Below are 288,358 nucleotides of genomic sequence, written 5' to 3'. Positions count from 1 at the left end.
GAAATCTTATGTGTAACTTTCTTATCAAATCTGGCATGTGATTTAAGCTGACCATGAGTCTTTATTTTTTTATTTAAAAAGCTAGAAAAATCATGTCATTGTAAATATAACTGAAGAGGTTTCTAAAACATGGCAGTAAATTTTCCTCTTTGTTCTTACAGCTTGAGTCATCAGTAGGGTTAAAAAGAGAAGTGGTTGTCTAGCAACACTAACATCTGTATTTCTCGTTTTGGTAGTACTAACCTAGCAGCATCTACAGCTATTGGGAACACATAGTTTGGAGGTTTTTCTTACAGCTCCTTATATGAAGCATAATGCATTTTTAGTGGTAGGCAAGAAACTAAGTATGACCTTTGTTTTAAAAAGATTGTGTTGCCATTTTAATATCTCAGTAATGCACATATACAGTAATTTTTAAAAGGTAATTTAAAAAAAAAAAATTAAAATTGTATTCCTCAGAAATAATTCCTGACTGTAGATTGAATAATTCAAATTCATAAATTACAGTAGGTGTCCTGTGGATTAATTTGTGTATCACTGAAAATATAAGGTATTTTCAGCTCTTTTTTTTCAGGTATTTTTTATCAAGTGACAACCAGATTTATATGATGATATTTTCTGCTGAATTAATATTCTTTGCACTTCTTATCCTCAGTAGACTGAGGTATCTAGTGACCAAATTTCTTTAAAGCAGACGAACAGCAGGCTAAAAGAATAAGGGAGGAGATTGACTGAACTTGGGAAAAGATTGATTTCAAGATATTGAGTGTAAACAAAAGACAAATTCTCAAATGTGGAAAGGGTTCAGAGGATGATAAGAAAGGAGGAAGATGTTGCATCAAAAAAGAACTACTAGGCAGATGCAGTCAAAATCTAAGAGGAAGGAACAAGTAGTAGAGAAGTCTTGGAAATAGTAATGTAGTTCTTAATTGGATTCCAATGTGAATTCAGGTGTGGAAGATGTAGTTAATGCGGTCCTGTGTGACTAAGGTAAGTTAATAGCTCATTGGTGTTATGCTTGCATAGGGAAGACATCAGTGAAATGCTATTACTAAAGCTGCTCAAAAATAGGCTGAATAGAGTCGTTCTGTTTGTTAATTAGTAGTTTGGTATTTGTACAGTAAAAAACTTTAATTCCCAGGATAGAGGTGGGGTTTCTTTCAGAGGCAATGGAGTGATAGTGATGTTTTCTTTAAATCACATATTTCTAAATCTGTATATTTCATTTTGAAGTATAGAATTTTGAAAAAAAAACCAAAAACACCATAAGAACTGGGATACTAGATTTCATTAAAAGTTCTCCTGGCTCAGTATCTTGCTTGTGACAGGTAAGAAATGTTGCACATATAGAAAAACCTGCCTTTGGTATATCTTTCTCTCTTTGGGGAAGTAGTTTTGGGACATCTCAAAGCAGAGGCTGCATGTGAATCATTGTTTTTATGGGTACTGTTGGATGTGTTGTCCATTAATGTTTCTCCTTCCATTTTGGATCAATTTATACTTTGGGTCTATCTGAATAGGAAGCTTCAACACATTTTTGTTTTGTAATTTCTTCTGCTTGTTTTAGCTAGCTGCCTCATAACAACACTGATTTGCCTACATATCTTGTATGATGAGAAATAGTAAATATTCATTTCCCACTCACTTTCTCTGTACTATTCATGATTTTGTAGCTTTCTATGATAGTTCTTCTCAGTCATTAATTCCTTGAAAAATACCTCTCTTGGGTGGCAAGCACAGTGCTATGAAGCCTAGGATAGCTGTCTGCCTCACCCCAGCAAGTAGGGCATGGTGCATCCATTTACACTGAGTCCAGAGAACAGCTGGCCAAGAAATATGTCTGTGGGGAGCCTTTAAAAAATGTAAATTACAACCTGGGACATTATTTATGCCATATATGGCGAGCAAGATAATCAGAAGTACTTTACACGTCATTAAGAGGACTTGTTACTTGCAACTGGTAACATAAAAATTCTTGGAGTAATGTAAGGTTTTTAATAATCTTATAAGAAAAAGAAATCTTTCCTCTTTCCGAAGATATTGGCATTCATTGATTTTTCTCAGATATTGCATTTAAGTCTCCCAGAAATTTTTGTAAATCTTGGGCAAATATTATCAACCCTGGATAGATTTTTCAATAAACTGAAGTATTTTAGAATATTCCCTCCAAGATATATGTGTAAATGCAGTGGATTCTTGTCTGAAGCTTAGAAAGTCGATGTCATACTTTGAGAATGTACATCTGATTATCACAGAAAACCATTAAGTGTGAGAATGACTGAAAAGTTGAAATATTGGAGTGTAATATCTGATGTTTAAGTTGAGCAGCCTTGGTACATTTAATTACATGTCTGATGAAGGTTTCATGGAATAGTTATCTTTCCTAGTTTTGCTATGAGTTGATTAAAGGTTTAACAGAGGAGTTATAAATACGTAGTTGTACTATATTTGCACTGTTTTCTGGGGTCAATAGCTATATGGACAACACCAATCTTGTAAGAAATCTCCTTGTCACAGTGGTTGCAGATGACACTGTACACAGCTGCTGTCTCATCTACAGGTGGGCTAATCGGACACACTGATCTGATGTTTCCTCTTTTGGAGACAGGAAAACATTGAGGTCCTGCTTGCATATGGTTATGGAGAAACTTATCACGTTTGGACGTGACTAAAGTCCCCTTATGGAAGTTTGCTCTGCAGTTTCAACAGAATGAAATTTGAGTAGGTAGGGGCTAACCCTCCACCGCCCCCCACGCCATAGAGATGGTGTCAAGCTTTGGGAATTTGTAAGCAAAGGAGATGAGGGAGAGTAAAATAACTCAAGGCAGGACTGAAGATGTAAGATGATGTTTGAGGAATGAGATGGGAACCATAATGGTGGGAGTTTGAGGAAGGAGGGCTTCCTTTGCTTTCCTTCCCAAAGCTCTGCTTGGTGGGTCATTGTCCTGAGAGTAACAGGACCTGGCTCAGTCCTCTGCCAGAGCAGCCCATGTAATCTTCAGGTCTTTCTGTGGTTTTATTACTATTCATAAATAGTCAATAACAGCAGTACTTCCCCATCTACTCCCTTTATGAATAGGTACATTTGAAGCTGTGAAACATGCAAAAAAATGCTGTGATTAAACTGATACAAACCCCTAAATGGAAAGGGACAAGAATTATAGTGAGGTTTCACAAGTGCTTGAATTAAGGTTCCACACCTGATCTTGTTAACAGCAAAAATTTTCAGTTTACATAGCTGAAGTAGGTATAGCACCATATTTTTTAGACAAGCAACTGATGAAGTACATTACAAGGAAATATAGTCAGCATCAGCAAAGCAAGTGTAGGTGCTTACTGGAGGGTGAAACAAAACAAATGAAAAACTGCAATCCTGAAATATTTTCTCTAGAGATCATATGGATTTTTTCCTTCCCTTCAATCACCTTGCCATCTCACAGTCATCTTTCCCTTGCTCATAGTTGTTTAAGTTTGTGCTGGTTAGAACTAGAACTTAATTTGCCGCTATAGGAGTCATGTGGTTCTTTGAAGGAAAGCATGCTTTTCAGTTGCTGTTAATGCATTTACTTTTCACACATTCAGATCATCGGGTTATTCTTTTGTATAGAGCCAATTGCAAGGGCTTTTTTTTTTTCATATTTCAGAATAATATTGTCAGGTTATATCTCAAGGAAGTTAGAGTTTGTAGGACTGTAGGTTAGAGCAAGTAATGGTTTAACTGACGTAATTTCAGCAAGGTTTATTATACTCATCTCTAAACAGGCAAATTGATTTATTCTTCTGAGTACTTCCCTGAGTCTAGAATCTTCCCTGCACATTAAGGCTACTGTGAACAGTCATATTTAAGCAAATGCCTGTCCTGTATGATCCATAGAACCATACTGTAACATAATAATTGGCATATCACAGCACAATCTCCACAGCTCGGTACAAATTAGCAAAGCTCTGCTAAATATGTTGGTGCTACTGTAGGATGTCTTGTTGCCAGAATTTTCTCTAGACTAGTTTTAAACTTACACTGAGAATCATGCTGTTCTTCCTGTAAGACCATTCATTGCACAGTGTTGCACTCTTATTGCCTTACTGAGTAACAGTCTAGGCCTCAGTGTTTAAAACTTGTACTAGAACTCAACCCCACATGCCAGCATATTGCAGACATAGGCATGCATAATTCATCTTTTATTTTCATTGTTAATACCCTTTCAGGTATTTGCAGGCTGTTATGTCTTCCCATCCTGTCTCCATTTTCAGCTAGCCAGGTTAATAAATATTTAATTATATAAATTTTCTGTCATAAATCAGTTCTTCCATGCTCTAATCTGTTCTGCTGGTTTTTTTCTTAACTCACTGCAATTTGTCAGTCTTACAGCTAACATTATGTCCTGCACTGGATTCATTCTTTATAGTGTGCTCACACTAAAAACTGTCCAAAGGTCAGGCAATTATAATTTCTGCACTCCGTGCTGAGTTGTCTTCAAGGATTTTAGCCTGCAACTGGACTAAGCCTGTGTTGTTTTTCGGTATTGCTGCAACATGGGAGTATCTGTCGCCCACGCTTCTCTTTTGCTGTTAGTATTTCCTAGATTTCTTCCACTCAGTGAATAGCCAACTACACGTTGATTTCTATCTCCCTAGGTGTTTTTTATGTGCATTTTTTAAAATTGAAACTCCTGCTGTCATTTTCTGCCCACTAATGCCTCTGGCTCTGTCACTAACATTTCTCAGCTCTGACTGATACTCACAACTCTTGCTGATTTAGTATTGTCTGCAAATTACACCAGAGCATTATAAAGATATTAAAAGAAAGGCAGAGCTCGTTAAAGGATTCTAGAAGACATCTTTTCCAAAACCAAGTATGTTCTCATCAACCATCTCATCTGTTGTTTCCAGAGGATTTGCCATAGCAGAAATCAAAGCTCATGCTTAAAACGAATAATAATCTTCACTTTCTGATTGGTATCTTTTTTTTAGTATTCTTCCCTGGTCTTTAAAGTACAAAGTTGAATAAATATATGGTGTGTATATAAGAAAGCCTGGCAAGAGATTTGTCTCATTGCAAAATTAAGGTTAGAAGTCAGTTTATTTAAGGGGGTCTCCTTATTTAAAAGGAAATGGGAGAATTCTTCAACAGGAAAAGATGAAGCCTCCAGAGTTCTTCACACTCAGAAAACTATAACATGTTGTCCTTAGACATGTTTTGGAGTAATGCTGTACTCCTTGGTGCTATTCCTGTACAGTTCTAGTAATTTGGCTGGATTTCCCTGGCTGTCCTTCCAGGTGTCATGGGAAAATAAAATAGAAAATGAGAGACTGTGAGACTTCTCAGCTTGGTGCTTTGAGTGAGAGTACAGCAAGTGGTGGGTGAAATTTAGCTGACTTGATCAGGAGTTGTGTTCACAAATCTAGCAGGATGGCTGTGTCTGCTGTGGTGATCTGTAATTTACTGCAAAGATACTAGCTGGATGTATTAGGTGTCCCTGCTGATGAGATCCTCTAGCTGTGACAAATAGAAGCTGGTTACTGGCTTTTTGGATGGGGCACTGAATGCTGGAGAGGATTATGGTAATAATACTGAGGAATAATATCAAGGAACAAAAGGAGCAGTGGGCAGCCTTGCCACACCACTTGAAATTTCTCTGCCTGTTCCAAGTCAGTGCGTTTCAGTTCCCCAAGGGCAGCTGCACACACTTTTGTTAGGAAAGTGAGGTACATCAAAGAGCACCCGGCGCTGTAAGATTCTCCCAATGCTAAATCTCTCACCTACATGCCAATTTGCCACGTGGCTCAAATGATAACTGGAAAAGGTGAGAAAAGCCACAGGCTTGCAGGGTGGCTGCTCTAACATGGACACATGGTAACACAGTGAGGAAGTTGGCGTAATCAAATGAATTACCACAGACCCCTGCAAGGAATCCAAGATGATGGAAGGGATCCAGACTCAGGGACAGAGGCAGATGTGAACAAATGCTTCCAATTTTCAGTGCGTCATTAAAGACACAAACTGAATCCAACAGTAAAAGGATCAGTCATAGAGGAAATTTCTTTATAACAATAAAAGGCTGTTAAGGCCTCTAGGTTCCTGCTTGCAGCCATGCTTTACTGCAGCCTAAATGAGAGGTACATGGATCCATTAAAAAAAGTGTCTTTTAATATGCAGTACATGTCACATAAAACTCCAAATATATTATCCACAGATATAAGAAATCCCAAATTAAGAAACTGATATTCTGATGTGGAATTTTGTACCCTACAGTAAACTGAAATAAGATCAGATAGAGTAGGAAACTGAAAAAAGAGAGACACCCTTTCATGAGCCTTCAGGATCCCCTCTCCTAGAACACAGTCTTGCTCTTTAATTGTTTCCTTACTATTTTTTATTCCTTCAGGTTCTCCTGCTGCCTCTCTACCTTTGCAAGGTCGTTTCTAACAAAGAGCAAGCACGGAGCCAATGGAACAGCTTGTGCAGTTATTGCTACTGAGGCACTTTAATTCTTGGACTTTTCCCCTTTTCCTGGGGCAGCCATTTAAGAGACAGGTCTCCCACCAGGTGCACAAAATGCTCTTCTAAAGAAATGGGAGATAATTGCTATCGTTTTGCTTCTGAACCTCAGGGCCTGGGAACCAACAATGGTCTGTTAGACTGATAATATGAAAAACCACAGTACTGTAGGCAGTTTGCTTTGATATGTGCAGGAATTAGGAACAAGCTTAATAAAAGTACGAGTGTTTATGAAGCTTAATTTCTTTAGTTTTAGTTTAAATATTGTTTAAGCTTATGCCACAAGGTAGCTAAATAAAGAAGCAGATGTATGGAAATCCTGCAGTTTGAAATCTGTCCACTGTGGTTTAAGATAGTAGATCTGCTTTTCATAAATGTGTCCTGGGTCTTAATGAAATGCCTTCTGTAAGTGGAAGAGAAGTGATGTTCTCATTGGTCTCAGTTTTCTAAGTATGGTCTCAGCTTGTTAACTTTTTGGAGACCCTTCACTGCCATCAATTTCTGTCACAGCCTTTTGTTAAGATAGGACAATACCTTTGTAAAACCACTGCCATACTACTTTGGGAAAGAATTGTTGTAGATTTAAGCAGTTGTAGCACCAGGAGGTCTTATTGCATTTGGAATCTTGGAACTGGTGTGGATTTTTGTAGGATTGTTATTTATTAGTTATTGTTAAACAGCTTGAGAGTATATCCATTAAGGATGAGGATGCAATGGTCAGTCTGAAAGAAATAACAGATATATAACATGAAATTCTTTGTTCATACTTTGGAATAAAAAGATAAAGTGAAAAGTTTTAGTAAAACTATGATTTAAGCTAACACGATTAGCTCAGACTCCTGAAATTTGCTATGTTTTCAGTGTTACAGTAGGCTGGATGTAACATACAGATAAATATGATATATTTCAGTATAGTTTTAAAACACTAAACCCCCCAAAGTTTTTGGTACTCTAAACCTCTGAAGCATTATCTTGGAGAAGGAATCTGATCTTTGCTTAGAATGAAACAAATCACCTTGTATTGTAAAGCACAATGTTGGCTTTTAACTTGGATGTTCAATGAAATGTAATACAACTATTCAGAGACAGGAGATGACCTACTATGAGATATTTATTGGTTGACATGAATAAATTCTGTTTCTCTCCCATTCTGCTTGGAGAAGTTCTGTCTGTTGATGTATGCAGGAAATAAAGACTACACTGTGTAAGATTATTCACTAAGTAAGTTTCCAGTTCTATGGAGTTGGCAGAAATATCAAACTTGCAAGTCAGCTTCTTTCCAGGTCCTTTTCTAACATCACTTTCAGGGTTACCTTGGTTTATTCACGCAGTCCACACAGAAAATAGACATAAAATCTAAACAGCTCTTATCTCCTCCCCAGTAGTCTTGTTTTGGGTTATTTTTCATTTCAGAAGTTTTAATATCACAGTCCTGATAGTCTCTTGAGTTCTACAGAGAAATTTACATAAGAAGTAAAAAGGTATAACTGGAAAAAAAGTTATCATTCCTTTCCTTCTCCCTCCCCCCGTTTTCTTTTGTTCTGTTAGCAGTTTCCCCGAAATACCACCCTTTTAAGGAAGATAATTACTGCTCTTCCCTGGCATGCATTAGCATTATGCTGTTGTCAGTCTGTCAGGTGCACTTAGTCAGGGTTTAATAGGCTTGCAGTGAGCTACAATTAAACTCTAGAATTAACATTTAAAGAGTGTTTACATGACTTCCTCTTCCCTTCCTCCCCCGCAGCAGTTTGCTTAAAGACGCAAGCAGTCTTCTGTTTTGTTTTAATTGTTATATGAGGAAAATACTGAAGAAATCAAGGAAGTTGACTTTCATTTAAAAATTAAGTATTTTTTGCAGCTCTTGGTAAACATTATGTTGTTTTTTTTCAAAAGACAAATCACAACAATTTAAAACCATGTGGTCAAATGCAACCCGTGTTGTAACTACACTAACAAATGTCACCAATTAAAAAGAGGAGGAGCTGTTGCTCACTCTGAACCAGTGAGCACTCCACTAAGTTCTGAGTGGAGTGAGAGATGCCCAGGCCTGCTCTAGTTCAGAGGCAGAGGAGACTTGCTTGTGCGGGAACCACTGCTTTCTCTGTAGGCCCCATGATCTTCACTTTGCTGTCTGCAGATCTCAGCCCTTTCCTTGGACACTCAGAAACTGTGAAAAAGACAGACATGTGGACTCTCAAAAAGTTAAGAAAGACCTTGTTTGTTTGTATGGATTTAGAAACGCTTTATGTAGATGAGGATGTGCTTCTATCCCAGTCAGGGAGGGATCCTTTGTGCTGGGTGACTCCAGGCAGGATCCTCTTGGCATTCACTTAGACCAGTTCTCTTTCCTCAGCTGACTGACAGCTTTATCAAAAGACCTCTAGACTCAGGAAAGCCCTGCACACTCCTGTCTGTCTTGCAGAAGTCACCAGTGGGCTGAAAGAACTTTTGGAATTAAATGATAAATGCATATTTGGTGCTGTGAATGCTGCATAGACTAGCACTGGTTGGAAACCTCTTAGTAATGGATAGAGGACTGAGTTTTGAGGATTCAAAATCCTTAATGGGGAAAAATTAAAATTATATTATATATGTGTCAGTGCCCACTAGCTATATTATTTTACTACAGCTGAGGATATGCCCTAGGGTGTTGGAGTTTTCTTCTCAGCTTAGGCATTGGATGTAAAAGAAGAATCTGTTGCTTTTCTTGTATATGATGACTTTGCAATTTAGTTCTGAAGAATTTCTTGGATATCCCTGCTTTTCAAATAAAACACACAAGTTTGAGCTTCCACATTTGGGAAGTTTATTGCTACATTGTACATTGTCATTTTTTTGTTAATGATTATTATCCATATCATCTTTATGCAAACCACTTGTGACTCCCTAATTTTACTTGTGGAAAATGAGAGCAGCAATACCTCAGCTTGAGAATTTTCAGAATTTTGTGTCACAAAAGCCATGCAGATTTATGGTCTGCAGGTGATATAAGTCTAAACAGTCTCCCTTATTTCCATGTGCAGAGATTATATCTGATCTGTCCTAAATTCCATTTTAATTAAGAAGCCATTAATCTCTTTTTATTTTGTTACTTGTGAAGCTATAGGTTGGTAGTTGGAAGTGTGAAGGTTTTAAATTAAACAGCTGATATTGTTTGTCCTTCAATATCATATTAAATTTTCTTTTAGGTAGGCATGCAGGAACTTTATGGAAAGAAATGAACTCTCAGCGTAACTCACAGATCAACAATGATGCAGTCATATTACTGTTAATTGCTGCATAAACCTATTGGCCACAAGTGACAAGTCTAAATTAATGTTTACCTTCAGTTCCTCTTTCTCCATTTCTCTGTAACTTCAAAACTTGTCCTGTTTCTCTCTCAGCACAGCTATCAGAGGACTTTATGATGGTTTCTGATGATAAATCCTATTAAACCAGTGGGAAACTACTAGCTTTGAAGACCATTTTAAAGGTGTTGCAGAACCAGTGTTTGGACAGATATAGTGAAGCCTGTATTGAAACAGAGGATTTTAAAATAATGTTACTGGGGTGGTTTTCTTTCTCACAATAGGATGAGAGCAAAACACAAGTGTTCGTAGGTGTCAAAACCCTTCATGATCCACCATTAGTGTTAATAACTGATTCATAAGTGTTTTTGCTATCCAGCTGGTGACTGGTCTCTATTAGCTAGTTTTTGCTTAGGCTATGTAAATTATGCCATTTATATCTGTATTTCACATTACACAAATCTTTCCATTCAGATTTTTAATGGTTTAATCTCTCAAATCAGTTCAATTTCCTACACTATAGGGGTGTCTGAAGGAAACAGTTTGTTTTGCAACTTTAAAAGATGACCCCTGGAGCAGGAAATGCTCAGAATCAAATAATCTGGGTGAGAGGTAAGGGTTATTTAGTCAATATTTCTCCACCCTGAAGACAGAGCTCCTGTAACACAGGAACATTTTCATTTCTAATCCTCAGTATTTGCGGAAAAAACAAAAACCATTTTCTTTGTATATTGGACTCTTTGGGCCATCGACTAGTGTGCTACTAGTGTGTAACAATAGAGAGGAGTTGACTTTCCTGTTCTTAGCACAGGCTCATCCAAAGCATTGTAGCTATGTAATTGTCTTAGCAACAACAGGAAAACACAGACTGCAGAGTGCTATGTGAGTCATGCTAAAGCCAGACATTGTACAATTTGGCTGGAAAAAATTACTGAGAATACTACTTTATTTTAGATGAAATACTCTTTCTGACTCCTTAACTTGAGGGCACATTATCAGGTTACAGGGCAAATATGCTCTAGGATGGGTGATCCAAAAAGAAATGGAGAACTTTGAAGACATTGTGCTGCAGGCCAGATGAATTTTTTAAAAAAAATCAGGAAAAAATGATCCTATCGTAATACTATGCCAATCTTTGAATAATTCCACTTTGCTTAGACAGGAGAGATGCATCTTTTTAATTTGTGTTTTACCTTATAAAAGATGTAACGTTTATGGTATTGGAAATCTAATGATATCTCTTTATTCAAGAACAATATGCAATAGCAGTGACAGCAGGCTTCCTACTCTGTTTTATTTATGTTGCTGAGCTTTGAGATGGAAGCTAGCAATCTAGCAGGACTGAGCTTTGCAGTTATCAGTATGGCACTCTGCATATCTTTGGGAAGTCCCATTTATATTGCTATGTAAAGTCCTGCCAATAGACAATTGCTTTCACTAGAAATTGGACCAAATTAGTTGCTATAGTGTTGGCAGAGGGCACCCCTGTCTTTGTGAGCAGGGTTGTTAACCTAGCTGTTTCCAGGCTAGAGGATGAACAAGTGTAGATACGTGCTTTTTGTTTCAGGAGTCGCTTTTGCAGAGTACTCTTATTATGCCTGAACTCTGATTAAGACTGGTAGGGAAAACTTCAGTGGAGCTAATTGACAAAGATATTAACTTCACCTCTATACTGAAGATTCACCCAGGCCCTAAATCTTTCCCTGCACTGGGACTGAGGAAGAATTTTCATGCACAGAGTCTTTATAGATCCAAGGGCAAGAATTTCAAAAATGTTTGATGAACATGGTTGCTTTCAACTCGTGTGTCTAATAAAAGAGCGTTTTAAAGGAACAAAGTTTTCAGAAAGTGCTGCATATTCTTTGCTCCTTGCAGAGACTCAAACTGATTTCTCAAAATAGATGCGTCCAATATCTTTTTACACTAAATTAGCTCCCCATTGAAAGGGAGGGAATCTGGGCTGAATTTAGAGTGGGAGGCTGAGATAGAGTATCCTTCAGCAGTTGATGTTTTATACCTATAGGTATTGAAATTACACTGTGAAGGGTCTTTCGATGTTAGTGATACTCTGTGTTCATTTAAAAAAAAGTCTGTCTTTGCAGTTAACATTTCAAAATGAAAGATGGTCAGTAGTGTTGGAAGTTAGTTTTGCTTTGAGCATGTTTCTTCAAACACTAGACAGAAACAGGCATAAACCTGGGTTTGTTACTCAAATGATCTAAAATGTTAGATCAGTGAGATACTAGAATATTTTAATAAAAGGAGCCTACAGCCCTCTTTGAGAGTGTTTAGACACGTTTGTAACAGTAGAAAAGATATTGGGGATGATTGCAAATGCTAGTTGTGTGCAGCCAATTTCACTGCACTACCAGTGTGAAAATGGGTAAGACATTAAAATGGTGGATGGTTAACAGCAAGAAGGATTTGTGTTGGTATATTGCACTTACATCATCTTATATCTTGGCATACTTTTACTAAGTGAAGTATCAGTGTTTGTCACTAAAGAGTTACGTCAATGTAAAGAATAGCCTGCATGTTAAGAAGTTATTAACCATCCAGATTTCTCTATGTTCATTGTATTATCTCTTCCGCAGTGTGGATCTTAACTTACACTAATGTGATAATAATGGAGAAACTGACCCCAAGGATGTAGGCAAAAATTATGCAGTAAAACCCTTTCTCATCAGTAGACCAGGACTGTGATCACTTAGGAAGCAGAAAAGAATTGGTTGGACTAATGAGGACAGACACGGAGTAATAGTGGTTTACCTTTCCTTTTTGATTTTGCAAGGAAGAAGTTGTACATGATCTTGTGGGGGGGCTTTTACTGCTTGTTTCTCTCCTTAAGAATATTACACATTTTTAAAGGAACTTTATGAAAAAAATTTTAGAGGAGTTTGTTGCTGACTGAAACGTGTTGAAACAGAACTACTGTGTATGTCGATGAAAGAATAGTCTGTTTTTTCATCAGTATAATCTCTTTACGTGCAGTTCTCTGATAAATTTTTTAGCAGGGGAATAAGTTTATTAAGTTTCAGAAATCAAAATGAGATTTATAATATTCACGCACTTTCACCTTTAATAAAATTTCTACATTGATGCACCAGCAATAACTCTTGGAGCTATGAGATATATAGGAGTTAATAAAAAGCCTATCAATTTTAATTCAAAATGACAGAATAGATCCCGATTTATTATGATGTAAAAACATGGTCTCCTCTGTGATGTGATATTCTCACCCTGAAGAATGTCCTAATTTAATCATAATTCCCTTATATTTCTAATAATTAAAGAACATCCCTTCAGTTACAAATAAAGCGCTTTATGCACCACATTTTCATTGCTTTATGTCTGTTTCTGAGCAGTTACAGTTATAGTGCAATACGGTGAGGCCTGGTAGTTCACTAAAGCTGGAATATTGTAACAAGAAGCAAATGTATTTTCAAGAATACTGTGCTTTAAAATAGTATACAGTGTATAGCATAAATCCAATGACTTGTATTAGGCAGAAAAAGATGCTTTTCTGTTATGTTTGAAGACCCTGGAAGTTCTTAATATGAAAAATTGGAATTCTACCCCAAAGATGATGCAATTCTTATTATTAGCACTGAAAAGGGACTATGATAACAGGCCTAGGAACTTGTGATACTGTTGGTAAACAGAAGCTTTTAAGGTTTTTGTAGGTTTTTATCATTTCCTCTAAGCCCTGTACCAGAGGAATATAGCACCTCTATCTACAGGAGGAAGAACAAAAAAACAATTCCGGTGCCTTTTTAAAAAATCTTTTAAATATTTGTGAATTTCTTTCCGCAAAATATGTAATACAAACTGAATGCTGGTCATCAACATGGAGCATTATAAAGATTTTACTGGTGCTTCTCTGAGGGAACCCAAGTAATCACTTTGGCCTTCATGACTCTTGAATAATGCAACTGTGTTGAGCATACACCAATGAAGTCTCTATACTATATGTTTCTGCAGTCTGTGCAGGAAGATACTAAGTATAGCCCGTAGGACAAGTGAAATGTTGTTTCTGTATCCTTTTAATCCAAGTGTGGTAAAAAAATATATTTTCAATTATTATTTCCTCCACGAAATGCAGAAATGAATGTATTTACATGTAAGAATCCAGTAAAATACTATGGAAATAAACTGAGAGGACAAAACAAAAACGTTTTAGGGATTTAGGATCCTCCCTGTCTAAGTCACATCTTATGTTTTGAGACTTACTGTAGAGAAAAGATGGGAAAAGGTCTGATGACTTCCAGTTTTTATACTATTGAAAATTTTTGTGGGTCCCATGGCATTGAAAAAAAAAGTAAAGCCGAAGGGTGGAGCAGCAGCAATGAATGGGTAGCCTTACTCTTAGAAGGATAATAAGATTTTTATGGTTTGCTATAAATACTTCCTGGAGAAGGATTTTCTCCATGGCTTAATGAAAGTTGGAAGATTTTTGTTACTATTAGGTGCAAGCATTGTGGTAGAAAAGATGCACCTTGGAAAGAGGAGAATCCTGAATACCTGTGAAGTCATCTAGTGCTGTTGTCCTCTCAGTCTATTATTATACACCCTAATGGTCATTAAAAATAAACATGACTATCAGCTCTGCATAAATAGGCCTTGAGTAAGGTGAACTAGAGTGGCCTTGGTGATCATGATTTACCAGTTCAGCTGTTAATAATGCTTCAATACAAAGCCTACTTGATAGAACTGTAATGGCTTCAAATTATAAGCTTAGTAATGCTGTGGCAGTTTACTGCCAGCAGAATAGAAGGCCATGGCAACAGCAAGGTACACACTAAGGGCAGGTCTGTTGGGGAGCTAAAACTTAGAACTGTAATTTGTTTTTCAGAAGCTTTACATCTGCTGTTGATAGTGAAGGAATTGAGAATCCAATTTGGCTTTCTGCTCTAATACTGAGCTGTTTTTTGCAGAAAGAAGTATACGTATGCATGTGTCTCTGTCTTCTATACTGGAGAGATCATAAATACAGAATAAATACAAAACTGCATGAAGCTAGCTAGGGTGGGGGGGTTTTTTGAGCTCTAACAGCCTTTTAAACTATATTAAATTCCATTCACTAATTCATATGCAGTCTTCTCTTCCTCTTCAGCTAATGTGATTCTGAAAATATTCTGTTCTATGTTGGACCACTCCTTCAGGGTATACAGTCAGATCCCCCCTCCCATGATAAAATCAGTTGCCCTTGGGACTTCTGGGGTGAGAAGAATTGATGCATTGTCTATTTTGATTGTTAGATCTTGCAGTCTTTCTAAATAGTGCAATATTCCTGAAACTTAATCAGTAGCTGATAGTGAATCAAGATATTACTGTGGCTTCCAACTGGTATTTGAATATTTTAACTTTAAATAATCATCTGTGGATTGATGTGATTTAATGGAGCGGAGAACATATTCTATTCTTGTCTAATACATTCAACCTCACTTGCTAACTTTTCAAGCCTGTCCAAGTCTACATTTTATCTTTCTTCCCTTCTTCACTTTACAGGGAAGTAATTTGGTGACTTTGCATTTACTTGTATGACAGTACTGCCAGGTCAGTGCTGTCACAGGGAAATGCTAAATGCTTCAGCTATTCACTGTGCCACCTCTGAAGTGCAGGTGGAAGAGGTGGAAAGGGCTGTCTTGCACAATACATTTTGAAGTGATCCGCAATGCAAGGCACCCTTCCAGTACTGCCTGCATTCCCATGGATAGGGTAACTCACCAGGACCAGATTTTGCAATGGGGTCCTTTACATTTTTCCATGATTAGTTTGTTTCTATTTATATTTGCAGGCTTTTGCTGGAAGTGATTTCCACCACTAAATCTCCCTCTCTCAACCTAGTCTATTCATCTAGATGCTCAGATATCCTTCCATGCCTGTCTGGTTGGCACTTCTTTCTTGTTGCCTAAAATATAGCTTACCCTAAAAAAGGAAGGTTTGCTCTTTGTATTAACAGCATATTAGTGTGCATCATTTGTGTTAGTGGAGGATTTGTCAGTGTTGCAACATCTCAGTTGCTTTTTTTCTTCCCTCTCTCCTCTCTTCAAGAGTTTTGTTTCTTTTACCTAGGAATAAAGTGGAAGATTAGCCTTAAAAAATTATTTCTGATCAGAGAGTATGCTGAAAAAAGTCTCACACGAGTGTCAATAGACAGCTTGGAAATAGTTTAAAACTATAGAATTTTAGGATTTTCTTGCAATTCCTTCTTAGGACATTTTGGCTTTGCTCTGGGCATGATCTCTAGTTTTTCTCTGGAACACACTTCTTCCCCCTAACCCCACTTTTAAATGAAGCTGAGATAGCCTTGCAATTACTTTTATCTGGGTTGTACAACTTTAAGTAAAGCAACACATATCAGAAAATATTATAATCACAATAGTTAACAGTATCACTGAAGTTAGCTAATAAAATGTCTGCATCTCATCAGTTGGTATTTCAAAGGCAGGAACAGCAACCTGGTATTAGTTGTACCTGGTTGGTATTAGTAATTGAACTGGAGTAAAGAAGTAATAGTGATGTTTAATACAATATATTAGAGGCTGTGTATGGTGGAAAAGCCCATCTGGTGTGATCTGATTGTATTGATAACTGCTATCATCCTGCATTGTTGCAAAAGTCTGTTACTGATTATTCATTAACTGAAAAAATCACTCTTTCAGGTTAGGTGATTTGCAGCTAATAATTGTACCATCTTTGCCATATAGCAACATTATCTGTCAGTGGAATTTAGAAAGTGTGCCTGTAAAAGACCAGGGATCTTATTACTGAATTCAAAGATCATTCTGTTCTAACCTGCCTTTATCTGACTCTTTTCTGTCCCATTACCAGGATGTATTAGAACAAAGCGAATCTCCAAGTATACATTCAATTACTAGGCTTGCAATGTACTGCAATTTGGTTATGCATTCTGTGCTTGCTGGATTTATAAGGCAATAAGCTGGTGCATACTGATGAACCTCGCTTGGAGATGGAGGTGTTTGTAGTGTGTTGTTTGCATTAAGACAGCCAATACTTGGGAATAGATACAGAGGGGAAAGCAGACTTGTTTTTATTGTGCTAAATGTTGCAGTAAAGATTGTGCCCATTTTTTTTCTGCCATCCTGCTGTGCATCTTTTTAAGCACTTCACAGTTCGAATCAATCACATTGCAGCAAATTGGATTTTATTTAAAAATTTAATTGGATTGGTCTTATGTGAATTGGTATTAGGAAAAGTCTTTTATCTGGTAAATGTTGAAAATTTTAGGAATATTAAAATCTAATTTTTTTGCAAACTGCTTAACTAGTGAAAATGTAAATTTTGCCCATGGAAGATTACAACCCCTTTTTTGATTCTGTTTGAATAAATGGAATTTCTTCAAGTGAGTGACTATAATGCAGTCATTTCTGTACATTTTACTTTCTGTCTATTATTACATTAATAACATTTCTAGCTTTGCTGAATTATGATGGATTAAGTTTTGTTGCTCTGATTCCTCATTTGAGAACCATGACTAGTTGATCTGAGGGATGGGGAATTTTATTAACCAGTGCAAGCCAATGATGTGACAGATTAAAATGCAATCAATTAATTGATTACAAAACAGCTGCTTCTAAGTAAATAGCTACATATTATGACAAAAGAGTGGAGATTGTCTCTTGCATTAGTATTGCAGGAATTATGAATTTAAAGTTCTTGCTTATGTAATTAAATAATTATCTCAGTGACTCTCTTGAAGAGAGGTACAAAAGAAAACATGCTGTATATGAAAAGAACAATTCATATTTCATATTACATTAATACTAGATGGAACCCTCAGGAATTGTTCCCTTGGTGGGTAATTGACTGTACTACAGATTTTAATTTATGCCTTGCCATTCCTTTTTCCTGTCTCAAAACTTGAGCTTGCTGTCCTTTTTTTCTTCAGGTTTCTTAATAGTCAATAGAGAAACTGATAATTTTCTGAATAAAAAGCCACAGCTATGTATGCTTTTGCTCATGTTTTCCTCATCTGAATAAATTTGCATATGTAGCATGATCCCTGAACACTTCGCCTCTGCAGCCCCGTGTGGATTAACCTCCTTTTTCTCACTGTTTTTTGTCACAGGTTGCTGTGGCACTGACTGGCTACTTGCTGGCTTCAGCCATAATATGAGATAACTGTGCAACAGTGTTTGGTTCAAGTGGTAGTGAATTCATGCAATGAATTGACAACTTCTACAGGTTTTTAATGTCTGTGGTTAGAGTGCCTTTCTAGATAATTTTTCTTAATGTGGAGCATGAAAAGATGCAATTCTGTAAGACCCAGCAAAGCAGTCTCAGGACTTGCATTGATGAGCTGAATGAGCCCAGAAGTAAACTTGATCCTCCCAGAAAAGCGTATGTTTGCTACTCTCGGGCAGGGCTAACATATATGGTGTCCTGTACACGTGCTTGTGCACGTGCACGCTACTGTGGGGGTGATGAGGAAGGTATCCTCTCTTGAGGACATTGCCGTCATCTATAGGTTTCTTAGTTTTGCCAGCTACTGTGGTGATTCACAATTATATGCCAGGTAAAACATTAATAGCAGATTCTAGTGAAAACAGGTTGTCACAATTTTCCATTAAAGTATCAGATGCAGGAGCAGTTTAGGAGGCCTTAAAGACTATGTACCACACAAGTTGGTGGGGTTTTTTTGTTTCTTGATTGGTTTCAAGAGTGAGGGAGAGCCGCACAAGCTGTCTGCTCAGTCACTTGAGCTGCTAACATTCTTGATTACATTGGGAAGCAAACTCTGGGAAACTTGCATTATATGTAACACCAAAACAAACAAAGCCACATATGTGGAATGGGAAACAAAGGAAACCAGAGGGTGTGTATTCCAGCTGAAAAAAAATTTCAAATTACTGTTTATCTCATAAAAGCCCTTCTCATGAGAATTTGTAATGAGTTAATCCTGGACTCTGCCTTGAGCTGAGATTCCCTTAAAACAGCTTCAAGCCCAACAGTACTTTTAATGCCAATACAAAAATACAGAATGTTTAATAAACAATGCTGACCTTCCCCAGATCAGAAAGGATCTTTGGGGTCTGGTTTTGCAAATCCTTTTAGTACCGAACAAGGTAAATTGCATCCTTTCGGGCACAGTCATTAATCAAGCTCTTTGGTAGATACTTAATTGATGGATGAAGTATTTTATAACTTCTTCAGCAAGGCTTTTCACAGTTGTAGATATTTTGGTGGTGTTATTGATTTCTTGGTGTTGTGAAACACGAAATAAACTTTGAGAATTGTTCCTACAGATTTTATTTTTTTTTGCAACTCCTCCATAGCACTTGTGCTAAGCATGACGGATCTTGAAGAGTTTATGTGTTTTGTTCAGTTCAATATAATTTCACATAAGGGTTTTTAAGGCCAATGAGGACTTTGGTATTTCTGATTTTAGGCTATGATTAGTCTTGCTGAACTAATAGGTTCCATGGTAAAAATAAAACTATTCAAATGGTATGAGAACTCACATAAAATGTCTTCTGGAAATATTCTGAGGTATCATTAAGTGAAACAACAGTTCAGAATCAAAAGAAGATTTTGTATTTCCAGATGCCTTCAGAGTATCAGACAAATCTGCTGCTTTCCCTGAATAAAGCCTGCAAGTTTCTTAGTGAAGCCTAGGAGTTCCAGCTAGAGAAATAGTTGGAACATGAAAACAGCTCAGCAAACCACAGTGCAAGCTCCCAGGAGCTGGGGCCTGAGAAGTTTCTCCCATTAACATTTTTTTTGTCCAAATCCATGATTTCTCATAAAAAGTCTAAGATTTCAACAAACTGACACTTCCTGATTTAAAAAAAAAAAAAAAAAAAGAAAAAAAGTTCAGCTGAAAAAACACCCAGCTAGCTCTTACATTGATGTATTTTTTGTGTTTCTGGGCTATCCAGATGCCACTCTCTGGCTCCTTATTTTTCAATTGCTGAAGGAATTGGAAGGCAATGAAGTTACCTGATTTGATATGAACTCCCAGCTTTCCTCTTAATTTGTAGGACTTTTTAACAGATTTATTTCCCTGGCAATAGTTACACTTCTAGGACATACCTTAGGCCGAGGAAGCTGCTTTCGAGAGCAAAGCTATGTGAGTTGACAGAGAGCCCTGATGTATTCCACATGCCCTGCACAGTGGGGTTTCTAAGGGCTCATCCAGAATGTGGTGAGCGAAGGACGGTGCATCCAGCTCGAAACTAGTTTGGTTGAGGGAAGCAATCGTTCAGACATGTGGTTGGTGATAAAACCCACTTGAGAAACTGAACAAACTTTCAGAAAATTACTATGAGGTTCAGGTTCCTGTGGGTACACAAGATAAATAGGATTACATGGGTATGTCAGCGTAAGGGAAGTGCTGCAGCAAAGCCCTATTTTAAAATACTTAAATGAAGAAAACATCCTCTTTGTTCATGCTCAGCTGGCATTGGCATGGCCCTTGCCCCTTCACCACCACCAATGTTCTCTAGCAAGCAGACTTTACAGCTGCTCCCAGGACAGCTTTGCTCCATCTTCACCTGCATTCATCTGTTGTTTCAAGTATCTGTTGTGAGAAAGCATTTTTCGCCCTATATCTTATTTTCTGTTCACTTCTCTCTCCTGAAATTCTGATACATGACTAGAACAGTTGGAAACAACATCTTGAAAAGCCAAGAAGTTCAGTAATGGCTAATTGTTTAATATGAGTCTGTGGAACTCTTCTGCAAATCAAATCTGTAAAATTCAAAGGCAGAAAAAAGGAGGGGGGGCAAGATCTGTAGAGGGTGGTAAGAAAGGGAGACGGGCTAGTGGTATGTCTGACTTGGATTCCAGAATTTCACACCTGGAATCTAAATTTTATTGTGTACTTTTTTGACTTCTAATCACGTCTGCAGTGTAGCTCTGGTGATTTGTAGCATACAGTATTTCCTTGACAACGTATTTTGTGCACCTATGTGGCTTTGTCATTATAACAACGATTTTGCTTGTCCTCTACATTGTATATTTACTATATATTACTGTATATTTATGCAAAGCATTATCAATTCAGTGAAGTCCAGATGTTTTCTTTATGGCCATATCCAATACAAAGTGGTCCGAGCGGCTCAGAAGCCTGCCACAATGAAACATCCCTGGGGTGGTACAGCATCAACAGAAAAACAGCTTTAAAGAAGTCTCTCCATAAAACTGGTCATGGTTTCTTAGGCAACATTTTCCAAATGGGGCAAGCCTTGGCTCTGCCTCAAGCTGCTGAACATCTTGCTTTTCCAGTTCATTCCATAAAAACTTCCCAAATTTAGCAAACCCCTTGGACTCCTATTTTTCCCTCTTTTTGTTTTGTCATTTTTGGATGGAAAATCTCTGCTGGCTCTCATGTAGCTGCTGTCTATAGCTATTCCACCCCTAGCAAGATTAAGATGTCTCAGTATAACTTTTCTATTCTTAATAATGATCACAGATTTGATTAGGACTGACGTTGTGTGTAATAACAAGCAGTGGAATACAGATCGGGCAGTCCCATGGGATTTCTCTTATAGGTAAGGTTGTTTCTTTAGCCTCAAGTTTTTGTTTGATAAAGAAACCTGTCCCAACATGAGAGGAATTCCTCATTTCTACAGACAGCTGATTCAGTTCTACTATTGCATGCTGAAATTAAGGAAGCAATAAGGGCTTATATTTGTTGCACGAGTAAGGCTTCTTTATTCCTGTTTCCCAAGAAGTGCAAGCATAACACTTTACTTTTTCAGAGACGGGGAATGAAAATATTTTCAATATGTAAACTTTTTTTTCTGCATTTTTGCAATAAATCCTATGAAAAATTGCAACATTTCTTTGTTGCAAGACGTCTGTAGATACACTTTTGTCTTATGAAAAGTGAAGTCTGAAAAAATGAGATTGAAAAATGGAACAGCATTTCTGTGGCAAAAGTTTTGGGAGGATATTTTCTCTTTATGTGTGCCATGTATCCAACTCTCTGGTGTCAAAGCTTAACGCTCTGTGAAGAACTCTCATTACTATCCATATCACAAGATCACAATGTGTATCAGTGCCTAAAATTTAAAAGAAATAGAAATGCATATGTATAGAAACTTAAGTTGATATGAAAAGATGCCTTTGAAGACTGTGAAGAAATGAAGTTTATTAGTAGAGTACATACATACCCTGATCTTTGAAAAATATCTTTCACTCTTGTTTTGTTTACACGTTCTAAAGAACCTTGATAAATCAACAGAAGTAGTTTCAACAACTAAAGCTAAAATCTCATGAGGTAAACCCACAAAGCTATTAGAAAACTAATCTAAACTTAATTTCTTTTTCGCGTTTCAGGTTTTGAAACATGAAGGGTTCGCATTTTTGAGATTTCATCCATAGCATTAAAATTTTTGTCTGATGAAAGCTAAGTTTCTCAATAATGAATAAATTATTCTTGTTATTTTAAAGAAGAAAAAACCCCAATACAACCTCAAGATTTGACAAGAAAAAAACCACTGTTTGTGATTCTGAACACTAAGTTGAATGTTTCATTTTCTGTTGCCATTGGTAAAGGTAAAGAAGGCATTGAAAAAAATTTATTTTGGCAGTTTTTTCATATATTCCTTGGAGAAGAATTATGAAGACTCTTGTTTCTCCTTGTCATCTGTCTTTGTATTTAAAAAGAATATATAAATTCTGGGCTAATGTGTTATTGCTAAAATTGCTCAGCTGTATTCAGTAAAGGTAGTAAGTGGATCAGTCTGTGAGGCAGAATAGTTCTGATACTTTACCATAGAAAAATGTCATTTAATAATACTGATTTTTTTACTTTCATGGAGTGACTCTGGGCTGAGTATCCTTGCATAAACCATTTATATGAAAGCAACGCTACAGGTGGCCTAAGACATTCCTATTTCTGTGTTGCTGGTATGAAAGTTTATGAGATAACAAAATTTCAACTTTCAATAATGCTCATGGAGGTTAGGAAAAGAAACTGCAGAGCATCTGACCTGGCACACTGTAACTGGCTGTAATCTCCATAGCAAAGGTGCTTTAGGAATTCCTGTCCCAGATTCCTCATACAGATGGCAAAGAAAGAAGAAATAAATTTGCATTTTTGTATACCAACAGTAAGGAATTTCTGAAAATACTTAATGTAGTCAAGGTGCACAGTGTCTTTCAGGGACTGTCTTGCCAGGACTCCAAAAAGACAGAAGTGTTTACAAGGGGTATGGATGAAAAACATAGTGCCATTCACATTTATTTTTATGTGGCTTGTCAGGGATTTATGCTGGCTGGCATCTTTTCAAGACAGGATGCCTTTCTGTTTTAAGACCTGGGTAGTAGTGCAGAACAGTAGTGCTTTCTGGTCTATTTTTAGCTGTATTAAATCTCAAGCAGTAATTCAAAATCAGGAATTGATGGAAATGATTTTGCTTCCAAAGTTTCTTACTCTTCCTTCCTGTTCCCCCTCCTCTTTCCTCCCCCACCTCCTCCCCACCCAAATTCTTGATATCAGCATTTTTAAAGCCCAGTTAATTGGTGTTTGGTGAATGTAGCCAGAGTTAGTGTTGCACAATTTCATATGAAGAATTTCCTTGAGATATTTTTCTTGCCTGCTATTGCCAATACACAAAATGGTCCCAAATGTTGCATTCCTTTTGCTCTCCTCTCCAAATTGTTCTGTGTAATGTATGCAGAACCAAACTTTCTTTCACTGTTTTCTAGGTGGATAGTCAGCACTTTTAAGCTTAGTTATCACATCAAAAGCAGGTAAGGCACTAGAGCATGTGAAAATCATTTCAAGGAAGGATGCCATTCTGTTCAGTGGTTTGTCTAAATTATAGATGAAATTTTCCCTTCGAGAGAGAGATGTATGTCTCAAAAATTTTAGGCTACATTTTTTTTTTCCTCTTTTCCCTCCAACAGTAATGATTTTATATTGATGGTTTTCTGCCTGAGGTAAACAGACTCTGCTGAAATACGTGAAAAGTGTGCGTTGGTCTTGGCAAGTCTTCTAATTTTAGCAGGATAAAAAGTCATCATATTTATTAATTCCCTAGTATTCAAGGACAGGGAGTACTTGTGCAGCCAAGGGCACTTTGCACAGATTCGAACTGTACACTCTGTGTTATCATGTCCCCTGCAATGACAGTAAGAGTCCCACAATAGGAAAAAGATCTAAAACCAAAAGGGAAGCAAACAGTGCCGGTCAAATGGACACTGCTGAACAGAGGCTATGCTTTCCCAAACATCAGTGATAATGTAATAGCAAGCAGTGTATGTTAAGCAACATCAAGTGGTTTTGGAATTTCACTACATCTTTTTGGAAGGATGTTAATATATTGCCACATTGAAAGCAAAGCAACTCAGTTAACCCTCTGAAAAGGGAGCATCCCCTCTGACTTAGGTTTTAGCATGTTAATATGTTTTCTCAAGCACTTCCTAAAGTAGGTTGAGATGTACGGCTGATTGAATTATGCTTTTTTGATCAGTAAAGATGAGATGAGTTCTTAAATGCAATGATTAAAAGAAGCACCTCTGAGTGGGATGGGTAAAGAAGATTGAGAATATGGCTGTTGTGTCCTTTCCCTTTGTGTTAGGTACTCATCAGAAAAAAAGCAGAGCAGTCGCCAAAAAAGATGCCTACAGTAGAAGCTTGCATTGCAGAAAAACCTTATGCTTCACTTTGAATAATGTTTGCATTCCCAGCAGAAGTTTATATGACAGAAAAACTGTTCTTCATTTTAATTGATTGTGTTCCCAGCAAAGCAGCAGTTCCCCATCAGTATGTGAATGCTTAGAGAGACAAAAGAATAGGTTTTTAAACCAAAACCTTTACTAAATTTTTATAACAGAAGTAAATTGGCTGTTCTGCCTGTATATTTAACATTCCACAGCATCATGTTTTGCCATGCAAACCAAGGATGTGGATGCATAAGCACTGACTGCGGTTGTAGAAACAATTCACTTTCTAACTGCAGCAGCTTTTTCCTTGTCCTCTCCTGTGTCATAACATGAGTAGTTAATACGAACAGTAATGGGGAGTGCTGTGCATAGGAGAGGGATGCTGCATATCCATGCTGCTTCCACAGTACTTGTGTGAATAGGTCATAGGAATCCACTGTGTGCAAACTGAGTAGGTTTTCTGTGTCCCCCGTATGTCCTGCAGTAAATCTGTCCTAGTACAAGCCACCTAAAGGGGACTGTAAGCAGTGCCCCATGCCTGTAGTTCACAAAAAGTAGTGTCTACTCCTACCCTCCAATTAGTCAAGATATAATTAAGCCTTAATTTATCAGAGGTTCTCACAACACTGAGCACGATAGAGAACAGACAGCATCTCATGAGATAGAAATCTTAATTTATTATTGTTTTCTCTCCATAAAGCATCAGTGTGTGCATAAATGATCAAATAATACCCACCCAACTGGGAAAAGGCAGAAGGAGGGAAGGGAAACAGGCAGAGTATGCACATGGCATCTCTTCAGTGACGATGGTGGGAGAGTGTAACAAATAAACCCCACGCCTGTGAATACATCATTCCTTCTCCAGGCCTGTAGTGGGCTGAGAGGCAGAATGAGAAGCAACGTGTCCTGAATCACTTCATAGCATTGCAAACTACTACTTTAGAATGAAGATTTCTTAGCAACTCTGTAGCAAACACCACAAGCAAAGATGAGTTGAGTTGCTTTACAAGGAAATTGCACGAAATTCTAGTCTAACCAGCGTAGAAACTGTTCATGAAAGTATACTAAATGATGAGGACTGTAAATCTGCGTCAAAAACAAAATTGCTTGCATTACGGAGAGACAAGCATGACACAGTTGTTAATAGTGTGGAGAGGCAGGAAAATTGGAAAACTAGGACACCCTGCTCAAGGTGTGAAAATGACATAAGTATAAATACCATCTACTGCTTGTAAAGTGAATATAACTGCTTTCTTGTCACTTTGCTAATAGCTTTAGAGGACCATTGATGTTGCAGCTGTGGCAGAAAGTAAATACATGCTTGTTAGTACCTTAGAACAAAGCTTAATTCTTTTAACAAGAAAGAAAATTAATCTGGCTATGTTTGCTGTTCATTTTATACGGTGAATTATATATTGTATCAACAAGTTACTGTTCTCAGGCTATATATTTATCAAGATGTTTATGGTTCGTTAAGTCCATAAAGGTACGGTCAGAAGGTAAAATAGCTTTGTACTTTACCTGCTTGTGCATTTTCACCCTTTTGTCCCATCCCAGATGAAATGGATTAATAGCAGATGACACTGGCTGAGAAAGTGCAATCTTTCCTTTTTAGACAGATTTTTGAGGCATGTGTTTCTTACTGGAGCCTGAAAGTGTTAAGTTCACTGCAGGGGGAGAAAATAGACTGTATTTTTAATGTTGGTCCCCCGTACTAGTTTACATCTAAAACTTTATCTCTTATCGAGAAAGTGTCACTTCTGCTAATGTCAGTGGGAATTTACACAAATATATTGCAGCAATGTTGTGGGTACATCTATGCAACAATTACTTACGTTGCATAAATATGTAGTTGTCACTTAGCACTAAGAGTTTTAAATGTCTTTATCATGTGTTTGGTTTCTTCTGGTATCATATAGTGGCATCCACTGCAGCTTCCCTATCATGGTCCATCTTTCTTGATCTATTTCTTTTTCATTTCCCTGCCTAAAATATTTCTTCTTTCTGTATCTCCTACTATCTCACAGCCTTACCCATCCTTCCCTAACCAGGTAGAAATTAATTAATGCTTATATTAAGTTTGAATGCTTTTTTAAATTACTTTTTTGCTTATTTTATTACTACTTACTAATGTGTATTAGGACATAGCTGAGGATGACAGTGAACAGAGCTTGTTTTTATGTACCAAGAAAATGATTTTGCTCTGGATTTTACTAATTTCACTTTTAAAATCCTTGTGACAAAAGAGTTAGAAACTAATTTCAGACAAAGCAAAATGACTTACTCTCACACTTGTAAATCTATGATGCCTTTTTGATATCTGCTTGGTGATTTAACAGCTGTGAAAATCGGCTCATGGTAGGCAGGAGCTGATGCACTGGATTAGCCTATTTAAAAATTCTGGTCTTGGGAGGCAGGGCCAGGAGCAGTGTAACCCAGCTGCCTTTTTGGCAAGAGGAGCTAGGAGCTGCTTCCTCCTGGGCCACAGGTAAGAACTGCAAGTCTTCAGTCCCCAGAAGCAGATTAGTTGAGTATGTGACACTTAACATTTGTGTTCTGATGAGCTTTTTAAAAAGGATTGTCCGGATATGAAAAAAAAACCTAAACAGATTTAACAAACAAGGAAGAATTGTTTTTCAGATGCAATCTGGGGATAGTTGTATGGCCCCATATCTGTCTCTAAATAAGACCTCATTTTTCACTTAATCTGGCACATACTGTCAAGTATTAAATTTTATTGCAGAAAATGATTTTGCGGCTGGCTTTTTTTTTTCTCTCCTAGTCATACTGATTAAACTCTGCACCCTAACTATTTCACAGTTGTTAAACCTTCAGTAAAAAGTCTTTTAAGAGATTGACATACAATAATTGTCGTACTTAATTTAAACTAAAATTTGAATTTAGGATTTTTAAAAAACAGATTAACAAAGGAATAATTACTGAAACTATTAAAAAAAAAAAAAAAAGGACAGGTGGAAGAAAAGTAGGCTTCCAATTTCCCTTGCAAGGCACTGGCAGTCTGTTTTTGCAGGTCACTCAAGTCCTAATACTGGAGAGCATTTTGCTTCAGATACAAAGTGTGTATACCTCCATGAGTTATGCACCCCCATGGAACATGAGTATGTGCTGTAAGGGTAAGTGCATACTGAGCGCTTTCCTGGGGACTCAGTATTTTGAAATTGAATGAAATTGGCCACATTGTCTGTCTGTCTGCTCATCCCCTACTCTCACACGTTTTCTGGCCACTTGCCTATTCGTACTGAGTTATATCAGCGTTTACATGAAGATTAAGCTGATGAGAATCAGTCATCTGTAAGTGATGGCTAAGTTTGATTATGCTGCGTCTGACAAAATTATTTCTTTAAAGATGTCAAATTTGTGACATAAACTTCAAGTGGATTATGGTTGCCCTTGTTTAATACCGGTTGTTAGCCTGTTTGCTATTCCAGCTGCTGTTTAAGAAACACTTCTGTTGTGAGATTGAGTCTTGCAGGCAAAAGTGGATTGTTGTTCTAAGAATTTAGAGGATATCTGACAGAGCATTACATGTCCAGCATTATAAGGAATATATAGCACTTTGAGAACTTAGAGTGCCATATGTGATCCATAGATGTTATGGTAAAGTAGTAGCCAAAGTTCATCTGGCAGATTTAGTAAGCAAATATCCCCACTAGAGAAATAGGATCATTTTTCATACCACATTTCTTTCCCCTTTGGGGCCTACTCAGACCTCATGCTGTCTCTAAATTATTAAATTAGGTCTTCCTTGATCATCCAAAGGTCATGGTGCCTAATGCGTTTTAATGTGATGAAAGTGTCAGACACAATTAGTTTCAGTAGTAAAACATGGCTTTATAGCCCTAAATGTAATAAATTATAAATTGTGCTGTAGACTGCTGTAGTCAGGGAAATTTCTGCACCATTAACGTTTGATGAGGAAGTTCGTGTCCTCTTTAGGTAGGAATGGGGAGCACTGGGCAGAAGGTGGTATGATATGCCTCACCTCCATGATTGTTATTACTTCTCGTTTGAGAAATTCTATATCAAATGGACATACAACCTCAAAATTCCACTTTCCCTCTCACGGAAAGCCAGGCAGTAGAGTTTTTACACTACTTGCATATTCTCTTTGCTGGTATCTTTATGCTGAGAAAATTTCAAGGCACATTTTAGGCATCAAAACATCTTTAATCTTGATGCTGAGAAGGGTGCGTGCTGTCAGAAACTGATCTGTTTCTATACAGTTTGTTACTGAAACTTCAAATTTCTGCCATGAAAAATTCAGCTATAAATAGATGTGGATGATAGAAGTGGGTAACCCAGGAGGGCGTAATAAAACTGACTAAATTGGCATGTTCTGTAATCTGTCTAATGGAGCAAGATTTTACAATTAACTGTGCCTGTATCTGTTTCCTGTCTGTAAGCAGGAAAAAAAAATAACAAAAACCAACTAACCAGAAAATAGCAGGTAAGCAGGAAAGAGGTGGATCAATTTTAATTGAAGCTTCTGGTAACTTTGCTCTTGAAAGACAAAAAGCAATGCCCAGCTGTGGTAAATACTATTGATAAACCAAAGACCTACCTGTAAAAGCCCATTTACATTTACAGCATATACTGAATTGTTACAAACTTAGACGACATATACAGAAGCAAGTACTTTCAGTAGCAAGGAAGTAAACAATTTACGCCTGTGAAAAGTGATCCTTCTGGGAAAAATATTGCCCTCTTAAGTGGCAATTCAGTGTTTTTAATAGTCCTGGATTATTCATGGGGAATCATTTCTCATGGATTGCGGTTTCAGAATAGAAAAAGAGGCTTCCTCTTCTCTGAGTAGAAGGAAGAGACTGTGCAAATTGGTTTGCACATAAAAGAAGTTGGCCAAATTTGGATGTCTGGCTTCCTCTGACAGAGGAATCCTCTTCAGTTGAGTGCAAAAATGAAAGCCTCGAATCAAAGCCTTCAAATCTGGCAGAGTTAGTGAGGAGAAGTGAGCAAAGTTCTCTCCACTGTTGGATGGTTCTTACCTGAGTGTCATGCAGTTTTCAAGGGAAATCTGTTGAAATATACTGATAACACAAATAATGGGAGGCATATTTAATTCTGAGGCAGACGAAGACAGCTAGAAAAAGTAGAGAGCAGTAGACAAATCAGAAGAGTGAGGCTGAAACAGAGTAAATGCCATAGTGGTCCCTTTGGGAGCAGATAATCAAATGTATAAATATAAGTTCAGAGAGTGCTGATTAGGAGATGGAAGTGGAGAAATGATGTAAGGGAAGATATAATTTGAGAGTGAGCATCAAATTGAACTTGACTGTATAATTCAGTACTGCCATCAACTGCAGTGCTCTAGCATATAAACAGAAGAACTGGGTGTAGGAGAGCTGTTCTACAGTGGTTAAAGTACACCTGGAAAACATCTGCTTTGGTCTCTGCACTTTTAAAAATAAGGCATGTGACTGTTGCAGCAAGATGGAAAATCAGACCTGAAAGATGTAATCAAAATAACAAAAGTTCTTTTCCTCACTTATGTAAAGAGTGCCTGGCACACTACTGCCACCATACAAAATTAGAAGACAAGACATGTAAAGTCAACCAGTAGTCTGAGTTCACGCTGTTTAAAAAAAACGTTGTTTTATTTTTCATTCAAAAAGGAATGAAGTTCCAGAAACAGTGGAGAAACCTAGTGCTATCCTCGAAGCTTTTAGCATATTTAGTTCTAACTTTTAGCTTTTAGTTACAATAAAAAAGCAATCTGAATACAGAACAAAGAAAGAGGTCCCACTACGCTGACAACAAAGATGTTAACCAAGCCTTTCAAAAGCAATCAGTAACAGCAGATGTTGGTGGCAAATACTGAGTAATTTCAACAACGATCCATATTTTAACAAAATCAGAATTTGCAAAAATTTAGTTTCTTTTCAAGGCATCTCAAATTTATAGATGGAATATTTGCTGTGGAAAACCTTGGTCCCTTATTTTGACTGAGAAATATAGAATGCTAGTCCTGGCAGGATATTTATCTCCAAACTGTATGGTAGACTCACTAGGCTTCTTCTGTTCTGTGGATATTTTTTTTTTTCCTGTCAAGGAGGATGTTAAGCCCAAATGCTACATGTGGCATGATATTTTTTTTTTTTTTAAATATTGGTACTAAATGTGCTTTAAAAAATTAAAAATGGAGACCTATGCAAATCACAGTAAAGCCCTTAATCTACCAAAGTTCTTCAGCAATAAAGATCTCATTGGCTTTAATATGATAATTCTGGGGTTTAAAGTTAAATATATGAACAAGGGATTTGATAAAGCAGAGCCATGTTAGAGATGCTATCTGAATTGTTGTTAGAGTGATTTCACTTCTGTGCTGGTGGTTGTGGGGGTTTTGCCATAATGTGTTTTAAGGTTTTTCCTTTAAAACTGTGAAATACCTAGTAAAGAAAGGATTAGTAGCTATGGAATAGAAAACATATTATGGTTGTGCTCTGTTTATGACAGGAGGAGTTATGGGCAGTACTTCCTGCACACTTCAGTGGATTTGAGTTTGCTTTGCTACTGAGTCAGCACATATTCTCATCATCCCTGTTTTTCTAGGCAGAGAAATCAAGGCACAGAGTGTGTAAACAACTTATCCACATTCTGTGTAATGACACTGGTGGGCCAGGAATGCAGTCCACTGTCTTAATCTGACCTGCACACAATCAGCCCTGCTGCATCTCCCCTATATCTCAGTTGAAATATCCTCACTAAACTTGATTATTCAGTGACAAATCAATTATAATGCTGTTATCTGCAGTTCCAGGAATGGCTGTTGTTCTTCTGGGATTCGAAGATTGAGACCATTACTTAGCAGGGACAAGCTTTGATGATTTGAGAGATTGCCCTAGCTCCAAACAGCTGGATGTGTAGTCCATGAGATCAGCGACCTCACATTCAGATATGCCCTATGTCATCAATCGACATTGTTAATATCACTATTCTATTAATCTTTCCTCCCAAATAATTTCCCACATAAAAAGTATATTGATTAAAAAACATGAACATCTGACAACATTCTAACATGACTGTTGAAAAAGTCCCCTGGGAAAAAATTATATCCTGTATCCATGCAAAGGAACCATTAATGCCATCCTGTTTAGGGGATTGGCACCCTTTTGTAAAGTTCTTTACTCTTTAGTGTTTTGTATAATTTTATATGTACCAGATGAAATCTCTGCCCTGTTGAGTCACATTGTAAAGTACCCCAACTGAGTCCCCTTTTCAATTCTAAGACCAAATTCCTGATTGTGTATGCCTCCTCTTTGCATTTTTGTTTTGAGATGCTTTGTTACCTTCTCAGGAGATAAAAGTTTGTTAAGTTTGCTTATGGCATTTTTGATCTTAACTTGCAGTTTCCTTCCAGATCCATAGACTATTTCTAAGAGGCCAATGAAAAGTAAAGGAAAAAGTAAAACTTACTGTCTGTAGGTTGTCATGCAGGAGTCCAGCATAACTGGAACATGTTAGGGAATCTATGTATCAAAAAAAGTTTACATTTGTTGGCCTAAAACCCTGACCTTGTTCTTGAAGCTTCTTACGAAATGGATTCCTTCAGCTCTTTCAGTTTAATGTGAACGGCACAGAAAAATTTGCAGTCTGATGGTGCTTTTACTTACTCAGTGGAACCTTTCCTAGTAAAAGTCTACATCGTTCTAAAAGTACTGTGTATTTCCAATCCTGGGCTGCAGGCTGGCCACAGGATGTTCAAAACTTGGCTAAGATCTGTTCCAAACTTCAAAAAAAAGCTTTCTAGGAAATTTGCCTAGATTTCCTGAAAGATGTTCCTGTGTCCGTGTTACTATCTTGACTTTCATCTTTTTGTGATGAAAGTTGAATTCAAACAACCTTGCTGATCTGTAGTTCATTAGGTAAGGTTTGTTGGTTTGCCCTCTCTGTGGCCAAATGGGATATTATTTTTGGTAGTAGGTGTCTTTAAAACTCTCCAGCTGTTCATATGGCACAGCAGATTGAGCTCTCTGTTTGTAGCCTTCCTATTCCCCTCACCCCAGTGTGTGCTGCACAACCTTACTATTCTTTTATTCTTTTTAGTTCTTGTAAGAAATCAGGATTGCAAAGGCAAATTTAAAACTGCAAGGGAAAAGCAAACTGGAGTTTTGAATGAGGCACAACAAGGATTTTTAAGTCGGCTCCTCTTAGGGCTGCATTTTGGCACTCTGACTCTTGGCCAGCATACATCCCTGTTCAGCAGAAGGAATCATTCAAGCAATCTGTGCTAAGACTTGTCAAAGCCTAAATTAAAATGCAGCTATCTTATCCTGGTTTTATCCTAGGCTTTTACAGTGTATTTCCTGCTAGTAAACTGGAGGGGGGAGGCATTTATTTTGGCAATAATTGAGATTATTTATTATATATTTTACATCTTCTACATCTGTTCATCTACAAAATTAACGTTTTATATCATTTGTGTCTCAAGAGAAAAAGAAGCTGGTGATGACTTCTGCAAAAGGAGAGTCCCTATAGCATGATTGTCTTTTGAGACAATATAAGTGTAGTTTTCTTTTTAGTTACATTTATGATCATGTTTGGGTGTGTGTCTCTTAATCTGCAGAATCTCCACAGAATGGTATCAGACTTTTGTCCCATGGATCCTAGCTGCACTTCATTTTATTACAATCAGCTTCATTATAAGAAAACCTCTTTATGCTCAAAATGCTTTGAAGTTGAGAACAGTGCTGTAATGAGTCGAAATGTATATATGGTGTTTTCCCAAATGGCACAGAAAAGAAAATGTACAGGGCGGTGCAGGAACGTATAATTCTATGTAACTCGAAGAGTTTAGTTATTTCAGGAAGCCAGAACCATTGACTAGAGTTTAGATCTCGTAAATTAAACTCCCTGTGCTGCAGCTGACTAGCCAAGTGACCTTAGGGAATACCCTTATTCTTTTTGTACATTTTTCCTTTGATAAAATAAGAATAATGTGACCGCAGAGAGGCACAGTGAGGCTTAAATCATATTTTCACAAAGTGCTTGGGGATCCTCTAAGGAAGGGTGTGTATAAATGTGATTATTTATTATTTCATCATTTTAATCTTTTGAAGTGCATGAGGGTTGCTAGATTCTGACAGCTTGGATGCATACAGGTGTCATAAGATTACAGATACGATTTCCTAAATAGCAACAATACTGATGTTTTGAATCAGTTGGGCAATTCAGGGTTGCAGGTGTAGTGATAGCTGCCACAGAAGCTTAAGTCTCAAATATTGTCCCTGAGGGGAGATTCACAGGATCATCAAAGAGATTTAAGAATGGATATAACAAGCTGGTCTGCTTTCTTAAACTGGTTTCTTATGTGTGTTCTTCAATCTTTTGATATGCAAGGATTGGTATTTTACTCTTAAATGTACTTTGGATTATATTTTATTTTTTAGTTTGAAAAGTAATTATTTGAAAGAAAGCTTGTGTTTTTGTTGGTTTGGGGGGGAGGGTGGATCAGAGAGGGAAACTGAGTTCTGAGAACAGTTTTCAAGAAATACTTGTAAGATGTTACAAGGCTGACCATTTCAAAAATCCTCATAGAAGCTTAGCAAGAAGTGCTCCCTGTTGTTCAGGGACTGCAACTTTTAAAAGCACTCTGGCCTCAGAAAGCAATCATAATAGCCAATACTGACAGATGGTATTAAAGACACAGGCAGGGAACCAACAGGGTTTTGATACTTTACTCCCATTACAAGCTCTCTCAGTGCATGCCTCGTGGGTTAATTACTTGAGCTCTCACAGAAGGAATCCTGGCTTCTGGTGCAACAGCTTGTTGCAAGATGTGGTAAGAAATCACACACGATTTTCAGCTTGTAGCCTGCGAATGTGTGTCACCCTGGTAACCGTTTGCACCTGCAAGCATGAGTCATAAGAGCTGAGGAATTGTAGGGTGATTTTTTTTTTTTTTTTTTTGGTAGTCTTCTGAGCATCAGAAATTCTCCATAGACAAAGCCACATAGAATAGAAAAGAGCTTTATTTGGACATTCTGGTTGCTTGGTGGTCATGACCAGGGCACCTACCCCAGTCTTCTCTGTCCCACTGCAGTGCACATAGACCCTTAGGCCAGCGTCCATCTCCTTTTTTTAATTTAAGCTGTTTTAGATGGTGATCATTATATCTGTACTTGATATATAGAAAAACAAGACAGAATTTGTCAGTAACTACAGCGTTTCATTTTTAGGGTTGCCAAACATTTGCTAAAAAAACATAAAGAAATACCTTTTTCATAGCTTAAGGAAGGCACTTGTCAGAAGTAAAACATGTCTTAAAATTCAGTCAGTGTGGGGACCATGCTGATAAACTGGTGCTTTATTCTGCAGGTATCTTTCTAATAAGAATGGTATTTGTCCTCTTACAAAACCCATTTGATTTGAGGAGCAGGTGCTTATGAATTGGATAGCTTCAGTGACTTTAGAGGGGAACTGAAAATTAACACCAGCTGAGGATCTGTTCTTGAGAGTTTTACCAATGAGATATTGCTAGTTTGTAGCACCTTTCATCCCTGTGTCTCACAATGATTTGCAAACATTAATTAAGTCTCATAGCACCCCTCTGATGTATGTAAGTGTTGTTAGTCTTAGAGATGTGTGAAATATTCATGACAAAATTGGAGGCGTTCAGAGCTTACCCCCCTCACAAGCTCAAGGATATAAAGAAAATGCAAAATTGTTTGAGATTATCTGCATCAGAGAATTTGTCTGTCTTTTCCTTTCTTTGCATGTTCACAGCCAAAGTGTCTGTAATGTTTGTGTGTAGCCTTCTTGTTATTGTTCCAATTTTCAACAGGAGTGATTGAAGTTCCTTCACATAGTTGTTGTATTTTAACTCTTTGTACTTCCTGATTAGCCAAATCTAAGGTGAGTGACTCCCTGTGTACTCAAGAAAACTGCAACTTTAGTCAGAATTTATCTGGGCAAAGATTTATTATGAAGCTGTAACGGGAGAAGGAAGCTGTAAAGCAAGAAAACTTGTTATTGTTTGATTGCACCATAACTATAAAGGAATTTTTTCCTCTTCATACCACTGTGGGTGTGTCTATGTTAGTACTTCAGATTAATATTGGGGTTTTGAAGTGAATCTCTGCTCCCCGTGCTTTAATTCATATCACAGAGAGGTCTTGTAGTTCATGAACTGTATTTCTTTCGGATGAAACTGAACTAAAAGATGTACCCCAGCCTCAAGTGGGCCATCAGTTCATGGGACCAGATTAGACTTCACTGAGACCTAGCAGCAGCTCTTTCATTTCCTAGATCCAGTCCTCTTACTCTGCACTAATGGGGAATTAAACCGAGTCCCAAATACACCATTCTTTAACAAACTTTCTAAGTCTCAGCTCCCTCATATTTATGCTGACCAGAGTTTAAAGAACCAATACGCTCTTGTTTTGGGTCTCCTTCACCCAAGGTGTGGTAGGGAGGGTGACTTGAGTGACCCCATTTATTTTCTGCACTATGCTTTTTTGTTAGAGTATGCTTCACCTTATGTAGGAGTCTGTTTTGTTTACTCTCTGTGTTGTTTAAGCTTTGATATGCGTGTTTGTTTTAGTAAGTAATTAAGTTTGTTTTCCTTAAAACTGGTTTGCATGGTGTTGAGCAGCAATAGTTACTTTGGGTTTGGCTGGCCTAACCTTGGTGTGATTAAGCTGCACATATTTTCCAGATTGTTAATAGTCTCCAGTTTTGATATATAGTTTTTCAGTATAATTGAGCAAGCAGCAGGAAGGGGAAGCTATGGCTATTGAAAAAAAGTTTTTATTGGAATATTAGAACTGTCTGCGTGATCTACTGGACTGGGTTCTCACAAGTATGCAGCAAAGAGGCCTACAGTGAAACTAATATACAAGATACTGAATGATTCACTGCTTCCGATGTCTACTATAATCTACATAATTTATCACAACTTGCTATGCGATCTTTGTTCACTGTGTTAGAGTCACAAAACTCTAAACTTTCCCTTTTAGAAAGCAGGGGAACTACTTTAGAAAGGTGTTGAAGTACTTTGGGGACTTTTCTTTAGGCACAGTTGGCTTTCCTAATGAAAGTTGTTTAAGAAAAAAGAAGCCATGACCATTCCTATTTTTCAGGTAATTTTGCCCTATGTAAGCATTTTAAGCTAGGGGATGTCCCTTTAATATGCTGTTTTATTCAATTGGTTTGATAAAACTCTAAAGGTGGGAGGCAGAATTAGTGTGCAGAATGCTGAAACAAAACTCAAAAAGACCAGAAGAAAGTACGCTATATTTAATAGTCTATCCTACTGTGTAGCTCAGGGTCAAAAGGAACCCCCTGCCTACACGCACACGTCACAAAGTAATTAGTCTGTTATTTTGATTTGCTTTTGGTTAGTGGTTTCTGATAATGAATTTTCATATCATCAGGTAGTTTTACCAAAGCTGGGTTGGCAGGGGAAGAAAGGACTCTCTAGGACTCTATGACTAGGAGAAGGTTTATTTGAACTATGAGTGGTTGTAAGCTGCAGTGTCTAGTTCTAGAGATCAACTCAGAGTGTTATCCACCAGGTACTTCGGGATTCTGGCTTGGACCCATATCTCTGTAAGGGACTGTATAATGGCAATTGAGTGCCATTTTCCCATCTTGGAACTGTCAGGTGCTGAGAAAGAAATAGTGGAAATAACATCAGAGTTCATATTACAGACTTAGTGACTTGCTGCAGAAATGTTCTGATGAGTCACCCTGGTAACCAGCCCAAGTGCAAATCATAGTTCTGCAAAGGAAAATAAAAGGCAGGACAGAAGGGCAGGTGGTTCTCTAACGAGAAGGGAAACCAAACTATCAAGCCCAGCAGGCTATAGTGGCACTTCAAGTGCAGCTTTGTGTGGGAGAGAAGAAGGAACAAAACGGGGTGCTTTGCCACTGGATTTTTTGGAAGTGGAAGACTTGAACCAATCTTAGAGCACTCCAGCCTTTCAGCTCCCTAGTATACTGAAGAGGCTGACACCTAAGCAAATATTGGGTAGAGAAGGGCAAATCAAATATATTTTGAGGCTGTTGACTTTAAACAGCAAAAAGATGGAAAATTTGAATTTCTAGTCAGGTACACACGATAGGCATAATGTTGTGTTTTGCCATAACATTAATTTGAAAAAGAAGATTGTTGTGTTTGTATTTAATCTAGTTAGGATCAGCTCCCTTTTTAGCTACTGTTGTATTTTAAGAAGGCAATTTTTCAACTCTCTGCTAATGTAATTTATCACCTACGTTCAAGGCTCTGACAAGATACCAACTCTTGTGTTATGCATAATAATTGCTGCTGCCCTCTTTGGATTTACTCTCTGTGTTCTTTCTATAGCTGGAGTACTTCTCCCAGATCTGCTTTTCTGGCAAGGGTGTTATAATGAAACAAAAGTGTCATAATTTCTCATCACATGCAATATAGACAGTCTGTGATTATCCTTTTTATAAAATGAGGCATATAGAGACTTAGTCTAAAGTGTGTTACATCCTCAAAATGAAAAAGGTACATTTGATGTATTAACTGGCTAGAGGAATGACATGTAACAGGGTAATTCATTAGGGATCAGGTACAAAGAAGTTGGCAATCAGGTCTCTGATTAAAAGCTACTTACCTACCAGTGACTGCTTGATGCATAATTAAGGCAGATTCTTTACAGACTTCAGTTTATGCAGAATGATTACAAATAGTGTTTGAGCAGTTCGTTCACATGACACTTCATTATAGGCTTCTTCATCTCTTTCATGATCTAAAGGATATAGAAGGCATAGCACTAACATAATTTAGCCACAGTTAGAGTTCTAAGCTCAATTTTTCAACCTGAGACTCTCAGTCTAATAAATTATTCAAATTTCAATATTTACCAATTATAATTTCTAGTTACACTTAACTTTGAGAGGTCTGAAAATTAAAACACAGCTCGATTTTGATACATTAGTGACCTAAAAGCAATCAGCTAGAGTAAATGTAGGATATTGGCTATCCTTTTGCCTCTAGGATTTACCATAACAATACTTTCAGAGCAGCTTTGTCTCACTGCCACCCAGGCAACTTCCATGTTGCAGAAATTTCATTGGAAAGCAATACTCATGCAAAATATTCCATACAAGGTGTTGTATACAGGAAAGTTCTTCATCTGAATATTTCTATTAATTATAAAAACCCTGAGAAATCCTGTGTGGATTCTTACAATACATCTTTTAGAAGTGAATGCAGAGTTCTTCTGGATCATATGGATGATGGATAATTAATATTCTTTTGGATTCTTGCTATCTCAGATGCTCACACAGAGAATTTACAACCTCTCTGCTTATTGCTGAAAGTGAAGTTCTCATGTTAGTACAACAGAGATCCAGAAATAATTGCAGTCTCATCATGAATATGAACATCCAGCTGGGATTTAAATCCTGGCAATGGAGCGCAAAGGGTAATGCATTAAAGCTGCATTCTGATTAGTGAATTGAACCTCCACATTGTGGTAGGTACAAAATGTCTATGCTAGTTGGAAATTAAAGGAGCAAGAGAAGAAGGAAATAAGCAGTGCTTCTGAGAATGTGGCCTGGAAAATTATAAATGTGTTCAGGAAGATATTTTTAATTAAGTGCCTAATACCCTAGTCATACCAAATAATTTTCTTGAGCTTCGATAATCAAGGTTAGAACTACTCTAATCTCATCTCCTCCTCTTGAATCTGATGGCATAGATACATATGTTGGCCTAAAGACAGTTCTGTTCCATAGCACCTTTTAGTCTTCTGACACTTATCAGTTTTGTGCTGCAACAGAAACAAAATTGTGCACAGGTTTTGCATAACAAAATTTTGTCTAAACAAGCATCCAGTTTGAATTTCTTCTATCAGCTGAGTCTATGGAGCTGTGGCCATAAATACCTTCCTAATTAATATGTTGTAAAAATGCATATATTTCCATGAAGTAGGTGTATGTGCATATGGCAACCCACACTGTATATTGTGAATGGGGAAGGTTTTGAAGACCACCTTCTTTATCAGTTCATTTACTTCATCTGTCTGTGTTGTCAGCTAGGACCACTGATTTCCGTGAACTGGGTTCAAAGTAATTGCTCTCTTGGTGACTACAACCACTCCTCATCATCTGACAAGGCAGTCAAACCTGACAGCTTGGCCATCTAAAGGAAGAAGAAGAAAAAATGAAAAGTGGCAGGCTCTGGGAAGTCTGTCCTGTAATGCAGATGAGCTCAGCAAATATGTAGTTCCACAGATAGAAAAAAAGTATTTGGAGCTCAAAGCGTATTAAATGCATTTGAGATTTCACAGGTAGAAAGAACATTGAGTCCCAATAAGTAGTTTTAGGAAAACTTTACATTTGATACAATTCTGCTCTAGTCAGATTCGTTTTCCATTTTTCGAGCAACAAAAACCCCTCTCTAATAACAGGACATTGACTATTACTTCATCTCTCACTACCTGTGAATTACATTGAGAACATGTTTTAACCAGCCCTTCCTGTTGCATGCTTGTTGCATTCAACTTTTTGATTTACTTCTTTTAACTTCTGCAACCTCAACTTCTGCAGAGTCAAACTCCTCTGGAGTTGACATGAAGACATTTGGCTCCTAAGATCTTCTGTTCAGCACCTTCTGACCCTAGATCAAGTATCATTTTAAATTAATGATATTTAAAATACTAAATCCACAACTTAAGGGAAGAAATTACCTCGTGGAAGTTCTTATATTAATTTTGCTGTGTTATCTTCAACAGTAACCATGAATGCAAATGATCTCCTAGCATATACAGAGAATGTGGATTTAATTTTGTAAATAGCTACTAATCCAGATGAGGATGGTTTACTATCTTGATATGTCCACTGAGAAAAAGAAGGATTCCAAACAGCTGTGCTTGAAATAGCAAATCTAGAAACACAGGTGAGAGTTGATATCTATGCATTGATCACAATGTACAGTTTAGTGCTGGCCTGTTTTCACATGTGGCTAATAGCAGCTTTTAGGAGCAAGTGGAAAAAAGAAAAGCTCATACATAACTGATTTCTCACAATGTTAATCAGTGTGTAATTTGCATACTATGTGCAAATCTTGAAAGTGGGAAGCCTTTCCTCAAAATCTCTTCTGATGGAGAGTGCAGTGTTGTCCATAGACATGGTGCAAGAAAGTACCAATAGAATTCAACCCTTCTAATCTTTGAGGACTTCTGTCGTGATGCTCTGTAAGTAGCTAAAAAGATCTTGTTGTCAGGTTGTCTTTCTACACATTGACACAGTGGAGTTTTCAAGGATTTATGCTAATATAAAACAAAACTTTTATCAATGTTAATTTTCCTTATGGCTAGGACTGTGAAGTAGCATTTGGATTCCCATCTTTTCAGAATGGACATCTCCATCCTACAGGAAGCGGGGTGAGTAATTCAGATGGATTTTTTTGTTCAGTGAATAATCAATTAGTGATCCATAAACCAGGTTATGACCACTTGTACCATTGTCTTTCATATGTAGTGTCAAACCAAGAAACAATGGGTAACTGAGGACTGTATAACACACTTTGCAGAAGTAGTCTTGTATTGATAATGGTGGCACCGTTATTTTCACCATCTTGTAAAATTACCATTGAAGTTATAACTGATGCTGTGTTGTTGAAAACAACTGTTGATAATTAATTTTTTTAATACTATGCACCTAATGTATTGCACTTCATTCTGGAGTATCAGAAAATTTTTAGGAAGAGGAAGAGTATCATCTTCATTTAAAAAGGAACTTAAATTGGATGTTAGTTTTGTTATATAGCTAAGTACTGGGCTTTACGACTATATCTAGTGTCGTCTTTGGTAGGTCACATCACAGGGGAAAGAAGTCGATATATTTTGATGAGGAACTTGTACCTCTGAACAAGATTTTGATTGTGGGTAAGGTGGCACAAAATTAGTTAAATGGAGTTGCTCTGGATTTCATCAGAGTGAATGAGATAAAATCTGGCCCAGAGCCCGACAAATGTCCCAGAACTGCTCACTTCCTATCAGATGTGATATTGTTTTCACTATGTATTTGATGAATGTGTTCTATGGTAAACTTCCTCCTTCAGAGACATCTTTTTTGAGCTCTCCTTTATGAAGTGCAAAGGCATTCTCTCTGCCTTGTTATCTAGGTCCCATTCAGAGCACATAAAATTATGACATTTTATTCTTTATGTAAATGTATTTTAGGGAAGTAAAGCAAATAAAAAGTAATGAGAAGATGAGCTTTTGTGGTACTGTAGAAGGAATGCAGTATTTCAGTGAAACAAGTGACAGTCAATAACGCTGCCCTGTTTTATCTTTTTGAACACATTTTACATTTCATTCTAGTGCTCTGCATTAATTCACATAATATGCTTGTTGATAACAGGTTTATTTAAAACTCATTAAAAGTTGTAGAAAAATGAGATTTGCATAGAAAAAAATGTCTTTGGAACTTTCTACACTTCCTCCTTCCTCCTTTGTCCAACCTGCAATGTACCCAGCAAAACTCTAATATGGCAGACATCAATCAAACTTCTGTTGGCATTACTTGTCAGTATTTCTCAAAAACCTTCATGTAAAGGAAGCAGGCATAGGATCCAGGCTCGCCAAACTCATGAAGGCTGTGAGCCTAAGGCAGTCCTAGCTGCCATTACTGGGGACTGGGAACAACTTAAAAGTGCTCCAACACGATAGAGAGGCCTTGTGGTCCAGTGATTCTTATTTCTGAGCATGTGAGACGTTGGTGTTTGTTGGAGATGCCAGGCTGAGAGCCCTGGAGGGAGCAACTGTCAGCTGGTATGCAGAGCAACACCTGTTCTGCTCCTTGTCATGGCTCACCCGAGTACCCAGATGCCCTTGTGCATTTCTGGATCCCCTCCAGCAGTAGAAATGTAGCTTTTTTTTTTCTCCTGCTCATTTAGTTCTTGGCTGTATTCCTAATTCTGCCCACGAGGAGGCATATGAGTAGCAATTGTTAAAAATTTGGGGATGTGGATGCCTGCCCATTGAAAACTGGGGGCAAAAAGCATGTATTAAACCATCAAGTACATTAGTCAAGCCCCAGTATCTAATAGCCTTTTCCTTGTAGCTGCCCTACAGTAAATCTTCCATTATTCATTGTGTTATTTAGACTCTAGTATATGTATTTATGCTGTAGTATGGAACTGTTTCATAGGTGGCATCTAAGCAGATGTCACTCTAACCTCTGAATGCGCTGTAACCTCTTTAACCTGTTTGCCTTATCTATCACATTTATTTAGGGTTTTTCTGTATCACAATGTGAAGTAATCGTTGCCACAGGAACTGCTGCAGTTGTGAACAAGCAGCCACATAGCTGTCGCTACACCATGCAAGGGCAGAGGGACAGCACAGGCAGCTCCGCAAGGGACAAGAGTCATATTGTCCCTGCAGTCTAGCTACACCATGTTTTGGGGGGAATCTTTGCAGCATGCTTTCTGGAGGTCAAAGCATTAGATGCTGTCAGCTGGCTGCAAGGAATAAATAAATGTTTTGCTTTTGAAATGACTAGACAGAAAATTGTTAGCTCTCTGCTGGCAGCAAAGGTGCTTTGAGTATGTTGTCTGCAGCCTAACCGGCACAGCATTCTGGGACCTTTCAGTAGGTCAGATGTAAAAAGTCAGGCTTATTAAGAGAAGTACGGAGAAGTACATTGCTCTCACTCTTGGAATCCAGCTATTGACATCAGTGTTTCACTGAATCATGAAGCAAGCTAGTCCTGGGCTTTTGGCATCTAACTAGTTAACGCCTTGCATGGGCTGAAGGAGGAGAGGTCAGTATGAAGAAGTCATGTGTTGTGAAAGTTCTTTCCTCTTCCTGGGAAACCGTTTTCTGTATTACCTGTGGAATTCTCTTCCCTTTCTTCTCTACTTCCATAATTTGGTGTGATCACAGCTCCCTCAGTGCTCCTGCCTCTACCGTTTGTTGTTACCCACTGAAGGAGCCAGGAGAGTGGGGGCTTTGCTGCAATAGCATACACTGGAAGTACCGCTGGGGACTCCACTTCCTAAATCCATCTGTGCCATCTCCTTGACTTGCTGCCAGAAAGAAATGATTCCTCACCATTTTGAAGAGGGGGAGGCCCCATTTTCACTTCATTTTCCTCAGTAGCACACCGATCTCAATGAAGAAATAAAGTAATCCTCAGCTCTTTGCTCCCCTCTAGCAGTCCATAGTGGCCAGAGTGAAGGAGGAGATTATTTTAGGAGAGAACAAAGCTGGGAAGGATAGGAATGAATTGGGGGGACAGAAATCTTTTTCTGTTACTAGTGAGTCAACTTATGTAAGGGCTTCACGGCAGCTCTTTAGCACATGTCTGCTTTACTTGATATGTTGCAGTTTTTACCAAGACTTTATTTTTTTAACAATTTAGGTACAACCAATTGTAACAGCTGCTTCTTTTCATTGTTTGGCTTGCAATGGAGAAACTATCAAATTAAAATAAATTCTTGGTTGTTGATTTTTTTTAAATTATTTTTAGGAAAAAAGTACTCTTTCATAAGGCAAACTAGTGGTGGAAAAAAAATAAAGATATTACACAGTACTGAGGCAACCACTGATGTACAAGCTGAATTACCAGTCCTAGAAAGTAGGGGTAATGAACGAAAGTTAATGAAAGGTCAAGACCAGTATTATTTTGTAGAACCCCTTCAGTGTGATAGTGCTTAAGAACAAGCATTGAACCCCTAAAGAAAGGACTAGGATAGCTTAATAAATTAAAGTATATTCTTGTCTAAAAGAACTTAGCTGAAGAACTGGGTGGATCTCAGTCAGCCAGTTGTTCCTATGCCATTGCTTTGGTATATTTCCATACTATTTGTGGCTTTATAATGTGTTAGGATGTTACAATGGTGATTTTATCTTTTGTTGTGCAAGCTGATGTCAGTTTTATTGCATGAAACTGTTTTAATTATCTGCCCAGAAGAATAAAGGACAAATTAAAAAATAAGGAAGTAGCAGATACTTTTGAAATTAGATTGCTTTCACTTCTACAATCTCTGACCCACTGTCTGTCTTATGAGGTGAAGCAATTGGGTAGATGCTAATGTAAAAGTGAGGGAATGAAAAAGAGTGATATCATACATATCTATTAAATTACTGAAGATTCTGAATTACTTTCTCAGTGGAATTTTCTTATGTTAATAGCATGTTTAAACTCTCAAGCTCAACACTGTGCAGTAAGTCTTATACAATCAGCAGCATTTTAAAACTAATATATTAAACTTAGAGGATGTGTATGATCTTTTTAATACAACGTAAGATATCTGTTCTTTTTAATACTATTCGCTAGTAAATTTCTTTCTTAAGTTATGCATTTAGCTTTCAGCTCTGAAGAACCTCATGATAAGTGAATTAATATATAGTATAGCTGCTATTCATATCTTGTAGTATACTTCATATTTTTCCTTTCTGATAATTCAGTTTGTGTGGTTTGCAGAAAATTACAGGTAATATACAGAGATTGTCTAGGCAAAGAGCTCAAGAGCCCTTTGAACTAAGAGGAAGGAATAAAGAGAGACAATATGTCAAAGAGTGACTGTACAAGGTCATGCTGAGAAAAGAAACTAATGGAAGAGGGTGCTGCTGAAGTTTGATAAGAAGCCCAGGAGCCAGCCTTGGGAACCAGTGACGATATAGGAGATGAGTTGGAGTGAGTGAAAGCGATGATGATGTGGAGACTGAGATAAATGCTTCAAAGAACTTTTGTCCTAGGACATAAATGATATTGGTTTCCTTTTTCCAAAGAAATATGGAAGGCTGAGATGGTTGGGTCTGCGATAAGGATCCCAGAAGAATCATGGTCTTGATGTCTCTCCTTCAGAACCAAAAGATGGCAAGGCACTAGAAAGTAATGCCATCACACAAAATTTACAGGAAGACAGAGCTTATCAGGCTCATTCTGTGGATGACCAAGTACACCTAGAAAATATTCACTAAATAATCCAAACCTGTCAATCCTAAAATCAGTGTTTCTTGTAATTCTTCAGAGAAATTAGGTAGTTTGTACACATGCCTCAGGCAGCCCTGCAAAACCATCAGTGCGGGGTAGAGGTGATGTATTTTTTATGAGAGTTAAAATATTCATAGATAGCAGCTGAGCTAGCTGGAGACAGAAAACTGCTTTCAACTAGAAAACCTGATAGATAGGCAGGTTAAAAGCCCAGACCACCACGTTGTGTCAGCATGCATGCCATTCACAGATGTTAGCATCATCCACACGTGTGCAGGTGGCTGCAACCAAGCTTCTAATTTACTGACAGACCTTTCTGTCAGAGTCCTTCAGCTGTTTTCTGTGTTGAATTGATTTATAACTTCTTGATGTCAAGCCTAGCAGTATGTGTGCTTTTACGGGTTTTCGGTGGATGTGCCAGCAAATTTGCTAACCACATTTGTGTTTAACATTTTGTTCTTAGTTCAGTGCTGTCATGTGGAGAAAGTGAATTCTGAATGGTGGGATATGGCAAGAAATCTTTTGTTTCACTTTGATTTTAAGCAAGATAAATATTTTGGGTTTTAAACCAACTATTCAGGGTTTTTAGCTTTTTGTACACGTCATTCACATGTACATAAGTTTTCATTGCTTTAAAAGTAATTGAGTTTTTGAGCTTGAAAATGCACACAGTTTTGGTGTGGGTTTTCATGTCATTGTACTATCTTGCTAACAAACATTTTAACTTAAGGGCTTATTCTAAATATGAAGTTAATTTTCTGAGCATCAGTTTCTGATGGGTGGTTATATTGTTACTGGTTAACTGGATAGCATTAGAAGGAATCTGGGACAGAAATGGATCTCAATGATGCAGGTAATTTAGAAAGTAAACACAGATGTAAACCTAGTTCCCCTACCTGTGGCATAAAATAGATGGTTTTGTCCTTTGGCAGTACAAATAAGGAGGAACTCAGAAAGTAGCACCTGTGCATTTAAGGGGATTAATTCCTTTTGGTATGATGCTACATAAATAAATCAATGTCTGCTACTGATTAACATTTTTATTCTTCTCTTGCCATGCTCTGATGAAAATGTGGTTCCGTAGATGCTGGTGGCATTTTTTTTGGGGGGGGGGGGGGTTGCCTTGGGGTTTTTTTAAGTCAATTTAAAAAAAAAAACAATAGAGCTCTGTCAAAAAGTCAAATTTTATAGATTGGTGGATAAGACATGAAGTATTTTTGTTACTTTTTTCTTTAAAAGGTAAGAAACAGGGCTTTGCTATGACCAAGCCATTTCTCAGTGTCACACAGTATCAAGGAACTGAAACGTCCTCTCTGAGTTCCAACACCCTTCTGTCATGGAGCACCAGCCAGTCTTTTCCTACATCCTTGTTTGCCTAAAAACCTTTCCATATACGTGTGTACTCAGGGACATTCCTGAATGACCTCTAAGGAGACTAATGGTATTTATATAAGCAAAGAGCTGCACTGATAATATTGCCCTGTATTATAGGGATAAAGTGCTTCTAAATAAAATCATGCAAGGACAGTTTAAAATTCTCTTTTGCCATGATTTTAATTAATTGGCTTGCTCCCAATGTTGTGGTATTGTCTCCAGAATAAATGGTATTAAGCCAATGTAAATAAGATAATTACTGAGAGGGGTTTGCAACTGAAGAGACAACTCATGTATGATTAAACCCCAACTTTCTGCTGCATTTATCTGTTAGACATTAGTTTTAAATTTATTTTTTATTAATTTATTTTTGCTTTAATTAGTACAGCCTTATTTATCATTCATGTGTAGTGTCAAACATTTAGGAATGTATTTTAAAAACTTTAAAAATGGTGTATGAGTAACTTTAGTCTTTGTGTTTCTGAATTCCAAATGAAATGTTTAAGTAGTAGGAGAGGGAAGGTGCTTCAGGAAATTTCAGCACAGAAACACACAAGTCTGACCAAACAGCAGATGATTTGAATCGTTTTAGTGTTTAGAATAACCAATGTCTTCTGAAATAAAAGCAAAAGTATCAATTTTGTGTTGATAGTAATTATGAATATCCACCATTTTTTTTTTTTAAAGCCTAAAATTGTAGTTTAGCTTTATTATATCACAACAGAAAGGTGGACTAACCCTGTGATTGACTGAAAAAATATTGGTGGATAGCCCTGTGGCAGATGAATGGTCTCCTACTTTAAGACCAGATATTTTTCAAGGAAGTGGTTTCTGGTTACTCTGTTGAATACAAATTGCAAAAAAAGCTACAAGCTATGCATAGTTACTTCAGCTTTCAAAGCATATATTCAGTGTTCAGGAAAGACACTGGAATAACAACTCTATAGGCTTTGTTGCAGAACCTGCTTTAAAACAGGAGCCAACCTTTCAAGTTTTTCCTCTTTGTTCTGCCTTTGTTCTTTGCAAATAAATTTGAAGGAAAAGTTCAAAGATGAGAATAGTTGTTTCTCATTCCTATCCAATTATTGGCCTTTCTGCCAGCTCCAAACACATTGACCGGTTGCAGGTACTAATAGTGAGGTATGCAGGTATGTATGCATGTAACTGACCCAACAAACAACTTCATTAAGATCATTGTCACCAAATTTCCATTAGTCCCTGTCATCTAGGTTTGTACTGATAGTTCAGCTGGAAGACAGAATTGTCTAGGTTGGAAAAGACCTTGAAGATCATCTAGTCCAACCATTAACCTAACACTGATGGTTCCCAACTACACCATATCCCTCAGCGCTGGGTCAACCCGACTCTTAACCACCTCGAGGGATGGGGACTCCACCACCTCCCTGGGCAGCCCATTCCAATGCCTAACAACCCGTTCTGTAAAGAAATGCTTCCTAATATCCAGTCTAAACCTTCCCTGGTGCAACTTGAGGCCATTACCTCTTGTCTTATCGCTCATTACTTGGTTAAAGAGACTCATCCCCAGCTCTCTGCAACCTCCTTTCAGGTAGTTGTAGAGGGCGATGAGGTCTCCCCTCAGCCTCCTCTTCTCCAGACTAAACAACCCCAGTTCCCTCAGCCGCTCCTCGTACGACATGTGCTCCAGACCCTGCACCAGCTTCGTTGCCCTTCTCTGGACACGCTCGAGTAATTCAATGTCCTTTCTGTAGTGAGGGGCCCAAAACTGAACACAGTCATCGAGGTGCGGCCTCACCAGTGCCGAGTACAGGGGGAAAATCACTTCCCTGTCCCTGCTGGCCACGCTATTTCTGATACAAGCCAGGATACCATTGGCCTTCTTGGCCACCTGGGCACACTGCCGGCTAATGTTCAGCCGGCTGTCAATCAACACCCCCAGGTCCCTCTCTGACTGGCAGCTCTCCAGCCACTCCTCCCCAAGCCTGTAGCGCTGCTGGGGGTTGTTGTGGCCCAAGTGCAGCACCCGGCATTTGGCCTTATTGAAGCTCCTACAGTTGGCCTTAGCCCATCGCTCCAGCCTGGCCAGATCTCTCTGCAGAGCCTCCCTACCCTCGAGCCGATCAATACTCCCACCCAACTTGGTGTCATCCGCAAACTTACTGAGGGTGCACTCGATCCCCTTGTCTAGGTCATCAATAAAGATGTTAAACAGGAGTGGCCCCAAAACCGAGCCCTGGGGGACACCACTTGTGACCAGCTGCCAACTGGATTTAACTCCGCTCACCACAACTCTTTGGGCCTGGCCAAAAGCTTCCAGTCTCTCTAGTTCCTGGAAGAAAATCTTGCTTGAAAACAGCAAGTACTTCCCACTCAAAAGCACAATCCCTGAAGATGCTTTACTTGGAGACGAACATAAGGTTATTCTGAGAAACGCAGGAAGTTGCAGCAGAGCAAACATCAAGCCCATGGTGCAGAATGATAAGATACCATGAGTTTTATATAAGTCTTTTAAAGTCTGTTTCTGGTGTATCTCTGGTATCTGTGAAACTGCTGTTGCAATTACATGTCTTAAGAAAGCATAATTTAAAAACAGTACTCTATTGGAGACAGCATTGTAACTGTGCTGATTTGGTCTGGTTTGTTCACTAAAGGCAGTTCCCTGACTTGGGCCTGTCTTTCAAATTTAGCTATCGATGAACTGCTCAAAAGCCACTGCTGTAGAGTAAGGGGCCTCTTGTACTTGTAACATCGGTTTCATTTAAAAGAGTAAGAGGCTTTCTTGGAGACTACTTTCATTTACCATAATTTCTGCCTTGCTTCACGGTAACATTCCTGTGGCCAAGTTGTTTATTGAGAGAAAGGGCACACACACATCACACATGCCTGTTTATGGGGTAGCTGCAATGTTCTCTGTTTCTCTTTGAATTTCCATAGTGTTTAGTGTGTGTAAACTGACAGTGAGTGCTATTTCTGGAAGAAATCATAGTCAAATTATGTAGTACTTTGATGTATAGTGCTCTTTAAAAAGAATGTGTGAACTTTAGCTTCAAAACAAGAAAGAAATGCTTCAACCCATGTGCACACGCAGATAGCTATATGCTGTATTTCTTATGCAAGTGGAGAGATGGTATTCAAAAGAAAAGAAGGAGGAGAGGTCATTTAAAAAAATCAAGGAGAGGAATAATATCTTAATCTACTTTATTCCGCAGATTGTTACTTTGATGCACTTCTGTTTGGTGGTGGTATTCACGCCACTGCACATCTACTGCTGTTGCTGTTCTGATCAGTCTGTTATTTTTTCTTAAAGATTTCTTTCTGGGCATATAAATGGAACCCTTTCAAAGCCCGAAATAGTGTTTAGTCAAGGGGTTAAATGAGAGTGCTTCAGACAGTGAAGAGGAGATGATCCAGAAGAACTACAGATGTCACTCTAAGAAACCTTCTATTTATTTGTGTTTATTTATTTGTATCTTTGCATGTGTGTAACCATTTTAAGTGTGTGTGTATTTATATATACTTTTGAGAAGAGCAACTAGCATATATCAATGTATCAACACATATCTATGTATATTTTGTACAAATACATAAGTTTATGCTAGAGGAGGGAAGCTTCTTGTTAGTATCAAAATATATGCTAATCAGTTTATTAGTCACAGAACTTATACGTCCAGTAGTTTAAGCAGTTATGGTGTCAAATATTTTCCTGTGAAATTCACGACCTTTCTCTCCTGGCAATTTGTTTCTAAATACTGGCATTGTTATGTAATCAGTCCATTAAAAAAACAGTAAGGATTTCAGATATACTTTTATATCCCCAGGACTTACAAGGACTTTGTACTGAAGAGATTCAGGAGTGTCTAAAGGAACTTGATTCAACCTAAGACAAGGAGACCATTCATTCTTCCCTCAGTCTGACTGATAAATTTTCATATGGGGCCTCGGGGAGCTACTCTAGATCTCCCTCCAGCATATCAATTACATTAAGTAACTGATCTTGCTTAATGTAGAGGTATCAGTGCTTTTTCATGTGATCTATCGCAATGAAGTTCACAGCTTCTAAGGGTATATCTTGCAAGATCAGACCCTCTACTAGTGCTAGATGAATCATGGAAATCAGGAAAGAATTAATTTGCTACTTAGGCTAGTTCTACCTGCAATGGAGTGGAGGCTGTGTCTAATTTTTCCAGGACTAGGAAGCACAGTTGTGCCTAATATTTGTCTCAGAAGTCCCATTTATGAGTAATTCCTTTTTCCTGATCAGGCAGTCTGGCATGTACAAGCACTTTCTGTCTATCCACCCACACTTTGTCCTTTCTGACTTCATCTGAAATACACCACTCTGGGGCTCAGTAATACAAAATTGATGAACAAATAGTATGCTACAAGTGGGAAAATACACTGCTGAGTAAATGAGTTGGTTGCTGCTGCTTTCCAAATGCCTGAGCTTTAGCTAGAACAGCTCATAAAACCAGAGATTTTCAGCATTGTTTTGTCATTTCCCAGCTCTTTATGTTAAACTATATGTACTGTCATTCAAGATAAAGTACTGGTGTGGTAGAATACTTTTACTCCATTGAAGGAGAAAAATGGGAAAGCTATTACGAGTATATTATTAAAAATAAAGCACACATCTGACTTTTTCTGTAACTGTTCCGTTTTTACCATGTACACAGTATTCCTAACCATAAAATATATTTGTATATTTTTTAAGGTTTAAAATATAATTTTTATTTTCTTGGCAATTACAGAAGATTGAAAGATCCCATGGCATTAGATAGATTCTGAACATGAACTGAGATTTCTCTCCAAGGCACAATGCCACTTGCCTTTAAGGCAGGATGCAATGACCTAGAGTATCAAGCATGAAAATTGTGGCTGTTATTGTTAATAGTGGTTATCACAGCATGGTTATACTGCCTAGCTTGGGTGTACAAAGTTATCTTTTGCTATTATCAGTGACATTAAAAACACATTTGCTACTCTATGATCTTTATTCAGTCAGTTTCCTGGTTCTGTAGGTACAGAAGTTTGTGGTTTACTGCAGAAGAAGGATATAGCTGTTCAGTTCAGGATAGATCTTGCTATGTGTTAGGTTCGTGTGGTGCAAAGCATAGCATTTTTGGGGCTCAGTAGTTTAACTGGAGTCTCTAGTGTGATGCAAAATGGAAATGGGAGGTAGAAGGGAGGTCAGGCCTCTGAGGCGACTAAGGGAGGCATGTTTTGGTGCAATGAAAAAAGTGAAAATGAGACAGTTCCAGGACTAAGGGACAAGTGTTAAGGAAGTCAGTGAGGAATAGGTTACTTCAATCAAAATGGAAAATGGACCTGGATGAGAGGAGATGTCAGAGAGAGAGAGATGAGATAACTTAAAATCGGGGTGATATAGAGTATTCTGCATATTTTGTTATTGAAAACAGCTTCCAAAATAACTCCAGAGAGTTTCTGACCCCCCATCTCCTTCCACTCCCTACTCATTATGTCTTCTCAAGTAACGCTGCTTGCTTAGCTGTTTTCTTAGGCGTCTTTCTTTCAGAATATTCCAGCATTCCCTAACTTCATTAGTGCCTTTTTAAAGAAGAAAGCTCTTGTGCTGTTGGGTATTTGCATATGGACCAGTTCTCCAAAGGCACTGTGAAGACCCAGTAAAAAAAGCTTGATTTCTTGACTGTAGAATACTTCTTCCTGGAGTATAAAAGAGGTCAAAAGAAATTCTCCACGGGAGGTGAAAATTCTGCTTTCAGTTTACCTGTACAGTCCCAGTGATTACAGCTACTTTTCACATGGTGCTCTGAAAGGAAAATTTGTCCCTGTAATTCTGAAGCTGAGAAAAGAGGAGAATTAAGACTTTGCCTAATTAGTGCTACCTTTTAAAGGTCTATTTTAAGCCATCTTCCTTCAGCCTGAACCATTTGATAGTTTCCAAAAATGTAATTTAATCATATCTGATTGCTTGCTGGAATCTGCAATTAACTTAGGTGCAAGGGAATTAACAGTATTTGCCAGGTGCTGCATAATTTACCAGGAGCTGCTTATGCCACATATATGTAAAGTGTTGGCTGTTTAAGCTTAAAATATTCCGGCCAATAAATTTAGATTGACTAATTTTTATTGCTCCCTTTCATTTCTGTCCCCAGGATGACTCACATATGAAATACCATATAATTATATTCTCTGTACTACCAAACTATTCCTTGCAATTATGCCACATTGTAGTTGTTATTTTGAAAGATTCGAAACTACCTATCTAGAAAGTTATTTTTGGGATGCAATTGGTTGGTGTGAGGAAGCTAAATTTTCAAGTAATTCTAGACATGATATTGAATAAAAAGCTTAAATGAACTCAGTGAAAAAGTAGTTGTCATCTCTGAAGACCTCTGAAATTCCTTTCTATCAAAAAGGGTAGAAGTAGTTCTAGAAGACATCTTATTCTGTTAGGACTAACATTTTTGTCCTATTTGGGAGTCAGTTCTTGCATCAGTTGCATAATTAAAAATAGCAAGAAAATGGAAAATGTGGCCAACTCCCTACAGGAAAAGTATTGGACTAAGGGTTTGGAGTGCCCTTCTGAGATCCAGATTTCTACCCTAATCCTACTTTCAAGCCTTCCTGCATTATAAATTTCTGAACACCAGACAATCTCAGGAGACTTTCATGTAGTCTTTGTACTTTATTTTTTCTACAGTTTCACAAAGGTAAAACTTTAGATTAAAGTAAACCTCAGGTCTTGGTTCAGGAATGACAATTGTTACAAGTTTTCATACTTCATGATCTGGCAGAAAGATTTCTACCATCTAAAATCTCTCTTCTCTGTCAAACTTGGAAATCCGCACAGTCATTAGTATCTGAAATTCCCTGGAAAAATTATGCAGAAAATAAGTTGGCAGGGCAAACATTTTAACTGGAGCACTTGCCTAATCTAAATATCAGCAACAATCTGAAATTTAAAAAGGTCATATGTACTCTGTGGTGGACAGGAGGTTATCAGAAACTATGGCTTTAGACCACCATTTAGTTGGAAGTGATCGCAGTAAACACAGGCACAAATGAGAAAATTACTTTTGTTTCACGATTTTGTCAGTCAGACACACAAGGCTATGCAACTTTCATTTCCCAAGTACAAAGCAGCAAGTGTGCGCTGACAACATAACAACGTGGGGATCTGCAATCAGTTCTGCATGTCTTATATTACATGTTATTTACATTGAAAACACGAGGCAAATTGCTCAGTTTCATGCTTCTGAATTCATTTACAGCATTTTTCTACTGTTAATAAAACTGGTGAATACTGTCTTTCATTGAAAAGAGTGTGCAGATCTTAAATTTTCCAAGGAATAATGCATTTCCATAATGCTGTTGCAGACTCCAAAAAGTGAAAGATAAGGGGAAAACAGCACAAACCCAACAGACTTGACAGTTCATCGTTGTGTGAACCAATCGCAATTGATGTAACCATATCAGAGACTTGCAGGTGTTTTAGATTTTAAGATGACATTTGAGACTGTAGAAGTAATATTTGCAGCAACAGCTTTGATAAATATAATCCTGTCTGAAGCTCTGTGAGCTCCCGGTACAACTGGCACTTTAGAAGAGGAGAAAAGGTTCATTTATAATCACATACAGAGAAGTTAACAAAAGTTACTAACAGCTTTTTTGAGACCGAACTGCCAAAACCTGCCAACTTCTCTAGCCAAAATGGACTGCCCAATGATTTGCACAAAGTGTGTGTGGAGATCCAGAAAGGTCAATCTAGAGAGTCAGATTTAAGCATTTTTGGCTTCTTCTGGTAAAATCTACACACTTCAGGGAGTGATTGTCCATGGAAACTAGTGTCCCCTTCAGTTTGCAGACTTTCTGGAAGAGTCCAAGCCTGTCTTCGAAATGACTCTCCCAAAGACTAGAGAACAAGATACTGTACAGCAAACTGACATTTCTCTGTGTATAAATCTAGATTTAGATACTTGACATACTACTTCTCTGCTTATGGAGAAGCAAGAGGAGTAGTCATTTGTCCTACATTTGTCCCTGAGCTTTCTTCCCATTCTGCTACCTTCTACCTGGTTTTGCCTTCCCACTCTTTCTGTCCTATCCTATTTTCCTTCCTTCAAATCTTTGCATCATTACATGTTGTTTTCTTTCTTCTTTTTCATTTCATCACTTTGTATATTTCTCATTATTATTCCTAAATCACTAAAATAGGCTTCTTTCCTGTCTTGCAGAGTCAGCTTGTTTGGAGACATTGCCTGTGATGAGTGATTTCCAGAAACACTGACTCGGTGGAGTCATGGAACAATAATGAAGGTTAACTGTCCAAAGGTAATTAGAAACCTCTCTACTATTTTATTACCATGGAAGTCCTGTTCCTGCCAAGGATGGTCTTGTTAAGAAGATGCCAAGTCTCAAGGAGACAATTCAGTAGTACAAGTCATGCATTAGTAGACTCCTAAGGAGACTGTAATGGATCACAAAAACAGACAACACTTAATGCCCTTCTTGAAATAGAATTGGAAGGCGTGATCCTTCATTGCATGTAAAATATTAGAGAAGTGATCTTGCAACGATGATTCAATAAATGTTAAGTTAAATCTCTTTCTAGATTTGAAGATGCCAAGCTGATGTTTATATATATATATGAAAAATTTACTTGAGGCAACAGATGCGGTAAAGTTTGCAGAAGCTTCTCTGAGCCAGGAAAAAAAAAAAAAAAAAAAAAAAAAGCAGTTGATTTGCCAAGAGAAGCAAATACCACTAAAAAATAATTATATGCTATGCACAGTGAAAACCTAGAAAGTTGGGGTTTTTTTAAAGGCTTTTATTAAGAAATTGAATTCAAGTGGGTTTGCAGAACTGTGGATGCAGAACTCTGCCTGACATTTTGCTTAGCCAGTGCAACAAAGGATGAGAGCTGGCATTGTTAGAACACTGCAGGTGGTTGAATATACTGGGAAAGATACATTTCACTGGGAACTTTGAATTCAAGTTTTCCTGTGAATTGTCACAAATATGGTTCAAGTACTTTTGTGTGCTGATGCAGGTTTTTCAGTGTGTTTCAGAAAATTCATTGCCATTTATTGCTTCAGCTGAGTATGAGGAGACTTAGCACCATTCTTTAATCTCTTCGCAGGTTTTCAAAAAACTCTTAATATATTTTAAAAGTTGTCAGCACTATTGGCAAGCACTAAAGATGAACATGAAGGAGTTGTACTTTTCTGGATGTGATTAATTTTGGCACAGTGCTTGTTCCCATGGTTAAGCCCTGTGTGTGCCGCTGTTCTTGTCAGGTTCGTTATGTGTGTTTTCCCTTTCCAAGGTATTATGTCTTCCCTGTGAAACATTCATCCAGAGTCAGATTTGGCAAACAGAGTCTGAATCTAGCAGCATGCTGGTTTCCAGGAAAAAATAATTTGTTCCCTTGGAGTGAGGGAAGGGATTTAGATTTTAAGATCCTTCATTGTATTTTATAACACAAAACTCGCTTTACATTTCTGTATGTAACATTTCACCAGCAGTCGCTTAGAAGCGACCTTGATGATCACTGAGTAAATGATAACATATTATTTGAAATTTCAAGTTCTGTTTTTAAATGTTAAATTCTTAGAGAGTAGTAATAGTTTCAGAAGTTCAATGCTCTTAACATGACTGTTGATAATATGTTTTTCTTTCCAGCTGAGAGCAGTATATAAGTGAGATTTTCAAGCATGTTTTTCCCTCTAGGAAACTAGCCTTGAAATTATAACATGGCTGAGGAAACTGAGTAAAGACACAGGTATTGTACATAATCTCCCAAATTGTCTGTGCAAGACTTAAGAGGAAACAGAAGTGGTTTAAAGCTTTTCTAAACTAGATTGTGTTTATACCAACAGAAATTCCTATATGGGTTTAAACTGATATTTCATCTAGTACACTCTTCTGTTTCTAACAGAGGCTACGTAGAAAAATTGAAGAATCGAATATTAAACAGGGGTAGGATTTAATCGCCTCCATATTTATCTTATTTCTCATCTCAATTTGATAATAAAGCATAGAGCTTACCATGAATATGACACAAATATTATGAGGAATTAGTATTTAATACTGTGCTAACAATCAGTCTCCAGTCAGATATTCTCATGGTACACGGAGTGAAGCATAAATAGCTTCTAAATATCTATAGATTTTTACTGCTGGGGCAAAAATACATTGAATGATAAGTGCTAATTCTTGAGGGAAGTGTTTACATTTGCATTGCAATATAAGCAGTTCATTTATTGCCAGTTGTCTTTCAACTCCTGTAATACTTTAAGATAAATGGATGTTTATCTGCAAAAGCAAAATCCATCATGGCCAGGGCAGATTTGTGGTAAAATGGGACTAGCTTCGTAGTGAACTTTGAGGCTATAGGGACATGTTTTCCAGGAATGGCTACTCATGGTTTCAGTATACCAATCCACACATATATATCCACACACATATACCAATCCTTTTTATCTTGGGCATAATCTATTTTTCATTACATAAGACTGACATTCTGTGAAATTGTGCCTTCATGAAGGGCCTTTTAATGAAAATAATGAATAGCTGGGTGTGGTTCTGTGGCAGTTTAAGAAACAAAAAATTCATCCTCAAAAATACATATTTAAAGGAGGACTTCATATTTTGTAGACTCCAGCAAACTTTTGATTTAACACAGATGAAGGATACCAAGTACACAGTCCAGGAGTCTGAAATTCTGCTTACTCCCAGATTAGTTCAGGGAAAGATTGCAGCAGTGATGCCCTCCCAGTTTCATTCTCATCATAAGTATTAGGACTTGGGAACAGCTGTCTATTTTTCTCTGCAATATTTGCTGCTCTGAAGCTGCAAGCTTAGATGCCTGTTGTAGGGTGAATGATTATCACTATCTGTTAGGTCTGAGGTGAAATTGGTTTCATAGAAAATAGAAAGCTGAGTATATTTCTTTAATAGAATAATTTTGAAATTAAAGTAATTCTTCTGTTTCTTGAACTATTATTTCATCTGCTGATGAATAAGGAATTGCATATTGCAGTAGTTCTTATTTCAGTCAAATCTGTGTGTACAGACTTCAAGCCAACAGGATTTGTGTTTTAACAAGTCAGTCATTATTATTAGATGATTATATTAATCAGTGTAATGAGTTTCTGAACTTTGTAATTCCGGTTAAATGCAACCTTCTAAAAGTTAAGGGTTTGAGTATGTGTTGCTCAGTTATTCAAAGCCATTGGGATGCAGCTTTCAGCCAATGTATTTCTAATCCAGTTATTGGTTAAAAAAACCCCAAAACTGCAATTGTATGTTTTAACCCTCTACACTGCCATTACTGAAGGAAGTCTCCCTCATCTTTTTTGCTCAGTGAGATAACCTGGGTGATAACCTTTATATAGTTCAGGGACTTACTTCATTGCTTTGTAATAGAGTTTCTGGAGAGTGTAGATCTAGATTACAATGCCGAATGGCCATAGTGCCTCAGGGAAATATGTTCTCATTAATGGACTTGTTAATGATTGTCATTGAAGAGACTCTAATAGTATCAGATGTAAACGTTGTCACAGCCTTCTATCTTTATCATGCGGATATGGAGATGCATCATTAATTCTCACAGACTGATTCTCAGAGCTGTGCAAATTGATGCAGTGTGATAATGTCTGAAGGAAATTAAAAGCTGTGCATTATCAATTTAATATTTTAGCTTTCTATTTCCAATTAATATGGTCTAAGAGATAAGAGGAATTGAACCATGACAGTAGTATGGGTCATTCAAAAGAGATCAAATTCAGACTATGCCTCTATCAGTTCCAGCTTCACTACACTCCTTTGCGTCCTCTTTGAGAGGGATGTGACAAATACGAACATATCAGTGAAGTCTCCCAGCTGCAAAGTTAAAAACATATATGCTATACAAGCACAAAAAAACCTATGGCAGTACGAAATAGTTTACAGAATCTAGAATAATTTTTAAACAATTTCTTTACCAGGAGTTACTAACCTTTATTCAGTTATAGTAATATCTTATTCCTTTATCTTGACTTTTTATGCGTTTATTCATAATGCATTGAGTGCAATAAATGAGAATCTATCTCAAATTTGTAGCTTTAGACACTACACATTAATAGCATATTTGTTAATTGTTTGCTCAAATGTTATAAGAATTTGATCATGAATATTTAGTTTGGGTTTTTGAGGGGGATTTTTTTGGTAGGAAACACCCTGGATTATTTCTTTGTTGTAACCATCTGAAATATCAGTATTTTCAAAACAAGTAAGAAATGTGATGATTTTTGTATGGAAACACTAAGGCAAGCTTTTAGAAATAATAGTGCACTTATAACTATATTGTCACTTGTGTTGAAAATGGTAGAGTAAATAGGTGGGTGCTAAGATAGTGTCAAAAACTAGCTTTTCAATGACCTGTTTTGATATCAGACTGTCCTATTGGATGGGTCTCCTTAAATGGCAGGGGAAAGTGGAAGAGCACATTTTACAAGTGGTGGTGGTGTTAAGTTGTCCTAAAAGGAGGACAAAACATAAGCAGCTAATAGTGTCACTTGTGCTGAACTGTAACCAGTTGTGAAGTCATGAACAAAAGAATTCAACTCCAAACTCACCAAGGGCAAATGCATGGGGTGTAAAAGAATTTGCCTTTGAAAAGTCAAATGAGATATCCCTAATGAAAGATAAACAAAGTTAACAAAGTATGGAGATATTATTTTAGACCAGTGAAGAATCAACAAAATCCTGAACTAAGCATGTACATCAAACGAGGGAGTAATTGATCTCATACAAGAGAAGAATCACAGGAACATGTAGAATAATGAAAAGATGAAAAGTACACCACTAGAATGCTGCATGCAATTGGGAGATACAGATTCTCTCAAGTCTACTCAATTATATTCCTATTTGGGGGAAAATACTGTAAGAACATTTTTTGTATCTGTCTCTGAAGCGTAAAGTGGCTACAGCATTAATCTGTTACGAACTTTGAAACTTTGAGAGAGTATTAGTGAAAAGCATTTGAGGAATTGATGAAAGGAGTCAATTATAAGGTCCAGGTCAGGAGGAATGTTACCTCAATCCGTCTGCCCCATTCTTTTATTAGTACAGATGAAAGATTACAGAAAGTATGGTCTTGCAGAACTGGAAAAGATGTAAAAATTACTATTGACAAAGGAAATTTACATCAGAGACTCTTCTTTCATGCAAGAAAGCAGTAAGGGAAGTCATCTGTGAAATCAAACCTTAACACAGCTATGGTAGAAAATTCATGCATAGTGCTACGCTACCAGCAGTCAATGTTGAGACACCACTAGCTGTGACTGTCCTGGCTGGGAATAGTCAGGATATGTGCAAGATGCCACAGTTACGCTACTTACTGCTGACATACTGAGTGAGCAGAAGCTAAACCACAAAAAATTTCTTAAGTAAGGCTTCAGTACTTTTAACTTCACAAGAGGAAGAATTCCTGAAGAAAACCTTTATTTCTAGTATTTCCTGCCCACACTGATGTACACTTGTCTCACATTGCTTTCAAGTTATTGAAAAATCTATGAAATGAAGTATTCTAATTACTTATCTCTAATGAAAACATGCAGACTTCTGAGATTGGTCCAGTGCTGCTATAAAATGTCATTTTATTAAATTTCTTCTATAAGGAAAGAGAGGAATCAGTGCTCTTTTTCTGAAATCATACATATTCCTCTGGCATTACTCTTGGTGCAATACACTGACTGAAGAATAATGCTCACTTGCTTCCTCCCAGTTGTTTGGACATTGTCCTTTGTAGGGGCCTGTCAAGCCTTGCAGAGTTTTGACAATGTGGAGACTGTATGGTAAGATCTGTAATGATTACCTGGCTTGCTATGAAAAGTTGGAGAACTGAAGCATTAGCATTTTTTGTGCCATGTTAACTCTACTTTTCACAAAGGTAGTTCTCTCTCTCATCCATACTGATTTGATGTGGTATTTACGTTGCAGTCTGTGCAAAATATTAAAGTTTCCACCTATTCATCTCAGTCTCTCTGTCACACCTTTCACCTGCTTTCAATTTCCCCTTAGGAAGTCACTTTCTATCCCCATTGCAAGGTTCTAATTTTAATGATCCCAGTCCATCCAGAACTGTTTCCCCAAAGAAGTATTTCACTGCACACATCACTTAGTGTGGTGATATTTCTTGTTAGTATGCAGCGTCAGGTTAGCACCTCTAGATAACCTTGATAAATTAAAAATTGGCTTATCAATATTCAATCAACCTAGCTCATTTATCCAAATGTCTGACTTCCTTTCTGTCAGAGCTGAGCTAAAAAGGCACTGCAAAAGTAAATGGAATTAAAATTGTATATTTTCCTTTTAAACAGAAATTAAATCAATCTGCTACTAATGTCACCTTAAATACCATCGTTTAGCAACAGTGAAATAATATACAGTGGCAGATATGATATCAGAAGATGTTAGTTTTCATTAGACAGTTACTCTTCGAATACAGTGAACATCTAATCAACACTTTATTAGGAAAATTTGGGAAAGGCAGGTCTGGTCTGCCCAGTTCTTTGTATTACTGTTGAGTCTTACTGATTCTTCTATGTCCTTTTTTTTAAACTTGTAGAGCTTTATATCTTCCAAAGGGCTGGGGGTCAGGTGGGGTGAGCGCCTCCTGAACTCATCTTCTTTTAGCATACCGACAGCTGCATAGTTTTCCAAATTAGATCTCCCTTCATCTTGAGCTTCATTGCCTTTGCAGTTTAGAAATCCTCAAACATCCCTTTGTATTTGCACAATTGTTTTGCAGTAGTTTTCTGTAGGTGTTCCACTCAGTTAATCAACTGCTCTTACTGCCTTGGGCCAGTCTTTGCGTCTGCCCATCATCTTGGTTTTGCGATTTGCAGTATGTTATTCAAGGGAAATGATAGTGTTGTTTTAACATTATAACAAAAATCTAACAGCCCATCATGTCAAAGGACAGGCTTAGCGAAATTCACCAGGCCAAGGCTTTCAAAACTCATGGTGATTTTGGGGGCCTGTACTGTGATGCCATAAATAGATCTGTTTGTCAGTAGGCAGATGGGCAGCAGCATTGTTACTGAAGAGGCTTCTCATCTCTCTCTGTTTGAGAACATCTTTGTTTGATGTTCTGGGTATGAGGCAGGGACCCTGAAGCTCCAGGATGTTCTGTGATATGTTCCTAAAAATGTTCACGCACTCATTTCTCAGTGGCTTTCTGTTGATTAAAACTGTCTGCATTGTCAGTCAACAGAAGGCAAAAAGAAGCCAATCTTTTATCACAATACATAGATCTCATTGATTTATATATAGCATGAACCCTGAAGGCCCTAACTCATAAAATCAAACTTTCCTGGGAGTTTATCACCTAGGTTCATTTTGTATTGTATCAGCTGTCCTGGAAACAGAGGACTTCAGCAATTCCCTGATTTCCTTCTGTTTTCAGTTTGTGTTGACAATTAATTCCTTATGAAGCTCCAAAATTATCTGGCTTTCTGTTTTTTGTTATTCCTGTTGCCAACTCAGAAATGCACTTTGCTTAGCACTGCTTATTCTACTAAAATTAATCTACATGGGGTTTTGCATTACGATATTTAAAATTACTTCAGCCCTGCCAAATTAAAAAAACCTAAGGTCAAGCAATTTCCCTTTGAATTCATTTAAGCAAAACATTTAAACGAAATCTTGTGGGTTAAAAACCTTAAATTTAAAAGTAAAAATATTGTTTTAAAAGGAAAAATAAAAAAATAATTTAAAATTGCATAAAATATTTTTGTATGTTTGTTTTACAAGGAATTTCATTCTCTAAGTTTTGCATCCCTGTGAAAAAATGAATTATTTGCACAGTTCTAATGACTTAATTAACTGATCAACCCATTCAAGCACATTTTGTATCACTAGACTGCTTCCATGACACTCTCCTTATCTGAACTTGACATAGCCTTATAACAGAAGTCCAATAAAACTGGAAGACAGAGTCAAAGAAAAGTAATTTTCAGAAAAGTCCCTCCCAAGATTTGAAACTTTTCCTGGAAAATATGCAAAGGATCAGCATCTTATTCTTGAAAACATCCTAGTAATTTAAAAAGGTGTACCTAGTAAATTAGTTTCTAAATTTTGCAGTTGCCTAAGGATACAAATATTAGAAAATTTTAAGGCTATTTTCTTCACTTCGTTCTTACGTTAGAACCTGCAAATTGGTGTTTAATAGCTCCTCAGAGAGTCTTTATACCCTCCCCCAATTTGAATTTGATTAATGCCCTAGGTCACTCATTGATTCTTCAGCTATTCTTGCCTTCCTCCACCCCAACACAAGGGTAGTTATTTTAAAATTAAATAAGTATAAGATAGGTTTAATTAAATCCTGTCAAGATTCAAAGGTTTCACTTTAAAAACTCAGTACAATTGTAGCTAATTTTAAAAGAACAAAAAAAATGCTTCAGACAGTGTATATGCACAATGGAGGAAAAATACAAGGGGAAAATGCAGGCAAGTTGTTGCACTTTTATATTAGATGAATATTTGTGTGTGTTTCCTAGTGGGATTGACAGTGTATTTTTTAAAAGTGAGAAATTACAAAGCATATACAGTAAAAAGGATGCCATTTGATATAATCAAAATCTTGCTCTACTAGTTTCACTATATTCTAGGTAGAAATGTAACGTAGGAGTGACCTTATTATACGGTTTTTCATCAGTAACTTTGTAGTTTGGTCCAACCAGGCATTTATCCTGAATTAAAACTGCCAACTTGAATTCCGTAAAACAACGGCCTGTTTTATTAGCAAAATACTGCAGAGAAGTAACACTGTCCTGCTGCTGATGTTACTGTTCACCAAAGAGCTTTCTAGAAGCAGGAAAAAAAAATGTGCCCATTTCAGAGTTGATTATCTGTGTTTAGGATGTCTGTTGTTTCTTTAAATCACTAGCCCTATGAAGTAGGTTTTGTACAGTTAATCAGTACCTGTTCAATATATCAGACTGCTCTGTTACGTAGTTCCTGCAGGGTAGACAAGTTGCCCTATGGCTGGAAGATGTTCCATGTCGTCTGGTAACTCATTTCCTTTCACTACAAGAATCAGTTTTTCTGTAGGGTTTGGAATTATGGAGTAGGATGGAGTAAATGAAAGCATCTAAAATGAATAGCAGGTGAGGAGGTGGTGCATCCTGGGACACTGGCCAGAGGTTGAAAGTCAAAGACTGTTCTAAAGGTACAAAATACTTCTGTGTTTGACTTACAGCAAAGAGGAAAACAACCACAACTACCAGTAATAGAAGCTTGAAATATCCAGACTGAAACACGATTCAGTGAGTAGGAAACTTTGGTAACCACAGAAACAGTAGGCAGCTTCAGCCTTCAAGTTATTCATCCTTGCAGCAGGAATTTAATAGAGTGGTGGAATTTGTGCTTGTCCCTTGGAAAAGATAAAACAGGCCCTAAGGATGATAACATGGAGGAGAAAGCTCTTTCTGAGTTTGAATTTTAATGGAAAAACCTAAAGTTTCCACACAGCTTACTGTCTTGTATGTAACTCCTCAAAAGTCTGTGCAAGGAAGAACTAAGAGAAGAACCTCTTTGCTTTTATTTTGCAGTTTCATGTTAGCTTAGTTTCATGAAACACTGATTTTCATGATACTATACTGGAAGCTGTGCTTACTTGGCTATCTGTATACTATGTTCCTTTTAAACATTTCCATTTCATAGTAATTCCCATTTTGAAGTTAACATTAAAATCTGCAGGTACTAGCTGCTCTTGCTGCTTAAACAGTATTAACAACTGATCTGAGTAAATCTCTGTCTATATTGCTTTGACTTTTGCAATACCTGTGATGTACATTATGGTTTTAAATCAGAACCAAATTTTGTGGTCGGTTGAGAGCTAGGCATCTAAAGCTAAGAGAAGACTATTGTCTAACAAAAGTCAGGGTTGTTATGTACAGAGAAGACTAACTAATGACCTTATAACACACTATCTTCTTACCTAACAGATTATCACCTTCTTCCTAGGAGTCACTGAAGGTCTGGCCAAAACCCATGTGCCTTAGCTTTACCTGTCTCTTCTTTGAACATCCTTTACCAGATGGTCCTAAGCACTTCACAAATATTGAATGTTGTTTTATAAGGAATGGTGTTCTGAGGTATGGAGTAGTGATGTAGCCTGTCAAATCAAAGAGGCTGTCAGTGGCAAAATCCACAATGTCTTGTCTCCTCTTTCTCCTGCCCTTCACACAGAAAAGACTAAGAATTCCTTTGGGCACTTCAGCATGGGGAAGAAAGAGAGAAGGTATGAAAAATAAAATTAATTTTTAGTTTTATTAGTTTAGTTTTTAATAAAACTAATAAAACAGTCTTTTTTTTTCTTATACAAAAAATGAAGATCAGTTACCTCAAAATATCAAAACCTTAAATTTGAATTCAGAACTGTTTAATTTAAAAAGGACTGGTCAGTTTATGTCCGATAAAACATAAAATTGTAGAGTACTGGTTTTGTCTCTAATAATGGAAAGAAGGAATTGGATCTTTTGATGGGAATATGGAGATGGAAACCCAGTATGCTTTAGTGTCTTTCATAAGATCATGTGTGCTGTAAGGTTAACACAAACATTAAAATACAGAACATCTGTAGCCCTATGGGAGGGGTTGAACATGGTGGCTGGACAGACTTTTTTCCAAAACTGAAAATTTTTCCTAAACCGAATTTCACAGGAAGACTACACTGGTGCATAAGTGAGAGATGCATGTCAGCCTAACCTCAGGAAAGGAAAACCAAGCCGGGGTTTGATAGGAAGATGAATCATGTTATTTTGTGAATTTCTTTAAATGTCCCACTAAATCTGACAGAGAGCAATTTGGCCCAGATGTTAGCCATAAACCATTCACTTTCAAATACCCTTTCCATTACATAATGTTGATCAAAGAAATGAACTCACATAACGGATGCAAATTAAGCTTTTTCTTAATCTCTGATTGTTAAATGACTTGGTTTTATATTGACTACCGTACGTATTTGCAGGACTCCACCGATGAATATTTACTGCTTTTGGAGGAGGTGGTTTCAATTTCTCCAATAGCTGGCTTGCTTGATAAGGCCATGTTAAGATAGATATTCCATAATGGCTTGTCACAGGATTTTCAGAATCTCTTTGAAGCCTTCAAAGGTGCTGAGCAAATTGTAAGTTTAGGACCAACATTCTTGGTTTACTGTGAGACCCAAATATTTTCGTACTAGAGAAATATCTGGAGTGTTTGGATTTCATTAGTAGTACAGACTTATAAAAAAGTATTTAAGAATTTACAATCTCCTTCTGCTGTAATTAGTGCATATTTGTTTTAATTATTTCTTAAAACAGTCTTTTACTCTCTATAAATTTTATTCCGTGAACTAGAGCTCCTTCAATATAAGTGATGATAATGGTGCCCTATTTTTCATCTTAGCCAATTACAAGTCTAATATGTGAATCATCACATATTCTTTGTACAATTGCCATTTTTATCCTATACTTCATGTTTAGATGAAGTAAAATTGCTCTTATTTTTTTTTTTTGTGATCTGACCTCATTGGAGAAGCAGAGAAACAGCAAAATCATTTACTTCATTTTAACAACTAATAAAAATTCTAGGATTTATTTCAGCTAGGGTAAAACTTACAAAAAGATTTCAATGTAGCTTCTGAAGAAAATGGCTTGAGCCGAAGAGTATTAATTTCTACTGTACTTTCAATTTCCTGTGGCATTTATGGTAAGCTGATAATTCTTAGAATTAATATCCAAAAATGGAATTACTAACACATGGATAAAACATATCTTGTATCCCTTCTCACAGACATATATACATTCACCATCAGGTAGGTAGATATATGTCCTTTACCTTGACAGGCATGTAATGTTTGTAAATTATATCCTGGTTTACTTCTGTTTGTAAGTTGTCAAACATTTGGTCATCTTTCTGCTTTGTGACAGGTCTTTGACTTCTCAACTTATGAGAAGCAAAAAGCTTGGCAGCCAACCATTTTGGTGGGTGGCCACATCTGCAAATGATACTAATTAATGAAGTTTTCTCATGTTCTGCAAGGAAATCTGATTTTACAGTTGCATTAACACTCTAACCCTCACTGAAGAAAGTACTATCTAATGGGATAACTGGCATGGATTTCTTTCTCTAGGGAATACTGAAAAACCAACACAAGGTAAAGTTTTAATTTTTTTCCACTGTAACAAAATTAATGCCTAAATGGACCTGTTTAGTCTGAAAGATATGCAAGTAAGAACACTGTATACACTTTTCTTCATTCCTGAAACTTGGAGGTTACATTATTAGCTTGAATGTCAAGCTTGACCATGAGGATGCCTACTAATGAATGTGAAGTCAAGCATAACTTTGAATAAACTAAGAGAAAGGTAAGTTTTGTTTTAACACCTTTGTTCTCATAAGTTTTCTTTCACAAAGATCATGATATTCATACATGAAAGAATTAATTTCTGGCTAATGATCCAAAATGCAGTCCCAGGAACATATGGGAAAGCACTAAGACTGTTGGGAAATGACCCGGTCACCTCCAGAGTGGGATGGCAGTGGTCCTCCTAGTCTTCTCCTTCATCTCAGATCTCACGCTGTGTCTCTCCTTGCAAAGCACTGCTCTCCCTCCCTAGGCAGAGGCCTGCCTAGCAGGAGTGTATTTCTTTGGGCAGTTCAGTGGGAGATCTCTGCAGACCTGCCAGCTGGACTGGGTGCTGATGTGCTGAGGTTGGAGAGCCCCACTGTGTATCTTGGGTACTCTGAGCTCCCTGGGGCATCCTTCAGTCTGCCTCTGTGTGTAGAGTGCAAGTAAACCCTCAACAATGTAAATGTTTTAAAGACTCATAGGTAAGTAATGAAAATGCTCTTTAGACAATTAAAATGCTTAGCTATTGGCTAAGCACCTGATGGTGACCAGTCAGTGCTGGCAGAGATTACTGGTGACTTTTATTTTAAAATGAGAAATCTAATAACTGAGACTTGCTAGGATGAGAAAAACATTTCTTTGCCTTAATGTTTTACTGTACACTTTTTTCCACTTTAATGATAAGGGTAGCCAAAAAGCATGGAAAAAAATCTATAATTAGCTCCAGCTATGTAAGTACAAATCCATATGCTAGTTAGCCTTTAGAAAAGGAGCAATTTGTGTTAAATTCATTAAGACTTTCCCATTAAAAAATGAGCACCCATGAATTAGTTTGACAGAGAAAAACTGCTGGAGCGTTTGCTTGGATTTGGCTTGGTGTGCTCCCAGCCTTTGTCTTCACTCTGAGCGTTGCTGCTGGTTATTTCACCCAGCCTAGCCACAGCCTTGGAGACCAGAGTGATTTGATTAACAGATGATGAATTATGCTAACTTGAACTGTGGCTTGTGGTTGAAGCCCCACTGCATTATTACTCTGATTCTCAGTAGAGTTTGAATATTTTGCCACAGGCCCTGTTAGGTTGACTAGTTCAGATTTGAAGCATTTCTTAAAATTAAATTAGAAATACCGGTGATTGGATGGGAGTTCATTTAGAGAAAATATATATGTGTATAGCTTTTGCTAATACTGCAATGAAAGAAGGCTGAATAAAGATATGAGTAAGTCACTCAAATGTAAGCAGCTCATCAGAAATGTTCACAAAGTTGACGGCAGATTCAGCTTATGAAGCTGAAGTGTTTTCATTGTGAGGTCTCTGAGTAATCTTGAAACAAGCTGCTGCTTTTTTTTTCTGTTTACATTAGAAAAATCTCCCCAAAAATCTACAAGTGTTTTTCCCTCTTAAAGCACAGACACTGAAAGGAGTGATGTGGCTGGTGAAGGAGATTGCTAAAATATGAATAGAGGTTATAATTATAGCAGCCCCTATCTGTTGAAGCAGAGTTCTCTGTATTGTCATGAATTTCTAAGCTCTGTTCAGAAGCTGCAATACTGAACCTAATTTATTGTTTTCTTTGTTTTGAAGTGGTTTAGACCATGAGTTAGTTAACTGAGTTACCTGCATGTTGAGTCCTCCAGAGTTCAGGTAGGGAACTGCTTACTATATTTATCCATTTGATGAGATATTCAGTTATTCTGCCTTTCTTTTTTAAAGGTAAGTGTGCAAAGAGTTAAAAAATAGTTCTAACATTGAAAAAATACTTATGATTGTGTTTTAGCAGTAGTTTCTGTCAACTTCTAGACTAATACTCCGTGCATCTTTCACATGGTTAATTTTTCTTAGTGTTAGCTAGTGCACATTATTCTGCACTCTTTCCTCTAAAATTTAAATAAATTGAGTGAGAGCTCATGATTACTCTCCTGTTCATTATCACCCAGGCTCAGCTTGACTGAGTCACAGGAGATGGGGAGGGTAGGCTAGAAAAGAAGAAATGCACGCACAATAAAAGACATGATGGTATTGCCATAAATACCTTAAAAATGCTTATTGGAACACATAGAAATGAATTATGTTACAAAGAATATTGTGCTTCCCAACCCATGGATACTGCATTTAAGCTCCTACTTTGTTTCCAAATCTATTTATAGTTCCTAGATTATGTGAATTCCTTATGAAATTGTCTAGTACCCATGGTTACCAAACACATTTCATAAACTAACACAATTCTAGTACTGTGATATATCAGCAATTTTTTGTCTTTTCCTAGCAGTAGTTTTCTGGTACATATCCTCACAGGTATAGAAAAAATCCAGAAACATGTCCTGTGTTTGCAGTAAGCTGTATTTAACATTACTGTTTCTGTGTGGCTTTACCATCAGCATGGTAATGTGTCACTTTGGAAACATAAATAGTCTTGGCCTGCATTGTATTCCAATGAAAATTGACAGTCTTTAGGACATACCATTTCTAAACAGATGAGAAAGAGCTGAAAAGCCTTCATGCCAAAATCTAAAATGGAAACTGCACCTAAACCACATAAAACTCCCTTTTTATTGTCCTTTTCTATTGAAAATGTAAGCAGACAGCAGCAACTGTAGCAGCTATAGCATTAGAGGTTCTGTGATATTTTCTTATTGTGGTGGGATCCACACTTTTTAAATGTTTTGTTCTTTTCTTCTGATGATTCAGGAAACGTGTGAAATGGAGGTAGGGATGCTGTGTTTTATGGATTCTCTGTGAAATAAAGATAGGAGTATTCACCAAAGAGTTTTACAGCTATGAATGATTCCCTGCAAAGGGAAGAAAACGGACACGATTGGCATAATGCCATGAAATTAAAGCTATTATTTCTTGATCCTATTGTTTGTTTTTTCTCCTTTTTAATGCATTAGACCATTTTGTTTTCTTTGTCTCTCTTTTGACACTTTTGATACATATATCTCACACACACATACAAAAATTGTGTGATGCTAATTGAGTCATAACAGAAAAAAATAATGTTTACAAACTCTATTAGTTTCATCTACTCCTTTCCTGTTTTCCTCTAACAGTCCCTTCATACATGCTATGTATATATCTAATTAAATCAAGTAGCAAAAGCCAACATGACACCCATATGTACAAGTAATTAGCAGGTACAGTCTGATTGCCATCAAAAGTGGGTAATGTTTCGGCACTAATGGGCCATTACAATAAGTGGGCATTACAGTCTCAGCACTTCTTTTGTGTAATAATGTTGTCCTGTGCATTTTCGGCTTTTCTTGCTGACAACAGCTTGAAGTAAAATCTCAGTTAAACCAGGTAATCCACCTGATCCAAATCTGATCACTAAGGCAAAACAGTTGGGAAAAGGAAGTATTTGGAGTAATGTTAATATTTCAGAAGTCTGTTTAAATCATCTATAGGGCTTCTATTGTTTTCCACTCTAATCATGCTAAGTGTTTTTAAACAAAAGGTTACAGGAATCCATCCAATTCACAGGAGAGCTACAAAATTGTAATGCATATATTCATTCCTGTGAACTGTTTGTTATATCATTGCAATTCATCTACCCCTTCAGATATGTGTGTTATATGGCAAACACAAGAATTGGAAACATATCCGAAACGCCTGTTACTCAAAATAGTTTTCTGAAAGGGGGGGGGAAATAAATAGTTTGCGTGGAGCTTTCATTTTCTCATTCTCTCCTAAGCAGTAGATAGGGACTGGTAGGTGCAGTATTACTATTTATCAGTGGACAAAAAATAACTTTTGGCTCACTTCTGTCAGCATTTATGCTGTCATTAGGGACTGGGAGATTGAGGCAAGCAGTGAGAGGTTCATGGCCTGACAGGAGGCAGTAGCTGCTTCTGCCCCTGGCTTGGCTGTGTTCACAGCCTGCCATATGCTGAGCCTCGCCAGCAGCAGCTTCTCCTCTGCCTTGCAGCATCAGGCTGGACCCATGCGAGTTATTTTGCAAGGGCTGTGCAGAGAACCTTACCATCGGGAACAACTAAACAAACACCCACTATGTTTGTATAGGGTTGTTAGGAAGGGAGAGACTACCTGATCATATGCTGCAAACCACATTATACCTGGAAAAAAGAGAATTTTCCCTTCTCTTTTTAGCCTGGCTATGAAGCTTAACAAACTTGGCATAGCTAGAGCATGGAAAATCTGTCTGTGGGAGGAACATATCAGATGTCTTGAGATATAAAATGCCAACAGCTATAAGCCTCACTCCTCATTTTATACCCGCCTTGGGAACAGCATGTGAGAGTGGACCAAAGCTGTTAATGTAAGTGAGTGTGAAATGCCTAAACAGAGAGCCGGTAGCTGTTCAGAAAGTGAAATGCAGTGAAAATGGGTATGCTCAAATGACCATGTGATTGCACCGCATTCCTCACCCAGTCATGGAGGAGCAGTAATGTGGGAAACATGCAACTGCGTTTGACCCGCTAAGCCTGTCAAAGAGGCTGCAGCGCAGGGTGCCATGTGCTGGCTGAGGCAGGAAGGACTGGCTCCCTCCTCTGCTTCCCCAGGTGCAACTGTGAGCTGCCTTCAACCCATGTCAGTGCAGCTGGGTGCCCAAATTGCTGCTACCTCTGTCCCTGAGCTGGCCCAGCATGCTAACACAGTCTGTAACAGCTGATGCACAGTTTAGGAAACTGCTTTTTCCTACCTCCTAGCTAAGGCTTGTTTCTTCATGAACTTTTCCCAAGTTTTCCCAAACTGGTACATGTTTGCGCAAATGCTTAGGATATGTAAATCCAGGACCACTCTAAGGTGACAGTATTTGTGATCTGAGCCTCAGTATACTCTTGTCAAATCTGATCTCAGCATCTGTTGTGTGAGGTAATTAGTGTGTCTTGGCTTTGCGTCTAGTGTTAGGCTGAGCAGAAAGATGAACACACTGTGCAGATTAAGGTTAAACCAAGAACAACATTTCCATGAATGTCACTGAAAGTTTGTCCACAGCATAGTTTTGCAAATGTGATGTCTCCCCATGAATCGTTTACTCTTCCAGATACTCATAAGTTCTGTGTGGTTTTGTTTCTTTGTGATTTATGTGGAAAAATATCTGCCATCACACTATTCACAGTCTCTGGACACTGTTCTTTATTTAACGTCACTGTCATCTGGGCTATGTGATATCATTCCCATTATGGACTAAAATGACCAAACTCCTTTAATATATGTTATTTGATCTGTCTATCTAGAATGTGGCATGAGTAATTTTAACTACATTGTGTGAATAAAGCCATACCTAGAATCACAGAGCAGTAGAAGAATCAACAGGGAAAACAGATAATTGATTGGAAGAAAAGTGAATGATGCCCACTTTGAATACGAGATTTTGGATGTAGAGTTATTTATGGTTTAAAATCCATGTGGTTTTGGTGTAACTTGCAAGTGAAAAAAATAGTAATTGATATTAAAGACCTATCTGTGGACTTTAAGTTGTGCTATGAATGAAAGCAGGAGCATCTCTATGTGCAAAAGTTATCACAGAAAACTGTATAACTGTAAGTTTTAATTGTAAGGGGTTTTATTTAATATGTCACTTGCTCTTCTGCGAATTGTTGCTGTCCATGTCCAGATACTCATGAAGGCCAGTTCACTTTCAGATTGAGAGAATTTACCAAAATTTTGAAACCGAACGTATTGGAGTCTCATTTAGCTTCTTCCTTTTGCCTTGTCACAAGCAGTGAGATAATGGGCATCAATATCTGTGATTAAACTGAACATTTTAGCTTTGGATTTCAGCTTTTTATGAAAGGAAGAATACCTGCCTTATTGTGATCCTCACAATTCTTAAATTTTTCTTGAGAAACTTGTGCTCAGATGCAGTTTCTACAGTGGTAACCGTGGTTTTGTGAATTACTTGCGAACCTATCTAAACCTCTTGAATCTTTTTTTTTTTTTATTTGTTGTAGTGATTATTCTCCCTTCCTCCCTCCTCCTCTCTCTTTTTTTCTTTTTCTTCCCCCCCCCTTTTTTTTTTCCCCCTCTATTCTTCAAAGGTAAATTCATCTTAAAGTCAAGTTTTCCCAGCTATGTGTTGGGGAGGATGAATCCTAAAACACTAACTAGTTTAAACCCACTATCTAGATTTTTACTGGACTCACTGCAAAGCCCATGTACAACAAAGGAGACTCTGCATCAGCTATAACAGAATTCAGGTTGAGTAAGCATATTGTTCTTTTTGGCACAATGCTGTTTCTCCCTCTTCCTCTTTTCTCACTCTCTAGTCTCTCCATTTATTTTATTTTTTTTAAAGTCTGAATGCTCTTTGCTTCACTTTTTCCTCCATTTTATTTTCTCCTCAGTGGGATTAGAAGAAGAATTTGACTGGATTATGCATTAACTACATAAGTACATTCATCTCTTTTTAAATATTCCCATATTTAAAGTTAAAATCTTAACTTTACTTTAGTAGATGCTACTAACACTTCCATAACTTCATTGTTTGATAAGAAAAAAGACCTAGAAACTTGCTTTTTGATTGTATAGATCTAAGCAGTTTCATACTGTAAATGATACTGCATAATGCAATTTCACACTATAAATCTGTAAATCATAAATTATAAATGTAGCCAGTAGCTACATGACTGTGTGCAGTGACCGCATTTTTCTAAGTTTTTCTGTAATAATTTAAGTCTTCTTTTAGGATATCTGATATTGGTACTACAGATTGTGTTGGTGATGATTTAGCAAAAGGCACTCTTCTTTCTGGTTTGAAACAATATGGTGCCACAGTTCAGTGATTAAAAGCAGAGCTGTACAAGTGGGCTGTGCTAACATAGGGTGTATACGATGGTCTGTGGATGATGATAATGGCTTGATCCACTGTCCTTGCAGGATTTATTTAGTTATTTTATTTTTGCCTTTTACAGGATTTTCAGTTAAAGGATTATGTGTGCCATTCCACTGGAACTGTTAAGTGATGACAAGTCAATGAAATCTTGCAACCTCTGTGTGTGGCAGAGCATGATCTTGGATATCATCAGCAAAGAATGTGAGCTTCTCCCAAAAGAGAAGTAATTTTCTTTCCAGCCATGAAAATGCAAGGTTGGTAGTAGAAGAGAGGAACTATGAAAAAGCACAAAGCATGCAGGTGCATTGCAATAAAACCTGAGCAAACAGATGGGATTTTATTTCAATTCCAATTCTGATAGCACTGTTCATTTCATCTGGCAGGATATACTTGGGGCACATCTTTTTAGTTCTATTACTAATTTTTAACCATTTTTAATTAAGATTAGATTGGATCATCACTGATGTGAATAAATCTTCAAGCTCACTGTCCCAGTGAACGCAGTGAAGTTGCCAAAACTTCTGTGGGCTGGAATTAATACTGGAGGAGTTGTCCTAATCCATTACCATTAATTTGCACTAAGAATAATGAAACAGTAAGGAATTTTCCTATTTCATTATGTGTGTATTTTATGAAATTGCTAGGTGAAATTAAGTTTGCTTTGGAATCTGCAAGAGGTTTGCTTTTTACTTTAATGGCAGTGGATTTCACCCATTACATTCTACAGCTTTTGAAATCAAAAGGGAAAACAAAGAGCACAAACTCGTTCTTATTTTTTGTTACAACTTTTCCTCAGAAATCGGTGACCAGCATTATATTCCTGCATGTATCTCTTGGAAGGGTGGTGGATGTATCTGCAAATGCAGGTGCACTTCAGGTTTGTGCATCAGTTTTTAGTGCTCTCTGTGAAGACCAGTTTCATTTTCCTTTTCTCTGGGGATTCAACATGCCATTTATTAGACAAATGAGATCCTTATCTCCTTTTCGCAGAAGACATCATCTTTTTACTGCTCATCTAAGACTAACTGTAACAATCTCCAGCATGCTCCTGAGACCATGTCCTCTACTTACAGTTTTTAAATGAGCTGACTTGAATGCTTTTTTTTTAATTTATTGTTGTGTTTTCATCAGGTTAATTAACCCCCTTCTCATTGTTGTCTGTACCATTGCAGTAATTTATTTTAAACAGTTGAGTTCATTCTACTATTTACACAAAGCTTCTGAAGAAATCATGTTGCAGTATAAGTAGGGTTTAATCCTTCATTTTGCAGTAGTTTTATCTATCTTTTTAATTTTATAATTCATGTCATCACTTTTGCAAGAGGTTAGTTGCTATTCTAACAGAGTATTGTCTTGTCATTGTAAGTCTTTATGCTGTCAGATACTAATCTTCTGTCCTGAAAGCTTCCCACCATCTGAGATATTAACTGCATGTTTTATGTTCCAGTTATCTTTATATTAACTATACTCTATATATTGTTAAAGATCTGGACAGATATTTGTCTGGCATCTCTTAGAGGCTGCAGGAAAAAATATGGCAAAGAGAAAGTATTTCCATGATAAGGAGTACATGTTTCTTCTTAAATCAAATTTTTAGTAATTTGTCATTAGCTGTCTCAGCACATGCAAAACTCTTTCCGAACAGGAAGTCTCCCTAAAGAAGGCTTCCTCACTTTGTTGCAGTCTCAACTCTTGTTTGACACTGGCTGTGTCTTCTATATTACACTGCCAAAATGTTTGATAGCAGAAAGGTTTTTATTTCAATGTTTTATCTATTTTTGGTATAAAAGCATTCTTTAAGTGGTATCATCTAGCCATTACATGAAGCAGGTGATTCCTCTATTACTATCCATGTGAGGTAATATAATATCAAATGCACTCAGAATTACCTAGGATAGAAACACAGATTGATATTAGGGGAGAGTTTGCCTATCAGACATAGGTTGCACACCTGGTTGTTGGTGGTTTCATAGCTCCAGTCTCAGAAGACTTGAGCAGTCAGTATCCTGAACTGAGACAGATCATTGCAGCACCTTTTATAAGACCAGTCTTTTTGGAGTGTAGACTTCAGTTGTTGATTTCTGTCCCTCTAATTGCCTGGTGAGTGGCGATGAAGGTGCAAACCTTACATTTGTCTCTTAGTCAAGAGATGCCCTTCTACATAAATACAATTATACTGGGAAATTTCAGTATATACTCAATCAATATCAACCTAATTTTAACTTGCTGTGTCTTTTTTATTTGACATGCCATATGGTGTTACAAGTGCCAGGGCTGTTTCTTAAGCAAAGACTGAAAGGAATTTAATCTCATTTTAAGTTGCAGCTCCACACAATTTAAAAGTGTATAGCAGTTCCTCATATTCCTCTCCCCAGTCAGGGTTTTATCAGTATTTCATTCTAAAATGAAATTGAAAATAGTTCTGAAATATTATTTCAGATACAGTTTATAGGGGTGTATGTATGCATGTGCATGCGTGTGCACACGTATGTGTACATATATTTTATGTATAAAATAATGCTTGGTAGAATGGTCATGTTTTGTTTGTTTGGAAAGAATTTTTTCCTCTTGTACAAAATTATTTTCCTCTGTACTGACCTTTTGGTTCTTGGGATTTTACTACCATAAACCTAAACAATTTACACAGTTATTATTCCAAGGGCTTTTACATTCAGCATCTAGTGTCACACAGGACTGGATCCTTTTCCCTCTTGATTTGTTCTACAGAACAATTCTAAACTGCTGATTTTGTAAAATGGTGATCGAATCCAGAGGAAGAGAGTAATGTTGCAAATACGGAATTACAACTTCACACCTGGCTTAGGCAGTAGAAGAAACTGGATTCAAGGGATCTATGTGTTTTCATACATGTCCAAATATCTAACATTGAACAAAGAAAAAGCAAAGGAGAGGAATGTCCAAGTTCATTTCTTTTTCTGTAAATGTCCTCTTCTCTTTTTGAAGCTTGTTGCAGTGAGAAGGCTCCACTTCAATTATAGTGAGCTATAATATAGTTTCTAATGAGTCTGAAAGGCGTAAAGCATCTGACACACAGGCTGCCCACAGGAAGCCAAGCAAGTGTCAAACTGAGGTTCCTCTTTAAGAGTTAAGGAGATTATATGCTGCTGTAGAAGCCCACTGTGCAATTACTTCACTTTCATAGTCACGGATTGCTACTGAAATCCTTCTATCTGATAGTATTTGATGAAGCACTTAACATTTTGAATCACAGTGGACTCATATAGTTCAGAATGAATCCTGAGTATTTTAAGTGGATGGAATGCGTCTGGGAATTTTTTGTCTCAATATGCCATGCTTTTTTACTTTAAGAAAATCTTGGGCACTTTATAGCATTGAAAATTCCATATGCTGCTAGAGATGCTATAAAATATTTTTTTTAAAAAAACCAAAACATTCCTTGGTGGGTCTGGCCATTCCTTTCTCATCATGAAGTATGTATTAGCTCTTTGAGGCAGTTCAGTAGTCCCATTCTCATGGGCACTGAAAAGCATAAAGTCACGGGCAATCGCTTTGCCATTGTATTCAGAGGTTAAGAACAGGAGCTAACAAATGAGACAGACCTTGAGTCGGAAGATGAGGTAGCATCAGATAATGCAGCTAAACAGTATATCTAGCATAGATTAGCTCTGAATGAATTCTCTGCCAGTCATCCCTTTGCCGACCTGTTTGCCAAGGTAAGGTCTTGATTTATCTTTCAGGTAGTATTGATTTTTATTTTTACTCTTGAATTATTTTTGGTATTCAGTTTTAATTAAGATTTGTGATGGTCTTGTATGCTTCCAGGAATGTATAAAGAGCATACTGTGCATTATAAAACTCTACCTGGACACCTACTTCTGTGGTTGTTCTCTTTAGTCCCATCTTGCCACCTGAATGACCTGATCCTGGCAGCACATATTTTTATCAATTTTCTAATGTAAAAAGCAGTCTGTAAGGATTTATGTGAAGGTCTTGAGATGACTCAACTATTGGCTTGCATCTCTGTAGCAGAAGGCTGTGGTTTCCATTTCCACCTCATGTACTAGGCTCATACCCAATGCTTGGCACTGTATTTCAGTGACAGGGGGTGTTTCATCGTGGAAGATGTCATCCTGAAGATGACATGATGAACTCAGCTCTATTGTTTCTCCATCTGGAAATGAAAACCCCAAGGAATACTTCAGAAAGAGCAGGAGTTTAGCTTAGGGCCCTGCCAAACGTTCTTAAAGACTTTGCTGTGGCAGTGTGTGTGTGAGATGTTCAGTACATGACAACTATGTTTCTGCCTGAAGAGTTTTTGCAGCATCACTGTCTACACCATTTTCATCAGTGCACTGCATCTGTTGTGCCATTTGTAAAACACTCACATTTCTATTAGCAGAGCAGAAATTTTTCTTCTGTGAAGTGACAGAAATTGTAACAAGTCAGCTTTGCTGCTGCTGCTGCTTCCTCTTCCTACCTCTGGAGAGGTGTATTCTTCCTGTTGCTGCAGCTGCAGGGTGAAAGGCAGTTGTAGAAGTCAGTGTGTGGCACCACTGGAGCATTTAAATGCATCTGCCGAGGGAAATGCTCTAGCTGATTGCCTATCTTTCAGTGATATGGAGACAGAAATTCTTTATTTATGGTGCATGATGGAGGCAGTCACAAGGGTCCAGTATTGACAGTTTATAGATGTCTTCAGTAAAACAGCTTGATGTATATAGGGAAAATAGAAGATTTTTAGTTCATTAGGATATTCTGCTTTTAATCTGCACTTTAAAAGAATTCTTTATCTTCCTGAAGTCTAGAGAGTAGATGTCATCTTGTCTGTGCATCTAACTCCTTGTTAGCCCAGCTTTTCTGTACTTCTCTCTAATCTTATTACACCTTTCTGCTCTTGTTTCCTTCCTCCCCTCTTCAGAGAAAGAAATAAGAAATCTTTTAAGTCCTTCCTCCCTGTTTGCTGTTTTTTCCTTTGGTTTGAGAAACATGGAAAATTCTTGACCCTACCTATGAAAACTGTGATAGCCCTGTGGTTTTGTGCTCTTCGATGGGGAACATGCTGATGAATCTGCACAGATGTAGTCATAGCCCGTTAATGAGCTCGTTCTCACCCAGTGAACTGATAGTAGATTTCAGATGTTAGGTATACACAAAGAAAATGCTTCTGTTTGTTCTGTTCACTTTAGGCTGGACCATTTATATTATACTGTATAATATTTAGTGCAGTAGGTTTTCATGCATTGAGGGCATGCATTGAGGATTTACTCCCCTAAATCCTGAAATTATTATGTGATCACTCCAAGGTAATCTTTTGCCAATGGCTTTGTCTCTCTCTACTTTCTGATGGTCTACATGCTAGTAAGAGACCTTATTGCAAACTTTTTTCCTAGATGGCTGTAGGACCTAAAAAAACCATCAAGTTTTCAATTTCTTGCACGTTGTGAAAGAACAAACCCCTTTATGTTTTGATTTGGTTTGGTTTTTTGGTTGTTTTTTGGTTTTTTTTGGTTTTTTTGTTTGTTTGTTTCCTTTAGAAGCCTGCTTAGGAACTATAGAAAATCAGAGCTGTAATTGTATGTGAAGTCAACATGACATGACTGGACAATATTCAGAGTGCAATTTCAATGCTGATAGTGTTAAAAAAAAACCCAAAACCAAAAAACCCAACCAACTAAAAACCCCCAAGCCACCAAAGCCCCAAACTCAAACCCACAAAGCCCACAGATAAAAGGATTCTATCTCTCAGTTTCAAGTAATCTAAGGTAGTGTGGCTTGTCTTCAAAAGTTATTTAAGCACTTAGCATATAAGATCTTCTTTAAGTCCAAATCTGTCTTTTCTAAGACACAATTGAGCATGTTAACTAAAAGCAATAGTATCATTGTTCCATTGGTTCTTTCTGAGACTGCTTTTATCCTATAAGTATTCTTACTAGACTGTTTCTACTTTTATATTTAATAGGTAAGAATAAACACTTGTTTGTGAATGTGCATAAGTTTTATGTGAACAGCACTAAAGTTTGCATCAATGAGTTCCTATAAACTAGTGTTTCTTCTAAGTTTTTTAATATCTTTGCCTTCAGTGACTATGGAAATAACTAGCAAGCAACTATTTTTCTGGTGGTATGACAGATTCTTCCATTTACACTTGGAAGTATATGGGCACAGGCAGCTGAGAAAATACCAAGATGAAAATGAGATGTCAGGAAGCTCTCAGGTTAAAGCCCTGGTTGTCATCTGGTGTGATGAGTAACTAGAGTTTAACCCAAAAGTGTGTCATTTTCTGTTACATATATTGATATATATGTAAAAATACAGATACTTTGTCAGTGTTTTCTCTGTTTCTGACTGTTCAGTGTTCTAGGGTTACAATTATTACAGGCAGCATGAATTATTACAGACAGCACAAATTATTAATAAACAGTCAGTCTTATTCCAACATGTTTAGAAATGTAAGAAAAAACCTAGAAATTCTGGCCAAAAATACTGGGACAAACTTGAGTTTAAATAGCTTAAACAGCTTTGCTAGTGTACAGAACTCCAAGTCTGTTCTACGTCAATGATCCCGTTGGACTGAGGCACTGGAGAGTGCTGTCTGACCCTTCTTGCAACTACAGTTTTGCTGCTCCTTCAAGTCAAATATGATCGTGGGTCCTGTTCAGAAACACGTATAGGGATCACACTGACATTGCATAATGAAAATAATTTTGAGTGCAAGTGTCAGGCTGCTGGATACTGTCATGGATTTGTACTGTAGCAAATGCAATATTCTCAGCAAAGTATGGCACACTTCTAGTATCTACCTATACAAAAGCACAGAGGTTTTCCTGGGAGTTATCTCAACCCACAGCTGAACAGCGTGCCAAATTTCTTCAGTTACTCTCTAGGTTTCATAAAAACTCAATTAAAAAATATTTTCTTGGTAAATGAGATATTAGGTAAAGCTACAGTCAGTAGTGACACCTCATTATACTACAGATATTCTGTGAATGGGTTGGTGAGGCTTTTTGGTCCACGGCGCCTTTGCATATTACAGTGAGTGATGCCAGTGAATGGGACAAGGGGTGGCACATTGTGAAGTACCAGCCTTGCTGATATCAGTGGAAAACTTGCCTGCTCCTCCATTCACCACAAATCTAATTTTAAAGAGCAATTAAAAATGCACTTTAAATATATATTACAATGGCCTATAATCCCTAGGCAAGGGATATGAGAAACACCAAGATTACCATCATGTATGTATTCACAACCTCCTGGTAGACACTTTGGAGAGCTAAATCTTTCTCTGTGTCTGAACTCAGAAATAACTCTTGATGGAAATTTGTAGAAAATCAGTTCTGAAAAGTATTGGCAAGTGAGAAAAAAAGTGTTGTTTAGTATCGTGAAGAACATCTTGCATCTTTACAGGTAGCATAAATGTTCAAGTAGTACCTTTCTTGTCCCTGCAATTCTCATGACACAAAGCTCAGTTGAAGACCCTAAATTAAATTTGTCTTACAGTCCACAGAAATAAGGGAGCAGGCATCTTCAAAGGAATCTCATGTGTGAGCAAAGTTGCATATAAAATAGGCTGATGTTAGGGAATTTAAATAGTTTTCTTCTTTAAGAAGAATATGGCAGTTAGATGCTCTGCCAAACTTTTAGTGGGTTAAAACACAAAGATCTCTACAGATATCTGGAAAAAAGCCACTTTGGACCATGACTTTTATCAACAGGAATTAGAAGGAATGATCAAAACAAATTTGAAGTTTTAATAAAAAACCAAGTTTCCATCTTCATTGCTTATGTTGCTGTTTCCCTCTCTTATGCTACAAAGGTATTACTAGATTGCAGGTAGCAGATGGGATTCTTGTTCTTCATTAGACTTTAATATCACTTCATATATATTTAAAATTTATAATAGGTCTCATGAATTCAAATGAGATGTTACAGTCCACAGATACAACTGAAATACAGTTACACAGCTTTTAGAATATAGCCAACCCCAGATGTTGACTCATTAATATTTATACACATCAGTCCTCATGGAAGCAAAGTACAATTTGGACCTGATACTATTCCCAATAAAATGGATAAAAACCACCCAGAACCAGAAAAAAATCCTTTAAAAGACATCTGAGAAAAAATAGTAATAATTTTTCCCTATCCCCATGTGTTTCCCCAAAAAATGGGATGGGGGAAAGGGATCATAAAATGAAAACAGGACATAGTATTTTTTTTTAATTATTGTGATGGTACATATTTTTCCTAAATTTGGAATATATTTTTATCTTAAGACATGTAAACAAACTCTTTTTTCCACACAAAATTTTTAAATTGTGTCACAATGTTTGAACTTAAGCAAATATTCTTTACATGCTAAATTTCATGAATTAAAGTAATTTCTATGATGCCTGTGGAAATAAAAGCATACTACTTTTTTTTTTCTTAAGTCAGTAAAGATTTTATTCTAGTTTTATGTAACTGGAATGCAGCCAAATGGATTTTTGTCACTTAAAAAAACCACTCATTCAAACCTCGAAAATTTCTATTCCAAAATGTGATTTTTGGAATGTTCTAGGAAAAAAGAGTCTGTAATAGAAAGGAGATAAAAATAAATACCTGGCAAAGTATGAGCTGTAGGTCAGATTCTGATTTTATTTACACCCTTGGAGATACTAGGATATTTCCATAAAGTAACATTGTTAGAGATTTATCTCATGGCACTGAGATCAGTATCATGCACATGAAGGTCTGACAGAGCAGAGGTGAGATGCAGGAATTTCTCTCCATTGAGAAAGTGGGGCAATTAGATCAGAAAAACAGAACCAAAACCAGACTTTATGTGGAACTTAATATTTTCACTCTTTCCTCATTTCTACATTTTCCTCCTGAAAACAAAACTCCATAAACCAAGGAGATGGTAAAAAGGGTAGGAGAAAATGCTTGTGGCAATAGAAATGTATAAAACTGCATCAAAATAAATGAGGTACATTTTATATCCATTTAGAATGTAAATAAAGGTGTGTGAAACATGATTAATTGTTTAGAAAGACCCAAATCTGTTCTTGTTTTTATAGTGACCATGGATGATGGGGGAAGTTGTGCAGAACTGGTGACTGTATTCTACTCTTTTTCCCAGTAGTCCATCATTTTCCTGCATTGGCAGGTAAGGTATTAAAGAACTCATGATCAGCTCAGTCTGGGAAGTCTTCTCTGTATGTCTTCAGAGTTAAAGAACTGTACTGAGTTACAGAAGACAGTATGTAAGTTCAGTAGTCAGCAAAATTAGAAAGGAGAAATTTCTCATCTGTTTATTTCAATGCGACAGTTCTCTAGCAATGGAGAAGAAAAAAGTTGATTTCATGGGGTGATATTGCTATTACTTAGAGGACTAGAGCTATGCACTAAGAACTTTGTATCTGTTCAGTTGTCTTCAGTTTTCTAACTTGTGTCAACTTCCAAAACTAACTACAGTTTCAGGAGCAATATTACTACGCATAAATGTAGGAAAATTTTTGCAAATATGGCAAAAGTAATACTTTATTTCACTGTGACTTGTCTTGAGCACTTATTATATGAGAGTTTTTGAATAGCTATTATGTACTTGTGAGAAAGACTTTGCATCCCAGAAGACTTACTGAAAGCACTTAAGGATGTTATTTCATTATTCTTCCATTTAAAATATTTCACAATTAGGTAACAGAAATTTGACTTTGGTGTTTAAATTTTAAGCTGGGTATAGTCACAGTAAAAAACTAATACTTTGATGGAAAAAGAATCAGCTTGGGAATTATTTGTAATGTGCAGTAGAGCCAAGAAATAATAGCTGAAGTTCTCCTTTAAAGGAAATACAAGAGTACATAAATGAAAATTCTTTCCTATGCACGACCAGAGAAGAACATTGAGTAGACTGCCCATGTGGCTATCATATAGGCAATTTTGCATTTTCTCTCATTTATTTTTGTTAAATATATTTTTAATAAATATGCAGATCTCTTTGAGGAGCATAGTTCTGCACAGGTAGGGGGCAACGTCCAGGTAACACATGACATTGTCATTCCTTTGTTCAGTGCAACTGTGTAAGGAAGGGCAACCCGTTTTCCTCACGTGGTCTCAAGACTGATAATCAGGTACAGACAAGTTGGGATTGATTCCACACCTAAGAAGGGATTCATATCAGGGGGAATAAGTGGCATAGATGAGTTAGATGGCTGTTTGCAACCTAAGATCATGATGGAGCCTCCTCATCTCTCTTTGGATACCAAGGTAAAAGCAGGCAGTGGCAAACACCATGGGATGTCTTTGCATCACCAGGGAATGTATTTTGCATTTGTTTAGTAACTGTAACTGCTAACAGAAGTCTGCAATATCTAGAGGAACAGCTTAGTGCATAAAAATTTCTTGGAATTGCGCAAAACAAAGCTGAAAAGCTGAAAGTACAATCAGTTTTCTATGGATTCCAACAATTAAGGCACAACTAAATAGGTTAAAAACATCTATCTGTACTTATGCAGAAAACGGTTTAGGATTTAGATGTAACAACATAACCTTGGTCAGCTGTATTTGAGGCAAAGTTTGGAGCTCAGTGCTGCATAATGATTAGAATTCATACAGAAGTATTGCTTAGAGAGGACATTTTAATTCATATCTTCCAATAATAACGAAATATGACATAAGGCAGCATAAGAGAAGAAAAGGGTATGAATCATCTGATGCTCTAGCACTTTGTTGCCATAAGGAACATCTTTACAGTTTCATGACTCTGCATTGCTGGGGTTTGATAACTTACACATACAAGAGCAATAGGTTTGTGTGAAACAGAGTGAAATTTGGATCTTAAAAAGAAATGAGGTGACTGAATGTGTGCCATGTTCAGATTAGCAATTCAGATGTAAGACAGTCCTCCAGAGAGACCATAATGTTCTGTGAGAAAATCTAATTGAAACGTACCAGCAGTACATGTCATCAAAATAGCGGTGCTGGAGACTGATGTGTTCTGTAGCCACGGAGCAGAGATATGCTAGTGAAGGCAGGCTTTGCCCTGTCCCCAGCAACGTGCTTTAACTCTGATGCAGAAAGGCCACAAGTGGATCTGGAATAAATTTTTTGCAGCAGCAGCAGCGTAACTGCATTTGAGGAAACATCAGCGTAGGCAGGACAGCAGTGTGGGTGTTTGATGACTTTAGTCTATATTGGGCGAGGTTGGAAAGACTGCATGATTTGGAGCTGAGAAATCAAAGTATTAGCAAGCTGAGGGAGGAATTCCAATTCCTTCTGACTCCATTACTGAACCTGGCAGCATCTAAGATGCCAGCAGGGATGATGTTGTACATAATGGGACTATACCATTCAGCACAGGGAAGCAGATTGCACACAGACGATAAAGCCACTGTCAGACCAGTTGCTACTGGCCTAGACTAGTGTGAGACGCTGGCTTCTCCCGCTCCTCCCCCCGCGGCCAGCCCGCTTTTCCAAACGGGGGTTAAATCAGCATCGCTGCCTGGGAAAGTGCTCGCGCAGAAATACCGGCATCCTGTTCAGCCCCCCTTCCCCTCTCCCTTCTGTCCTGCAAAAACAAGTAAGGCGGCCGTTTTCTGCTCCAAGAAGTGATTGCTTTTGGCCAAGGGGATGGCGGGCGGTGAAGCTGGCCCCGAGGAAGCGCTGCCGCCCGCCGCCGCGGCAGCTCCCGGGCTGGGCGGCCCCGGCCCCGGCGGCTGCTGGCTCTGCCGCTCCCCCTCCTGGCTGGAACACTCGCGGAGCCTTCTCCGAACCTGCTGCAAGGGAACTGCAGCCTGCCAGCATTCCCCCCTGTTCCAAACGTACCGGAGAAAGCCCAACACTGGTTTCGGCACAGCTGATTCCCCTTAATGAGCAGCAGGTTTATTTTCACCTTCTCTCCCAGCTGTTTTTCCGCTGGTCCTGCCTGACGGCAGCAGCGGGAAGGGTGAAGAAAATCAAAGCAATGCTTTGCAGGGCTTAAATGCAGTAATTCACCCTTATGTGCTGAATAAACACTCTGAAGAGCTTAATAACTGCCCGGTCACGTTCAGGGGGATGCTGCAGCCCAACAGATCAGCAGTGCTTTCCTTAGGCTCATCATCTTCTAGCACTGAAGACTCCTACTTTAGGAGTGGATGTCTGCAAAGTATTATGATGGCATTATGATTAACACCTATGTTAATCTGTTCTTCCAGCACCTTAGCAGGCATACAGCCTTTAGAAGCATTTTCAAACCATTACCATGTTAGATTGTGGAAGCATACAAAAAGTGCAGTTGGATCCAAGAGCATTGCAATAACCATGGTAGACAAGCTTGTTGTCAAAACTTTCATCTGAAAAAGTAGTTGTTATTTTGTACATTATTTAAATTCAAAGGGCAATCAGGTGCTTTGGGGGAAAACCCCAAATTTTTTGGAGGAAAATAACAAACACCTCATAAACACCTTTATGCATATCATAAATGCATATTAATTTAGCATGCATTCTTGTCTGTACTTTTGCTCCTCAAGTGGAAACTATGAGATAATTTGATTTAAAGGAGAAAAAGTGACAGATACATAAATCTTGTGTTTAATATTAAAGGCCAGACAGAAGAAGAGCACATAAAAGGCGTACCAGGAGAGCATGGCAGCCTGCACAAGCCTATGGGAAGGTAGAGGGGGAAAAAATTACAGAAAAATGTGACCATACCTCAAGAGAGTATATCTGAAGAAACTGTGGAAAATAAAGGCAAGTCAAAGAAAAACACACACGCACACACACAAAAAGTTTAGGTGTTTTAGCTTTACTGTCAGCAGCTGATGATTATGTTACTTGGTATATAGAAATTATAAATTTTCCTGATTTATCTGACCATTTATCCAGTTTATATCCCAGCATGTTTTGATAAGAACTTTAGATACTGCTGGTAAACAAAAGAAGAATATCAATATAATAACTTACCTTTGCTTTACAGATTTAATTTTCTCCTCTTTTCACAATGACCTGGAGCTAGTACTTTAAATATCCTTGGCTCCAAAATACAAGACAATTTATGTCAAGATAGTGAGAGATTTAGAAATGAAGTAATAAATTCTTGTGCTTTACAGTTAATACCAGTTTCCTGCTTTTTCTTGATATCTTGATATCTCTTCTGCCCATGATCACCTCTGCATGCCAGTTAGAAAATACAGAAGCACCATAAAGACAATTTTTAAAGAACAATGGTATATTGGATAAAGAGGAAACCACAAAACCGCTGCCAGACTCTGAATGTCTCCCTCTAGAGCTGTTCTATGGTGCTGATTAAACTGATTGAGGCAATTCTAGGTCAGCAGATGAGAGATGTCTTCTGAGTGGTATCAGACCCTCTCTCATATTTACAGCCACTCTATGTTTTTCTGTCCACATCATATGACTGTATATTTGTCCACATATTTATTGTACTAAACACAAATGAAAGGAGAAATAGTTTATGTAGAACATTAGGTAATGGTCTATAGGAGCAAGAAAAGTAAGTGGGTTTGGATGAATGCCCTACTGTACTATTATTCCATTGTTGTTATCAGAATATTTTTATTCCTTAGTTGTCTTTTGAAGCTATACAGTTCTCAGTGAAAAATCAAGAATGATTAAGAGAACAGATCAGAGCAAGCATATCTCTCCAGAATAGTCATCCACAGTCCTTTTACAGAGTTTTTTAGTACATGTGTATATGTAGTTTTGAATGCAAAGGCATTCAGATATGCTTCCCTTCAGTTTTATGAATACATCAGTTTTCTAGTTTAATTTATTACTTTATTAAATACAACACACTTAGTAGATGATGTCTTTGTTACCTAAGTGCCTAGAATAATGGCTAAAATTTGGCAGCAGTACCATTTCTTTCCCTACCTATTCCAAATTCAATTCAAAATCTATTTTTTGTGATACAAGTGACAATCTATGATAACTGCATTATAGTAATTTAAACTACAACCTCTTTAATCTCATGTAATTTAGATGCATCTAAGGAAGACAGTTTCAGTTAAAAATTTTGTTTTCTAATATTGGAAGTAATGTATGTAGATGGAAACTAAACTATAGAAGTTTGTTTCATATTACTTTTATGGCCGTATAATGCTCTCTTAGAAAATTACTTGAACTGCGCTCAGAATTTACAAAATTGCCACTTAATAAATGATTAGCACTGTTATTTGTTTGAGTCCTCATAATCTTAGAAGCCTGTGTTTAGGTTTTTATTTTGTCTGTCAATGAAAAAATAAGAGAACAAATATTAGGGAAAAGACTGCATTTGCCATGAGAGCTAGCTAATAGTTTTATCAGTTTTATTTTCTGTTCCAAAATTTTGACCGGAAGACAGGTCTAGAGACTTGGGATAACCTCACAACTTTGTAGCTTTTGAAATGCTCAAGACCCAAGGAGAATGATATGCTTTCATTTTGGAAACCACAGTTTCTGAACAGCTATCTCATTGCAAACAAAGACTAGGAGGAGAATGTAGAAAACAAACCAGTTAAAACCTGAAGATACTATTTTTGTGTTTAAACAAACACAGAATATTAGGAAATGATTAAGGGAACTACTACAAGAAGGGCAGGTAATTTGACCTTTTTGGCTTCTGCTAGATTGCATGCCCTTGGGTAGGATTTGATGTAGAACATCAAAAGTACACAAGAGGTCTCCAAGGAGAGTTCAGGGTCCAACATATTCTTCAGTATAGAAACTGGCTACCTTTTAATAGACATAATTATTTTGTCAGCCAGGAAATTCTGCATAACAATAATGTCATAGCAGAGCAGATCTGTTGGATTTGGGTTTCAAGGAATGGATAAAAGTAATTATTTTCCTTAATTAGTTTCTCTACCCAGCAGGTGGGTTGGTTTCTCAGTTTTTAACAAATGTCATTCTGATCTGTTTGTGTCTCCTTATGCTTGAGCAACTGATGGAACACTGATGCAAGGATACAGCAAGCACATTTTTGTTTATCTCAGTAGCACAAAACAGCTCTTGCGGTAGTTACTGGTCTTCCTCAGGGCATTTGGAGTCTGCAGCAGAGCCGTGAAGAGAGTTAGGGCTCCAGCCAGCAGCCTTCTGCTGTGCTCAGGTGGGACTGAGGATGTTGCTACCACATATTTCATTAGTGTTAAGATAAAGCAAGCAGGCAGTGTGTTGCTTTAAACAGAAGGTATTCTCTCCTGCCTACCCTGGCTGCCTCTCTGAATTCTTCCTGATGCTTGACCCTCTTATTTGGATCTATTCACCCTCCTGAACTGAATCTTTTCCCAAGATTTCTTCTGGTTGTGATGCATGTAACTATGAAAATTGGATTTAAGAGCACTGTGGAGGTCCAAAGGGTTTTTTTGTTTTGTTTTTAGAAAATTGTTTTAATTTTTAAACTAATACCATGAGCTTCTGGGCATAAGTCATCCTTTTTAATGCCAAGAGGGAAAATAATGAACTGATTTGTGTACATAAAGGAAATATTTCTGTCTAGAAGTATATCCTGCATGAGGTACATAGCTAGACATGTGGCCAATGAGCCATTTATTTTAGATAAGTATTACATATACTTTATGCTAATTATCTGCACAGATATTAATTCCATCCGAGACAAATTAACCAATATCCTCAAATAACTTATGCTCAGTGTTCCTCATATTGTTAAGTTAGATTTCATGTCAAAAGATTGACTGTTCTGCTTTTTCATGAAGAAAAGTACCATGAAAAGGAATCCTACATAATGTAATCACAGGTGCTTAAGTCAAAATATCTCTGTGCAGTATGACAGACACAGGAAGAGCCTTGCTAATAAAGAGATAACTGTCTTGATTCCTTTAGAAGTAGATCGTTTATATCATGACACGAGTAGTGACTTGTTTCTTTTCTTTGTCTGTCAGCTACAAATCCAGTTGATTTTAACTGTATTTTTTTAATGCAAAATGGCAATAGGTATTGTGACAAATATTCCAGCCTCTCACATTTTTGTACCAAAGCCCAAACCATTTTGATCTTTTTGAGACTAGATTGTAACATGACCTTTCTTCCACTCAGGAGTCAGAGGGTTCAAGGTGCCCTGCCTTCTGATCTGCCAACCATGTCTTAGAAAGTGTGGGAACCAAAGTTATTGTATTACCTTCTATGCAAGCCTAGAAATGTGGAAAACAGCCCCCCTAATTCTCCTCATTTAGTCCTGCTTCAATTGGTGAATGCAATGAATCAGCCTATGTCAGTAAGCAATTATCTAATTGCTAATTGGAAAGAATACAGCAACACACCTGAACTATCTTTGGCTATTTAAATACTCGCTTTTCTGAGGATAAAATGTTGTTGTGATGGCATAAGCCTCAGTCTGGGCTGCATGCGTCTTCCCAGCACTGGTCCTGTATGGGTGTACCTAGTTCATCTCTTAAAGCTTCTCTGCTTTTTGTACCAGACTAAGTAGGTTAAAATGAGGTTGAGTTTATCTGCAACATGGTTGTAGTGTGCATTGCCTAAGGTCAGAGTGGTCCCAGCCTGGTCTGCTCCAACTCCTTGGAAATGGTGCAACATACTGCTGTCTCCTTGGGATTGGTTTTAGGGACAGCTGAATTTCTTGCATTGCTGTTATATATACTGAAAATATAAACACAAGTCAATAGATTTTAGAAATAAGTTCTTTTTCATTTCCCTTTCAGGTGTAAACTAAATTAATTAAATATAAGTAATGCCATAAAGTCATCAGATTCCACATTAAATTTTCTTTAAAGAATTCGGCGAGAGACTTAGTTTTAAGAGATCTAATTCAATAGGTTTCTTCAGTAACTCCTAAATGGAAATAGGATCACATCTCCATGACCAAGGAAATATCTGACTAATCTTCGTGCATTTTTTCTTTTTAGCCCAAAATATAGCTTTAAATTGCAAGAATTGTGCAGTTATATGCATTTCATCATAGTTTCTTGGAGGTCAAAATAGCATTCAGACACTATACAGCTGAGATACTATCCTTATCTTAAACATTTTGGGAACAAAACACTTATTAAGGGTGGCTAGCTCTATCAGGTAGGTATAAAAAGTGGAAAAAGGGAAGAAATTGAAGTTGAGATAGTCTGGTTTGGTGTACCTATTTCACTTGCTAGTAAAAATGCATTTTTAAATACTTTCACAACTTTGACATCTCCTTATGTGATATTGATTTAAATAAATACTTCTTGAGTATATCTAGCAATTTCCAGAGGCCAAGATGAGCATGGATGAGGACTGATTCTTAGTCACATGGAACTTCTTTAAGCCTATACAAAGGTGAAGCAAGGTCACACCTCCATAGTGGTTATCTGGGAGAACTCATTAAGAGTGAGTGAAAAGGAAGATATTTTAAATTAATAGTCTAATAATATTATGGGAGACACTACAGAAAATCAGAAGTTCCCACTTTCTGATTCCAATGAATAAAGAACTGTAATTGAGAAGGCTCATAATATATTGAAGCTCCCCTACTGAGGATGACCACAACTGATACATAACATGCAGTTTTAGAAAAGAGCTGATTATAAAATATTAGAATAGCCTAGTGTAAATAGCTGCCACAATATGTTTTGCAGGTGTAAAGGGACAGAATAATAAGGGTTCTTTCATTCACATGCTGTGTAATCTGGTTGCATAAATATAGTCTTAGCTTATGTGCATATTTTCATTACCACCACTTACTTATACCAGTGGTACCTGTTATGCTCTGTATGGTTTTTATCCTCTGTAGTCCTTTTATTCTCTCTGTCACTTTGCAAATGTACTTCATAATGCTTTAAGGATTAATTCCATAATTAAAGGACATAGTTAAATAATGAAATTCTGGCTTGCATATACTGAAGTAGCATGTACAATCTTCAACCATTAAAGTACATCTAAAAGCATATTTCACTTGAAATAACAAAGTACCATCTAATATTTTCAAAAGAAGGACTTACAGCTGCTAATTCATGACACATCAGTTAAGTATGAATATAGTATCATATATTATGCTTTGACTGGAATAGAAACATTACGACTTAAGTGAAGTAATTAATCTCTGCTATTGTCATATGACAGTAGAAACACCTGTTTGTTAAACAGAAAAGGCCTAATTTTACCAGTACACCATGGTAACAACCCACAATTGATTGAAGAGGCAGTGATATGTGCTGAATCAAAATCTAAATATCCTACAGACAAATTACTCCAATTCCTATTCAATGGCTTGTCTGACTATAGTCAAGCAGGTCATAAGCTCATTCAAGTGCAGTCCTGTTTCTTCAGTTCTGACAGCTACCTCCATTTGAGAAATCTGTCCCACATCTCCTGCCATAGCAAAGTCATCCTGCTGGCTGAACAATAATAGACTAAGCAATCCTGCCTGCTGCCAGAATTCAGCAAGGCACAGGTAGATGCAACAGTTATTAGATGTTTGAGCAGCAGAATACACTGCTTCTAGTCATTTATACTGAAGTGTTTCACCTGGGGAATTACTTTATCCACTTGATCTCTTCAGTTTGGGCTTGAAATGGAACCCTGGTGATGACTTTTTATAGTTAATGGTCCACCAGATATCACTAGGACTTCCCTTCACTTGCAGCCATGAGGGAAAAAAAAAAAAAAATTAAGATAAAAATATGAATTGTCAGGGTTTTTTTAGATAAAAAGCAGCATCTGATAGAGTGTTATAGAAGTACTGAGCAAAATACTGTCTGTCCTGTGAGTAAAACCCCAAGACTAGAACTGACTGAATCGTAACAAATGTTTCACTAACTGCCAAAATACCTATAGGAAGCATGACCTTGTTGGGTAACTGAGCACATGTAATTTTGAATAAAGTCAGCAATATAATGTGCATTACTTGAAAAAGGTTGAACAAAATACTGTAATATATCAACCCTGTAAGGCTATGTAAGGTAAGGGGGAACTTCAGGCAACCATGAGGAGCAAAAAGAAACAATGGAAAGGGTTTGATGGGAAGGGTGTTATTGAGTTTGAGGCCTTGATTGGAGAGGAGGGGATCGAGACAGGGTTTATAAGCTGTGGGAAGTAAAGCTGGTGAATGACCCAAGGAGTATGGGCCCTGCCCAAAAGTTCTTGGCCTCGATACGGCTTAGTGAGCCAACATCAGTGAGCTACTTCAGTAGAATGAACTGTTATCCATAGGTATCGCTCTCTTTCTTTGTCTCTCATTCTCTGCCTGGAAGAAAGAACATTCTTTCAGTTGCCCTATGTGATCTTCTTGCTTTTGGCAATCTATAAGGGAAAATAAAGAATCGAAAAGCAGTGTCCTTTCCATAGTAGCAACATGGTAGTGCCCCTTCCATAGGTAGCAACATCCTGTAGTCTCTATTTAAAATCTATTGATAAGTGGAAATAGAAATTTGATGGTCTTTCTCTTAAAGTTTAAGAAAAGGTGCTGGATTACCAAGATTAATTCTTGGTACTAGTGTTTGTCCTCCTGTGTTCCTTCTGAAATGGATTTTCTGAAAGAATTCCTGTTACTGTAAGCTGAACTTTCTTACTTTGTAATTACTACTCTTAGCAAGGTCAGGTTGTTGGTTGGTTTGTTATTTGGAAAGGTGTAGAATTAAGGTTTCTTAAAGTCTGTCAGAGGATGAAAAGCATAGAAACAGTTCCAGTGGGGATACATTTGACCAGAACAATGTTAAAGTCTGTTCTTAAGGGTCAGCCCTTGTGGTATCCCGGATTGAGATTCCGTCATAGCGCAAGCCTTCTAGCAACTTACTTTAACATCTATAATCACATATATATATTAATATATGTACATATCTATGCATAATTTTTATCTTTTCTTTATCTTTAGCATCTTTAGAGTGGAGCGTGAAGGGAAGGAGGCAGGGGGCACCCCGTTGAATCCCAGAGTAATCCATGTTTTACACAGAAAGAGGGTAGCCACAAAAGAACTAGTTTAAATGGAGAGTAGCAAAAACACATCTATTGAAGTACATTGTACTGAGGACAATTTTTAGAAGATTCTGTGACCTTTGTAAATAATTGGTCTTCATTACTGAAAAGCCAGGTGTGTGTACAGGTAACATAATGTGAATCATCAGGGCAACCTGCAGCAGATGAAGCAGCAGTCAATTTAGTGCACTTTTTCCTTCTTTACTGTGTCAACACTGAACTTTCCATTGTTTGTGATCTCTTTTGTGGTCATAGCTTCAAGTATGATAGGTGCTATTCCTGCTTACTGTAAACTGGCACAGCTGAGAAACCAAAGCTCCTGTCACTTAATCCATAGTGTACATATATACATGTATATGTATAAAGTGCCAGATTCTAAGGGAACGGTTCACGTTATGGATCTTCTAAAACACAATTTCAAAATGACACATCTTTCATGTCTCTCTTAATTATGTTCTTTAAAGATGAAGCAGTACACAATTTGCCAAAGTTTTGTTTCCTTAAAGAATTTGCATTGTCAATATTAAACATGGAGCTCGTTTTATGCAGCCATTGCAATATGTGCTCATATCTTATGTTGAACACCAGTGCTGGATTTTAATTCTTCTCCTTTCCTGACAGCAGTACAAAGTGCAGCTCTAAATTACGCTGTTAATACAGAAAACTTGAGACATAAATGACTGTCAGGGCTGGTGCAAAATTATCGGTGTGACAAGCATACAGTTGTGACTGTAGAGTGTAAATATTGCAAAAATGGTGGTTTTAAGGCATGTGCATGAAGCTGAAAATACAGCAATTCATTTTCTTAAAAAAGCTGCCTACCTACAGACTGTGGTTGCACAAATAGCTCTGTAGCATAGAAATGACAGGATGCAAGTAGAAGCATTCAGATGTTAAAAATGTGCAGCCATTTTACTACAAATTATAAATGCCTTAGATATCAAGTCCAACAAAGTGACTCTTTATTCAGACATGAAGTAAGGAATGTTCAAACATGAGGAAGTGTTCAAACATGTATAATTTAATGGGACCTGCCTGAAAGACCAAAGAATAAAAACATCTGTGTGAGTACTCAAACTTTTGATGTAAGTATGCAAATAATGCCTATCATAGATGTTTAGCATGCCTTTAGGTTTTTTTGTAGTACTGAAACAGATGTACCTTACTTTGCATCAGGATACCCTGATTGCAAGTAAACAGTTGAATGATACTGCTACCACCAGTTTCATATGCTCCTGTCCTGGTGCAATCCCTAAATGGTAACTGCCACCTCTAATCCAACTCAGACTTTCCAAAATTAGGAACCAAATATTTGTGTACTAAATAAAACATGAAGAAATAGGATGGATGGCCTTAAAGGAGAAAAGATAGATCAGAATGTGCAAGTATTTAATGTTTATTCATGGCTCTAACTTTAAGTTCATCCAAAGGATTACTGTTTTATATCACGTAGTGAAATAAACCTGTTTTAAACTGCTCAAGAATTAAAGATTTGGATATCCTTAAACTGTGATACATGTTAAACTCTTAGAACAAAAAGCAAAAGCAGCGTTCAAAGTCCAGATAGAAACTAGGTATATTACAGGCCAGGATACCTGTGGTGTAGTGCTAGAGTTGGCTTAGGGGAATGAGAGCTCCTGAGGTGGGACTCCAGCAGAGCCCTGCCCAGCCCAGGGAGCCTGGCTGGGAGCTGGGCTTGCCCAAAGGGCTGTGGCTAAAAGTATTCTTGGAGAGGGTGATGGCAGGCGTTGGGTTAAACTTAATATCACCAAGCATGTGATGAATACATGGGAAAGAGGCCTGAGGCTGACCTTTGTGCCAGACCAGGGAGTGAGAGTGGAACAAGTGTTCTGGTCCTCCTAGCTGTATGACGTCCTCAGGATTTGATGAGATAATGCTTCAGAAGTATCTCAGTGCTGTCATTTAGGCAGGAAAGGCAGTGACAGTTGGAAGGAAGTGTTGCTGAGTGAATTATAAAAGCAAAAAAAGTTGCTGCTCTTTGGAATATTTAGATTAGGTCAACAGCAGTGCTTCTTTTTTTGTTTGTTTTCTTCTGATATGCAAAACAAGAAGAATCCAGAAGAAGAGAGATTCCGTATTGTCAAAATCAGATCAGTTAAACTTAATTGCACCATAGGCCAATGAAACGCTAGTGAAAAAATGACAGTTTTGAATTGGACCATGAGAAGGATTAAAAGGGCCACATCAGTGTCAATCTAGCAGGTATAATATCTACAAATTAAAATACACGACTGGCATATTTCTTTTCTCATTGTCATAAACACTTTTTTTTGTGTCTGGAAATTTTTTGCAGACTTTTCTTTGAGAACCATTTCTGACTGATGTAAAGCTGGCTGCCAGAGCTTTTAGTGCCTGCCAACCTGCTGCAAAACTAAGGTAAGCACTAGACTTCAACCTTGTCATCATGCTGGTGTTGTAGCTGCATAGATGCCAAAGTATATTTCTTTAGACTAGAGTCTCCTCAGTGTTTCTTTAATGACGGTAAATTTACAAGTGGCATAACATAGGTGATAAATTCAGAACATACTCCATTTTAACACTACCCTACATTAGAACACTAGCCTACACTTGCAAAGTGTCTTTCAACGTTTTAAAACAGGATTAGAAACTCTCCAGGTTTCATTGAAAATACTATCCCTGAGAAGAAAATTATTTTAACTGTAAATCAGATGTGAGAGTAATATAAGGAAGGAACAAAAGGAGTTTAAGATCTCATCTACACCTAAATCTAACAAACATGTTAAATATAAATTCAGGCTTGTAATTTAAGTCAGATTTTAGAAGGTAGAGGGTATTGTATTTAGACTCTCTGTAACCAGATATATGAAGGCAACCTTTAAAGCGCTATTTCCCCTGAGGTCACAGGGAACGGCTTGGGAGTCAATATTCTCCTCTGATAAAGACTATGAGAAGAGCTGACTTTTGAGTACTTGAGTGGCTCTGGGTTCATATAATGCCAAGATTTTTATTCCTTTAAGGACTGCTTTAAGGAAAATTCCTTTAAGAACTACTTTAAGCTTCTCTGTCACTTTTCAAAACCTTGATCTTAGGCCACATTATTACTGAAACCGAGTTAGTAACTTAGCATGTCCTGCTTTTGCTAATCAGGGCTGAAGGAATAAATCATTGCCATTTAGAAGTGTGTGGAAATACTCAGCTAGAAGACACTGCGGAAGTTCTATGATGATTATCTGTGGTAGACAGCCTTATCCAAGTTCTAACAATACTTTGATTATTTAGCCTTGATAGTTTTTGTGCACTGGGCTATAAATTAGTGAAATCATAAAAACTGACATTTTGATTACAGGGGAAAAATCATGTGTAAAACTGAAAAGCAACATCTTTTAATCTTGCAGAGAAGTTCTTTCACTTCTCTGCTGTAGATATGGGCATCTCTGTGGAATGTCTTCCACAGCAGCCCATAATTATATATTCATTTTTTATAATAGATGATAAAATGACAGCTGGAAGTGGGGAAAAACACTGGGCATTCCAGATGTGGTCTGAAGAATATGAACTGAGGTGAGTATATTGCAGAAGAAAAATCTTTTCTGTTTGTATTTCAGATTTTGGATTTACTGCTAAGTTCAACATCGTGCAAATGTACTCTGGGAGAGGCATGATTCAGAGTTGTTACAGTCCATGGAAATATTTTCTTTGCCTTTATTAGATTATATTTTGATCAGTCCTAAATGTAGAATTTGGAGGGGCATAAGCAATAGCTTGCAGTAACTTAGACATTGTTTCTGGTATTAACAAATACTCTGAAAGCCTAATTATGATATGCATTTCGTTTCTATTATGTCATGAAGTAGGCATATCAGTTAATTAGCTATCAGCTGCAATTCCTTTGTTTGTACAATGTAATTGTTTACCATGAAAAAAAGTTTAGATTAAGTGTTTAATTATTTAAATGTACCTAAAATGAAGTGGCATAGGGGAGAAATTTGAGATCATTCTACTAATTGCTTAGCAAGCTAATGGAAGGTTGAACTCCAAAATTACTTCTGCTTAAAACTTCTGCAAAGCTACAAAAATTTTGGAGTAATTAACTGACTGCTCTCTCTACCTCTAGTTTTCATTTTGTCTTTTTTCAATGAAGCTGCATTCAGGAAAGGTGAAATTATTTCATTTTTTTAATTTAGAGTCTGTATTTATGTAGAGGGCATTCTGATGATGTATCTAGTGTAGTAATGATGAGTTTAACATAATGTGTGGCACGCATTAAATGTGCCAAAAGCAATTCATATTTCTGGCCTCCTGTTTTCCAGAAGATATGTTGATGTGCATCATCATCTTCTTATTGAGAGTTTATAATTCTGGACTTGAGCTACACTGGTGTCATTCACACAAAGCAGCTTATCTGTGCATGTCTACCTCTTTTCACGGTCAGGAAGATAAATGTATATTTGATATATCCAGTCTTTATGGGTTTTGGCTGCTGATTACAAAACCCTAAGCTTAGTAAATTGAATTTTAGTGCAGTTCTGTTTGAACAAATTCAGTGTATCCAGAGCAACTGTGAGCTCAGATGCAATTGGGCATTAGCCATAGCTAACAAGTAAAACAGCAAAAAGGAATAACAAGAGACAGGATTATAAAGGCTGAATTTTGCTTTCAAGGAGGAAATTTAATAGTTTAGCAGAAATATCCCTATAATTATCAGTTAAAGCCCTCACCAAGCTCATCACCTTACAATCAAAGAATAAAGGCTTCCAAACACTTTGGATACCTGCCCCGTCTCTGAAGTCCTCTTATTTTCAGGGGACATCGTAGACCCTTAACTCTTCCAGACCAGACTGAGCAATGCTGCTGCATCCAGTGCTGAGCACATCAGTCCCAGGAATGAGCACTCCTGGTGACAGCTCCACCACTGCAAACCCATGCCAGGCTGTGGCCCTGCTCAGAATGGAGAGCCAGGCAATGGCAGCAGAAATAGAAAGAAAATAGGGGTAAAAAGGGATCCAGGTACAGAAAAATGTCTTTCTCCAATTTATCTCACTAAATTCAACTATTCTTCATTAAAATGATGTTTAGTACAGTTTTTCTGAAACTGTACTAAAAGGTGAAAGGTGAAGGTGAGATACTAGATGAACATGAGACCACCATGCAAAATGTGAATGGAATATTACTCAAGTATTGTTCTATTGGTCTTTCAATTCTAGGTTACCATATTTAAATATGCTCTGGTCTGATAGTGAATTAAATCTGAAGGATTCCTTATGCCTTTTTTTAAGGAAAATATGAAGCTGTATATGATGCCCAGTTCAATATTTTATGCTAAAGCTAGAAGCGTCTATACACATGTCAAACTTTTTTTCCATAATATCAAGTAGGAAATGAAAGGCCAAAATAAGAGAAATTCTGTATACTTAAGAACTCTTTTCAATATAAGTTATTGCTAATAATGAGGAATTCATTAGCTCTCTGGGAATGCTCAGCCAACATCCTTACCAAGCATGCTCAAGCTGACCTAAAGTTGAAGAATTTCTATTCATTATTAAGACAAATAAAAATGCTTATGTTAAAACTGAAAGTTGATATGAAAAGCTAAAGCTGTCTGGACCCATTGGAAGCATCATTCTGACTCCTGTTAAATTCTGCAGAAATCTGATGTTTCTAGAGGGTTAAAGGGAAGAAATTTAATTTCAGAGAAGGTCTGAAAATTTCCCACTACCAAGTTCAGGAAAAAAATAGAACTCTTGTGCAAATGTATGTGTGATAAGAGATTGAGTACTCATAAAATGCAGCTGCTTACAAGAAAATACTGTTAAGGCATTAAATCAATGAAAAAAACAGTATAGAAGAGAGGGCTGCTGAAGGTTGTGAAAGGTCACATAATCCATCTCTCTGCCTGAAGGAAGGATAGAAGAATAGTGCCTTAGAAGAATAGAGCAAACCTTAAGGCGGTATACTTTGCATCTTCACTGAAGCTAGTTAGGCAGAAAAATGCAAACCTCTCTGATTCAGGCAAGCAAGGCTTTCCACCCCTTCCTCAGCTTTTTGACAGTGATGGTGACTTATTTGCTCATCTGTGCTAGCAGGCAGCTGAAGAGGACAACATGGAAGATAAGGGAGTCATAATATCTTGTCACAGACAAGTAGCCTTGTGCATCACCACTGTAGCTTCAGTGGCAGAAGAGGAGGCAGGTTTGCCCCTTCTGCCTAGCAAATCAGTCACAGCATTAGTCCTCCCCAAAAGTCTTCCATAATTATGTACTCTACCTCAGTTCTTGCAAAGCTTTTTATTATTTCTCTGAATATTATCAGGATCTTCTCCAGCTATTTTCTAATTTACTTTGATACCAGATATCTAGAGTTTCTCTACAGATTTGCATTGGTACTTGTTGTGGTTCCCCTGTAAGCAGCCTGGAGAGGATGGCAGAAATATCTCTAAAATATGGCATACTTGCACACAATTCTTATCTTGCCACTGTCCTCTCAGGACAGGTATTTGAATAATATATTTTTCTCTTGCTTTCTCATTTTCCTCTTTAGAAATATCATTGACAAGAGCATCTAATGCCATTCTGTGCAAGTATAAGGAGAAAGGAAATATATTTTTGCACTTTTGTTCCTTGAAGAATTCCTAAGAGCAGCAGAGATGGTGAGGACGATACTAAGAAAGATAGGCAGACCAAGATAAAACAGCAGCCATTTTCCAGCTGGAGGAGCCTCCCAGCTTAGCTAGTAATAGAGACTAAAGTCAAAACACGCTTCTAATAAGGCCAGTATTAACTCACCTTAATTACCTTACCTTACAGTAATGCTAATTCATCACCTTGGCACTGCTCTAAATAGATTATCATCGCTTCACATTTTCCAATAAATTCATTACATTCTGAAATTAAGTAAGGTAGTAAAATTTGTGATTCTACACAGTAACACATAGAAATTGCTATTTACCACAGAAACTCCTCTTAATGAATGCAGCGGTAGGGGTTAGTGTCGATGTTAATTTCAGAAGAGAGACTGAATTTTCTCCTGAAATAATTTATATATTTTCAGTATATCTAGGTCAGTGCAGTTGTGTAGTGTATATGGAAAATTGGCTGTGTATATTATCCTATGATGAAAGAAGAAATCCACTGTGTAGCACTGAAGTCTTTTCACTACTGTGCCTCCTCCCATAAAGTAACTATACAAAGCCAGATCGGGCAAACTTGCACAGAAAGCAGTGTCTCTTTTCCACTTAAATAATTTTACTGAGGCCAAAAGGAAGTCTTAAAAAAAAAGCCATTACAGGAATTTATTCAAGAAGGATATAAATGCAAACATCTGAACTTTTTGAATATATTCAGTTCTGGAATGCCAGTTAAGGTCCATAAGGATCAAATTTTCTACTTTGTACATTTGTAGTGAAAGATTAGGGTTTCCTTTTAGTTGTTACAGCCTGTGTCTAGTGGTTTTAAGAGCAATCTGCAAATGCTTACAAAGCTGTGAGACTAAATTAATGATTTGCTTTATTTGTACTGTTTCTCTTCAACTTATTTTCCTCATCTTCTCAGATTCAACTCATTGGATCATGAAGTGTTGAGGATCTTCTTGGAAAAAATGGACTGTGAACAATGTTCAAAGACATTAGAAGAGCTGGGTGGCATAGTTTAGCCTTTCCTTAAAGGAAACAAAAGACACATAAAAAGAATAGCTTACTATTATAGACAGAAGCCTTGTAAGGTAAACAAACATGCTATAAGGTCCACTTCCTCTTTTCAGGGTGAGATAAGGTCATTGTTTAGACAGGAGAAGCTGGTGTAGCATAGATACAGTAGCTTCTGTTAGTCACTTCCCTCATACAGATACATTTTGAAAGGTGAATCAAATTGAGATTGTGTTTGCAAGTTTTTTGGGCACCTGTGGGGTTGCAGGTTTTGTTTTGACCTCAGCTGAGAGATACAGCCAAGGTGTTGCATGGCTGGTGATGATACACTGATGGCATAAACAATGGCAAATTAGTGTGTACAAGGAATACAATATTCCTCCAAGAAAAAACATTTCCCAGAGTTACTGCAGCTTCCTCAGAGATCTGACTGAGGTAATTCTCCAGGATCTTAGTAACACCAATGTAATGTAAAGGCCATCTCAAAGGGTTTCTTGTTCCAGGACCCCTTTGATCCTGAACCCTCTAGATCTTTCAGAGAACTACAGAGCTGGAAACCCATTTAAACTTTTCATTTGGAACAGCAGTACTTAACTGAACTGACATCAAAGTGAATTGGCAAATCAGCTATGCATTTGTATGCAGTGCCTTCACATGTGGGTCACTCAGGGAAATAATATGGCCTTGCTCAGCCCGCTCCTAGAAGCTGCCACTCTGCTATGCTGTGCTGAAAGTAATTTAGTTGTATTGTGCTTCTGGGTCCTCCTCATTCTCCTGTTCCCAAAAGGCACGATTGCTGGTGGAAAAATATTCAAATCTGGTGTTTCTGAAGGTAACTTGAGACTTCAAAAGCTCTTCATTGCCAAGCTGCTGGGCAGCTTGTTTTTCTAAGCAGAGAGCAGTGCTATAGAACAAATAGCACCTCAGCATAACCATTATTTGAAATAGATGATATACAGGCAGGAGAAATGCTTAGGCATGTAAGTAATAAAATCTTACAACTCAAACTGGAAATCAATAGAAACAAATAGAGTAGTAAAAAGAGAACAATGAACAGATGCATAAGTGAAAAGATGGATCCTTCAGTAATTTCTGACTCTTTCATTATGTGTTGTCAGTGTATCATATTTAAGTAACGTTTTGGACTATATTGCATAAATGATGTTCCCATTATGGCTGTACTGTATCACAGTAACAAATTCACTATTTTAGCACTCTTGCCTGGATTCCACATTGAAGTTTGTCAGCTACGTGACTTTCTTACTTCATTCATTGAAAATTAATATTCTTGTTTTCTGCCCTTCATAACACTTTTAGACAAAGAGAAACTGTCTGCTGGGTAGTGACTCACTGAGAGGAAATGAACATTTCTTCTTACTGCAATGTGATATTAGAGACAATAAGTCCTCTCATGACCTTATTTATCTATTGTGTACTAGTCAATTCACAGTTATGTGTGAAGAGCTGTGATGTATCCTGTGATTATCTAAAAACAGGTTAGAAAACAGTGGGAGAAAATGATGGTTGTTTTTTAGGGCTTCTCTTGTATGTGTGAAAGCTGTTGGGGATCTATTCCATATTTTTCAAAATTATGTCTGTATTTAGACACACTATTTAAACCACCATGTTAAAATTAGGCTTCTTAAAAAAAAAAAAAAAAAAAAGTGGGTAGATTTTCAAAAATTCAGGAAACCCACAGCTCTCATTGAGGTCAGTGAAAACTCTGGGGTACCAGACTTTTCAAAATGGTGACAAATGTCTTTGGGCTGTACCAAAAAGGGGCTCCACAAACTTTATGGTGTAGATGTTGCCCATCTACTGGAGCAGTTACTAACAAAAAACAGTCTGTGTCAGAAGATCCTGTTATGCTATATACCTCACTTTGCATTATAGATTATATTCAAACTACAGGTCATATAAAAATTACTCAGACTATACAAGAGAAGTGACTAGCAGAGTAACAGTCACTCTTATTGCGCTGGAGCTGCAAACCTCCTGTTGGATGGGACATGGCTGAAAGCCATTTGAGAGCTAAGGGGTGCTGTCGGAAGACATCAGAGAAATAGTTTTTTAATTTCTGTCATCATATCAAGATATATTTGGCTCACTGTCTTTGGAAAGATCTAGTGTTTCAAAATCCTGGGTCTGGAAAATCTTGATAACTTCCATATTTTTGGCAGTTACCTTTTAAGAGCAGTTAGGATTCATTCCCTAATATTTTTCAAGTACCAACATGTTGTGTGGAAAGATACTCTACAAATGCAACAGCTTTGATTTCTAATGAGTAGTAAAGCTACCAGAGATTAATGATCACAGCTAGGTTTTTTTGGATGGTGCCATAAATTAGCCAAAGTGTGGGGAGGGGGATTAAAACAAAACCATAAAAAATTTTAAAAAGAGGGTCCATTTTGGTTTTAGTCCATAATGTGGGGAAAGTGTGCATGAAATTTACAAAAGGCAAAACTTCATCTCTGTTGTCCTTGCATTCAAATGTCAGATCCAGAGGAGGCACTGGGAAGAAAGCTTGTTCTTTGTTACTGTCCATCTACTATGTAACAGCCTACAGATGTGTCTCAAAGAAGCAAGTAAAGCTTGAAATGTTTCTCTAGTAGGGTCAATATGCAAAATTGTATCTGCCCCACGACCAAGCTGTGAAACTACTCCAAAATCGTTCAGAACCTTATGTTTTTGAAATAAAGGGGGATGAGTAAGTGGAAACATAATAGGAAGTTGTACAATTCATATTTATGTATGACAAAGTGAATACAAGAGAACTGCTAAATATTAGTGGAAATTAGGTGATAGGAGCTACTGTACTAGAGTAGTTATTATAAGTATTTAATTTCTTTGCAAATATTAGAAGTTTGAATTTTTTCTTGAGTTCAACGTTAACCCTGTTGATATAATGTTGAGTTCAACATTAACCCTGATATGTGCTTAATCTGGAGGCCAAAAAGTCAATGGAAAGCTTTACAGTGTCTCAACTGCTGGTCAAGCAGCATATGTACTTTAATTAAATTCAGATTTTAAAAGTCAGGTAGCTGTTGAAGCCAGACTAGTTCTTTCCTCTGTTTGGGTAATAATTTTGGTGGGGAGTAATTGGAGGAGGTGTTCATTTGTAGACATTCCCCATTATCTACGGAAATTCAGAAGCATCTGGTTTACTAAGGTCTCTATATAATATGAGAAAATGCAGAATAATTAACAAGACAATATCTCAAAGAACACCAGAAAATAGTGAAGGAGTGATTACTGAAATGACATGGAAATGGATTTGGCATAGAAATACACATATTTGAAATCTACCTTAAATTCACTGAAGATCAGGAAATTTAAATTCAGTGCAAAAGGTCACACAAAATTGAGAGTGATGCTAGCTACTGTTTTATTGCATTAGTTTTATTCAAGATGTGTAAATGTGTATTATTAATTAAATAAGTCTTGTGTTCCTTTGATATTACTTCAGCGTAATATGCATGTTTGGTTCAGAGTTAGTGCAGAAGACTGTGGAGTTAGTGCAGTGGAGTTAGTGCAAATCAAGCCTACTCTTGATGCTTTTCCATAGCTAGCACTAAGTTCAGAGAGGCTGAAGACTGAGACACAAACACGGTCACTCAGGCACCTGGGTGTGTGGGTATGCTCTTCTGTGGCCATATTGGAGATACTTTGCCAGCAGAGAAGGGAAGGAGGAGTTGAGGGAAAGGAGATCCCAGGTATTAAAAAAAAAAAAAAAAAAGAAAAATTTAAAAAATTCTTTCTTGAGGTCACATTTATTTTTTGCACATCCATTTGACTGGTAATAATGCCTAACTGTTTTCTTGTTGAAAGATTTTTTTACTGAAAATGACATAATTTTGGCAGAGCACGTAGAAAAAAATTTTTGAGACAGCTGTCTAAAAGGCATGCGGGATCTGAATTTCCCAATTGCTTATAGTTACGAAAAAGTGCGATAACACTGCCAGTATGGTACATCAATTCAAACTGTGTGGATGTACCACATTATATTGCAGTACCTCTTAGCCTAAGGTGTTCATTGCTAAATTTGATGTCCAAAGAAGCAATGGACCATGGAAGTGCTTTAGCAGAGGTGAAAAAGTGCATTCCCCTTTCTCTTCATTTGTTTACTAAAAATTCTGAAAATATTAATTCTAGAGAAGAAATGTAGCTGTTTAGCATAAATATACTATTGGCTCATGTTACTGTTGAACCTTAAATACTTTAAAAACATTTCAAAACCAATGGTTTCTCCCCCCTTACCCCACAGCAGTCCTGTTTAGCAAGAGCTTGATCAGACCTAAACTGTTTGTCACTATCCCAACATTACAGGGCTCAGCTGTTAATGGAAGTATTGGAATATATGCTAAAGGAAGTATATGGCTTTGCAAATCAGGGAGGAATTTATTTAGTAATAGAATTTTATTTAGAGATTGCTCATTAATTCTTTAAATCAGCTTTTGGTTACAAGTATTTGCTTAAGTTTATGCAACATAAATTGCATACAACTACAGCTCAAATTATTTCTTATGAATAATGTATTTGAACAAATATAGACCTTTAATGTGTTTGCAGCTGATTTGTAGTCAGTTCATAATTTTTATGTCTGAGCTCATTTTTTCAAGTTGTTTACTCGTTTAGGTTAGAAGTGGGATTTTACATATCTCCAAGTATTTACTATGCAATTTTCAGGATGTATGATTTATTGCTTGAGGTGCTTTTTTCCTTTCCTTGGAATTCTCTGGGGGTCCACCTGCCTAATAGACTCCTGAAACATTTACTGTGTTTGAGTTTACTGTGCAGGTAATGGAAAGAGAAGTGTAAACATGAAAAACATTTCTCTGTTTCTTGTGCAAATATTAATACATGCAATGGTTGTGCTACCATCTAATAAACTCTTTTGCATTCCTCCTATATGACAATTCATGTGTCCAAATATTCATGACTAAATAAATAATAGTGTGCACAGATTGGCATGATTCAGATTAAAGAACTAGAATAAACCATGAGAAATAGTCCAGGAGGAAATTATTTGGTTGCAAAGTCATGTTTTCTGAAACAGGAACGTTTCCTTCAGATCAGTTTCTGAGAAACAGCTGGAAATGCTGCTGTTCCTGGACCCGGATGTCCTGGTGCAGCCCTGCTCACTCTCATGCTGACCCTTTTGAGCTGAGATGGACTCAGGTACTTCTCTTCTTTCTTCGAACTGATCTGTTTCAAACTGAGGTAGCTTAAGTTTTCTGCTTACCACTCAACCCCTTGCTCATCATTCAGTCACCCAGAGCCTTCAACTCACACATGTCCTTTGAGAGAGGCAGCTAAGGGATAACAAGCCCATGAAAATGAAATGGAAATGAAATCCTCCTCATGAAGGAGAGTTGCCATCCCTGCAGCCCCTGTCCTGGTGTGAGACCAAGGTAGCTGTGACCAAGTGAGGAAGACTGGACATTTTTGGGAGATGTTGAGGCAAACGGTGCTTGGTCTCTCAGAGGTGGGAGTGTAAAGGGAAAAAAAAGGGAACAGCAGGCTTTGGCTGGGAAGTGAGGCTTCAAATGTTGTGCTCTTGTGCCGTATGTGTGTGTGTGTGCAAATGGTGCTGAAAAGGAGGCATTTTATACTTTTGTGTTTCTATCCGTTGCAATCAATGAGTGCTAGGCATATGCTGTGCAGGGGAAGGAGCAGCAATTAATATAGCATGTGCTTTGTCCCAAAGTGATATTAACTTGCAGTAACGCCGCTTTAGCAGAAAGAGCAATCAAGTCATAACAGGCAGTCTGGGAGAGATGAACAAGGGAACATTGTCCAAGACAAAAGACCACCATCTGAGCTCCTTGTTATAAGCCATAGGCATCATTTAGGCTCAGGCCTGGGGCTGGGCAGTTACAGGCACAGTACAGTCTGATGTGCACCTGTGTCACTCTCCATGTAAGATATGAAACCAAAAGCTGTACAGCTCTTCACACTGTCTTCTGAAAAGCTACTTAGAAGCGTGCTCTGCCATTTTTATCTGTGCTCTGCTTAGTTACTGTCACAGATGTGTTGACTTATATTGTGATGTGATTTTTCCAGTGAAATTTTCCTCTCCTGGTGGAGAGTTAAGCCAGTCCTTAACATGACTAGGTAAAAAAAAAAAAAAAAAAAAAAAGTGTCTTTAAGGATGCTGCCTATTAATATGCCTTGTAATTAGTACTCCTGGATCTATGTTCAAGAGGCAGAATTTTGGTTAACCTCTTTGGCCGGTGGGAGTTCCTTGTCAATGTGAGTGAGGGGGGAAAGCAAAATGGTGGGGGCTCTGCAGCTCTATTCCCTAGCCCCTCTGGTCTCTGAGAAAAATGACTCATGGATCAGTTTCCATGGATCAGTGGGCATAATCCTCTGTGAGGAGACTTAGTTGCCAGGACAACTGTTGCCAAGACAGACTGGTTTTCCTTGGGAACAATTTCACTGTGTTATTTCTGTACAACAAACCATCTCCCGTGTCTATTGTTAGACCCATGTGAGAAACTATTGGAGTTTTAGCTCCAGGTGGAAATTAGGAAACAGTAGGAAGGGAAAACAAGTCTAATTACCAAAAGGTAGTTTTCGGTCCTACATGGATCTGCACAAAGTTTGTGGTCTCTCAGACTATATGTGCACTCTGCAAACATGGGCCCCGAAACCCAGTGTTGGAAGCCTCTTCAAGCCATGAGATCAAAATGGATTCCAAATCTTACAATTCTCTTTAAAAATATTTAGTTGGGAATAGGATAAGGTCCTTGGGGATATTTTGCATTGTAGTACATAGCTATATAAGTTCTTATGATTGAGAACAGTGGCTGTGATCAACAACCTGCATGTGCTGGAAGCAACAGATTCCACCACCTCACCTGACCTGGGAAATGCTGGTGGTTTTTGGAACGACTGACATGCCCTCAAAGGACCACTCTGTTCCATTTGAAATTGCTTGTGAGTTTTATATCACCTGAAAGATTGCTTTAGCTTCACTGTATTAATAGTATATATGCAACAGTCACGAATCCCTGTTATAGAGGCTTTCAAAGTTTATGATTCAAAACTTCACCATTCCTGTATTAGTTTCCAATTTTTTGCATGAAATACTTTTGGTTCAAGTGGAAAATATTTTTTATTATTGTATGATATTAAATAATATTCAGCTGAATGGGTGTAAGCTAGTTAAATGGATAAACTACTCTCTTGAGAAATACAAAGCAAACAAATTTAACACTGTTCTTGTCCAGCAGAGGTCACTTACAGGCCACTTTATTCCTTATTGACTGTGCTTTCACTTGCCTAGTTAGCATCTGTTGTTTCCGTTACTAAGTAATTCTGGATCAGCTGTGCAAATGCAGGTCCTGAAGACCCTACTAATGACTTCGAATCTTTTCTAGAATCATTAAGAAACAGAAAGGCAAAATCCTACTGAAACATACGAAAAATCATGAAAAAGTATAGGGACTTCATTGATCCCATAAACTCAGTAGGTAATCTTAGTAACTACACCATGCTTTGCAAGCTTTGCTGTGCATATTAAAGAATTTTCAGTGCAAACATACTCTACCCTGTGTTACTAAATCTATGTGGGATTCTTATCTGGTTTCTTATCTGCTCAATCTTCACAAAACATTTCTCAATGTGCACTTAAATTGAGACGCAAGATGTGTTTACAGCTTCTGATAATTCAACTGTATGTGAATCTCAGCTGTTGCATGCTTGCAGAGGCCTTTGCTTCACAAATTTTTGTTGCAACATGAAGAAAACCCTTGAGTAGTCTTTACTTGACCGATTAGTTGTCAAATGTGAATAACTCATCCAACTTCAGCAAAACATGCCATTCTGTGTCTTCTATTGTGGCTAGAGTGTAAAGCTGGAAATCAGACATGGTGTTTTATGAGTCTTGAAGCATCAAGGCCTGCGTTTGAAGTGGCCTGAACAGAAAATAACCCCATTCCATTTCAAGTTTCATTTACAGCAGATGAAAGAAAAGCAAAAGAAAAGAGCAAGAAGGTTCTTGTCTGCCCAAGATGAATGAAGGGCAGAAATTCCCTATTCGTCTATAGACACCATTAGCCCAATAGTTAGATTATGTGCTCTGAACTTTGTATGAATGGCATTTATTTTTGTTTTGTTACTTTTTGATGGCAAGATTTAACCACTTCTTATACAGAGCAATATAACACTGAACAGTTCATGTAAGCAACAGCATATTTTTTGTTTGATTTAGTTGAGTAAATATCGAGGTGTAAACTGTGGTTTTATCATGAAGCACTGTAATTTATCTTTGTATGTGGGTACACTGGAGCAGAAAAACACCCTATAAAATCTGCTGTCTCTTTCTAGCTCCCTGATTCTTCTGACACTGGGACAAAATTGTAGCTGCTTTCAAATATAAGGGTCTAAATATGTCATGATTTTACATTGTGCTTAGTTTCCCAGTTGCACTAAGCAATGCATTCTTTGCAGATGTCAAACACAAAGCTGGGTGAAAAGTGGCCTAGTGGCTGGATAAAAACTTTTCTTGAGTGATGGATGGTCCATACAGAGACACATTACAAATGTATAAGGTAAGTTCCTTTAAAATCTCTATGAAGGTGAAGACAGAAGTTGTTTGACTTTATGGTCAAACTTTTACAAAGTAAAGCAGAACAGCTGACTAGCAATGGTAAGAATAGTATCTTGATGTTATCTTTCTGAATCTCATGCTTTTAAAGCTCAGATCTCTTTTTAGCTCAGGTGACAGGAAGCTCAGTCAGCAAATTTTCAAAAGAGGAGGAAAAACACTCAGTACATGTGTTCTTAATAGTCAGTACCCTGAGTGAGGGATCCTTCGTGAATTGTGAACTGTGCTTGAATCTCAGACAGAATTTCTTCTGAGTTAAGCAGGTTGTTTGGGTTTTTTTTGGTCTCGTCTGCTTCAGAACTGTCTCACTCTTACATCTTCTATAAAGAATACATTCTCAGTCTTGCAAACTCCAAAGTACAGACTCAGCACCTCTGCAAAGTCTGTTTTTAATAAGAAACAGGAGTAGTTTTGGGTTTATAAGCTTAGGTCCAGACTAATGTGCAGTCATTTAAAGTTTGAGAGAGGGGAAGATGGTACAAAATTCTGCTTCATTCCTAGTTTGTCAGCTGTCTGGCCCAGGACGGAAAAATAAATCAAAGAATATCTGACTCTCATTAATGTCCACTGGAAATGTGCTGTGATCTACTTGTTTAGGTCTTTATTTTTATACATAAACATAAAATCAGAGTATTATGCATGCTGATGCTTATGCCGTCTAATTTCTACCATGAATGAAGGGTGAGACTCTGTAATAATTAAATTATTATTCCTATTCCTACTTATCCTACTACAGCATTGTTCTTGGTGTGTCCTGCTATATAAATTCCCTCCTCTCTCACAAGCAGTTCATACTTTTACCTTGCTCTTAATATACAGAGTGGACAAAGATTTTATCATTAATGAGGGCTGATTCGGGGTACTAGCCCAAACAGGAAGCCACTCTTCATAGTCTCTGTGGTAGGCTGACAAATGAAAGGAAATACATGAAGAGCTTCCGCTCTGCTCCGTCCTTCTTACTATGCAGAAGTATGGATGCATGGTAGGTTATGCAGGCAAGAGAAATCACTACTAATTCAGAAGAAAAAGATCCTGCACAGGACAGCTTCCACTTTATATCTTTCTAAGAGCCCTAATTAAATGCACTGTATGAGCACCTATTAAGAATGGTGCTCCATAATGCCTGGTCTGAGGTTTTTCCGAAGCAAGGTTATTCCTAGGTTTTTGTTCTTCAAAAGTCTTTAATCCTGACTCTCGTCTCAATGAAAAGTTTGAAATACTTTGTAAACTCCTGGTTTGGGGATAAGAGTACTCTGTTGGTCTGACATCAAAGTGAATCAATGAGCTAGCTGTGCATTTCTATCCACTGCTTTAGCCATATATTCTTTTGCAAGTGTCTAGAAGCTGTCACCCTGCTATGCTGTGATGAAAATAATTGGATATAGTTCCCACTTCTGTTATTCCCATATGATACTGTTGCTGGTGAGGAATACTCAAAACTGATGGCTCCAAAGGCAAGTTTGAAACTTCAAAAGCCAAGTGTTCTCACGTGCTGAGCTGCTTGCTTCTCCAAGGAAATCTTCAGAGAGCTGCACCATATATCAAAGAGCAGCCAAACATAAGACCATTCCCCCAAATGAATGATATGCAGAAAGAAGGTACATTCAAGGATCTAAATAGTGAGGAACTCAGTACTCAAACTGGGAATCAGGAGAACCAAATAATTCTGGAGGAAGGGAAGGCTGTATACAAATAAGGAGATAGAAAATGAAGTTACAAATTCAGTGAAGAAAGACATTTAATAATTTGTGAATACTAAGCTACGTGCCCTTATGATTTTTATTTGTCACTTAATGCAGGAATTTACAATAGTCCTGTAAATTTGGATACTGCATATAAACGTGCTGGGTTTACTACAGCTTAGTAAAATTTCCATTGTGTGATAAACTATGTTTCAGCAAGACAGTGTCCTGACCTGGCGAGAATTTAGGGGTGGGGAAATTGCTGAGAATCCTATCTGCTTTTACTTCTGCTTTTTCAGGCAAGCAAACTTCAAGGAAGTTCAACAGACGTTCAACAAACCAGGCATTTTTGTGTGTTACAAGGTTACAAGATGAGGCCTGGATGCCATGTGTTGACAGCACATAGATACCACATTTGGTTCTTGGCCAAAATAGCAAAGGTCAGTGTGGAAATTTCATCTTCCTATTTTAAAAAAAAAAAAAAAAAAGGTCTCTAATTTCAAGTCTCTGTTCAATGATTTTGGCTCTACAATATTTTTATCAAATCATGGCTGAGAAATAGCAGTGCTCTGAACTGATGTTTTCCTTTTTTTTTTTTTTTTTTTTTTTACTGAGACTAAATTTATTCTAACTCCTGAACAGAAAAGATACAGTGGCAGCCTGACAGCCTACAACATCTCTATCTGATGTCACCACATCAGAGAACAGCCCAAGAAATGGGACCTTGAGAACAAAATCCCTCCTGACACTGCTGCAGCGATGGAGAGTTTGAACTGGTTTTTGCAGCTGGAGATATCACAGAATCATTCAGGTTGGAAAAGACCCTTAGGATCATTGAGTCCAACCATCAGCCCTACTCTACAAAGTTCTCCCCTACACCATATCCCCCAACATCTCATCTAAACGACCCTTAAACACATCCAGGGATGGTGACTCCACCACCTCCCTGGGCAGCCTATTCCACTGTCTGACCACTCTTTCTGTGAAAAATTTTTTCCTAATGTCAAGTCTGAACCTCCCCTGTTGGAGTTTAAAGCTGTTCCCCCTTGTTCTGTCACTAATCACCTGTGAGAAGAGACCAGCACCAACCTCTCTACAATGTCCTTTCAGGTAGTTGTAGAGAGTGATGAGGTCTCCCCTCAGCCTTCTCTTCCTCAAACTGAACAGCCCCAGCTCCTTCAATCTCTCTTCATAGGATTTGTTCTCCCGGCCCTTCACCAGCTTCGTTGCCCTCCTCTGCACTCGCTCCAGCACCTCGATATCTCTCTCGTATTGAGGTGCCCAAAACTGGACACAATACTCAAGGTGTGGCCTCACCAGTGCAGAGTACAGGGGGACTATCACCTCCCTACTTCTGCTGGTCACACTATTTCTAATACAAGCCAGGATGCCGTTGGCTTTCTTGGCCACCTGGGCACACTGCCGGCTCACGTTCAGGTGCTTGTCAATTAGAACCCCCAGATCCTTTTCTTCCACACAGCTCTCCAGCCACACCTCCCCAAGCCTGTAGCGATGCATGGGGCTGTTGTGGCCCAAGTGCAGGACCTGGCACTTGGCCTTGTTGAAGCTCATCCCGTTAACGTTGGCCCACCGATCCAATCTATCCAAGTCTCTCTGTAGAGCCTCCCTATCCTCATGCAGATCGACACTACCGCTTAACTTGGTGTCATCTGTGGATTTACTGATGATACACTCTATGTCCTTATCAAGATCATTTAACAGACCTTCCTCTTGGTAAGAAAATTTTCTGACAGCAGAATTGCCCAAGACATCTCTTTCTCAGCATTATATTTTATGTTATTAATTTTGCAGAACTACCCGTGGCAATATCCCACAATTCTTGCTACTGTACTTTTCATGTCCACACAACAGCACCATAGCCAGCTGGACAGTGCAAGCTCTATTGAGAAGTTTATTCTAATCATGAACTGTATCACTTGCATTATAGGAAGACAAGTAATAAATGATTTACTTAAAAGTTTAAAGATATATTCCTTTACCCCATGTTTTTTTCCAAATCCCCCATCCCATTTTTAAACATAAATGGGTATGTTTCAGTTGGCCAAGTTTTTTTCAGGGATAATTCAGAGTACATTGCAGAAAAGGCAGCCACTGCAGTCAAGCAAGCCTCAAATACCCCTTCCTCTCCTAGGTTATTAAAAAATGAATCAATTGACTGGATAAAGGGGAAAAACCTTACAGTCAAAACTTTCAGTGCCTGCAGTTGTTCTAATGTTTTGGTTGTTCATTTGTACTGTAACACAGCCAATGTCTGTCCAAGGCCAGGCAAAGAGCAAAGGGCTCACTCCCAGAATGTCATATGCAGTACCTGTAAATAGGGGTGGTAAGATTGAGGTAGGCAATCATTAGGATTGTGCAAGACAGAGATAAGCCAGTAAGCAACCTCTTCCCAAAATAAAGCACAAAATTACAGCTTTCAGTAGAAATATAGGGGATTTTTTTTTTCTCTTGGCAGGCTTATCTTCATGGTAAAAATTGAGCATGTTTGTGTTACATTTCTTCTCTGCTACGTCCTGTTGAGCTGTCAGGGAAGCCAGTGGTGTGGTAAGAGTTTCACTGTGTACTGATCAAGTAAAGGTCTTGGTAAGTAAAGATCTCTCTTGCTCTGATAGAATTAGACCATACTGAGGCCATGCAACACTTGCAGGTGCACACATGCTGGTTAGAAAGGACCTTTGTAGGCTGCCCTACTGGAGCACAGAAAGCTGATGAGGAGGACTGTTAACAGGATGTAATCTATCAGTTTAACAGCATTCTGTCCCTGAGTATTCTCTGTATAAATGTAATATCTGCTTTTGAGGAGCAGTTGCCCTAGTACTTGACTTCAATAGGGCTGTCCTGTGCTGTCAGACTTTCAGGTTTCGGGCTAATGACTCAGAGCTGTCACCTCCAAGACTAGGTCTGGAACAAGGATTCCCTGCTGCCTCTTCCAGGATCTCTTCTCTCCTGTTACCTGCACTGCATGAATCACCTTCTAAAGCACTTTTTATGGAGGAACAAAAGAGTTACCTGAGATCTATGTCTTTAAATAGGACCTTCAGAACTAACTACCTCCTAAATATAAAAGTTTCATGACATCTTTCAAAACCTAATTCTGATCTCTGGTGAGAAAGTCTGCAACTGTGTAAGCCTTGGGACCTGGAGACTGTTAATCCATTCACACTTAGTGAGATTCTCCATGTGGGGTTCTCCATCTTCTCTAAATATAAATATGGATTGCAAAACCTGTTTTTTTCTATTTCAGCTCCCTAAGATTTACTCCATTTTTGTGAGAAATTTGGAAAATTTTGTTTCTTTATCTAAGCCACTGTTGATGCCAATTATTGTTAGTCTCTTTGGGAAGTGATTTCATTGCTAGGAAACCCTGTCACCAATTTGCCAAAGGTAAACAGACACTTCAGCTCTCCTAGAATAAAGGATTGGGGTGGTCAACTTGGAAAACTTTGGAGGTAAATAGATCTCAACTCCTGGTAGGCAAAACCAACAAAGGTTTGTGTGAGGTTGAATCCTGTAGGGAGCAGACTTCTCTAAGAGCTTAACATTTTGTTTTCAAGTTTTACTGTGCCATTATTTTGAGCTTTCTTGCTGCCTTCATTGGAGACAGCAACAATGTCAACTTCCCTGTTATTGGATGATTAACACAGTATAAAAAAATCAGCAGAAGGAAATCCTTAGAGGGCTGTTAAGAACTGGCTTGAGTCCATGAAGCTGGATAAGAAATATAAACCAGGATTCATATAACAAAACTAGTTCGCTAAATACCTTTCCTTATTTTATTTTGGTGTATGCCAATGCCCTGGATTTTGATGCGAGCCTAGTGGAGGAAGCACAAAGAAGTATATAGAAAAGTGGTTCTTCTTAAACTCTGCTTTTTATCCTAATGATAATGTTCTCACAGTAATATGCTAGTAATTATATTTTATATTGTACTTTATCAGATGAAACGTGACAGGAGAAGCTGCTCTCTGTGGGTAATCTTTTCTGAAGCTTAAAATAAAGAGAAATAATTGAGGTGACTAGCAAAATTCACTAGTTGAATTTGATTTTCTCTCCTTACCCAATCTGTCAACCAAATGTTGCTCCTTAGACTTGTTTTTCATTTTGTCTGGTAGAACTGGGAAAAAAAAAAGGCCAATGGACTTTAGTATGTGGCTTATTTACTATAAATGTTTGTCAGCTCATGTTTGTGGTAGTTTCATTTTGGATTTTTAGTTAAACACAGAATACGTGGGACATGATTGCCTCAAAATTGACCCTCATATTACAATCAAGGACTCTTATTGTGGTGCAACTTGTCAGAATGTCATGCAGACCTTTAGCTTATGATGTTACTCCCTGTTCCTGTTGTTCTACTCAGAGAACGCACCAAAGTATTGCGGATCTGGGATCCAAGAGGACTTTGGCTCCGAGGCATAATACTGAGAAAGAAATGTATCTTATTAATATACAAGGTCTGAAAGGAGAAACTGGGAGGTAATTAGATCATTGCTACATAAACACACTTAAGCTTTTTGTCCTTTAAGTTATGGGTGTTTGCTAGTAGTGGAGATGCTATAAAGAGAAACAGCTTACTCACTCTAAGCTTAGACATACAGCAATCCTGATAGATGTGGAAAGAAGAGTCCCAGCAGAAACACAATAGCTGAAGAGTTCAGGATTCATCCCAAACTGGAATACTGTATGACTCATTTGAAATGAAGAGAAATGCTTTAGATTTAGACATACAATGAACAAAACATTGAAATGGATTTGCAGCACAGTGCAACTGATGACTGTTGCTATATTAGGCATTTTCATTACACCTTGAGATTTTCAGATTCTTATAAACCAGGTTGTTTCTTTTCTGGTTTCCATACATAAAGATACAGTCAGAGGCTAGATGAAATGGTTCAGACACTATCCCTTGTTCTTGGCCTTTTGCCTGAAGATGGAAGTGTATTTCCTATGCAATGTAAGCAACCCTTTCCAATGCAACCCTTTTAAATTATGTAAATGGAGACATTTGTGAAATGACTCTGCTTGATTTGTCACAGACCTGTGAACTTAGCAATGGCTCTTCTTCAGCCTTTCAATGCCTTGGTACTTTGGCTTTCACTGTTGATGGTAACAAGGTCAGTCAACACAGATAAAGCTGAAGAGAAAATTTATTCACACCCAGTAATTCAGTGCAGTGCTCCTGCAGTCAATAGCTTACCAGGCAGAGATGGAAGAGGTGGTCCCAAAGGTGGAAAGGGAGAACCAGGTACGGAGCTATGACCATTTAGCAATGTTGTATTTTTTTATGATCCTTATCATCCCTTTAATCTTGTTTCATGCCTCCTTCATTCTTTCATTTTGTGTTTTTACTTCTCTCCTTTTGCCCCATTAACCTTTTGTAGGCTCTGCGCAATTTCAGGAAGTTGAAAATGCTTTCTGCATTTATAATGCTTCTCTAGATATTTGGCTTTTAATCAATAAAAAAAATACAGTACATTTTCACAGCACGCCATAAAACAGAGATGTAATGAGGTTTTAACCTGATTATACCATTGGTACTCTGAATCACTTAGAGTTTCCTACGATATCCTACTAAATGATTATTGCACTTTATTTCCAGGGGCCAGCTCTCAAAACCAGAAATCATGCTTGGCTACTAATCTGATGGTCATAACTCGATTGCTTCATATTCACTAGGTCCCAACAACAGGATTCCCCCAAGGCAAGGTTTGTCAGTTAGGTAACTTTTTTCATGCACTGCTGCAAAATGCAAATAGATCAGCAAGTGCTTTCTGTCATGTAGTAGAACCAAGTCACCTGTTCTCCCAAGTTGCCTAATCGTAATTTCTGTCCAAACACTTAATAAGTACATATGGAACCATATACTCTCTTACTGTATCCTGTCTGTGTTATCATGTGTATACCACACATCCTGGTATTAGATAACTGCTTTTCAGCCTTCAAGAAAACTGCCATCATTATCAATACCATTTGATATGAACTATGACATAACATTTCAATGACATACATTGATATTCTGTATAGACATTTATTGGTCCACATACCCTCAGTATGCCCTCTGCAATTTTATGGTTGAAGTGAGTAAAGCCAGCACTATCTGTTTCAACAGACTGCTTCAGAGGTATCCTTAATCTTACGATTTAGCTCATTTTCTAGATCATATACTGTGATATGTGATTGGATTGCAGCTGAAGTATATTGGCTTTCTGGTTTTAGAGCATGTGTACCTCTGCAATAACATGAGACAGCGTTTATTTCATTGATTTTCAGTGCCATAAGTAGGTGTAATAAAATAATAAAATAATGTAGTAAAATAATGCATTTCCTAGCAAATTAAGCCTTCAATTTTCTTGAGATGTTTTTATTTTCTGGGGCAGGGGAGAAGGTCTACAGGGTTTCCCTGGGAAAATGGGACCTCTGGGAATAAAAGATTTAGCACCACAAGGAGAAAAAGGAGAACGTGAAAGTAAGAAATAAATTTCTCATGTTTCTATAATCTTGTTTTAAAATTTTTAGTATATTTTCAAAAAAAATATTTGTGTTAATGTCCAGTATTCTTATAACATCATTTGAGGAAAGTTGAGATTTCCAGAAGTGTGAGGAGCAGAAAGATGAAGTCTGTTACACAGGAGATGAGCTGACCAACCTTCTGAGGGAAGAAAGGGTCTGGAAAGAGTCACTAGTTTATTGTTGTATGTGAGTGAAATAACAAACCCTCTGTCTCATAAACAACATTTTTTTCTGTCATTCTTTGCCTGTTCGTGTTTTTTTTTTACTTCAACTTTAATTCATTTAAAAATGTTTACATGTGTGTTTTGCATTTGAGAACTGGACTTTTCCCTCTGAATAGATGACTTCAACAACCCTGAGAATTCAAAGCCCACCCAAATATTCATCCTGGTAAGAGATAAGGTTTCCCCAGTGGGACAAATTCCCATGGAACAAAGCTGCAATGTGGCCTGTCGTTTCTGCTCTGGAAACCAAATAGTTCTCTCACATGGCATCAGGTTACAGGACAGCTAAGCATCTCAGAGACAGTTATTGTGTAGCCATTTTAATACAAATTACTAAATAACACCTTTAACTGCTAGTTGTGGTAACCAGTTACCTGCAGAAACAAGTAACTGCTTTGGAAACAAAAGTACAGGGTTTGGAGGCTGAACTAAACAGACACAAAAAAGGTAAGGTCCAATCATCTTTTTGACCTGGTAAAATGATGGACATGCTTGTGCTGGAGAACGGACTGAAAATAGTAGGTTGAAACAAATATTACAAATTTCTTGTGTTACTCATGGGAGATGGTCATTAATTAAATGCTGTCTCACTGAATATGTCCTTCCTGAACTGACCTGCCAAACTTTAAGGATCACTTTGCCAACATACAGGGCAAGGGCTTTTTACATGGACTGCGGGATCATCAGGGGAAAATTTAACTAGGCGTATGTCCCAGTTTTTGTATCATTGTTATAAGGTGGTAGACTCCCTTCACACTGATCCCAGAAACCTGTTAAAAACAATAAGATAAAATAACTTGGCCATTAAAGACAACAACTGTGTTTCAAAAGAATTGCTGCTAGCAGTTTTATCTGCTAAGTGAACAAGAGCTTCACTTGCCATCGGCTTTTCATGAAAGCCTGTCAAGTGTGCGACCTATGTATTCCTACTTGTAAAATAATATATATTTTCTGGAGAAATATTCAGTTTCCGAGGCTCACTAAAGCTATCCTTATATCTTCTCTTTCTGCTCTCTTGTTTTAAACCCTGAATTCTGTTACTGTCCCTCAGTTCTGGTTTCTGTGATAAAGCTGATGGGTACAGAAGATCTCCTAATTGCAGCTCACTTCCTTTGTATGATTTTAATTGATCTGTGATTTTTGTATTGAAACCTGGCAAGCTCTTTTGTCATGCTTGCAATTTGAGTGTGAATTCCTTCATATCCTGATTCAAAGGCTGCAATACTATATGAACTGGAAATGAAAAACATTAGAACAAGACCTGTGATCCAGTTTCTTGTGAAATTCCAGTTTTCTTGAAGTGTAGGCTTGTTATTTCCAGGTGTGTCTTCTGTCTGACTTCCACTGGATTCTGCCGACTACTTCAACAGATAGTCTGTTTACAGGTGGTATTAGTTATTTCTGAAGTACAATTGTGACATGGATAAATAACTATAGTGTGACCAATTTTTGGTATAATACAATCACGTTCCCTTTTGATTCTAGCTTTGATTTTAAAGAACATCATCAGGTGTATTGGTAAAAAATATTTGTCTCCACTGGAAAGAAGATACTTTTGACTATGGAAAAATCCCTTTGTGCAAAAGCTGGAAGTGCACTTACCTCTCCTAGAAATGAGGCTGAGAATAGAGCTTTAGAAGACTTAGCACCTTCAACACAGGCTTATATGGGGATATGTGATGAACAGACTGAAGGCAGGCTCATGCATCTGAATGGAGGGACTGTAACTTACAGAAACTGGAATGCTGGAGAACCAAAAGATCTAAAAAATGAAGACTGCAGTAATACAAGACTCAGGAAAATGGAATTATGTTAATTGTTCAAATTCAAGGGCCTTAATTATTTGTGAATTCTTGAACTGATGCATCTAAGAAAACCCAAAGTTTTTGCTCTCAATTATGTGGTTGATACAGAAGTTTGTTCCCATAAAGGTGGCCTGGAGTAACCAGAACCAGTCTATTTATAATTGTTTTCTCTTTGACATTCAGTTTTGAATCTCCTAATAAAATATAGATTTAATTTTTTTCAATCATTATAAATTAAATTGTGTTTATCATAGCAGTAGTAAGGCTAATAAGTTATGACATGCTCAGCAGGCTGGTTATACCTTCCTATGAGTTCCTCATAAATGCAGCATCAGGGAAATGTTTTTTAACAATCTTGAAACTAATGAAAAATTTTTATATATTCTGTCTTCGAGCTGAACTGTAAACTTTGAGAGACTACTCTCCACCACTTGCTTCTGATATGTTCTTTTATCATGTAAATAATGGACAGTGTATACATTCCTATGTTATGTCAGTATTTAGTGATGGCTTTGCTCCTAATGCGCTTTTACTTTAGTTCTCAAACTGACTGATGATGATCACTTAGAGCCTAGAGTGGTATTTGTCATCTGGGTACAGAGGTCTATTGCACACAAGTGATTAGTGACATGCAAATAATTTCTGTTTTGAAGTTTTGGCTATTTTTGTGTTGTTTTTTCCATGTGATAGGAAAATGAAAAGTGCTGTAACTACAGAGGAATAAAACAGTAAAACGTCCAACCAGGTTGCTTTGTGTGCAGTAGAATCACAAGAGAACAAGAAAACCTTTTTTTGGCTATTTAAAGGCATCACTTGAAGTACAGGAGATATAGATCAAGATTTAAATGAAGTAGAAAGCAGGAAATTTTTGTCTTAAACATAAGAGCCTACTGGTGAAATGTACTCCCAAGTGCAATTTAGCTCATGCAGAAAAACAGCAAAAGACTTTATTTATGTGAATAGGTCCTTAATGTGAGAGAAGTGATACCATAGGCTTTTATGATTTTCTTGATGGGAGTTTCTTTCACCTCAAGCGAACTACAAAAAGGTGAACTACAGACTGGATCAACTAGGAATAGGTGAATACCATGACAACAAAGCCCAATATTAAAATTTTGACAATTAAGAAAAATGTTTACATGCAGGCTTTAAGTTTTTGACTGTGGAAGAATAGATCATCAATTCCTCTTCCACTTAGTGTAAGACATGTAAGCTAAGTATCTCTATGGAGAGGACTGTGTCTACACAGGCAAGTTATGTGGACCCATGGGAGCACAGCAACATAGCTGTACAGAGGAGCATTTGGTGCCCAGCTCATCTGTTTTACAGCTACCATTTGCATTGCCTAATTCCATGTCTACTTTTATAAGTAATGAATTTCTCTGCATCAAGATACAGCAAAAAAGCAATTACTGAAAATGGTGAAGGGTATGAATTTTCTGGAGTATGATTTATCTGCTGATCTGCATCATGTTCTCCTTGTCATTACTGGCAACATACCTTTGCAGTTCTCAAATGAACTGCATTACTTTCCTTCATTAACTGATGTCCTGCAGCTGTGAAAACAAGAACTTCTAAAATTTTGCCTGGGAATTTTTAATCAATATCTATTATATGAAAATGTAGGATATAGTGTAATATTTGAAAGACAGATTTAGGTTAATGTAGGACAAGAGACATTCTAGAGAGTAGGTATAACCCTGTTGCGCTTCCAGGTTTAGGGATCAGTGGTAATTCAGTCTCCGATGCATTTATTTGGAATGGTTATGGTAAGTCTACTTTGAGATTGTATCCAGAAAAGACTGTGATATGTTTTGTGACCATTTCATTTGGAACTGGACTAAGAGCAATGATGCATTATGCCCCCAGCCAGTAGGTTACAATAACTAAACTACTGATTTGAAAAAGATTTGGAGTTGTATTTTGCAGATGTGAATGGTTGTGTTCTTTCAACTGAATTTTTTTAGAAATACTATTCCTAATTGCTCTATCAGTCACTCTCTCAATAGTCCAGCTCTGAAATATAATTTAGACTAATTTTTACATGATTTTGCCCAGCAAATCTCCAATACAGTAGTTAGGAATTTATGAAGCTTCATGTAACCTTATGTTAAGAGTGATTGTGTTCAGAGAGCACTACACACCATTCAAATGGGATCTATACAAACTGCAAAACTGTTTGCAGGTAAGTGAAAAAATATTCCTATGCTAAAAACATTGGGAGTTCACAAAAGCAGAATGGGAGAACATTCATAGCGTATACTCAGTTTCATACAGTCCAAAGTTGTCAGATAACGTAACTTTTTTACCAGGCTGTGTATGTGAAAGTTGTATTTCACCCCAGCAAGGATGGTGTGTATAGCAAATCCGAGCTGCATTTCTTGAATCTCCTTGAAGTAAACACCTGGTCAGCTCAACTCTTGGGTCCTTAAGCTCCCAGGTTTCAGTCTTGTATCACTTCTCCTGTTCCCAGCATTCCCAGCATCTTTTACCCTGCTGTAACCCATCTCAAGGAAAATGATTCCCCAGCTGAAACACCTCCAAACTGTGCTCTGTATTACACTGATGAAAATCCATATCTGGTGGAGTTGCCCTAGAAATGCAGCTGTGTAAATGAAAGTATAGCTCTATTAGTCCGGGCTTACCCAGTAAACTGTCCTGTCCTGAACTGTTGCTCAGAGGAGCAGAATAGCAGCACCAATGCTATACAGTCCACAGGGCAGGAACAAGAGCTGGAAATAGAAAATGAGCTTTTATTAAGTCATATTACTTGAAACTTTTAAACTCAGCAAGGTACTATCAGATGTGCCCTAAGTTCTGACCTTTCTCACCATGTATGGTAGGGACACCTTTCTTTCTTTAGGGACGCTTTTCTTCAGTAGGTGCTAAAAAGACAGAAAGAGTTTGAAATTGTGTTTTGTTATCTTCCAAGAGGCTTAAATCAGCATCCCTGATGACCACTTAATTTTGCATTAATTATAAACTAATCTGTATCTGCTGTTATACCCCTGATTAGAACCATCTCATTTGCTGCTAATATGACCTCCACAGAGCTTCTGAGTAATTCAGGATAAGAGCAGCATTTGTTAATCAACTGCTGGGTTTATCTTTCTAAAACAGAATTTCAGGCTAAGTACAGTCTTAGGAAGAGCCATCCTGTCACATGTGAAAAAAACCCACAATCTCTGAAAAGCTCTTTTCCTTCTCTTTATTTTTCAAGTGTCAGTTTTCACTGGGAACTACAAGGTGGAAACAGGAAGCTATTTCAATCAGTAGCAGCTTCTACTTACTGCTTTATTTTTTTAATTATAACACGTAAATATGGGGGAAGGGTGGTTAACTTATGCTCAGAGCAGAGGAGAAACTTGCCCTTTGCTCTGGCTTGCTTCCTGTTGTGAAGACATCACTCTCTTGTGTGAAACATGCAGAGAAGTGTTATGCAGGGAAGTCTGTGGCTTTAGTGTTCCCAAAGTGGCTCTACCCTTTGTCCTAGCACCTGGAGGCATAAGGAAAGAAAAATAATTCCTGGATTGTAGTTTAGCCAATGGTGCCCAGGAGAAGAAATAATGCAGGAAAGCCTGGAAACCTAGGTGCAGTCTCCTATCTCTCTTCAGCTCTCAGCACTATCTGCATGACTGGACCCTCTGTGTTATCTCTAGGGAATGAATTTATCCTGAGGCACCTACAGTTAACATCTCTTTTTATGGTCTGTGACTCTGGTGATGTTTCTGACATCAGTAGCTTGAGCTGTTTAGATCAGTGCTTCAGGATAGACAGTTGTGAGAGCTTTTTCCTGGCTGGCTGTGGGCTCTGCCTTGTTTATGTCTCCAACTAGCGGCAGTGTGTCCCACAGAGCTGAGCTTGTGCATTAATCCTGCAAGAAGGGAGGAAGACTCTACAGTGTCTAACTGGTTGGCATCCCCTTCCAGGGTGTTTAAATACAGATACAACTTCAAGCAGCTGGACTAAGTATACAGAATGTGAGAGCAGTAGTCAACCCACGTTTAGGTGTCTGATTTCAGAGAGTCTGAGTGTGCTAACATTGGGCTTCATGGAAATGGACCTGTATCAGCTCAGCAGTGCAGCAGACTGAATTTCAGTGTTCCATTGCAGCCTTAACAGAAAATATTACTACAGAGCTGCGAAAAAACGCATGATAATGTATCCTGTCTCACAACATTCAAAGCCCCGGAGCTGCCCTCTGTTCCTGTGTTTGCCTTAGTTTGGTCTCTTTTCACCCTATTTGGATACTCACGGCAACTGTATCATGAGGAGTCCCAGTTGTTTACATCCCTAACTGTCCTACTCCATCTCACAGCTTGTACTGAAGACATTTCAGAGATGTGCCAAAGGCAGTGAGAAGGGGAAGGTGGAATTAAACTATCTGGTCTTGCTGCCTTGTTGCAGCTTTCTCCATCAGGCTTTCTGTGCTCTCTTAGAAGAGCTCTGGACAGCCTCTCTTCCCCTTCCTCCCATCTGCACTGTTGCGCTACAAATCTTGGCCACCTTTGCCTTGTGCTTGAGATATGTACAAAAACAAGACTCTGTGCAACCTTCACCCCTGTCCCAAGAATCATTCCCAAGCATTATTCCCAAGCATGTTTTTGATTCAAACTTTTGTTTTGATACAACAAGAGACGCTAAACTACTACAAGTTGCTTTAGTTGAGATGGGCACAACATTTCACCAAATTTAGCTGGAAATCCTGAAACCTCTTAAGCAGCATCATAATGAATACATTGGTTACTCTCCTTACTATCTCCTATCTTGCACTTTATGGATCCAATGACATCTGTGCAAGGGTGTCCCACTCAGAAGTGGTTTGATCAATGCTACTTTGCTTACAGATCACAACCTTTTAACCCATCTATACCCTTATGCCCTCTCCACCCTGCTTAAGCAGCTATGTGCATTCACAGAAGCAAGGTAAAGACAGGAAAGGAGAAAGGCAGGAAGGAGGAAGAAGTGATGCATATTTTTAAACCAATCCTTTTTACCTCTTTACCTTTTATTATAGAGAGCTACAGCTAAACTGGAAAATGGGGGCAGGGTATTAATGATACTTCCCAAGCCTGCTAAGTAGGTCTTTTATTTTGCATCAAAAACTAGTAGTACAAATACTATCTTGAGGCTTCAGATTGCCCTCTATGTGCTGTTATTTTCTAGTACCTGGTATTTAGCTTAAAGCTGCAGTTTCCAGCATCTGGAGAATCTCAGCTTTCATTTTCAAGACTAAAGTCCATTTCTAGCTTTCATGACACATGGTGAAAAAAGGTTAAAAGCCTTTCAATTAGAAAGTTCTACAAACAAAGTTAGAATGTTTGTTTCCTCTTAATCTCATGTTTTAAAGTCTGTCTTAAAGCAGGACCTGTATTTTTAACAAATGAGGATTAAGCATCAGGAACAGTACGGCAGGACTCTGTATGGCAAGAAAAGCTGCCAGCTCATCACATAACAGCAGTTGTAAAAGCTATTTAAGAAATGTTTCAAATGTTGTCTATAATGCTTAAGTGTATTATATATCACTTCACTGAAAATTGTATACTATATTCTGTCTTGAGTTACTAGGAGCCCTCCAGTGGTTTTGAATGCTGCAGCAATTTGTCAAATGTTCTCAGAATACTTCTGAATTTGGCCTTTATTCTGGCAAATTGTGTGAGTCGTTGGAAAGTATAATAGTTTACATCATTTATCTCTGTTACAGTGGCACAGTATGTTACTCTGGAAAGGTGAAAGAACATAAAAGATGGGAGTTATTAGACAGTTGAACCCCGGTTGAGTGGAACCATAGTTGGGAAAATAGATGCTAGCGAAAGGTAACATACCATTTGCATGGTAACACTGGTACTGAACCAGTCAGGAGCACAGTTGTTCTCCATGTTTTGGAAATGGAATTTTAGAAGTTAAAGTTTAAAATCCACTTCAGCTTTAGAAGAGAGTCCAAGATAACAGTGGATATGGACTGACCTTGTGAAAGGGGCACTCCATGTACCCAGCGGGCTGGGTTCTGCACAGAGCTGAACACACGTCTGAAAAGGCACAGTTAGGAAAAACTTATGCTACACTTTTTTTCTAGCTTGAACCCCCCAAGACAGTCTGGTAAGACAGACAAGCAATGATACTACTTTAAAAATAAGCATATTTGAAGCACTCTTGCGTAGATTCACACTCTTGACAAACATATTCTTAAAGCATATTCCTGCCTGCCAGCTGCCACTGATGTTGCAGGCGTGTCTGTGTCGCAGTCCATTCCCTTACAAACTAGAGGTTATAAGATATCACAGCCCACTTTTATAGAGGGAATGCTACAACCTGCTTCCCTCTCATGAACATAAGAATATTCAGAGAACAGGAAAGTATATGACTGGTGATAGATGTGAGAAACCATCGAGGATTTCAGGAGATGGGAGAAAGGCAGAAAAAGGAAAATATTATTAGCAGGACAAGAGCAGCTCCAGTGATGTAGCATACCTATCTGAGGCTACTGGTCTAGACATTTAGGTAAACTTCACTGTACTTGTGGCATATGAGCTACACTGATGTGAAAAGTCTCAATTTAGTTCAGTACTTGGTTGGAAGCTCATGTCTCATGTCATGGAAAAAACAGTCAACAAAAAGGGTACCTGTAGTGTTGTTTATATTTCCAGAACAGTACAGATAGGCCAGCAATCTGTAACATCTTTCATAGTCACCGCTGTGGAGACAATATTTGAGCAAGATAATGGCTGTGTAGTTGCATGGTACATAGATGCCCTGAGATCTAAGACAAGATGAACAGAAGTTGCTGTTTGTGCTTTTGCATTTTGGATAGAAAAAGTATGGAGATACACATAGTCCATTGTACAGGTATGCATATATTTGTCATGCTTAGCAGAATAGATTTGAAATCTCTAGGCCAGGCTGTAGTTCATATCATTAAGAATTGCTCTTTAACCAGGCAGTGCGCTGCTTGAGCATATGGGGCTAGATTTCTGCATGCCAACCTCCTAGAACGATTCCTCAAATCAGAGCAGTGAATGATAAACCAAATTTAAACATAAATAAATAAATAAAATTCAATAGGTAACTGAAATGATTATTAATAATTTTGTAGAGCTTCTTTTGCCTTACTAAGAAAAATAATGTTTAAGCTTCAAAATTGTGTATAAAGCTGCTATAAAGGCTGTAAGGAGTGACCCCCACGGAATAACAAAATTATATTTTATTAGTTAAGTAGCTGACGTTCATGGTTATTACATTTCTCAGAGTTATTAAACATTCTATTTTATTTGTCAGGCAAGCTAAGTCTGCTGTGTTTTAATAACCTACTAAACAGTTTTAGTTTGTATCATTCTGGCCTCAAGCAGTATTCAAGATTTCCCAGTCTCTCCAGAGAGAATCTGAGGTTGTAGGGCTCTGTTCATACCCTTTTGTTTTCTTTCTATTTCTCTGGGTCTTCATCTGTTCCTCATTTTTACCTATTAGATGAACTCCAAGGGGCTTTAACTAGCTAGCTAAAAAAGAAAATGCACTGCAGAGCTGAAAGAAAACAGATGGGAGTGTATTTTTTCATGCAACTTGCACTATAGGTTGCAGTGGCTTGTGCCTTGCCTAAAGGAAAATGCTAAGTGACTGTAACCCGCAGTTGAATAGCTCACCTTTTTCCCTCTCAATATCTGATTAGAGACAATTTCCTCCCAGTGATTTCTCAGACCTTCCTTCTCCACGTTTTCCCATTCCTTATTCTTTTTCATCTTTCTCCTCAATGTTTTACATGCCTAAGAAAGTTTCCAAAGGACAATTAAGTACCCAATTCCCTTTGAAGGTCACTGGAAATTAGAAAATTTTAAAAGTGCAGGTGTTATGTTTTAGACTCAAAGTTGCATATTACTACCTTTTTACATAGTGTTCCCTGAATCATTCTTTTCAGTACAAAAATGCTCTTTACTGGTTAAAAAGTAAAAATTTCAAGAACTTGCCACTGTTTTGTTCTGTTCAATGTGGATATTTTACTGAAATTTTCAAAGAAACAAACAAGGAAAGAAACTATTGGGTGTTGCTATGGTTTTTAAAGTGCCATAGATTCAGCTGCTTGAATTTCAGTTACATTGCAGTAGTCTTCTAATCTTCACAAATGAATGAATATATATGGTTTGTTGTGCTAATCTTTCCAGTTCTGGGTATCCGTTTTCACATTTTATAATCAGAGCAAAAGACTTTTAGCATAGCCCAGACTGTAATAATAACAAGCAAAATGGTATAACAGGAGTATAGTTTTAGCAATGATGATCTAAGGATGTAAATACAGTAAATGTTTGCAGGGGGAGATTATACTTTTTATTAGGGCACCAGATATAGGCCTTAAGCTTCTATTTTGGATGTGAAGAATTTCTGTGATCAAATCTTGCCATTTTTACTATGTCAAGATGGTGAAAACATGAGTCCTTATTCTTCAGGAACATCTCAAAATACATGCTGAAGCAATGCAACAAGCATTGCAAACAGTGCCAATTTCGTATGAAATAAGTCATGCTTCTACTGAGAGAATCCTCTCAATTTTAACCTATTTCTTTACACAATTGTTAATCATGAAGTAAAATTTTCCTCCAATTACATCCTCTGTATTATCTCTGTTAGCAGTTAAGTAGTTTTGGTCAAATCGCACTCTATAGGAAAATCCAAATTATTTCAACAAGCTGTGTTTATTTTCTTTAATAAGAGTTTGGCTTGCAAAGTCTTTCAGAGAACTTACAAACTGGCTTGTAATTAAAGAGTGAAACTACAAGCACCTTTCAAAATATCAATAACCTTAAGATTTCTGAAAAGTTAGTAATAAAAAAAAATAGTGGAGAAAACTACAAAATAACTCTCTTTAATATTTGGGCTCCAGAATATTCTGTTCTGGATGCCCAGCTATAGTCAGGGAATGCTCAGGGTGAAAGGAAAAGGGTTTTAATAAATATATGTATGTAGGTGAGTTTTACTTTTCTCCCCTTACAGGAATCTTCCAAGAATATTTCTGCACTGAAGCCTCTGCAATAACTGCATCTTATATAGTTTCAAGTCAGCTCAGGTATCAAAGAAAGATCATGAGATTAATCTGCTTTCTTGGGCACTTCAGTCCATGGCCTTTCCTTGGCACCTGAGTGCTCAAGCTATTCTGCCAGCACTACCCAGCATGGCTAGTTTGAAGCTGGCAGGGATTTACATGCAGAAGCTGCAGTGCTGCCAAGTGGGGCAACGTGCCTTTGCCGCGTTACCCGTCTGGTGTAAGGCAGGGTGCAATGCAGCAGCAGAGCACTGCTTGTGCTGCTCCCCCATCCCCTGGCCCTGGGGAGCTCACAAGACCCCTCCTCCAGAGGTGAAGCATAAAACCACCCCATGGACTGCAGGAGCTGGATGGACGCAGGGCTGTGCTCAGGGCCTCTGCTTTTCATGGAAACTGATATTTGTCTGCTACCAAAGAGATATAAATTGTTCCTCTACACTTTTGTGCTAAATGTGCCACTACAAAACAAAGAGATTCAGTATATTAAACACTATATGCTTCAAACAACACAATCAGCTAAAACATACAGAATTTGGTGTTCAATCTCCTGAAGAGTTTTGTGCAAAATGAAATTCTGTAATACCTACTGTCTTAATTTTCAGCTCATAACAGCAATAACAACCACGATATGTGGTGTTTCCTGGGAATTCATTACTAGTTGGGGTTCCCTCAGCAAGATGCAAAGTAGCTTCATTTTACTGTGACTATCAGACCTTAACAGCAGCTTGTTGAGTTTATTATTTTCATTTGTAACTCTGTATTTTCTGCCATGTGTTTTCAAAAATGAGTTTCTCCCAAGGATTTTGAATTTCAATTGCAAATAAAATGTTGACAATGCTTTTGGATATATATGTTGTAACACTTATCAACGAGACATTAGATGGGCCATTTCCCAGCAATAATAACATAATAACAGTTTAGCAGGATTTTTTTTTGCTATCTACAGGCTAGATTATCTTTATTTTAAATTGATAACAAGGGCCAGGTGGCTGTTTATAAGGGCAAGATACGAATTACAAGCGTATGTTTCCAAGGCAATCTCGGCCAATGGCTGTTCAAGCATAAATTGCTTCCTATTACCACTCTTGATAGGAGGGACACAGTACAGTTCATCTCCATGGGAACACAATATGACAGGACACCTCTGTGATTAGTCTTTGCACTATCTCCAGTAAAAATAGGCAATATTTACTCCATCATGACATTACTAATTGATATTTCAGTGGGTAATTTTGTTGTGTTGTTGACCAAGGATTAGGAATCCTCTCCCACACTGTTGCACAGTATTCCCATAGAGGGCTACGTGCTTAGCATGGAAGATACAAGGAGGAATTATAGAGTCAGTAATATGGCCTACAAGATAGACAAGTGCTTTGATGCTTTGAAAAAAAACAGGCTTCCTCAATGATCCTAGGGATAACATCTCTCTCAACTTTAGTTTCTCTAGTTGTGAAACAGGTAAGATACAGACCACCTGGAAATCATTATTAGGTTGTGAAGTTAGAATGAGATTATTTGTGGGTTTCTGTTTGTTTCTAAAAGAATAAGACAGAAGCTGATTTACAGTATGGCTAAATGTTTCCTAAATCTGGAGAGACAATACGGGAAATGAGAAGGGGAGAGTACTTGTCCTGCCTGAAGCAACAAGGCTATGTCTAAAACTCTGTCGTGTTATATCAAAGCAGGAGCTGTTTGCTGTGTTTTAATGTGTTCTAGTTGATTTTCTCTCTTTTTTTTTTTCCTCAAGGCATAGAAATAACGGTTCAGTCAAAATGACTTGTCTAGCAACTTGCCTTTTCATATAATCCAAGAGGCCATTTTGCTGATGTCCAGGAGTATGCTGACAATGAATCTGTAGTTTAAATCAGTTGCTTCAAGTATATAAGAAAGAAGGATGCATCAGATATAATCTGAAAACAAAGGACAACTAATTCTTCTGTTAACATAGTTACAAGGTTGTAAATTTTTGGCAGGAAGGAACCGTGCCTGGTTTTTTAACAAAAGCTCTGAAAAACCTGGTCACCCCTTTTCTTGATAGTATAGTTTGAATTAGCTTTTCCTAGAATGGAAAATAGATTGAAACAGATGTGGGTTTTTAAAATTTAATTGCTTGAAGGCTTTTTTTTTTTTTCTTTTTTTTTCTTAAGCTTACATTTTCTGTACTTTGCAAGAACAATGCTATGCAAGGGCTGTTTGGTACAGTCTGGTGGAGCCAGCTCTTTAAAATCCATTACTTCATGCGCTGTTCCCTGTCTCTGCTGTCCTCTCTTTTGGAACCTCATCATCTATGTTCAGCATTCCTTCTTCTCCTCCATCCACCTGCTTACGCTTAAACCTAGAAATCGCTGCCCTGGGATCCATTCCCCAAAATAACAGTGTATTAATCTGGCAGCATGTCACTGGTAATGTGTTTGTTCACAAATACAAATATGTCTCATCAGCAATTGCATTCTTCCTGTAAGATGCTTATCCTCAAGTTAAAAGTGGCATAAGTCTAGATTACACACAGCAATAATACAAATTTTAAGACCTACCCACAGCAGAACTTGTATTCTTTCCGTATTAGCAGTGTAGTAAGATACCATACTCTCTGCATTTTTCATCCTCTTCCTGCCTCAGTACACTGTAAACTAGCATAAAAATGATTTTATCAGTGTTTCTTATTTTCCAAAAACAGGAAGACTGTTGACCATTCCATATTTATTGTTTGGATTTGTCTCAATAAAATTAAACCACAGGTGGGGATGAGGCAGCACTTTACCCACTGGATTGTTTCATTACTTAATAGGTGACATATGTTTAGTTCCCTATATTTTTGATGAGGGCTTAAGCTGATGCCAATGTGTCATCTTAAAACTGACTATAGGTACCTAAGTCTGGATGATTTTAAGATCTGTAGTAGCAGAGCAAATAGATTACAGTGGAAATACTAGACAAATACAAAAAATGAATGTTGTTTTGAACAAGGTAGATGGAGAATTGACCACACCTCCTTCCCACACAGATGCTGTGCCAAGGACAAGCTCAGAGAGCTAATACCAGGAACTTGCAGCACAGTGACACATTTAAGATTAATGTCTCACAGATTTCTAAAATAAACTAATATGGCTGTACAGCACTGCATTTTATGTGTAAGTGTGCGACATAGCTTTATGGAGATTGGGCTATGATAGGTAGGTAGTAATGCTCTTATTTCAAAACATTGTGGTGAGCAAAATCTGGAGTTCACCAAGTTTTCTGAAAATTGGAGGTTTGGTGGCTACATAACATTGGTTCTGGTTTTGAAACCACCTTGGCAGTTACTAGTTTTCAAATTACTGTTTTGAGGGTAATGTGCGTGGCTGCTATATAAAGAAGCAGTCTTTCTGGGTACACAGCATCTTTGAAAAGCAGATTCCTTTTTTTTTTTTTCCAAGTTATCCTTTGCTAATACTTGAGCAGGCCATTGCGGGGTTTGGGTTTAAATTGCTGACGTTAACAACACAGCATATTTAATGCATTAAGGGACATCAGAATTAATCTGATTGTTCTACTTAATGACAGAAAAAGGATGCAGTATCTGGGGCCAACTGAAACCATTAGAGTTCCTTGGCTGGGTTCTGTGGGTGCTACCCAACCAAAGATCTTCAGCCATTACCACATAGGTTTACCCGTACATTTCAGAATATCAGTGCCAGATTGCAGAAAAAACACTAACTTACTTTCTTCCTTATTCTATTTGTTTTCCCTAATTCTCTGCTACATAACTAAGGAAAATAAATCTAATGACTAAGTAATCTCTCATGTTGGATTATGTTTTAGATTTCTTATCAGTTTCCATTGTGTAAGTGTCATCTGAATCATGGGAGAAGAACTGTTATAAAATGTATGCTTCTTTGAAAATTTTGGTAAAAGATAGTGATTTATAAAGTTTTTCTACATTTTGAGCCATTATAAGCCGTGTTTTGGTAATGCCAGTTTCCTGAATGCATAGAGATAGTGTGTAAATTGTGGGGCTTTACTGACTTCCTGATTAATGTTTCCAATTCTTTACTTAATTTTTTTTTTTAAGTATAAACTGTATTAGGTGGAAGAAATAGTACAAATCTGCAAAGATTTATCATGTTGCTCATGCATTAAAGATGCATATATATGCATGAGGAGGATGTATATGGGCAGTGATACCACAAAACAGTATTAGCTATTACAACTGTTGCAGAGTTGCATAGAAACTGGATCTATATGAGATTTGTGTTCTGGTAAATTAGATTTCCAAGAACTTGGGCACCTAATAATTTAAAATATTACTTCCCAAACTCTGGATCCATTAAATTCCATCTTATCTTGCAATTGCAGAACTTTCTTAGAGCTGTCAGTACCTCAGAGGTCTGCTGCTATTCAGAAACAGAATTACCCATGTCTTGATTGTGCTGAATTGCCTGGTATCTGCTATTCTCAAACTGCAGCAGGATTCAGAAACAAGGTATTTTACCTACTGGGTCTTACCTAATCCACATCTTACATACTTAACACCAGTTCTCTTCACCTACCTCATTTGGACTACAGAAGAAAATAGTTTCAACTGGTGGGATTAGAGGTTTTGTAAAATTACTAACCTGCATTCACCGCTTTGCTGCATGTTGGGTAGAGGAAGGACTTGAAGACAGATTGTTTATAACATACATTTATGAATGTTAATTGATCATTTACTAAAAAGGACACTGATATCTCCCCAGTTTACTTTTTTTTTTTTTTTTTGAGAGGGAGGACAGACCATGCTGAGCACTTTTAACGGCAGCACAAGGCTCACAGATGTGAATGGAAGTGGATTTAAGTGACTAAGTTAATTCTAAAGGAGATCCTAAACATATCTCCTCCTTTGGTATTTTCTCTTAGCTAGGCCAGACAGTTGATATTAGACATCTCTCTTTGTTGAACAAGGAGCCTAAAGATGTTAGCTTGCAGCTGTGAATTCTGCTGGGTAGAAAGACACTATAGTTAGGGTTCATGCCAAAACTTAAGGAGTTTTAGTAAAATGCAAATGAGCAGTAGAAACTCTTCTATCCTTAAGAGACCACAGTGTAAATTGGAAAAATAGAGAAAAGATGTGAAGCAGAGGTATTTCTGTCTTACAGGTGAGGGACTGATGTGTTGGCTTCCTCAGGTTCATAAAACAAATCTCAGCTAGGATTAAACATAAATGTCCTTACAGCAGAAGGCATCAGAACCAGAAGAAAGTTACTCACGAGATCCCAATCTTTATTGCTGGGAAACCCAAGGACCAAAGCTTCTGGTTTCTTTTTTTACTTGAAAATGTTGTCCATTTGAGAATTTTGTACCTGTATACAGATTTTCTCAGGATCCATCTCTGACCAAGTGAAGATCAGCTGTACTCTACATGCAAAAGAATCCAGATGCTCACAGAAACACTGAGCATACACAGAGCTAGAAAATGGCATTAAGGTAAGTACACCAGATACTGAGATGGGAAGCAAAGGATAGAATTCTGATTATCAGGTCAGACTATCTGGAAGGTAATGTGCTTCCCAAATTAACAAGAGCATCTTCCTGGCCACTGGTAGTCATATGCCATTTTTGCTTTTTTAAAACAAGAAAAAATTATTACATTATCACTTAGAATCACCAAAAGTTTCTTTACAGTTTTATACATTTTGTATGTGCCTACAAATCTGGAGTTATCTGTTAGTTCTAGACTGTTTTTTCTCCATCTTTGGCTTTTTGTTCTTATAAAAAAAAAAATATATATTTATCAACCCTTAAAATTGTTCTCAGTATTTGCATAACACGTGTGTAAGCAAAACTCAGAAGGCTTGTTCATACCCTCATTATCCAGCCTCACTTCAGCAGTGTCATTTAACAAACACAACACTATATAAAGGGGAGTTGTGCAAACCACTCTTTCATTTCACTTTGAAGCAGAAGGGTAAGTTGAATTTCCTTTCAATAAATCATAAGGAACTTCAGCTAGAAGGCAAACCTGTTCCTTTTCATTTCTGTGGTCATATTTACATTCTAAAATTAAATTTTCCTTTATTAATATTTTTTTACTTTGCTTATACTAGCAATTTTAGTAGATGAGGAGATGCCTGAAGGACAGCAGATTGTAATGACTGATGAAGGTCACTAAAACTGGATTAAAACTGAAGAGCTGTTTTTTCCATTTTGCTATACAACTGATCAGGACTCTGACTCTGCATCATAATCCAATTATGAGCTGGATGCAGTAGTCCATTCAAATGTGATTCCCTGAATGATCAGCTCCAGATGAAGAGTACCTGTTGTAATTGCATTTTGTTATCTCAGGGATGTAAGTATTCCTAGCCACCTACGGTAGGATTCTGTTAGAGACTTTAATAATCAGCTCCCTGAGTCATTGATCAGCATTGTCAGAGGTGTCTGCTAGCCTTCAATATAGTAGAGGATAAACAACTTGGGACGCTTCAGATTCAACACACAAACCTTGACACCACTTTTAATACAGCACGTGTCTTCTCAGGTGGATATGAAATTTCTAGCTGTTGAAGTGGAAATTTTTGACCATGAGGAATAGATACTGCTATTAATTAAACAGATTCTATATGTAGCAAAACACTGAAATTCATGACATAATTTAATATTCTTATGTTCAAGGGTTTGTCCCACTGAATTGATTTTGATGAGACATTCCTCTAGAAAAACAAGTGAACTTTGCCCTTTAAAATAGTTGGTATTGATGCAGATTTAGAATTGTGTCAAAAGCCTTCTATGATAAGAATCGATCTGGAAGATGTAATCAATACTTCTTTTTTAAGAAAGCTCAGTCCAGTTTTAGTGTATCCATTTAATAAATGGTAATAATAATAACCTGATATTTTGATTCTGCTTAGCATATATGCTTTGAAACAAACAGCTTGTTTTAACTGATGAACTCAGGTGTTAATAATCTTTCAGCATTCAAGCCAACCAAGATTTCATTCTCAACTTTAAGAGGAGCTGGATTTAGAACATATTATGTGTCAATTAAAATGATCTTGTCAATTCTGATTTTTTTAAAGGATAGAAGTTTTTAGGAGAGTGTAGTTCATGATCCTTTCTAATTCAGAAGAAAAGTCATGGGTATTGAGTTATATGTTTTGCATGAGAGTCAACCCATCAGGGTCATCTCGTTAGAAAGGCATACTCATTCTGGCATCCTGAACCTTTCTTTCTCGCTATTATTTTAACAGAATGATGCCAATAACTGGATATGTCCATGCCATAGCATCTCATAGTCCATTGGTTCAGGTTTTGTAACCACACAGCAGTACTAATGCTGCATACCCACTAGCTGCATTGTAAACCCATGAGCTATAGTTTCAGAATGCTTTTTAGTCATGATATCTTGGCACTGAGATTATAACCCTACTTAATGTTATAGCTGAAAGGATAAAATAAGATGCATAGGCCTATTTCCAACCAGCAAAAATGCATTTTCTACAAGACTAACTCTGACATTTTCAAGCTTGTGGAATTTTGTTCAAGACAAGATAGGAATGCCAATAGAGCTATAAAATTTTGCCCATGCGTAAAACACTCTATCAGTTGTCTTATTTCAAATAAATGTGCTTAAATAGTACTGTGCTTAAAGAGATTGCTAACTAGCTCCAAACCACCACAACAACCACTGTAACAGATGGTGCCTTTCAGGTTGGTAACACATGCATCTATGTTTCATTGAGTGATTATAGCCCTTACAGACAACTAATGGCTTAAGTGTGATCAGTTACATCTGAGCCCATCATTTCTCAAGAATTAATCCAACAACTAGTCAGTGATAACAAAAAGGATGATTTGTCTTCACTACTCCTAAACGTGTAGCTGTCATTCTGTAGTGAGCATACCAATCTGTATCAGTCTAGAAAGAGTTTTGTCTATAAGCTATGCAACGGTAGCAAAAGAGATCTGGAAAAATCTCTTATACCTAAACTATAGACTTTATTTAAACAAGGAAAGAATGTAAATTTCAAGAAGGGACAAATGGGAAAGAAAAAAAAAAGAAAAAAGTGTTCAATTATATAAGCCACCGCCTACAACTTCTTACAGAATCATTGGCTGACAAATATGTGGGTTTTCTTACAGCTGGCCTGAGCAATCATGTTGTCTTACATGTCCTACATGGTCACAGCAGTAGCTGCTTTGCTAGTGACTTGCCATGCACTGTGTAAATGTCCAGGAATTCCTGGTCTATTTGGTATACCTGGACTGCCTGCAAGAGATGGTCTGAAAGGACAGCCACATCTACCAGGTAAGTAAACTTCCCTTTTTTGCAACAAATCCTTGTCATGAAGAATGGATGAATAAAACCAGTTAACTCAGAAGGACATGTTCCCTTGAGGAAGCAGCTGCATTAAACAGGAGGGAAAACTGAACAGAAGAAATGGTTTAATTTTTTTTCTAAAAGATAGGCCTCTTCTCTCTTCTAGGAGAAGAGGGGAAATGAACAGGTTATCAATACTTAAAAATATAAATATAATATATAGAAATATATATATATATGTAGTGCTTTTCCATTGACCTTGCAAAGGCAGTTGCTTCTTTCACAGCAGAAGCTTTTTTTTTTTTTTAAGTATGAAGAAAATATTATTCTGGTATTTACAAGTGTAATTAAAAGGCTTCTGGCATGTCTCTCTAGTATTCAAAGATGGTATGCGCAAAAGAACACACTTTGCACTGTGTAATTTTCTTTCTATGTAGAAATGCTTTCTCCAGGTCCATTACTAAGGCTAAAGCACTATCAAAATTATTCATAGAAGTCACACATTTCAGTTTGAGGTTAAGTTCTATTTCATCCTGAAGTTCCCAGAAAATGCATCAACTGGAAAGAAAATAATGCTTCTCTTTTCCAGGTCTCTTAGGAGCCCATGGAAGAGGTGTTCTTCCTTGGCCACAAGGTGAGAAAGGAGAAAAAGGGGATATTGGGCTACCATGTGAAAAAGGATGATGTCCATCTAGTGTTCTGTCAGTCAAGTGGACTCTCTCTATTAGGTCAAATATGTTGTTTATTACTGGCTGGGAAGTGCAGTAAGAGTTGTAACAGTGCAACTCAGGGAGAGAGACGCAGCAGTATTTCGTGCTTCTACACTGCAATTTGTTTTAGATGTGAATAACGGGAATATGATCATGGGAGCACACTAGTAACTTTATTCTACATGTAGGACCCTTGTTACCCATGGAAATTTGTATGAAAAAAAAGTGTCTACCTTTACAGTGAGTTCCCATCTTTAGCAAGCAGTGCTGGATGGCCTGTACTTCACACAATCTATGCAGAAACCCTCCTATACCAGTATTCATGGTTTCCACCAAAATAAGATCCCACTATAAAAACAATCCATCCAGCAGATTAAAAAGAAAATAGTATGGTTCCTGCCCCAAAATCTCAATAATGATTATTAGAATGAAACAAATTCTCTTTGGCAAAGCCAAAGACATGACAAACATAAGGCTTCAACCTAGAAAAATTCATTTTCTTCTGTGCAGAGGGGAATGATCAGCATTTCAGAGGGTTGGAGGCTTGTGTTTGTTTACTGTGATATAGGTTAACAACAGCGTGAAAAAATACTGGGGAAACATTTATTTCATGCCAGATGATGATAAAAAAATACATTGTGTGCTAGCTAGTTTTGGAAAATTATTTATCCAAGAAATTGTTCTTATCAGCAGAGCCTAGTTTTGCTTTTGTATAACTTCTATTTTTCTCTGTGTAGGTCTACCTGGTTCTCTGTACACTGAACTCTGCAACATTTTAGATTTGAAACGTCGACTTTCCAGACTTGAAGGCGGTAATTTTTCCCATTTTTACTTTTTAAGCTCACAATGAGTTTGAAGTGCAATAGGCAAAATTCATTATAGAATCATGACTTGCAGGAAAGAAATCACACTTGGAAATGGTACTACATCCCAAAACTCCATTTTCTCATCCAAAGCAGGGGAGATTAGGGCTCATTTTCCCTGAAGAAGCAGATTTTTCTAAGGAACACTAATGCACATTTATTCAAATTCAATTTATTAAAAAAATATTCCAGCTGTTGCACATTCCACATGGATTCATGGGAACTACTCAGCCTTGTACCATGTTGCTAGCATTTTTATCTATCAGATTGTTAAAGGTGGTAAATTGTTTTGTACTGAGAAGGAATCACAAAAATTATAATTTGTTTCACTTGCTCAAATTCGAAGCAAATTCATCCTTTTTATATAGGGCTGATAGTGTATGTAGCAAATGTTAGTGGGGCATCTTGTCTTGGAGAAGACAATGACAGGTGGTCACAAGCAGGATAACAATATATTTAGTGAATGACTAGTGATTTGGTAAAATTTTGAAGATCTTAATTCCTCTTCATGCTTCACTCTCATTCTTGCCCTCTATTCTTCTTACCACCTGTAATTTTCTCTTCATCTCTTGATTTCTCTTTCTTTGCTTTCTCATCAGTATGCCATAGGAAATTAAAAAAGCTAACTAGGTTTTTTCTTTTCATGTTTTAGTGCTTGCTTTGAATGGGAAAATAATAGAAGTAGGAGAGAAAATACTTGCCAGCAATGGGAAGGAAGTTGATTTTGCATCTGCACTAGAATCCTGTGAGGAGGCTGGAGGAACTCTTGCAACTCCCACAAACGAGGAGGAGAATAAAGCTATTCTGGGTATTGTGAAACAGTATAACCGATATGCTTACTTGGGCATTAAAGAGGGTGAGACTTCAGGTCAATTTACGTATATGAACGGCATACCTCTGAATTATACCAACTGGCACCCACGTGAGCCTAATGGCAAAGGGACAGAAAAATGTGTAGAGATGTACACTGATGGGAGATGGAATGACAAAAGGTGCAACCTGTATCGCCTCACGATCTGTGAATTTTAAAGAATGGCCTTTCAGCCACCTCAAAGTATGGAGACAATTAAATATCCTGTGTCTCAGGTTTAGGCAATTTCTGTGATTATTCTATGTCATAAAATCTAAAATTAATCATATTATGGTAATTTTTTTGTCCTTAAGAAAATGCCAAATGTGGTAGGTGATTAACTTAATTAAAATGTGCCTCATCTGCTGTGTTTGTCTCTTTTGGAGGGTTGGGAATAGCTCAGCATTCATTTTCCATGGCAGACTGTCTCTGTGCACTGCACCTTTGTGAAGATTAGAAGAAAATTCCAAGGTTTGACTTGGCATATTGGAAAAGGCTGAAGTTAAAATTGCCCATGGCTTCATAGTGGAAGCATTTCCAACTATTTAATAGTTTCTGCCTTAAAAGAGATGCACAGAGGTTGACTTCACTGGAGCAATTATGATCTCAGGTTTTGTACGTCTCTGCGTTATAGAGCTTGTATTCTGTCACACTGAAGCATTGCACTGATTCATTCAGCATCCCTATTTAACTTTTTATAAAACAAAATACCAACAGTACCAGTTACAATTAATTTTCTTAGTTTCAGAAGCTATTCTATAAGACACTAAGATAAACATTGCTTTAGATCCATGTAGACATAGAAATATATGTATAAAATACTAAAGATTGCCTTTTGTTGCTCAAACATCACCTTCCCTCATAAAACTATGACCATTGCAGTGATACAAGGCCACCTGCCTTCTCCCAAACCACTGAACCACCACATAATATGTTGGGGCCGTGGGCAAGATTGGAAGTTCCATCAGTTCAAACACAAACTGTTACTCTGCTGATGTCATGCCAAGCAACCACACAGCCAGATCATGATTCAAATCCACTAGGATCAGGAAGCATCTTTTCACTAAATATTTTCATGGCTACTCAGTTCGGGTAGCTGGTGAGTAGTGGGAGCTCAGTAAAGTACCACAAGTAGCAAATTCTCACACACTTACCTTGTAGTGAGGAAGTCCTGAGCTCATCTATTACCATTTTCACACCACCTGAGGGATAAAAAGGAAGCACTGGGGTTAAAATACATGCATAACCACCTTTACTTCATCTTCTCCTCCTCCCCCACATTTGCCTCTGTGCAGGGAGGCCATAGGAACCTGAGCTTGACTCTGGACAGTGTTGCCCCTCGTCCTTAGCCTGCATGGAGGAAGGGATGGGATCTATTCACATGGTCATTTCAAGCCCTATCAAGTAGGAAAGCTTTAGCATCTTCAGACACAGGAGATAAGGGGGTACTTTTGGCAGTGGAAGATTCATGTCCAGCATTGCATACAGCACACCAGCTGATCTGAGAGTGAACAGGGACTTTGAAATAGGAAAAGTACACCCAGTACTATGTTGAACAGATTTTAAAGTGTGAACCAAAATAGCTTCCTTTGAAACCTATGACCATGATACCATTTTGGCCAAAAATTTCAAATGGGAAGGGTCATGCCATGACAAAAATTATGATCATCACATTACTTTAAGATAAGGCTAAACTTAATACCTTTTCGTTTTTCTAGGCTTAGCTCTTACCAGCTGCACTAAATCTGCTAGAAAGAGTTGAAGGTTTACTTAAAACTACCTCTACCTCTTGCATTTTAATTATTAGTATTTTAATGAGTAAACCCTGTTAGCAATTTTTGAGTCTTTCAACTGTACAGATTCTTTGTTAGAACAAGATGATTACCTGGCATAAGAAGGCATCATGTTGAAGACAGACACACACACACACACACACAATCACTCTGACAACATGATCTTTTTTTATCTGAACCAAATTCACATTCAGTTACATAGATCCCCAACTAGATTTGGAGTATCCTATTCCTTTAGTTAATCAACAATTTATTTCCACCACAATGGTGTTTACAAAATTACTACACAAATCTCTTGTTGAGAATGTTACAAATGGCTTAACACAATATATCACGTATCTCTAAACATATTTAGACTTCAAGACACTTGGGTGCTTTTAACCCAGATTATTTTTTTAGTCAAAAGCTAATTTTTAATATATCAATAAACAAAACATCTAAGCTAGGTCTCAGAGTCAAATTTCTTTCTGCTTAAGCCATTACTATTAGGAAAAAAAACAAACAAACAAAAAAAAACCAACAAATCAAACACATACATGCTGCTTAAAAATAAAAACTCCTCCAATCCAGTCAAAGAACAGCTAGGCAGCACTTTCCCCTCTATGGTTCACACTGAGATCTGTAACATTTCAGGTAACTGAATGAAACTCCTCAGTTATTTCCATAAAATATCTCCATATAACTCATATTCAACTCTTCTCTTGCTATGCTCTAGTCTTCCCCTTACACCATTCTGAAGCAGCCCTTCTTGTTCTGTGTCCACAGCCTTGACTATGCCTCATATACAAAACTGAAGATATCAAGGGGAGGTCTGCCAGTTTCCTGCTTCCTTTATTAAAAAAATTGTGTCCACATTCTTTTGCATGGATTTATCTCCTAACTTTGATGAACTTCATAGAGAAAAAAAAAAGTCCAGTGTCAACCATCATATGTGGAAAAAATAAAATTCCCTAGTAAAAGCAATATTTTGCGGACAGGCTTGGAATGTGTTTGTATCTCGTGGAATTCATACATGGTAATTAAAATCCTGGTGAAGGCACACACTCAGTAGAATGTTAGTTGATTATTCTTTTCAGTTCCACAGAGGAACAGAAAAGTATCCAGAAATTGTTATTTTGTTCTTTTAGATGGCTTTTCTTGTGCATGTATAACTCTATCAATTTCAATCCTTAAATGCTGTTTAAAACACAGAAATAATTGTTTCTCTGTTCTGTTGTTGTAGGATAAATAATTTTGATAAAGTCTTTCCTTAAAAATGCAATGAGCAAAAATAATCCGTGGTGCATAATGACCAGACCAGGAAAAATTCAGGTTAGTCTTTTTTCCTTAATTTATAATCATTTGCTACAGAAAAGAAACCTAACAGTAAGATCTTTAATTCAGAAAATAACTTACTTGCTTCTCAAATGTTATAAAACCAGATTGAAAATTAAGACCTTAGTACAAGGTAAAAGGTCACAAAAATTCAGTCCCTTCTGAAGCAAATGGATTGTGCATCACATAAGAGAAATTTAATACAGTTGTTATTGCAGGTATATTTAACAGAGTTTTGTCTGGCCACAAAAACGATGGATACTGATTTAAGAGAGAATTCTCTCTGGTCTAGAGTGATATTCTCTGTTATAACTGTATAATTTAATTAGATGCTTTAGTTTAGAAATACTATTAGCAATTTTGAGCACTCAAAAACCTCTCCCCCACTCCCATCAATCCCCACCACATGTAAAGAAATTGACCTTCAGTTACAGCAAATAAGTATTTTTCTGCAGCTTCCTGATTTTTGTAGAAATTTGATTAAAAAAACCCAGGCCCCATGGTTCTTGGGAAACTGAGTTCAAATTCAACCTTATGTGAACATAGTAACTGGCAGGATGTGACACAGGCTGACAGGGCTACCTTATCTTGCATAAATTGTGAACAGTGCCTCCTTTATTTAATTTTTTTTTTTTTTTAAATTTTTGAAGCCGAATTTAAAGAATAATTACATCATTTCTCTGTTCTTTCCCAGAGAAAAGAACATATGTGGTGGAAAAATACCAGTACTTGCTGCCACAACATCCTAGCAGTGCTGCAAATACAAAGTAGGGTGAAGATTAATCATACATTTTACATTTATTTGCAACTTTTCTTTAGAAGAACAAGTGCAAATAGAAGAAATATTTGCCACCAGGAAGTTTGTTACCTGGTTTTGAAACCACACTGAGGAGTGGTAGAAAGACAAATGGCCCTATTACAACTCTTATGAACCAGAGGAAAACAATGTTCTTAGGAGTATTGTGTAATGGTATAACGGACATGTTTGTCTGGACCTCAAAGAGTGTCAAATTGCAAATGATTTTCATTATCAGAAGTTGAAACATATTGTTACAAAATCATATTGACCTACAGTTATACAAACACACCTGGGTTTAAAGCACAGTCAAAACAGGATGCTTGGAAATTAGAGTAGCACCTTTAAAAATAATAAGGGGACTCGGATTTGATTTGAAGTGCCTGTTAGGAAACCAGGGTTTGGCAGAATTTGGCTCAAGGATGATAAGCCAGGTGAAACCTAGTATGAAACTTTGACCCTCTCCGACCTTGTGGCTCAGGAGCTGTACAGCAAGGGTATGTTAATCCGTGAGGAGGCTGCAGCAATGGTAATTATGGTAGTAAAGACTGTAGTGAACAGTTTAACCTTCCTCTGCAGATAATGGAAGACAACTGCAGAATATATGGAATAATAGTTTCATCTGGTTCATAAACACAAGGGGTTTTTTCTCTTCCCCATTAGAAAACTATTTTGCTACCAACAGCTATTGAAGAAATACTGTATTACTGTATTTCTGTATTGCTTTCTATTTGTTATAAACACAAAACTATTTCTTTCTGTGTTTTTCAGATGAGCTGCACCAAGTGACGTATCAGAGACCTCCACTTGGATCCTTCACACACAACTTCAGTCAGTGGAGCAAGACAGCAGTAGCAATTACAAGCACTGATCACACTGTCTACAGGTAAAATTAAGACTTTCTGCTCTAAAATGCTGCTCATAATTTCAAAAAAAGCCATGCTGAAGTTTGGCATCCCAGGTGTCCATATCTTGCTGAATTCTTTGCTTCCTGTTTTCAAAGCTCAGCAAAAATAGCCTCAGCCCTCTGCTGAGAAGGAGACACTAGGTCCTGTGTGTTCTGTGCTCTTCCTGATATTCCCAGGCATAAGGGAGCTGCTGAGGACAGTCTGACAATGATTTGGAATAGAAAAGGAAATGCAGAAAGCACAGAACAAGGTGGTAGCAAGGTAGAATGGAAACAATAGCGGAACAGGACAAAATCAATGTTACCCAAAAAAATATAAGTTGGGTTGGGGCCATTTAAGTACAAACTGAGAGTATAAGAAAAGAATTTTCAAGGTTATCATCTGAGGTGTGACTAGCACTATGAAGGAAAAAAAGCAACTTTCAGGAGGTTAAGTATAAAAAGGAAAGGCTAACAAACAGGCTTATGGAACCCACTTTCATAAACTGAAATTCAACTCTAGTGTCTATATTTCTTGAAGCAGCTAAGAAAGCAGCATTGACCAACTTTTGTCCTTAGCATGTTTTGCATTTACCTACCTACCTTGTGCAACGTAACATACTCTCAGAATATCCTTCATTTGCTTCGCTAGCACTGAAATTATAAAACTTCTTAATGAGAGATGTGGAAACACAGAAGAAAGGTTACCTCGCTACTCAAAAATTGTTTATTCTTTATCAGATGTGTATCCCTGAACCTTGCTAGACTTCTGAGATATGCAGCTCAAAGGAAGATCAGAAAATAGTTTACAAGTTTTGATCGTTATATAGAATATTCTAGTAGGCAAGCATAGCAGAAATGTAAGTATTTTTAAATATCTATTTTAGCTTGCTCCACTTCAATATATTAATGAAAATCAAAGGAAGAAAAGTTTAGAATTTGTTAAATACATCGGTTCTTCTCGGGAGTCTATCACACAAGAAAACTTCTGTCTCACTTCAGGTTTCCCAGGACATCAGTCAGCATGTGAAGCCACTTAATGGAGGTCAAGCCTCATCCACTTCTCATACTTGCCTAACCTGTGGTTTCTTCCAGATGCAGTTGAAGTGCTAAAGTTATTCTCACCACAGATGCAAAGGCCCAGGTCCTGTCAGTGACCTTTTCTAGGGCTCATCTGAACCACAGGTAATGGCTTGTCTCATGTTCTCTGGTTTTTGGGGTTTTTTCCATAAAACAGTTAGACAACCTCAGCCAAAAGAATGTTAAAAGCATTAAGTCAAACACTCAAAAGCTAAGAAACTTGAAATTTAACAAAAAACTTTAAACAAAGGTTACTCACACAAATTTAAAACAGCTCTCTTCTGTCAAGGTACATACAACTGAGTACTGCTTATTTGTTTTTCACAAGACTGGTGCCTTTTCCAGGGTACTCAATAAACAGTGCCGCAGGAATTATTCAGGTTCCGTGGGCACAACACCAGTGACAAAGGACTCTACATCAGTAATGCCAATGCATTTCCATATCAGCGATGCTCCATGTCTCGAGACCTCTGTACTTACAGGACTGGTTTAGAGCAGCTTTTTCCTTCACTGAAAGGTCATTGTTCTGTTGGATAAAACTGTTATTATTTATGATATATAAACTTCCCCTGGAGTATTTTGTAAGTTACTTAAGTATGTGCTGCTCTGGCTGTTACCTCTACATACGCTGCAGATGTATCAGTGTCTTTTGGCTTTGCTGCTACAATTATGAGATTCTGTTTAGTTACAAGACTTCAGCAATTATCACTGATAAGTTCTCAGTCTGTATTGAAAGTGGTGGTGGTGTTCCTGGTGCATATTATATTTCAGGTGGACTTGTTTTGGCTTATCTTCAGTGACATTTACAATTTAACATTTACACAGTCATGCTGTGGAAACATTGGGTATTTCCAATATGTATTGAGAAATTGCTTTGTTCTGCTTCAGGGTTGGTTTTCTTTCAATCATGTGAAAGTGTTTCTAGAAATCAAGGCAGTACCCTCAAAGATTTTTCTCACATTTTTAGCATGTTTACTTCTTGAGGAAACCCCCTATCATTCCAGTTAAAGTTCATTAAATTTCTATTCATATGCAAATTCATATCATATTACATGCTCTTTGTATTTTCTGTAGGTAACAAGATGAATCTCAAGTTACATGCCCTATAAATTAGACCATTTAATGAGTCTTTCTTATTTCGTGTTAGAGCTGCTAGGTAAGTTGAACATCTTTAAATAGGTTTCTGTTTAAATTAAGTTGAATCCTACTAAAGTGTATCATAAACCTTTCCATTTTAGATTTTTTTTCTCTGTATCTCAACATTTTTATTAAATTTTTCACCTACTTTTACAGGATATCATCTGAGATGAAGATACTTTAAAAGATGGATGCCATATTGAAGAATAAGTGTTAAAAATTGTTTTGTTCTTAAGCCAATTGATTAAGACAGCATTGTCTGAGTTTATCTTAACTTGGCTTTCTCTTACTAAAGCAGATATGCGTCTATTGCTCCCATGTAAAATTAAGACTGAAATTGTAGCTTTTTGCATGGGAAAACTGGCATATAATGGTATCTGCTGTACAAAAGAGCTTTGAAGGGCATGTTTTGGTTTTTTGCTCTGTAGACTCTTGCAAGCCCGCAGACTGAGTCTTTTGGAAAAATACTTCAATTATTTGAAATAACCTAACTTTGCAACTACATACATGACATTCCTGTCACTGGGGGCAAAGCTTTTAAGGTACAGAAAACTTCTAACACAGACAGCAAAATTCTGAAACATTGTTGTTTTTTTGGTTTGGTTTTTTTTTTTTTTTTTTTAATGCAAGATTCTACACTGGAGAGTAAAAAAGTCTGGTTTATATTTGGCTTTAAATAATCCTGTCTCCAACAGTCGTTTCACAAAATTTTAGGAGTAGCTTTTTTCCTGCTCCCATGCTGTTCAAGGTAAACCTGCAGGTTTTGTGCACTTGTCTGAAGATGGGATAGATAAAGGATTTATACCAGGTACATGCAGTTACCATCTCCATGTTTATCTAGATGTACTGCCGTGTTCTATTTTTATGCTTTATAAACTCATTCCTATCATGTGTAATCTGATATGGGTTCTACTTGATAGAAAACAGATCTTTATTAATTACTTGTATGAAGTAAAGATAGTTAAATCTCTCCTACTTAATGACACAACTCACAGAGAAAAGGATATCATTTTCCATAACATAGGGCTCAAGAAACTTGTTGCTAGGTGTTAGGTTGCAGCTGGAAGCAAGTGCTTGAACAGCCTGAAGGATTCTGTCAACAATCCCTAGACACAGTTAAAAATCAACTAAACCTAATGCACAAGTGCCAGTGTTTTGCCTGAACTGGCTCAATCACTTATAGAGTAAAGACTAACTCAGTTTGCTAAATCAAGTTTTCCATAAACATCACTGCTCTGCAGGTAGTTTCCAGGAAAGTACTACCTATCCTTACAAAGATCAATGTGTGAAAAGATCCCTTATATAAAACACAGCAGTAAACTAAAACGGGTCAAACAAACATTTTAAAATTTCATATTAATTTCACATGATTACCTCTGCTTTATCTTGAAAGCCAAGATTCAAACTGTTAAGACAAAGAGCATAATCACTGGTTTTGTTCATAGGTTTCCCACTGCTGGTTGATAATGAAATGGAAGGCATCTGTCAGTTAGAACATAGATTTCCAGACTTGAAGGAGGTAATTTATCTGCCTTTTCTTTCTGCTGTAGCTGGATTAGTGGGCATAAACAAGATGAGCCACAAAATGGCTTCTTAGGAGGAAAAAGCAGAATTTTGTACAGTTTTATTGTATTCCAATTATATTTTGTTCACTCATAGGTAGAAGAGTGATAACTCAATCTGGGACAGGGGAGACAGTTTTTTAAAACTAGGGGGAGACACCTAGGTAACAGCTCTGAAGCATTACTGCAAGACAGAAGTTTATCAGATTAAAATCTCTGCCTATGCAGAAGTGCTCCATGGGCACCTCAAGCAGCTAACAGACAAATAAACCAAACACTAAAAACATACCAAAACAATCACAATCAGATCACATCTAAGATCCTACTCACTCAAGGACTGACATACACCCTTGTATACTGCAAGCCATCTCAGAGAATTTATACAGAGTCTCAAAGAAAATAATATACATTCTACAAATGTAGGATTCCTCATTTCCGTCTCTACTCCAACCTCTTGTGCTTCGCCTGTTTGATCATCTGTATATTTATATGTTTCTTCCCTTCTTCCCCTCCCCTCATCTTTTCACGTCTTCTGGCTTTTGGGGGTTGTGTTTTTTCTTTTATCTTTGATTTCAAGTTTTCTTCTCTTTACATTTCCCTGGGTTTAATCTAAAGTTAAGTTACTCCTCTTGCAGTCCTCCACTTGGAAAAGATGATAGCATCTGGACAAAAGATATTTGCTACCAATGAGGAAAAAAAAGCCAATTTCCATACCACACTGAAAAAAAGCAAAGAGCCTGGAGAGTCTATTGCCTCTCCAAGGAACCCAGGTGAGAATTGTGCCATTCTGTACTTTATGAAAAGTTTTAATACCTATGCCTACCTGGGGATAAAGGAATCTCTATTTCCAAACAAATTCCAGTTCCTGGATGGTACACAGCTGTGCTGTAGTGGCATTTAAATGAACCTTCTGGCAGAGGGGATGAGGAATATGTAGAGATATACACTGATGGCACTTGAAATGACAAGAGGTGCCACCAGAATCAGCTTACTGTCTGTCAGTTCTAGTGCTTCCCCCTGCTGCTTTCTGGCAGGCTCCCTGGAATACACTTGCCTATGCCCTGTCTCTGCATTTGTAGCTACTGAACTCAGATAATGCAGCATGAAAAATAAGTCACTCTTTCCCAGCCTGATTTGTCTTTTAAACAAATGACAATCATAAAGAGGAAATTACTTATAATGAAAGCAGTGACCATTTTGTCTGTTCTGTTATTCATTGCCCACTGAGTTTCTTGATATGACTGCCTATGGGTTCCTACTGCTGTTAGCTTGCTGACTTATTACAAGAGCAAAAATTAGATCTACTGGGCACACACCTAAAGTGACTTGCAGCCACAAGATCTTCCAACACCCCTTTACCCACAAGTCTCTAAGTTGTGTGTATTTTGACGCCTTTCTGTAAGTTTCCCTCACCAAACCTATTTGTACAGACATGCGTGCTACCACTGCTGTTTCTCAACCTGCATTTCTTTGGCCATCTTCACCCATAACATGATACCCGTAACATGAAATAAGCAATGCTGCTAAGGTAACACAGAGGTATAAACACAGGGGGAACTCACCCATCTTACATTTTCCATGGGAAAGCTTCAGAGTCAGCAGGTCTTTAACCTTTGTATAGCTGAAAAGTGGTGGCCAAAAGTCACCTGTCCTAAGCCCCTCCAGCAACTCCTAATCCCTTTCCTGACTCATAGTGGTAACAGCACAAGAAGCCCAAGGTCCCATGCCACATGGGATGCGTGTGGAAGAAAACACACAGAAGCTGACAGGAGTTACAGCGCCCCTGTGGTTTAGGGAAATCAGTAGAGCCATGACAAGGCCAATTTTTTTAAGCTAGTAAAATAGTAGAGAGATTCGGATATAGCTAATTTGTGGGCACCACAGAGCTGCTTGGCAAACTGTCATTGGGATTTCCATGGGGCTAAGCTTGGTGGATGCCTGTTTCTGAAGCAGCTTAAACTCATTGCAGAAGCTTCTCAGAGCCTGCACCCTCCAGCTCAAGCTAAAGGATTAAAACAAAGCTTTCTGAACATCTGCGTTACTGGAGTCCAGTTACCTTCTGTAGTTGAGCGTTCCCAAGGTTAGATTCACAATTGTGCAGTATAACAGGCATATCCAGAGCTGTTTCTGATTTTTTTTTTTTCCTTCCTATTGCGGGGCAGTTGACTTCAATATAACTTTAGGCAATGAAGGCTTTGCATAAACTCCATGACATGGTACAAAGGCTGGCTGAGCATGCCTCCATATACATAAAGCCAAATGCCTGGCTATTAGTCACATTCACGTGCGTTTGTTAATTCCAGCTTGGTCATGGAGAGCTGAGCAAGGAAACATCCAGACTAGAGCCAGATCAGCTCCTCTCACGCCTGTGTGACAGGGAGAAGAACAGTCAAACTATGAGGGTAACTGGGGAGGGAAGGCAAGCTCACAACTGGTGCAAATGCAGGGGCCGGCAAAGGGGCTGCTTGGAGCCTCATAGTCATGCACATCACTGTAATTCCAGAGCACCAACTGGCCATGCACAACATTTCTGCACTGACTTAAATTCAATTACTCAAATATTTTGAGTACATGTTCTCACCACCTGCTTTGTGACAAGGCATGGATCTTCCTGGCCTCCGTTCAGCCCTCTGCTTGATGTCATGGCCTGTGAATCATTCCTGCTGTTATTCTCTGCAAACTAAGCAATTTATCTCACAGGTATTTACTCAGGATGATTAATGCAATGGGGTTAATGTCAAACCAAGACACCTTTCTGCTTGAACAATTTGTTGCCTGTGGGTGGTCTACCTCCACAAGTTACTTAATTATTCACTCCAGCAATATCCAAATCCTTCATCACAATAATGCATACTAAATAGCACCACATTTCCCTGTTCTGGGAGCTGTAAAGTTATCCCAACATATGCAAAGAGAAAACTTTTGTGAGTAAAGTCCTCAGTTTATCCAATGCAACTGTTTGGCCTGTAAGGAGATCTACACACTGTTAACTAATGCCCTATTTCTGGGCAACATAGTCAAAATACAAACTACTGAACCCTGTACCATGTAAGGTCTAGATAGATGGTTATGTTGCTATGTTAACATAGTTGAAACAGATATGTAGAGGAGAAATGAGGACTCAGGAGACCATAGGCACTGTTTCACTTTCAAACTTTGTTCTTACTCACAGATGTTTTACAGCTCACCAGTATCTGCCTGCACTCATCAGCTCACCTGCCCAGAGTCTTCAGCCTTGCGTGACTCCTATTGTGAAACCAACTCTGCCACAAGCATGAGGAAACAGGAACACCGGCATCACCTCATACAGTAGTTTTCCACTCATCATATTCCAATAAAGTTTAGGAAGTTTACAATGATTAACATCAGCTTGAGAATGAGGTTGGATTTCCCCCCCCCCAACATTTTAAGCCATAATAAGTTTTTCATTTTATCCTGTTTTTTTCCGGGGGGTTACAGAGTTATCTCAAAATTAGAGCTAATTGCAGGTATGTGAAAGAAAGTGGTTGCCTTCAGTGTCAGTCTAATGAATGTGCCACAGCAGGAATGTTCTCCCACCACCCAGTATCTGGACTTTTTCCCCAGTGGACTCCCAGGGAAGAGGGTAAAGGACTGAATGTGTTACTCCACAGCTGCAGATGCTAGCCTTGTTCAGATGCTCTAGCTACTTATGGTACTAGATGAGGACCTAAAACCTCAAGGCAAATATTTCTCTCCCAGCCTGAACCTGCTCCCTCCAGCAACCCTGCTAACAGCAGGCAGGTCTGGAACCAGCAGTCTTGGCCTGAAAAGCAGATTGTTTCATTATCTGGGCACCTAATTTATTCCCTAAATCTGAATGATAGGGCAGCACAGCATCCTCTGATTTGTAGAAAGACAGGATTCCCCAAGGCTGGCAACTGTTTACTCCAAAGTTATTTTCTGAACTTATTTTAAAATCCCAATCCACCCTATCCTAACCTTAAATACTAGTTGTGCTTTATAAGGCTGCCACCATTTGCCTTGCATTTACCAGTACTTGCGCATGTACTGGGCCACCCAGGTTGCTGACAAGCTAAACTGCGTCATGATGTTCAATTTTCAGCCAATGGGGAACACCACTTCCAAAGGTGCGTGTAATGACACTACCATCAGGATTAAGGAAGGTTAAAGTCTTATTAACTTTAAGAGTTAGTAAAAAAACATGATAAGCAGATTTACTGGAAAGAAACTTAAAAACGAACTTGGTTTTGGCAAGATCAATGAAATATTAGTGTTAACTATCAAGAGAGAAGAAAGTTGTATGTCAAGTTTTCGGGGAAGAGTGTTACTGATTCTGCCTTGTACAGTAGAAAACTTTTTTTTTTACACAAATATTCAGAAAATTGTTTTTAATTCTATAAAAATATCCATCATGTGAAAAATTATTCTTGTTATTTTCTGTAAAAATACCCTCGTTCATATCTTTTGTGTTTTGTAAGCGTTTAAAAAGCCAGTTAGGTGACTTTGCGGTCTAAAGGGACATGCTTGAAGTCTGCACTTTGGTTTCAGGTGCAAATGCACACCCCTTTAGGTGTATGCATTCCAAGACAGATAGTTACACAAACTTCATTGTCCCCACCACTGGGTTTTTAACCCAGGCTGCAGTTTGGCCTTCACATCTTTCCTTGTCATCAGACAAGCACTAGATGCAGTACTGTGTACAGATGAGGGGGCCAGTTCTCAGGGACTGTGTAATACCACCTCCACAGCAGCATGAAGCAGAGCCAGAGCTGACTTAGCAAAGCCTCTGAAAAGGGTTGTATGTGCTTTGTATGCCATATAACAGATACTGCAGCAGCCTGACTGTAGCCATGATTTTTTCAAAATTTTAAATAAAGCTAAGCTTGTATGTAGCAAGTGGGTTGTTGAACATACATAGCTGGAAAAGAGTTGGGTGTATGGACCCCTTGGGTCTGCAAAAATCTTGGGGGCATCAGCCTTCATTCTGTGATTGTGCTACTCATTAAATAACTCAGATTCTGACTGGTTGTTATTATCAGATTATTCACTTCTGGGTAAATAAGGTGATTTACAAGAAAAGCCGAAGTGGTTTCCTGGCAAGAAAAAGGCCATCATTTTTCAAAGTGACTCTCGTAAAGCACCTTGTGGATGTGTGAACAGCCAGCTACTGTTTTACTGATCCTGAGCAAACTGCGGTCAAGGCAGAATGGCTCCATCCTTTCTTTGGAAAGGATTGTGCCACTTTAAGAACACCAAGTGGGAGGTGATATAGGCACCACTGTACAAACAAGTACCTGTGCGCACTGCTGCGCTCACCTGAGCCTCGCACAGCTGAGGGGACACTGCCCACACCCTCCCTGGTCTGTCTGGCAGGTTGAACACCTTCTCTAACACGGCTCTTGCTGCCTGACAGCAGAGGGTGGATGCCCAAAGCAACTTGATTTTATTTGCAAGACTTGCAAGACACCTTGAGGACGCTGAGAAGGTAGGAGTGGACAGAAAAAAGCTGAATGCCTACAGGATCACACAAGCTTCAGAGAAAGTCAGAACTTATTTCAGGTAGTCCAGTTGAGGAAGATGCAAACATTCAACTCAAATTCAACTGCTTGCTGGCCTTTCTGCAAAAATAAGAGGATAGCTAAATTATTTCTAATTTGGTTAAGAGATTTTCAGCAGGGAAGGGATGAAGAGGAAAATACAGAATTGCTATTCATGTGATTTATTTTAGGTTCATTAGTATCAAAATAGTATGCTAAACAGAGTTATGTCTGAAAGTGCACTGTATAAGACAATCCTTTGTTTTCCTTTTACAGTTAGCTTGCATAAGTTTATTCAAAAGTGTTTAAAGTCTAAATATTTCAGAACAGGAAATGTCTATTTGACTCAGATGTATATAACTACTCTCTGAAATTCATTCAAGAGTCAGAAAACAAAGAGCCATGAAGTCTAACACATAAAGCCACCTTATTAGATAAAATACAAAAATCAGAATTTACGTGTCCAGAGAAAAAGTTCTTTATGCATACTTCCAATAACAGCTGAGAAACTTGTTGCATTTTAACTTTCATCGTAGGCACCTGCTTACTTTGGAAGCAAGGTGAAACCTACTACAACTAAAGGCACAATCAGCAAAATCCTAGCACTGTGCTGTACTACTTTTGCATTTTTAAATATGCTCTGTCTTCATCATACCTTTCTTTTTAACATCTCCCAGATTTTATACATCTGATTTCTGCACCCAAACTTCATACTGTTATTAAAATTCTTTAAGCTAGATTTGCATCCTGTGGTGACTTTACTCACAGAAAAGTAAATATACACAGGTTTTACTTAAAAGTAATGAGACTAAACTACAGCATGCTTTATAAAGGCTGAAATCTTTTAAAAATTAATACTGAAATATTTATAATTAGCACTTTATTCAATCGTCACTTGTAGAGGAGATATAATACATGCAAATTCAGTGATACTTCTTTTAATATTTTATTATTCTGAGCATTTTCATAACTCTTAGTTTGAAAGGTTTGGCCCTCTAGAGATCAGTGTTATTAAATCTTTGGAGGTTTTACATAGTTGAAATACAGCCTTTTCTGAAAAGTACTCAAGTCATGAATTTGATTTCTGGTATTTATAGGAGTTTTAAATTACACTTTTAACTTGCAGTATAGTTATCTCTTGATCACCCCCCTCATTTCCAGTCAATTACTGTGCAAGAAATCCACATCTCGGAACTTTTCACATTCCTACCATTTTCTACCTCTGCTTAGAACATAGTCACCTTTCTGCAGTTGCACAGTTACAAGGCACACCATGGACATTGCAGCAGTGATGACCTCTTCACAAAACTAGTCTAGACGTGTAGCAATCTTTAAATATTAATAGGAAGTTGGCAGTTATGTTAGAGAACAAGTACACAGTAACATTTGTTTTCCCCATTTGAAGGCTAAAGATTTAAATCACTGAGTGGAACAGGAAGCAGAACAAGTTCATTGCTGTTGCTAGTTTAGCCCTTTTGACTTGTTCTTAAATAAGTACATGCCTGGGAGAAGCAGCATTCACAACTCTGCAAACTGGGAAGTGTTCTGCAGCTGCAGGTGTGCTAAAGCAACTGAGAGTCAAGCTTTGTATCTAACTGGGGAGCTCTCACATCTAGATAATAAAACCCCACCCCATGTAAAGAGCTATAAGTCCTGTTTGTATAAGATACCAGAAATTCAATATTACATGTCTGGGTTTATCTGATATACTTAAATAGCATAATTTAGTGGAATTGATGACCTACTAAAATAGCAAAAATGATTGTGTAAGGACATAATTAATATTCAATCTTTAACATTTCAAATCTATATTTTTGTTAGTACTATTGATTGTGTTTTTTCATCCAAACTCACTGTATTAATCTCCACCAGGAGATTAATCTCCATCAAGCAAACTAGCAATTGATTACTGTCACTTGGTCACACAAAGATAAGTGTGACCAAGGTATTCCCAAAAGTGCCAATACAACTACATCTCATAGAAGCTCTTTTGTACTGCCTGCTTTAGTTTCAGTTTGTTTCAGTAATAACGAAAATCCAGGCTTCTACTGAATAGGACCCTGCCTTTGCCGATGGAGAAAGAAAAGGGAAAGATTGATTCTCAATTAAATATTACTGAACAGTACAGTGAATGGCCTAGAGCTCTTGTAGAAAACTTGTCTTGGCCGATTGGTCTTTCTTAGAGCCACAATCATTTTCTTTGATGTAGGAATAGTTTTTCCTCTTCCCTCCTCCTCCCTGCAACGTGGAATGTGGAAGAGGCTAAAGAAATTGTGATTACTTGACAGGATAGATGATAAATACCAGTGCCCTGCTACCTGCTTCAGGGACAACAGCAAAACCATGCCTCACAATATGTGTTTCTAACCAGGTCTTTACAAATGATACTTACTGCTGAGATCCATATGCCTGCATTTGTTAGTATTTTCTTGCCTACAACAAGATCTGGGGTAGAACTTGATGTTGTTGCCAAGAGTAACTAGTAACACTAGAAACAAAAATCTTAGAGCAGGCCGCCCTGAGCAAAATTAAACACCAAATTCACCTATTTTGACATTAGTCAAGGGTCTATTTTCCTTGATGTACTTCCATAAATACTCAGACACGCAAGCCTATAAGCAAGCATCAGCCTAAGGCATGTTTATGCTTGCTTTACAAATATTTAGCACCAAGGATTTTACTTGGCAAGAAGAGCACTGAGTTCACCAGTGGGGAATTTGTTCTCTTGCGGGCACTGAAGTTCTCATCGGCCTGAAGTCATCCAACTCCAGAAATCAGTTGAGTCACATGATTTACACAGAATCAGTTCTTTCCAAAAGCATGTAAATATTGGTGTAAACCTGAAACATTATGTTGGGAGAGATGGAGGAATTGCAGCTTTTCTGTTGGAACTGAAGATGAGGAAAGGCAAACAGTCTTTACCCACATTTCTTGTTTGCTTCCAACTGAGTCTTTTGCTCTCGGGTGCTTTTTGACTGACATTAAGTGCTGTAGTTGCTAATCAGAATACCCTGATAAAAACAAGAGAAAATATAACTCAATCCACTGGTACAGAACAGGCCTTGCAGACTTCAATCCATTCTGTCTCTTGGTGGCTTCACTTGCAAATTTACTAGTCTCCCAAATAATTTTTTAAAACTTGTTTTTCTGTTACCAGAGGTTAGCCAGCAATACTAGATTTGTGACTTTTCCAAGTTAGAGAAAAAATATTACACAATAGTCAATTATTCTAAAATTTGGAGGAGGACAAACTATACAAATAGGTGCCAATTCAGATATCAGATGATTTTTCTGCCCCCATGCAAAACATCTTCAGAGGAACCACAACTGAGAGCAAGTAACAGACTGGGAGGTCCCCAGCCTCCCACAAGCATCCCACTCAGGGACCTTCTCATGTTACAGTAACCCTATAAGCTTCAGAAGGCTGTCTTAAAGATTCACACTGCTTCTGTAGACTGAAAATAAGCTTTTTTTTGCATAACAGTATTGCTACCTTCAGCATTTGGCTTCATCATACATGAAGGAAGGATAGCTTCCCCCCCACTTGTGATAGGGAGATAAATACATCTGGATTTTTGTAAGGTTTTTCCCTACTGTTAGTTCTCTAAAATCAAAGATAATGAGTAACTTGGAGGAAAAAAAATTGCAAGATTAGCAGAGAAAAATAACTGACTTTTTAACATAGGTTCATTACAGCTAGAATCAAAGATTACATTCAATAGAGCAATGTCTGCAGCAGGCAGGACAAGCACTCTTAAATAGTTTCAGCAGGTGGGGAAGATTGGGGTAGATTCCTTGCAGGGCAGAAGCTACAAGGCAGCTGTCTCAGCTGTACCCTGCCCATCTGCTTCACTGGAAGAGCACGGCCCACACCAAAGAGTAAATCACCCCATCTGCCTATGTGGTTTTGCTTTTTCCTAATAATCAAAAGTTACGGCTTCAAATCAAATGGTCAAACAATATTTTATGGCTTTTCTATATTGTAGCAGGCTGTAAGCTGTCAGACAAGTACGTCAGCTAAATATACTACAGTGCAAATCTTTTGTATCCTGCTTATATAGTTCTCAGCTACAGTTGTGTGTCATGATCTTAAAGATATTACAACTCATAAACAGATCTGTGCTAAGATAAAGGGAGCAGTGAAACAATCCACAATCTAAGACATACATTTTTACAAGGCCTACTTTAGATTGCATTAAACATATGCAGTTAATGAAGCATACCAGCTTCATTTCCAGAATCATGTAACAAAGTTAAAATTTTGTTTTCTGTGGAGGGTATAATGAGAGAATTGTGATTTTTCTAAGAAAGGATACTGTCCACTGTGCTAAGATGACCCCTTCTCTAGTGTCCAAAAAGGTCTTCTATCAACTACAGTCAGGAAAAAAAAATAACAATTTGTGTAGCTACAGGCAAATCTTAAGTGAGACACTAGAAATTGAAGGTACAACCAGAAATCACACTTCTAATACACCTCTTTTTTCCTCTTCCAAATGCCTTCATTGTTGTATACTTCTTTAGAGAAGTAATTTATTGCATTCCATTTATTTCCTTCAGTTCCAACCCTTTCAGAGTAAAACTCTTCTACCTAGTTGTTAAATTAGGTAGAATTTTTTGCAATTGTTTCTGCAAAGTATTTTGTGGTTTAGAGACCAGATTTGATATGCTCACATACTTGATGAGGATTTTATTTGCAATAAAGAACTTTCAAAGCTCCAGTGACTGAGTGTATTTATTCTGAAAGAAACACCACTACTTTTGTATTTCTAGAGCTATATTTTGGTTGGCCACTATCTTGATTCATTCATACCCTCCCATAATCAAACCTTAAGAGGTTTGGAAAGATTATTTAACCACACACAGCCTGTGTGCACCAAACACTGTCAATGTGAGAAACACCTCATTAACTGAGCAGTCCCAGATGTTTAACAGCTGTGCTGCATGAAACCCAGGCTGACTGAGACCAGGCAAGCAACATCTAGAAAGGTCATTGAGTCATGGCCTCCAACCTCTGCACCTGTGAGTTGCACAGCACCAGTTTAGTAGACTCACTTGTCAGTGCACCTATTTCTATTTGGGATGGATTCCACTGTCATCAGTGTACCTTATTTATGACATATCTTACTGAAAATTATGTAATACAGTAGTAGTGATGTGTGACATGACCCCCTTGTCATATAACCATAGTTATGAAGAGTTGCTGATGTACTCAAGTTCCTAAAAGACCACAGCAAGCTACATAGGCACCCTGGGGCTGTGCAGCACTCATTCACTTACAAGCCAAGAGCCCAAAGCCTTAAAACACAAGAACATGAGTGCAGGGAAAGCACAGAATAGGTGGGTGAAGGACAAATTTGTAGTTTAGGGATATTATATAAGACTTGCTATCGTTTATTTGTCATCAGCACCTTTTCTAGCTAAAGCCAATGTAGTCAACAGCTCCAATAAGCAAACAAGGCCCTTGGAAAATTAACTGCTGCTCTTTACAGTCTTGACTACTTGAATCTGTCTCCACACTATCACAGACATTCCCATCACTTCCCAATTGCTTCTGCAATATCACCCTCACTTATTTTCTGACTGCAGAGCATTTCAACTCCTCAGAAGGGCCAAGGCAGACAGAAACCTAGCAGTGTCACCCAGGGAGTTCTTCCCCCCACAGAGGCAGGTAGGTCTGTTTTGTTTGACCTTTGTTTCACTGCCAGGACAGCAATCCCTTATCCAAGCATAGTGACATGTTATGTCTTCTTTAGCAAGGGGTGAAGCAGAGGGGTGCCTTCCCTGTGGTGCCTCTACTGTCCATATGCTCAAGCACACCTCACCTTCCTCACCCCAAACCATAGTGTTTACTTTCTCAGCAGAGAAAAAAATCAGAGCCTTTCTTCATCCTTAGCATCCAGGGTGCCTTGGGACCTCTATTTCTCATGCAACACGGTATATAGTCCAGCTGAAGATCACTGGAAGTTCATTTTGTGGAAGTTTAACTGGTGTGACCTTTGCTCACAGCTAGGATTTAAGGAAAGGGGCAATGCTCTGCTCTCATCCTCACCAGATCAGGCTACTAGGGCAGCAGTAGATGCTCTCACTGGATTTTTTTTTTCCCCCTTAGCTGGGTGCTGGTGAGGGATCAATAGAGCAGAAAACAGGGGCAAGGGATTTCCCATGCAGATTACGGCTGAATAACTGCTTGTCCAAACAGGGGAATTGCAACAAACTGAAAGAGAGGAATGAGGAAGAGAATGAAATAACAGCAAGAATTGAACTGAAAGCTGGAAAAGGAAGCAAAAGTAGAAGCAGCAAGAGGTTAACAGAAAATGCCTGACATAGAAAAAGGCAGGACCACAAAGCAAGTCAGAAATTAAGATATTTAACAGAATTCATTGACGGACAAAGGAAATTGAATTAGAAGATGATAGGCCCACCTCTGATATCTACAGTGCAGCAGATCTGTGCAACAATGAAGCAGCACAAGGCAGCTCCCTGAGCACAAACGTTCCTTCTCCCACAGCTGCCTCCCCTGATTGTGAACAGCCTCACACTGACTTTCATCCAGCACCCCGGGGGAAGAGAAGAATAAAGAGTGCCACAAGAAAGGTCAGAATACCACATAGCCCAACAAACTCCAGAGCACAGCCCGCATCAGTCAGAGCTGCAGGTCTGAGCAGATTTAAAACAAGCAAAACCAAGCAGCTATTTTGTGGCTCAGGTGAAAATGGACACTGAGCACAGACAGCTGCAGGGAACAAACCTGGTGGGCAACATTCCAGCACCAACGACTGTCCTACCGCAGGTATGTGGCTTTGCTGGCAAGGAGGCAGAAGCTGTGAGCATGCTCCAGGCTCTGAGCTAGGGCAGCTTTACCCACATTCTCCATTCTTTTCTCCAGTTTACAAAACCTGACATTAATCTAACTGTAAAACTTGACACAATCTTACAAGAGGTAAGGTTTCTGAAAAGGTCTTGACACTGCTGCAAGGCAGACACCGACCCTGGCTGGGCAGGCACAGCCAAGTCTGGAGAGAGAACATGTTTTCCACTGCCAAAGTCTGAGTCTCCCAAAATAGGCTGAACTTGTACTTCAATAGCAAGAAAAGGCAAATGAAAGGTACAAGAAAGGTTGGCACCAGAGAGCCAAGGTTTGACTGAGCAGTAGCATCCAGTTCATTTAGCAGCCATCTAGAGTCTGCCTAACAGACATCTAGCCTTCATTAAGGAATATCAGTACTTAAATCCTCCAGGATTTGTTACCAGACATCTGCTGCTTCTCATCACAAGCCCCAGCAAAAAAATTGAGCTGAGAGTAATTTTAACACTGTTAAAACAGGTACAAAATTGCTGGCAACTAATTAGCTTCCCATATATACCCAAATTCTAAATAAGCATATTCTATTAACCCTGTTTCAGTCTTCTCCTTCACTTAAGGGTCAGGATTTAGTGACAGAAACCCAGTATACCACCCACTCTGAAAAGTAACAGACCAACCTGATATTTCCTCTGGTGAAATCTAGGCCAAATTCTCAGGCCCAAGGCAGCACTATAACCCCTCAGGAAACCTCCTTACTGCCAGGACACTAAGACAAGCAAGCAGCTATGGAGGAAAAAAGCCCAGTTTAAGCCATGGCCACCACCTTTTATTCACCCTCCTTATGACTTCAGCTTCCTTATAGCTTTCAGCTGTGTAGGTCCTGTGCTGAAGGAATTGCATTGAGCCCTTGATTAACTAGGACACACCTGTTAACAGACCAGGCTCCTTGTCTCAAAAGCAACATGATTAAACTCCTTCCTAACTGGTCTATTCTATTTTGCAAAACTAAAGACTTGAGACTTACTAGCTCTGCTTCTGCTCTGCATGTACTCCCCACTGCCTGGCTGCTAAACCTCTCTGCATCTTAAGCTCATACTGTTTGATTAAACTATTTCAGACAGAAATCAGTTTTCAACAGATTTAACAGTTTCATTAAAATATATCTGTAGTCATTTGCAAAGCACGTAATTGTTTACTGAGTGTCCACTGAGGCTCTCTGGCAAGCAAAAAGTTTCTAAAGCCTACTTTACAGGGGAAAAAAATGACATAAAATACACATTCTGATGGCAGTTAACTTACAGTTCTCTCTTCTTTCCATTGTATCTTTTTATTCTCAGCTTTAGCTTTGATACATGTCAATGTAATAACCATTTTGTGTAATGATGCTCTAAGTGGGAGGGGAGGGCCTTAAAAATCAAAATTTTAAAGAGGTGACAAAGGCTTGCCCAAGAGTCAGGAATGGCATTTCTGCAGCGACTGCAGCTGAGCCAAAAAGGAGAGGCACACTGATGCTCCATGGAGGCTCTTGAGGGGACACAGAGCAAGAGACCAGGAGCTCTTCTGGGGCCTGCAGCAAGGGAAAATGCATTTGTTCTTCAGGATGAGAAAATAATAGGCCAAAGAGGCTGTCAGCCTCTAACAAACACATCTATACAGTCATAATGCCTATTTGCAAGAAAGTAATTCAGTGTATTTTTTGCTTTACAGTTTCAGACTCCTGACATGGAGGAAATCATGGTGCAAACGGTCCTGGCCCCATGGGAAATACTGCTGGTCATTTTTGCTACAGTGCTGATAATGAGTTTTCTCATGTTTCTGCCCCCTGCTGTGGTGGTGACCTGGAGGATGAAGCGTGTGCCACAGATCTCACTGCATGGCTCCGTGTGACCCAGCCCTGGCACAAGCTGTAACACCACCGATCCCTTTAAAGGATGGTTCATAATGATAACATCTCTCAGGATCACTCTTACTGCCTCAGATGCATCCAAAAGTGATGGGTTTCACAGTCTATTGCTGCTAAGTTCCTGTGAAAAGAGAATGGGTACAATTTTGTCTTCACGTACTACAGTTCTCAGCAGTTTGCCTTCCACTTTTTGTCTACATTGTAATTACTGTTGTTGGCTTAGTTCCTAGACTGACTTCTTCTCTTGCATTATAATGGACCAAAAACAAGACTGAAAGAGAAGCAAGCGTAATACAGCATTGTATTCCCTTAACTAATATCAGGAAAGTCTCCCCTTCTGTAGTTACACTGTAAATATTAGCAAAGCCTTCAGCTGGGATGACTGACAGTTATGCAGGTGGACATATCAAAAGCATGCGGCATACTCTGGGGAGGTAGTGGTTTAGTCTGGTTGGACTGTGAAACCTAAAAAAACCCAACAGAGAACCGTGCAATAAATAAGCATCTTGTGCTTTTGTCTCACCTGAAAACTTACTGGCCTGAAATGTCTTTTGTTTCTTTCCTTCTATATGAATTTTTCTCTCTCTGCAAATCCCGAGTGCCAGAATACAAAGCCCTCCCCATCCCGGGGTTAGAGCAGGAGCATGAGGGATGGCCTGATGCTCACACATGCCCAGCAGACACCTACTCAAAGTTACATCAACTATCTGCCTGAATTTCATTATGCAAAGTTGGGAAATAATGTGATTGTTTTCTTTAGTTTTTAACTCTGTCGTATAGGCTTATTGGTTCAACTTGCTTTTCTCATATATAAACAAAACAGAACAAAACTGCTTCTCTGCAAGTTTATGAAAAAACTCCAACCACCCAGTCTCCAGCTTAATACCAAATTCATGCCACATCAAATTAAAGCTTTCCAGTCTAATTCTTCCACATTGTGGGACACTAATTAGCAGGACTTCTGATGCACAGATTTATCAGTTTCTGTTAATTTACAAGAGCAGTGGGTTTGATTTCCTCATGAAATCCAATACTGGGTTTCTTTTCTTTTGTTGTTTGGTTTGGAAAGTCACTAGAATAACTTAATATAACTCAGAGAAAAATGTTTCTAGCACCAGTAGGAAAATGATACTAGAAAGTGCTCAGTGCTTCAGATATTTTATCTGAGCATCAGCTGATAATGAATTGTCTGGAAATGAAAGACTCAAGAACATTATAATTTCATTTGATAAGATTATTTGTTTGCAAGAAATAAACAAACCCACCAGTGATTGAAGAACCATTGCTTCTTTTTAAGACTGCAGCACTTTTGTCTCCAAGAGAATGACTTAAGTTACTGCCTCATAGTTTATAATCAGCCAAAGCAGCCAGCTCATCCCCTTGTTAGTGTAATTGTCTGCTACACTCATAGTCATATGACTGTCTGGTTCTGGGCCCAAAAGCAACTGATGGGTTTTTTTGCTTGTAATGACTGGATTCTGAGCCTGAAAGAGTGTGTATTTTTATATATATGAATCATTTAATTGATTAATGAGGCAAAGGTCAATTATACACCATGTACTACGTAACTATGTAGTCTGTGCCTGAGAGATTCACAGGAATAGGGAAAGGTAAAGAAGAGAGAGGAAACACAAACAGATGAGCTGGCTGTCTTCAGAGCTACAGCTTCATTGTTTGCTCAACAGAAGAAAACTAAAACAAAATCCCAAGCACAGATTCCACTGAAAACCAAGCAAGCAGTAACTAAGGTTTTTGTTTAGTTTTCATAATAATTCACATCTGTTCTGTAGCTACAGCTCCACAAATAAACTGGATCACCAGTGCTGAGTTGTCTTTGGTCTTCACTTGCACCAAGTGCCAGGTGAACAACAGCCCGGGTTTTCTGCTCTTTCACACCTCTTACTCTGTGTCTTTGGTTTTCCAGAGTACACATGCACGGGGGGGAGGAGGAGAGGTGTGTGTAAAAGAGAGAGAGCTCACAGAAGAATGGGAATTGGAGAAGGAACAATTGTTTTTATATTTCATGGTGATATATACAGGAGAAGCCTTTGAGTTGTTCCACCAACAAACTGCAGTGTTTCAAGCTCATGCAAAACCCAACACCTTGAACAGCTGTATGTGCAGCCTAATTTAACCCCCAATCAAGGGGCAGGCACATGAATAAAGAATTATACCCCTACAGCCAGTAACTGTTGTCACTTGCACTGCTTTAATGGTCATCAGAGAAACAATAGTGATTAATTAGCAACTGTAAAAGCAACTAAAAGCATGGCCCTCTCTCGGTAAAGATGACCCCTGACAGAAGATGATTTTTGATAACAATGACTGTGTTTAACTAATGACTGCATCTGTTAAACAACTCTAATTCTTATTTAATTCCAGTTAGACAAATTTAAGCCATAAAAGTGATCTTTCTTCAAAACACCTCTACCACATGAGCTATGGGATTACATTTAGCCTATATATCTGTACCCAAGAGCTGAGGTCAAATGATGACTATGATCACTAGTCCTTTAACTAAATAAAAGCTGCATGTTTACATGTCTTAGCAATGATTTCACTGCTCTATTTCTCTTGTCAAAATACCCATGTCAAATTGCAGATGGCTGATTGGTCTGTGGCACAAGCTTTTTCATGCTAGTAACCACAGATGATACAATCAGCCTCCTTGTCATGGTTGGAGCTGTCAATGCCTTGCTCATGAAGCTCTCTGAGGAAGATGTTTAGCTGCTCTGCCTGAGTTTCAGTGCCAGCTAATGTGCGCATACAGGTGCTGTTGGTGGGGAAATAGGCAGATTTAGCTCCACTGACGGCCATCTCGGAGGCTGAAAAGATCAAAGAGGACAAAAAAGAAAAGCAGCTGAGTTACTTAGCTTAGATTTGTCCTGATCTTTAAACAAGCACCAGCATTTCTATTTGCGAGACTAAAGACTTCAACTTGGAATGAAAGTTCTGAGATGATTGCTTTTGGTAAGCCTTGGGATAAAACTGCTCTAGCAACAAGGCCCTGTCAACAGTAAAATATTTTCCATTAACCATAGGAGAGATAGGTTGGCCCTTTTGTGTGTCTATACGCACATTTATTGTTAAATTAAGGCAATAACGATGGAGTCAGGTAGCCTGCTTCAGGTCATGGATTGCTCACTGGATGAAATGGGAGCAATCTTAAAATCCTTGGGCTGCCACATGAAAAAGGCAGCACTGCTGGCTGGGGGCCAGCTCCTGGGTTTTATTGTATGTATGCACCATGAATAGTGCAGGCGTTGGCCCCTTTTGCTGAGGTACTTCAAGTACTATTGCAAGATAAACAGCAGTTTTATGTTCTCCTGCTGTCTGTCCAGTGGGGTCACACAGCCCTTGTGCAACATAGGGTTTGTGTTAAGATGATACCTCTTTACTGTTTAAAAAAAGTTGCATCTTCCCACAAATATTGGATACATGTCACATTTGCTACCCCAAGCTGAAATAGCAATGCTCAGGCCCTTGTGATAGTTTCAAAGCTAACATGATTTCTCATTCAGCAGTTTGCCAGCCCAGCACTAGCTCTCACAATATCACACATGCCAAGGTTGTCACACATACCAAGAGAAACTTTTCTTTCTTCCTTTTTTAAAACACAACAGACATAGCCTCCCATCCCTGTGACCAAATGTGACTGAGAAATACTCACGGTTACAAACAGCCAGTGTCTTTTCCCCAACAAGCTGTGTTGTCCAGGAAAACCCAGTGGCATTGCCACATACTTCATACAGTCTACTTCTTCTGAGGAATGGAAAGTCATAACCCTTGGGAAACAAAGGTGGGGAAAAAACAAATGGTGTCTTAGGTTACATCATGGCAACTGTAAGATGAAGAAATAGTCAGCCAGTGAAGGTCAATACAAACACTACAACCTCTTCCTGCCCTAAGGGAGAAGAAAAAAGTATAACAAGAAAATTCATTACACAATAAACACTTGTAAATTAATGAATAGATGCAGCAATATAGCAGCAGTAAACCATGACTATTACCTTGTTGCACATGGGTTTGCAGTACTGAGCATTGTCAATGGTGACACACACCAGCCCGCCGTTTCTAGGGGCTACTGGCAGTGGGCACGGAGGTAGCTGCTTGCAAACTTTTGAGTGGATCACAAAGGAAAAAAGAGAGCAAGAAAACAACATGTCAGAGTGAAAGTGAATATAAAAATCTCCCTTTTCTCAAGCAAAACATAGGCATACTCATCGACCAGAGTATGGGTGATAACTGCCCCCACTAGCCGACTGTCAGAGTAAGCATTTTTGTTTGTTTAAAACGTTCTTTCTTTTTTTTTTTTTTTGGCAACACACAATTTTTCCATCACTTGTCACTGTGACAGCAAAGTCCCTGTCAGCCCCACTCACGCTTTAAAAGTGGCTGTAAGTGGCGTTTGCATTCACAGCACTGGCATTCAGTACTATTGCGGCCAAAACTATCCAAGTATTTCCCGGAAAAATATGACTGACATGCCTGCTCCCAGGCACTGAAGAGGCTCCTGCTGGCAGGCAGAACAGGCTCTGCTGCCTCTGCAACTCTGCACTGTGGCCCAGCATCGGCAGCTGGGCTGCAGGGCGGGTGGGAGTCCAGGCACTGGTGCTGCCGTGCCTCCCAGATGCCTGCCAGAACAGTGGTTAAGCACTCTTGCTTTCTGACTTGTTGCTCAGATTTTTTCCCCCCTCGAGAAAGGCAGACACTTAGCTCACTCTGACTGTAGGTAAAAAAAATTTCTTAGTGCTTCTCCACTGCCACTTTGTTCAACACTGAGTGAAAAAGAGCAAGGGTTCAGGAGGGGACTCACATTTCTCTTGAACAGGGCGCAGGAGATCAAGTGTTTCTTGCAGTGTCCAGGCAAGCAAATTGATTGAAGTTTTTTCACCCTTGGCAATCATTTCATGAAAGCATTTTGAATATTTCTATGGAGTTAGGGGAGAAAAAAGGTAAGTTGAAGAGGAAAAGCCTTGGAATTAATTTATGAAAGTCATCAAATACATTTTCCTTTTTTTTAAAAAAAAAGTACAGAACAAGAACCATCTTGAAAATTATATAGCTTTAAGTAACACTAATTTCCCCACAATGTTTTTGGAAGAAATCCGGTAACTTTTTTTTAAAAGAGTGTCTAGATAGGGTTTTTCCATTATATTGAGTTCAAGAGGGAGGCCTGGTATGGGTTGGGGTTTTCTTTCCTATGTATGAAATGGTGCCTTTATAAACAACTGTTGTGTCTTCTTTCTATCCAAAACATTGGTTTGTTATTCTTATCTTCTGAATGCTGGTATCTCGCAGAGAGAGCATGTGTGTGTGTGTTTCTGTATTTTTATCTGCCTATAGGAATACCTTTCAGTCCATATATGTGTGTCTATGCACATATGTGTATAGTGGTGGTGAACGCCACAACCGAAACACAAGTGTGTGCCATCATTATAACGGGCACCAGTTACTTTGAACTTACACAGACACAAGAAAAACAGCAAGTCCAATTTTCAGTTGCAGCTGCTGAAGCACTAGCCAGCAATGGCTAACTCTGCTCCTTGGGATGAAGCTTACAGAAACATTGTTGAAAGTGGTGGGCATCGGTCATACAAAGAAAATAATATCATACGAATCTCGGGGGGAAAAAAAACCTTAAACACCTGGGAGCATGCCTCCTCAGCAAGTGCTGCCCTCAGCCTTTTTTTTCTACCCCTGTGTGATGAGAATGATACTCCAGGGAAGCTCACTATATGTACTGGTATGTGGCCCCAACTCCAGCATTAGTTCCATGTTACTCTTTTACAGACAAATGTCTTTACTGTGTGTGAAAAATTTTTTAATAGGGTCTGCCCTGGTATTTCTTTAATATTTCTGCCATATTCAAGGGTCACTGTCTGCTCACTCCCTTATGATATGCCTAGGCAATAGAAGACAGGGGCACTATCTCATAAAAGATAAGCTTTCAGTTGACCGGCTTTACTTGTATTTAAAATACTTAGCACTTTATATTTGAAAGTGGGATTGAAAACAATATTATGCATGTAAGGCAAAAGACATAACCAGTTATGTTCAAGATACTTCATGTATCTGGGAAAAAGGAAAACTGGAAAATACACCTACAAGGACCTTTTTTTTTGACTAGCAGTAGCAGAGCCAAAGACATGGCAGGTTAAATGACACTAATCATTTTTTGGTCTTCCATCTTGCTCCCTCCCCACCATGTACTTTTGTTCTGAGCCAGGCGTTACCAAAGCAGTGTGCAGGTTATGCTTGCCCATCCAGGGCGTGCAGCTGCACAGGCGGCAGGGCCCTGCTCCTCCCACACTGCAGAAGAGCTCTGCAAAGCAGGACCTGGGGTGGCCGACGTGGCTGACCTCTTACCGCAAGGCTCTCATTCACATCCTGTATGTTTGCACTTTCACATTCACTTGGACTGGCAAAAGCTCCAATTTCAGTAAAATCTAAAAGACAAACAGAAGCAGGTATATAGCTGGTTAATAGTCCCTCCCAACACATGAACAAACCCCGAATACTGCATAATAGAACTTGCGCCACTATGCTGCAGTCCTAGTGACACCTGGTATACCTGAGGTGATCAGGGCTCAAATGTGAATAAACTGTGCAAATACTGATTTATTCTAGTTAGCAATCTGATTGCCTGGGCTGGGTTCCCAAGAGGGATGATTCATTTCTCTAAAAGAGAGCCGCTATTTAAATAGTTGTTAGTCATATTCAAGAATGACAATATCTTACCTGCAAGAAGCACTGCTAAATTTGTAAAAAACAGTGTTTTCCAGAGTGGGCAGGAGCTGAACAGCATCTTTTCTGCAGGAGACCTGGGGCTAGTTACTTGTTGCTTGTGGAGCCTAAGAGCTGAAGCGCTGGTGTCAGGCACAAAGCTGCATGTCTGTGGCCGCTGGTTGCTCACGGTGTGCCTCGCTCTGGGGCAGGGCTGTGATAAGGTGTTAAGGGGGGGTGCAGGTATTGCCCAACTTGCTGGGAAGCCAGCAGAGAGTTTGCCAACATGGTTTAGGGAGGGCAAGGGGAGGTTTCTCGTTATTGTCCTCCATCCTCTCTGCTGCTGCCAACCCCACCGGGAAATCTTCAGATTAACTGGTTTACCGTAAACATGTTTGGTGTATGCACACTCTTGCATGTTCTTGCTCTCTCCCCACCCCACCCCACCCCACCCCACCCCACCCCCTCATTCTGTCTCTGTTTGTGTCTGTCTCGGGCTCTCACACACACATATATATACATTCATATATAAGACATAAGTATGCTTACTTACAGGGCTCAACCCGGTATCTCATGCTTCAAGAGAAAGCTCAGAACATCAAATGATGGCTAAACTGATTTGGACCAAGGGGATGTGCTCTATATCCTGTAGCAGCCAGAGTTTTGCTACTTGGTAAGGGGAATAAATTACAGTTTCCAATTTCTAGCATCTGGGTTATTAAATACAGATTAAATAAAGCAGCAACAGCAGCAGAAAAGCAGGGGGAAAAATAAGTCTTGAGAACACAAACATACTTTCTGTGTGTATATCATATAGCCAACCACATACCTGCTCTCTGTGCATATATCAGCAGCTGCATGGTATTTCTATTTGTAGCTTTGGGTTTTTTTTAATGGAGCCATGAACCTCATATGCTTATATCCATTTATGGGAAAAGCTGAATAGCTAGCAAAATTGCCACAAAAGGTCAATCACTTCTGCACTATACATTTGCTAGTAGATTAAACCAATTATCCAGCTAACGTTCACGTGCTAGAGGTGTGGCTGACCCCATCTGTAAACTGCAGGTTTCAGAGTCATGGCCTTTCACCCAAGAGCCTGTCACACACCCCCCCATGCCAAGGTGTCGTGCTGACCTTGCCTGCCCATCAAACCAGACAGACGCACACACACTCCCTCACCAACAAACGCTGTCATGGTCGTTACTGTCACTGCCAGAGCAGAACTGTTCATGTTGTCTGCAGATGTTTGGTTTTATTGAGACAGGGACATTGTGCTTTCATGTTACATTATGCAACACATTTATTTACACAGCACCTTTTCAGGTTTCTTTTTATTTATTTTTCATTCACTTGCTTCTGCTAGTTGTAGTATAACACATTATGACCAGGAGATCCTGAAGATGTGAAGCCAATGGCAAGGCCTCCATCGCATTAACAAAGACATGCTTTCTTATGTCATCTCAGGAATGTCTTGGTAAACGGGTATGTGTAGAACTGTAACACTTCGACCAAACAGTTCTGTGGCAGCATGAATGGTGACTTCCTTATTGTTAGTAAAATGCCTTTGTATATATTACTGATAGGTAAAAGTTCATTAGCAAAACAAGTCTTTAATAATGAAGGCCAAGGTTTATGTTTCTAGGCAGATCAATAGGACCTCGCTCCAAACAGTTTACATTTTTGAGGCTGGCACACACAACAAGATGCTCCTTTGCAAGACAAGCAAGACAAGCTGGGAAAATAGTCCCTGGGAAATTTCTATCAATACATTCTTTAAAATGCAGCTGCACTTTAGATATTTTTCTGCCAAAATACATCCAGGTGTCCAACGAGGGCCGTGGTTAATGCTCTAAGTCCTTGGGAGATCAGGAGATACACATAAACCTGCTACTTGTCCATCTCAATTTACACGGTACATATAGCACACTAGCATAATTACTAAAGTGGAGCAACTTCTGGCTTGAACAGATAAAAGTTGTGTTTGTGACATACTTGGAAGAGAATGAATGGCAGCCTTTTCTAAATGATCATCACAGTCGGGCACTCTCTTTCTACCTCAACATCTGTTTGAGAGACACTGTAATTTAGTTAAGAGAGGAATATGGGGTGTCAGCATTTCATCAGTGTAGAAGGTCTAACAGGATCCTGCTTAAACCACAAAGGTAGGATTAAGTGACTCTTGAGGGCCATACATAGGTAACCCTTGCATTGCAGGATTAAGTTAATCTGTGTTGCCTACTGACAAACAAAACTGATCACAGAGGATGTGATCTCACACCCTCCCAGTTTAAACAAACCTGGGATTAATCTACAGTTCTTTGCAAAAAGTAGTTTGTCACTTTATAGGACAATCTAGCACATGAGCACAGAAGGGTCCTTGTCCTCAGCCTAGCTCGTAGCCAATCCACCACGCACACCAGCTACCTGGCTCTGTCCAAAGGAGTGGCTGCCATTATCCCCAGACAGAGCTCCAGGCAGAGGGTACCCAGACTGAGCAGCCGAGTCCTGGCTCAAGCAGAGCCCTGCTTTCCACAGAGAGCTGCTCCCACTGCGGGCCACACAGCCATCTAGCGGCTCCTTCCTCAGGGAGAGGCTGCGGGACAGGGCAAAGGGCTAAAATTTAACTGCATGCTCTGTATATTTGCTGATGGTTTGCAGTTATTTCTATGCAGTTTATTTTATTCCAAAATTACATCAAACTTAGTAAGCCATGCAATAAACCTAACAATTGAGAGCAAAAATTATGTGACAATACTGTATAGCACAAACCTAAGAGTTAAAAATCTAATACTTTTTCACCAAGTTTCTATTAATCAGGACTAAACAGTGATCACAGATGTAGTGAAAGGTAAACTCATATCACAATTCCAAAATCTAATAAAATTCAATTATGTTGGTAAACTAAAATCCTACAAGAGTATAAGAGGCTGAGTTGAGATGGACCATTATACTACAACATTAAAAAAACATAGAGAAAGAGGCACCTTTACATACATGGTAGGAAAAATCTTTTAATTCTATTTAATTGTTGTTTTACAGGAGAATACTTATGTTTCAAAAACACAAGTAATTGAAACACAACAGTAACAGCACATACGCAGTGAAGGTGATTTAAATATTACATATATGGTAACATCTTCTATAAGAGGCTGAGATACACTTATGTAATATTCAGCCTTCTCCCATCAAAGCAACCCCCAGCTGTATGCAATGCTAACTCCAGTAAGGAAATTGGACCCCAGAATTTCCCATTGTCTAATTAGAAGCAAGAGATCTGCTGATCCTTAGTCAGAGTTGGGAAAGTTGTCTCCGTCTTTGCCCATGAAAGGTTTGAGGTTCAGCCATTGGTTTGTGTACCTGAGTCATACTTTGCCGTTATCAAAAGAACCAACAGAGCAGCAATAAAAAGTAAACTGTATTTTGTTGTTTTATGCTGATTAAAAAAACAGACTCTGTCCTTTATATCTTAGATAATGAAAGACACTGAGGGTTAAAAAAAATCAATTTCCAAGAAAATATCCTTTTCTTTCTTTCAATTTAAAATCTAAAATTCCTTTTTTTGAATACAAAGCTGTCAAATTTGCTTTTCAGAAGCATCCTCATCATTAGTGGACTTCTCTTCCTTTTTGTTTTTAAAGAGTGACTGCTAGTGTCAAAACACGAGTTTTTTAGGCACCTCCCATGAGAATTCATTTCTTCCAAAGTGACCATAACATGCTGTCTTCTGGTAAATGGGCTTTTTAAGGTCCAAATCCCTGTGTGTATAATAAAAAGAAGAGAAAATTCTTCACATTAAGGTATTTCATGATAACAACCATTAAATTCCTGATGGTGATACTCATTTCATGCCCTTAGTCAAGCAAGCATATTTTGGAGATGCACACATACCAGTGAACATGTCCAATGGAGAACCATAAAAGTTACAACAAAACTGAAATGTGAAGTACTTTGGGACTACAGGAAAGTCCTTACTATTGAGAATTATTAATTTTAATGGAAAAGATTAAATAACCTTCAATTCCTTTTGTAAAACAAAACATACCTTTTTTCACAGCAAAGTAACTTAAAATTCTTGGAATACAAAAGTTATTTTATTTGAGTTCCATATGCTTCATATGAAACTGGAAAAGTACATCTGTTATCTTAAAAGATATGGCACACTGGTAGATCCATAAAAGGTATCAACTGTGAAGTCTGACAGAATGACAGAATGGGACTCTCTTTTGTACAGCATGGAACAATCCCATGCTAGTTCAACAGGCTGACTCTTACACTGTAAGATCTAATGGTTTTGCAAGAAATCATTTCTAGCATGTGATCACCAAGATGTTTTCCTTTTTGATGGTTTCTATACCTTACAATAACTCCAGGCCGAAGATCAAAGTTATTGTGCACGATGTCCAACAGCTCTTTCTCTGTTTTCTGGGAAGTTCCATAAGTGAACAGTGAAATAGACAGTGGATGAGCAACCCCAATGGCATAAGAAACCTATGGCAAAAAAGACACCATAGTTAGCAATTAAACATGACACCTCAATGGGCAACAGTATACGACAGAAGAAAGCATTCATTCATGAACCATCTTAAGAAAACTAAGACCTCTGCTTTACCTCCCATATTTGCACAATCTGTATTTCTAGAAAAAAAAAGAGAAAATTTTGAAAATGCTGAGGTCTCTAGATAACATTCTTCTCCATTAACCAGTCATCCCATGCTCATTTCCGTGACAGTAAATGTCAGAGGGTTGAGGGCTCCATAAATGTCTAGAAAAACAGCCAATAAAATGAAAGCTAAAGGAAAAGTTCCAGCTACAAGAAGCTGATAGGCTATTAGTGACATTACAGTGGTCTTGAACCAAACACATGAAGGTCTTCCTTTCCTCAACTCCAAGCCATCACCAAGACTGCTTCTACTACAGTGTCTTGTACAGTGTGTATTCCAGGTGACGCTGAAAAAGAAAAATCTCATTGAGAAAAGCAACATTCATAGCAAACCATACCTGAACCAGAACACGGCGACAGAGCCCAGCTTTCACAAGAGACTTGGCCACCCAACGGGCTGCGTACGCAGCTGATCGGTCCACCTTCGTATAGTCTTTGCCAGAGAAGGCACCACCTCCATGGGCTCCCCAACCACCGTAAGTATCCACAATGATCTTTCGACCAGTAACACCAGCATCACCCTGAATCAGTAAAAGAATTTGCCCATTTTACAATCCATCTTATTATGTCTCAAACAAGGCTATGCATCCTTCAGAAGACTACAACGTGTAAGTTCACCACATATGGATTGCTGTGGGGTAGCTGAAGGAATGAACTTGTCTCACCAAACTACAACAGTAGCTATAAAAGTTCTTTAAAGCCAGATTCATAAGACAAACCATTCACGAATTGCATTTAGTAATCAAGCAAACAGGTTTACACCCAGATAGCTAGAGCATGCACTGCCTCTTTCAAAAGTAAATTCCAGACAATATGGGAACTTTGGTTTAGAAGTGACCTATCTATCACATCCAAACTGAATACAGAATATTGCTAACAAACTACATGCCATATAGGAAACATTGAGAGATTTTACACTGTTAAAAAAAAATAAATAATTAAAGATCAGGCTTTTGTATCTCTTGGTCAAAATCTGAAGTTGTGTGAATATTAAATAGTAGATGTCTTTTTTGTATTTACCATCAAAAGGTATGTTAGTGCTACCTTATACATCATTATATGGAGGCTGGCAGTCAACACTTCCAGTACAGTATCATTACAGAGACTGTCATACAAATATGTATTAAAAACCACATTTCCAGACCTGAAATATTTCTAGTCTAATTTAAACTATACACAACAGTTATGCAGTAGTAGGCAGTTATAGGTAATTGAGAAAGGATTACTTCTTTCTAAGAACAGATACTTTAAAATATTAAATAAGGAAGTGCAGATAACCTTTTAGCTGCCTACACAGCTATCCTGATTGTTCCTCATATGGTTGATATTTCACTTAATCTTGGTTAGATGCTCAGTAGCTGACTAATCATCTAACCCTCCCTAATTTACTAAATGCTTAAGCTTTCTGGTGTGAATGGAAACATGGTCAGATTTGAAATTCAGTTTCCACCTGTGCAGGAAGGTTTGAAATTCTTTGTCTACAGAATACCATGTCAGTAAAATTCAACTGCTGCAATGTTTGCATGGCAAACACAAGTGGAGAGTCAAAGTTTTTCTTAGAAAGACTATGCATATACACAGAAGAAAACCTTTGGTACTGTTTGTTCCATTTTGCTAAGAAAACAGCGGGATGTAAAGCTGAATTGCAGATAGCTGAGCTTGTGTAAAAGATCCTGTCCTGGAGTTCTTTTGCTTGACTCAAACCTTAATTTCTGATAGCATAGACAGTTGCAATGAGAACACCTTGTGTACCATCATGACTGCAGAACTAAGTGAGAGGAAGAGAAAGGGACAGGTCAAAGGAAAAAAAAAAACAAACCCACCCCTCTATTTAAAGGTGCTGAAAGAGCACAAATACATTTGTAAAGCGTGTGGAAGTGACTTTTGCAAAGAGCTGTAATGTCCTCACAGTACCAGCGGGTGTTGCTGTTGGGAAAACAGTGATAGCAGCAAAATTACTAATTTTGCCATAGCCAGAATTCAAGGTACCACCATGCTCAAAAGCATAAGGTGAAAATCCAGGTGATGTGTCTTCTTTAGATGAACTGAGCTGGAGATTAAGACAGCCTTCTATAGCTAGCACTGTTAAAAATAAAACTGAGTAATACTGTTATGAAAAATAACCAGAAACTTCACAAGGGAAGAAATAGTTATTTTCTGGTTGCTGCAATGCTATTGTAAATTGCTCAAGTGATGATAGCAGTTGTAAGGCCATGGACACACAGTCAGATTGACCCACACTAAGTAAACTTATCCCAGGTTTAAAAAGCTGCAAACATACACTGCAACGTGCCTGTGTTTGTATGTGCAAACATAAGCAGTATAGTTCCACCACAAGAGTAGAAAAGGCATTCCTGGTTGGCTTACCAAATGTAATTATATTACATTTTTAAATGGGTGCAGTTTTGTGCACACCTGAATATTTTCTTATGTGTAGCCTTCTCTTTGTATGTAGCTATGATTGCTGCATTGGTTCATTTGCTCCAAGTTACGGCTCAAGTTCGCCTATCCATTTGTCCATAGTCTAGGATGTGAATGATACACAAAATTTCAGTGATACTACCAATTCAACTACACAAAAATACAATTTTTGTACAATCATTATTGTAATGATTAATCTCAACACCTTTCTATCTGTTCCATGACACTAATGTAAAAAGACACAGCATGTTTTCAGGTACAAACTCCAGCAGACGAATGAATTCAAACAGCAAAGGAAAAACAATGTGTACTTGGATTTGTAGTAAAATTTGACCTAATTTCAGGGTGGAGCTTTGAAATTTTGCTGTGATAGTTCTGAAGGGAACTGAAGACTAAAACATTGGGAATGGTGAATTTGTTTTCGAAAACTAAATCTCAGAAGTCCTGATCCTACAGAAAGCGGAAGTTCTGCCTGACTTCTGTGAGTGCAGGCAGGATCAAATTATAAATCCCAGCTCCTGCATTGCCTAGATAAAGCAAAAGCAACATCTATTTTCTCACCAGGAGAAACCTTTCAGGGTCTGATTTTCAGAACAGATGAACACATTCAGTTCTCATTGGTGTCAGGCAGAACAGTGTGAGCTATACAGATCACATAACCAGGTTCACTGTAAGAGAAGTAAAACTTCTCTTGTCCATCTCTCTGTAAGGAGCGCTTTCCATGAGAACGGATTGCATGTCCCACCCAGCGCTGGACTCAAGAGGGTTTGAGGAAACCCGGAGCTGGGCTGTACATTCCACACACAATGTAAGATTCAGCTCAACTTGCCTGCCTAGTCACAACACATTTATCATATAACCATGCCCTCGAAGGCTACTTTGGCATACAGCACATGAAACCCTGGATGCTTTTCCCACATACAACTGCAGTTAAAACTTCCAGTAGGTAGCTTGCTTCTCACACCCTAGGACAGACATGTCAAAAAACAGAGCATTTCTTTTAAGACACACACCCAATGACAAAGGCAAGATGATAAAAGCACCAAAATAATACAACACAAACCTGAGGCCCTCCAATAACAAAACGTCCACTAGGTTGAAGGTGATAAATGGTTTTCTCATCCAAGTATTTTGCAGGGACGACAGCTTGGATCACACGATCCTTCAGGGTTCTGCGCATATTCTCCAGAGAAATGGTTTCATCATGCTGCACAGATATCACAATGGTGTGAACGCGTACTGGGATGACTGCCCCATTCTCCTGGATATACTGAACCGTGACCTGAATAGAACAGGGAGAAGGAGGAAGAGAAAAGCAAAGTTGCTATAAAACGTATTACTGGTCTACATCAAACATCACACTATGTTATTCCAAGAGCAAAATTGTAGCAAAATGTCAATGCTGATATCATAATGATGCTCACATTGTTGCCAAGGTATGAGAAATGAAGCCTATTTTCTCATTCCTCATTTTTGCTGTGCTAAGCAAAAAAAAAAACCCAACTCAGTATGGGCAATCTGATTTTCTATTAAATTGTCCAAAATGTGTCTTTCATTTATGTTCTCAGTGCATCTTCAAAAAGGCCAGCCCGAATCCCTAACGACAAATCCTTTGGATTCTTTGGATCTCCTGTCACTTCTTCAATGAGCACAGACCATTTAAGTCTGAAGGGTTAAATGTTTCTTCACTGGTAGGTGGATAATTGCTCCTAGCACTCTGATAGAGGTTAACCATTTTCCAACAGTCAAGGAGACGGTATCATAAGCAGTGGAAATGCTTTATCTGCTGCATGTAGGTTATATATCTGCTACTTGTAGGTTATCCTGATACTCGGAACACCATCAACTGCTGTCTTTAAAAATATTTAAGATTTATGGAAAGAAAAAGTGTTAGTTTTCAACTATCTGAAATATCCATAGCAGTATTTACCTGTGTCTTAGAGTCAGGCCTCAGCCAAGGAAGTTCTCCATTACGCCTCAGCTCTGCTAACCTGGCATTCAGTTTATGAGCAAGAATAATTGTTAGAGGCATACATTCTTCTGTCTCATCTGTTGCATAACCAAACATCAAACCCTACAGGAGGAGAAGATATACTTCAGTCACTGTTAAAAGCACCACAACCAAAGGCAACCAGATTTCATCTGAAGCAAAGAGCAAACAGTACCCTCAGGTTTACTTTCTACTGCTTTACATTACAGTGCAAGAAGCCTAAACTCAGATCAGGCTGCAACATGTTACAGTGTAATGAGAAACAAACCACGTTCCTAGAATTTTTCACTGAAAGCCTGAAGGTTTACTTGTTGAGCTGGGAACCTAGACAAAAATGGAGACGTTTCTGTGAAAAAATCAGGTTCTTTCACAGAAAAAAAAATTTGTTGGAGTAAAACAATTTCAGGACTATTCTGTCGTAGGAAAGGCATTATCATTAGCCCAGAAAGGTTGTAGTGGCTTTTATGCATAAATACAGACACATTTATACTGCAGCTTGCATCTGAAATTTCAGTGGAATGGGATGTGAATACTCCATGAAGGATGTACCATTCAACAGATTAAGGCACCTCCCTCATATTTTCAATGCCACATGCTTCTAGTCACAGCTTCTACTATTATTCAGTCATGGTCCCTGCATCAGATTATAATTTGTTAAATAGAGTTAGCAGCATTTTCTTTCTCCTCATCCAGTGTATGTTTGATAAAAAAAAAGAAAAAAGACACAAAGGTACTTTGATACAATGGAAAGGGAGGCCATCAAAGTGACAAAGAAAGTCAGATATCTTTTCATCTTATGTAGTATTATGACCCCATGACAGCATAAAAGCATTTTAATTTAGTCCTTGAGGGTTTTCTGAATATTAGCATGGCTCCTGGACTCTGATATCTCCACTTATGGTTCTCAACAGCATTGTTATAAACTAGATATTACTACTAAGGATAACTACTGTAAATGTTAAACTTGCTCATACTGGCATCAGCCAGATTATGGAGTTTTTATGTTAGCATCTTTCTCTTGGGAACATGCAATAATTATCTACATATGTTATTTAGCTCATAGAAATTAAGCTTGGACAGCCTTAATTATGTGGAACACCTATTACAATAGATGCCTCTGGGAAATAAATGAGAATTAAAAGTACTCTGGCGTATTTGCCTTCATTGTACGAATGCTGAAGACAGTTGAAACATTGCCTAATTTTTTGCTGTGTAAAATCTCAAGAGCTCTGTGAAAGTTAAAAGGTGCTTTGTTTATTCCATCTTACACAACAAGTCTGGCTGCAAGATGAATGGTCTAATGAATCTAAAGCTACTCAACAAAACCTAGAAATGCATAAGCAAAAAACCTTTGCTAAATTCTAAAGTACACATCCTCAGCTACTATAAACTGCCAGAGCTCTCCTGACTTGCATGACTGCTATAACAAACACCAGACAAAAGTCTGCTCTCAAAGAACTTCCAACTGTTTTAATAAAAATATGGGTTTTATTCTGGGGTAGCCCAAGATGGAAGTGTGGAAATCTTCATATGGGTTTTGATTTAGAAAACAGGGAAATAAGATGGGGTAAACTTTTTCCATTCAAACAGCTTTGATGTTTTAGATGTGATGTTATGTCTACCTGATCTCCAGCACCAACATCCTCTTCATCCCTGTGTAGATGAACACCTTGGGCAATATCAGGTGACTGCTGTTCCAGTGCCACTAAAACATTGCAAGTCTTGTAGTCAAAGCCTATTTGGAAAAAAGAATAGCAGTGAATAGCTTTTTCTGCCACAGTTAAGGAATAGAAAAAGAATAGCTTTTTCTTCCACAATTAAGGAAAGTAACATGGAACCATATGACAGAATTTTCATTCTGAAGGATATTGCATTCAGAACTCAAAACCTAATTGCTATTTTTACTTATTTTTTTGTCAATACAACACTTGAAACCTTTTTTTGAAGGTGGTGGAGTATATAGGGTTGTCTTTATTGCTTGTTACTGCTTGTTTTCTCTTGCATTGGTACCCTGTGCCAAGCCAATTCAAATTAATTGTTAACTGCAGAAAACTACTCATAAAAGTAAATAATGAGCCCCTCCCAAATAAATAGTATTAAAAACCTCTACGTAAATTCCTAGGAGCTGATGTTTTCAGCAACTGAAGACTCTGCTCTCTGATTATACTTTATTTGTAATACATGTAAAGCAGTGTTTGTACCTGAATCTCTCATGGGAGTTTGTGAGAGCCACAAACAGAGAAAAAAACAGATTCAAGTTTCATAGCAAACATGGAAGTAGGAATTTTCTTTCAAAGATCAAAAGGAGGGTTTTGAAAAGAAATTGAAAGACTTGCAGAAGATTGTGGCAAAATTTTCCACCTGTTCCCAGATATATTAATAGTAACTTGCTTCTCTCCAAATCCAAACTTTCCTAGAAATGTAGCTACTGGCACCTGCTGACCAAACTCATGTTCAGCCAACACAACATATACACACATCCATATGCATATGATCCACTTGAAGAATGCTCTTTTAAGTAGTCTATGTAGAGAAGAAAATCATATTTCTGTGTGCAATTGTTTGTTTTAGATTTTTGCTTTATTTCTGCATAGAAATTTTTTTTACTGGGTCACTGCATCTCCCCTTATCGTTTTTGGCAGTTAGGATAAAAAGGAGATTTATGACCTACTAGATTTGCCAGTGTTTTCTGAAAGCACTGCTGTTACATGATGGTAGAGGTAACCTGCAGATGTGCTGCTATAATATTCTCCCACCACAATCTCCCTGTAAATTCAACAGCAATTAGAGGATTGCAGGAAACACCTTTTTTTAACCAAAAGTTCTTAAAAGATACACTTCACTGTAACACTATACTTGGAATATTTGTAGTGTATAAACAGACACATGGCAAATCAGAAAGCGAAATGTGCCTAGCAGATAAAGCATTTTGTCTTTTTTTATCATTTGTACATAATGCAAACTGGATTTGGACTACATACTCAGTGTAGGAGGAGCTGTTCAGAGCTAACAGAGCATCTTGCACAGTGAGAACCTGCTTTACACCTGGGAATTCTAGATGCTACCACAGTACAAATATATAATGGAACAACGAAATGAACTACGTTTCTTCTTCCCTCTCTTTAGCACCAGGATGCATCAACCAGCTTGCCAAATGAATAACCAAGATTCGAGTTCTTGCAGGTTTGGAGGAGTGGTAGATTCTGTGGCTCAAGCTGCAGGTAACTATTCTGGCCTAATACCACAGCTCAAAGTATATTCTGCCTAGTCCCTCTCAGTTTTAACTCATATATGATGGTTTTTCTACTTACTGGGATAAAGTCAGAAAGTGTATCACGTAGTACCATGTAAGCAACTTTCACACAGGATACCCAGTTTTTATCAGGCTTGCTAAAGCTCATATATAGAAGTGGTGACAGACCTGTTTTACAGTTGCCTATTTCTTGCTCTTCAAGGATTTCATTAGTTTTTTCCACCAACCTTTAGCTGAATCATCATAGCCAATATGTCTAATTGCATCTCGGACAACTCGTTGATAATCCACAATAGCATGAGATGTGATCTCCCCACAGAGCAACACCATTCCTGTCTTACATACTGTCTCTGAAAAGAGAGATGAAAACAGGATTACAACACCAGAATAACCCAGCCCACTAAGACAAATAACTATGTTTGTGATGATGGTGATTTTGAGAGATCTACTGGGTATAGTGTAAGTCCTTTCTACCCATATTTTTAGCATTATTAGCTCCTTCTACAACAAATTATTTTTATATTCACTGCATGCCTGAAAGTAAGGAAAAGACTAATACATCCAATTTACAAATGGGAAAGTCAAAACACTGAGCATGATTCAATGATATGCAGAAATTTTAGGGAAATATAGTGTTAAGTTGTGATTTCTAAATCCACTTAATCACTCTAAGATACATACTGAGGCTAAATAAAACTTATCAGTGATCAACTATTTTGAAAACTTGCCTCCAGTCCCAGGAGGAAGAATCTGAAGATGAGGTTTAGGTACATAATATATGAACTGGGGTAATGACCTGAGAGTTGATGGTACAACTCTGAAGAGATTTCAAAAAACAAGCACTTATGGGGACATGGACTGAAAAATTAGTACTTTATTAAATATAGTAAATGAACATTGCAACAAAACATTCAAATATTTCAAAAATCCACTGCAGTGAAGACAAATCTGTTCTTCCCAGGAAAATTCAGTCCACACACAAGATTAATTACCCTACCCTTCTACTGCCTGCTTAGGCTTCAGTCTTTATAAAAACTTTCACTGTTTCTTCTCATCGCTCCTCCTCTTGAAGACTGTATTTCTTATGTAATTTTCTCGAGAGTAAAATTAATTAGCAAATGATAGCATCAAGCTCTTTGCAAACAACGTTAAAAAAGAACAGTGACTAGGTGATGACTTAAAGCAAAGCAGCAAACAACTTACCACAAGCAACCTTGGCATTTGGGTCCTGTTTGAGATGAGCATCTAATACAGCATCGCTGATTTGGTCACAGATTTTATCTGCAAGACATCAAAGTTGTGATTCAAAACCATAACGCTCAATATAAAACATGGACTGTTCGCATCACTTTGAATAGGTAGGTATTTCAGCAAGGAAATTTTATAGCTAATTACTGGAATATTTAAGCTAGATAAATAGAAAGACATATGAAATATCCTGCAAACAAAGTCAGTAGATACAATGGGGAATTTACTGACTGGTGTAAACTAATACTGGCTACAACTTTACCTGTAGTTTTCTGCACTTAAGTGTGAAGCAAGTATGTTGTGCCTAGAATCACGTGAAAGACTAAGAGGCTTTACTCCCAGCCTTCTTCTCTAATACCACAAGCCGATACAGCATGCTCATCAGTAGTATGCTAACAAGAAGGTGATATTCCACTATCAACTTCCATCTCCCCAACAAGAAGTTAGAATGTACCTGATCAACACTGCCAATAAGGCCTGAGAAAGTGTTCAGATTCATACAGATAATGCACAGCTCAAAGTCAAGAGCCTGTTTCGGGTTTGCTTCCTCTCACTGCTTCGACCATCCTGCAATGCCATCTCCTAACAATCCCAGCAACACACCTAAGGCAGGGGAGTGAGCAGCGCACACAGAAGCAAGAAGGGGTTACCAACTGAGGTCTGCCTGAAGTTAATCTTGAGTATATTGTCAGTTATATCCCAAATACAAAGGTTTCAGCTCATGTTTATCATAATAATCTTTTCTCTTTTTCTTTCTTTCTTTTCTTACCTTTTTAATGAATAACGAATTTTAATCAAATAATGTAGCTAATGTAATGAACATAAAAGGGCAGCACCCATAACAATGCCTTCCACATGAAAATGGTAATTTTTCTCATATATTTTAATTTTATTGTTAAAAAAAGTCTAGTATTACATCCTATGTTTAGATGTTGCCATAATATGCTGTGTGGCAAAATAAATTAATCTCCTGCCTTGCCATTTGCAACACAATCTTTGGAAAGCAATGTTTTGTAAGAGTATGTCATTACAGAGTTTTAATACATTTAACCTCGAGTCAAAATAAATTATCATTTATTTTCATGAGGAAGGTGTACATTTAGCTAAGAGGGACAAATCAAAAAATAGAGAACTAGTGTGATTCTGACACTCCTATCTCCCATATTAACCACTCCAGCACAAAAAGAACAAATGCAAAAGACAATTAGCAAATGTAGGCTGCATTGGAACTTTCAGCCTTGCAAGAACTGTACATGGATTACTAAATTTGGGACAATTATTACCAGACAGGAATCACACCCCATTCTTGCAATTTAGTTAGAAGTCCAAATGAACCTTGTCTAGCAAGACTGGGGACAAAAGTGGCAGGAGTGATTAAAATGAATCTCTGCTTGCTCCTTTCAAAGTTTCCATTTTTATAGGGAAATATATCCATATTTTCAAGCATAAAATCAAAAATTATTGATGAAAATACGTCATTTTTTATTACCTTGGTGGGACAATAGAGTAACTTGGATAGGATGACCTTCTTAGTGCAGGCCCAGTGCCCTGCAGTAAACTCCTAGTGATTGGGACTGCTTTGTAGTCTTTTTTTCACCACCCAGAGTTTCTATGCCAGGAACAACCTTTATCCCTGTCCTTGCTCCACATGAAGCACATGTCACCTGCATTAGATGCCAGTGTCCCATGTTTGTCTAAGTTCCCTGTATGGCACATACAGGGATATTATATGCATTCTTTCCAGAACATTCAAGAAGAGTACAGGTAATCCCATATAATTAATTCATCCTCATTTCTCCTTATGGCACCTATCTGGTACAAAGAACCTTATGTTGGTTTGCATGCTTTGGTTGAAATTAATTTATGAACTAAAACTTTCATTAAATGTCTCAATGGACCATTAGCCATAGTAAAATGAAAAAGTGAAATCAATAAGTGATGATTTAACAGGATGTTTTAATGTTATTGTGTTTTTTGCATGAACTGTATCATTAGTATCTACAGTATTTCATGGATATTGGTAGATAGAAAAGCAGTTCTTTTGCTTCCCTCTCAGAGAAATAACACAGCAAACATTCATGAACAAAAAGGATAGTTCCCATTTACAGAAGGGGAGAGTTTGTCTTACAAAGCTGTTACTCTGAAAAGATCATGATAGAAAACCAGATGAACAGACGTCCATAGAAATTAAATTATCTCCATACAATAGCATTAGTGAGACTACTACAAAATTACTAGATTTTGGTGGTGGTATTCCAAAGATGATGTTAAGAACTGGCAGGAAGGTTTAGGACAGACTGAGAAGAATGCCCCAAAATCAGAAAAATCTATTTTACAGGATGAAATCATTCAAGCTCAATCTAGTTTTGAAAAGCTGAAGGAAAGGCAACCTACCAGAGGAAATCCTTATAGGCACTGGGATCACAGTCTCTAAGAACCTAAAAGTAACATGCTGAAATATTTTTTTTTTGTCTGATGGACAATAATATAACTACAGCTGATAGCTGAAAATTAGAGACAGATATAGATTCAAAAAAGAAAGTCTTATACGGGTGAGAGCCATTGAAACCATTCATCTAGAGGTATGCAGGATTCTTTGTTCCTTTCAAATCTCTAGATGAAAATTGGCTATCTTTTTAAAAAGTGTGAGTGAAATCCAACCATCATTTACTAGCGTGTTTGAAGAATTCTTGGACAAAATATCATTACCTGTGTATGAAGGTCCGACCAGATTATATATCACAGGTTCCTTCTGGTCTTTAAAATCTATGTGAGAATTTAATCAATTAAAATAATAAATTAGAATAATTTCATCTACTATGCTAATAGCATATCTTTAGATTAAAATGGGCTGAGACAAATCAGTTTGACAATTTATGTCATAGCTGATTGTTGACGCAACAACCAGCAGTGTTAGTGCAACTAGATCCAAATAGTGATACAGATATATCTATCAAGGCTGGAAAGAGAAATCTAGCTGGATGTTTGGCTGATTAATGCATTAAATTAAGGGCATGTCTATTAGTAAAGGTCTCTGGTGTAAAATAAAACCAGGCGTTCTATTTTTAGCAATGCTTAGCAGGCTTTGTGCACCCTTCATTCTGTTATTTAAATTCTCATCTCAACCATCCCCATTTCTCTTATTAGCTGCTAAATGTGACAGGATATATTTGTCCACTATTTCCTTCCTTTTTTTTCCTTCTTTTTTGGAAACAGGGAAAGCATAATGGAACACCTCTACTGAGGCATTACCATCTAAAAAAATGATGTAATAGGTAAGAGTTCAGTTCATGCATACCTTCATGTAATGAATTACTATTCCAATAGGATAAATATTGCAGAAGGGATGTATAGGCTGAGGATTTCTTGACTGAGCAGGAAAGTATTAGATAACCATAAATTCTTTTCATGAAATCCAATCATCCCACAGACACAGTCTTATGGCAGAGATGCCAATGAGCCGTAAAACAGCTCTTGCTAACTATAAAAGGAATGAATGAGACCAGGGGAGCTGATGATAAACCCTACTCAGATGCCCAGTTGTCAAATTATGAAGGAGTCATTCAATAAGAAAAGTGATCTCCAGTAATTAGAAGGAGCTTCACAGTTTTCCAGATAGTTGGACATAAGTTTGTTACATGAATCTTGACTGTGTAAGAGCCTAACACAAGCTGTGACATCTGCAAGTTCTCAGGACCTCCCCAAGAATTCAGTTTCACAGATTCACCACACACACACACACACAAAATAAATCTATGAACACCAGTAACAACTGAAAATTTAATTCAAAAAAGCTCCGCCCTTTGAAGCACAACAAAAAGGTACAGCCACACTTCTGGCTTTGATTTAAATATAATAAACATTGAACATTACAAAAGGTAAGATTGAATTTCTTAAAAACCTGTGATCATCAAAATAAAATTTGATTTTTTTAATGATACATTATTCAGCTCAACAGAAAAAAAAAAACTAGAATGTAAAATTATATATTCAAAATGTGATAAACTGAGGAATTCTCAGGTTTCTGGTAAAAAATTAAAATGGTCAAGAAACACAGATACTTATCATGAGCACTTCACCAAAAAATAAGCTTTCCACCAAAAAAGTTTCACTAGAAAGACTTCAAATCACTGAATTGGGCTGTATTACATTTTTCCTATTTAAAAGACTCTTGAGGAGTGCTAATTGAGAACTGCAGTGGTACTTCAATATTAACACTACACTGTTTAAATATCTTGTACATCTGTTCTCTTTGTTCAATACACAGTTTACTGAAGTATTATGTATATTGTTAAGTATATACAACGTTAGATATTGTTAAGTATATATAATGTTAGATACAAGACACGCAAGCATTAACTTGCTGGAAAGATCTGCATTTTGTGTTTACTTTTTTCTTTTGTAACTTTTTTTCTGTGAATATCCAGAAGATAAGCATATGTTTTTAATATGGCTGAAAATCTGAGGGTGCTTTTAGCAGATGCTTTCTCTTATATTTTTAAAGAGATTCCTTGATACTTACTGGAAAACTGAATGACATTCTGTTTGCAGGCAATTCCACCTGAAGTCACACCAGATAGGGGAAGGAATTAATCCTAAGCGGTTTGGCACCTGTAAGACATTGTGGGTCAGAGAAACACACAATGCCTTTCAAAGCACAGTGAAACCATTGTGCAGCACGGACAGACACTACTGGACAAAGCAAAATGGAGCAAAGACAAAAAGCAGCTATAAAAAAAAAAAATCTTTCTCTTCCCCATGCTGCTATCTATGTGGTTTTATTATATTGAAATGAAGAAATCACATGTAAGTCTTCAGAGAGTTTGGAATTTACCCCACTAAATGCCAAGATTAAAGACCTGGAAGGAAGTCCCAAATTTTATACCCAAGTGATCTTGAAGAATTTGGATGGAGAAAACGGAATAAACAGAGTCTTTATAAAATCTTTGGACAGCACAGGTAATATCTGTACGTTAATTATTGCCAGCTATTACTTGCTTCTATGGAATTTGGGCTACTTAGTGACACGCAACTCTTAGGCATTGCACAGGTATAAGGCAGTTCTCTGTATACCCAAATAAATAAGTATGTAATTTCTCCTGCTTTGTTTATTAAGAAGGAGATTTCCATTAAAGCATTCAGTCCTCAGCTAATATAATCAGAATGATTTCCACTAGACAAAGATCTAGTTCAGGATCTTCACTTCAGATAATGCCCTCTAGCAAAACTATACTATCACATACAGAAAGGAAATAATCAAGAACACGCAAATTATCCATTTGGTATCAAACAGAGGCACTGAAAACTCACAATTAAATTCTAGTGCTACTGATAACGTCTGAAGCCCAACTACTTCCTCAGACACCAGGCCCCGTTTTAAGAAATAGCCAAGATTTTCCTGGGTGATAAAAATTTAATGGCATGTCTACACCTCTTGCAAAAACACAGACACGGAAAAGGGGGGTGTGCCAGGACATAAGGGTGATCAGTTTGCTGTCAGAAACTTAAGCTATCGCTAATATGATTAAGACCTATTGTTGGGCTGTGTTCAGGAAGAAGAATTTGCAGGACCACCCAGAGTTACTTACTGTCAACCTGTCCTCCCTTGATCTGGAAAATCTGTATTTTTCCTTTGTCATAGGCGTCTGGGTTTTCAGTACCCTACATGAAGACCTAGGCTGTTTAAGTATAAGCATCACGGTCTTGAAAATGTGGAGTAAATGTTCATTTTCTGCCCCCTCTACAACAAGCCTCTCAGGTGGCCACTTCTCATCTCACAGTACCCAGAGATCTGGCAACCTCTGCCAGATGAGAGGCTGTACACAAATCTAACAAGTGGTAACACTGTTTCTCAAAGGCCTGCCAAGTATTTCAGCACAGGAGGAAAAGGGTGCTCATGGGACTTAAAAGAAGGCCTACTGAGGGCCAGTAAAGTTTTGGAAATAAAGAAGGGAATGTGAATAAGAACTAAAAAATAGGCCAAATTCTAAAACAAGAAACGAGACAAAAAGAGAATTGGTGAAGGAAGGAAACCAAGGGACAAAGCTAAACCTGGGGACTCAGTTGAACTCTTCCTATTCTGAGATTTACCTATTATTGCCCCAGGGGGATTAAAAACAATGATTAGAGTAGCATAAATTGAGACCTATCATCTTTGGAAATACCATCAGCAATTTAAAATTACCATCTTGCATAATGTTATTTTTCCCATGAAACTACATTGCGCTACAGACGCTGGATGTAATTATATATAAATTTGAGATGGGACCAATGTCCCAAGGACTGAATGTGGTTGTCATTTTCTGATTGTGTTACATCAGAAAGAACCCCAACTGGCTTAACCTGATGTAGCTGCCTTGACATTGACAGAGAGGTACTGAGTTGCATCAGCCATGGATTTGATCTGCACTAGTGTTAATATTATAGAAGAGTATCAGGATTATAGACATAAAATTCTCACTGCTGACCTTTTTATACTCTGCTATGTCATTCCACCCATTTATGATTTACTCACATAACACGAGTACAGACCTGAAAAAGCCTGATTATAGCAAAAGGTAGAGGACACCAAATCGGCTTCTTAAATAAATACACTTTTCAGGACATTAAACAGTCTATTGTCCCCTGGCCTCATTTGGGGGAACACTTGCTGTTGACATAAGGTATATGTTTATGGCAGATGAACATTTGTTTTCAATAAAATTGAACTAAGCTCTGCTGACCATACATAAAGTTTAGCAAATAACTGTCCACTATTTGCTTAAGCCATTCCATATATTGCATCAGATGATGGAATGGGGGGAAAAAATCAGCAACTTTGCCATGTACAGCTGCTGGGACCATTGATTTTTAAACGCTTTAAAATAGCCTGCTTAGAGATATTCCTGTCGTGGCTGACAGGTTTAGAGCATAGCATATATGCAGGACAGTTTCACAGGGCCCATAAAGATCTGGAACTTGAGAAGTAAGCTATGCATTCTTATCCTATGTGCAACTTGAGTCTATCAGAGATATAGTAGTGTCTCCACATAAATACTGAAGGAAATTCAGATGAAAAGGAAGGAGCAGCAAACATAAACCACACTGCCCTCCTCAGTGTAACACACATCCTGCAAAAGCACATAAACTCCTGTTGGAAGCACCCTAGTTATAGCGGTCCTATAGTCTATATGGACAAAGTCCTATAGAAATAAAGTAAAAAGTGCCCTGTTACAAATAACTTCTATAGTAAGATTAATAGCAGATGAATTCTTTTTCAGGCTTTTAAAACATTTTAAGTGAAAATATTATTTTATGCATTTGCCAGAGCTGGTTTCTTACCTGGATGCCCTTCTCCCACTGACTCCGATGTGAACATAAAAGCCCCTTCATCATCCAGCGTGTAATCACATAAACCATCCACTGGCCCATTCATGGTTGTGATGCTTTTCCTGATGGATTATTATAAAGAGTGGTTGAAGAGTTCTACCTTTAGCGCCTTCTCTTAGAGAAGGTTCTTTATCAGCAGGACTATCACTGTCTTTACTTATTACCTCTTACACTAACTTGAATTTCAGTGTGTGAAATCAGCATGTGCTTGCATCTGTGTACGCATGCAAGGAGTATGCATGTGCCTGAAGTCTGTATCCCTACCTAGCCTGATCTGTCAGTCCCTGAGCTGCTCCTATATATGGAAAAGTGAAAGTGCCTAGATAATCATGTGAGGAGAATGGAAGAGCCCATTTCTTGGCAGGGGAGTTAGTTACTTTAGGATATTTCACTAATTAACTCAGTTCTTGGAAACATTCTGGATTCAACCTGTGCAAGACTGATTATCTTAGCAACTCAACTGAGCATGAAGTAATGCAGGAGTACTGGTGACAGTTCAGGTCAGCTGCCTCTTCAGTCTGTCTCTCCCCTAATCCTGGGATCTATGTTGTGCTTCCAACTGTGTGTTGTGGTTTTACAGGGATAGATAAAAAATCTGTAAATGCATGTCTTTCTTAGTGAGAGACTAGAAGAAGTTTGCTCTGCATCATATAACTGTATTCTCCTTTTACTTTTTCATCTCTTGAAAGGTAGAATTCTCTCCTGAAATATTTTTTTTCATTTTCATTCATTCTTCATGCACATTTGAGAGACGAAACATCTGATAAGATCCAGCGTGATGAGTGCTTCTCATTTATGCAGACATCTCCATTCAGCCTTTGCTTTTCTTTTCCTCTGTCCTCTCTTCTATTAATTCAGATCCACCTTCATTCTCTTTTTGACCACATTCTCATTATATTCCATACAATAGAAATACAATAGCTGCCACATCTGAGTACTCAGTGCTCAGTTCTGCTGCTGAAAATTTCTTCTAGTCAGATGGCTCATGTCTGGAATATGCTGATGGTATGCCAGGTATGAAGACAGATGGCATTTTGTGGGTATACGTGTCTTTAAGTTAGTATGAAAAAAACAAGTAAACATACCCATGGGGCAGATCCAGAAAATACCCAGCACTACTGCACCATTACAAAAAAATGTAATTGTTGTTAATTCCTTTACAGAAACCATTCTAGTCTCTATCTCAGATCAAATCACTGGTCTACCAAAATAAAAATTTCCCTTTAATTCCGTGAACACTGAATCATACTCTCTTAATCATTCAAAGTGTACCTGATACTTGGGTTGTAATGAGTAACACTGCTTGTTCTATAGCCCTTGTAATTTTGACAGCAATGAAATCCTTATCACCAGTTTAAAAACTGACTTAGTTTTCTTCAAACCCTTGATCAGTATCATTTTAAAAGATCACTTTATATGGCCCCTTGGATTCAAATTTCTGTATTACTACATATTTACGTATGCCTACATTCCTGAAAACAATAACCAATGACTATGAATGTTCGCCAGTAATCTGCTGTAGCATTGGCCCCTCTGTAGTTATCATTGACACGGAATCGTTCATTTCAAAGACATTTTCTTGGGTTTCTGTTGTACAGAATTCACTTCACGCAATGAAAAGCACTGGTTGCACTTAAAAATGCAGAATTCACACATCAGATACACGTTACAAGGCATGGCTTTCTCTGAAGTAAACTGTCATCGCCCCACCGACACGAAGATTCTATCCCAGCCTGAATAAATTACGCATTAACACCACCCAGGAAAACAGAATTTGTAAAAAAATGGAAGACCAAAGAGTAAATAATTATATTAACCCTAGTTAATGGATAACATTCAAAAATTATATTAACTTTTAAAGTAAAATAACACCTGTGATAAGCATTCATTCTTAAATGCATTTTTTTTTTCTCTGTGGAAGCACAGAAAGGCATGATGGGAAGGGATGAAAGACATCTGACAAAAAACTTTTTGTACATGTAAGAGTTTTCTTTCTAATTCTTCAAACAATCCTCCAGCAAAAGCAGACAACATTGATTATTGTCAGTCTGTGAGTTCCACTCTCTCTTGCTTCTGGTTTTGCTTTTTCTTGCTTTTCAATGTCACTTAAGGACAGAAATTGTAGTTTGGGAATCAGCATTCTTGTTTTTAAGGTAACACTTAAGCGGAATGCAGAAATAGACCTCTCACATAATCCTCTTATCCCATATAAAAATAAAAAAACCCATAAGCTCTTAAATGCTGAAGATTGCAAGTAATTTGACATACGCGAGTAATGAGTTTGCAGGCCCACTGTTTATTTTGCTTCTATAGTTCCTCTTTTTGGACTCACTTCTGGCTGGTTAAATGCATTGTTCTTTGAGACCTTTGGAGGGTCACCATTCTCTAAAAGACACTCTCTGGTAATAGTATTCTAGATATGCTGCACAGCTGCATTTCACATCACTTGTGTAAAACCTCCAGTTTGAACTGCTTCCAGTTGTGGTTTTACTATCAAGAACAACACATTTGCTTTATGGCCATGAAGCATCTCAGCATGTTCTCTTCTAGGACATCTGTGACCAACTCTAAACCACTGTAGGGTTAGGTAATGTTTAATTTGGCTTCTCTTCCCAGACAATTTGATTTGTTAAATATTTGTAAAAAGGTAAAATAGTGCTCTACCATAATGTCTTTTTGGCACAGATCTTCTGCCTATGCAAAAAAAAAAAAAAAAAAAAGAAAAAAGAGTATGATAGTAAAATAATGGTTGATATCAGCATTTTTCCTGATTCCATTTTATTGATAATGATTCATCAGTCAATGAACAGGCTTCCAAATTTTCTGTTAACTTTATTGCCATACTCAACAGCTTTATGGGACTGAGCCCTAAGAAAGTCAGTTTCTCTGCAAATCTATAATTCATATTTTGACCATCATTGTATTAAGTATCTTTTTACTATATTCTATGACCTTTACTCAGAAGATACCTAATGGCAAAATCCTCTCAATCCGTATGACTCCTGTGCTTTGAAATGAGGCTAAAGACAGGAAAATCATCATGTAAAAATAACACTGTCCTTCTGTATTGCTTTAAGTATTTATTCATATTGACTATAATATCAATCCCAATCACTGGAATAGCAGTGTGAATCTTTGTTAACTGCAAGAGTCTTCGTATCTGGCACCATCCCATGGTTTTGCTACTTTTACTCACAGCAGTTCTGCAAAACTAGCCCCTTTCTAGTTCATATAACACTTAACAGCTGTCAGAAGGCATGGTTTTACTGCAGCTTTGAGAAAGCCCTGAAAATAACGAAGTGAACAAGATTTAACTAAGAAAAAGAATTTTATGAATGATTGCTATTGATGCTGCTGATTCTCTAGACAGATATGACTGATAAATTGTCTTGACCCTAGACCTCTCATGACATATTCTCATCAGATCATCTTACTTGTCCATCTTCTCCTTTCCTTATCTGTTTTTCTGCTCTACTCCCCTTCCCTCATTTTGTCTTGCTTATATCCTTTTGGTTAAAACACATTTCCCTTTCTTTTTTCGTTTTCCTTTTACTTACTACCCGTCTCTACTGGTGTCTCATTTATATTACAAACCACTAAGAATGAAGCCTACATAGATGAATGATATCTGTAGAAAAGAGAAAATGAGTTTGAGCTAGTAGCTTACAGATAAAACACTTCTATCACAGCAGAAAGGGAAGGAAGAAAGTAGGTATCCTTAAAACCTGGTCATCCTCACTTCAACTGCAGAAGAATCATGTTTTCACAGGAAGCAGTACAGGTTTAGACTCATTCACTCATACTGTTTCACCATCGTGGCAACTTTTAGGTGACTTCTTTTGAGTGAGGAGGAAATAGTGTCAAGACGACTGAAGAACTTCTACATGAATGGAATCAGTCATGGGAAAACCTTTTCTTAAACTATGTAATTTGTCTCTCTCACCACAACTTTCAAATGCAAAGGACAATGACTTGTATTGTAGAGAGGACACACTTCACAGTATCTTAAAACTACAATTCCATTATCATTAAAGGGCCCAAACACACTTAACTTTAACAATATACAGAAATACTTATGCATACGAATAACACATAGGGAAGTGTTTTCCTAAATACTTGTTTTGTTCTCTCAACTTTATCATCAGATAAGACTTTATTTTACTAAAGTTAACTATTTAATAGGCTAACAGTTTAAGTTTCTTACCTTACTATTTTATTCTCACTTTACAAAATCATGCAAGGAATTTACTCCTAATTTATGCCTGCGGAAATCAAAGCTTTCCAGCTGTTTATGAAAACAACTTTAATACTAGATTCATTTGTGCTATTTACTAGGAGTAATTCATATAATATAAATAGTGTGTTTTCAAGAAGTGACTCCAGTTTGTGTTTTTTCTGATTGGAAATAAGCACTAAATTATGCAAGCCTCACAGGGGTGTCTTGGAGGGCTTTTTGGTTTGTTGGTGAAAAGACTTGATTTAGCCTGTACATTTTGGTTTGGGGGAGGTGGATGTTTTGTTTTGCTTTTAAAATTAACATACTGAAGATTTGTTTAGCTGGGTTTATTTCTTTTGCATGAAGAATGACAAGCCTGGTCAGAGCAACAGAGCTTGAACATCAGGAACACAACACAGAACTCCCACCTGCTTCAGAACTCTTACCTCTATCTGTTATTACCTGAAAATAAGAGTGGCTCAAGGCCTCTCAGATGTGCAGGTGTAGAATTTCACTGGCTCATAAACATTCAGGGTAAAATAAATATTGTGGGGCAGAAAAAACGGTTGTGATTGTAGAAGGAGGTAGTATTCTGAAATAGGTGTTTATCACCCAGCATTTGTTCTTTCATATCCCCTTTCTCTGTCTCTGGAGTGTGGGACCTCCTGCAGCCTCTGCACACTACCATAAGCAACTCAACTCTTTCATTCTTGAGTTTTCTGATAACTTTAGAGTGAATACCATTTCCACTCACAGCAATTCCTTGGTGCACATTCCATATAACTTATTCCAGAGTTACTTCAACTTCAGAGAGATCCTCTGCTGTGTCTCCCATCTGCCTTCCCTTCTACTCCCGAAGAAGTCTCTCCAGGTTCTTCCATTACTAACATCAAAGAAAATAATTAATTTTGCTCCTCTCCCATGTGCTTGTCCTTTTTGCATCTGTTTGACCTCAAATTCTCTATTCTGACACGTCACTGAATCATAGAATGTTTGATGCTGGATGGTATCTAGTCCAACCTTCTGCTCAAAGCAGGACCAACTTGAACAGGTTGCTCATGGCCATGTCATGAAGTAACATGTGTCAAGGCCTTATACATGAAGTAGCAACTTTGAGTTGCTTCAGAAATAATTAAAGCTACTTTGGGGGCTAAATTCTGCTTTCATTAAAGTCAGCTGTAGCCTTGGTATTAATTTCACTGGGAGCATTATTTCCTCAAACTGGGACGCTAGGCAGAATTGAATACAACTTAATTTTCTGTTTATTCACTTAAATTTCTAGCTGTTCATGTCTCAACCCTGAGATCATTCCTCAAGGCTCTGTAAACTAAACACTTGTTTACAAACACAGGCATTTTTAACACCTCATAGATAGACACCCCAGTTTCCTGCATAATAATGATACATTAAAAAGTCTCTGTTTTCTAATCAGTCTTCATAAATCAGTATTGTTGTGCCAGAAATGGTGGAAAAATAGCAAGCTTAGTTAATGTTTAAGGTTTTCTTTACACTGAATTTGTTTATTGCTTCATTTAAACAGCATTAAACCATACTGGTATATAATTAGTTCTGCCTTTAGTCTTTGGCAGTTTTTCCTGTTTAAGTTATAAGCTCTACAGAGCAATGTACAAGCATTTGTTTGTGTTATGTCCTTACATGAAGCCCTACTACAACAGAATCATAACTTCTCTGGGTCCTCCATAAATGATGAGGGCATAGATGAGAAAGAACGGAGCTCTATTCCATCTTCGCCTCACACAGCAAAAAGGTTTTTGTTTGCAAATGTAACAGTGTATAACTTACAGACACACCATTTTGCTCATAAGCTATTATGCTAAATTTAATAAACCCATTCATTGTTAAAGTTATGCCTTGGATAGGAATGGAAAAGTCTTCAGATAGAAATGTAGTCACCCTTTAACCTCACAGAAAGCCATCTATGCATTTTCCCTGGATGATTTTTCCAGTTGCTGTGGTCAGTTGTTTGGCTAGGGAAAGATTGTCATCTGACATGTAACAAAGCACAACCCTCAATTTCAATTGCGTGGGGCGTGACCACACATCAGATACACACACAGCCACAGCTCCTTTCTGGGGGAATAGTTAGGACTCCTTGCTGTTAATAACAGGTCTGGTCACCTGTCCAGACTAAACCCCATTACAGCCATTGGTCTAGATCTCAAAAACAATTTGGCTAGAGAGCTTCAGCAGTCTTCCAGCCACTTGGATCTGTATGATCTTCTGCTTTCATGTGTCTTGTGACATTATTAGTGTATATATGTAAACCATTAGGATTTCCTCAGTACCTTAGGAAACACACTGATGCATTTAAACAGCCATTACCCAAGAGTTTTTGCTTCAGTGTTTCATTGATGTTTACAGTACAGGTGGTCTTTGAACTTTGAAACAAATATTGACTCTAGTTCATGAAGTCAGGTTTCAGGAACCTATCTGCAAGAACAGTTGTGGAATTCGTAAATTCTGGCTTCCTGACAAGGAACATTAGGTTAAATTCAGACACTTTTACCTTTTTCTAGATATATAATGCCAGAAGAGACTTTTCTTTTATGTGGTGTAGGACTGTAATTACTTTTCTGAAACATTTAGTGTTCAAAAATCTTCATAAATCTATCCTATATGCATAGTGAATGTGAAACAATAACCAATATTTGCAGATGTACCTCTTTTATGGTTGCTATGAAAATATTTACATACTTGAACTGCTTGATACAGGCAAACACATCTACTTACACACTCAGTACTAATCTAGTAAATGATGCACAGCAGAATTTTATATTAATTTTGCATGACTGAAAATGACTGCACAACGCTGTGAGCTCCAGAATTAGGCTTATATGGCTATCTGGAGATACAACGCACACCCAGCAACTTTTTTAGTCATGATTCCTATCCACGGGTTATTCACAACCTTTTCAGAAATGCTCCCACTATCATTGCTACAGAGCTCAAATACACTACTGGTGCTCTGAGGTCTGTGGGAAACTGCTAACTAAATAACCTGATTGGTCACATCTTTCAGCAATCCCCCAACCTGACCTTGTTACCACTGTTGGTTCAGCCAGGGAAGGTTGCCATTCAAGTAGCCATTTCACATACTTCACCTGGGCAAATATATTAGCAAACAGCAAGCATCATTACCTTTCATCTATGTCTGAAAGATTTCACTGCCACTAGTCATTTAGGCAGTTTCAGATAAAAAAGTCTGAAACACAGCCAAAAATATTCTTAGATACCTGTCTAAACAGGGGACATTAGATAATAGATGAAGGGTATGTAGCATCAACCAGCACAGGGGACATTAGATAATAGATGAAGGGTATGTAGCATCAACCAGCACAAGTATATAAATGGTTCTAGACAAAAATGTATACAGTAACCAGAAGACACAAGATTTCTACAGATTCCCATTCATAGATGGAATACAGAATGGAAAATGTCAATCTCACCAGAAGATCTTCAGGTTTATAGACATAGTTACAATCTCACAGTTTCATTATTATACTCTTCCCCCCCCCCGCCCCCCCCCCCCCGCCCCCCCAAGTCCTTTGCCCTGAAACAAACTAAAAGTCTCAGGATTTTATCCAGACTTGTAAATAAATAAATTTAGTTTCTTAAGACAAGGCAAATAAGACCCCAACAACTATTACTGTGTGCTACTGACATTTTAAATAGCATTCCAGAAATGCTGCCTTACAATTTTTTTAATTAGTTTTGAAACTTTATGTTCAGAGGAAGCTCTGGGGAATGTCAGCAAAAACTCACAAGATGTGCAGTGCAGGTTATCACTACATCCCTCCCCCCCACTACCTTTGGTTTGACTTTATTTTCCAAAAATTATTAAAATCATTATGCTAAAAATTGATTGATAACCAACTAGAAAGAAACAATAAGGGTAAGAGGTCTCAGCAAACATTATTTTCATATGCATAAATATATATATATTTGGCCACATACTTTTTCTACAGCTAAGGAATTTCTCCATCTCTAAACCATTTTAACATCACAGCATGCTTGAAAGCACCTAATTGTGATGATACCTTGAAATGAGACAGATGAAGGTGCTTAGAATAATTAGGCTCTAAACTTTCAAGACAGTATCATGGAGCTTGTTACAATTATTGTTATAAACTTACATATATACTGGGCTAAGTGCACAACTAAGTCATGTTATCTATGCCATTGTTTTTCCAACAGAATGCTTATCATGAGAGTGAAATGCAAGTAATATCCCTTTAAAAAGCAATTTTTTAAAAGTCACATGCAGGATTATCAAAGTTTAAAGATAGAAAAAAGATAATCTTTTAACGTTCCTTCCAAAATTATTAGTAATAAAGACATATGCACCTAGTGGTTTCTTACTCCCCATGTTCTTTGTGACTGACAGCTACTCGCTCACTATTGGAAAACAGAGCACCACCAAAGAACGCCGAACCAACCCAGGCACTTCTGCTAGAAGTAGATGTGTAACAACTTTGTCTTTTCTGTGAGGGCAAATTTTTACCCTTCTGCCAAAGGGCACTAGGTCTAGCTAAGAACCAAAGTGGGACCTGTGAGGTGCAATGATCTCGTTTTGACCTTTAGCAACAAGAACACTTTTAGCAGAGAAATGTCAGGACTAAGAATGTCACACCTTACCTGTTTTACTGAAACATGCAAAAAGGACTAAAACTAACAAAAACCTAAATATGATCTGGTGTCAGCATTTGTAATGTGAATTAAGACTATAAAATTCAAGATTTGGTTCTTAAGGATTAAGATCAATAATTTTTTCATTTCTGCAATGCAAAGTATGGACCAACAGCACTAGATCTCAAGGAAGCAGACCCAGTTTTAGTCCTGTAAAGGGAAACTGAGGCCTGCAGCTCTACTAGGCAGGGAAGAAGGACAGAACTGCCAACTATTCTCTTCACCATCCTAAATCTCACCCGACATGGGTACATAGGCTACCCACAGGTAGCCATAGCTAAACAAGTGCAAGAGCTGCTCTTAGGGTGTATCTCATTCTTCTTCCACTACAATATTTTCCCATCACTTGGTTCTTTTTCCCTCTTTCGGTTTTTCCTACTAATGGATTTCAGGAGTCCTTTAATTTCCTAAATTCATACCAATCATTGATTCCATTTCCTAGGCAGAGGATTGTTTCCTGTTTCTGAGGTTGACAGCTTCCAAGGTTCCTGCTACTGCTCCTTTCTTACATTCACAATCCACACTCCTTGTAATTAAACACCAGTGTTGCCTTTGGTCTCTAAACTGTTAGTTATGAAGTCAACCAGAAAACAGATAACAGAGCAGACCTGCCATAACCAAAACCTATCAACTATACCTATCAATTCTAAAAAGAAAAGGCATTTGACCCATATGCATTAGAAGGTATAGACAGTGAAGTTTAAGATCACAATTTCTGCTTTTGAAAATTAGTGTTGAAATTGGCACCCATCATAAATCAACACCTCTAAGACATCCTCTTTTCTGTGTCTTCAGAAATCTTGGCTAATGAGAAAACTAATGGTAAGTCTACACTGTAGTTTATTATTAACCACTTCCCAACTGCTACCAATGGCTTAGCATCCCAACAGCAACAGTCAGAGAACAAGGCATTTGGAGGTTTTGGGTGATTAGTTCTATTTTGTTAGCTCTCCACCTCTCCAGTACCATAAAATAGGTCACTGGGATTCTGTAAGTCTTTAGAAGCAAGGTCATCAAAGTGATTTCAAGGCGTAATTATTTTTAAGACACACAGAGATATTCCCATGCAGCTGGCATGAATATTTTTACCAGGACTCAAGTGGGAGTCCTGCCAGTAAATTCAGTAAGCACAGACCTGATCTCATTAGAAACTAAAATATTCTCTACACAGACAGAAGACTAGAATACAAAATTCACTTCCAGACTTTGAATTCACAAATATTTGAACCTATTCAAAGCTGTGGGTTTCATTTTTACAGTGTTTATAACATCAAAATACTGTAAGCAATAATTTTTTTTTTAATTTGATACTTGGAATTTACTTATCCTAACAAACAAAGCAAAATACAGAATAGTCAATGGACCTTTTTTTTAAAGGTTAGATGGTCCTTTGATTTAAAGTGTGAAAAAGAATACTGATGTATTGCTCCCAGCTGCGTGAGCTACCACACATACAAGTGGCAATTTTCTTGTAGTCACAGAATAGTGAGACAGTTGTAGCTGCTGGAGAGGCATTTGAAGAAACTGCAGAAAGAGAAAAGAAAAAAAAAAAAAAAAAAAAAGGAAACCTGCCTTTACAGTACTCTGAGTCAAGAGTCGGGCCAAATATATAGAAATATATAGGTCTGGCTGTATTCTCCCGATCTTTTGCGCCAAGCAAAGCTTGGGCAAATTCTAAGACAGCTTCATACATCATGTAACTATGCTGAGTTTCTAAGTGATATTTAAAAAAACCCAAAAAGCTACAAAAGACACATAAGAAGGCTAAGGGGCATATGTGATTGAGTTAACAGTGGTCTATGTCTGAGCAGTGCTGAAAACACTTATCCTAAAGATATTAAGAGATCAGTGGCTATAAAAACATGATCTATTGAGAAAAGAGAATAGTGTTTCAGAGGGATGATTGATCATAGTTTTTGCAAGAAGCCTGACTAAAAAGTTTTAAAATACAAGCAAATGTGATAACTCTTAACTCAAGTCCAAGTAAGAAACAAAATAGTGGTGTATTTTCTTCTATACGCTCCACTTAGATATATATGCCCACTGAAAAAATGTTGAAGAACAGCTGTCTCAGAACTTCACAGCAGTCCCAGCCCTAGAAATTTTCAGCTGTCAGTGCCTAAGGGTAACTTTTCAGTGCAGCTAGGTTTACAATGAAACAAACAACAGATTCTGTTTCCAGGGTTACAATTATCAGCTAAATAAATAACATTTTTTAAACTTATCTACTAAACACATCAGTGGCAAAACCGCAATTGCTTAAGATAATAATGAACCAAATACAGGTGTGTCTGCATGCAGCCAGTCATTTCTGGAAGAAAGTGCATTCAGGAGGTGGAGTAGAAATGAAGCGGAATGATTGGAGAAGCCCAACACACTCCCAGGAATGTGACTTGAAACTGAGCAAAGGGGAGCTGCAGTATCCCTTTGCTGCAATGGGAATGATTTATTATCTGAATGTTTCCTCTCTCCCACCCTCCCCGCAACAATTTATCCCTTTTCATTTCTGCTGTTATCTTTCCTTGTATGTAGTTTGAGTCAATCAATTCGCTCATGTTTTAATATTAAGTATATTAAAAGTTTAACAAATAAGAGATGGCTTTTTGGAGGCAGAACTCATGCTCACGTTAGTAGAGAACTCAATGCTCTTATGATTTCAACCACACCTTTTTCTGCAACTTCAATGAGAACAAAATTGAGATCCTTGGAAGACTACATCCTCAGTGCACCAAAAAATGCTTTGCTTCAAATTTTTCTGGAAATAAAACAACATACAGCTTTATTATAGGGCTGAAAATATGATTCAGTTCATTAAGAAAAACAGACTAACCAAGATACTGATCAAGTTCAGACATACTTCCTCCTCCTCCCACAGAAAAAGCTAATTTCTTTACTTGGAATCTGCTAGACTATATCTAAATTACAGAAGAACTACTGAGTAAAATAATTTATTTCATCCAGAAAACAATTTGCTGAACTCAAACACCAAGGGGGTTCTTGCATCAAACAAAAATAACATATTTTTCACACTTACTTTCCCAAGATTATGGAAAAAAAAAATCCCTTTAATAATAGCAACTTCTATTGAGATACATGAATGACTACATGCAGAAAGTGGCAAAAGCTCCTTGGGGAGTTTGTTAAAAGATTCCTAAACCTTCTAAATACTCCTTAGAGAGGTAAGATTATTCAGATAACTTTGGTATGATATTCCTAAATATCAATGTTTTTTTCTAAATCAAATCCAAGCTTCATATCATCGCTTAACTACATTGAAATTTTCAATTATGCCAGATGCAAAATAATGGGGAAGAGTTTTGATTTTTAGTGAAACATGTATTTCTGTGTCAGTAGAGACATCAATACAGCCTTTGTAATGGATAACAACTCAAAATAAGATTAATCAACAAGAAGCAAAAGGCAACCTTCTCTACTTATTACATTACTTGACCATTTGCCTGTGGATTTACTTTCAGGTGATAATACAAACATGCTTGGTATTAATAACAAAATGGCTTCATATAATCACTGGTTTTTTTGGTGTTGTGTTTGGTGTGGTTTTTTTTTTTACTTCCCCCTCAATTAGCTCATGTTTATATAGTCAAAAGACTAACCTAAGGAACTGGTCATCTCTTTTTTTTTCAAAATGGCCATTGATTTTGGGTGCCCTACAATTAAAGATAAAGTGGAAGCACTCAGCATCTCCACATAGCTGCTAGTAGCATCTTCTAGAGTAACTTATTTGAAATAAAAAATACTAGTATAAGTGACAACAATGCCAATCTCTAAGTTAAACACTGATTTTGGTTTATAATGATTCTACAAGGTGCAGGTCAATACAAAAGACCCACAGCATTCAAGTTTGATATACATCCGAGAGCTCTCAAATTCTGTGAATCAGTCTTCTGCTTCTTAAAAAGTTTGCTACACTGTGATAGCTTGATTAAATGGCACGTTCCTCTACCTTGCCTTTCTTCCACTACTGTTAGCCTAATGATACCTACATAAAATGTTTATAATAGTATAGCTTTTTCCATCATATGAATTGAAACAAATACACAAGTATAAAGCACAAAGACTGCATCAGGGTTTATAATGGTAATGCCAGAAAACAAACAAAAGTAAAAAAAAAAATTAAACAAATGTACTGTTAAGGTATTTTAACAAGTAGTTCAGTCCTTATGAGCTAATAACAGGTTTAAACCCTCTTTTCTAGCTGTAGTCGTTAGACAACACTGTTCTTTATCTAACCTAAGTACAGGAAAAACGTCACAAAAGTAAAGCAATTAATAGCTGACTTCAAATACGAGTCAACTGTAATAGCAAAGTTCAGAGGAATTCAATTTTACATTTAATCCAGACTAATTCATCTGACTCTCATTACCATTAGCAAACTACTGTATAAAGCTCTTGCTTACAAAAAGATAAGTTAGTTCCTTTAGACTTTGAAGGAAAATCATCCATCATTAGAAAGGGGACAGCAGACTTCATACAGCCTATTCTGTTAAAAGGTAACATTAAAACATGCTTGCTGCAACATGTATGTCTCCTTGTAGGAGAAAAGCTCACATTGCAAAGCTGAGTTTCTATCTCGATGAGCAGACTGAGGGTTAATCTGATTCATTTTGTCCTATTCTGGGCTTCATATCTGTTTTCATCCTTATGCTCCAGTATTGCTGGAATGAGAACAGCTGTGAATGGGCACGATACTATCAGCACGTTCTTTGGAGGATCTGTACATGGGGTCTGATAGCAGCCTAAATAAGTCTGCTCCTATTCTGAAGAAAGGAAAAATTACAGTTTCATAAATCTTCTGTCAGTATTTAGCATTTTATTTTCAGCAACATTTTCCATCATCTGCCTCTGAATTCCATCTTCTTTATTCCACAAAAATGTATTCAAAGGGAACGTAAGCTGTAGCTGAAGTTACATTTGGTAATTGCATTTTTTTCAATATACAACTTTAGATTTTATGCAGAAGTTAAACTGTACTAACACTTCTGAAATCACATCACATGCAGTAACAATAAAATAGTATCTTCTCCTCTGTTCTCTTTCTGTTCCAGGCTCTAACTTGCGACACTCCAAAGAAGGTTAAAGTTCAGAAGGAGAACGCACAGATGATTTTAATCTCTCTCCAGGATTAGACACCCAAGCAGAAGGCATCTTTGTTGTGAAGTATGTTTCCAAGTTACCTACAGGCTGCTTTGCACCTTAAGAAGGTACTGAGCCAAGAACTGTTTACCCTCTGGTCCCATATCCAACATAAGAATTGTTATAAAGCCGTAGAAGGCGATCAGTGCACCAGGTCTAGGCACGGCAAATCCTGAAAAAATGGGAATTCCTATAAATAACATTTAAACAACTTATGCCTTCTGTACATAATATAACAGCAAAGGAATATGTAAAGTGGAATCTACCACTTAATTTTGACCATTGCTAAGCAATTTTCTGATAAAAGTTTCCATCCAAAAATTCAATTCCTATCTAGAAAGAGAACGGGGAACTGCAGGATCAGAAAGAAGTTACAGTGAAAAATAAGCTGAGACAAAATGACAAACAAAAGTTGGAGTTTTCATGGGTTGTAACTGACAGAGCCACCAGTATGTTTATTTAGGATGCACTCTAGTGGACACACATATAACAAAATCAAACAAAGATGGAAATGTTATGAAAAGATAGAAAATGAAAGCCACATGGTGGAAGTAGTAATTATAATTATTTACTAGCATGTTTTAAAATATATGTAACTTGATTTTATTTCCTAATTAAATATGAAGGCTGTATGAAGGCTGAAATTTTTACAGTCAACGTAAATGAACACAAGTTACTTACCAATTTTTGAAAATTTTAATGTAAGTAACAAGATTCAGTTATACATACTCGTTCAGAAGAGAAACTCCATCTATTTATCCAGTTACTCCATCCCTTTGAGATTGGCACAAGAAGCTGCTGCGCACACAGTGTTAATAGGTGTAATTGGAAATGTAGTAACTTAAAATGCAGCCTTAAAATTATATTAACTGTTACTAATAAATACAATCATAAAGTGTGACAAAATCAGTTTGCTGGAATATCAACCATAAGGGCATATTCATGCCACAGAAAAGGGTCTTGACAGTCATAGAAATTGCAAAGCTATACCAACGCAGAATAAATGCAGGTAGCAAAGCCTGACCACCTAGTCACAAAAGTAGTTCCACTTTTCATTACCTGAAAAGTTACACAAACATTTCTAAGTATTTATACCTGGAAAGTGACATTTTTCTCCATTGATTTTAAGGATGTTCATACAAGACATGCCAATTAACAGCATCCAAAAAGCAATATGGCAATAAAGAGGGCAAAAGGAGTTTTTTTAATAAACATACTTTATTATTTTTAAGGGAAAAATAATATATTACTATACTAGAAATCATTAGTGCTTACTTTTTTAAAAATTTATAGGATTATGCCCAGTATGAGCTACATGAACAGAACAAGTTATTTAGAGCAGAAAAATATTTATTATGTGATTGACCTTTGCCTGTCGAGTGTATAGATAGTTTTAACATTTTGCCAAAGATAGCAAAACCCTTAAAGCTAGCTATAATACAAACAAATTAAAGTGAAATTATCCCAAAAATCTCTTTCATCCCAAAACCGAAGAATGCAGTGAAAGCACTAACTATGTACTGAATTTGTAATGAAGAGTATTTTCATTATACAATATTGGCAATGACTTAAAAGTTAATTGCCCAACAAACCTGTATTGTTAGAAGACAGAGATGCAAAGGCACATTTTAGCCAAGAAGTGTAGGATTTCTTGATGTTGGTGTCTTTTCCATTTATAATGAACAGACACAGAACATTCTTGACAACCTGTACCAAGATATCAGTGATTACAGGAATTTGTTCTTATAAAACCTAAGGCAATCATTAAGGATTATAAAACTTATTTTTATAGATAAATATGGATCAAGCTAAATATTCTTCCAAATTTTTTAGAAGTGAAGATCTGAGAACTAGTAATGGTACTTAGTAAAGACAACACAGATGTAATTCATTGATTTGCAAATTCAAGACAAATGCAGAAAAGATCATTTTAAGACTTGACTAATCAAAACTGACATGCAGACACTTGGATCTCACTTCATATCACACAATAACCAGAAAAGGTTATTATAAAGCTTAGAGCAAACACCTAGTGTTACAAAAACCACCTCATGATTTCTAAGAGAGACAAGATCTTTTAGTACATCTGTCTATGGAGTCACATAGAGTTCAGTTTATCTCTTACAGGTAAACTGGAAAATCATCTGATTTGATTTTGCATCTAGTTTGAGGTGCAGAACTCTCTCTCCATCTTCTAATCTGTAGAGCATTCTCTCTTTCTACCAGAAACCATTCACATTCTTGGAAAATCCTTTTCCAATAGTCTTTTATTCTTTTAATATTGGTTCAAATTACCATATCGTAGCCTCTACTCCAAAATAATCTTGACACGTTAATTATATCTATAATTATTAATTTTACACTTCAAGAATCAATGGGTAGTATGTAAAAAATATATTTACTGCTTTCATTTCAGTTGCAGTTTTCTTCCTCTGAGTCAGCCACGCTAGCTACAATGGTTTAAGAACAAAAAGGAAACATCACATGCCAGAATTAACAGACTTTATACAAACACCCAGAAAGCACAGAAACTGAAACAACAGGTATGTAAATCAGTTTTATATATAAAATAAATAAATTAAGATATTACACTTCAGGATCAGCAAGTAATGAGTAGAAAATATATTTATTGCTTTCAGATCAGTTAGGAACTTTCTTGTCCTGCTTCTGCCATGAGATCTGTTACACATTAAAAAATAAAAAAAGAAATTCTATCAGTTGCCAGCATTAACTAAATTTTATAAAACGTTAAAAAGAGTAAAAAAGAAAAAAACCATGAGAAACAATTCATCAATATAATTACGTATTCTTCCATTCAGTGAAATATGATGAAGTTTATCACCAGACTTTTATTATAAAATACAGTGAGTCTGGCTGAAATATGATGAACCTGAGAGCAATTTTAATTTTATTGACCTGTTTTTAATTTGTAGTTTAATTCAACAAACATATCACTGTAAAATCTGAAATAGCGTCACCAAAGGCCAATGTAATCCAACTTTAAACACGAAAATGTGGAAAATGGCACATATAAGAAGCATGTACGTTTACTACTCATTTTCACTTCTGGTTTTGCAATTCACTTATTTAAGAACACATAAAATATGCCTGAAGCCTCTAGAATAGTTTTTAATACGTAATTATCAGAAAATTATAAAAATTGGGGCTATATGAGATCTTGAGAACTCATCTGATTTACCTTAGTGAAAAAAACACCTGTGAAAACCTGACCCTAAGGGTACTCATAAGTATGTTCATAAATACATTTAAAGAACTCTTATAAAACAGACTGTTATTAGAGTAACCTTAAGCATAAAGCATATTAGTATCACAGTATAAATTCTGAGCTAGAATTACACTACTCATACCAGAAATTAAGTGAGAAAATTATTAAGGTTAATAAAGGAAAAAGGGTTCTAAATGAGGTTCTAAAATTAGTGTATCAAAATCTCAAGTCACAGCACTTGGAATACTCTAACTGGAAAAGGTCAGACAGATATCAATATCTTCATGACCAGTGAATATTCATAAAGCTGAGTGATTTTGCAGGATTTGGCATTATCTGTTAAATGCACTGCCATGCCTTACAATAAATGAAGGCTGATTCATGTTCTCTTATTTCCCTGGTATAAGTATAAAAAGAATTTTAAAAAATAAACTAATTAATTAAAAGCTGGGCATAGAAGATGTCTGAGGATCACAACAGAGGCACAGCTGTAGTACTGCAAGCAGTACATTCATGTCAGCACAGGGCTCAGAGAACCTGATTCTCAGCAGGTCCTGGCCTTAGTGAGCACTGTGTGTCCTTAATATCTGGTGTTATATGTTAAACGTTTGCTCAGATATCTCTGCACAAAAAATATACTTCACACCAACCAGAAAAATATATAAATAGCTTCAATCACTCAAGAGTGAGTCATCTTTTGTGATTTAGTACATGTTGCATATGACTATCTGTTCACAAGGCAAAGGAAGTGAATATTCTTAAATATTATTAAATAATCTGAGAATATTCCTACTTTCCATTTGTAACATATCTGAATACAAAAGGGCATCTTAAATCTTGAGGATTTAGTCAGCCACCACCACCCAGTCTTTAGAATGGCTTAACTTGTACCAGAGAACAGGCTATGGGTGGTTTGGAGGTTGTGGCCAAAATACCATCCCTTGAAACCATAGGAGAGAACCGACACAGTCTTGACTGCAATAGTTTTAACCTTTGGTATGTCAGCACAGAAAAGCAAATCTGTAAGAATCAATCACTTATAATCTCCCTGTTCTTTCTAAACACTTACCTCACACTGGCCTTTCTCATCGAGCTCCTCAACTCTGGTCAATTTAGGAGCTCCAGGTCTATCTGTAAGTTCAGCTATCATCTTTTCATTTCCCTATGGTAGTGAAAACCAGTTTTCAGTTAAAAGTATTCCATGTCATGATTAATTACCTATGGAGAATATTTTAGATGTGCTAAAATGACATTACGTATTACTACAAAGAATACTTTGGATGCGTGCTAGACAAATGTGTTAGTGTGTGAATATGGTCTTTCTATGCTTGTTAAGACTATTTTTTCCAGTTTTTTTAAAACCACAGGAATTTTGGTTTAAATTTCTACATATTCATTTTTTTCTGTCACTTTCATACTGTCACCTTTCTACAATTATGTTCTGTCAGTATTTTAACAGAGTGCTCTAAGAACATACATATCTCTAAAACATGACATGGTCAACATAAATTTAAGAGATAGTGACATTTTAAAGTTTTATTGAGATAAACATGCCAATAATATAAATTCCTGTGCACCAGGAGGATCCCAGAATCAAGAGGCATCCCAGTTCCAAACCACAGTTCTTTTTCCAGGTACAGCAAATGGACTTTGCACTGACATACTGTAACATAGACACTTAAATTAGACATGCTTAAGTTATAATGCTTTCTCATAAATACCACCAAGGAATGTGAAAGCATCAAGTAAGCTGACCTTATGCTAAATTTTTCAACAAATTTATGCTCTGTTCTGAATATAAACTAAAGAAACCTAACAGAACAGACCAAAAATCCAGTACAAAACCCAGACTGGAAGCAAGGTGTTAAGACATTCTTCCCATTTTTTCACTTTTTCTTTTTTTTTTTTTTTTAAATTATGGGTTAGTTCAACACCCATGGGCCTCTGCCTTGTGTTTCATTTTTAGTGTCTGCATCTGGAAAAGACAGGTGATTAACAGTATTTTCAAACCACTGATTAAACTTTGTCTTAAACCTCTTGATCTTTCCGCTGCAACAGTATTTCGTCTTCTTCGTTCTGCAGTTCCAGCTCCTGACGTTCTTGTTCCAACTGACTCTGCAGACAGTTTAAGAAAGGACAAATTAGAAGGAAAAAAAAAAATACACATTCATCTTCCCCCTCTATTGCTTACAATGTATTTCATGATGGAAATTTTAAATAAAATAAAAAAGGAAGCATAAAACATAACTGCAATGTTAATAACATAAAGCCTTTTCACTATCACCTGACTCAACATTTTCATAGGTTTTAGACTCGCATGGATAGCAAGGCTTTACTACCAAGAGGAAGAAACAAACAGCTGAAGTTAGTGTACACACTTAAGATATTGTCTCATTCCGCATACTCTTTATCAGTCTATATTCATTATCTCCTATACTTTGGATTAAACTCTTTGTATAGTATCTAGCACAGACAGATGAATTCGTATAGAATCAAATCTATAGAAAAGACTGGTAAGCAATGTCATTAACATTAATCATCTTCAACAGCAATATTTAATATTTCCAATTGGAAATATCTAATACAACGTGTTTATTCTTTGTGAGCCTAAGTCCTATTGCATCAAAACTTCAGACACTGCATGATCTAAGCGTTCACATTCAACCACACTAGGGCCTAGAGAATACTGTTTGCTGTAGCATTTTGTGAGCAGTTACTACAAATATGGTCATATTGTAGTAACTAGTTTTCGCTTTCCTTTTTGGTACCTATAATCAAAACATGCCTGAGTATGTGACTATAGCCAAAATTGTGAGTTAGGTTAAAAATGTGTCTAATGTGAGTATTGTTCAACATCCTTCCCGTAGTTTACATGAAATAATTTATTTAATTCTCTGTGAATTATCTCTAAACACAATCTCATATTCTCGTTACCATTTACTATTTTAAATTATTAAATCATTTAATCATATATTATTAATAAATTTAAATCATTAAATCCTTAAGCATGTAACTTTTGGTCTGCAAATTAGTAAATCCCAAATTTAAAAAGTACAAGTGAAATAGAACAAATGCGTCTTACACTAGAACTGCATTTAACAAGATCAGCACAGATTTAAAATTACACTTTTGATTTTAACATCATGAAAGTCAGCCATGTAAAAAATCCAGCCAGATAATATCAATATTACCACAGCAACACTGAAGTTCTTACACATGTGGCCAAACTCATATGACTCCTTTATAAGGAAGAGCTAGAAACACAGATCTTATCTTTATTTCTCATGTTTAAAGTCCATACAGTATAGGATTCAAATTGCCTTCTGCCAATAGAATGCTCAGGTAGCTAAGGAAAGAAAAAGGCACCTTACTGGATCAGGCTATACACACAGCTTAAAAGTGCAACCTTTGCCCATTCATTCCCAACCATTTTCAGAACTCTATAATTGTATATACATTCTCCTTACATTTTTTGGCATTACTGATCTTACACTGAAGTAGCTTGAGCCAATGATCAGTTATTACTCCCAGGCCTCCTAGCAGGCCTGCAAAAATTTTTGCAATGATTTCAAGCTTTACTTGCACCAGCTCTTGTTCATAATTAAATACAGAAGATAGTCTACATTTTAAGTTACTTCTGCTGTAAGTCTTAAATTGGTTGCTTTTTACCTTAGTCTCCTTCATTTTTTTTACAACAGTTTACCATATAGTATGTAAGTTTTCCTTCCCATGTGCTGACTAATCATTTCAGTTATTACGTTGCCTTCTACCAAAATCATTATACAGATATTAGAAGTATACAGAGAGCTACAAGATGCCACAGCTTCACATCCTATTTATAATTATCTGTTAAGTATTATTAACCTGACGTTGTCCTTTAAGTTTCTGCTGGATCATTAGCTCTTCTTTTTTCATTTTTCTTAACATTTCAAGTTCTACCACGGCCACCTCCCGTTCTCGTTCCAGCTCAATCCTCTCCAACATTCTCTATTTCAGAGGTAACACAGAATCAATTAAAAAAATTAGAGACATTAAATAGCATCAATTATATTGTCATGATTTTTTTTGCCCAAGACATATCCACCTTTTTTTCTTCATCTAAGATTCTTCTGTAATTGTAAATCCAATGGGCCAGATACTCTATTGGATCTGCCGGCCGATGCTCTACAACCTCTGCCAGTCCCTTTTTCAAGCAATTTCCCAGGCATCTCTTCAGATACTGAGACTCCATTCACGTCTACTAACAACAAACAAACAGATATTAGCCATCAATGTCAGAATTAAAATTAGGGGTTTTAAGAATTATTGTCTCAGGCACCAAACACTGAATATGTTATTACTCCTTTTATTAAGCTGGCAATGAATAAAGTTATTTAAATTTAATATTGGTTTAGTTCTTAAAAGCTCCAGTGATAGATCAGTTATAGCAAGCACTGCAGAAAAAATTCTCAAAACACCCCTTACTATTTAGGCACATATAATTCAGAAACTGCTTGGAAATATGCTGGTAATTCTAAATCAGCATAATAGCAAAAAAACTCAAAACAACAACAGGATATAGAAAATTTCTATACAGATATTGGAAGAACAGCAAAGTAGGTCTGTGTATGATTAAGGGCAGATTTTAGTTTGAACTAACAAAGCTATGTTTAGGATACGTATGCAAGACCAGGGCTTGAAGCAATCACTCTGTACGGTTACGAAAGACACAGATCTCTGTGCACACACAAGGTTTTACTGGCCCTGTGCCCGTAAACACATGACACATCTGAAACCCGCTGTCTGCAATGCTGAAACCCGCGGCGATTGCTGTCAAGGGGAGGGGACCGAGTCCGCCTCGCGCAGCCGCGGCCCGGAGGCGGCAGCGGACCCCCGGCCCGGGACGGCGCCCGTCGAGCAGCCGGACCCCCGAAAAGCACCGCGCACCCCCGCGCCCCACGGCCCCTGGGCAGGAGAGACCGGGGCCCCTCGCACCGCCCTGTCTGAAACGCCGCTCTATAAAACCTCTCTCGCCCTTCGCCTTCACACCGACTCCCGCGGGGGCGCGTCCGGAGCTGGCTGCCAGCGCCCGGAGGGCACCCGTAGACCTCAGTCTCCCGGCCATTTCCACCCGGAGCCTCCACCCACGTCCTCTGCCCCCGGGCTCCACTTAAGCACAGGCTGGGGCTTTTACCCCCCCCCCCCCCCAAGCCACACGCTGGGCGGGCCTGTCCCTCAGCTTGGCTCCCGTGGGCTGTCCGGTGGACCTGGCACGTTACCCTGCCTCGCCCGGTGCTCCCTGGACTGTCACTAGGACCCGGTGCCGCCAGCACCCTACCTCCGCCGCCGTGCGGCTGCCGCTGAGGTAATTAATTACCCGGCCTGCGCTACACCCGTCCTCGGGTCTCCCCGCTCGCCTTCCCTCAGAGAGCAGCCCCGCTCCCGCTGCTCCCCGACACTAGCTCCCACAGCCCCGAGCGCGGCCCCGGGACGGCAGCCCGCCCGCCCGCTCCGCTCCCCTCCCCGCTCCTACCGCCCGCCCAAGGGCCGCCGGGCGCCGCTCCACGGCCAGGGCCGCCACCGCGTACCTGCCGCGCAGGGAGCCGATGGGGAGGCGCGCGCCGCCCCATAACGCGCTGGGTTGCTAAGCAACACCGCCCGCGAGCGCACCGCGACGCCTGCGTGGCCGGCGGGAGGCACGCGATTGGAGGGAGGGCGCGGCAGGGCGGGGCCCCCGCGGGAGCAGTCTTTCCTCTCCCAAGAGGAGGGATTTCTACAGAAAAATGAAAAACATCTTCAGTCAGTCCCCGATGCCATCAACTGGCAACGTACGGATCCTTCCAGATGAGAGATTACATCAGTGTATGTGTGCGTGTGTGAATAAATATATACGGACAAATAAATAAGGAATAGGAAGCAATTTAGCGAAGAAAATATTAGAATTTTAGCATAAGGAACCTGAGCTATCACCGAGTGAGGATTTTGTAGCTAAGTGCAAGTTACCTTTTAAAATGGAGATCTCCTATGCTTGAAGTTAGACTTCCAGCATTAAAGCAGAGTGGGTTTTTTTTTCTCCACACTGACAAACTTCTTGGCTGATACCCACCTGAAGTTTGTCCAGCTGTTTGTTTTACTGCCAACTTTTAACCAGGTATTAAAAAAAAAAAAACCAAACAAAACCAAAAAACCCCTGCAAATAATTGCAGCTGAAAGAATTAATTCAGTAATTCTGAAGCTCCGTTGCACGGACATAACCTTGGTGTTTCCCTAGCAGGAAGGAAAGGCTGCAGAATGAATTCTTTCCGGAGGGAGAGACTGCACCGGAGTACCGCAGCACCCACCGGACAAAACCGCTCTGGAAAGGCGAGAGGCTTCTGCAAGGCCCCGCGGTCCCTGCGCGGTGCCGAGCGGGCAGAGAGCGCCCGCCGGCCCCCGGCAGGGCTCTGCCGGCCACAGGATGGCGCCAGCGCTCTGCAAACGGGTCTCCCCGGGCGGCGAAGGCGCGGCCTCCTTTACCCCCGCCCCGGGGCTGAGGGGCAGTCCGCCCCGCGGCCTGCAGCGGCCGGTAGCGCGGTCCGCCGCCGCGGGACAGCCGCGGCGCCCTCAGCGCCCCCCCCCCCCCCGGCGGTCGTTCTGCGCCTGCGCGGCGGCCGCTCTGCGCCTGCGCGGCGATGGCGGCGGGGCGCGGGGAGGCGGCCGAGGCCTGCGTGGGGCAGGTGGTGCTGCCCGGGGACGTGCTGCTCCTCCCCGCCCACCCCGACGAGGATGGGGAGCGGCTGCGGCTGGGCGCCGGCGCGGCGCCGCGGGGCCGGCTGCTCTGCGGGCCGGGCCTGCGGCGGTGCGGGGCCGGGCTGCTGGTGACCAAGTGCGGCCTGTTGCGGCACCGCCGGGCGGGTGGCGCGGCCGCGGGCGGCGCCTACTGGGTGGACTCGCAGCAGAAGCGGGTAGGGGCGCGCAGGGACCGCGGGCGGGCGGGGGAAGCCGCCGACTTGTCCGCGCCTGCCTGACCCCGTTTGTCCACCGCCACCGTTTGCAGTATGTTCCGGTCAAGGGCGACCACGTCATAGGAATAGTGACGGCCAAGGCGGGGGACGTGTTTAAGCTGGACGTCGGTGGGAGCGAGCAGGCGTCTCTCTCCTACTTGGCCTTTGAAGGCGCCACGAAGAGGAACAGGCCGAATGTGCAGGTTAGTGCTCTCGGTCGTTGGCGGTGACGCTTTAGGGATGTCGTTTGGTGGTGCTTCTGTTACGTTTTAGTAGTTTTTCTTAGTAAAAGCATTTTTACAAGTCGCATGTAAAAGTGCAGGTTTATTTGCAGTGATTTCGCCTTGGCCCTCCTCGGAGGCTTTTGCACGGTTACGCTGTGGGCTTCCTGAGGTTTCCGAAAAGAACGTGTAACTCGGTGTGGTTTGGTATCTGTCAGACGGCAGGCTTTCCCATTCCTCACCCTTTAACTTTCCCATAATACTGCCAGCAGAAGATGTAATTCATGAGTAGTGTGCATCCAAGGGCGCACTCTGAAGTTAAGGTTTTAAACAAGCTTTTACACCATCTGGTAGAAAAGGATTTTTTTAAATAACGCTGTTATGAACAGTTGCGTGGCACGTGCATGCCACAGCTTCTGCATTCAACTGAAATACCATCACCAGAACGTAAAAATGGACTGTAAAGAAAAACAATAGATTAGTGTAACTTTTCTGGTGGTTGCTCTGATAAATGATTACAAGAACAGGTTACTTAGACTTTTAATACCTTTAAAGTCTGAAGAGGAATTCAGGTTTGGTATACCTTTAAAGTCTGAAGAGGAATTCAGGTTTGGTATTTTTTAAAAAAGAGGAATACTCCATGAAGTGAAATTCTGTACTTTTTTTATATCTTTCAAATTCTAGTAATGGTAGAAGATAATTGTTCCTATAGGATGTTGCCTTTAGTAAAAGAAGAAAAAATGAAAATCCCTATTATACCAGTCTATTTTTCTATCACCAGTATTTTGTGGCCTCATGAGAGGATCTTTATCAACTGCGTATTTATATGATCTTCTCTATTACTTTTGCTTTTTGATGTTCTTTGTTCAGGTGGGAGATCTTGTTTATGGTCAGTTCCTTGTAGCAAATAAAGATATGGAACCAGAGATGGTCTGTATAGACAGCAGTGGAAGATCAAGTGGAATGGGAATAATTGGACAAGATGGCTTCCTCTTTAAAGTTTCCTTAGGTCTAATAAGAAAGTAAGTACTAAGAAAAGTAAGTAGTCATTCTAACATGTAACATAGTGGGTAGGATTTGCACAACTATTTCCTCTGAGCAGTGTGGACAATTTGGTATTCAGAATGTGTAATTCTTTTAGTGCATTTATATCAGTATTACTGACTAGAGTATGGGCCTAGAAGGAGCATTTATTTTACCCCTAAGAGATTTAGATGCTCTTCAATATGGTGTTGTGTGACCTGTTTAAAAAAAGTGATGTGGTTGCCACAGAATTATGGAAAATAAAACTAGTGACCTGGGGAAATCAAGCATTCAAGTTAGGGTTTCGGTACTACCTTGGAGTTTAAAAATTGGAAATGCTTGCTGTCCTTTTTCTGTTTAATGGAATAGTGGGGGATGTACATTTGACTGACAGCTGATGAAAGGGGTTTTTCCACATCAATACACATAATTTTCTGGCTTCCAAAGAAAAATAAATTGCATTGAAATAAGGATACAGATAATGAATTTGTGGGATTTTCATTTTAAAGTGACAAACTTTAGAGTTATGCTGATGTAAATACAAGATCTTTGTGTCTATAAAAGAATACCAGAATATATGGATAAATGAGAGTGAAGGTTTGTTGTTGCTTTTGGGTGGGGGCTTTTTGTTTGGTTTTGTTGTTCTTTGGAAGAGCAATCTGGTGATGCAGAGCAACTATTTCATACCTGGGTTTTTTAAGTGATGATTTGTCTGGCTTACATATCCCATCGGAATTCAGCGTGAACCGATACAAATATTTTTGCAGCCGTTCTGCTTCCTTTCCAAATTTTGCCTGTGTGTAAGTAAAGAAAGAACAGTATATTACAGGTAAACTGCTAAATCCTGATATGTTTGTTTCTTCTTCAGTAAAGCCTGTTGAAGCTTGATTTGATCCTAGATTTATTACAATATTCTTGACACTTTTATTTTTTGGTATGCTGTCACCTAATAAAAATATTCATTTACTGCTGTTAATACTGTCTCCTGAAGGAAAAGGGAAGTCGTGTTTTGAAAGATGCATCTTTAACTCTGGCATCAAATTTATTAATAGCAGTGCTTTAAAAATGCCACTTGTCAAACGGTGTAGTTTTAGAATTTATTAAATTATTGAATTGTTATAAAAATACCAATTAACTTTAAATTTGTCAGGTATTACTTCTGAATCTAATTAGAAAACAACCAGCTAAATTCACAAGTGCTTTGTTTTTTTAGGTGCGTATATTGTATATGAGAGGCGAATTAAAAATCTCATACTGTATTGCTTTTTTGGATGCATATGCGACTTGATCATCTTACCTTTTTGGTGTTGCTTTAATAGCTCCTGTAACACCAGTACTGTGGTTTAGTTATTGATTGATAATGTGGTGTCTGTCAAATGTGAGCAGTTCTTCCTCTGACTTCTTTTAATCTTGTTTACAGACTCTTGGCTCCCAAATGTGAAATAATCCAGGAATTGTCACAATTGTACCCGTTTGAGCTGGTGCTGGGAATGAATGGAAGAATATGGGTAAAAGCAAAAACAGTTCAACAGACTTTAATTATAGTAAATATTTTGGAAGCCTGTGAGTATATGACTGCAGAACAGAGAAAACAAGCGCTTGCCAGATTGTCAGGGAATTGATAAGAGAAAACCTTGAGGATTTGTTTGGGATGACTGTAGGGTGTTTTGGTTATTTTTGTATTCAGGTTTCTATTAAAAGCCATTTTTTAAATGAAGTACTAGACTTTTGTTGTTGTTATTCAGTTCCCTTCTTTATCCACTCAGCTTGTTTTTGTCATCTTTAGGATCTTATACTTGCTTTTGTGGTTACGAAACCCTGTTTATGAATTTTCTGACTGATCTGGAGAGTCTTTAAAAGCTACCATTAGCTGTGAGTTTTGAGGCATAACTAAATCTTCTTTAAGAAAACTGGTCCATTTGTAAACTGCATATATTTCCTCTTTTAGTCATTACTAGTATTAGAGCTTCAGACATTACATGTTTACTTGGGGTAGTGGAAAGTATCCTGCATGTCATTCATTCTGGTCAGGTGCTCTACTTACACAGTGACAAGAAGTGATGATTTAATATTTTACAAAATTTTGGAATAGAAACACAGGTGGAGAATACCAGAAAATAATTATAGGGTGTAGCATAAAATAATCATAGGGTAGTTAAGGCAAGATCAGCTAAGACCCAACGTATGGTCACAATAACCCTACCACTTTCCCTAAAAGATAACCTGGCTAGTAGTAATAAGGAAATGGTGATTAGGACATAACTTGAATATGAACATTCAGGAAGCTTGATGGCTCACTGGATGTAAAAATACACTTAACAGCAGTGCTATTTGAAGTCACTTGTAACTTTCGTAAGTGCTTTCTAGCTAGCAATTAAGTAAACACCACTGCAGCAATAGCCACCTATTTCTCAATTTTAGACATTTTAGATTTATTTTCTTTAGTTACAGCATGAAGATTCTCTATAGCTTTGCTTCATGTTTAACAGAATCAGCATTTCTGAAAAATGCTATATTAGGCTTCACTATGTAGTAGTTCATCTCGTGCATGTAGAGGCAATGCTGTCCTAGGAAGGATAAGCTGTCAGTCTGTTTCAGTATGTGAATAGTTTGCTACTGTTCTTTTGAGAGAGAACCCTGGAGTAATAGAAGGGGAATTACTGATGCCTGCTTCCTGTGGGAGAAAAGTGGAAACAAAATTCTTCCTATTTCATCCAAAGTTCAGCCTGTGGTACTTGATTATATGGTTTTCTTTGGCATCTCTCTTGTTTGGAAATGGCTTCAATTCAGAGCCACTCCTCTGAGTCATCTGTAATAAGCTTACCTAGGGCTTCCCCTAATTTGGTAAAAACACAACTCTTAATGGTTTCCATGTGAGTCCCATGGCTACAATTCAGAATTCTTTCGGGGTTTCACTGTCCTCCCTATTTAGCATTTAGGGTATTGCTCATCTGTCTTTGTAAAACTTTAGTCATATTTTTTCACCTGTCTTCTCCCAGCTGAAGTGACTTTCATTCACATCCCGTAAATCTTTTAGCCCTATAATCTATCTCTTACTACATATGAAAAGCTGTAATTTAATAATGGCTTCACTAACTCTGCTTTTCTCCAGTGTTTTTTTAACTTTAGCTAACCAGAGCCCATGCAGGTTGTCTGCTACTAGAACAATAGCTGGCATAAGCAGAAGAGCACTTGCCAAATCATCTCGGGGTGCTAACTTTGTTTTCTGTGAATGTTCTTGGATCGTAATAGTAAAACCACAGGAATGGGGAATGACATGGATCATTTCCTGAAGAGTTGTGGCTTGAAATGCAATTACCACTCCCCTTTATACCTGTCTAAGCAACCTCCCTTCCCTCCCAGAAGGCTGAGGTTTAAGCCTAAACTGCAAGATACATGAAAAATCCCTGCTTTAAAAATGCTGTTTTGGTAGTGCAGCATAGCAAATGGTGACCTTGAAAGTTTTAAACATCATTAGTGCCCTGTTTCACACCACCCATTATTCTGTCCCACTGTCAACTCCTTATGACCCAAATATAACCTTAGTTTAATCAAGAACATTAAAATTATGCTTGTTTTTAATTTAGCAAAATGGTGTATCCACAAAGTAGTTGAGTTTTACCGTCTAGGCAATCATTTTAAGAATGTGCTCAGCGTAAGCTTGACAATTTATACAGTGGCAAAAATGACAGTGGATGTGAGCAAAATGGGTGTAGGGAAAAATGCTTGAAAGCAAATACATTTAAACACATTACTAAAGAAGGCAGTATTGGTGTGTTGGGCTTTTTTTTACTTTGAGAAAAGAAAAACTATATTCCTTAAACCGATACTGGCTTTGACAAGCTTTATCTAATGAACAAAGTATTCAGGCAATATCTATATGATGTTTTTGTGAACTTTCAGTTCTGGCTCAGATGACTAAATTGGGGTCACCAGAAAGAGTGGTTCTAGGAAGAAATACTGATTGTGAGTCATGTATTCTGCTAGAAATGTTACAGGAAGCCCTTCACATTCCCGTTAAAGGCACATAAACATATATATTTCAGGCAATGGAACTTGCAGAAATGATGCTGTGGACTTGAAACGTACCTTGCTTAGAATGTCTTTCTGTTGCATTTATCTGCATGATGTATGCTTCTGTCAGTTTAAGTAATTAGTTACTCATTTCAGATACTCGGTGATTGTACGCTGGGTGCTTTGTTACTTTGCTTTTCTTTCATATTGTTGTGATGAAAATTAAGAAGTAAATGTTGTAGATGTCAACATGGACACAGTCCATATCCCCAGAGATGAGCACAGCCCCTTATAAAGAAAGTTCACAAAGAATTAAATGGAAACCATTGAAAATATGAAATACATAGTTTGTGGCTCTTCCTAGGTTGATGTGTTGTATAAAGACCAAGAACAAATGCTCACAGAAAGTACAGATATGCAGTGTTGAAATTAAGTGTGATAGTAAAACATTTGTATTTTGCTCTAGCAGAAGACAGGCAAATAATTCAGTGTAATAGGATTAAGAGCTTAACTCTAAGGCTATGGTTAAAATGTGGCTGTAGCTCTGCTAGGTTAGAAATTTACTGTGCCCAATTAGTCATTACCACCTTACCACCAGAAGTTGCAACTAAGGTTTGCTGGCCTGTGTATTTGATTCCTAGACAAGTTCTGTCAAAATGACCCAAATTGGTATCAATGCCTTTAATAGTGGGGTTATATTATTTTTTCTAACCTGGAAGTTCTTTTAGCAGAAGAAGTTATGGAATTTTTCTCTCAGATTTTAAATATTAAGAGCAGCTCATCTACTACTGGAGAAGCTCAGATGCATTAGAGAAAGTCTAGTTTTCTTCCTTAGTGCTTGAACAAATAATTCCGAGTAACAACTAAATCAACCAGTAAATCAACAGATTATTTTAAACCTTACGAATTGGTCACCTCCAAGCTTTACAGACATATTAAAAAATACACCAGTTTTTTCTAGCTACATACAACTAATTTGGTGAGATACATTATTTGACTGAGTATAGAAACTAGCTGTCTTAAGGACAATGTAGGACGCCTTATTTAGTTGCATTAGTAACACAAACAGCCTTGTCCTTACTAATGACTTGTATAGATTGTGAGATGTGTAACTATTACTGAAGTCTATATTAAGGAATTAAACATGCCAGTTTTGCCCCAACAACTTGAAAGAGAAGTAGCCTAGAAACATGTTGTGTGCCTGGGTTTTAATAGAAGCTATGTAGTAATTGTGGGCGGTTAACCAGGAATGCTGCAGAACGACTGTTTTCCTCTGATGTCCTGATCTCGACAAAGTGCAGTGCTGTCTTTTCGGTGCTATCAATATGGGTATTTTGGGATGTTCAAGAGCCCGTTTTTGCTTATAGAGCCTGAAGCGTGATCACTGTTCTAGTGGCTTGAATAGTCGTTAAAAATAATGCTTTTCACTAGGCCTCAGTGTCCTACCTAGCATGAGAAAAACTAAAAAATTGGAATAGAATAACAGTATAGGTAGCACTGCAGTAAATGGGACAAAGAAAAATTATAGGCCATGGACACTGAATTTTGCTTTAATTGCACTTAGGTGACGTAAAGATATTAAAGACTGAAGGACAGACAGAAGGACTAATGACCTCATCCGCTCTTTCCAAGGCTTTGGTTATCTATTGCATTCTTGTAAATGGTAGGCTTTTCTGTGATTCAGTGTTTATTAGGCCATTGCCAAAAGAGATTTGTACAAGCATCTGTATACCAAATAAAAAGACTTACTAATTCTTTGTTCCTGCTCTTGTCCAGATGGAGGCTGTTGCACCAATCTCTTCTTGGTGTTCCACTGTGAACTTCTCACGTGGATGAAACTGATTTCAAAAGACCTGTAGGTCCTTTGGTTTCTTCTATGACTACTGCACCCTGATCTTACTTAAGATAAACCTAAGATCCTGTGTCCAGGCTGGCTGTAGACAGACTGGTGCTTTTACTTCCTGAGAATCAGGGTGAGGTTGAAAACACCACCACATGAGTACATGCCACCGTACAGCCTCCAAACAAGAGGTGGATTTTGCCTGGTCTAGTTGAAACCTATGCCAGTCTGCATATGTGTGGATATGCCTTTAGAAGCACATGGGTGAAAAGTTCAAGCTGTATTTTTGTATATCTGCATCCAATCTTACTTGCCCAATATCAAAAATCTTAATTAGTCTGGAAATCCTTCTACAGACATAGGGCCTAGATCCTGTCTTAGCCCACCACTGTTTCTTCGTTGCTTTTGAGATCTCCTGTTTCCTGATAGAAAAGACAGTTTGTTTAATATAAGCCATTTGTCTAACAACGCCCTTGGTCTAAAGCTGATCTATAGAAGCGTGATCCAACAAGAAATAGAAATAATTAACTTCAGAAATAACACACAGCTTTGTCATTCTGTGCGTGAATTGAAAGTTTCGTAATGCTAGATCATGTTTTAGCATAGATACTGATACAGTGCATGCTGGATGACTTATGCACAGGCATGCTAAGGAAATTTAATTAACTGATGTACAAGCAGTTTGCAGACTGATACTCTTCATTCAGTTTAACTGCTGTAAAACTAAATTATGAAAGCAGGAAGAGAAGGGCTCAATGTGCTTTTTAAGAGCACTATTCAAAACCTGAGAACTAGAAGATTAAGTGTTGGTGCCTGTTGCTCTGTGAAATGTTCCTTTCATGTGTGTTAGGGACTTCATTATTCTCTTCAACAGGAAAAAATATGTGAATAACATCTGAATAGTGTATGGAAAAGCCAAACTATTATAGATCAGTCATAATGTGATTTTCTCAAGAGGGAAAAACAGAAACCTAAAGAAGTCAAATACCCATTCAGCTTTCCCGCCAAAATCTCACTACCTTTCTAAAGCAATGAAAGCAAAGGTAGTCTAAGAAGGAAGTTTAACACGGATAAAGTAGTTGTTGCTGCAACTCCCCTTATGCAATACAGTAGCTTTTCATGGAAAGCAAGCCCTTCTGAAGATGTGAGCAGACGTTAGATTCCAGTATTTTCATGACACCATTTTTCTTTGAGTTCTGCGTCTACTAGTGTGCATGCATTCAAGGGATTTCACTGCTTTGTAAAGTAGGAAGATATTCTTGGATGGAATCCAGATGTGATGGGTCAGACTTTTCTGCATTTTTCCTTTTTACAATAGGGACAAGTGAAGTCAGAATCACTTCTGTGATTAACTGCTTATTGTTCTTGCCTGATGCCTTGTCATGGACTCCTAATCAGAGCAAAGAATAACTAAAAGATGTTTTCATCTTGTAATAGGTGGGGTTTTTTCCCTCTCAGGAATACTGGCTACCTTTGAATTGTGAAGGCCAGCAGCCAGATTTTTAGAGGTGTAATGTGCAGAAGTATTGTTAAGAAAAAAGTTCATTTTTTTGTTTTGTGTGCTTACCATGGCAACAAAAATAATGGAGCTGCAATTCTACTGTTGCCAGTTGTTGACAGCTGGAGCTACAACCATTATAAAATTCAGAAGAAAGGAATGTTGACAGCCTGCAGAAATTACGGTTTTAATTACATGATGATGGCTGACAAAATTTGTCAATCATTTTTTTGTCATAATGCTTTTCTGAAGATTGCTGTGTCACAGTGGCAGACACATATATTCTAATTCTGATTGCATGTCAGAAACAGTGAGAAAGCCACTTCAGCAAATTATGTTTGGTGTTGACAGAGAACCTTCCCACACTGGTTAAAAAGTAGAGATATTAATTTGGTTTCATATATTTCCAAGAAAGCAAGCAGGCCCCAAACCTTACAGTCCTTCCAGATTCCCCAGCTTTTTCAGGTAGTCTAGTAATGCTGTGAAATTTCTTCATGTTGTTTTTTAATTGGTGGTTAAGACCTGAGTGACTTTAGTGCTTTTTCTAATCCATTTGATTTCTAAAAGCATGTGTATAGATAAAAGCATAGCTATCACAATTCCGGGCAAAAAGACCCAAAATCTTTTCCGTGCAACTGCCTGAGACTGTGCCATTCTGACATGTACCAAGCAACATGATGCAACAGGGCTCTGTCCTGCAGACCCGCTGTCCCGCAGCGCAGGGCCGCGGTGCTCCCCCGTGGGAGCAGGGCAGCGGGTTCGGGGAGCAGCCGGCCTCAGGGAAGCGGTGGGGCTGGTGCCCGAAGGGGTGGGCTGGGGTGCCCAGGCAGGCTTCCAGGCGATGTTTCCTGGTGCATCCCAGCACACGCAGTGTGTTGCCTCCAGTTTGAGCCGTGCTAGATCAGAACCGTGACACTGCTGTTGCTTCTGATTAGCAGAGACCTTGTTTTGTGGTGAGAGTCCTCAAAAAAACAAGCTCAGCGCTAAACAGAAACTGCAAATAAGGGGTAAACATAGCAGGTCTAACCAGAGTGGCTGGTGACTCCCAGTTAAGAGAAAGATAAGAAAAGGCCATTTGGTCTAGGTAAGTTTGGGACATGCTGACAATCAGTGGCTCTCGGCCGTTTGGAATGTAGACTCTCTGGTACGACCAAAGAGGTTACTAGTTCATTCTCCTGAGCTGCTGTTGTGTTACCGACGAGACTGTGCTGTTATTGGTGCTACCCTTTTTTGTTTGATTTTTGGTATTTTAAGTGTCAGGTTACCAGGAGGCCTCAGGAGATAGTCCCAAGGCAGTGAAGGTGAGTCCTCTCGAGTTTCTGGCTGGAGCGGCGCCTAATGACCGCAAGCAACCGAAGAGCGCGTTTGTTAAACGATGTTGTGACACGTTATTGGCTGGCTTATCCCAGCAAGTATATTCTTGAATGTAATATATATGTTTTAAGTGCCCCATTAATCAGACTACTTGAAGGATAACCTCATTACGTTCTCGGGCTTGAGTCGTTATGTTGGGGTTGTTTTTGCCTTAAATATACCTAAGCACTGTATCTTAGAATGCATCTCGTTTCTTTCTTTGCTTAGCCAGAAGCTAAAAAAATCCTGCTGAGGCGGGGACGGGTCCCGGGGGGCACAGGCGGCTGCTATTCCTTCCAGCCCCTACGGGCGGGGATCCCCCCCTCAGCGCGGCAGCTCCGCGGACCCCCGTGCAGGCAGGGCGCGGAGCTGCCGGCCTGCGCACGGCGCCCCCGGGGCGCGCTGCCTGCGCTGGGGGCGGGGCCGACGCGCCGCCCGCACGTGCCCTGCGGCGGCCGCGGGGCCGGGAGCGGCGGCGCGTGGCGAGGCAGCAGGGTGAGTGCGGGGGCGCGGAGCGGCGCGAGGGGGGCGCGGGAACCGCCGCTGCGGCGGGGGCCGGGCTGTCCCGCAGCGCCTGCGCCGCCTCCCCGGCTCGGCCCTGCCCGGCCGGCGGCCGGCCCTCCTCCCCACCGCCGCTCGCCTTGCGCGCCCCAGGCGCAGTGCGGGGCGGAGGCGGCAGCGGTTGCCGGCGGGAGCAGAGAGGGGCCGGGGTGGCCGCGCGAGCAGCGGCACCACCGCGGGCAGCGCAGCGCAGCCGTGAGGAGCGCTGGGGGGTGAGACCCCTCCCGCCCCCGCTGAAGGGCCATGGTGGTGGTGGCCTTTGGCCTGCTGCGGTCGCCATCGGCGCTCTGCTGCTCCCCAGGCCTTGGCAGGCCTGTAGTTCTGCGTACGCCTGTCCTCGTGGTTTAGTATTTTCATTGATCCCTGCTCGCTTGTGTAACAGCCTGGGTGTGAGCAGGCACGGCAAGATCGATGGAAGACAGAGGTGGCCTGCTTCGTTTCTCGTGGCCTTGCTGGTGCGCTGGTTTGCTCGCGGGCGCGATCGCACTACTCGAACTGAAGAAACCCACTGAATGCATCCTCAGGCTGCCTGAAGCACCAGTTGGCGTCCTCCCAGCCTTCTCTTGTAGAGCCACGGCCACGATTTCCCCATCAGCCCTGGTTCATAGCGGGCAGTGGAAGGGGTAAACTAGGTTGTGGGGAAGTTAGTCTCAGTAGATGCGCCCAGCTGAGAACAATGCTTTACAGCTTCATTTATGCATGGGAACCCCCCTGCTCTGTGGGTTGGGGTTGAAATGTATCTTGAGTATCTTGTATTTTTGCTTTTAGTAACAAATAACTTTGCTGTTACAAATTGTGTACTGTGAGGAACGTGAGAGTTATACAAGCAAGGCCTAAGAATCAAAAAAGGTGGAAAAATAATTCTTAATTTAAGCTTAAATCTGCAGGAGTTCTGGCTGGGTTGGAACAGGAGGGGACCACTTGCTGTCTAGCTGGTTGCTGTGGTTTTGGTGAACACTGATTTGCATTAGCAGGGGGTCTGTTGGTATTCCCCTTTTTCCCCCACCTCTGCAGGCTGCCACAGCATGCAGCTTTTCTGCAGTGGCAGCAGACCCAGCAGAGAGTTCAGCCTGTATTATCTTCTCTTAAGTACTTTTTGCAGTTCTTTACTCCAGGTACTTCCCCCCATCTCCGTGGTATCACCATATTGCTGATTGAGCAGAGATTTGAATTTTCCCATAGACGGTATCTAGCTGCCTGTCCCCTCTGAATACACGTAAAGAATTGGAAGATTTCCAAAGTGGTGTGCCAGGGCTCTTTGCTCTCCCTCGCTCAAAACAAAAGGATTGTTGAGATGTTGGGTTTCTTTAAAACAGTCTCAGAATGAGGGAGATTATTTGGTCTAATAACTAAATTCCTTTCAAAGGAAGGAGTATGATTTGCTTGCTTGACACAGCAACTTTCTCTTCAGCTAAAGCCAAGCGCAGTGTTGTACTGAATTCAGTAATAAAACATGCGCAGAGTGGGAAGAAGTCTAAAAAGATGTCTTATTCTTGACACAAAGAATGGTTTGTTAACAGGATCTTTACAATGGCAAAAAGAAAAATCCCTCGTGTTGTGAAAATTACTAGCATTCATGCCATCAGAAATGTTAGGAGGCTTCTTTGTGCATTGATTTTGGCATTTAAAGAACAATTTAGGTTGGAAGGGGCCTCTGAAATTTCTCCAGTCAAATCCCCACTTAAAGCAGGGCTAATTTTGAAGGTCACTCAGGATGCTGTATTTTGTAATCCTTAATGGTACTTAAAAGCTCATGAAATCTTGATGAGCATATTACCAGGTTACTGTGAATTGTAAATTTTCTTTATAGGAGTTAGATTACAAAGATATTTGTAATCATATGACTCATTTTCTGGGGGAATGTCTCATAAAAAATAATCAGCTCAACTTGTTTGGAATATGCAAGTTGTGACAAAGCTCTGAAAGATTTTTAGGCTCAGTATGGAATGTTGTGGGGAGTGGGAGAGAAGGGAAGAATAAGCAATGGTCAAAGCTATTTTAGACTAGGGTATATGTGCTAGTGCACTCCAGCTGGTGAGAGTGCCCACCAAGTGTTTCCACTTTCGCTCAGGTGTCTTCTTACGAAAAGTATGCAAGTAAATCTTGTGTGTACCCTGAGTTTTATTGACAACTTGAAAACACAGACTTTCCAGGGGTTTTTGACACAGCTGCAGTGGGGCCTGTTTATACTGCTAAAATAAATGTTTAAGCATAGCTATCCCCTTAATGGCAATTTTTTCTCCAGTTGTGGGTGGGAGGGAAATGAGACATCTTGAAAACCATGTTTTAACTGGTCTTGACGCAAAGTGAAGACCCATGAGCTGGCACTTACAGCAGGGTTAAGACTAAGCCTATTTAAATTCAGGTTAGATGAGTACTGACAGCCCATAAATTAACTCACTTTAATTAACCTTGGAGATCTCTTGTGGTCACCTCAAAAACACACAAAAAGATGTTTTTCCTTTTTACTTTGGCCTCTGCTTTCTGTAAAGAGAAGTGCTCATTCCCTTCTAAGGGTTTTTGCAGAGTTGAGAGCTTGCAGATCTGACAGTTCCAGAGAAGATGATGCTCTGTAGCGAAGGCATGTTGCCACTAAAGCAAGTAACCAAGCTTAGAAACACTGGATTAATTCACCAGTACAGCCTCTGTATTGAAACTTTTTTCTAACATTGTGCATTGTGATGGCTTTTTCATTGTTTTCAGGGTTGTTTGTATTGTTTTGGCATGCATTGTGGGGGCGGAGGGTGTTAGAATAGGCTGAAACAGGGAAAATATTACTTGTAAAAATGCACAGTTCTACAGAAAAGCACAGTTTAGCATGCAGATCTTAAAGTTTAGTGCTGGTGTGCCCAGCTTCAGAAAAGCTTTCTGTAAATCCTGTTCCCTGTACCCACCCACCCCATAAAGACGGTAACTGTGTGTTCAGTTTAAAAAGAAAAAAAAAAAAAGTTGAATGATTAAGATACCTTTAAAACAATCTTGCCGTGGATTGGACAGCTGTTCTTTCGTAACTGCTGCAGGGTGACTGTGGCACGTATTGCTCAAAGACGCTGAGAGCCAGGTCCTGGCCACAAGGCAAAAGCTCCAGAGCTGGACTCCTGCCTAGTCCTGCCCACTCGCCACCCGTGGCAGTGCAGTTTGCCGTCCCTGCTGCTTGCGTTCACATTCAGGGGGAGCTGGTGGTTGCTGATGCTGGTGCAGGCTGCATGGGTTCTGGTGAGTGCGTGTTAAAAAGGCTTACAGGATGCTCTGTTGTACCTTCTCCTCGTGGGCTATGGCTTACAGGATGCTTTGTTGTATCTTCTTATTGTGGATTGTCATTTGATGTTTAAAAACTCATGGAGTTTGATCATAAGACAGTAGCGTTTGTATTTTAAGGTGGGGTGGAGGGTTATGAAGTTATTTCGGTCTTCAGATTTCCTTAATAAACAGCAGCTAAACAGAAATGAAGCTCCTAGTTGCAAATACTCAGCTGTTTTCCATCTAGCCTCTTCACTTGGGGTTCAATGACATAGATGTGACAGGGCTCAGCCTGTCTTGTTAGCAAATGTTTTAATAATCTTGGCTGCTGTTTCCCATATGTATTTTTCAAAGTGGCTCACTGTGGTTTTTGCTTTGCAGGGAAGGAATTTCAGTATCACCATTTATTCTGTGTCCCTATTCATTTAAATAGCAGAAAATTCCCATATTTGAATAGGGTTTTTTTGTCACTGAGTGGAGACCAAAGAGTCTGACGAAAGAGGTGTGTTGACTAAGCTTAATGATGTATCAGCTGCAACTGAGTGGAAGCTGGTTTTTAGCAATGCTAATAATGCTAACAATGATAATAATGCTGATAAAAATTAAAAGCTATGTGAGAACTACTCATTAATCAGTTGCCACAAATTTGGAAATGTTTTTGTACGCAAATGACACGCGCAAGGGCTTAATACTTGGTTCTTACCTCCCCTCTCCTCTTGTAACTAAGAATTAAGAGAAAGACAGTTCTTGACCAGGCAAGATTCAAGTCCGAAGGGTGGTTGGATAATCAAACTCCAGGAGGGAGCAGGGCTGTAGCCTTTTGGGTATGCCACAGAGATTTTAAGTCTTGACACAAGGATTTTGCTGCATTATAGCAATGCATTTTGAGTTACATTTTGGTAATTCTGAAGGCTGGGGTCAGGATGGTCTCTGATATGAGTCAGGCAGATACCAAAAAATTGTCATTACAATATGACTTTATGTTTGAAAAAAGTATGTAGAGAAGGCAGATATGGTCAAGGAAGGTTCCCCTTGGTTAGAAATAAGTGGTGAAATGGGGTAAAATCTGTTCTCTTATCTGCGTTATGTTTATGTAAACTGGCCTTGTTTCCTGCTTGGGGTCATGGATTACTCACGTTTCTAGATACTAAGATACTGTCTTCCTTGGAACCAAGTATTCTGTTAAAGGAACAAAGCGATCTTTTTTTCCAAACTGTTTTCCAGCTATTTCTGCAGGTAGGCAGTTGGTTGTATTTGTTTGTCAGTAGTATTCTGGAGCTAGTTTTAATGTTGGAAAGGGATTTTCTGCCAGAAGATTCTGGGCACAAAAGCAAGGAGCTACTCTAGTTCTTACTTTCTGAATTCTGGCAACAGCTAGCTGTGGGGATAAAGATTATGTGTGTGTCTCGTTTATTGCCAGTCACAGTTCAAAACAGTAATATTTTCCTATATTTATGAGGGGTAAAAAAAAGTCTCCCATACAAAAGTATGTACAGATGGCAATATTTACTAAAACAATCTTACTGGGGAATAGGGTTTTGCTGATGATTCTGGAAAAAAAATGATTCTCTGTATTGTGTAATACTAAAGTTGGGTGACTTTAAATCTACAGCCCTTTGTAACACATAACTGTTGTGATGTACAGTGACTTTATATGCTGCCAAAACTGCAATGATTCTTGTATTAGTTATTGCTCAGAGCTGGATCTTGAATTTTGTTGATGAGGCAGGGCTAAGTGTGCTTTCCTGCATCCCCATAACTGATACTGCCTCACTGGAAGGTGGCTGTCAGCCCTTTCCAGGCTTGTGAAACATGTGCAGAGTCAGGATTGGGCTGTGGGGAGTTTGTGGATGGATGTTGGTTAAATAAAATTGCTACAGAATTAGAGTCACTGGTAACAACAAGCAGTGTTTGTACTTGTAAGACTTGAGCACGCATATGTAATTGCTTTCATTGCAATGTTATCAGTTCTAACTGATGGGTGTGAGTTTAAGTTGTTTGTTCCTGATGTCATTTCTGCTTTAGCCAGAGTGGAAATCGGTTAGCATATAGAAGGTGCTGTACAGGGCATGTTTGTAATGTCGGATCACTGTGTCTAATAAAATGGTTGCACGTCTGCATATTTCTGTCTGCAGGCATAACTGATGAGCTCTAATTTTGGTTTGGTGCCTGCTTTGGTTCTAGTGTGGAACTGTAAGGAACAGGAAAGATTACCAGTTATGGTGAATTAGATATAGGGGTTTTTTAAGTCTTTTGTGGTATATTTGTAAAGTTTACTGTTTCAGATAGATTAGTGCGGAAAAAAAATACATTTAATCTACAAATGCTTCTGTTTTGAAAGAAACCACTGGTTTACTGTAATAATTTAAGTTACTGGCTGACATAAAGGTCATCTTGTTAGAGGCTCTTTATTACACACATATATTTCAGTCATCTTTCTCCCCACTGCATCTGAGCACTTTAATCATGAATGTTTTTGTCAGTTGGGTATCAGGAAAAGGTAAGAATATCTTGTAGTTTTGATGTGGGTCAGGTGCAGAACTGGAATGTAATCTAGGTCATCTAAACCCCAGTTCAGTACATTAATAAATATGCAGATCATCTCCAATCAAATGAAAAATATCCATGTGAGCTTTTAGTTGTTTTAATCCAGTTCCTTCTTGTCTGGCATCATTGATGTCCAGCGTTAGAGCTGCTTTCTTCTTTCTCTTTCCAGAAATGTCCTTCCTGCCTGACTTTGGGACCTTTACCATGGGCATGTGGACTGTTGGTCTTGGAGCCATTGGTGCAGCTGTGACAGGGATCGTCCTTGCTAACACTGACTTATTTTTGTCCAAGCCTGAAAAGGCTACGTTGGAGTTTTTAGAGGAGATAGAGCTAAAAACTTTGGGATCAGGTAAGATTCTGGATGTTTCAGCCCACATTCTTCTGTATTTGGGCTTTTATAAGAACCTTTGTAAGACCAGGGTTGGAAGAGTTTTTCTTAGTCTTTCCTAGTTACAACACGTAATTGGGTGTCCTTGATAGCCAATGATTCTGATGAAGGAAAAGCAATCAAAACTGATATTTCTGGATGAAACATGACACACTTCCAAAAATCAATAAAGCAATAATACCCTGTTATGCCTGTAGAATTTTTTTCTGATAGAACTGTATCTGAATGGGGAATTCTCTGCAGTGTTTTGGGTTGGTCCTTAAAGCACTAATCATTATAAAGAAGAATGGCTGATATTATTGTTAATGTTGTTTCTCCTGTATAAACAGAACAAAGAACATTCAAAGCAGGTGAACTATGGAAGAAGAATGGTGCAGTGATCATGGCTGTGCGAAGACCTGGATGATTTTTGTGCAGAGAGGTATTTGCTGGGCTTGGGGATTAATTAGGAAGAGTTGAGCTCTATTTGCATTCGCTTTAAATAAAGGGAGGGGGTGGGTAGGACAGTCATCAGATACGTCTGAAGTATCTGAAAGGTCTTGTTTCCTAGCCCAAACTGGTCACCAGCTAACAACATAGTTTTCTTTGCAACTGGTTTGTATAGTCTAGGTCCTGAGCATTCTCCTTCTGAAGGCGATGGTTACATGATTTTTACATCTGCCAGGGACCTAGCCCGTGGTAATTAGAAAGGGAGATTACACAAAATCCAGTTGGTAATGAGTCTTACAACCTAGTTGTATTCCATATGTCCAAAATGAATCTCTGTGAGCCAGGTAGTCTCTGGTCAAAGACTGGACTGGCAGAAAGCCATCAGAGAAAGCTCATCGGCAAAAAAGAGATGTGCATAAAGGGGAGTCCCTCGCTGTTCTGGATGCTGAATGTGAGGCAGGAAGGTAAGGAGTCTGAAGACAAGGAGTTGCTGTTCCATAACAAGGTGGGTTGGGAAACAAAATTTGATCCTTAAGGTGGCGTTAGGCTGATTGGATGGAGGTGGGAGTAGACACTTAAAATATGATTCGAATGTACCATGTGCCTGGGAACAGCCATAACTTGCACCTTGGCCATTATTTTTCTCCTAGCTATGGGGAAAAATAGCTATTATGTTGTTACTCACTATATAACATGGAGTAATTAATATTGCAACCACTTAATTAAGAGATTGCTCCCATCAGTTGTAACTGCTTAAGTATGTGTAGAATTTATGGAAGGTTAGGAATTGAAGTACTTTGCTCTCTGAACAGGTGTAGTGTAGGCAGGTCGACAATGTGCTACATGCCTGACTCTGTGCCTTTCGCATACAGTCAGACAGGAATTCATTAATGATTTTTATTTTTTTTCTAATGCTGACTTCCTAAGTAGAAATAAAGAGCCCAATTCAAAGAAATGTGTTTTTTTTCTTTCAGGAAGAAATTGAGGAGAAAGAAATTTAATTTTCTAATTCTTATTTTTGGTTTAAAACTTCATTTTTTTAACAGAGGCAGAACACTACTGATCAGCTAATTAGGGCAAAGAATTGTTTTATATTTTAACTATGAAAATGTTTGAAAAAGCTTTAAAATTGTCTAAACTGAAGTTATTTTTGATAATTATATACTCAAAGCATTTTTGTGAGTTGACTCTTGCCTTTCTCCCAAGAATAGTTCAGTTGCCCATTTTTTTTGTCCATTAACGTTTCTCCATAGTATGAAAGCTGCTTCTTTCCCCACTGACTCTTAGCTGGTGGAATGGTTCAATACAGGTGATTTGCTGTATCTGTTAACCTGCAGGCAGTAGGGGTTTGTTTTTTTGTTGGTTTTTTTTTTTTTGCAAGAGACAAAATACACCTGGTTCTCACTATCGTAGACCTTGGAAAGGATGCTGGACTTTGTCCTTGTTGACAGCACCAGGAAGGAATATATACTTCCCTGGACACAGTGCTGGCATTGAAAAGTGGCCATTCTACCTCACAGATCACTAACCTGATATCAGTGGTGGGGACATGCTGCCATTATCCACTGCAAAGGATGTCACAGATCCTACTAGCATGATGCCGTTGGATTCTTGAGAATTGAGGCCTGTAGAGTTAAGAAATATGGAATCTTTTATCTTTATCATCTGCATCCTAAATCATCAGATTCTTTTTTTGTTAGTTAAGATAGACTATGCTTAACAGGACTGCACTTCTCATAGTCTGGATCCAGCCATGTGTCCAGTGCTCCAGTCATTGTGAAAGTGCCATGGGCCTGCTCAATATTGTAGGTTTCAACTCAAGCAGTCTGAAGTAGCAGAAGAGCCATAGCTGAACTATTAGAGGGACAAACTGAAATGGGAATTGTTCTTTTGAGTTGTCCGTGCCTTAGTGAAGAGAGGAAGTATTCTGCTAGGGTGTGCCTGTCTGCTTTTTACAAAAGCAAGAAAACATTTTCACAGACTAGATGAAATGGTCACAGCCCCGTGGTTAGGCTGTACAGCTGTTATGTGATATAATTTCCCCCCAAAACAGACTTCTTTGCTTTCCCTTATTATATAATTTTTAAATAGCAGTAAAGAAAACCAGATCAGATATAGTCCCAAGATGCTGCTTGAAGCATAATCTCTCAAGAATTTTAAAACTTAACTGTGCTCTTACATCATTTCTGCTCTCTCCCCTCCCAAAAGCCAAGCAAGGAGACACAAAATAAACCCCACCAAACTGCTGAAGTGCCTTTCTCCAAAAGGCTAATCAAAGTTTGATGGTATCGCTGTCTCTCCAGAGACAGTGATTTCTGGCTTTACAGAGCACCCCACTGCACTAGCCTGGAATGTCAGTTCTGAGACATGTTAGGTACACAAATCTTTTTTTCTTTTGTTTGTTGGCTATGAGAGCTTTGAACTGTATTAAAAATCCCAGGTAAAATTGTTACCAACCCCCATTTTAGGAAGATCATAAGGCATTTTGTTGAGGGAAAACAGAAAATAATTACCAGATCTTTAAGAACAGAAAAGAGGGGAAAGATCTAACAAGCGTAAGCTATGATCCTTTAACTGTCACCACTCACTACTCAGTGTTTGCTTGTGGTGCTGATTCATCCTTTTTCATTTCCTCTGAAAGAGTAGTGAACTGGAAAGCTGCTCTTACCCTTTCACCTACTGATGTTTTTTCTCTAATGTCTTTTCTCCTGTTTGTTCACCCTGCCTATCTGCTACTTGATACTCGGTAAATTCTAGCTGACCTGCAAGCCTCTGGGTTCAGGCATTTCAGTTAGGTGGCTTAGGGTGTTCATGTAAACTGTGTCCATTTCTTAAAGCGTGGAGTTCTTTGTGGGAGCTTTGTCCTGCAAAAATGACGTTTCTCCATTGGAGATGAGAAGAAACGTATTTTCAATGTGCACTCTGATCTGTTGAAAACCTCAGAGATCTTTGTACAAACTGTGGGAGCTGGGATTCCTTCAGCAGAACAAAAAACTCAGCAGATGAGTGGTGACACCTTACACTCTTACACACCAGAAAAAGCAGTATTACTTCTGGGATACTGAAGGTGTATGAAGAAATTCCCTGATTAGTTTCACTGGGGGATCTAGGAAGGGAGAGTTCATCTTCATTCCATTACTTACTCTGGACTTCTATAGCCTGCTCCTTCACAGAGCCCTGAAAATACTTTGCAGAAGGGCTGATGATGATGTATTTCTACTTGGAAAAAAGGATTGGAAATTCTGGCCTGGGGAAGTTAAGTGAAGTGCAGGCAGTATCTTTTCACTGTTCTATAAACACTATAAAAGATAGTTGAAGCCTAGAACAGACAAGGTTTATCTACAGCTTTGAGTTAAAAATATGTTTTCTCCAGGACTTTAATATTTTATCCAATAAATGCTAAAAAAAATTCCTTCCTCCATGCTTAATGAAGAACATTTTATTAAATCTAATAAAGACCTGCCTAGGAGTAGAACTAGCTTAAATGTCTGATTTACAGGTCTGTTTCTGTTTTGCGCCTCAAGCTCGAATTTATGTATGTTTCTGACAATCTTGAAATTCAAGGTGAAGCTTTCCAACCTCCATTTACTGCCTGAAATGTTTGGGTTTTTTTTTCCTTTCTTAGGAGGCTTCTGAGCTCTCCTCTCTGCAGCCTCAGCTGTCCAAGCTGGGTGTCCCTCTCTATGCTGTTGTGAAAGAGAAGATAGGGACTGAAGTGGAGGATTTTCAACATTATTTTAAAGGAGAAATCTTTCTGGATGAAAAGGTATACTGAAGTCTGTGTTCTCGTTTTGTTTAAAAACAAACTTATGAATGTTGTCTTTGAAGAGCTTGTATAAATAATATAGATAGAATGTGGCCTGAATGAAAAAGGATTTAGTAGCACTGTAGTTTTAAGAAGTTAATTAGCTTTGCTTTTCTATATATATATATACTGCTCAGCTTACAAACTGCTCTGTAGCTGTGCACTGATAACATGCTGTTGCAGGATTATTTCTCCTGTCCCTTTTAACAGGTAAACAATATGGCCTATTAATATTTGTTCCTTTCTTCCACTGGCTGTGTGACTTGCTGATGTTTATGATGTATGAATCAAGGTTTGAAGGTGACAGACGTAATTAATTCACGATGTACAGGTCAAATTGCAGCCATGTGGCTTGTCCCAGTATACTGGCACATGCTATATTGCCAATCTCATGTCCTACAAAACCATGGCCCTGCTTACTCCTTAACCCAGAAGACACATTTAGAAATCATTTGACTTCTGAAGGAAAAAGAAAATGTAATACTCGAAATCAACTAGAAGATACCTTAATTTTCCACCCCCGCTCTGCCTGTGTGAAAGCATCAGGTTTGTTTAAAAAAACAAACCAAAACAAAACCAGATGGCTGATAAAGTTTTAGAACTTGGCACCACTGTTATCTCTCTACCAGCATTTTTATTGTCATACTTAAATATCTTTTTTTCTTATTTTTGATGACAAAGCACCCTTGTTGTCAGCAATGGGGATGTAGATGTACATGGGGCTTAAATACCTGTGGATCAGCTTAAAATCCACATGAATGGTGACAGTACCACTAGTTGGCTGTGTGGAGGTAAGTGGTCAGGTAGTGCATTAAAGAAGTTAGTTCAGGTGCAGTTTCTTTCTAGTGCTGCCTGGTTAGCTTTTGTGTGTTTCCACCTTTCTTGGGTACGGGGTTGGCTGGTTTCCTGAATTTCGTTTGGGAGGAAAAGTCCTTTCCAGTTTGTTTGCTGAGATACTTTCTCTTGCCCTGCAGAAAGGCTTCTATGGTCCACGCAGACGAAAAATGATGATGTCGGGCTTCTTCCGCTTTGGAGTCTGGCAAAATTTCTTCCGTGCTTGGAAAAATGGATATAGTGGTAACCTGGAAGGAGAAGGATTCACCCTGGGAGGAGTATATGTGATTGGGGCAGGAAGACAGGTACTGCAGGCCATCTAGGAGGCTTTTATGTCTCCTGTGAGACTAAAAGTTTCTTTTCTGGAATTGTTCAGTTCCTAGTCAGTTGATCTCCCGTGGGGAGACTAGTGTATGAATTTCTCTCTTGTGTCTTTAACTAGGGCATTCTACTGGAGCATCGTGAGAAGGAATTTGGAGACAAAGTCAGCCTTCCATCTGTCCTTGAAGCTGCTGAGAAGATAAAACCACAAGCTTCATAAGCAGAAAAATAGTTGCACATGTTTCTGAACACAGCTTGAAATGTAGAATGCATCTGGTTTTTGAACGTGCAGTTTAATTGCTTCTTAACTATTTAGTGATCAATGCAGAGGAAAGATTCTCTACTTGGACATAGAAAATGATGAAAATCCTCCTGGAACTTTTTTTGTTGCTTTGCAGCCTTTCGGGTGGTCAGGATTTCAACTGCTCTTTTGTGTCTGACTGTATTAATGAAAGGCTGGGTCTAAAATCTGACCTAACCTAGATGTTTTCAGTCAGAGACAGTCAGTTGAAAACTTGTCTACCTAGGGTAGCAAAGCTCTGCTAAGGCTGGAGTAATGGAGTATCAGCTGAGGTTGAAGGATAATAAAACTTATATGAATTAAATGCCTTCACTTTTTGCTTTTTTGTTAGCATGTAAACATGTGTTTCTAGAAGACTAAATCCTGTCAGTCTAGATTATTCTGAGATTCTGCTTTCAAGACATGCCACTATGTCTGCCCAATAAGTTTCTTGTTAGTTAAGTACTGGCTGTTTGTGTGATTCCCTACAAGGAAGATTGAAGACATCTAATGTTCACCTTGGAAGATAATTGTGGCATGAGGCAAGTTCCTTCTTGTGTTAAAGATTCTAAAAAATACAGAGAACAATACCAGAGAGAAAATTAAGCAGAATTTCCATCCTGGCTCGAGTTCTGCAGTAGAATGGCTGGGCTGTTACTCCTAAAAATAGATGTAGTGTTGCACAATGTGATCCATGAAAGCCAGTGCCATACATAGCCAAATATATGTACCTAGCCTCAAGTATGAACAGGACAGCATGAATTTTCCAAATGTGCTGATGTTTCAAAGTCTGAACAAAATCTTAGCGCTGCACTTAAAGAGGATTATCAAGTGTTGCGTATCCTTCATTGGCTGGTGTATATAAAAGGCTAGGTAACTTTGGAAAACTCTGTGGGCTAGAACATACTAAGCTAGCAGAAGAATTAAAGGGAAGGATTCTTTTGTCCTGGCAGCAGGTCAGTCTGAAGTGTTATTCTGCTTTCTTCTGACCTTAAAATTAATGAAACCTTCATGTGTCGTTGGTACTGAGGGCAGGGATACTTTGCACCTCTGAAACTTTGGTAATACACCTATTTTTGCTCTGTGTGCCAGTGCCTATCCGTCTGTACTGTTGACCCATGTGGAAAAAAAGTGGTCATAGCTGATGCTGACTGTATGAAACCTAAATGCCAAAACCTGACTTCACAAACACTTGAGGCCTGACTTTGGTCTGTGTTAAATCAGTTATGCAGGCTTTAGAATTGCATCATTATGAATGAAATCCTGACTTTTTTTTTAATATTTATGTCCGGGCAGAACAAATTTTAACTAAAAATATGTGCTCTTCAGAGCCTGTTGTGCGCAGTTCCCTGAAACAACACTAGCAGTGAGGATTTTGTGTGATTCATAGGTTCACCAAGGTGTTTGATTTGAAAACTAAATGAAAATTTGACTCATGTATTCTACTGTCAACTGAAATTTGTGTTTGAATGTTTTGGGGGATGGAGGAAGGAACCTCCTGAAGTTTGAAGAGTAGAGCAGAAAGGTCTACAGCAAATTGATGCCATGAATCGGACTTTCTCTATAAAGGCTTTCATAGGAGTCATGGACAGGTGCAGAGAACCATATACTGTGCCCATATTCTGAGCTGCCCAAGTAAATATGCCCATAAGATGGTGTCAAAAAGCAGTTGGATGCTCAAAGACCTAAAATGCCTGGAGGTGGGCTCCCCTGAATGGCATCCAGAGCAGCCAGACAGCTGCCAAGAGTTTGCTCCATGAAATGAACTGTGCTTGAGAGCTTTTTGTTCTGGGTTTTACCACTGAAAAAATATACCCCATTGTGAGTGCTGGCCTGACACAAGGCACCTAAAACTCTTCCTCTACAAGCCTGGAAAGTTCAAACTACTGTGTAAGTAGCCACTTGTCTGCAGTAGGCGTATTGTTACTTTGGAGCACAAGTGGTAGAAAACACAAAAGATGCTAAAAGAAATGGGTGTGAACTACTGTTTCTTACAGTTGCAAGATGCTATTAATAGCAAAGATCTTGCAATAGGAGGAGAACTCTGAATCACAGCTCCTATAGAGTTCTGAGTTTTCTTTCCAGTAGGAACTGGAAAGCTTTGTTATTTGCAGAGAATGGATCTTACACAGAGACAGGCAAAGAAGTTACTGATCTTAGACCTGGATTTCAGGCCTTGTTCCAAGGGCTGTTCATGCATTTCACATAAACATGAAATGTGAAAGGCATAAACAGTCCTTGGAGAATGGGATGGAAGCTAGATAAATTGCAAGAAGTTTAAGATAAAGTGCCTTTAGAACCTGCTAAATCTGGAGAGTATCTGCGTACAGTTTTGTGTACGTGCAGTTGAATTCCACCCACTCTGACAGAGCTGGCTGCCGGTTCTTTCAGTCAGACTGCAGGAAGTCCTGGATGCTGAGGATGCCGCGGGGTGGCAGCCCTGCTGTTAGCCCACCCAACAGGACTGTTTTTTGTGATCTTGGAAACAGAAGCAGGAAGCCATCATATCCAGCATTTACAATGTTTAGTTGAAGTATAATGGCTGTTAAACATACAAATCACTAATGCTACAACGTGATGAAATGTTCTTTTAGTGTAGAAACGCTTTTAGAAAGACCATTAGCCTTTTTGAGGGTGTTTATTAAAATACTCATGGAGACTGAAAGCTCTCTGCTCTGCAAGGGCATACATATGGTGACCATGTCAGACCTCGGTCTGGGAGAGTGTGTTTTCCTACCCATGAACAGCTGGTGGGACAGTGTACTTCTTGATTCAAACGTTACATAAGCTTACCCACATTTCAGAGTTTTCTAACCCTGTCTTTCAGAGATCAAGTCAAAATTTGGAGCCACAAAAGCTCCAAATGGTATTTGAAAATGTTCTGAAGAATTATTGATAAATCTGGTATTTTTTTTAGGCCAACCTTGGGATTGTTAGGAGTCGATTCATCCTTTCTGATCTCCATGTTGACAAAATACAAATGGAGAGGATAGAAAATGTGGTGCCTAAGAGCTAGGAACAGTTAATAGGAATTGGAAATGGGCAGTCTCGAAGAAATAAAAATGGCAGCAAAAGAGCAAAGGAGGAACAAATGAACTCTTAAGTTTAATTTCCAATGCCGGAGACTGCAAGGTTGGACTGTCTGGTTTTAAAAAACGTTTTCTTCCTTAAATGTAGAATATTCATTGAAAAAATGTTTTTCATAGTTGTTGATTTTGTTGTACCAACAGCTACCTCTGCTGGCCCAGTTCTTTATATGCATTTAATGGTTTTTTTGTTTGTTTGTTTTTTTCTTTTAACACAACATGAACACAAAATCTAAGTCACTTCCCAGTCCATCACATATCACATCACAGTTCAACACTCAGCTGGTTACTGAAAACTCTAATAATTGAAAGTTTGTTTATTCTGGGCTTGAGAAACAAAATTCCCCTGCAGTAATTTCTCTTCAATGAACTTTCCCTTGTTTGTAAGCCTGCTCATCTTTTTTTCAGTATAAAAACAGAGTTAATAAAAATAATTTTAAGAAGGAAAATGCTGTGAAGTCAGTGGGGTAGGTGTAATATAGGAAGGTGCTTTTTACTTGAACTTTTTAAAATACCGATTACATTTCCTATCTGCAGTGTTCTTTTAAAGCTGTTAAAAAGATGGTCTGCCTCCTCAGAGGGTGTTTTCTGTTTATTTCTTGCTATGCATCTTTGTTTCCCCGTGTGGGTTATCCCTTCCCACGGCTGTCAAACTGCCTGCAGTGGTGCCATTTGCAAATATCCATGAAGAGAAGGGAATGCCAGGGGATCCCTGCCATTTTCTGATGCGTTTCCAGTGATGTACTGTGGTAGAAAGAAAAGAATGAGCAAATTTCTTCTCTCTGAACCGCTGGATGTCACTGCTACCCCAGCCAAAATGAAGGTCAGCAGTAAACTCGAGGTTTTCTCTGCAGTATAAGATTTGCATAAGAAAGGTGCCAGGAACAGGTCACTGTAGATTCCGATTAGGCTAGAAGAAAGCTGTTAGAAAAGACATCTACTCCAGCGATCTTTTTACATGTGTGGGCGTTTTCCTTTCTAAAATAAGGAACTGAAAAGAAAGATATACTGTATTGAATGATACAGTCTCTGGTATATATTTCTAAATGAGTGTGGAGGGAATACATTATTAACAGACTCACTGTAATCCTTACTAATGTCTTATGTTTTAGTAATACTAGATACTGCCAGTGTGCGCGTAGCTTCCTTTATCCCACAGACTTCTGTCAAGCTGATCTAGTGGAGCCGGTAGACAGGTGCAATAGCCACTTTGTAACAGCAGAGAGAGCTGGGGAGATGCAGAAAATACCGTGGAGACATAGTAAAGTTAAATCACTGATTCAGTCCAATCCACACTTAATTTTATTCGATATCTGAGTAGTTCCATTCTAATTTATTCTTCTTCTGATTGATCTCGAAAATGTTATAGAGGTTTTCCCTAAAATATTTCTACTTTCTCTTTTAGGTCCAGCTACTGATTTATTTGTATTTGAAGTTGTTTAAAGTCTCTTTTAGTAGCTTTTGTGGTCTTCCCCCCCCCCCTTAACCTCATAATTATCAAAACCACATGATAATTCCAACTTCAGCTCTGATTTCCAGAAACCTCCCTGCATAAATATAAATTTCTTCCACTGAAAAGTTGTGTTTGATGACAATGATAATGCTGAGAAGATGCAATGGAATTGGTGAATAGCTCTGGTCATGCCATTTTCCACCAGCTACTTGTAATGGCTTATTCATTAATTTCAGGAAATGTTTTGTAGGGGTCAGAGGAAACAGCATTGACAAACCATACATGAACATCAGCGTGCACAAGTTCACTAAAAAATCAGATTTTCCATTTTCATTTCTGCAGTATTATTACACCTTTTTACTGCTGAAGTGACTCTCTTTTAAAAATCTTCCATTTTGCTCTAGCACTTAGTTAATGTTTCTGTGATGGATGAGATTTCTACCCTAATTTTCTTGGCAACACAGTGAAGCACAGAGAACAGAGATAATGTCAAAGGCAAATAAATGGGACATAGAGAGGTTGTTCAAACTATCTCCATGCTAACAGTGAACATAGTCAATTCAACTACTCTATGAACTGCTAACACCATTTTACAAGACTATTTTAAATTGCAAGAGAACCTTATTTTAGTGATGAATGCCCTTCCTAGTTCTACAGTCCTTACATCCTAAAGCTGCTGATTTCCCTGAAATTTCCCATTTCCCCTGCTGAGTCTTAGCAGTTACTATTGCACCCTCCATCTTCCCATCTCTTACAGAAGCAGCACACTGGACCTTTCTGCCTTGGCTCTGGACTTTGTGGACATGTGACTCAGTGCTCTGTAAGATGATTTAAATACTTCTGAGATGGAGAAGGGATCTCTTCTAGTTCTTTTTACCACCTGATAAACCAATGACCTTTCCTAGCTCCCCTTCCTCACTTAGATCCTCCCTAAAATTCAGGTCATGCTTCTTCAAGCATCTTCTTTCAGCTTTACCAGTCAATTCAATTTTACTTTGTTTTTTAAGAAGCCTCAAGCAAGCTCAGGAGGCCTGCAACACCCCCCCCGCCCCCTTCCTTTTTTTTTTTGTTTCTACTATTTCTTTGAACAACTATATGTAGGGGATGAGAAGGAATCTTGATAACACAACCAGTGGGTGGGTGATGCACTGGTATTTCTATCTGCTTTCTCTGATTTCAGATGGGTGTGGGTGAGGGAACTGTGCATTTATGACTGTCGTGGTTTGAGCCCAGAGGTAAACTGAGCACCAACCAGCTACTTGCTCACCCCTTCCCCCTCAGGAATGGAAAGGAGAAAATACAACAAAAGGCTGGAGGAGTTGAGATAAGGACAGAGAGGGATGATTCACCCATTATGGTCACAGGCAAAAGACAGACTTGTTAGGGGAAGAAAAAAGAACATCAATTCAAACGCTAACAACAACACTTAAAGTAGGACAGTGAGAAGTATAACCACATCTTAAAAACACCTTCCCCTCACTCCTCCCTTCTTCCTGTGCTCAGCTTTGCTCCCGATTTTCTCTACCTCCTCCCCCTCAGTGGTGCAGGGGCTGGGGCAGGGGCTGGCGTAGCCATAAGTCCCTCAGATGTTGTTGCTACTGCTCCTTCCTCCTCAGGGGGAGGACTCCTCGTGCTCTTTCCCTGCTCCAGCATGGGGTCCCTCTCATAGGAGTCAGTTCTCCACAAACTTTCTCCAACGTGAGTCCTTCCCACAGGCTGCAGCTCTTCCCAAACTGCTCCAGCGTGGATCCCTCCCACGGGATGCAACACTTCCCGAGCTACTCCAGTATGTGTCCCTCCCACATGTTGCAGTCCTCCCATCACCAAACTACAACAGCAGGGACTTCCCTCAGAGTCCTGGCCTTCTTCAGGTGCAGCCACCTGCTCCAGTGTGGGTCCTCCATGGGCTGCAGGTCAGCACCTGCTCCACCATGGACCTCCACAGGCTGCAGGGGAGTCTCTGCTCTGGCACACCTCACCCCCTGCCCTGCTTTCTGCCACTCACCTCGGTGTTTGCAGAGGTATCTCCCTCAGAACTCTTCCTCACAACTCCAACTCCTCCTCCCAGATTCCCCTTCTTAAATGCGTTATCGCAGAGGAGCAGCCACTGTCACTAATTGGCCTTGGCCAGATGAGGGTCTGACTTGGAGCCGGGGGAGCTTCGAGAAGCTTCTCACTGGGGCCATTGCTGTAGCCTCTCCCCTGCTACCAAAAATCCTGCCACAGGCACAAACCCAGCACAAAGCCATATTGATTGTAGAGTGGTTTTGGTTGTCAGCCTGGACCTAGCTGAGAATTATCACACAAGAGAAGCACTAAGCTCACCCCATTGCTCAATGGTTCCTTCCACGCTTTAGCCGAGCGCTTGGTGGGATGGCGGCTGTCTTTGTGAGCAGTGCTTGTGCCTGATCTAGGGGGAATAAGGAAGTCCCCAAAGTCCAAGCCCTGGGGCAGGTGAAGGAAGTGTAGAGAATACGAGAAGGCCTGTAATAATGCCTCTGGTGTTGAACTACCTTCCTTAGCCTTGCCTTCCTGCACACAAATGCATTTTCATGTGAGGCACTGAAGAAAACAGTTTTGCTCTTTATATGAGAAAGAGAATGAAGGGGACAGAAGAGTTTTACCTGTGACAAGAGATCATAAGGTGTGGAAAAGAAGGGATCAGGAGCAGTGCATACAAGTTAGGAGCGAAGCTAGACAGGGAAGGGCATTTCCCCACCTGCCAGGCAGTGACTACCTCAGGTGTGAGCTATCACTTGCTCACCACATGGGTTTAAAATCCACAACTTGGCACCTCCTCCCCCTTCCTCCTGTCTTCCCAGAACCTCGAGAGATTTAAAAGCCCTATGACGCCTAAAGACTGAAAATACCCGTTGGGGTAGTTTTTTTTTCCCTTCACCTTCTGGCTCTCCAGGTAAAGCTCGATTGTGCCTCCAATATTACACTGGAAGTGCTGTCCCTGGCATGCTGGTTCTCCCTCCGAAAGCGCCTGAAACGCCGTTGAGGGGACGGGCGGGCCTCGCGGGCCACATCCCAGCCCCCTCAGCCCGGCCCGGGGCGGGGCGCGGGGCCGGCGGGCTGAGCCTTTTCCGCAGGGCGGGGGACGCGGCCATCTCGACCAGAAGTCGTCTAAAATCAGAAAGCTGCGGGCCGTGCTGCGCGGCCACGGGCGCCCTGCGGCCGAAGGGGGCTGCGGGGGGCCGCCCGCGGGGGAGGGGCGGCGGGAAGGTGAGGGGCGGCCGTTCCCGCCGCTGGGGCGGGGCGGGGGCCGCTGGCGCTCGCAGCCTCCACCCGGCCTCGGGGCCCTCGCGGGTCGCTGGAGCTCCCCCGCCAGCTCGGGGATGCCCGTGGGGTGTCAGAGCCATCGAAGCCGCCCGGAGGCCCGCGGCAGCCTGCAGGTCTGGAGGGCTAGCTGGGCCTCCGGCGCGTCCCCTTTGTGTGAAGCACGGCTGCGTGCGGGGCGGGCGTGGCCGGAGGGGCGGGCGTGCATTTCCGCGCTGGCTCGGCCCCGGCGGGAGCGCGGCAGCGGTGGGGCGGCTCGGCGGAGAGGCAGGGCTGGTGGCCGGCCGTGCTGACGCGGGGAGGGTCCGGGAGTGCCGCCGCGCCGCGTCCATGGACTAGCCGAGGCAGCGGAGGGACCCCGATTACGCCACCGCCGCCTCGCCCTCCGCCCAACTTGGCGAAACTTAGCGAGCAGGCTGCTGCCCCGGTGAGTCCCTGCCCGCCCCGGCGCCAGCCCAGGCATCCCCCTCAGCCGCCTGCCCCGGGGGCCGCGCCGCGTCCCCACCGTGCGGAATGCGCCTCCTCCCCCCCCTGCCCCAGCCCCGTGTTTAAGCACCGGCATTTTGACACCGCTCCCCGTCCTGGAGCACGGCTCTACCCTGCACCATCCCCTGGGACCTGGCAGCCATTGAACCGGGCGGGGAGCCAGCGCTGCCCGGCTGCCCTCCCTCGGGGCGGGCAGCAGCCCTCAGGCGATCCAAGTTCCCCGGAACGCGGGGCTATGGCGACCCTCTGCCATTGTCCTAGTCCATTAAAGGAAGCCGGAGAGGCCGGGCGAGGCTTCCTCTGGGAGTTCATGCGAAGTTGTTTCGTTGAGTGAGGTGCTACAAGGGAGAAAAATATTTTTTTTTTTTTCTAAAAAAAAGGCCTTTCGGGGTGCTGCAGGCGTGGGGCGGCGTTTGACTGCTCCTTACTCCGCCGTTGCTCCGGCTGCTGCCAGCCCCTGCCCGCAACCCAGGCGTTGCTGTTAGCAGAAGCAACTGCTCCGTGTGTGTGAGGATTGAGGCCTGTAACTTTTTTTAAAAAAAATTTTAACTTTAATTACTTGTAAGCTGTGTTAGCGAGGGACCTCTCTGAACACTCTTTCAGCTTCCCTGCTTAAAGAAAGCCTGTTTCGGCTCCTGTGGGGTACCAGGATGGGTGTTTGGATCACTAACACATCACTAGATCCAGTTTGGTTATTTACCTTCTACCTGTTTGTCTTTGTAGTTTCAGGTGTATGTTTTATTTCTGGTCTGTGACCGCTACAGAGCGCTGCCGTGTACAGACCCTATGAGGAGAGTTCAAGTAAAATGCATTATGCACGGTTAATGTGGGGGAAGTGTTTGTTTTTTTCTTTTCGTAAACCTACGTGTTTTTTTAAGGAAGGGAATGGCTCTTGTGCATTTCTAGGGAGAGAGTTTAAGCTGAGCTGGAGAAGGCTTGGTGTTAGGGAGGACCCATGCTGTTATACCTGCCTAACTTAAATAATGGCTTTTTCTTTTTTGGTGTAGAACAAACCACGATTTTACACTTTCAGAGTGAATCTGCATAACATCGTTAGGCACACATCCAACTTTACCTCACGTACTCAATGTGGACTTAGTGGTTTCATTTTGAGCCTTCCTCGATAAAAAAAAATGCTGTAAAAATAAGATAAGTTACTTGTTGTGTTGGTTTTTCCTTCCGCAGTAGGTCTTCAAAGGTGGTGGTGGAGGGAAAGGTATTTTGAGATAATTGGCAGGATAGGATTTTTCCAGCTCTGCCTTTTTTTTTTTAATAGGGACATAAAGCTTGTGACCTAGAGCTCTGGATAAAATGGAAGGAAACGAGCTACTAGAGAATGAAAGTACGGGGTATCTTGTTCATAAATGCTCAGTGGGGTCATGGTCTCCTTTCTGGCTATCTCCATCAGTGAGTTGGTCATCAGTACTCATATGCTCTTAAGACTTCCTGAGCCACTTCATACTTATAATAAATGTGTGAAACTTTAAATACTTGGATGTAGATGGCCGAGATGCTACCACTATCTGCTTGACAGAGGAATTGTGTGGGGAGAGAAGAGGTCAGGTGGGAATTTAAGTCTAGTCATTGGTGTGGAATAGGAATGAGCTGTGGGGGAAACTACTTTGCAGCTTTTGTGTTTTGGTGTGTTTTTTTTTTTTTTTTAAACAAATCCAGGACATCTGTATTGGTGGAGTGGTGTTCTTTATCTTCTGGCTAATGATACTGGAAGAAGGTACTTATAGGGTGTGGTGTATGTCCTTTTAGCTCTGTTCTTGGTGGAGTGGGAAGATCAGTGATGTTGCCTGTCCTTAGATTTTCATGTTCAAAATTACAGTGCCACTGAAACAGAAGTTTTTAGAAATAGTTTCTCAAAAGTTTGGAAATGCATTTATAATAGTGTTGAAAAACAGCGTGCAAGTTAATTATGCGGTTGGTGTTTTGCTTTATTTTTGTTGATCTCACTCATAGATGGACTTGCTAAAGGTGAGATTGAGAACTAAATCAAAATCACTGGAAGTTGCTCTTCTCTGTCCAGTGTGTGCTCTGTGTGGTATTTGTTTAGTGTAAGTTGATCCACTTAGCTTTCATTGTGTCAAAGTGTTATCTCCAGTCCCCAGATAAGAAGACCATATCAGAAGAAACCTCACTTCTTAACTGAGTCTTATTCTTGTTTCTGGGCATACGTTTTGCCTGACATTTAGAGCGCTGTAGAATAATTAATCTTGTGCTCTTTTCCTGTGTAAAGCCTTTTTCCTCTCCTCCCTGCCCCCTTGTGGGGGTGGAGGGGGGGGAGGTGTGACAGAAAATAAAATTATCTTTTGTTAGGAGCAGTGTCTGTGCAAGAGCCTTCATATAGGTAACATACCTGACAGGACCGAAATGGGGTATGTTCTAGACTACCTTTTGCTAGCTTTAAGCCTTAATACTTGATGAAAGAATCATAAAAAGCCCTTGGTCTGAGCGCTAAAATGCTATTGAATTGGGGTGCTTTCTCTGGTATTGAAGATGTAACTTTTTGCTCTTAGATGTAGCAAGAAAATTGTTGACATGGTGTGTTATGAATTTGGTCCTGTCCAGATGCAAATGTGTAGATAATCTGGATGAAGTTTAAATTGTAGCTTAATTTATAATGAATAACTGAGGAATATGCTTTTTGATCCCTTATAGATTGTTTTGTCTTGAGGCTGACCTCTGATTTTCTTAAGAGTGTAGTTATATTTAGTTTATGAAGCTTTGGTGTGTGGCCATTACCTGTAAATTGATGTTTGGAAAAAAAGGGGTGGGGGGAAGGGAGGTGGATTTTTCTGCTGACAAACTCCTACAATTCTCAGTCTTCTATCAAGTTCCCCATTGTGTATTAGGTGTGGCACAGTTTGAGCACTGCTAAGCATGAATAAATTAAACTCTTGTTCTAATATCACTGTGTTAGATTAGAAATCTCATTGAGGTGTCTGTGTGGGGAAGCTGAGTTCACAGACCTATTGTCAAAACTGTACTACAGATCCTCCCTTTGTCATTTTCTGCTTTTACAAAAAAAAAAATTCCAGTAGGGTGTGGGGTATGGTAAAATATGTGGATTTCAGACACCAGACAAGGGAGACATTTATGCCTCACGTGTGAATCAAGAGTGTTTTTACTTGTGAGCTTTTTGTGCCATACTGCTTTGCACTGTGGCTTCCTGGGTCAAAACTTCCTGTTACTGGTAGAATGGACCTTTGTACTTTGGCATCTGTGTTGTGTTTCCAAGGCTAACGGGCTGCAATTCACAAAATCCATGAACATTCTGGGGTTCTTGTGTTGGTTTAAGCTGAAGTACCTCAGATAAAGTAAATCAAACCCTCAAAACAAGAATTTTTACTTTAGAGTAAATATTTCAGGCTATTGATAAGGGGGAATTAAGAAATGGGTCCTTTTCCAGGTGGCTTCTGATTGTATGTCTGAAGGACAGTCATGTGTCATCTTCACTAGTATTGCACAGTCCTAAAATCTATGGCTCTTCTAGAACTGTAGGGTTGGTAGCTTGTGTGAGAGTACTGATGCATCATTCCATCCCCTAGCGCAGCTTGGGCAGGAACAGGATTCTTCTTGATCCTTTGGCTCATACTCAGCCAAAAGCATCTGATAAAGGAAAGTTTAAGAGCAATGTTGGAGGTGATCAGAGTAAAGCTCATCAAGGTTAGATATGTGTGGGTTTTAAACTTTAATAGTTTGGGTCCCCCCCAAGAAGGCTGAGATCTGATTTTAATCTAGCAATCAAAAAAGGGGGGGGGGGGAACCATGAAGTGTCTAGGTTCAGATGACTTTATTTTGAAAACAGACACAATTTAATTACTTAAATATAGTTGAACATCTTGTATTTGAATTTTTTGCATTGTAAAACAGCTTCTTTTTATTCTGGCTGACTGAACAAAACCTGTTTTCAGTATGGTCAGTGAGCTGAAAAATCATTGTTGGGTAAATTCTTCTATTTTAGGCATGTCACAGGTGAGGATTACAGTAAAGGATTTAGCCTGCGGAAAATGGTGCTCCTCAAATATTGAAATGATAAGGGATTGCAGTGTTTGCAGTTGAAACCACTGACTTGAATAGCCAGGCTTCTGCTGACCTTCTTTACCAATATGACATAAATCTTGGAACTGAAGCCCTTTGAAAGAGAAGTATCATTCTGCTTGATTATTCACACTTGAATTCTGTTATTGCTTATGCAGAAAACTTTTAGCAAATGAAAATAAAATATGCTGACCACAAGAGGAACTGTACCCAAGCCCAGGGCTCTCAGCAGGATTTAGAAGTAAGTTTATTTTCCTTTCTGGTTCAAAGTGTGCCTCAGCCCCTGTTTGGAAGGGGGGACCAGTACTTGTTTTGCTTCAGTGTTTCCTGTCCTCTTCCTTTTTGGGAGCAGAGCAACAGTGTTTTATCCCTTTCCTTGTAGTAAAGCTCATACATGATATGTGTAAGTGAATGAATTTCTGTTCTAATCCAGAGTGCATGCTTACATGTGTTTTTTCTGAGAGCTGTTTCTGTGTCCTTGTCTTTAGAAGTCGTGCAAAAGCTGAAAACCTTAGGGCTGTCTTCATCCTTAATCTGAAACTGAATGAGAAAAGCAAGGGTATAATAAACATGGGGCTTTGCTTCCTCGTGGTCTTTGCAGTAAATGTTGCTGAATGTTGTCCTGGTATTACAAAGGAGCTTCTCTCTGTTTTACACTCCTAGTCTAGAGAGCAGGCATTTATAACAAATCGATAAAGTTCTTCCATGTGAAGACCTGCGCTGAAGCCTCCTGGTGTAGTTGGGGCTCTTCCTTTGGCGCTCATAGGCTCAGGCACTTGCTGAGCTTGTGTGTGCATATGAGCTTTTGGCATTTTTATGGGTTGTTTTATTTTGGCTTTTTCATTCTGTTTCAGACAGGTTGTTAGTGTACAAAGCCAAATCTGTTCATGTGGCCCAACAGCCCATTCCAGAAATCTTTTTTCCTGTTTTAAAGGTTTTTGTTTCCCACTCAAAGACTAAATAATTGATGCTTAAGTCTCTCTGGAAAGGTGTTTTCTCTAAATAATAGATGGTCTTGGAGGTAGCAAGGCAGCTTCCAGTTGCTGCAGTTGCAGCTACAGGAAGCAGAATGAAGCACAGTATTAAGAGGCAGCTGAATGCTGTGAATTTTAATATTTCAAAAAGAGCGTGATTTGTTCTGCTTGGCAAGAGCTGTCTACTCTTGCTTTGGGGTATAAAATCAGTGCTGAAACATGTATGCTGACATCTAGAAACTCCTGGAAAACAAAGGTAATAGACTCAAGTAACTTGCATCTGAAGGAAGACACCTGGGATGTTGGACTTTGGTCTCTATGCAACAGCAGTCTTCTGACTGCCCGGATACGGAGCTGATTCTCTTGATGCACATTTCTTTCCCCTCAACGATTTGATTTTAAATGGTGCTCAGGGAAGTACTTAATGTTGTGTGGAATATAAATGCAGTGGTATAGCTATATATAATAAAAGGTACAAAACAGTGAAGCTTTTTACCCTGCCTGGAGTATTAGTTCAGTTTGTCTGCATGGCAAACCTGTGAAGGAGGAAGGTTCATCTAAAAAGTTGTCTGACTTGAAACTAATGGGTAGGCAATTAGTGAGATGACTCTCAGAAGACAACAAGGTGGCTTTCTTTGCAAAGCGTACAGCGCGCTGAGGTTGCAGAAGGTATTTTGCTGAAGTGATCACAGCAGTGGTCTACTTCTGCAAAGCAGAAGGGAGTTCAACTGAAAAACCTTGTCCAGCTCAGACAAGAGGAAAGGGAAGGTGGTGTTCAGCTCTTTTTTTTTTTTTTTGAGCTGTGCTGCGTGTGTAACCAGTAATGCTGTCAGTCTGTTAAGATGGCAGTTTCCTGTGTTGTCACATTTTTTTTTTTTCCTCTGGAGGTATTTGTACTTTTCCTTTTATTAAAGGCACAGAATAGGAAGTGTTTGTGTCTAACCCTTGCACCTTTTAATTTTGCTGGTGCATTTGCTGTTGTTAGCTGTGGCAGAGACTGATGTCTGCACTGGAAGGAGCTGTGATGGTGTCACTTCATGGCTTTTGCTGCCCTGATCTCTTAATGGCACCATGTTGTTCTTGGCATAATCCTGAGAGGTGGAAAGCCTGTTTTTCCTCCTTCCCCTGGGGCGGATGCAGAGTCTTCCAGCAAGACTGAGTCGAGGGTTTCTCACGACCCGCCTGAGCACTGGCTCTTGGGGGAAGGGCTGGAGCTGTTCAAGCATGGACTTGACCTGGAGCAGCTTTGGTCTCTGTTTTTAATTCTTCTTCCTTATGTTGTGGTAGCATGTGCAGGGTGCTCTGCAAACCTATGTGATATGTCTCCTGAAGCATAAGCTTATTTCTATGTCTTTGGTCTGAGACATCTAGAGTCTGCCGAAGAGCTGGCAGTGGTTGGGATTGTTTGGTGAATGCCATTTTGTCACATCCCTAACGTTTTCTGCTGTTGTGTTAGAGGTTTACCTGCTAGCTGGTTTTTGAAAGTCACACAATTGTGTTTCTTTCCCAGAAAGTCAGGTGGTAGGGAAAATAATTACATGGTTATTGGCACTGCCTGTGTGGCCACAAAGAGCTATTTTCTCTTGTGGCTTGTGAGCTGCTGATCGTCCTGCTTAGCACATAAAATAAGGTTCTCCTGGGTGTGTTGTGAATGCAATTGTTGTATGAGGTGGAGGGCAGCAAAAGAAGGAAAGCTTTGAAAGCATACTCCCCAAACCTAACATGCATTAACATCCCATTCCTCCAATAAGTAGTGTCCCCTGGTGCTGGGAGGGTGCCTCATTTGGAGTGAGCATTCCTCTGGTGTTTGAAAGCATGGGTCCTGTTACTTGGGGTGGAAGGGGAGAAAAAAAATTGAGGTTTTTATGGATTCAGCTCCACATTATGTGTCTCTGACATGGGGGCAGCATTGTTTAACTAGAATAAGTGGTGAATGTAGCTAGTACTGTACAGATACATGCATTCATTTCTTAGCATGCTCATTATTGGAGATCAGATGTCAATGCTGGAATTCTTCTTTTAACTTGGATACCTTGATCTGCTTTAAATTGTTAAAAATAGATATCTATTATATGTAATATATATGTATATATTATATAAATACATACATAGGAACATTCAGTGTAAAGGCTAAGAAATATGATGTGGATGTGGACAGATTGCATGTTATACCCAAAGCAAAGAGTGTTTTTAAGAAAAAAACAAAAAAACCCAAAAAAACAACCCCCAAAACAAAACCCAAAACAAATTATATGCTTGTCATTTCTTTGGTTTATATTACTATAATCATTGTCCTGGTTTTCTCTCTTATGGAAAAAGGAAAATGAAGGGATATCCTTTTTGGCTGAAATGTAATTGGAGACTTGAACAAGTGTGTTCCTGTAAAAGGAGGAAAGCCACAATATGTGTAAAAGTTTAAGATGTTCTCTGAAGAAAGAGTGGATTTGTCAGCAATGAAGGTTGGTGGCTTCCTGCCTTTTCTCCTCTAAGTTGTGACTTATTTTTGTGATACAAAGTGGCATAGCAAATGGAGGACCCATTTTGTTCTTGAAGCATTTTAGCCTGTGTGGAGGTATGGGAGGAAGCAGACAATGTATATGGAATAGGTTCTGTTACTGTTGGATCACTAAATAGAAATAAAATTATTCCCCAAACTGGAAGTTCTGGCTCCTCAAATAAAATACTTACTTTGTAAGTGTTCCAAAACCTTCTGTTGGAAGGAAAAAAAAGTCAAATTACATGCTTGCTTTAATTTGAGGCCTTGAGTTTTGCCTTGCTATTGTTGATGTTATAAGGAGTGGGTATGTATCTACTCTCATGAGAGGTAGTAGAAAGCAGCTGAGAAGTCTTGATCAGCTAAGATTATTCTGGCTACTTGTTCTAACAGGCTTTGCTCCCTGGAGTGAATAAACTCCTGGTCAGAATGACTGACACAATTCTATGCATTTCACAATTCCTTTTACTTTGCAGAAAGTTCAGGTAAACATAGCTTGTGGCTTGTTGCATATACTAAATAAGTTACAACACAGGCAAGCTCCTATTCAGGCCAAACTGGTCAATAGCTTTGTTAAAGAAAATTTTCATACACATGAAAGATTTTTCCTAACTTTCCCAAGATGTTAATGAGCCATACATTGAACTGTAGGGACAGTGTCTAGTGCTGGTTTTACTTATCCTGGTGTAATCTGAATGAGTTCCAACTTGTATGAGCATGGGTTAGTGCTTTTGAAGATAAGGTCAGTGAAGGCCCTACGCCCTGTGCTCCTGCTGTTGCCTGCGATTCTTATAAAGAGCCTGACAGCTTACAAAAAGATGCTTCTCTCTTCTGTCTTTCAGTCTTCTGATGATGTTTGGAAAGTTGCTGGCTTTTCAGTTTACTTGCAACATTTCCTTTTCTTTCTGCTTCCTGTGCTATCTCTTGCTTAAAGTGGGAATATGGAGTATACACTTTATTTGCAGTCAGCTCCTTTGAGCAGATTTCCCTTGAACTAGGTAAGAGATCTGTGCCTTTTAGTTGGTGCCTTTGTCAAGTGCTGCTGTACGTTGCAGTGGAAAGTCTCTTCTGTTCACTTATTCAGTGAACCTGAGGTCAGTGGAGCAGAAGTAGCATAAACCTAGTAAAATCTAGTGGATAGCTGAGTAGAGTTGTACCTCTTTTCAGTGTCAATAACTAAAAATACTTGCAGTTTGAATTTACGTGGTCAATACTTGCATTCTACAGTGTCATTGGCTTTCATGATGGCCAGTGAGTATAAATGAAAATATGGATTTTTTGGAGCTGCTTTTGTTGTGTGGAATTTTTTTTAGCATTATTAGTAGCTTTTATGGTTAAGTAGGAATGAAGACTTTAACATGGGAAAGCAAGGCCAGCCAACTATGTCTTTTGGTAGCTTCAGTGTGAGGAATGGTGAAAAGTGAAATTGTTAGAACTGCTATTGTCCTCTGTCACTGCTTTTTAATTGCTGTGGGAGCACTCTCTAATTCTGCTCCCCTTTTTCAAGTCTTCCTTTAGTGTATTTGTTAGTTTAAGAAATCAAGTGGAGCTGAAAATATCCCATGAATGATAGCTTGAATAACTTCTTGAATTACAGTTGTGCAGTGTAGAGCTTTTATGGCAAAGTATTGATGTTAGTCAAGTGGGCTTGACAAGGAGAGGTTAAAAGATGATGCTTCTTCATGCCCATGTAGATTATGTTTCAGAATTTAACATTAACTTTCTGAATGTTAGTCTAATTTCAGAGTACTTTTACACTGTTTTTCAGATACAACTCATCCACATAAAAGTAGTGACTTGGCCAAAAAGCACGTGCATAACTTAAGTGTGTGTTGTCTGTAGAGCTGGAGTGGAGCTCTTCTGAATTGCTTCTTCCTTGGTTTGGGTTTGAGAATACTGGTGTATGTTCCTTAAAAGTTTTCTTAAGGTGCAGTTTGTGCTTCAGGGAATAAAATCCAGTCACTGAAACCTGAAACTCTTCCCATTTATGTATGGGATTGGACCTGCTCTGAGGGATTGTTATGTAGTTTGTATTGGAGCAACTTGTGCTTGAAATATCCTTCAAATACTTTGAGTCTTCAGCACACTACAAAAATAAGTACCCGAAAAGATGATAAGAAATCTGTCTGGCTTTAGTCATGTTTTCCATTGAATTCTGAGATCTGTTATCTGCCATTATTTTTCTAGCAAAATAGCGATAATTCATTAGCAATATCTGTCTTGTATCATGAGTCTTTCAGGTTAAATACCTGTTTGTTGAATAATCCTCAGGTTTCCTCTAAGAATGAGCAAATATTTCTCTGTTCTTCTGGACTGCAGCAGAAGTAAATACACTATACTTGTGTTCCTTGAGAAGCTTGTATTTTCTTTGAGGCCCCAGTTGGAGTTCCTTAGAGACAAAATTACAAGAATAAAGATGACACATGCTTGCAGGGAGTTCCTGAATCATGAGCAGGGCTACTGTCTCTGTTCTAAGGAAAAGGTTAGCCTGTAAGAGCTCCAAATCCTGTCAGTTCTTCTTGCCTTTGTGTTGCACCAGCTCAGTCCTTACACATGAGGATTTGGTGCCCAGCACCCAGATACTGTACTGAATGCTGACTCCCTTGGTGGTCAGCTTCTCTCTGGGCTGTGGAAAGAGTAGTCTGTAGGTCCATCTTAATTGCTCTGTTTTCAAAAGGTCCTAAGAAAATCCCTGAACTATCCCCTGGTCAGGAATAAGTCTTCAATAAGTCTTTCAATTTCACAAAAAATCTGTATTGATTGAGCACCTCCAAAGAATATGACAATTATTTTTAATGGCACTATGTCTTGAATGAACAAACTAAAGCTTCTTGATGTAGATTTGGTGCTGATGGAATAATGACATTAAGTGGCCATATCAAAACAAACGATAGGCCAAAGTGCATCTCTTGCTGTATTTCAGAAATTATTCTTGCTCCTCAATGTGTTGTTCTCTTGCTTTGTTGATTTGCTTCACCAGCTTCATATAGACTTGATGCTTTGTATTGATAAATGATGGGGGGAGCAGCCAACAGCTTACAAAATGAATTTTTTTCTTTGTTTTCTCTTGCTTCAGTTCTGCCCCTCTTCCCCCCAGATTTCATCACTTCTGTGTTAGCTTCAAATGTGATATAGCCTGTGGTGCTGGTGTAGGCTGGCATTGCAGGGGTGCTCCACTTCCATGAGCACTCTTGGAAGCCAGCACTGCTTCTGGCCTCCCATCCTTGTTCTCCTGCCACCTCCTGACTGCACCCACACTGGCATTTGTATGAGCTCTGGGGAGGTACATTGGAAGGCTTAAAACTCTTTTATTTTTAGTGCATGGTACAAGATCACAGCATTGATCTCAAGATTTGCTACATGATTTGCTGTGTGATTGTTTGCTCCCCTGAGTAGGATGATTAATGGTTGTGGATTTTAGGAGGGGGCAGGGAAGGGGATCAGGACTACATGTGGTGGCAGTACTGGCCAAACCTGGAACTTCAGTGCGACTTAAGTCTGCCTTGTAAAATTAATTCTTCCTAAGGGTCAAAAGAATTTGTGGACCTAGATTTAGAGATGTGCATTAGTGTTCCAGTTGTTCTTGTTCTAGATCTAGCATCTCAGCTGTGAGGATTTCCCTGCATATCCAAATTGGGTTATTTAATATATCACAGCTTCTGTTTTGTGAGTGTTAAAATCTATAGACTATGAATATCACTGCTGTAGCACTTTGAAGGTAAGAGTGGAATCTGTGGGTGTAGAAATGCTTTGGAAATGGCAGTAGCCTCTTAATGAACGACTACATTTTTTCCCTCACTAAAACTGTAAACACCAAGACAAAATTATATATTCTACCAAAGCAGCAGTGCTCTATTTAATTTTTAGAAATTCCTGTTGTCATGAGTGGGTGATAACTGTCAGCTGACACTATGTGACTTGCTTTGTCTGAAACACAGTAGAGAAAGCTACTAGTCTATGCTGCCCACATACTACTTCAGTCTTCCAAGTGTTTTGTAGTATTGCCTAACCATAGTTATGTAGCCTGTGATGTAAATTAAATGAAATGCTGATATAGCAATCTAGACTGGTAACAGATGGCCACCTACGTTAGAAAACCTATCTAATACTGAGACTGCTTTTAATATAAACACAGGGAAGGTGGCTGTGTGGCCTTGAGTGAATTGCTTGGTCTCTGCTTGTAGTGTTTGGGGAAAAAGGGCGACACACCTACACTTCAGATTTATTATGTCAGAATGTCACTCCCACTCCAATAATGATTATACTGTTCCATATGGTGTTCAGTGGTCCATCAAGAAGAACCAAAAGACTTCTGATAAGGATAAGCGAAGGGAGTAAGTCAAATCTGCTCTTAATATAGGCAGGTGTTTCAGAAGGTGAGTGTTCCAGGACAGCTTCTTGCAACAAGGAGCTACTACTGGTAGTACTAGGCCCCCTATCACTTCAGAGCATTAAAAAAAGTATTTCGTTTTTTTCATTCTGTGGAGATACTGTGATTGGCATGGACTGGGGCATCTTGCCAGTTGTATGGGGAAGTGGGGAGAAATGTCTTACAAGCTGGTGGTCAAAATGAGGTGGTAGGTGGGGAATGGTGCTTATCAGTAAGGATACTTTTGATGCTCTTACTTCTGTGAATAGTTTCACTGAAGTTGGGACTTGAACAGTTGGATGTATGTCCCAATGCCAGGGAGGGCAGCCTGACAAAAAGTAAGCCTTCAGACTGTGTTTGTATTTTAGGTTCTGAAATGGTATGCTTGCCTTTCTGCCACAGATCGTATTTTAAGCCTTTTCTGTCTAGTACAACCCTGCTTGTATGAAATTTAATGATGTGCTAGCTAAATGCCACCTACTGCCTCCTCTTTTGTAGTGGTAGCAGCAGCAAAAGCGATGTTTCTTACTACTAGTATGTGCATTTTACAGTTACCACTCCTGTCTTTTGCCAGGATCCTGATTTTTGTGGGGAGGATGCAGAACAGTGATGGAGGCCTTGGTGTGCCCGCCTCTGGAGAACACATTTGTGCTGGCAGACAGTGTATTGCTATAATACAGGTTTACACTGATGCAAATGGAGTCTTGGGCTCTGAGCAGATCAGTGGGGTTCTGCTGTTGTTTCCCTAGGGTCCCCTTTTTTCCCTCTCTTCCCCAGACCCATCAGACTTACTGACTTGGACAAGTGTATGACTATTGAATGCTGAAATATAAATTGTCATTTGGAGCTAGAGACTGAAATGAAGTTGAGAAGAGCAAGTGTTCATTCCTTCTCTTGTATTCTCTCAGTTGCAGGCTTAGAAAAGCATGTCAGGAGGGTGGTGTTTAAACAAGTTTCTTTACTATGTCTCATAGTAGTAAGATTCCTAAATGTTGTCTGTGGAGCTGGATGGGTTGAAAAGGTCAGTAACTAAAGCTGAACCAGGGCATGAGGAAACAAAACTGTCAACTTCTTAGGAATGTGTATTGCAAAACTCATCTATATGACTGGATCCCAACTAGGAAAGTCCTTTCCAGTCATTACCTGTACTGCCATAAAGTAAAACTTTCTTTGTTTTAACAAAGGTTAAGTGGTTTTTGCTATAAATAAACTGTGAGCATTAGAACTTAGTTAATAAGGTGAGGTTTGGGAAGGTAAAAAAAAATACCTTGCTTTCAGTGTTTGGTTAAAACTGTATGGAAGTCAACATCAGAACTGTGGAAATACTAAGCTCAGGCATTAATTGTGAATGCTCACACTCTCTAGCCTGACAAATTTTGCAGGTATTACTTCTGTAAGAATGTCCTTCAGTCTTTCTCCAGACTCTGCTGTTTCTCTGAAACCAGATAAGTAGTTCGTTTTGTGTGTTCAGTCCCTTTCCTGGCACTATTGAGGAAAATGTGTTTTAGTTCTGACTTAACTCAGTTTTACTCGGTCTCGTATGGATTTTTTTTACTCCACCTCATATAGAATCGGGAAGAGTAATTCCTTCTTTTAATGACTTCAGTTGCTACTGTGTCTGTCCAGATGCAGTAATCTAGAGTTGCCTGTGGGTAATGTATCTTAAACAACCTGCATAGGTAGCATATGCATGAAGGCTATTAAGGTGATGTCTGACTCTGTTATATACAAATGAATCTGTTTCATGTCAAGTGGATCAGGATGACTTTTGAGTAATACCTACCAACTTTCAGCAGGATCTGAAAATTCCTCTTATGCACATGCAGGCCATTTTAGCTTGAAAAAAGCAGAAATTATTCTCAGTCCAAGTCTTGTAATCTTACTTCAGTATGCCAAGTCACATGATTTTCCAGTTGTTTTATGCATAACTACTTAAAGCTATGGAATATTCTACCAAAATGTACCCTCCTTAGATTTTTCTACATGGTCTCTGCATTTCTGAAAACTATTTCTATTTGGTTGGGCAGCAAAGAAACTGGCTGGGCTTGAAGAGCAGGATGGGGGATGTGTCCGAACCAAGAAGGGACTTTCAGTCTGCTTCCAGATGGAAGTCATGCCTGGCAGGGGGAGACCTCTGGAAGGAAAATTGAAATCTATTTGGGATCTCTGTCCATAGTCTCGTGGGCTGCATATGTGTGTTGTATGTCCTTGATCTGTTTGTGTGTGTGTGGTTTTGGCTTCAGAGGAAAAAAGTTTAAGGCAAGGTTTGAAATATTTGTGTTGAGATTTCAAAAAATAAGCTCCTCCAATAAGACACTGATGGTAGTACTCCATAATTGTCCTGAAAAATAACGGATATTTCACTTAAAAGCTAAAACAAGCTGTTTAGTGTATTGAATGGGATTCTCAAATCTGCAGGTATTTGTTTTCATTCCTTCTTTTAGTAGGATTGTTTTTTACACCCAGGTGCAGATTCCCTTCCAAAAAAAAAATTAGTTTCCCTTCTCATAGCTGTGGATGTGATGGATATCTTCAGTTCTTCGCTCCATGGTGACTGGGTTCAGACTTTGCTGGGTAGGCTTGGTTTTTGCATGCTGTCTGTGAATGTCCATGTCAGCACAGTCCTTGAAGTCTCTTTCTTAGTTATGAGGTGTTTGAAAATTCTCTAAGCTTGCTTACCTGCTGCAAGCCTTTCACTGACATGGGAGGAAAACATTTGCCTCAAGTGGATGGCTGAAATGTGGAACTGCTCCTTTTCTGTCATAGGCAGTGCTTGTGTGGTCAGCTCTCTAGAAGTCAAGGGCTGTGTGAGTGCTTTGTCTTCCCCGCTCCAGTTCTCGATTTAACAGCTTGGCCTCTGTTTTTCCTATGCATGGCATTTATGCAGAGGTGCTTTAGTTATACTCTGAAAAGCTGTAGATCTCTGAAATATTTGATCAACAGCTGCATTTGAATCTTATTTCTAGTGTATGTAAGGAAGCAAGAAAACCAAACTCTGCAGAGCAGATCAGCTGTTTAATGGTGGGCCTTTTGTTCTTGACAACAAAACCTCTTACAGCATACTGATTTGGTAAAGAAACATTAAAGTATGGAAAAGACAGATTACAACTGCCTGTTGTATTTAGCAGTCTGTAGACACTGAGGTTTTCCAGGTAAGTACTTCTAACATCTTGCTAGCTGTTGTGTTGGACGCGCAATCCACAGGGTGTGTGTTTAGACTTTTGCGTAAGTCCAAGCAGCCATCTGTGTAAGTAAAATGGTTTTGAAGGAGTGAGAAAGCGGATGAATGTCAACTTGCTGATACAGATCTTCCTAGGCTAACTGTATAGCAAGTTTCCTTTTTGGGTGTCCCTCCCTGTGACCACATAAGGGTGCTTAAAGAAGATAGGATTATTAAGCAACAAATACTTAGAGGGAGTTCAGGGTGAACAGAAGTTTCAGAGCTGACTTTGAGCATATCTCTGAATGGCATATGGTACAGGTTACTATAGTCCCCTTTCTCAGGAGAGCAAAAGAGATCTAGAAGAAAATTCTTTACTCTTAATCTTTCCCTGCCTAATTCTTTTCATTCTTTCTCTTCCGTGCAGGTGCTGTGCTATAGAAGATGCACTATTACCGATATTCTAATGCAGAAGTCAGCTGTTGGTACAAATACCTGCTCTTCAGCTACAACATTGTCTTCTGGGTGAGTACAAAATCTAGTCACTAAAATAGTTTAGGTGTACCTCAGTTTAACTTCATTTCTCTGTTCAGTAGAGGAGGCTGAAATATTTACCTGAATGTCCCTGGTGTTTTGGAATTGAAGAAGACTATCCCATGTGAGAAAATAATTACTATTGAAAATTGTATGGATACCAATTCCTCAGAATGGTTACCTTCCTTGCTCCTTCCTCCTGACTTACCTTCTGAGTGAAGATAAAGCAGTGAAGCAGACAATAATGGGTTTCTCTGTAGTATTTTTAAATGGAGAAAGGAAAGATCTGCTTACAGGATATGTTAAAAGAAAATAGTGTAGTCTCTATAGTTGCTGACAAGGCCTTTCTGTTTTGAATGATAGAGGCCATTAAATGCTGCTTGTGTTTGGGCAAAGGTTAAAGCTACCTTTAAGTGCACTTAAGTGGTATGTTAAGTTGCTTCCCTGCTAAGTATCTTCTAATACCTCCTTTCAGACCATCTCTGATCTCTCTGTTGGGGTGGTGTAGCTGTAAATACACTGTGCAGAAGAGAAGAAAGGAACTGCCCCAGAGATGTGTCAACAGCTGGCATTACAACATAGTCAAGATCTTAAATGTCATGCTCTGTGGGCAGCAAAATTGTCTGATACTGTCTTGAAATACCTAGCTAGGGACTAGTCTGCCTGTAATGTTTGTTTAGAATTGTGAATGTGAAAAGGGTGCAAAAGCAGGTATGTGGTTTTAGATGTGTGTGATGGTCAAGATCACTGAAGCACCTAACTACCTTGGAAAAGCAGGCTATTCAAAGGTTAGTGCATAGCATTGCATTAGAGATAGTTAACACACGTCTAAGGGGAAGGTAAGGATGCAGTTCAGGTAAACTTGATAATTCTGTTCAGAACTTGCAGGTTAAATGTTAGGATTTTGCACCTGCAGTCATGGAAAGGCATGGGGAGTCATGGAGAAGTGCAGATGCAGTGACATGCCAGGTTCTAGCAGCTTGGACTAATGTTCTGATACAGAGTTGAAATATTTCTTAGTATGGATAGCCTCTTCTAAAGATGTTTAGATTTTTTTGAAAGCCAGAAGGATCAGATAGTAAGAATGAAAGTATGGTATGTGGTTGAATCAACTTATTTAAGTTAAGAGTAAAAATTGATTCTCCTGATGCTGACTTGTCTGAGATCAGTAGACATGCTAGAGAAGACTATAGTAATTTGCTTTGTTTACTGTGATTCCTTAAACCATGTCAACTTTTTACTACATAAAATTGAAGATATACAGAATTGTTACCCAAATCTGTATTTAACTTCAGTAAAAAAAGGGGTTTAGTACCTGAACACAAATTGCAGGCTGCAGAGTCTTGTTTGTACTTGTCAGTAATGACTTGGTGTTTTGCTTGATTAACCCACATAAACTTCTGGTAAACTAGGTTGGTCTTTCTGCACGTTTTGGCTGCTTTGGCAGTATTTAAGGTAGAAAATAAGCCTTTTTTTGAAAGCTGCATGTATGATGGACAAAACTCTAGATTAATCTAGAGTCATAGAAAAGTCTAGATTTGATGCAACATCTGGAGTTCATCTAGCTCAATTTTCTGTTGAAATCAAGACCTTTAGTGTAGGAAATAATTGCTCAAAGAGAAGAGCTTGGGAGTCTTGTGAGCTTCTTCCTCATCAATTTTCTGCTATCTTCAACCTAATAAGAATGTTAGGTAATAGTGAGACTGCAACATATGGGTATTGTTGTTGAAAACCACAGAATGTTTTGCTACTGTTACTGCTTCTTGTTTATTAGTGCATTGTTTTAACATGATACTGGAGCATTAAGCCATGGGGAGTTTATCCTTGTGTGGATAACAGGGCAGGAAAGATGTGTGTGTGTGTAGAAACTTGTTTCCAGTAAGGGTTAATTGGCCACAATATTGCTATAGTGTAAATATTTGTTAGTGATGATTTTTTTTTTTCCCCCTAGCAATTGAGGATTCCCATCATGGCCTTGTGTCAAAAAGTATGTGCTCAAAGGCCACCAGCTCTGTAGTTATTTTTCTTATATATTATACAACTCCTATGTACCTGTAGTGGAGTGGAGTGCAACGAGAAGTAATACCTGCCAAGCTATTCTGGTTTTCAGAGAAATCATTTTGTAACTGGGTGGATGCTCTTCAGCAGGTAGGGGCGGGGGTGGAGGGGGGTGTGTGGATATGTGAGACATTGACACACACTTTTGTTCATGACTATATTAAGATTGTTCTAGACCTCTGCTTGCTTTCTAGTGAGTGTGTCATGAAGTGGGGTCTCTTACAGTTTTTGATGATCAAACAACCTTTGAAAAACTGATTTATTTTTTGTCTTTACTGGGAAGACTATCAAGAATTTGCCTCTGCTTTCTCAGAGTAATTAATTTTGTCTCTTTATTTTCTTACTCCTTGTAGAGTTTCACTTCAAATTTCTTTTACTGTATTCTCTTGAAATTAATGAAGATCCAAGGATTTTTCTTTTTCTTAAAGAATCATTTTTAAAGAGATGCAGAAAAATTGAGGAGAATTTGAAATACAGCTTGTGTGTTTCAGCTGGTCTGCTGTCTGGAGGAATTGATTTTCTGAAATACTAGTAGTCTTGGTAGCTGGCTCAATGAATGGTCTGAAACTTCTCCTGAGAAGTTATTATTGGGCTGACCTAGTAAATTATGTGTACTACAGCTCTTGATAAGAGTTCTGCACCTTTAGTTATAGAACAAGCTATGTAAATGTTGAGTGGGAGAGTAGACACTCCTACAGGCAATGGATGAATCATTTAGCTGACACAGTGATTCAGGAGCCCATGACATCCTGCTGGCTGGGATGACTAGTCTAACAATCTCTTTAATTGGACAAATCCATTGTGTGTAGAACAAAGTAAATTTTCTGTGTGCCGTAAGAACTGAAGGACTACAAAATCAGAAGGGAAATATAACCATGACATGAAAAGCAGCATTTAAGGAGGGAATGTTAGTCTTGATCCACTTTTCTTGGCTTCAGGATAGGTGCTTGTAGGAGCTGGTTTTGTGAGTGTTTGTGTTAGAGAGGGTGGCTAATATATAACGGGTATGAGGAATGGTATTTAGATAGGTGTGTGTAGCCTATAGCTCACTTAAGCTGTTAGTGGAGGTATGATCGTAGCTCACCTGTGTCTCAGCTCAAGAGACAGTGTATTCACAGACCAGTCAGCTTGCATGTAAATAGTTGCATTTGTTCTGTCACGCTTACTAAAGATGCATGTTGACTTCCCCATTGTAGCTCTAAAGATAGTATCAGTGACTGTATAAACTTTAAAGTTAAAGCATATGGTGACTCAGTTTACAGAATATTTAAGCTTTTTAATGGGTTGTTACTTTTCTTCAGTTTGTCGTGTTTCATATACAGTTCACATAGATTGTAGTGGAACCAAATATTGAACTAAATGGACAAATATGGCTATTTTAATGACAAGCTCAGTTTAATCAGCCTTTAGAAATGTGTAAATCTTCACTCTTTGGAAATTTGTTGGTTTTTTTTTTTCAGATAGGCAACTTGGTAATAGAAGGTTCAGTTCTGATGGCTTTGAGTTAGTTGTGTACAACTGGCTTTGCAAAATCACTTGTCTATTTGTTGTTTGGCTTTCCCTTGTAAGAAAAGGAATGGAGGCTCTGTCTTCCTAGACATGATTTTAATGTGGGATTAGTTTATTTTGATCTTGCTTTTCAGCATGCTAATAAGATTTAAACTTCTCCAAGTACAATTGTTATGATGAGTAGTGATGAGGCAGTATTTCAACCATTAAGATAGCCCTGCAGGGAGTGCTCAGAATTTAAAGTGAGATTACCCTATTACAGCAAGCCTGGACCTCCTTTTGAGTTTTAAAGCTTCTTTTTTCCCAAATAGCTTCATGTGTCATAATGAAATTAAAAAAGGTAATACAAGGTGAAGAGGTTTGGTTCCTGCACCTTTCTGTTACGAGTCATTTTGCAAATGAGTCCTTCTGTGCAAACCCCAGTGGAGGGAGGAGGCAGCGGGTGGACGACTGACCCGGGGGAGTGCAGGGGTGTCCTGTCTTGGGGTGCAGCACTGCTCTGTGCCTTCCAGCTTGCATTTGGGAAGGCCCAGGGAATAAAAGGTGGTGCCTCAATCACTTGTATCTGGTGCTTGCTGCTTTGTCTCTAGTTGAAAGATGATTTTTTTTTTTGGTGTAGTCCAAGAATTGCACCTCAACCAGGATGTGGCTATTTCAGCGAAGCAAGGGATTGCATGTGTGCTCTGCCAAAGCCTTTTAGGTTGCATGTGAGTTGAGAGGAGAGGGTAAAATAGCTTTTAGCTGCTGTGATAACTTCTAATGCTCTGTAGCTTCGTGTGTCACTTTTAAGGGTTTTTGGAGGAAAAAAAAAATTCTCACTCATGCTATAGGAGATGCAGCATTTTTGCCCTGAACACGATGAAGGGCAAAAATTCTCTTAAATTCAGGAAAAGAATTTTGAGTTCACTTTTGAAAAGCAGGAGGCGGCATAACATTTTCTTTGCTTCTGCAGTGTATGTTGTTTTTCAGGAACATCAAAAACAGCAAGGCTCTGCCAGGAAGAGGAAAGAATCTACCACCAGGTGGTTTCCTGACCCTGAGAGGAAAAGTCTGGAAAGAGGGAGGAGGGTAGGAAGGACTGTAGGCTGCTGATTGCTCCAGTATGGGTGGGGCTACAGTGTAAAATAGGATTGTCCAGGGGGTGGAAAAAGCTTTATCTGTAAGAGTAACATTTTGTCCTTACAAAAACTGAGAGCAATAAGAATACATTCCCATTGCTTCTGATGAGACCTTGAGGAAGGCTGACGCAAAATCAGTTTGTGTGCAAGGGTTGTCTTGCAAGAATTGTGTTTAGCTGCAACTTAGATTTGAGAAACAAACTAGACCCATTTTCTTAGTAGGGTGATTCTAATAGCATAGTCAAAGGAATGCAAAGTATGGTTGGGAACAGATAATGCTTAAGCTTAATGGTCTTGTGCATGGTGTCTATGAGTTGGTATCAGTATTGTACATCTCCTGCAGAGCTTACAGCTTGATGCAATATGTTGATAATGTGGATTTTTCAGTTCTAAAGCAGGAAATGACCAAATGCTGGTTACTAGTTTGTTTCCTGTTGAAAGGGGTACGGTGGTGGAGCTGCTTTGTGTATGTTTCCATCTAACCTTCCATGCAGTATATGTCTTAAATGACTCTGTGACATAGAAGTGAATTGGGTAGTCCAGTTCTTGCTTATGCATCATCCAGATTCCAGTGAAAGGTGAATTTCAAAACGCCTCACTTTTGAAATAGCTGGCTTGCTCACTCTCACTCTCACCCTAGGAATACTTTCAGTTAGCATTGCTACTTCTCAGCTGCCTGTTCTCCCATTCACGTGGCCAGTTAGTTCAGTGAGCTGATGAAGGTTAAAACTTTATCACTGTGGTGTTTATTACAATAGTTTTCAATGAGATATATTAAAATATCTTGAACGTGATATTTAAAGCAAAGAAATCTCATTTGGTTAAATAACAGCCATTTTACTTCCTTGCAAATTCGTTGTCTTGGTAATTGTGGCTGTAAATGTAGTGGCTGATGGCTTTGTTTCTTCTGCAAGTACATCATACTTCACTTTTTTCTAAATAAACCTTATGTATCTAGTTTGGCTGCTTCTAGTGAGAATTATGAATCACTTCTGTCTTAGCTGAATAAAGTTTTAGATTTATCCACATTGATTCTGTGAGACTAAGGTTATTTTTCTGCTGCTAAACTTGTTTACTTGTAGATAGTTTGTGTAGGTGCTTATGGAAATAGCTTCACAAAAGTAGCATAGTTTTGTGAAACTGAATGCTTTACAAAAGCATGAGAGGGATGTTCGTGTTCAGAGGTGAGAATGAAGCATGCTAATGAAATATTTACTTAAGAATCTATTACAACTTAATTAAGATGGCAATTATAATGAAAGACAGCCAGTCTGAAGAGGATACCCTATTTGTATATTCAATAGCACAGTATTAGTGTTACACTAACATTAGTTTGTATACACTGTGGAAGATGTGTCTTCCCAATTCTTTTTTTCTTCATTTCTTTAGAAAAATTTCCCAAAGATCCAGCTATGTCTACTGTGTAGTTTACTCCAATTACTGCATATTATACCAGCTGTCTTCACCTGTCTCCCAGCATTCCTGGAGCATTTGGAATGAGAAATTCCAAATGCGAAGGATAAGTCAATTGCATGCACTGTGTAACTTTATGACTTGATTTTTTTTTTCCTATTTTACTTCTTCATCCAAAAATCACTGGGTTAAGATTAGGGGTAATCTGGATCAGTATTCTGTTTATACCCATGTGTTTAATAGTATTTTTAAAGTTGTACTTTGATCCAGATCATCACTTTAAATGTTCTTAGCACATTCAGAATCTGAGATGAGTAGTCATTGTGCTGTTGCTTATTAAGCAACATCTGGAAATCTAATTTAGCACTGCTTTGCCCAGTTGTAACTCTTCCCATGTATTAGTAGTGGATTTGGTTGATTAATCTGTGTGCTTAAGCCCTAAAATGTGGCATATAATACCTCATGCCTGGACAGAAGTGTCTAATGTTATTTGAGTAATTTTTAGAGTGACACTTGCAGCCCTTTTTGGCTTTCCTTTGCCCCACTCGCCCCAGCAGAGTAAACCCAGAACAACATAATTTGCCCTGAATGCAGTTTAGGGTCAGCAGGCAGTGAACCACCAGTACTTAAAATCTACACATATGGTTTTTTGTGTGACTGTAAGAGAGTCCCATTTTTGTTTCTTGTCTGTGCTGTGGGGAATTGCCTGTGTTGCCTGAACCCTCGAAGAAAGGGCCCCTTTTTCAAAGCATTTTTTCAGTTGTTGGGATTTACTTGTCAATGTGTGTAAGGCTTGGGGCAGGGGGAGGAACCTCAGTCCTTTATATAGAATTATAGAGTCGTTTAGGTTGGAAAAGACCTTTAGGATCATTAAGTCCAACCATTAACCTAGCACTGCTAAGTCTAGCACAAAGCCACATCTACAGGTCTTTTAAATACCTCCAGGGATGGTGACTCAAGCACTTCCCTGGGCAGCCTGTTCCAATGCTTAACAACCCTTTCTGTGAAGAATTTTTTTCCTACTATCTGATTCTAAACCTTCCCTGGCACAACTTGAGGCCATTTCTTCTTGTCCTATAGTTTGTTGGGAAGAGAGACCAACACCCACCTCACTACAACCTCCCTTCAGGTAGTTGTAGAGAGCAATAAGGTCTCCCCTGAGCCTCCTTTCCTCCAGTCTATAAACAACCCCAGTTCCCACAGCTGCTCCTCGTAGGACTGCTGTCTTCACCAGCTTCCTTGCTTTCTTTGGACATGCTCCAGCACCTCACTGTCTTCTAAGGTCACATGGACATAGCAGGGTAGAATGCCATTTTAAGTAATGAGGGGGAGCTGCCCTCAGTTTGTGGAGAGGTCGTTTTAGTTTGAGTGTTGAAATTGGATATTAAATACAAATTGCCTGAGAATGGAGAAAGAAAATGAAAGACTAGAACAAGGATCTGTTGCTTCATTTGGATTAATATAATTCGGAAATATTTATTATACAAACATATGAATTGGTGTAGAGTTTGTACGTTGTCAATTAGATTTGTTGCTTATTGAAAGTAAGTGGCTGGACCATTCAGTTTAATTCAAAAGGATTTAAACAAGGTACACGTTCAGAAGACAAACTGTAATTAAAGAAGAGGCTAATATAATGAGCCTTGAAGCTAAGAAGTTATAAAGAGTCAAGCATGGCTACTGTCTGGGGGTGGTACTATAAAATGACTAAATAGGGAATAACCTCAAAATGCATTAAACATTCTCAAATCTTCAGTAGTGTGCAGGTAAAAAGGTTTAGAGCAAGTCACTGGGACAAGGATAACGCCCACTTGCTACTGTGTGGAATTGTTAATTTAGTGCTGTGCTTCTTGAGTAATCATGAATAATCAAATTGAAATACTTTTAAAAAGTAGTTCATAAAATGCAAGAATGGGATGGAGAAGCACTCTAAATCCTTTTTTTCAAGAGATTTGCTCATGAGGAGGAATGTCACATTACTGTTGTTTGAGATCACAGTCAATATTTATTGTAGTTGAGTGACAGTGCTACTGGTTAAGTGTGAGACTGTTGATTAGTATATCTAATTCATTTTTTTTCTTCTTGTTTTAGCTAGCTGGGGTGGCCTTCCTTGCAGCTGGTCTGTGGGCATGGAGTGAAAAGGTAAGGGTAGAAATGACTGTTCTTACTTTGGCTGCCTTCTCCTGCCCCAGTAAAATTATTTCCTTAGGAAGCAGTAAATGTTAAATGTAGCATCTGAGCTCAGGACCATGTTCAAATGATCGAAACTGAGTTTAGCTGGAGTTTCATTCTTGTCCCTGATCAGGTGTTAAGTTGTGGCTGTTGATGTTTAGACCTTTTCATGTAAACTTGTAAGAGCAGGATCCTAGTGAGAATTTAATCTTTATGAATAGTCTTTATGAACTTGTTCTCTTTTGAAAGCATGTTTTCTAAAATACACTTCCCTACCTATCTCTTTATTAAAAATGAGAGGCATTTGGGAATAATGTAAAAGATACATCTTTTTATATTTAAAAAGACCCCAAACCAAAACAAACGTATCTTTGGGACCATCTTTCTGAAGTATTCCAATCTTCAGGCTATCTGTGGTCTTCCACTTTACTCCCCGTGGAGTTGTTTAAGTCTCTGTGCAGAGGAACAAAATTGGAATGTGGTTTAGCTGCATAACACTCTTACTTTTGGCAAAGTTTTCTTTAAGCTGAATAACTTCCTCAGAGAAGTCTGTGTGGGCATGTACCTATGGAGTTTTCCTGTTAGAAGAGATGGTATAGGTATGGAAATGAATGGTTCACCCCCTTGTTATGAATAAAGCATAGCATAGCTTTATGACTGCAAGCTGCAGGAAAAAGTGACAATTACTAGCAGATTTACTGATCTGCATCTTAATTAATATTGCAGGGCAGGTGCCCTCACTGTTCAGTTGTGCTGCTGAGTAAGAACACTTTAATTACCATTGTAGGGTAACATTTCTTTAATCAGAGTGCGTGTACGCAGCAGCATACATACAGAGAAGTTCTGGAATTCCTCCACTTTTTGGAAGTGAAAGAGTTTTACGATGATCTTAATGCTCCATATATGTGTGCACACACTCTCACAACTAGCTTAGTGATATCACTGATAAGCAGCCTGTCTCCACACACAAATGCGTTTACCTCCTATTCTGTTATAAAAGGATTTTCTTTCCAACCTTATAGGGAGGGTACTAAACTCTTCTTGAATTTGTATTCTCTCATGTTCAGATATGATCTTCTGTTCTGTAAAGAAGCACATAAGATCTGTGTGGTTGGAAATGACTAGCTCACAACTACCTCCATTTGCTAAATGGACTTTATGGTACACTGAAGTTACTAAAAGGCAAAGACAGATTCTTTCTGTCTTATTAAATTTTGCCTGAACTATTTCTGCTCTGTCCTATCTTGCAAATAAGTTCTTCAAAGCTTTTCCTGTGGTTTTGAACTTCTGAATGGCTCATGAAATCTGTACATTATTTTTCATGTCTATTGTTCTGTGTTGTGTGGGCAGTCTTTCCTAGTAGTGCTGTTCTTCAGCCGTGGTGCCTGTATAGATCTGTCTGTTTACAGATAAACATCTTGGTGAACAATAGATGGGAAGTAAGAGAAAAACATTCCAGAAGCTGTGCTGCAGTGGTAAACCCAAAGATAAACTACAGGTGGTGGAAGGGTTTTGAACATCCTGTCTGAGTGCAACATGAAGTATGTTGGAGTCCTTTAACTTCTCTGTTTTTTCTTGTCTTTTTCTTTTTTCACTAGGACTACACTTCATACCAATTCTTGAGCAGTCTTTTTCTGGATATAAATCCCATGCATCTTTTAGCTGATAATATATCGAAATGAGATTGCTGGTTTGTGAGAACTGTTGAAAATACTGTATGTAATGTTACCCATCCTGATTTGTGTTACCCATTTGAGTCAAATCGAGTCTGTTTAACTGGTGTATCTAATTGGCCTATCCTTCTGATCTTGTAACTGGGTTTTGTTATTCTGAATAGTCGTGTAAAAGTTAAATTGCATAAAATTTTAAAAGTCTACACAATAAAGACTGGGTAGATGTTAGTATCTGTCACCCAAGAGATACAGCAAAAATCACTAAGAGAAAGTGAATTATAATAAAGTGTTAATAGAAGGGAGGTGAATAACACTGATCTGTCTCATCAGGGAATGGTTTTTATTGGACACACAGAAAGATCTGGGAAACTAAAGGCTAGTCAGCCTAACTTCAGTCCAGCAAGTTCACGGCTAACAAAAAAAATGGAGAAGGAGCAGTCAGTCTACTTCAAAGCAAGACTGTTATTTAGAGGGACTTCAAGAGCATGGAGAAATGGGATGACAGGAACCTTATGGAAGTTATTAAAAAAAAGGCAGATGCAAAATCCTGTGCCTGAGATGGGGTAATGCCAAGGAAAAAAATCCTTGAGCTCCTGCTCATCAGCAGGTTGAATATCAGGTGTGCCCTCATGTCAAGACCAACAGCATACTGAGCTATATTGGCACCAGTGTGGCCAGTGGTTGAGGGAGGAGCTTCTTCCAACAGTGTTCATCACACTTGGGGCTACATCTGGAGTACCCTGTCCAGTTTTGGGCTCCCCTGTGTCAGGCAGGTCTTTTCCAACCGTACCTTATTCTGTAATTAAGTTTAGTTACTCTTTAGTCTGCTGATCTTTGTGTTTGTATACAGAGATATGTAGATTGTCTGAAGGTATGTGCATGTAACTTCTGTTGCAGTCAGTGGCAGTGTGATATTGTGACAATCAACATCCGGTGTACGGAACTTCATTATAAGAAGTCAACTCTCTCCTTGTCAGATGTATTTTGTAGTTTCCATACTAGTGTATCTCAAAACAGTAACTGGTTTGACATTTGTTAATGGGGTGTATTAGAGTTGTTTTGTAGTTGTATTTTTTATTTTTTTAAAGACAATCTATTTTTGCCCTCTGTTGCCAACACTTCAGTTGAAGTGGTGGCATAATGCTTATAAACATTAAAAGAAAGTGAAAAACAAGTGAAGTGTGTACAGTTGAACTCTTAATTGACTGTTCGAAGTGACTGAAAGGAAGACTTACAGGATGAGTTTTACACTTGGATTTTCTGACACTGACTTCAGGTATCAGACTTTATTTCTGTATACCTGTAGGAAACCTAGATGCTGTTGTATAAAAGAGCTTTTACCATCTTGCAGATGGCACAGGCAGAAGCATCCTTAGAGAGATAAGGTAGAATGAGGTAGTTCCCTGAAATAATTCTCTTGTTTACTTCCTTCAGGATTTTTCACTTAAAATCTTTTGTTAAGCAAAAAAACCCTCAGGACCTTCTTTTCAAAGGAGAATGTTGTAAACACCAAATGTGAATATGAAGAAATTGTGAACCAGCAACATCTGAAGGGTGAATAATAGAGCCCAGTTCCTGCCCACTTTTCTTCATAACATGCTTTGATCAGAGGAAGTTGTCTTCCAAAAGATGTTGCTTGAGCAAGTGAGATTGTCTGAAAAAAAGCTCGAGTTCGGGTGTGGGAAGGAGATGGCTGAAATAGTTGTGAAAGTTTCAACATCCTGGTCACACAGTGTTTGGTTTCATAGTGTATTGGTTCTATAAAGACACTGGATTAGCCTAGCTGATCCTGGCATGTCTTAGTTGATTGTGGGGTCTGAGCCAAGGTTTGATTAGGTGGGACTCTCATAATTAACCTGGTAGACCAAGTTTGATAGTTAGCTGTAAGGTCTTACAGTTTGTAAGAATGGAAATGAGTCACTGGTGACACAAACTAAAAAGTCTTTGCTTCCCAAGACTTTCTGAATGCTGAGATATCTATAAACTGTGACCAAATTTTAATAGGCTATTTCAGCTGTTAGTCACCAGCTATTGCAGGGCAATTCTGAATTCTACAGTTCAATTATTTTTTCCTTTTCCTCCCCTCAACCAGTTTTGGTAAAAACAACTCTGATGTCTTGCTGTTGCCAAATTAACAGCTCTAACAAGATCTGTTACAGAACACATTATGAAAGAAGATGAACTCCTGTGTATCACTGTAGTACTGTTAATCAGTGTCTTTTTGTCAGCTGATAAAGATTCTCCATGTGCACATTTTCTTCTAATGCAGTATTTTGAAGACATTTTTGTTAAGTAAGCATTTAAATACAAAGTGATACAGATTTTTCCAAGGTATTCTCTTACGACATGTATTCTTGGCACTTAACTCTAGCACAAATACCTGGATAGCAAGATGAGAACTTACATTCCCTTGACAGAATTGGAATGCTTATATGAATTACTTTGAGTCTCTCTGATATTTTTCTCTTAAACTAAACGTAGTTAACTTGAGAAAATACTATATTTCATTTTTTTCTTTATAAAGGTGTGATTATGGGATATTATACTGTGTTGATTTTTGTTATTTCTGTTTTAAAAGGAAAGTATTTCCATAATAAAATGTTCTGTGTATTGCTGATGGGTGTATGATGAACATGCAGACTATTGCAAGGCTTCCTGAATGTCCCTACAAATTGTTCTTGTTACCTTTAAGAGTTTCAGCTGTTTGTTCCTTCTGTCTTCTGCATGTTGCATCTTGTTTTTGCAGATTACATGAGAAGCTTGTGTTATATGTATCTGGTGGAATTTTAATGGTAGCTGGTATATAGACTTAATTCCTTCAAAACATAATCTAGAAATAAGGGCTTCATTGTTAGCATTATATTTACAAAGACTTAGAAACTCTGTCCGAAGATCTAGGCAGACAGGCTTAAATAGGTAAGATTATTGTCAAGATAAGCCATGTCTCTGGATAATTAACAAAAAAGAAAATATTGCTGCTAAATAATGCAAATTGAAAGTATCTTATAGGGAATAGATAACTTCTCCATGTAAGAATTTTATCTGGGGTGAAAGGGGAATGTTTAGAGTATACTTTTGTATTTTTTGCAAGATTTTGGAGGAACACTCCTAAGACTACTCAATATTAGAAGGAGTATGACTAAACTGTTAAGAGGAAAAATCTGCTTCCCTTGAAAACCAGAACACTTCGTTCTCCTCCCTTAAACTGTCACCCATAACCTGCTTTGTAGTTAGAAGGTCTCTCTCTGCCACCTAAACATTAGGATTGGAAAAATTCCTTTATTAATTTTTTTAAAGACTTTGAAATTGGAGTGCCCTTCTGGTTGATGCACTTCAAGTTAATATAAAGCAAGAATTCTTCTTCCTTGAAACTAAATGAATATTCAGTGATAGTATTGAGCTTTTGGCACCATCTTGTGGAAGTTTTTTTGGCAGACAGACCTAGGAGAATGTGATCTGACAAGTTCACTGTACTGGATTTACTTACTAAAAGAATTAATAGCTATAGCTTTACATTAATATTTCCTCTGCCAGGGTGAAGAAAATTGGTATTGTCAATAACGATTTCACAAGACTTTCCTGTGTGGGTCAAGGGTTGGCAGGCTCAAGGGTTTGCAACTAATTTGTTTGGAATCATGTGGAAATCATGGACATCCAGAAGAGGAATGTTAAATGAAAAACACACTGGTCACCTTTTTCTGTTACCCTGTTTTTCTCTTTCAGGGTGTGTTGTCTGATCTGACGAAGGTGACTGGTCTTCATGGTCTGGACCCAGTAGTGCTTGTCCTAGTGGTGGGAATAGTGATGTTTACTTTGGGATTTGCTGGTTGTGTAGGAGCGCTGAGAGAAAACATCTGCCTTCTGAAGTTTGTAAGTAACATAGTTATATGAGTGGATTATTACACATGTGAAAGCTGCCAATGATGGGTGAAGAACAAGTAGGAAACCCAGATTAGTTAATTTATAGAATTTGGTTTGTTACAATGTGTATGGTAAATTTAGTCCCCTGATGGGCCTTTGAATAATGGTAGTAAAACAGTATAGGTTTAAACCTGTGCATATTTTCCTCCTTGTGGAAAATGTTTCTTCTTTTTCATTCATTCTGCTATACAGTGATGTTATAATATGTATACCAGAATCTAACACACTGTCTGTAATATCACAAAATATGATGTTCTGGAACATATTTAGACAGTTAAGAATTACTGAGAGGAGATGGTAGAGTGGCTTAGGGATAACAAAATCCCTTAAATTAAGAATTCTAAATGTTTGGTCGGCAAAAACTTGGGAACGTCAGTGACTGATGTGAAATCTCTTAAATGGTGTTTTTATACTGAGGCTGCTTCTTTGCTTTAGATCTGAAAACAGTTAAGATGGACAAAAAATTACAAAACTGGAAACAATCCAAGAAATAACATCAAGACTACTTCAGCCCTGTGTTTTGCAGATTCTCATGTACTAATATTTTCACTGCTGTGCATAGTGACTCTGATATGGTGCTTGTTTTACTGTTGAATTCAGGTGACTAAAAGAAAAAGATAACTCTCCCTCTTGGGGGTTTCTTTACATTGTATTCTTATTTAACATGCTTTGTTCTCGTGGTATCTGTACTGAGTGAGAATTTTAACCTAATTCTCTGTGTCTGTTTCTGGTGGAGTAGGACTAGGGATGCATTCAAAATGAATGGATTTTTTCTAATTTAGGACTTTTTTTTTCAGTTCTGTGGAGCAATTATGTTTATATTCCTGCTGGAGCTGGCAGTGGCAGTTTTGGCTTTCCTCTTCCAGGATTGGGTGAGGGACAGGGTCAAGGAATTCTTTGAGAATAACATTAAATCTTACCGAGATGATATTGACCTCCAGAACCTCATTGATTCACTACAGAAAATTGTAAGTTCATATTTGGTCACTTTTAATGCGTTCTAGGAGAATATGCAGATTTGGAAGTTTCCTTTTTTGTTATACATTTATCATTATGTAGCTAATAGTGCTGTGTAACAGATACGCAGTTTTTCTCTTTCTGCATTGAAAGCATTGTGGAGGCAAGATATTCTGAGATACAGTGCTGTTCTAACTGCAAATGTGGAAGCTCTGCCAAGAATTCATCTGCCTTTTGACCTTCTCGACTTGCTCCCCTGTTCTGATCAGTGTTGCAACAGTTTAAGTGAGAAGGGAGCAACAAAGACCTCTTTATCCTGAAAAAATTGTGCAATGGAACCGGTAGTCTGCACTTTTATTTTTAGGGCACACTGCAGTCTTGCACAGGGCCTTTTAACTTCTGAGCTGCACCCAGTCTTGAAGCAAAAGAGAATTTTTGTCAATGGGGAAAGGCTAGTCTCTAGTCAGGTAGTTGTCAAGGAGAGTTGAAACAATTTTATGCTCATGTAGTCCTAAAATCTTCAGTTATCAGAAGACAGTAATGTATACCAGGAGATGACAAGGCCTGTGTTAGTAAGGGCCTGGTGGCTTTTATTCAATCAGCTCCTTTTGTAGTCATGCCCAGGAAACAACCAGTGAGGGTCACTCTTCTGATGTATGTATGTTTGTGTGTGGTTAAAAAAATATGGAGAGAAACAGAGTATGTACGTGAGTGCTTCACAAACAGGTAAAATGGTTGTCTCCTTGATATATTTTTTTTTCCCCTTATGAAAGAAGGTTGGTTTTGTCTGTCTTCCATCTTGTAGAAGATCATGTTTAGATATCTGTGATCACAGCTGGGTTTGATAGCAAAGTATGTTTTAGAGGGGATACTAGTTTGGTGAGCTGTATGTTACCAGTAGCTTACTTGTCCTGTTCATTCATTACTGTGTGCATTGATATGGAAGCATCCTCTGACTAAACTGCCTGGATAGATTTCGGGGCTAAGGGCGCCTGTTTATAAGGTAGGGCTCTTCCTGGCCTTGACCAACACCTGTAATTGTCTCAGTGTCGTCCACTGTTGTTGCTCTTTCTGTTCACCTAGTTTCAGTGCAGTCATCCAGGCTAATATGCTAAGCTGATTTACAGTTGAACTCCAGTGAAACACTTTTAAATGAAAATAAAAGGCTGAGCTTACTAAAAGGAGTTCAGTAGCCAGATTAACAAGCTCATAAACCTGAAAAAGGAAAAAACAATCTCTGAATTCGCCTGTTGTTGATCCATACCTGAAAGTACCAAGGAAGGAGGGGAAGTATGCAGTGCAGATTAGCAAATGTAGTTCTGTAAGGGTTGAACAAGATGCAGCAGTGTGTTCAAATGCCACACTGAAGCCCATCTTCTAAGGAGCTGTGCTCCTTAGGCTGACTTGCTCTGTTCTCAGTGTGTGCCTTGGGACCCAGAGAGCTTTTTGTAGGCAGCTCCTTGCTCTGGCTAATTATACTACTTCCAGGCTGGTGAGTGACCTCTCGTAGTCTGTACCTTGCTAAGGTAGATTAGCATGTTTAGTGGTTGTATGGCTTTTTAGAAAGGCATAGATGTGTGAAGTGGAATTAAAAAGACAAAAATGAACCCCTTTTGCTTTCTTCACAGTAAATGTGCTAGTGAGTTAACAATTGGTCTGTTCTGACTGTTCTATTCAGTTCTAGTCCTGTGAAACTATGTAAACAATTCTGCTCTCAGTTCACATCAATGTCTGTCACAACTTTTAACTTCTGAATCCATTTACTGACTTCCAAGTTTTGATGGTCTTGCAGATGGTTAATGTAAGTTTTGTGAACACAGGCAGTGGGCAGAGGAGAGATCCTAGAGTTAATCCCAGGAGGATAGAACTTCATGAGGTACCAGGAAAAGTTGTGTGATGGTGTAACATTTCAAGTACTCAAATTATAGAGAAAGATTTTCACCCTTAAATATCAAGGCCAGTAAACAGCAAAACATAACTTAAAAAGAAACTAGCTTTCATTAGTTCCAGGAATTGAACATTCCTTGAAATGTTTGGATTTCCCCAACCTGCAATTATGGTAATTGCATTACACTGTTTAGGTCAGGAAACTTACGTGAAATACTTCTAGGGTTGACTGACCTTTGAGCTAGTGAGACTTTACCAGTTAATTCATTTGGATATAAAAAACTTCTCATTTAAAAGAGAGGAAGTATATTCACAAATATTTGGATCCACTTCTCACAGTAAACAAGGAGAAGAAAACTTACTGGTTCATGAAGATTTAAGGATGGAGTCAGAAATGTAAAGAAACACTTTTCATAGTTTTTCTGGTTTTGGCTGACTTGGAAATAATGGGGTACAAAGCATTTGTACAAACTATTTTGTTGCGCTGCTTATGGATGTATGCTGATGGCATCTAGCAATTACATCTAAAGTGATAATTTTTATGATTCTGCTTGTCATGCTGACACCTGTTTCCAGGAGCAGTATGCCAAATGTATTGCTTTCATTTCATAGAGCCACAGCATTGATTACTCATTTTTTACTCTGAAGTTGCCATTGATTCTGCACAGCCTTAGAGAAAGTGAAGATGATGAGCAAATATTCCAGAGAGTTCATTCAGTGGATAAATTGTCTCTAAAATGCCCCCAAATGCTAAATGTTTGTTTATCTGTTTCAGAACCATTGCTGTGGTGCCCAAGGTCCAGATGACTGGGACTTTAACATATACTTTAACTGCAGCAGTGAAAGCAAAAGTCGGGAGAAGTGTGGTGTTCCCTTTTCCTGTTGTATACCTGATCCTGCTGTAAGTTGTTTCCTGGCTTTTTATTGCTCTGTTGTTGTTGGAGAGTTACGAGAGGAAGCACTTCCTGAATAAGGTGTGATGACTAGGCTTAAAAGGTCTTCTAAATGATCAATAATTGCTCCTGCACAGACAAACTCTTCATGTGTCTGTTCCATCCTTTTTTAGAGTCCAAGTTGGCAACCTGTTATAAAGGCTGAAAATGTATTGTCACCAGGAATTCAAGCAATTTTTGTATGGCTTGAGTCTGCAAGTATTGGTGACTTGATTTTTATTTTTTTTTTTTTAATTCCCAATATGTTGTTTCCTTGAATTCCTTGTCTGTTATCTAGCTTGTAAGGATCTGAGAGCACTGTTTAGGCAGTGTCTTTGCCCCGGTTAATGTTACCACTCCTCTGCCCCACAAGTAAGAGTTAACTCCGTTTGCTGATTGTTTATCAGCAACTAGTAAAGTGCATGTGCACAAACTCAGTTTAAATCACTTCAGTCAATTCTCTCTATTTGGGAAGATTTAGGTGCTTATTGGTTAGATCTGTTTACTAAACTTCAGGAATCTGACTACATTCAGTGGACTTCTACTTCATTCAGTGGAAGCCAAAAGGTAGAGGTAGGAAGTAACATACAATGCTTTACAGTATTAGTGGGAGTAGTTGCAGCTCAAAGCCAGTCCAGCAATCCTTGTGTGGAAAAGGTAGCCTTTGGTAGGTTATACTAATGCTTTTAATTGTCTTGGAAATCAGCCAAAGAAGGACTTTGTCAGGGCAATATTCCATGTTCAGATTACCCAGTAATTATTTTCTACTTTAATTTGGAGCAGTACTATTCCACTGCAACTTTTTCTATTGCTGGTGTTGTATTTAAGGAGACATAGGTATGTTTAAATCCTTTTAATATGAGATTTCAATTAATATGATATTAATATTTCAATATAACTCATTATGCATTGCATAAATGATGTTATAATTGTGTAATACATATGTTTTAATAAGTCTCATACAGAGAAAAAGTCTTAAAAGGAATGTCTTTGCATCTTTGGAGATAAATACTGTCACTGGGTTGTGTGGGGTTATGATCTGGAAGATGTTTATGGTCTTCCTACTTGGGATCTGCAACTGGAATGTTTAATCTTCAAGACTAGGTGTATCTTGAATCTGGGTTATGTGTGAGACTTTGAACTATCAGCTGTAGGGGCTCAGGTAGCTTGTAGCTATTACTTGTTTTAACTGAAATGATGGAATTGTAAGGCGTATTTCTACACTGCAAGTGTAAATAAATAGGCCTGGTACCTTTACTGTTACCTTAATGTTTAGGTGTTACGTGAAGTAGCCAACATGACACTGCTCTTAGAAATGCAGATGTTTTATCTATATGCTGGCAGTACAGTTGCTACACTTCCTGTTAAAAAGTCCTTGTTAGTTGAAAGCCAAGCAATAGAAGAAGTAGGAATTTCTGGTGGAGGATGTTTTCCTGCTAGTATACACCTCTGCTTTAGCAGAACATAAGGAAGTAATGACCGTTTTGCTCAATTTTACTAAAAATGCTACTTAAAATGGTTGGTTCTAGCAGTCCTGATTTGTCTGTGAACCTAAAAGACAAAAACTTTTGTGTACAGAGGTGAGAAGAACTCAATTGACTTATTTTACATCTTTTTTGCTTTGCAGCAAAAAGTTGTGAATACGCAGTGTGGCTACGATGTCAGAAAGAAGGTAAGATTCTGGGATCTTGCTGTCTGTCATGTTCTGTGCTTGCAAAGGTGAAACTAAAAATGGTGGAATGGCTGATATGTCAGCTTAAAAGTCTGGGAACTAACCGACTGTGCTACATCATACTATAAGTAGATCATGGTAGAGATTTTTCATTTGTTTAAAGTAAACTTGTACTGTGGGAGGGTGAAGAAAACAGGTGATGGAACAGGTAAAGGGAAGGATGTGTTTCAAAAAGGGGTAGGACTTGCATTTCAAATGTGCGTTTTAATTATTGTAATGGTCTAACTGAATTCTATTACCTGCTAATTCTAAAGTATTCTAATAATGGGATTTGCAGGAAGATACTAACATCAGTGTCTGACATTCCCTGATTTAATCTGGGTATATATGTATTTCTGGAGACTGGGTAAAAGCATTACTGCATAACTGACAAATCATTAGTTTAGCTATATCATGTGATTGACTGATCTTACAATGAACTTGAGCAGAAAAGTAATATTCTTATTTCTCCTTCCCCCATTCAGAGCAAGAATCAATGGGATGATCAGATTTTTGTCAAAGGATGTATTCTTGCTCTTGAAGCTTGGTTACCACGAAATATCTACATTGTTGCAGGTGTCTTCATAGCTATCTCACTGCTCCAGGTTAGTTGTTCTTGTTATGCTACTTTGAAAACAGTGTCGTTTGCAGATGCAGACCTGCTGAAGGCGAAGTAGTTATGGAGAGAGGTAAATACTTTGACACTGGGTTTTTTAGGTATGAGAATAATACGGCAAAAAAAAAATGTAGGGATGGGGACTTAAAGTGAAAATATCTGATATCAACTAATTTAGTTCTGTTGAAATTATGTTCCTGAAAGCAAATTAAAGTCATCATAAAAATACAATTATCATACATACAGTGTATGATGATTGTGATGTATGTTGTTATATATTACTATAACAATATGCTAATATATGATTATTATAGAAAATAAGGTGATACAATAATATTTCTTAAATTTCAATATGCTGTGAGGGAGGGAGATCTTCTGATCATCTATTTCAGTAGATCTGAACTACAGCCTTCTATCACAAATGTGAAATGACTAAAATAGAGCTCTGTCCTTCATGTGAAGGTTACCACTCAGCTGATTGTAAGTGACGTGTAGCATACTACTCAAAAAAAGTTGAGAATGGAAGAGAGGGAGATTGGTGAACAGGTTGCAAAGGTGATATTAGCAGAAACTGATGAAGGAGTTGCTGTGACTTTCTCCAATACCCTATCGGTGCTTGGTATGTCAAAGAAAAAGAACCAAAATTCTCGATAAAATGTATCAGATTACTTCTTTCAAGGTGGATTTTCCTTTCATTGTGGCAGTTGTTTACACTTACCTAATTTCTTTGCTATGGTACTGCTTCATTTCAGTGGGAAATAACAAACTTGTAACTCTACTACAGAATGTATTTTCCGTTTAACTGCACAGCTGAGCCCAGAGTGCTGCCAAGTCCCTTCTCCCAGCCATGGCGATACTGCCCCCTGGTGCCTGGTGTTTGACATGTTCTCACCATCCAATGATAGTGCGTTCATGGCCCTGAGGTGCTGTTCTGAGAACACCTTCTGTTAGGAAGATATTCAAGATACGAACTCTAGTCTTTTGCCAGCTTTTGCCAGCGTGACTGACAATAATTTGATGTTGTTGTTCTTACTCATGTCCTGAGTCTCTGTGAAACCACTTTCAGTCACTTGTATTTTCCAACTGGGTCTTTCTTGTGCATTAAACTATTGCACGTGGGACTGAGTTAGACATAACCTGACCACTTCTAAAACAAATCTTTTGTTTTTTCTAAAACTTCAGTCTTTTGTTATTTCTCTAAGAATGTTTTTTGAAATATGCTGAGTTATGAATTTATCTTCAATTTGTAAATGAAGATTTCCCCAAGAACTTGAGTAAATGTTAAAATTCCAAATTTAAATGTATTGGAGTAATCTGGGACTTTTCTCACTACTGCTTGTGGTGAGAATTTCATTTTAATAGAGGTAATTGTACATTCTGTATTTAAAAAAATTTATCAGAAAATTGGATTATCCAAAATTGTGGAATGAATTAAATTGTCTGATTTGTAACTTTAGCCATAGGTAAGTGTGAGTGTTATGAGACTCAAACTTGGCTAAGTGGATTTCTTCCAGCTCCAAGGCATCTAGAAGCTTATTGTTTTGAATTCTCCTGAAGTGTTACATGAAAGAATCTTTTTCTCATGAGTTTTATTTCCTGCAAGATTTTGCTGCCTTTATTACTTTTTAGTAATAGCCATGCTTTGACAGATGATCCTGGCTATGAAGTATCTGAACCTGCAAAAACTCTGAATGGGTATCTTTATTCACCAGAGTAGTTGCACTGGCATCAGTACAGTGTAATAGGAACACATAAGAAGTGGGTTCCCATTCCCCAATAATGACTAATGGTATTAGGCTCTAATTTTTAGAAACATCTTGCAGAGCGGTACATTACAAGTGTTTCATCTCACAAATGGTTTGTTTTTTCTTTTTAGATTTTTGGGATTTTCCTAGCCAGGACATTGATTTCTGATATTGAAGCTGTAAAGGCAGGTAATGCCTTCTGAATATAAAAGCAGACATGTTTTGCAAAAAACTACATTTTACAGTTATTGGTCGGACACCAAGGTGGAAGAAATGCACAGACGGTGAAATACTGTTATTAAAAACCTTATGTGGATTTTACCCTGCTCATGCTTTTTGTTAGAAGCTGGTACAAAAATCTCTGAACACACACCTGTCTACGTTTTTTCTAACGAGACAACTCGGTGTACCAGCATTGATCTCTGAAGAAGAAATGGAATTTCACAAGACATGGCGGAACGGATTTTGAAGATTCTAGCAAGGAGACATGAAACTGCTGTAAACTCTTTCCTTGAAGGATTACCACAAAGATTGTTCTGTTTTCACTCCCATCTGTCATCTATTTCAATGTAATCTTTTCAGAAGGCATGCTGATTTCTTCAGAATCTTGAAATTGTTTAATTGCTACAGTAAACTCATGCAGTGATTTTTTTTTGGCAAGATACCTTGCAACCTTAATCATCATGGTATTGGGAATTGGATAAAAAAGTCACAAACTATTTAGTTCTTTAATTGACTTTCAGTTGTGCAGAAGTAGGGATATTTCTGTTTGGGAATAACGTAGATGTCTCGGGAGCAGGAGTCTGCTCAGCATCAGAGCTTGTGTAACACATGCTGTTTTGAAAATGCGAGCCTTTTCTCAGGAGAAAATCCTGACTATCTGTAGCATTATATATTAGAAATCTCCATTTCAGGCAAGGGGGTATGAACCCCTGATGCTGTCTCCTGTCTGAAGAAAAATTTAAATATCCTTTATTTATAGAGGGAGAAACTCTTTAAAATGCTTAGCCTTTTATTGATCAGTAATATCTTTAAAAAGTGCTGTCTGCAGAAATTTCACAATGCAGCTTGTTTCACTAGGTAGCAAGCATGCTATGCAAGCTGTTCATGGTGTTCCTCTAGTTTCTCTCACAACTGCTATATTGATCTTCACAAGTCCTAACTGCTAATATCAGGACTGATCAAAAACATTTAAATTCAACATTGATCCCTACTGAAATCTGTTTTTAATGAGGAAATATGCATTTAGTGAAAGATTAGTGTTGTTGAATTTTTAAATCTTCTGTAAAGCTATTGACTCCTGAGTTCTTGTATTCTGATACACAGTTCAAATGCCAGTCACAATATGGTGAACTAGAATTTCTTCACAGTAATTTTCTACATCAAACCAAACTATTCTTGCTGAAGTCATTTTTTAAAATTTTTATCAGAAAGCTAAACTCTCTTCTTTCTGTTCTCCCTTCATGGGGGTTCAGTAGATGGATCTGTAGTTCAGTAAGAGTTCCAGTCTTCTGTAAAAGACTTTGGCATAGTATTTTTAGCTTTAAGATAGAAGTATGTGGCTGAAAAGTTCTTGGAGGTAGCTTTAGCTGTCAGTTTTACTGTGGGCCATATAACTAACACTGTTTACTGCTTCCAGTGACACCATTTTTTTTTGCAGGGAGAGCAGGTTTATTTACAGTGCCTAACATAGTGTAAATTTTAGTAAAGTATATATTTTTATAATGATATTTTACTACATGTAGCCTGCCTGAAGGATTTAATACTTGTGTTTCCAAAGTATGTGGCTTTCTTAGGATGCCAGACTTTTAAATATCTCTAATATCTTTTTTCTATTACGTGTGTATTAATGAACATTTCACTGGCGAAAGCTGATCAACAGTAAGAATCTTTGTATTGATTGTCCAGACATCCTTCTAGCTTTTAATATGTGAAGCTCTTCACAGACAATGCTGTACTTCTTGTGTGTACTTCAGTTCAGCTTTCATAGTTGTTTTTTTTTTGCCAGTGATTGAGACAACAGGAAAAGGAAGCTTGTCTAAGGACGGCTGATTTCCTTACAGTAGCAGAGAACAGTGTGTTATTACTCATCTGAAAACCTGAAAGTAAAATTTTTTAGAAGTGCACTGCGTATTTTTTTTAGCTTTGATATACAACAAGGAAACAATAGCAGTAGATCATTGAGGGGAGAGAAGAGGCATTTCTTCTGTAGAGCCTTGAATCTGAGGTCTCTATTACTTGTTGAATCTAGTTCATTAGAAGCAGCCAGAAGTTTGCTGCTGTTGCTGCTACTTCGCAAGCAGCAAAGCAGCGTTCAGCAACCTTTGTTATAAACTCTGGTGCTTGAAACTTTACACCACCTCATGAACTCACTCACTCTGTTAAGGTTATGTGTAATAATCTGATGTATGTAAAATTGGAGAAGGATGCTTTCTACTTGTAACTACTTATTCGTAAAACATTGCAGTGAAAATTGCATCTAGGGAGTATGTTTCCCATTGCCACAGAATGCTCCTAATGCTGGGAAGTAATTTCAGCAATTGGTGAAAATCATCATGGTGTCAAAGATTTATCTGTGGAGTTCATGCACTGAAATTAGCTGCTGACAAGAGCCATTGAGCCAGTATCACAGAGCAGGATTCCGATGTCTGCAGATCTTGCCAAGTTGCCTGAAGACAAATGAGTACTTGGTTTCTTTTTGAAGGACTGTTCATATGCAAAACAGAATTTAATTGAAGTGTTGTCTTTCCACAGTTAGTTCTTACTGGCTTTGGCCATATTAACACCAGCTTTGTATCAATACTTCAGTTATTTGGAACTGAACTCAAGAGAGCAAGTTCAACCAACCTATTTGAGGATCTTTAAATTCATGGAGTGATTTGTTTTCACTGTGGATAAACTTCTCTGTGCTTATTCAGTATCACTTTTAAAACCCTGGGGCTCTTGGCTGATTTACTCCAAGACTGGGAATACTTTCTTATCACTTTCTACTTAGTTATATTTAGCACCTTCTCTGTGGACCTGCAGTGACTTCATGGCTAAAGGTTTAGATTACGGTTTAAAAAAGTCTTGTCAGCAAAAGCAGTTGGGTGTGAGCCTGCCTCTAAAGTCTCAAAGGAGGAGCAATTCAATGATCTCTCAATGAAGAGAGGTTTGGTAAATTGATGTTGAGATTTCAGTGGTTGCATTTGGAACAACTCCACAAACACTACAATGGAAACAAGGTTTTTAATGAAGATGACAAATATGAGATCAGACTTGAATAACTAGACTGAGAGAAGGAAACTTTTCAGTGTGATCACTTTTATTTCTTGGAAATGAGCACAATTTATTTCTGTGAAGCAATGTATTTATTTGTCAGTATGTTTGACAGTGTGACTGCCCTTTTATTTCTATTAATATACCTACATTGGGACACAGTTTCCCTGTATGTGAAGAGGAGAATGAATATAAGCGCTGAAAGAAGTGCAGTGACCAAAGGAGCTTCAGTTGCCTCCATAAAACCTGAATATTTGTTCCCAAGAGGTCTTTAGTTTTGGTGATGTTCATACAGTGCCATGTGGATAGACTTGTACCTCTAATCCATTGAGGCTGATGTGACAATTGGCTTATATGTAGAATTGCTTTGTTTTTTTGTCTCCCCGTTTCATACTTTCCTCTTCCTTCCCCCTACCACCTATGGTTTATCATGCAGCTTGAATGTTGTTTAGCCAGTGGAAGGGGAGGTTCTGTCTCTTCTTCTGAGATGGCTTTTCTGAGTGACTTTAAGTATATTTTTTTTCTCAAGCCTTAAATTTGATTAAATAAAATGTAATGTTTTGTACTCCTGGAGTTTGGTTTCTAAGGTTTGTTGCTTCCAGTCACTAGTATTTCCCTTTCCAAAGTTTAGACTGGCTGCTGAGACTCTAATTTGTTGATTAACTGCAGAAATGGTAAAGGTCGCCTGGTGTTCATATATATATATTTTGCTGAAACTAATCCTTGATTTTTTTTTCAGTCTGGGCTGCTCAATAATAGATAACACTGATGCTTTTCTCTCCATTGTTAATAGAAAGCCATGAACAAGTGAAGAGCTGCAGAATGGTGTAGAGAAATTATTAAATCTGTGGACACCAAAAAAAGTTAAAACTGCTGTTTGTACTTTGACTGCCGTTATCCACAGTTACCACTTTTACGGTTTGCACAGTCTATGGTTTGTCATGTCTGAGCAGTGTTCCTGAAACTACTCTTAAGAGTGCAGAAGGGAAGTAACTTCCAGGTTTGAAGATGAGGCTTGCAGAAATAAGTTTGTCTGCTTCTTTGACCATTTTAATGTTTCTTTAATGCATTAAAACCTGATTCTACTTTTAATAAGGTCAGAGAAACATTTAATCAATAGATAAAGGCCATATTAGAATGTAATATTTGCAATTAGACACTCTAGAATATTAAAGCTGAATCACTTCTGATAAGAATGACTTAACTTGAATGGAGCTATTTGGGGGGTGTGTGTGTATATATATATCTAAAAAACTTGTAATAGATCCTGATAGATCTTATACTAATGTCTGGTTTGGGCACAACCCCAGATCTTATTCTGAAGTTGAGATTGCCTGAAGCTGTTTCTCAGTTTGACATTAGAAATGTGTAGGATGCCCCTATCACTGTGTGCTTTAAGCTAGAGAAAACTGCACGTGGTTCACCTCTTGTTTTTTTTCTCCTACTATGTTGTCAAAACCTGCTTGCATGTTACTCACCAAGTGTCTTGTTTAGGGTGGTTTATGAAATTCCCTTTCTCAAGAGCACTCCTGAAAGTGCCACTTGGTGGCAAAGGTAGGTGACTAAATAGAGTTTTGCAAATGGGAGGCTTTTGCAGGAACAAAGTTGTAATGTTTGTTCGTAGACATAAGCCAGTTATATTCAAATTGTTTGAGAACAGGAGGCCTTGTTTACTTTGGAATATTCCCTGCTTTATAACAATTTTTTCAAAGATCAGTACTTTTCTATTTCTTAATAGCTTTTACTGATGGCTAAAAGAAGTCATTGTTCCCTAGCTATTCAGCATCTACTGCTACAGGGTTTTGAATTTGATTTGTTGGGTCTTGGCAATGCAACTCTGCAACATACTTGCAACTGCTTCAAAACATTCCCAGAAGAACAAGTTGTGCATTAGATCCTGTTACCTTTTTTATGAAGTGACCATTTTTATATACGAAAGGTTTCGGTAGAAATATTCAGCGACATTTGTTTTACTAGAGTTTTCTATTATCTAAAGTTAAAGCCAGGTTCTCTTACTGGAGATAACGAAATGCCAGCAGTCTCCAAATCTTCACACACGCCCACTTGTAACTTCTAACTAGCTTTAATTTGTACCTTGTCCAGGCACTGTATGGACATTGACTGCAGTTTCTTGTAAACTCTGCTTCTATTGAGTCTCATTCCAGGTTATAATAGCTGCAACTCTAAAACTAGGACAAGACCATGACTTGAGATACTGAGGCATATAGCTGTGACACTAGCAGGTAAAAACTCAGATGAGCTTTAAAATTGGAAATTGAAGGGGGAGTTGGTTTAAAGGTACAGTTTTGTGGTGGTTTTAACTCATTCAGTTAACAGCTGGGCTCACAGGTTGATGCACAATGTGCAGAGATTGATCTGCTGCCAGTTAGCCCTTTGCATTGTTTAAGGTACGGCTCTCATCTAAATCTAAAACCTCATTGTTTCAGGTTGCATGAGGTAAGC

At 38.5% G+C, this 288,358-nt stretch overlaps 7 protein-coding genes and 3 long non-coding RNA genes across 19 annotated transcripts; 6 read left to right on the top strand and 4 right to left on the bottom strand.

Annotated features, from left to right (window-relative positions):
• The first annotated feature begins 116,558 nt into the window (after positions 1-116,558).
• Positions 116,559-120,452, top strand: LOC141945831 (mannose-binding protein-like). Its single transcript, XM_074874498.1, is given in 7 exon segments — positions 116,559-116,941; positions 118,067-118,149; positions 118,291-118,305; positions 118,781-118,870; positions 119,909-119,947; positions 119,950-120,202; positions 120,204-120,452. Coding segments are annotated over 7 exon segments (762 nt in total). The 5' UTR covers positions 116,559-116,741; the 3' UTR covers positions 120,286-120,452.
• A 16,916-nt stretch (positions 120,453-137,368) lies between these two features.
• On the top strand, positions 137,369-140,230 carry LOC141946215 (pulmonary surfactant-associated protein A-like). Its single transcript, XM_074875675.1, has 3 exons — positions 137,369-137,519; positions 138,979-139,053; positions 139,757-140,230. Exons 1-3 carry the CDS (start codon positions 137,369-137,371, stop codon positions 140,131-140,133), a joined length of 603 nt encoding a protein of 200 aa, XP_074731776.1. The 3' UTR covers positions 140,134-140,230.
• A 3,989-nt stretch (positions 140,231-144,219) lies between these two features.
• Positions 144,220-153,523, top strand: LOC141945614 (uncharacterized). Of its 2 annotated transcripts, XR_012629562.1 has the most exons (7): positions 144,220-144,354; positions 144,629-144,743; positions 145,839-145,928; positions 146,898-146,979; positions 148,406-148,479; positions 149,158-149,292; positions 151,695-153,523. It is a non-coding gene; the product is annotated as an uncharacterized LOC141945614 (long non-coding RNA). The 2 variants fall into 2 exon arrangements; XR_012629563.1 differs by lacking the exon at positions 149,158-149,292.
• Positions 153,524-164,939: 11,416 nt separating this feature from the next.
• Positions 164,940-169,893, bottom strand: LOC141946214 (uncharacterized). The gene is made up of 6 exons (XM_074875674.1): positions 169,491-169,893; positions 169,119-169,198; positions 167,566-167,680; positions 166,760-166,866; positions 166,420-166,534; positions 164,940-165,574 (listed from the first exon to the last, which is right to left on the bottom strand). The coding sequence occupies exons 1-6, from the start codon at positions 169,891-169,893 to the stop codon at positions 165,387-165,389; spliced, it is 1,008 nt and encodes a 335-aa protein (XP_074731775.1). The 3' UTR covers positions 164,940-165,386.
• A 2,570-nt stretch (positions 169,894-172,463) lies between these two features.
• Positions 172,464-190,675, bottom strand: MAT1A (methionine adenosyltransferase 1A). Its single transcript, XM_074874488.1, has 9 exons — positions 190,371-190,675; positions 183,006-183,083; positions 182,030-182,152; positions 180,172-180,284; positions 178,490-178,633; positions 177,623-177,841; positions 174,477-174,659; positions 173,833-173,966; positions 172,464-173,233 (listed from the first exon to the last, which is right to left on the bottom strand). Exons 1-9 carry the CDS (start codon positions 190,462-190,464, stop codon positions 173,131-173,133), a joined length of 1,191 nt encoding a protein of 396 aa, XP_074730589.1. The 5' UTR covers positions 190,465-190,675; the 3' UTR covers positions 172,464-173,130.
• Positions 190,676-201,887: 11,212 nt separating this feature from the next.
• LOC141945830 (uncharacterized) lies at positions 201,888-205,255 on the bottom strand. Its single transcript, XR_012629621.1, has 2 exons — positions 205,225-205,255; positions 201,888-202,096 (listed from the first exon to the last, which is right to left on the bottom strand). It is a non-coding gene; the product is annotated as an uncharacterized LOC141945830 (long non-coding RNA).
• On the top strand, positions 203,557-209,967 carry LOC141945829 (uncharacterized). Its single transcript, XR_012629620.1, has 3 exons — positions 203,557-204,563; positions 206,912-207,038; positions 209,804-209,967. It is a non-coding gene; the product is annotated as an uncharacterized LOC141945829 (long non-coding RNA).
• On the bottom strand, positions 205,695-214,230 carry DYDC1 (DPY30 domain containing 1). Of its 8 annotated transcripts, none has more exons than XM_074874496.1 (6): positions 213,807-214,230; positions 211,806-211,958; positions 211,586-211,708; positions 209,756-209,836; positions 208,791-208,883; positions 205,695-207,174 (listed from the first exon to the last, which is right to left on the bottom strand). In XM_074874496.1, exons 2-6 carry the CDS (start codon positions 211,950-211,952, stop codon positions 207,136-207,138), a joined length of 483 nt encoding a protein of 160 aa, XP_074730597.1. In that variant the 5' UTR covers positions 211,953-211,958; positions 213,807-214,230; the 3' UTR covers positions 205,695-207,135. The 8 variants fall into 8 exon arrangements, with proteins under 8 accessions (XP_074730597.1, XP_074730591.1, XP_074730593.1 ...); XM_074874490.1 differs by having other exon boundaries at positions 213,704-213,818; XM_074874492.1 differs by lacking the exon at positions 213,807-214,230 and adding an exon at positions 213,289-213,311.
• Positions 214,231-214,365: 135 nt separating this feature from the next.
• PRXL2A (peroxiredoxin like 2A) lies at positions 214,366-237,362 on the top strand. Its single transcript, XM_074874487.1, has 10 exons — positions 214,366-214,644; positions 214,737-214,886; positions 215,775-215,926; positions 217,348-217,435; positions 228,214-228,409; positions 231,150-231,329; positions 231,698-231,789; positions 235,423-235,563; positions 236,577-236,741; positions 236,879-237,362. The coding sequence occupies exons 1-10, from the start codon at positions 214,372-214,374 to the stop codon at positions 236,975-236,977; spliced, it is 1,536 nt and encodes a 511-aa protein (XP_074730588.1). The 5' UTR covers positions 214,366-214,371; the 3' UTR covers positions 236,978-237,362.
• A 7,721-nt stretch (positions 237,363-245,083) lies between these two features.
• Positions 245,084-285,565, top strand: TSPAN14 (tetraspanin 14). Of its 2 annotated transcripts, none has more exons than XM_074874485.1 (9): positions 245,084-245,285; positions 260,819-260,916; positions 269,115-269,165; positions 274,592-274,738; positions 275,587-275,757; positions 278,409-278,534; positions 280,193-280,237; positions 280,762-280,881; positions 282,769-285,565. In XM_074874485.1, the coding sequence occupies exons 2-9, from the start codon at positions 260,836-260,838 to the stop codon at positions 282,838-282,840; spliced, it is 813 nt and encodes a 270-aa protein (XP_074730586.1). In that variant the 5' UTR covers positions 245,084-245,285; positions 260,819-260,835; the 3' UTR covers positions 282,841-285,565. The 2 variants fall into 2 exon arrangements, with proteins under 2 accessions (XP_074730586.1, XP_074730587.1); XM_074874486.1 differs by lacking the exon at positions 245,084-245,285 and adding an exon at positions 252,808-252,827.
• The last annotated feature ends 2,793 nt before the right edge of the window (positions 285,566-288,358 follow it).

Source organism: Strix uralensis, chromosome 7 (assembly GCF_047716275.1).
Source record: "Strix uralensis isolate ZFMK-TIS-50842 chromosome 7, bStrUra1, whole genome shotgun sequence".
In the NCBI taxonomy this organism is placed as follows: Eukaryota; Metazoa; Chordata; class Aves; order Strigiformes; family Strigidae; genus Strix; species Strix uralensis.
The sequence above is the reverse complement of the archived record's forward strand: the minus strand, read 5'-3'. Positions and strand labels throughout refer to the sequence as shown.

Bases quoted from the DNA above. Each gene is read 5' to 3' on its own strand.
- LOC141946215 (XM_074875675.1), top strand. From the start codon at position 137,369: ATGTTGTCTTACATGTCCTACATGGTCACAGCAGTAGCTGCTTTGCTA. The intron at 137,520-138,978 runs GTAAGTAAACTT...TTCTCTGTGTAG, and splicing joins AGGACAGCCACATCTACCAG to GTCTACCTGGTTCTCTGTAC. The intron at 139,054-139,756 runs GTAATTTTTCCC...TTCATGTTTTAG, and splicing joins ACTTTCCAGACTTGAAGGCG to TGCTTGCTTTGAATGGGAAA.
- LOC141946214 (XM_074875674.1), bottom strand. From the start codon at position 169,893: ATGCAAGAGTGTGCATACACCAAACATGTTTACGGTAAACCAGTTAAT. The intron at 169,199-169,490 runs GTAAGATATTGT...TTTGTCTTTTAG, and splicing joins TTTAGCAGTGCTTCTTGCAG to ATTTTACTGAAATTGGAGCT. The intron at 166,867-167,565 runs GTGAGTCCCCTC...TCCACTCAAAAG, and splicing joins GCGCCCTGTTCAAGAGAAAT to TTTGCAAGCAGCTACCTCCG.
- MAT1A (XM_074874488.1), bottom strand. From the start codon at position 190,464: ATGAATGGGCCAGTGGATGGTTTATGTGATTACACGCTGGATGATGAA. The intron at 182,153-183,005 runs GTAAGTTGTTTG...CTCTCTTTTCAG, and splicing joins AAATGCCAAGGTTGCTTGTG to AGACAGTATGTAAGACAGGA. The intron at 177,842-178,489 runs GTAAATACTGCT...TGTTCTATTCAG, and splicing joins GGCCTGACTCTAAGACACAG to GTCACGGTTCAGTATATCCA.
- DYDC1 (XM_074874496.1), bottom strand. From the start codon at position 211,952: ATGGAGTCTCAGTATCTGAAGAGATGCCTGGGAAATTGCTTGAAAAAG. The intron at 211,709-211,805 runs GTGGATATGTCT...CCTCTGAAATAG, and splicing joins TCTTAGATGAAGAAAAAAAG to AGAATGTTGGAGAGGATTGA. The intron at 209,837-211,585 runs GTTAATAATACT...AACTGTCTGCAG, and splicing joins AACTTAAAGGACAACGTCAG to AGTCAGTTGGAACAAGAACG.
- TSPAN14 (XM_074874485.1), top strand. From the start codon at position 260,836: ATGCACTATTACCGATATTCTAATGCAGAAGTCAGCTGTTGGTACAAA. The intron at 260,917-269,114 runs GTGAGTACAAAA...TTCTTGTTTTAG, and splicing joins GCTACAACATTGTCTTCTGG to CTAGCTGGGGTGGCCTTCCT. The intron at 274,739-275,586 runs GTAAGTAACATA...TTTTTTTTTCAG, and splicing joins ACATCTGCCTTCTGAAGTTT to TTCTGTGGAGCAATTATGTT.